The 288,358-nt window shown below is 40.4% G+C and overlaps 15 protein-coding genes and 1 pseudogene across 16 annotated transcripts in view; 8 read left to right on the top strand and 8 right to left on the bottom strand.

The window, feature by feature from the left end:
* Positions 1–96,167: 96,167 nt before the first annotated feature.
* LOC132864320 (testis-expressed protein 26-like) lies at positions 96,168–106,846 on the bottom strand. The gene is made up of 7 exons (XM_060897697.1): positions 106,834–106,846; positions 105,620–105,701; positions 105,271–105,433; positions 101,673–101,805; positions 99,838–99,993; positions 96,515–96,676; positions 96,168–96,304 (listed from the first exon to the last, which is right to left on the bottom strand). Exons 1-7 carry the CDS (start codon positions 106,844–106,846, stop codon positions 96,168–96,170), a joined length of 846 nt encoding a protein of 281 aa, XP_060753680.1.
* A 14,870-nt stretch (positions 106,847–121,716) lies between these two features.
* Positions 121,717–125,198, top strand: hmgb1b (high mobility group box 1b). Of its 2 annotated transcripts, none has more exons than XM_060897699.1 (5): positions 121,717–121,840; positions 123,838–123,989; positions 124,110–124,255; positions 124,358–124,532; positions 124,621–125,198. In XM_060897699.1, exons 2-5 carry the CDS (start codon positions 123,843–123,845, stop codon positions 124,747–124,749), a joined length of 597 nt encoding a protein of 198 aa, XP_060753682.1. In that variant the 5' UTR covers positions 121,717–121,840; positions 123,838–123,842; the 3' UTR covers positions 124,750–125,198. The 2 variants fall into 2 exon arrangements, with proteins under 2 accessions (XP_060753682.1, XP_060753681.1); XM_060897698.1 differs by having other exon boundaries at positions 123,833–123,989.
* A 4,577-nt stretch (positions 125,199–129,775) lies between these two features.
* Positions 129,776–156,791, top strand: LOC132864317 (protocadherin Fat 4). Its single transcript, XM_060897695.1, has 12 exons — positions 129,776–129,964; positions 131,235–131,394; positions 134,145–134,489; positions 135,102–136,012; positions 136,156–136,330; positions 138,386–138,566; positions 145,275–145,525; positions 145,963–150,297; positions 150,883–150,984; positions 151,082–151,383; positions 152,666–152,751; positions 156,740–156,791. Exons 1-12 carry the CDS (start codon positions 129,917–129,919, stop codon positions 156,765–156,767), a joined length of 6,924 nt encoding a protein of 2,307 aa, XP_060753678.1. The 5' UTR covers positions 129,776–129,916; the 3' UTR covers positions 156,768–156,791.
* A 1,147-nt stretch (positions 156,792–157,938) lies between these two features.
* On the top strand, positions 157,939–162,771 carry LOC132864319 (uncharacterized). The gene is made up of 6 exons (XM_060897696.1): positions 157,939–157,960; positions 158,157–158,284; positions 158,462–158,673; positions 158,776–159,034; positions 160,322–161,410; positions 161,997–162,771. The coding sequence occupies exons 3-6, from the start codon at positions 158,605–158,607 to the stop codon at positions 162,218–162,220; spliced, it is 1,641 nt and encodes a 546-aa protein (XP_060753679.1). The 5' UTR covers positions 157,939–157,960; positions 158,157–158,284; positions 158,462–158,604; the 3' UTR covers positions 162,221–162,771.
* An 8,122-nt stretch (positions 162,772–170,893) lies between these two features.
* Positions 170,894–180,414, bottom strand: LOC132901224 (olfactory receptor 2AT4-like). The gene is made up of 3 exons (XM_060943555.1): positions 180,036–180,414; positions 179,799–179,941; positions 170,894–171,880 (listed from the first exon to the last, which is right to left on the bottom strand). Exons 1-3 carry the CDS (start codon positions 180,412–180,414, stop codon positions 170,894–170,896), a joined length of 1,509 nt encoding a protein of 502 aa, XP_060799538.1.
* A 206-nt stretch (positions 180,415–180,620) lies between these two features.
* LOC132901223 (olfactory receptor 2AT4-like) lies at positions 180,621–185,095 on the bottom strand. The gene is made up of 2 exons (XM_060943554.1): positions 184,139–185,095; positions 180,621–180,668 (listed from the first exon to the last, which is right to left on the bottom strand). The coding sequence occupies exons 1-2, from the start codon at positions 185,093–185,095 to the stop codon at positions 180,621–180,623; spliced, it is 1,005 nt and encodes a 334-aa protein (XP_060799537.1).
* Positions 185,096–197,906: 12,811 nt separating this feature from the next.
* LOC132901222 (olfactory receptor 1500-like) lies at positions 197,907–198,875 on the bottom strand. The gene has a single exon (XM_060943553.1). It carries the CDS (start codon positions 198,873–198,875, stop codon positions 197,907–197,909), a length of 969 nt encoding a protein of 322 aa, XP_060799536.1.
* A 7,038-nt stretch (positions 198,876–205,913) lies between these two features.
* Positions 205,914–209,661, bottom strand: LOC132864768 (olfactory receptor 2AT4-like; the record flags this gene model as incomplete). Its single annotated transcript, XM_060898183.1, has 2 exons — positions 208,742–209,661; positions 205,914–205,944 (listed from the first exon to the last, which is right to left on the bottom strand). Coding segments are annotated over exons 1-2 (951 nt in total), but the record flags the coding sequence as incomplete, so codon positions are not given.
* Positions 209,662–218,999: 9,338 nt separating this feature from the next.
* On the top strand, positions 219,000–219,962 carry LOC132901221 (olfactory receptor 6N1-like). The gene has a single exon (XM_060943552.1). It carries the CDS (start codon positions 219,000–219,002, stop codon positions 219,960–219,962), a length of 963 nt encoding a protein of 320 aa, XP_060799535.1.
* Positions 219,963–226,357: 6,395 nt separating this feature from the next.
* Positions 226,358–227,302, top strand: LOC132901220 (olfactory receptor 6N1-like). Its single transcript, XM_060943551.1, has one exon. The coding sequence runs from the start codon at positions 226,358–226,360 to the stop codon at positions 227,300–227,302; it is 945 nt and encodes a 314-aa protein (XP_060799534.1).
* A 4,977-nt stretch (positions 227,303–232,279) lies between these two features.
* LOC132901218 (olfactory receptor 6N1-like) lies at positions 232,280–233,223 on the top strand (annotated as a pseudogene).
* Positions 233,224–243,599: 10,376 nt separating this feature from the next.
* LOC132901217 (olfactory receptor 2AT4-like) lies at positions 243,600–244,589 on the bottom strand. The gene has a single exon (XM_060943550.1). The coding sequence runs from the start codon at positions 244,587–244,589 to the stop codon at positions 243,600–243,602; it is 990 nt and encodes a 329-aa protein (XP_060799533.1).
* Positions 244,590–257,698: 13,109 nt separating this feature from the next.
* Positions 257,699–258,667, bottom strand: LOC132901216 (olfactory receptor 1500-like). Its single transcript, XM_060943549.1, has one exon. It carries the CDS (start codon positions 258,665–258,667, stop codon positions 257,699–257,701), a length of 969 nt encoding a protein of 322 aa, XP_060799532.1.
* An 11,456-nt stretch (positions 258,668–270,123) lies between these two features.
* Positions 270,124–271,074, bottom strand: LOC132901215 (olfactory receptor 1E16-like). The gene has a single exon (XM_060943548.1). The coding sequence runs from the start codon at positions 271,072–271,074 to the stop codon at positions 270,124–270,126; it is 951 nt and encodes a 316-aa protein (XP_060799531.1).
* Positions 271,075–280,413: 9,339 nt separating this feature from the next.
* On the top strand, positions 280,414–281,367 carry LOC132901214 (olfactory receptor 10G4-like). Its single transcript, XM_060943547.1, has one exon. The coding sequence runs from the start codon at positions 280,414–280,416 to the stop codon at positions 281,365–281,367; it is 954 nt and encodes a 317-aa protein (XP_060799530.1).
* Positions 281,368–287,799: 6,432 nt separating this feature from the next.
* The window catches only part of LOC132901213 (olfactory receptor 6N1-like), a 945-nt gene continuing 386 nt past the window's right edge, over positions 287,800–288,358 (top strand). Inside the window, exon 1 of the mRNA XM_060943546.1 lies at positions 287,800–288,358. This exon is cut by the window's right edge and continues 386 nt beyond it. Within this exon, the coding sequence (XP_060799529.1) occupies positions 287,800–288,358 (559 nt within the window).

Here is a 288,358-nt window from a genome sequence, read left to right as displayed (position 1 = left end):
ATTGAGATGGTTAACTGTAAGACAGAGGTCTTATTATGTTCTGTTAACCCTTTTGAGAAACATTATGTTAACAAAGTCCCCAAGAATATTGTATAAAAGGTTATTGCCTAATTTTGTTCAACATGAATATCAAACGCGATATGCAACTGATGGAAGGTTTATATTGCCTAGGGCCAATACATGTAGTATTCAGAAGACGGTCCTATATAGAGCGATGGAGAGGTGGAACTCATTTCCAGTGTATATTGTGCATGAGAATACTAGGGAAAGATTTAAGATGTTGATAAAACAATACCTTGTAGGATTTCATGAATTATGATTTTGTTGTGGGAAGTCCAAAATATTATTGAGTATGATAAAAATAGACTGTATTGTTTATTGTTTTATTGAGTTTGTATTATGATTTATGTTTATGGAAGTGAGGAGTGGGAGTGGGGGGTGTCTAGGTGTGCGGGTGTCGGGCGCGTGTTCACTGGTGCCACTCTACAAGGGACCCTCCGTTGTTGGGGGGTGTAGGGGGGCACGTGCTGAGGGCTGGGTGTCTGCATCCTCGGGTCACTCTCAGACTTACTTCTTTCTTTTGGTGTTGTTGTTTATGTTTTTATTATTTGAATTGGAGAAAAGGTAATATGGAAAGTGGTGAGAAACCCGTGGTAATGTATATTAGAAATGAACAGATGTATGAATTTTATTGTATTTGACTCAAATATGTGAACTATTGTGTGTTTGGTTGTAGTGTATTGTATGTTGTAATGTATTGTGTATGTGTATTGTATGTATATGTATGATTTGTTTGATGTGAGATGACTGGACACCAGGAAGAATAGCCTTGTTTATAACAAGTGCTAATGGTGATTCCAAATAAAAATGAAAGGAAATGAAATGGCGCTACGTGCCTCATTGGCTATCAGCTCATGTATGACTCGATTTCGTGGAATAATTATTGAATAGTGTAACAAACAAAGGCAGATGGAGTGAACACAAGACAAAATGACATGATAGCAGTAAATTTGTGACAAGTAATCAAGGTCTCGAAGGCCTTGTTCACACCTGGTAATAACATCTGTCTCAAGTGATCCGATCATAAATAGAGAGTCAAGATGCGGAACCGTTCACACCTGGCATTATAAATGTATCTCCAGTGGCCACTTCCGTTCAGATTTCATACATCATTTCCACTGGAGGAAGGGCATCATGCACATTTGCTGGATTTCTTTGGGCTGTTTCAAATGCTTTGCTCATGTGATGTGTTAATAAAACTCTTAAATGAATGGCTGATGAGACAACAAATGAAGCAATAAAATCATCTTCTTTATCTATGCTATTTTAGCCACAAGACCCAGTAGAATAGTGTGGGTGCTTGCTAGAAGTGCTGCAGAGAGTTATTGCCAGTAATCAGTGGAGAGTTATTATCAGAATGATGATGTATTCTCAAGCAAGGGCAATGATGTAGTCAATCAGGCAGTCATTTTTTGCTCTCTGGGATGCATCGAGACGCATTCACATTCTCACTACATATCTAATGTGGCCATGTGCATCCCAGACCTCCTCTGAATGTGGTTTGAGAATCACAATGTGTCTTTGAGAAATATTTGAAATCCTTTACACCTGTACTTCGTGCTGTCTTCTTGTGATCCAGTCACCCAGAATGTACGTTAATGTCAAGTATGAACGGATCCAAGATGACGAGTGTGTCTTAGGAAAAGGATTAAGAATCTCAATCACTTGCAGTGTCTCTTTGTGTTTTTATGCTACAATAGCACTTGCCTGACCACAGCAAGGAGAACAGACTGCAATTTGAGTGGCTGGAATGGTTGACCATTTTTCTTTTGTTGTCTGTACACTGCTTGAACAGAAAGAGCTCCACTTGTGATACATTCAGCTGACTGAACAACCCTTTTCAGGGCTTTGTGATCATGTTTGGTGCTGTATCCATTGTAAACAGGGAAGATTCCTGTGAGGATGCTTTCTGTGGTGAAGTCAATGAAGATGTTAGGAGGCAACATTAATTTTTTCAGCCTGCTGAGATACACTTCCTTGCAAATGTACTTTCCTCACATTTTGTAGTGTTACAACCTGGAACTGAAACAGACTTAATCAGGATTATATGTCATAAATGTGTATACAACCCCAATTCCAAAAAAAAACTGGGATAATTTGCAAATCATGGAAACCCTATATTTCATTAACAATAGTACAAAGACAACATATCAAATGTTGAAACAGAAATGTTATTGTTTTTTTTTCTCATTTTGAATTTGATGTCAGCAACATGTTTCAGAAAAGTTGGACCAGGGGCAATTGGCAACAGGTCAGTCACATGGTTGGCTATAAAAAGAGCATCCCAGAGAGGCGGAGTCTTTCAGAAGTAAAGATGGGGAGAGGTTCACCGCTCTGTTTAAGACTGCATGGGCAAACAGTGCAACAATTTAAGAATAACGTTCCTCAATGTAAAATTGCATAGAATTTGGGGATCACATCATCGATGGTCCATAATATCATTAAAAGATTCAGAGAACCTGGAGAAATCTCTGTATGCAAGAGACAAGGCTGAAAACTGACATTGGATGCCTGTGATCTTCAGGCCCTCAGGCGACACTGCATTAAAAGCAGTGGAAATCACTGTATGGGCTCAGGAACACTTCAGAAAACCATCGTCTGTGAAAACAGTTCATTACTGCATCCACAAACGCAAGTTAAAACCAGATATAAGCAATATCCAGAAACACCGCCACCTTCTCTGGGCCCGAGCTCTTTTATGATGGTCGGAGGTGAAGTGGAAAATTGTCCTGAGGTCTGACGAATCGAAAGTAGAAATTCTTTTTAGAACTCATGGGCACAACATCCTCCAGGCTAAAGAGGAGAGGACTTGTTATCAGTGCACAGTTCAAAAGCCAGCGTCTGTGATGGTATGAGGATGCATTCATGCACATGACATGGGTAGCTTGTACATCTGGGAAGGCATCATTAATGCTGAATGATATATACACGTTTCACATCTTAAAACTGCATGGTTCCATAGTAAAAGAGTCCGGGTGCTAAACTGACCTGCCTGCAGTCCAGACCTGTCTCCCATTTAAAACATTTGGCGCATTATGAAGCGCAAAATACGACAAAAGAGACCCCGAACTGTTGAGCAGCTCAAATTGTATATCAGGCAAGAATGGGACACCATTTCTTTTTCAAAAGTACAGCAGTCTTCTCAGTTCTCAAACATTTACAGAGTGTTGTTAAAAGTAGAGGTGATGCAACACAGTGGTAAAACGTGCCCCGTACCAACTTTTTTGAAATGTGTTGCTGACATCAAATTCAAAATGAGCATATATTTTTCACAAAACAATAAAATTTCTCAGTTTCAACATTTGATATGTTATCTTTGTACTATTTTCAATGAAATATAGGGTTTCCATGATTTGCAAATTATTGCATTCTGTTTTTATTGACAGTTTACACAGCGTCTCAACTTTTTTGGAATTGGGGTTGTAAAATAGCCCCATAATACTGAATTTGTAAAATTATTTACAAAAGTGTGTATAAGTTACCCCTAAATTAGTTCTGGTATAACCAGTTGCCATCAGATGTCTCCTGTAGATTTGCCCTTGGTTGCTTCTCTGACTAATCCCTCCTTACTCGGTCACTGACTTTTGTTACATGGCCTCCTCTTGGCAGAGTTGCAATTGTGCCAAAATCATTCCATTTATTACTCATGGATTTAATGGTGCTCTGTGGGATGTTCAAAGTTTGGACTATTTTTTAAGCATACCCTGATTAATACCTTTCCAGAATTTTGTCCCAGATTTCTTTTGATAGGGCCTTGATCTTCATGGTGCTGTTTATTGAGATATGTTCTCTCACAAATTCTCGGGCCTTCCAGGAATAGTTGTATTTACATTGAGTTCTTGTGACACTTCAAGTCCATTCAACTAATTTTGTGAGTTCTGATGGCAACTGGCTGCAGCAGAAATGATTTAGGAGTGGGAATACTTTTATTCAATCACACCTTTGATTTTTTTATTTTTTTTGCAAACTATGTTAAATTTCCCCATTGTCAGTATTTAACAGTTATTCCACAAAATCGAGTTGTATATGAGCTGATAGCCAACGAGGCGCGTAGCACCGAGTCAGCAAAAAGCCATATATGACAAGATTGAATGGAATAACTGTTTTATTCTATCTACATTCACTGGATTTTGAGAAACAGAGCATATTTATTTTTATATTTTGCAAATTTGATCAGTAAAAACTTTATACAAAATGTCCAACAAAATCATTTCCGCTTAGAATGTAAACAAACCGATGAAATGACAGTAGCAACTTATGAAAAATGCGATAATAATAATTCTTGAAAAATAAAAAATATACGTTCTTGCCATCAGATACTTTTATTTCATATTTTGTTGCTTTTTTTGGATTTTTTTTGGGTTTTTGTCTTCTTCTTCTTCAGGGTTTTTTTTTTGGCGGTTGGCAAACCAACCTAAAGGTGCATTACCGCCACTGACTGGGCTGGAGTGTGGAAAAGGAGATATGAGGGGGACTATATTCTTTTAGCTATTTCTGTTCCTTTTAAATACTTGATAACAGTTTTGGGGGTTTTGTTTTCGAGTAGAGTTTTTATTTTGTCCTCGGTTGATTCAACAGCATGCTCCGCCATTTTGTTTCTCTCTACTCACTTGCATGTGACGTCACATCCGATCCAGATTGTAAACAGACGCCACATTGTCGGTCAAACGCCATATTTCCGCCTTCTACTTCTACTTCTGCTTCTACTTCTACCTTTTCTTCTGGAAAACCCTACTATATCCAATTCTACTACAACATCAACTCCACTGAAAATCAATAAAACATAAGACGAGTGGAATCCTGTGTCCGAGTCCTTCCCTTTCAAGTGTGGGAAACCCATGATGCTCACATACACTTGACAGTAGGCTGCCACGGGACCCTGACAGGCGTGCAAAATGGATTGCTGCTATCAGGTATACCATATATACAGTAATAGTGATAGACTACTGATACTTGATCTAACTGATAATATAAAATATTCAACCATAATAGTGGATATACTTATATCTCAATACTTAAGTGACTTACCCGTCCAATGAGGATTGTTATTTTCTTGTTTACAAGATGCCACATCTGAGGGGGGCTGACAAATCCTGAATTTCTGTAAAGATAACTGTCCAGAGATTTATAAGCACGCAGTGCTTCACCACTGAACAGCGAGGGAAAGTTAATGAGGTAATTATACACATCTGGGTATTCCGCTGGCAGTTCAAAATCCACTGACACGGTCGTGAAAACTACGTCCGGTAATCGATAAGGGTCACTAATCTGTAGGTCGTTTATTTTAGACATATATCTAGTTATCTGTTCATTAGAAAAATGAGCCGTGTAGTCCGTCGGTTGAAATTGATCCATTTTGTACACGAGTGCAGCAGTATTCAGCTGTGTTTTTTACTGACAAGATGGCGGCTGTTTACATTCCGGTCACGTGACTGCAAGAGGTCTATATAAGCTGATAGCCTAGTAGTAGAGTAGCCAATCAGAGAGTGCAATTGCTTACATCCAGTGAATGTGGAGAGAATAATATGGGTTATTTTCTGTTGATCCATGATATATAATCCCAATTAAATCTATTTCAGTTCTAGGTTTTCCGTGACGAAATGTGGAAAAGTTATCAATTATATTGAGTCCCTGAGGAAAAAAAATATTTTCACATTTTCCCCCATCATTTACCTGATTTCATTTATTTAGTCAGACATTTTCCTTTCCAGGCTCAGCAGAAGTTCTTACAGTGTTTGGATCTGTCAGAGAGTTGGCTGTATGATGAAGGAACAGACCAAGAAAACAAACTGGGAGAGCTCAGTGTGAGTCATAAGTCTCTGTTTATCACCACAAACACATCTGTTTTTGTGCCTCATTTAGTATTTTCCACGTCATGCTTAAAACATGCACGGTTAATTTGTCTCAGAGACTAATTTGTTTTGGGCCCTCAGAGCAAAATGTGCTCTTAAAGTCAAAGTCTTAATGTCCTATTAACTTGAAGTGTAAGCACATTACAGTGGATTAAGTGACTACTGAGGGAGGTTTTGAAAGCATGCTGCATTTGACACTTTGCACTCTTGGAGGTTGAAAGGCTTGAGGAATTTGCACCGACTACTAATTAGTTCCAATGTAGTACAAACTCAACTCAGGTTTATTACATTCCTAAAAGCACCGAAGGTTAATTCCTCATTGTTTTGTGCTCTCCTGAAGCTGGGCATGCCTGTTAAAGATAGATAGCAGAAGCCTATAAAGCCTGTAAAGACAACAGCTCTTTGAGGAGCTCTCAGGCAAAATACAGAAATACAGGGCAGGACTGGAGGAGTATAGGTATCCGGGGGGGAGCCATCTTTCATTTACACTGCAGGTTCCTTTACAGTGCACACTTAAGCAGAGCTCTCTCAAGGTACTGAGCTGAGATATTCCAACTTGAAATTGTGAAGAACCTGAAGCAAAATGCTCAAGTTTATGATATTACAATGCATACTTGATGATCTTTTAATCCTATTTTTTTAATCTCCCTTACTGTTGCTGTAGTATTCCCAGCACTTCTATGTTATACATTCGTATCACATATCAGACAGGTGAAAATTGTTTTGTGAACATTACAAGGAGGTAGTATCATACATGTCAACCTTTGGTCAATCAAACCTGTATAACCAATCTCCAAAATCCATATTTCCCTTATAAAATCCGTATAAAATGCAAATTAAAATAATTTACCTAAAATTTGAATGATAATTAACAATGATATATCCCAGCTACTTTTTATTTTCAATATAACAATAAACCTTCAGAATGAATACAAAGCTCCAATGTTTGACAAAAACACAAAGTGTCACTCTAATGTTCTGAACTGTACTCCATGACAGCGTTTTTAGCAGTCTGCACCAATACCTCACTAGGCTGCTGTAGCGCGTATCGAGTGTGGGTGGAGCACAGAGGACGGCAGGACAACGTTTGGAGGCAGACAAGGCGATTTATTTTGACAACTTTTCAGTAATCCCATTCATTCGTTCACACGCACACACTTGTCTGGTCCCGGGTTGCGCTCCCTCTCCTCTCTCTCTGCCTCCTTAAATAGGGAGCGGTTACTGGGAAAACACACACAAACACAGGTTAATTATCCTCAGGTGTCGTGATTCTGCCACTCACCTTCCCCAGCTCCACCCTCCTGTCACAGACCGGCGCTTGACCACGCCCCCGCTGCCACATACCCCCACCACCCGACTCAGGCCGGGCGCTCGTCCGGCCCGCAGCCGACTCCCCCCCCCCTTGACGGGAGAGGAAGTCCGCCACGACCATCTGCGCCCCCGGCCTGTGGACCACCTTGAAGTTGAAGGGTTGGAGTGCCAGATACCAACGGGTGATCCGCGCGTTGGCATCCTTCATGCGGTGGAGCCACTGGAGGGGCGCGTGGTCCGAACAGAGAGTGAAAGAGCGCCCCAGCAGGTAGTAACGGAGGGCAAGGACCGCCCACTTAATCGCCAGGCACTCTTTTTCAATTGTGCTGTAGCGCCCCTCACGCACCGACAGCTTCCGGCTAATGTACAGGACCGGGCGGTCCTCCCCCTCCACCTGCTGGGACAAAACGGCCCCCAGCCCTCTGTCCGACGCATCGGTCTGCAACACAAAAGGGAGAGAGAAGTCAGGGGAGTGTAAAAGTGGCCCCCCACACAGTGCAGCCTTTACCTCAGAGAAAGCCCGCTGGCACTGCTCCGTCCACTGGACCGGATCTGGCGCCCCCTTTTTAGTGAGGTCAGTCAGTGGGCTGGTGACGTCCGAATAATTAGGTATAAACCTACGATAGTAGCCAGCCAGCCCCAGGAACTGCCTCACCCCCTTTTTGGTCTTGGGCCTCGGGCAGGCCGCAATCGCTGCTGTCTTATTAATTTGGGGACGCACCTGCCCGTTGCCCAAGTGGAAGCCCAGATACCGTACTTCCACCCGCCCAATCGCACACTTCTTCGGGTTGGCAGTGAGTCCCGCCCGCCTCAGCGACCTAAGGACGGCCCTCAGGTGTTGTAGGTGCCGCTGCCAATCATTACTATAAATGATGATATCATCTAGGTAAGCGGCGGCATAGGTGGCGTGGGGCCGGAGGACCCGGTCCATCAGCCGCTGAAACGTAGCGGGCGCCCCAAACAGCCCAAAAGGAAGTGTGACGAACTGGTGTAAGCCGAACAGTGTGGAAAAGGCCGTTTTTTCCCGGGATAATGGAGTCAAGGGGATCTGCCAATATCCCTTCGTCAAATCCAGTGTCGAGTAAAAGCGAGCCGTGCCTAGTCGATCGAGCAGCTCATCAATACGAGGCATTGGGTACGCATCAAATTTAGACACCGCGTTGACTTTTCTATAGTCCACACAGAACCGGACCGAGCCGTCGGCCTTGGGAACCAAGACCACCGGGCTGCTCCAGTCACTGTGGGACTCCTCGACGATGCCCATTTCGAGCATGGCCTGAAGTTCTTCCCGAACCACCTTTTTTTGTGTTCGGGTAATCTATAAGGACGGCTCCGCACTACCACCCCCGGGGGCGTCTCTGTGTGGTGTTCTATGAGGTTAGTGCGACCGGGCAGGGGCGAGAACACATCCGAAAACTCGGCCTGCAACTGGGCGACCTCCGTGAGTTGGGTCAGGGAGAGGTGGTCTCCACAGGGGACCGGAGAGGTACGTGATGCCAATGACCCTTTTTGGACCTCCGGCCCCAGCTCCGCCTTCTCCGGAACTACCAACACCAACGCCACGGGGACCTCCTCGTTCCAGAGTTTGAGCAGATTGAGGTGGTAGATCTGTAGCGCCCCCTCCCTGTCCGTTCGCCTAACCTCATAGTCGACGTCCCCGACTCGCCGTGTGACCTCAAAGGGTCCTTGCCACTTGGTGATTAATTTGGAGCTCGACGTGGGCAACAGGACGAGTACCTTATCTCCTGGAGTGAACTCTCTAAGGCGCGTGCCCTTGTTGTACAGGCGGGCTTGCCGTTCCTGGGCCTGCCGCAAATTCTCCTGAGTTAGGTGGGTGAGCGTGTGGAGTTTTGCGCGCAGATCCATAACGTACTGAATTTCGTTTTTGCTCGGTGAAGGTCCCTCCTCCCAATTTTCCCGCAGTACATCTAAGATGCCGCGCGGCTTACGCCCATATAATAATTCAAATGGGGAGAACCCCGTGGAGGCTTGGGGGACCTCTCGCACTGCAAACAACAAGGGTTCGAGCCACTTATCCCAGTTACGTGCGTCCTCACTTACGAATTTTTTGATAATATTCTTGAGGGTGCGATTGAACCGTTCAACTAAACCGTCCATCTGTGGGTGATAAACGCTGGTGCGGATCAGCTTAATACCCAGTAGCCCATACAGTTCGCTCAGTGTTCGTGACATAAACGAGGTGCCTTGGTCAGTCAGAATCTCTTTCGGGATTCCAACCCGGGAGATGACGTGGAAGAGGGCCTCCGCAATACTGCGTGCTGAGATATTGCGAAGAGGCACCGCTTCCGGGTATTGCGTTGCATAGTCCACCAGAACCAATATAAAGTGGTACCCTCGTGTCGACCGATCTAATGGCCCGACGAGATCCATCCCAATTCTTTCGAACGGGGTCTCGATTAATGGTAGGGGGCACAAGGGCGCTTTTGGAATGGCCGCTGGATTTACTAACTGGCATTCACGGCACGCCGTACACCACTTACGGACGTCGCCGCGAATCCCCGGCCAATAGAATCGGGCCATTATTCGGGCGAGTGTCTTATCCTGCCCGAGGTGTCCAGCCATGGGATTAAAGTGAGCCGCCTGAAATACCAATTGCCGGCGGCTCTTTGGAATTAGCAATTGGGTGACTCGCTCTTTCGTCTGAGTGTCCTGCGTCACTCGGTATAACCTATCCTTCAAAATGGAAAAATAGGGGAAGGACGGGGTGGCGCCCGGCGGGAGCGTCTGACCATCGATTACTCTCACTTGGTCAAACGCGTGTCGCAGAGTCTCGTCTCGCGATTGTTCCAGTGGGAAATCCGCGAGGGATTCCCCAATAGAAAGAGGAGGGGCCGGTGGCTCCTCACTCTGTCGCGGAGATGACGTAGACGGCTCTGCGACCGCAGCTCCACCCAAAGCGACACCGGGACCCTCCCCTGTTAACCGGCAGGACCCACTCTTTATTAGGCGTGCCATTAAACCCCGAAATCCCGGCCAATCAGTCCCCAAAATCAAAGAGTGGGTAAGGCGAGGATTAACCGCCGCCTTCACTATCGATTTCTCCCCTCTGAAATGTATGTGGACCGACACCAACGGGTAGCTGTGAATATCCCCATGCACACACAACACCTTCACCCCTTGTGCTCCCCCCAATGCCTCGCCTTGCACCAGGCTTTGGCGGATTGAGGTCTGATTGCAACCTGAATCCACCAATGCCTGATATGTAGCCCCTTGTACACTTACCGGTATGCGATACGCTCCGGCCCGATCGAGGGCAGCCTCTGGCGCGTCGGGGATCCGCACCACCGCCCCCACTTCCATCGCTACACACTGTTGCTGCAGGTGGCCCGGTTCCCCGCAGCGCCAGCAAACCGGCCCGGGCCTTCCCTCTGCAGCTGTGTTCTGGGGCTCACTCACCTGAGGGGGGGGAGAGACAGACACAGAAGGGAGAAACGGGAGGGCACCACGGGTGCGGCAGGCCGGCTGGGGTGGAGCCGGCCCCCGCCTCCGCGGTGGGGGAATGGGGCGAGGACGGGACACGGGAGGAGGGGGGGGAGAAAGAGAGAGAGGAGAGGAGAAAGAAGATGCTGTCGTCCGCTGTCCTGCTGCCGGAACAGCCGCCAGATGATCCTCCGCCAGTCCCACGGCCTGATCCAGCGACGCCGGGCGGTGGCACTGGACCCACTCCGCGGTTCCAGCTGGTAAGCGGGCGATGAACTGTTCCAGCGCCACCTGGTCGATGATTCCCTTGGCGTCGCGATCTTCGGCCCTCAGCCACCGCCAGCAGGCGTCCCGGAGCTGCTGGCCGAACGCGAACGGGCTGCCGACTTCCTCCATCCGCAGCGCGCGGAAGCGCTGGCGCTGCTGCTCCGGCGTGCGCCCCACGCGCTGGAGGACAGCCCGGCGAAGGTCGGCGTAGGCCAGCCTGCGGTCGGCGGGGAGCTGTAGTGCGGCCAGCTGCGCCTCTCCCGTCAGGAGGGGGAGGAGGCGCACCGCGCGCTGCTCCATCGGCCACCCCGAGGCTTCGGCGACCTGCTCGAACAACGTGATGAAAGCCTCGGGGTCGTCCTGCGGGCCCATCTTGGTCACGGTGAGGGGAGACGGGCCCGTGGCCGGGGCGCTGGTGGACCCCGCCGACGCGAGGAGACGCCAGAACGCCTCTCGATCTTCCTGCTGGGCCAGCACCAGGGCTTCAAAGCGGCGCTCCTGCTCCTTTCGGAGCGTGACGAGTGCCTGGTGCTGGCTCTGCTGAGCCGTGGCGAGGGCGTGGACCAAGTCCGCGAACGGGGAGGATTCCATGGGGCTGCTGTGTTGGTGCTCCACCTTGTCCCGGGTTTCGGCACCACTGTAGCGCGTATCGAGTGTGGGTGGAGCACAGAGGACGGCAGGACAACGTTTGGAGGCAGACAAGGCGATTTATTTTGACAACTTTTCAGTAATCCCATTCATTCGTTCACACGCACACACTTGTCTGGTCCCGGGTTGCGCTCCCTCTCCTCTCTCTCTGCCTCCTTAAATAGGGAGCGGTTACTGGGAAAACACACACAAACACAGGTTAATTATCCTCAGGTGTCGTGATTCTGCCACTCACCTTCCCCGGCTCCACCCTCCTGTCACAGACCAGCGCTTGACCACGCCCCCGCTGCCACAGCTGCATGTCACAGCAAGTGTCTGTGTTGATCTTGCCGGAGTGCCCATTCAGAATCTTTTCAGTCGCTAGTGAAAGTTGCTCAGGTGGAAATACGTGTTTCAAACAAAATGTTACTTCCCGGTTGGCGGGATTCTCGCAATGCGGTGTGCGCATGATCAAAAGTGGAACGAAGTCTCGCTACCACAAGATAATGCGCGATTTCATAAGACTCTTTACTGGCTGTTTGTGCTTTCTGTGGTGTACAGTACGTTTGTAAATGTTATGCGCTCTTTTATCATCGTGGGAATTGATTATAGCTCTAAATAAATATTGAAGTTTTTTTAAAGAATCCGTATAACTTTATTTGTACGCCCGTATACTACATTTATTGAATCAAATCCGTATAAAATACGGACATTCCGTATAGGTTGACATGTATGTAGTATTATCATTTTATCACTGACTCATACTTCAGGTTTCTTCACCATGGCGACACGGTGGTGTAAGTGGTTAGCAGAGTCGCCTCACAGCAAGCAGGGTCGCCTCACAGCAAGAAGGTTCTGGGTTCATGGCCGGCGGGGATCTTTTCGTGTGGAGTTTGCATGTTCTCCCCGTGTCTGCGTGGGTTTCCTCCAGATGCTCTGGTTTCCCCCACAGTTCAAAGACATGTGGTTAGGTTAATATGGGATGCCCTTGAGCGAGGCACTTAACTCCAAACTGCTCCCCAGGTGCTGTTAGCATGGCTGCCCGCTGCTCTGGGTACGTGTGTGTGCTCATTGTGCATGTGTGTGTTCACTGCTTCAGGTGGGTTAAATGCAGAGGGGAAATTTCACAAGTGTGTGATGAATAAAGTTGTGCTTTCTTGTTGGGCTACTATACATTTCTTTGGAAAGTCAGAATCCAAGAAACTACATGTCTTCTTCTTCTTCTTCTTCTTCTCTTATTATTATTATTTTAAACCCCTCCAACAGACAGCCAAATTCCAGGTAGTATCACACTGTGTTTATTACATAAAGGAAGCTCACTGTAAAAGGGACAACAATAGTGCTCTTGGATCATAGTGTACTATACCCCAAATATTCAAAATAAAATTTATGATCTAGCTTCAGTCAATCAATGAATCAATCAATCAGCTTTGGGATCAAAATTTACTGGTTCAAGTCCCTGGACCAGCAGAAATGGCTAAAGTGCCCTTGAGCAAGGCACCTACAGTAACCCCCAACTGCTCCCCAGGCTGCTCTGGGTATGTTGTACGTCGCTCTGGATAAGAGCATCTGCTCAATGCCATTGATGTAATGTAATGTCAATCAGTCATTTTAAAGACTGGCTCTGATAAGTGAATTATCGTTGGGCACAGAGAATGATTTTAATTCAGAAATAAATATGAACAATTTTCCAACAATTTGCATAAGCTTCTTTCTTTCGCCAATATATCTCAATATGAAAGTAGAAGTGCACTTGGAGGGCACAGATCTCTGCCAAGGCCAAATGTCATATCTCACAATGTAAGCGAAAGAGAAATTAAATTTGTGGATCTGACCCATGACTTGGATCTCCTCCAAAATTTAATGCTTTCTTCCTTGGCCTATGCTAAATCCTTCCACCAAGTTTCATGAAAATCAGTTTGGTAGGTTTTGTGCAATCCTGCTTCCAGCAGACAAACAAATAAGCAGACAGACAGACAAACAAACCAGACTGAAAACACAACCTTGGCAGAGATAATCACGATAAACAAATATGACTGTTTGGCCCATTTCTAAGCAATTTTAAGCTTGAAATTGCTGCATTATTTTCCCCATTTCATGCATTTATTTTGGAAAGAAGTTAAAAAAATAGCCAACAGAGAATGATAATTTCAAGCTTGAATAAGAAGAAATTCTTGAACTAGGCTTTATAATTTATATATATTTATACCAAAAGCATGGGAAATATAAGAGTAATTTGATGATATTCAAGATGTGTGTTATAATTTTTCATTACCTTAGCATAAATTTCAACAAGACTTACATACAAATAATACAACTAATGAATATTTAAAGTTCAATGTGAATTAATAATGCAGAAAATATTGTATTTGTTACCATTATCCAAATAGATTTTGTGAACAGCGAGAAAAACAAAAAGTCTTTTCTTTCAGAGTAAAAGCTGCTGATTATTTTAGTCTCTAATAAAAAAAAAAATTATAAAGCTTTGGTATAATTGTATAGCTTTGTTCAAATTATAGCTTAATTTTAAACCATAACATGTAAATTATACCTCTGCTCTAAAAGAAGATTAAATAAGTTGTAATTAGTCATGATGACATGTTACTTATTTAAATCAGTCCTGATCTAACAATCTCAGTAGCTGGAGAATAATGACAGGAATGTAGACAAGCATAGAATTTAATATGTACCTGTCTATTATGCCTGATTCATTTCTTGTTATCCCCCGCTCAAATGAAGTTTGGTGGGGGATATAGAAACGGGTTCTGGGCGTCCGGCTGTCCATCCGGTCACGTTTTAGTTTCCAGACCATATCTTTAAAACTACTGAAGATATCTTCATGGAACTTTGTATACATATCAAGCAACATGTGAACTGGTGCCTTTTGCTATTTTTGGAATTTTTTTTTTTTAAAGTATTTTTCAAATTTTTTCATTAAAAATAGATTTTGACTTAGTTTCTAAGAGCAATGTTCGTTTCTGGAGCATATATCCAAAACTATTCATGATATGGATTTGAAACTTGGTACACATGTTAACAAGGTGATGTAGATGTGCCTGTTCATACTCAGAAAATTTGAGAAATTTAAATTTTTCATGTTTCCATGGAAACAATTTCAGACTTAGACTCTCAGGTTAGTCTTAGGGGTAGGTTTTGTTTCCAGAGCAAAACTTGAAAACTATGAGTGGTATGGTCTTGAAAGTTGGTATACGTGTTGATTAAGTACGGTAATGTATATGTGCCTTTGGATACTCAGAAATGTGAGAAATTTTAATTTTTAGCTCACCTGGACCAAAGATCCGGTGGGCTTATGCCATGGGCTGCTGAGGTCAGTGTAAAGAGGTCGGGTTGGTTTCCTGCAGCAGAACTTGAAAAATGTGACAAATAATATCTTGAAACTTGGTATATAGTTGGTATATAGGGCGGGGGATATAGATGACTCTGTCTTCTTGTTTTTCATTTCAGATGGACAGTAAATAAAGAGTCCAGTGTCCCCATGGAGTGTACCAAAATGAAACTACTACTACTACTAATAACAACAACAAAAGGAAAGTGGCCATGATGGAGACCACCCGTAATAGCACCCTGCTGCATAACCACCTGCACCCTATATAGTAAGCACTGAATCTTTTATTTTCCTGTCTCTTTAATTTTTAAAACATCATGATTCTGTTCTTGTGTAGTACTGTATGTGCAAGATTAGTGTGCAGTATTTACATTTATATATTTGCCATTTTTATGACTTTTTACAGTATAAAATCAAGTACATACAAAAATTACTTTATTTTTTGTTTATTACATTTTGTTTTCATCTATGTTAAATCAAATACATGCTTTATGCAGAGAAAGCAATGATGCCAAACAAAACTAAAAGAAATAAATCAGAAATAAAATAACAATTCTTCCATTTTGTGACATTTTGTATCAACACTGAAAAGTGCACACGACTAGGGGTGTGAACTTTTTAAAGCTGCTTTAAAAACATCATTAATTTGGGATTAGCATTGTGTCTCAGAGCTCCAGGGTTCCATTTTTTTTTGCTGCTGCTGTTTTTTTTTTGTTGTTGTTCCTAGTGTCTGTAGAGTTTTGCATGTTCTCTCCATGTTTGTGTAGCTATTGTGCCTTTTAGAATAATCCATGTTATCATCTCATTGTTTCACAAGCTGTCTTGAATCTCCTGTGGCATTCCCATCCACTGAGCTGCTTATGAAGGGGGTGATCCCTGTGAGTGAGAGGTCTGGCTTCTCATATGCAGTAGGGACATTAACAACTTCAAAATACCTCAGATTGTGGCAGACCTTAAGACCCCTGTGGTTCAGGGGTTTGTTAGAGTGCTTGAATATTTCATGTCGCAGTCTGCAAAGCCAGAGGGGAAAAACAGTTCACAGAACATTGGGTCATGTTTCACCATAGTGGAATGGTGACCTGCATTTTAAAGACTAAGAAATAAGCTCACCGCTTCCCACATTCAGGATAAAAAAAGGTGTTAATCTCTTCCCTGATGTGTTGGTCGCTGGAGCTTGACAATGGGGATCTGATGTTGGAGGGAGAATCCAACTGCAAAGACACTAAAGCTTCAGTTAAGGTCATATGCACAGAATCACACCCTACCATGTCACTGATGACATATGATAATAAAACATATTTAAATTCCCATACATTTATGTTTAGTCTTCTGAGCATCCTATATTATTAATATCACAGGTACCTCACTGCTTGTGTCCTCAGCTTTTGCAGAACTGGGATCATCTAATGGAATTGTCTTGCCACCAAGCATGGCATGTGCAGGCATGCTCAGAGGATCTACAAGAATCTCATAAGGGACAGAAGGGTGCTGCCATGATGATGCAGTGTGGAGGCTCCATTGATCAGGCTGCCCAAAGGTTCCTGTTGTGTTTACATATAGTACAAATCACATACATACATACATACATACATACATACATACATACATACATACATACATACTTTCCCAGCTTGGGATCAGTAAAGTAAAGTAAAGTAAAGTAAAGTAAAGTAAATCAATCTATCTATCTATCTATCTATCTATCTATCTATCTATCTATCTATCTATCTATCTATCTATCTATCTATCTCTTTTGCTTCCCAATGACCAATCACCATTGTTGACCAATGACCATTGTTTCCCACTGACCAATAACTGCTCACCACTGTCTCATAATGACCAATCACCAATGCTTCCCAATGACTAGTAACTGATCACTGTTGTTTCCAATGCCCAGTCACTAATCACCATTGTTCCCAACAGCCAATCACTGACTACCATTTTCCTCAACAACAAATTACCAAACACCATTGTTGCCCAATGAACAATCAGCACTATTTCCCAATGACCAATAACTGCTCACCATTTTTCCCCTCACGATCAGTCACTGATCACCATTGTTTTCCAACAACCAATCACCAATCACCATTGTTGCCCAATGACCAACGACCATTGCTTCCCAATGACTGATCACCATTGCTTCCCAATGACGAATCACCGCTCACCATTATCTCCCAATGACCAATCACTCATCACCATTTTCCCCAACAACCAGTAACCGATCACTATTGTTTCCAATGCCCAGTCACTAATCACCATTGTTCCCAACAACCAATCACTGACTACCATTTTCCTCAACAACCAATCACAGATCACCATTGTTTGTTCACTTGCACACTTCTCTGTTCTTTATTTTAATGAGTTACTCCATCTGTACACATTTCTGCAATGTCTATTTCCTGCCTATTCACTACCATTGCTTAATTTTGTTTGTGTCATGGATAACATTACACTGTCAGTAAATACATGAAGAGTTGGTTTGTGGTGCTGTTACCAAATACGTCTTTCTATATTTCTATAGGAAACATGTTGTCTGTTATTTTCTATTCTGATAAAACTCTAAAAAAATGCATTGTATTGTAAAATGTAAATTGTATTGTAAAAAGTTGCACTGCATTCTCTCTCTCTCTATATATATATATAGTGCAGTGGTTATCACTGTTGCCTTACAGTAAGAAGGTTCTGGATTTGAACCTCGCAGCCAACAAGGGCCTCTCTGTGAGGAGTTGCATGTCCGCCCCGTGGCTGCGTGGGTTTCCTTCCACAGTCCAAAGACATGCAGGTTAGGTCAACTGGCTACTCTAAATCGCCCATAGGCGTGAATGGTCTCTGTGTTTGCCCTGCAACAGATTGGCAACCCGACCATGTTGTACCCCACCTCTCATTTGAAGTCAGCTGGGATTGGCTCCAGTTCCCCCATGACCTTGATGGATAAGCAGTCTAGATAATGAATGGATGGATGGATGGATAGATAAGACATGCAAATCCTACACAGTGTTGAGAAACTAGTGCATGCCTCCATAAAGCTTATTTTGGAATATTGTAATGTTTTGCTAGCTGGTTTCCCAGCTGAGTAAGTTTCCTCTCAGCTTTGAATGCAACACTGAAAACATAAATTGTAATTACAATATGCAATTCATATAGTCATACATTCCATATGTACACTTCAGATGTCAGTGTTGAAAATTGTTTTTCACACATTTTGTATTTTCCATCTCACTTAATGGAAGCTCAGATTTGGCATCTGGCATTGCCAGTTTGTAACTGAATTACTTCAAACATTTTGTGTTGGTCCTGACCTCTGATCCATAAATTTAGCATGAAAGTTCTAAATGTGCATGAATAATAATCATAACATGATAATTATAAGACATAAATTAGGATTTGCACTTGCACTATGAACACTTTACTCACAAACCCTAAAGTGTAATTGCAGTTGCAGATTTATGAATCTGACTATAGATTTGTGAGTCATAAAATACAAGCTCATTGTTGCCTTTACATAAATTATGTTCACAGGAAAATACACTGTATGGCCAAGAATTTGGAGCCAAATGACCATCAAAACCATACTGTATGTGTTTGCTGAACATCTCTTTTAAGATTTGGCCCCCCCCCTTTGCTGTTATTATAACCTCCATGCCTCTGGGAAGGGTTTTCACTCGTTTTTGGAACGTGGTTGTCGGGATTTATGCTCATTCAGCCAGAGGTCAGGCAATAATGTCAGGTGAGGAGGCCTGGGGTGTAGTTGGTGTTCCTGTTCATCCCAAAGGTTTTCAGTGGGGTTGAGGTCAGGTCTTCTACATCAGCCTAGGCAAACCGTGTCTTCATGGAGCTTGCTTTGTGCACAGGGGCATTGTCCTGCTTGAACATGTTTGGGCCTTTAGTTCCATCTATCCATCCATTATCCATAACCACTTAACCTGTGCAGGGTCACAGGCAAGCTGGAGCCTATCCCAGCTGACTATGGGCGAGAGGCGGGGTACACCCTGGACAAGTCACCAGATCATCGCAAAGCTGACACATAGCCCATGTTTACATTAGACCGTATCAGCGGATCATCAGATTAATGTTTTTAAAACGATTAGTGTGCACACAGCAACACCAATACACGGATATGCTCGGCTCCGCAGGCATCCTGCACTCCAAATCACTCCGCCCTGAACAGCGAGTGCCCTCTGGAGGGTGCGCACTCCGGCCTTGCGCAGCTCACAGAGCACGCGAGTGAAGTGAACAAGCTGTGATTCGGGACTGAGACGCTGTGTGTGTGATCCCAGCGCACATCACTTACCACTTGCAAGTGGAAGGATGGCAAGCCTAAAGACAATCATAACTACACAATGGGCAGTATTTGCATCAGTATTTGCAGTATTTTCATACTCTTTAATGAAAGGTGATACAAGGCGGAAGTCCGCGCCGTTTTTCAGCAGTCGCGTCACATGACCAATGCCAGCGAATCAGGAAGGTGGCTGTCACAGTGACGTTGTCCAATGACGACGCCAGCTAGAGCTCAGCACAGTGTATCCGTGTATTCTCAATGTTTACACAGCACCGGAGCTGACACGATCTGGATTGAATACATGGACGCTGGCGGATTCCCGTTTCACCGGCGTTTCCAGGCGGTTTAATGTAAACAGACAGTGCATCCGCGAAGAAAACGAGACAGATACTGTCTAATGTAAACGTAGCCATAGAGACAAACAACCATTCACACTCACATTCACAGCTATGGTCAATTTACAGCCACCAATTAGCCTAACCTGCATGTCTTTGGACTGTGGGGGAAACCGGAGCACCTGGAGGAAACCCACGCAGACATGGGGAGAATGTGCAAACTCCACACAGAAAGGCCCTCGCTGGCTGCTGGGCTTGAACCCAGAACCTTCTTTCTGTGAGGCAACAGTGCTAACTGATACATCACCGTGCCGCCGGCCTTTAGTTCCTTTTAGTTTGCATGTTCTCCTTGTGTCTGCGTGGGTTTCCTCCGGGTGCTCCGATTTCCCCTACAGCCCAAAGACATGCAGGTTATGCTAACTGGTGGCTCTAAACTGACTGTGGTGTGAGTGGTTGTTTGTCTCTTGTGTGTGTCAGCCCTGCGATGACCTGGCGGCTTGTCCAGGGTGTATCTTGCCCATAGTCAATGGGCAAGATACATAGGCTCCAATACAAGATACAAGATACATAGATACAAGATACATAGGCTCCAACTTGCCTGCAACCCTGTATAGGATAAGCGGCTACAGATAATGGATGGATACCCAGATAGCAAATGATGTTATTTCAATGTTGATATTTGGTCAAGATGGTTGATTTACAGTTATAGTTGAACACTGATGGTGGATCAACCATTAATCAACCACTGATAAAATAAAAAGTTGAAAAAATGTGTTCGAATCAATGTAATGGTTGAAGGAAACATTTGATCAATGTTGAATATATGTTGATTTTGTTGTCATCATACACTGCACCACTGGACAGGAGCCTGGGTGCACTCTGGGTGAGACCATTTTGTGGGAGGGGGGTTTCCTATATTTCATTGAATTTCATTTATTTAATTTAGAATTTTAATAGATCACAAGGAACTATGAAGAATAGATTATTATTTATGGTTATGTGCAAATCTTGTGTGTGCAACATGTAAGGAAAAAACAAACAGAAAAACAAACATCTCCGTTTTCTACCGTACCGGCCGCTATTTGGAATGGTCCAAATAACCGTCTCTCAGAAGAGCTCGAGCTCCATTGACGACAAGACTATATTTGGTAACTCCAGACTGCATCTGGGCGGCACGGTGGTGTAGTGGTTAGCACTGTCGCCTCACAGCAAGAAGGTCCTGGGTTCGAGCCCAGCGGCTGACAAGGGCTTTTCTGTGTGGAGTTTGCATGCTGTTCACATGGGTTCCCAGATAGCAAAAATCAGTTGAATCAACATTGAAATAGCATTTGGCAGAAAACATTGAAATGATATTGAAAGTGTCCCCTTGAATTTGGGTTGAATCAACATTGAATTTTCAACCCTATCAGCATTGAATCAATAGTGATTCAACCATCATCTAAATAGAAATTTCTATTTAGATGATGGTTGAATCACTATTGATTCAATGCTGATAGGGTTGAAAATTCAACGTTGATTCAACCCAAATTCAAGGGGACACTTTCAATATCATTTCAACATTATTTCAATGTTTTCTGCCAAACGCTATTTCAATGTTGATTCAACTGATTTTTGCTATCTGGGTAGTAATTTTATTTTGTTTTGCTTCCAAAGTCCTGCTTATTATTACATTACATTTCTTACATTAATGGCATTTAGCAGATGTGCTTTTCCAGAGTGATGTACAACATACCCAGAGCAGCCTGGGGAGCAGTTGGGGGTTAGGTGCCTTGCTCAAGGGCCTTTCAGCCATTCATGCTGGTCCAGGGAATCAAATCAGTAACCTTTTGGTCCCAAAGCTGCTTCTCTAACCATTAAGTCATGGCTTCCCCTATTCTGATGCAGTCCAGCCCCTCTTGGGCCACTTCACTTTAGGTTGTGTGAATGTCAAATAAGCAATCTTTCAGCAGCCATTGCACATTCTATGGTTTGTACAATTTTATACATTCTATAAATCCTACATTTAAAACATATAGATGTGTACAATCTACAGATGGGTGACACATTAAAAGAACTCATCCCCTTAAAGGGAAGGCTCACTGATAATCAATACAAAATTAATACTGAAGATCATTTGCTGCTCAGACTGATGAAGATATTGTTCCTATATTGACCCTACACTTTGGAATATTAACAATAGTGGTCTAATTGGACAGTTTTAAACTGTGACTGGACAGGAAACAATGAATCCAATCTGGCAACCTTGAATTCTACATAACCACTTCCATCAATGGCAGGTTGATATATTAGAATATCCATAATAGTGATATTGAATTACAAGTGACTCAGAGATAAGGGAGGATGAGGAAGACAGTTTTACAAGTTGGGTTCTGTTTATTAGATCTTAAATATACCTATAAACTCCCCATGGATGCTCCATAAGCGCACGGTGCAATCCAGAGAGGAAGTGAGCAGAATTTTGTCATTTTCGATGATCTTCAAGCTTGAATAGAAGCATAAATCAGTACAGCTGTGACTTCTGGAAGTAAGTAAATAAATAAATAAATAAATAAATGAGAACTGCATACAATGGCAAGCTGCCTACCCAGTGATGCTGCTTATGTGTGCTCGCCAGAAGTTCATGACTGGAATGAAAGTGGAGTTATTCAATCAAATCCTTAAATTCACATCAAGATTCAATAGTACAGAATTTCTGCACAAGAAAAAGAGAGCATTACTTTTTGGTGGCTTTTGTTCCTGGGTAATGGAACACTCCTTAATGTCGTAAACACAGATGTAGCCGACATGATCAGCAGCAAACAGGAGACGGTCATCCTGTGTGACGACCAATTTTGTGACCTGCTGCTGGTGTCTAGACTGAAAAATAAATAAATATTTGTCAGTATTTATTTTTTCTCAATGGCTTATGAGAACATTTAAGGTGAAGAAATATGATCACACATACCGCTTTAAAAGATGTAAAAAATTTCCCTCCATTCCATACATTCCAGAAATGAACATAACCTGCAGAATATCAAATATGTTTCAAAATACTGATACAATTCATGTACCAGTATTACCGTACATTACATTACAGGCATTTAGCAGACGCTCTTTTCCAGAGTGCTGTACAATGAGCACACACATTCTCAGTGCCTGGGAAGCACTTCAGGGTTAGGTGCCTTGCTCAAGGGCACTTTGGCCATGGATTTTCCTGCCAGTCTAGGGAATCGACCCGGTGATCTTTTGGGCCTAAGGCTGCCTCTCATTATAGTCTGTACAAACACTTATACACTTAAATAGTGTTGTAGTCGAGTCACTAAACCCCAAGTCCAACCTCAGTCTCGAGTCCCCAGTGTTCAAGTCCGAGTCAAGTCCAAGTCATTAAAAAAAATTGAGTCGAGTCCACCATTGACCTGAGTCGAATTCGGGAACAAGACTCCAACCGCACCATTTGACGGTGGCTGTTTCAGCGTCATTAACATTAGTTTGTTCCTGAACATGACATATGAACAGGTGAATGTGCGTCTCTTTGTCAGGAAGTGTGAAGTATTCTGGGAGATGGATGTAAGTGCAGAAGGTGTGTTTATTAATACAAGTGAAGACGGTAAACAATCCAGAATGGCAGGCAAAATTGTAAAACAGTGAAACAGGCAATAGGTCGAGCGAGGCGCAAACAGGCCATCATAGACTTGGCAGAATCAAAGATGAGAAACAGGAAATCAGGGATCAGGAAACCAAACGAGGCTCAGTAATAGAAGAAGAAGAAGAAACCTTTATTCATCACATACACACTTCAAGCATAGTGAAATTCATCCTCTGCATTTAACCCATCTGAAGCAGTGAACACACATGCGCACACACAGACCCAGAGCAGTGGGCAGCCCAGAGCACAGTCAGGGGTTCAGTACCTTGCTCAAGGGCACCTCAGCCCAAGGCCACCCCACATCAACCTAACTGCATGTCTTTGGATTGTGGGGGAAACCGGAGGAAACCCACGCAGACACGGGGAGAACATGCAAACTCCACACAGAAAGGCCCTCGCCGGCCGTTGGGTTCAAATCCGGAACCTTCTTGCTGTGAGGCAACCGTGCTAACCACTACACCACCGTGCCACCCAGCAATGCAACACAACTCAATACTTTGCAAAGTAAGTGCATTTTAACAGTTTTTATATAAGCGCGCTGATTGCACCTTAATCTTGTGCAGGTGCAAGTAATTTACCGTGCATGTGCACGAGAGTCTGCTTGGCGCGTGCGCTGTCCGCAGCGCGCCTGAAAGTCTATCTGATGCATGTGTCAAGGTGTGCAGGTGTGACACTCTTGCACAAAATTAGTACAAAAATTAATGTAGATATAAATATCTTATGCCAAATTATTATGGCATGTTACAAAAAATAAAGAAAAAATCCGAGTCCTCATCTCCAATTTACGAGTCCGAATGCAGTTAATGCAAGTCCGAGTCCAAGTCCGAGTCAGTGCTCAAGTCCAAGTCATGTCACGAGTCCTTAAAGTTAGGGCACGAGTCAGACTCAAGTACTAAAAGCCTGCACTTAAACACTTATATTGAGAAAATTTTTCTGTTCTGTCCAATAAATCATGAGCTGAATGTGTCTTTGAGGTGAAATCTTACAGCAGCCATTACATGTTGTAAATTTTACCTAAGGGAAAAATAAATGACGAAAGTTATGCACACAAATAGTAAATTTATAAAATGCAGAGGTTTCAAATCTACAGACAGGTAACAAATTAAGGGAAAATTCTGTTGTCAGACTATTGGGTGGACACAACTGTATATGCCATCTTTGTATGCTGTAGCATTACAATTTCCCTTCACTGGAACTTAGCAGCCCAAACCTGTTCCAGCATGACAATGCCCCTGTGCACAAAGCAAGGTCTATGAAGAAATGGTTTGCCAAAGTTGGAGTGGAAGAACTCAAGTATCCTGGACAGAGCCCTGATCTCAACCCTGACCTCATTAATGCTGTTGGAGATGAATAGACAAATCCCCACAGTCACATTCTAAAATCAGAAGAGTGGAGGTTATTAGAAGAGCAAAGGGGGAGTAACGGGATGTCCAACAAGCACATGAGAGTGTAATGGTAAGGTGTCGACAAACATTTGGACATCTAGTATACAATCGGTGTATCCCAAAGGATATTTAGTACTCTGAGTGTCTTTTTGTGAAGAAAATACCAACTCAACAAGTTAATGTTCTGCAGGAGAACTAGTGTTTGTGTGGGCTGTTGTGAAAATATGAACTCCGAGGCCTTGTTGATCTTTGTCATTAAGCAACTACTGTAGAACTATTCACTGAAATTCACCTTCAGCTCCAGAGGACACAAGAGATGCAGCTGAGTTGAAGGCAGAATCTAAGGCCCGGGTCTTTAAGAAGACGAGACTTAGAACACTTCTGTTCACAACTACATATAAAGGGAAAAAAAAAACCAAACAAGACATGAATATTAATTATTTCAGTTTTGACATTTCTTAGTATCTTAATTTAAAGGATCACAAGTTATCTCCTACAAATGTAAGTTTACATCTGATTGTAGAAATTAATGTATAGATTGTATGCAGGGCGGCACGGTGGTGTAGTGGTTAGCACTGTCGCTTCACAGCAAGAAGGTCCGGGTTCGAGCCCCGTGGCTGGCGAGGGCCTTTCTGTGCGGAGTTTGCATGTTCTCCCCGTGTCCGCGTGGGTTTCCTCCGGGTGCTCCGGTTTCCCCCACAGTCCAAAGACATGCAGGTTAGGTTAACTGGTGACTCTAAATTGACCGTAGGTGTGAATGTGAGTGTGAATGGTTGTCTGTGTCTATGTGTCAGCCCTGTGATGACCTGGCGACTTGTCCAGGGTGTACCCCGCCTTTCACCCGTAGTCAGCTGGGATAGGCTCCAGCTTGCCTGCGACCCTGTAGAAGGATAAAGTGGCTAGAGATGATGAGATGAGATGAGATTGTATGCAGCAATAGGATGCTAAAATATGTATATGGTACAGGTGATTTTTAAAATCAGGTGAACCTGGATTCATCTAGGTGATTCTAGATTTACCAAGGTGAATTAGGTTGACATTCTTAAAAGGGATTTTTTGGGGGACTCATTAAAAAAAAGGGGGGGCCCTCGGATTTTTAGAGTGTTCATAAAAGAATGAGAACACTTCAACAACCACTCTCTATTCACCTTTCTCCCTCGTTTCTCACTCACCCCACCCCTTTATATCTTTTATCCTCTTATACCTCTCTATACCTAGAATTCTTTGGTTTCACATGATGTCACATCCACCTCATTAGTTATTCAAAACTTTAGCTGGTGGTCAACCAAAGCTTGAACAAAACATACTTACACGGGCTAAAACAATACAGGATTCATTGGGTAGTGACTTAATACCGAGGTCCTTTACCCAGCCACATACAAAAAAGTTGTAAGCCTCCATACTCTTCCACGCTTTCATCTGTTTTGCGGTGTAGAAGGACGTCTGCAACACCAGATAGTTCGAGATGTCAGGGAACTCGACTGAAGGGTAGTTTTCAAGCTTGTATGACAAATCCTTCTGTCCCAGACTGTAGGGGTCGATTCCATTGCACATAGCAATCTTCTGAATATATTTAAAGCGAGCAGTGGCTTCTAGATTACGAGCATACTCTGATAAGTTATCGCTAGTTGTTTGCACTACGGCAGCCATTTTGGTTTGCTAGACCACAAGCTGTTTTACTAGAAGTGAAATCGCAAAGAAAAAAATCACATGACTGAAACCCAAGAATTACACCTGCCTTTCCGTCAAATTTAATTTGCTTTCCCCCCCATTTTTTACAACCCTTGGTGGGAACCAAACTCAGGACCTTCTGTTTTGAAGTCAACCACTTTAGTGCTACACCACAGAGGAATCAGTTGGAGCAAACAATTAAACGTACCACTTGATTACCGAACCCGAACCCTAAACCTAACTCGAAATCCTAATTCACCTTGGTAAATCTAGCATCACCCTGGTGAATCCAAATTCACCTGATTTCAAAAATCATCTGTAACATCAGATGAGATCTGTAACATGCATTTTTTCTGATTGTGTTTCTTTTATTTTTGCATATAGCATCCCTGTAATGAAAATATGCTTCCATATTTTCTGGTTGACTGCCCGCCCCCCAATCATTCCTGAAACACAAAATCTGTATGAAACAACAGGGTGTAAACAGGGTCTGTGTGACAGTAAAGCTCTTGATTAAACTTCTCGAAATGACTTTAAAGTGTATTCCAAAAAGGCATTACTTTCAACCCCTATGGAGGCGAGTTCTCACTGTGAAGGACCGATGCATGAGAGGAGGCAAAGCACAGCCATAACCACTTCAAAATAAACCACACAAAGAGGTTCATTAAAAACAACTCTGTGTGAGAGGGAGCCTGTCTGGAAAGCAGAGACTGAGAGACAGAGCAAAAGAACAGCAAGCAACCTATTATACATTTCTGTTTACTTTCTGTTTCCACAATGTTTCCCTGTGTGAGTCCCTGCTTGATTCTTGGTCAAACTCATGCAGCTTGTTCCCTTGTCATCATATTGTGTTTGAAATGAGATTTCATTCTTACACTGCAATAAAAGAAATTTCATGGAGTGAAAATTTCTTCAATAGTGGCAAATATATCTAATATTTCTTATTGTGAGATGATTATAAATCAAATAGATTATTCAGCCTTTGTAGATGCCTTTACACATTTCCATCCATCTGTCCATCATCTATACTGTTTATCCTTCAGGGAAGCTAGAGCCACTCCCAGCTGACTTCGGGTGAGGTATACGCTGGGCAGGTCGCCAACCTATCACAGGGCTAACACAGAGACAAACAACGATTCACACTCTCCAAGTCCCTCTCATGCCAGAATCTGGTCTTCCCAGGCAGTCTCCTGTCCCAGTACTAGCCGATCTCTGTTTCGATAGCCCTCTCGCCTATACAGCCAAGGTTACAGTGGGGGGTCTTGTCCTCTGGTAGCCACGAGAGTCCCTACTCACATCTGTATTGCAGCATGCCTTGCCAGACAGTAGTAGGTGCCATCATGGTTTGAACCCAGAACCTTCTTCTTGTGAGGTGACAGTGCTAACCACTGCACCAACATGCCACCCACATATCAAGCTTTTTATTTTCTTATTCATTTGGAAGATACAGTGGTGCTTGAAAGTTTGTGAGCCCTTTAGAATTTTCTATGTTTCTGCATAAATATAACCTAAAACATCATCAGATTTTCACACAAGTCCTAAAAGTAGATAAAGAGAACCAGTTAAACAAATGAGACAAAAATATTATACTTGGTCATTTATTTATTGAGGAAAATGATCCAATATTACATATCTGTGAGTGGCAAAAGTATGTGAACCTTTGCTTTCAGTACCTGGTGTGACCCCCTTGTGCAGCAATAACTGCAACTAAACATTTCCGGTAACTGTTGATCAGTCCTGCACACCGGCTTGGAGGAATTTTAGCCCATTCCTCCGTACAGAACAGCTTCAACTCTGGGATGTTGGTGGGTTTCCTCACATGAACTGCTCGCTTCAGGTCCTTCCACAAGATTTTGATTGGATTAAGGTCAGGACTTTGACTTGGCCATTCCAAAACATAAACTTTATTCTTCTTTAACCAATGTTTTGGAATGGCCAAGTCAAAGTCCTGACCTTAATCCAATCGAAATGTTGTGAAAGGACCTGAAGCGAGCAGTTCATGTGAGGAAACCCACCAACATCCCAGAGTTGAAGCTGTTCTGTACGGAGGAATGGGCTAAAATTCCTCCAAGCTGGTGTGCAGCACTGATCAACAGTTACCAGAAATGTTTAGTTGCAGTTATTGCTGCACAAGGGGGTCACACCAGGTACTGAAAGCAAAGGTTCACATACTTTTGCCACTCACAGATATGTAATATTGGATCATTTTCCTCAATAAATAAGTGACCAAGTATAATATTTTTGTCTCATTTGTTTAACTGGGTTCTCTTTATCTACTTTTAGGACTTGTGTGAAAATCTGATGATGTTTTAGGTCATATTTATGCAGAAATATAGAAAATTCTAAAGGGTTCACAAACTTTCAAGCACCACTGTACTTCAGCTCTCCTTAAAGACAACACACACACACACACACACACATATATATATATATATATATATATATATATATATATATATATATATATATATATATATATATATATTTCATTTTCTAATCTTAAGATCCTGTCTGTTAAAAAGAGACTGTTTAACAAATGCAGTAGTGAATGCAGTCAGTCTGCTTCTCGATGTCTGAAGAAGTCTTAAACCTCAAAAATTTTGTGCACTTTTCCTGCAAGTTCTTTGAGCCCTATCATATCAACATCAAAACCGTGGAGATTGCTTACACACTCTGTACAGATGAAATTTACTCAACAGAACTGAACTAACTGAATTAATTAATCCACAATCTACAGAGATCAGCCGAGTGAAGAGATAACTACGCGGCTTGTGTTTAACTTTTGAGAGTGGCTTTTAGCTCAAGTGATGAGACAGAGACTGATGATGGTGATCATCAACTCATTTCCTACTATCAAGATATAATTCTTTAACATTTTGCAATAATTTTTCTCCATAAGTTGAGTTATACAGTAAATATGGAGGTCATTTGCTGGCGTTAACCATACACTCACTGGCTACTTTAATAGGAACTTGTTCTTGATTCTAAGATCCCTGTTCTTGGCTGGCAGGAGTGGAACCTAATGTGATCTTCTGCTGTTGCATGCTGAGATGCTTTTCTGCTCACCAGAGTTGTAAAGTGTGATTATATGAGTTGCTATATCCTTCCTGGCAGCTCGAACCAATCTGGCCATTTTCCTCTGACCTCTCTTATCAACAGGATGTTTGTTTCCACCCACAGAACTGTTGCTCGCTCAATGTTTTTTGTTTTTTGCACCATTCTGTGTAAACTCTAGAGACTGTTGTGTGTGAAACCCCAGGAGATCAGCAGTTTCTGAAATACTCAAACTCGTCCATCTGGCTCAAACCAACACCCATGCCACAGTGAAAGTCACTCTCTGAGATCACAATTTTTCCCATTCTGATGTTTGAACATTGTGAACATTAACCGAAGTGCTTGATTTGTATCTGCATGATTTGATGCATCGTGCTGCTGTCAAGGGATCGGCTGATTAGATAACGGCATAAAACAGCAAGCTTATGTATGGGTGTTCCACATAAAGTGGCCGGTGAGTATATTTTAAAATTCTAGAACTTAATATACATGCAGTTCAGGAAGACCTGTCAAATTTAGGCCATGTGAAGGGTTTTCTCAAGCTGCCACGCATATGACACATTATAAGAGATAAACAATAATATAAGAGATTAAAAAAAAATTGTTCACGATAAACAAAAGAGACAAAAGTACCTTGAGTATGGTGTGCATGTGGAGGCAGAGGTGTAAGAAAGCGGCACAGGATATGTCCAGACACCACATTCCAAACAATAATTTCTCCATCATAGCTGCCAGTAGCAATCAGAGAGGGAGGACACTGGGCTATACATAAAACGTCCTCTTTGTGTCCCTTTTTCTGTTCAACAATTAAATATGAATCACACATTTCAGAGAGTCTATAAATCAAACAAGTCAACATACATCATACTGAATAATCAGTGACATTTTCGGATAGTGGAATAGTAATTTAAGTGTGTGTGTGTGTGTGTGTGTGTGTGTATACACATTACCAGATCTTCTTGCCATGAGGGTTGTGGCTGATGAACATGATGAGTGTCATCTGGTATGTCCTAAAAAACATAACGGATTATAAATTTTGAGGGGGAAAAAACTTCAACATCTTCAGTGAAACCTGTATTTATGCTATTATTCTATCCACATTCACTGGATATGAGCAATCGCACACTCTGATTGGCTATTCTACTACTATGATATCAGCTCATATATCATCTCATCTCATCTCATTATCTGTAGCCGCTTTATCCTGTTCTACAGGGTCGCAGGCAAGCTGGAGCCTATCCCAGCTGACTACGGGTGAAAGGTGGGGTACACCCTGGACAAGTCGCCAGGTCATCACAGGGCTGACACATAGACACAGACAACCATTCACACTCACACCTACGGTCAATTTAGAGTCACCAGTTAATCTAACCTGCATGTCTTTGGACTGTGGGGGAAACCGGAGCACCCGGAGGAAACCCACGCGGACACGGGGAGAACATGCAAACTCCACACAGAAAGGCCCTCGCCGGCCACGGGGCTCAAACCCGGACCTTCTTGCTGTGAGGCGACAGCGCTAACCACTACACCACCATGCCGCCCCCTCATATACCATGAGTAGAGAAAAGCAAAATGGTAGAGCATGTTGCTGAACTAACCAAGGAAGAAATAAAAACTCTACTCGAAAACAAAACCCCCCAAAATACAAAGAAAAGTGCGCAACAAAATATGAAATAAAAGTATTTGACGGGAAGAACGTCTCTTTTTTTTATTTTTCAAGAATTATTATTATTATTATTATTATTATTATTGCATTTTTCATAAATTGCGACTGTCATTTCACCGGTTTGTTTACATTCTCAGTGGAAATGATTTTGTCGGATGTTTTGTATAAAGTTTTTATTTATCGAATTTGCAAAAAATAAAAATGCTCTGTTTCTCAAAATCCAGTAAATGTCGATAGAATAAAACAGTTATTCCACTCAATCTCATCGTACATGGCTTATAGCCAACTCAGTGCTATGTGCCTTGTTGGCTATCAGCTCATGTACTATTCGATTTCATGGAATAACTTACCCATTCAGTGCTTATTTTTAATTTGCTTTTTAAAAAAAAAAAACATGTGGGATTATTTACTAACACATTTTACAGAAAATATTCACGATAATTTAATAAAAAAAATAGTTAAAACAGTTTTATTATTCCACTAGGTTGTTGGAACTTGTTGTAACCAGACAATTGTCTGACATCAACTTTGAAATATCAAATTCTCAGCTATAACTCTCAGAGCTCATATGTTGCATTCGATCAAGGAGGATGTTTTCCAGTCGGTTTCTTCCCCTCCTACTTCATGGAATAACTGTTAAATAGTACGAACATACAAAAGTGAGAATTAAGAGAATCTTTTCCGGCATACGTGATGCTGTCATTCAGAGTGTCAGTCTGAATACTTTATGGTAGGGAGTTAAGCGATCATCAAGAAGCAATGAAAAGAAAATTAGATTCTTATTACCTGGAAATCATTTAAGATCTTTTGTACAAAATCAACTTCTGGACAAATATGATGCACATATTCTTCAATATTACCCTCATATGCTCTAAGCGTAGTTTTTTTTTTTAATCCAGTTTCTAATTTGTGGAGTGTATTTTGAATAATGCATTCTCATACACAGCAAAATGAAGAGAACGTGCACAGTGAAGGTGCAAGAGATTCAGTAAATGAAAAATGGAAATGCGCTCAGCGCACAGCGATAAACAGGAGAGTGGTGGAGGGAAGCAGGTCACAGCAGTCAGTCTTTTTATGAGCGCCATCTGGGGAATTATGCTGATATGAAACGGGAAGGCTGGGCTGCCTTGGGCTTTTATACTCACCAAGTAAACGTCAATCCTTCGACCCCAGCCAACTGACATTACAAATCTGCCGGAATAAATGTGAACAATGATTCAGCTAAAAATGTGTCAAAACATATTCGAGGAAATAAACAAAAAGGAATATGGGCTGTGCTGAAGTGTAGGCTCACGTGTTCCTGTGCACTTGAACATAGGAGCAGTCGCAAATCTCAGAGCTTTCATCATCTGCAGAGAAACACAGAAGCGTCTATTTAATTAGCATCAACAAGTTATCGGAAGCTGATGTGCTGATCGTGGAGGACTTCCGGTCAAGCTGGTCCACCGAGATAGCTACCCAGCTAATGCCACCATTACAGGAAGGATCACGTATTTCACATGAGAACATATGTTTTTCACCAAGTGATTATGTATATTTAACAGTTATTCCATGAAATCGAGTCATACATGAGCCAATAGCTGACGAGATGCATCGCGATGAGTCGGCTATAAGCCATGTATGACAAGATTGAATGGAATAATTGCTTGATTCTATCCAGATTCACTGGATTTTGAGAAACAGAGCATTTTTATTTTTGGCAAACATGATCAATAAAAAGTTTATACAAAACATTCAACAAAATCATTTCCACCAAGAATGTAAACAAACCATGAAATGACAGTAGCAATTTATGAAAAATGCTCTCGTAATAATTCTTGAAAAATAAAAAAAGATACATTCTTACCAACAAATACTTTTATTCCATATTCTGTTGCTTTTTTGTATTTCTGGGGGTTTTGTTTGAGGAGAGTTTTTATTTCGTTCTCGGCTGGTTTAGCAACACACGCCGCCATTTTGCTCTTCTTCATGTTTTTTTGGCAGTTGGCAAACCAACTTTAAGGTACATTACTGACACTGACTGGGCTGGAGTGTGGAACAGGAGACATTGGGTGGGGGAACCCCAAACACTATATATTTTTTAGCTATTTCTGTTTCTTTTAAATGCTTGATAACAAAGCCACCATTTTGTTTTTCTCTACTCATGGTATACGAGCTGATATCCTAGTAGTAGAGGAGCCAATCAGACCATGCGATTGTTCATATCCAGTGAATGTGGATAGAATAAAATGTGATCACATATTAGCACAGTGTTATGCTCTGTAATTTCATTTGTGAATTCAAATAAACTTATTCAACAGCTTGAGAACAATATGGGAAATTAACATATGAAAAATGATAAAACATGCCCAAAATGAAAAAGTAACATTTACTGTCCACCTGTATGGCTGCACAGTCATGCAATTATCCAGTAAGCTAATCATGTGACAGCAGTGCAGTGCATAAAATAATACAGACACGTAAAAAATGTTGGTTCATATTCACATCAAACGGGCGGCACAGTGGTGTGGTGGTTAGCGCTGTCGCCTCACAGCAAGAAGGTCCAGGTTCGAGCCCCGTGGTCGGCGAGGGCCTTTCTGTGTGGAGTTTGAATGTTCTCCCCGTGTCCGCGTGGGTTTCCTCCGGGTGCTCCGGTTTCCCCCACAGTCCAAAGACATGCAGGTTAGGTTAACTGGTGACTCTAAATTGACCGTAGGTGTGAATGTGAGTGTGAATGGTTGTCTGTGTCTATGTGTCAGCCCTGTGATGACCTGGCGACTTGTCCAGGGTGTACCCCGCCTTTCGCCCGTAGTCAGCTGGGATAGGCTCCAGCTTGCCTGCGACCCTGTAGAACAGGATAAAGCGGCTACAGATAATGAGATGAGATTCACATCAAACATCAGAATGGAGTAAAAAAAACGAGATCTCAGTGACACTAATCATGATATGATTGCTGGTGCCAGACAGGCTGGTTTGACTATTTCAGAAACTGCTAATCTCCTGGGATTTTTGCATCTAACCATTTCTAGAGTTTAGCACAAAATAGTGCAGGAAGCAAAAAAAAACATCCAGTGAGTTGCAGCTCTGTCAGCAAGAACACTTTCTTGATGAGCAAGGTCAGAGGAGAATTGCCAAACAGATTCAAACTGATACAAAGTGTATGATAACACTCATATATACTAGTGCATCTCAAAAAATTAGAATACCATGAAAAAGTTCCTTTTTTCCATAATTTAATTCAAAAAGGTAAACTTTCATATATTCTGTATTCATTACATGTAAAGTGAAATATTTAAAGCCTTTTTTGTTTTAATTTTGATGATTATGGCTTATAGCTCATGAAAATCAGAAATCCAGTATCTCAAATTATTAGAATATTCCCTAAGATCAATCAAAAAAGGATTTACAATACAGAAATGTCCAACTTCTGAAAAGTATATTCATTTATACACTCAATACTTGGTTGGGGCTCCTTTACCATGAATTACTGTATCAATGCGGTGTGGCATGGGGGTGATCAGTCTGTGGCACTGCTGAGGTGTTATTGAAGCCCAGGTTGCTTTGATAGTGGCCTTCAGTGTATCTGTATTTTTGGGTCGGGTGTTTCTCATCTTCCTCTTGACAATACCCCATAGATTCTCTATGGGGTTCAGGTCAGGCAAGTTGGCTGGCCAATCAAACACAGTAATATCATGGTCAGCAAACCATTTGGTAGTAGTTTTGGCACTGTGGGTAGGTGCTAAGTCCTGCTGGAAAAGGAAATCAGCATCTCCAAAAAGCTCGTCAGCAGATGGAAGCATGAAGTGCTCTAAAATCTCCTGGTAGATGGCTGTGTTGACTTTGGATTTGATAAAATACAGTGGACCAACACCAGCAGATGACATGGCACCCCAAATCATCACAGACTGTGGAAACTTCACGCTGGGCTTCAAACACCTTGGATTGTGTGCCTCTCCACTCTTCTTCCAGACTCTAGAACCATGATTTCCAAATTAAATGCAAAATGTACTTTCATCTGAAAAGAGGACTTTGGACCACTGAGCAACAGTCCATTTCTTTCTCTCCTTAGCCCAGATACGATACTTCTGACATTGTCTCTGGCTCAGGAGTAGCTTGATATTAGGAATGCGAAAGTTGTATCCCCTTTCTTGAAGATGTCTGTTCATGATGGGTCTTGATACACTGACACCAGCCTCAGTCCACTCCTTGTGAAGCTCTCCCAAGTTCTTGAATCAACTTTTCTTGACAATCCTCTCAAGACTGCGGCCATCCCTGTTGCTTGTGCACCTTTTCCAGCCACCCTTTTCAGCAATGACCTTTTGTGGCTTACCCTCCTTGTGGAGGGCATCAGTGACCATCTTCTGGACAACAGTCAAGTCAGCAGTCTTCCCCATGATTGTGGTTGTGTGTACTGAACTAGACCGAGAGATACACTGTGTTCATACTGTTTTACTCAAACTCGAAATGAAATATTCTAATATTTTGAGATGTTTTTTTTTATGTTTTTGTACTGTATGCCGTACTGATTAAAATTAAAATAGAAAAATGCTTGAAACATTTTAGTTTATGTGTAATGAGTCTATAATATATAACATTTTCACTTTCTTAAATAACTAATGGAAAATATTGAACTTTTTCACAATATTCTAAGTTTTTGAGATGCACTAGTATATATATATATATATATATATATATATATATATATATATATATATATATATATATATATATATAGTCAGTGCCTAAAAGTGGAGCTCCTGATGAGTGTATGAGCAAAAACATCGAATTGTGTAGTGTCGTGTATTTCACATCAATAAATCACGACATTTTCTTGTGATGGTGAGACCAATAATGAGATACGCATCACAGTTATAAATACAGTGGTGCTTGAAAGTTTGCGAACACTTTAGAATTTTCTATATTTCTGCATAAATATGACCTAAAACATCATCAGATTTTCACACAAGTCCTAAAAGTAGATAGAGAGAACCCAGTTAAACAAATGAGACAAAAATATTATACTTGCTCGTTTATTTATTGAGGAAAATGATCCAATATTACATATCTGTGAGTGGCAAAAGTATGTGAACCTTTGCTTTCAGTATCTGGTGTGACCCCCTTGTGCAGCAATAACTGCAACTAAACATTTCCGGTAACTGTTGATCAGTCCTGCACACCGGCTTGGAGGAATTTTAGCCCATTCCTCCGTACAGAACAGCTTCAACTCTGGAAAACTCTGGGATATTGGTGGGTTTCCTCAAATGAAGTGCTCGCTTCATGTCCTTCCACAACATTTCGATTGGATTAAGGTCAGGACTTTGACTTGGCCATTCCAAAACATTAACTTTATTCTTCTTTAACCATTCTTTGGTCGAACAACTTGTGTGCTTAGGGTCATTGTCTTGCTGCATGACCCACCTTCTCTTGAGATTAGTTCATGGACAGATGTCCTGACATTTTCCTTTAGAATTTGCTGGTATCATTCAGAATTCATTGTTCCATTAACGACGGCAAGCCGTCCTGGCCCAGATGCAGCAAAACAGGCCCAAACCATGATACTACCACCACCATGTTTCACAGCTGGGATAAGGTTCTTATAACACTTCTCATTTAAACCAAAAAGTTCTATTTTGGTCTCATCCGTCCACAAAACATTTTTCCAGTAGCATTCTGGCTTGTCCACGTGATCTTCAGCAAACTGCAGACGAGCAGCAATGTTCTTTTTGGAGAGCAGTGGCTTTCTCCTTGCAACCCTGCCATGCACACCATTGTTGTTCAGTGTTCTCCTGATGGTGGACTCATGAACATTAACAATAGCCAATGTGAGAGAGCTCTTCAGTTGCTTAGAAGTTACCCTGGGGTCCTTTGTGACCTTGCAGACTATTATACGCCTTGCTCTTCGAGTGATCTTTGTTGGTTGACCACTCCTGGGGAGGGTAACAATGGTCTTGAATTTCCTCCATTTGTACAAAATCTGTCTGACTGTGGATTGGTGGAGTCCAAACTCTTTAGAGATGGTTTTGTAGCCTTTTCCAGCCTGATGAGCATCAAAAATGCTTCTTTTTCTGAGGTCCTCAGAAATCTCCTTTGTTCATGCCATGATACACTTCCACAAACATGTGTTGTGAAGATAAGACTTTGATCGATCCCTGTTCTTTAAATAAAACAGGGTGCCCACTCACACCTGATTGTCATCCCATTGATTGAAAACACCTGACTCTAATTTCACCTTCAAATTTACTGCTAATCCTAGAGGTTCACATACTTTTGCCACTCACAGATATGTAATATTGGATCATTTTCCTCAATAAATAAATGACCAAGTGTAATATTTTTGTCTCATTTGTTTAACTGGGTTCTACTTTTAGGACTTGTGTGAAAATCTGATGATGTTTTCGGTCATATTTATGCAGACAAATAGAAAATTCTAAAGGGTTCACAAACTTTCAAGCATCACCGTACATATTTATTCCTTTCTTTGACACCACATGCCATGCTCCAGAAACAACACAACGACAGTTATTATGGTGTGACTCTGCTGGGTGGACAGCAGTGAACCAGCGCTTTCACTTTACATCATTACTATATGGTTATGATCGAATATTATCGAACATAAGAAATAATTGATATTGATCTGAGGTAGTGTTAGATTATCTAAAACTAAGAAAAGATGCTCATAACTGCTATTGAACTATATAATAACTATGTTTACATGAGTGTGCAGAGTAAGAATTCGTTCAGGTAAAAAAAAAAAAGTATGCCATGCAAAGATAAAAACCTGCTGTGAAAAAAAACTGTAGGATAAAAACCTTTGGGGAAAAAAAAGAAAAGGAAAAAAACCTACTGAAAAACATCCTCCTTGCTTAGGGTGAAGCCATGGCCTCATGGTTAGGGATGCAGATTTAGGACCACAAGGTTGCTGGTTCAATTCTCTGGCTCAGCAGAAATAGCTGAAGTGTCCTTGAGCAAAGCATTCTGGGTATGTTGACAAGATTGTCTACTAAATATCTTTAATGCAACATATGAGCTGCAGTTTTGATATGCCAAACAGTTGTCTGGTTACAACTGTCAATTGTCCAACAAGCTAGTCTCATCTCATCTCATCTCATTATCTCTAGCCGCTTTATCCTTCTACAGGGTCGCAGGCAAGCTGGAGCCTATCCCAGCTGACTACGGGCGAAAGGCAGGGTACACCCTGGACAAGTCGCCAGGTCATCACAGGGCTGACACATAGACACAGACAACCATTCACACTCACATTCACACCTACGGTCAAATTAGAGTCACCAGTTAACCTAACCTGCATGTCTTTGGACTGTGGGGGAAACCGGAGCACCCGGAGGAAACCCACGCGGGCACGGGGAGAACATGCAAACTCCACACAGAAAGGCCCTCGCCGGCCCCGGGGCTCGAACCCAGGACCTTCTTGCTGTGAGGCGACAGTGCTAACCACTACACCACCGTGCCGCCCCCCAACAAGCTAGTGTACTAATAAAACTGTTTTAACTCGTTTTATATGAAACTGTCATGAATATTTTCCGGAAAATATGTTAGAAAATAATCCCATGGGTTTTTTTTAAAAGCAAATTAAAAATAAGTGCTGGATAATTAACTGTTATTCAGCAAATTCGAGTTGTACATGAGCTGAGTGGAATAACTGTCTTATTCTGTCCACATTCACTGGATTTTGAGAAACAGAACATTTTTATTTTTTGCAAGTTCGATAAATAAAAACTTTGTACAAAACGTCCGACAAAATCACTTCCACTTAAAATGTAAACAAACCTGCAAAATAACAGGAGCAATTTGTGAAACATGCTATAATAATAATAATTCTTGAAAATAAAAAAATATATGTTCTTCCGATCAAATACTTTCCTTCCATATTTTCTCATTATCTCAAGCCGCTTTATCCTTCTACAGGGTCGCAGGCAAGCTGGAGCCTATCCCAGCTGACTATGGGCGAAAGGCGGGGTACACCCTGGACAAATCACCAGGTCATCACAGGGCCGACACATAGACACAGACAACCGTTCACACTCACATTCACACCTACGGCCAATTTAGAGTCACCAGTTAACCTAACCTGCATGTCTTTGGACTGTGGGGGAAACCGGAGCACCCGGAGGAAACCCACGCGGACACGGGGAGAACATGCAAACTCCACACAGAAAGGCCCTCGCCAGCCCCGGGGCTCGAACCCAGGACCTTCTTGCTGTGAGGCGACAGCGCTAACCACTACACCACCGTGCCGCCCCTTCCATATTTTGTTGCTTTTTATTTTTGTATTTTTTGGGGTTTTGTTTTCGACCAGAGTTTTTATTTCGTCTTCAGTTGGTTCAGCAACACGTGACGCCATTTTGTTTTTCTCTCCTCACGGTATATGAGCTGATATCCTAGTAGTAGACTAGCCAATCAGAGTGTGTGATTGTTCATATCCAGTGAATGTGGATAGAATAAAAACACTTATGTAAATTAGGGGCGGCATGGTGGCGTAGTGGTTAGCGCTGTTGCCTCACAGCAAGAAGGTCCGGGTTCGAGCCCCATGGCCGGCGAGGGCCTTTCTGTGCAAAGTTTGCATGTTCTCCCCGTGTCCGCGTGGGTTTCCTCCGGGTGCTCCGGTTTCCCCCACAGTCCAAAGACATGCAGGTTAGGTTAACTGGTGACTCTAAATTGACCGTAGGTGTGAATGTTTGTCTGTGTCTATGTGTCAGCCCTGTGATGACCTGGTGACTTATCCAGGGTGTACCCCGCCTTTCGCCTGTAGTCAGCTGGGATAGGCTCCAGCTTGCCTGCGACCCTGTAGAACAGGATAAAGCAGCTAGAGATAATGAGATGAGATGTAAATTAGGATACAAATTTCGTTATCCGGTGGTCAAGTGTTTATGAGATACATTGCCTTGCACTTATGATCGGGTTCCCTGTGGTGGTACACATATATTGTTTGTACATACGGATGTCGGATGGTGGCAAAAGCCATCAAAAATTAGGTTGATCCATTATCATATTCTCTTAAGTATTGAGCTTTGCTCTGTGCAAGCAAAATGCATGCGAGGAGCTCCGCTATAAACATGGTGTGCAGAAAAGCATCTCAGAGCTCAAAACAACCTCAGACTTTCAAATGGATGGGTTACAACAATTGAAGTCTTCGTCAGATTCCATGCTGGTCAGCCAAAAATAGGAATCTTAGACTACAGTGGGCACAGGTTCAGGTGAAGATGGGAAAAACAATGCCTGCCATGACTGTGCAGGGATACAGGTGTTCCTATTAAAGTGGACAGCAAGTGTATATTTATTTCAGATATAGTAATTCAGAGTTCAGCTCTTTTCCCAAACACAAACTGAATTCTAAAGGAAGGTTTATCAGCTAATTCAGCTAACTAAATACAACTGTTTCAGCTAATCAGTGTACTTGATTAGCCAGATTAGCTTTGTTGGATTAGGACTAAATTAGGATGCAATTAATAACATTACTGAAACACACAGCTTGTCTTTGTTGTAAAAGCACATTCATGAATGAAGAATTAAGAGTAAGGGTGAGATGATCAATGGTCTTTGTTCTGAACTCATGCCACACTATCCATCCAACCATCCATCCAACCATCCATCCAATCAGACACAGTCTCAGCATTTAAGTCTAGGCTGAAAACATATCTGTTTAGTCAAGCCTTTTGTTAATGGTGTTTATGAGGTAAAGGAGTAGATCTGGAGGGTCCTCAGACATAGAGTGTTTTGGTAAACTGGGATGTATGGATGCTGTCAGTCCCCACTCGCTTGCTCACTCGAGTTTGTTGACGGTGCAGTGGCTGGCTGCTTTATGTCCCGGGGCTCCCTCATGCCTGTGTTACCTTCTGGCTCTCTCCTTTTAGTTATGCTGTCATAGTTAGTTGCCGGAGTCCCTGCTTGTACTCGGTGCAATATGTATACTGTTCCTACTTATTCAGGTGACATTGGGCATACCTAACCACCTGTGTTTTCTTTCTCTCCCCCCCCCACCCCACCCCAAATCTGTCCCTCTGAGTTACATGGAGTCAACAGGAAATCTTTTGGTGGAGACGGTGGGGACCTCGACTGGCTATCGTAGCCTGCAGGGAATCGGCCGTCAGACATTCTGTCGCATGTCCCAGACCCGGTGAAATGTAACTGAATTGTCTTGGCCAGGCCTAAGGGTCCCATCTGCATCTCATCATTGCTGAGGAGTGTGCTCCCATCACCCAATCAAGCATCCAGCCAGAGCAGGTCATGATATATTTTTTACCATATTAACATGCCATTGTGCGTCATGCCTGATGTAAAGACTCTCGTCTCTGCGAGCCTACCACACAGATTTAATACTTGTCATTTTTAGGGCATACCTAACAACGTGTTTTCTTTCTCTCTCTCTCTCTCTCTCCCCCCCCCCCCCCATCTGTCCCTCTGAGTTACATGTTGATCCTGGGATTGAGATGCTGGCCTCTTCTGCCCCTCGGACCTGCTTGATCCATCCTGGTGCCCTGTGTCTGGTCGGAGTTTTATCGCCCCACTCCTGTGAAGGACGGCCCCATGAGGACAGTTGAGGGTTATACCTGTTAAAACTGTTAATATTATAGTCAGGCTGTCTGTTGTTGCCCAAATGAGGATGGGTTCCCTTTTGAGTCTGGTTCCTCTCGAGGTTTCTTCCTCATGTCGTCTGAGGGAGTTTTTCCTTGCCACCGTCGCCACAGGCTTGCTCATTGGGGATAGATTAGGGATAAAATTAGCTCATGTTTTAAGTCGTTCAAATTCTGTAAAGCTGCTTTGCGACAATGTTTATTGTTAAAAGTGCTGTACAAATAAACTTGATTTGATTTGATTTGATTATCTCTAGCCGCTTATCCTGTTCTTCAGGGTCGCAGGCAAGCTGGAGCCTATCCCAGCTGACTATGGGCGAGAGGCGGGGTACACCCTGGACAAGTCGCCAGGTCATCACAGGGCATGCCACACTTTGACCTCTGATAATTTGTCCATTTTCTTGCATGTCTACAAACCTACAACTGACTTAGCATACCGCACCTCGTCTCAGTATCTTCAGGCAGTGGCCATTGTGGAAGTTCCAGATTTTGAGACAGCCATCTCTGCCACCTGTTACAAGTCTTTAAAATAAAAGGAATATTCAAGAAAGTAGAAAGAATAAAAGAAAAAAAAACAAAATGTGATTTCATGCACATGCAATGCTACATTTGGGGAAAAACAAACAAAACAAAACGGACCTTCTTCCTTTTGGATCAAACGACATACAGGTTATAGCAGAGACTCCATGAGCACCTCCGTACTCAAACAGCTGACTTCCTGTGTCCACATCCCAGACTTTGACGATCTAAAATAGAGCAAACAGTGTTTGAAAAGGATGGCAACAACCAAAAATGGAGAATGTAGCTCCCATGCTGCTATAAAATTCATGGCTAGTGAGAATGTAAACAGTGTTGTGGAGTTGCTACACTGTAATGTGACAAACCTTAACATTTATTTCACAGCAAATGCCAAAAAGTACCAATTTTTTTATTCAGTTTTTTCAAGATCACTCTATGTCCATTAACTAACTCGCTAGATACGCGTTTCTTTTTCTGATGATTTTTGTTTTAAAGGTAAGGGACATTAAATACCTCTTACTAAGGCATAAAGTTTCCAAATGTTAAAGCAACATTTTGTGATGACAGCATTTCCTTTCCTTTTTTTATTTTGTGCAATAAAGTAGCTGTAAATATAAATATACCAGCTAGTGGCCTAGTGGTTAGCGTGTCTGCCTCTCGATCGGAAGACCATCTATTCACAGTCGGGTCATACCAAAGACCATCATAAAAATGGTACCTACTACCATCAGGCAAGGCATGCTGCAATACAGATGCGAGTGGGGAGTCAAACTCTCGTGGTTACCAGAGGACTAACCCCCTCCACTGTAACCCTAGCTATATAATAGGCGAGAGGCCGAGGGCTACAGAAATGGAGATCTGCGCTGCCTGATGCGCCACATGGCGCGGGAAGGACTTTGAAATATAAATATCAGACAATCTTGTCACTGGGTTTCCATAGTTTGACAACATGGCTTCAGTGTATTTAATGCTGTTTTCCTAGTAGTAGTAGTACTTTATCTAAAGGTAGTTTGGCTGTAGCTTAGCTACACTATATGGCCAAAAGTATATGGACACCTTGCCAACACATCTATACTGTATGAGCTTGTTGGACATTCCATTCCACCTTGAACAAGGTCCCAAGAGCGGCTCTCTGACAGTCCAAGGATTTGAAATTACAGCCATCTGGTTATTGGCTGTAGCACTGAACTAGCACTACAATTTAAACTCAAGCCAGATTTTTATCAACAGTGTACACTGCATGATGTTGTATTGCAGAGGTTATCAAAGTGGTGTTTGGGGATACCCAGGGATCTGTGGCACATAGGCCAAGGGTCCGTGGTTGGTTTGTTTGGGTTAGTTAGTTGGTTATAACAGTAGAAAATACAACTTACCTTCATTGATTATTGGAGTTACTTATAGTTATTACCCGGTCTGACTATCCATCCATTATCTGTAACCACTTATCCTGTGCAGGGTCACGGGCAAGCTGGAGCCTATGCCAGCTGACTATGGGCGAAAAGCGGGGTACACCCTGGACAAGTTGCCAGGTCATCGCAGAGCTGACACACAGAGACAAACAACCATTCACATCTACAGTCAATTTAGAGTTTCCAGTTAACCTAACCTGCATGTCTTTGGTGGAAACACCCGGAGAAAACCCATGCAGACACGGGGAGAACATGCAAACTCCACACCGAAAGGCCCCTGTCGGCAACTGGGCTCAAACCCAGAACCTTCTTGCTGTGAGGTGATAGTGCTAACCATTACACTGCCATGCCGCCCTGGTCTGACTAGTCACTTGAATTTAATGGGTTTATTCCCAGCCTCAATAACTCAAAAACAAGTAAGCTTATAAATAATGCCAACTTTGACCTAATGTGTTCAGTCAGTGAAACGTTCAGGAATAAAAAGCTGTATGACTCGATGTGTGTATAAATTATCAAAGTCAAGTCAAAGTCCCTCCCATGCCAGGACCTGCTCTTCCAAGGCAGTCCTAGTACTACCGTAACCAGGCCCTTAAGGTACATTGGGCAGCACCGTTCTCCATTTCTATAGCCCTTGACCTCTCCCCCATTACATAGTTCGGGTTACATTGGGGGGCTGGTCCTCTGGTAACCATGAGAGTTTGACTCCCTACTTACATCTTCATTGCAGCATGCCTCACCAGATGATAGTAGGTACCATTTTTATGATGGTCTTTGGTATGACCTGAGCGCAAGTAGACCTCATGAGCTCCTGGTCAGGAGGCAGACATGCTAACCAGAAGGCCAACTTGTGGTATGTATAAATATAGCAATGTTACTATTGGGGCGGCACGGTGGTGTAGTGGTTAGCGCTGTCGCCTCACAGCAAGAAGGTCCGGGTTCGAGCCCTGCACCCGACGAGGGCCTTTCTGTGTGGAGTTTGCATGTTCTCCCCGTGCCCGCGTGGGTTTCCTCTTGGTGCTCCGGTTTCCCCCACAGTCCAAAGACATGCAGGTTAGGTTAACTGGTGACTCTAAATTGACCGTAGGTGTGAATGTGAGTGTGAATGGTTGTCTGTGTCTATGTGTCAGCCCTGTGATGACCTGGCGACTTGTCCAGGGTGTACCCCGCCTTTCGTCCGTAGTCAGCTGGGATAGGCTCCAGCTTGCCTGCGACCCTGTAGAACAGGATAAAGTGGCTACAGATAATGAGATGAGATGACAACCTTATTCACACAGAGCACATCACCAAAGACACTGCTGTTCACACACAGCGCTTATTCAAACATACTGCTGTTCACATCGCGCATCATCAAACACACTGCTGTTCACACCCAGTGCAAAGCAGCACTGCATCACATTACCAGAGGACTGTGTGCATTGTACAGGTGTTTTTGAAAGTTCATTTGTACTCACTGATGCTTCTGTGCAGCTCACCACCTGCCGAAACTCCTGACTGTATCCGCAGCACAGCACTGCCTCTTTATGGGAAATTATATGGCTGCCTTCAGGCTGTGATCTGATATGCACAAAGAAAAATGGAAATAAACAGTAGTAAATTTTATCACCATGCGTATCAACAAGTCAGGTTCAGCTCTACAGAAATGGCTTTAGAATTTCGTTAGAATTTAGTCCTTGGTGATTCTCAGAAACTGGCTATTTCTTTCCCATCATATGAATGCTCCCAATCAGTGACTTCTGAAGACAGTTATCATAGCTTCTCAAATTATTGCTCATCACTGGGCAATTGAACATGCTTTGCAGGAGAGTGCACACTTCTTTCTTGTATATACAATCTTTGAGCTTACAGACATCCATGATAAACATGTGGTCTACTTTGCAGCAAGAAACTATTGACAGAATTGGTGTTATAGAAAATTAATCCATGGCTGGGAGCCCAAGAGAGCAAAATTGGCCAAGCTCTTAGGGAGGGAAAGGGGCATACTCTTTTCCAGCTGTCAATCACAAGTGCACCAAATAATCATGGGCATCTGTGAACTCATGTATACAGAGTTGGGTGGATAGCACTTTCCTCTAAGTGTGTTATGTTTCTGAACTGAGGAGACCAATTGCTGTAGTTTTGAAAATTAAATGCTGTCCCAGTCATGCCTGATATACGGTTTCATCTACTCAACAGTTTGGGGTCTCCTTTATCATATTTATTTCATAATGCACCAAATGTTTTCAATGGGTGACAGGTCTCGATTGCAGGCAGGCCAGTTTAGCACCTGGACTCTTTTACTATGCAGCCATGCAGTTGTAATACGTTCAGAATGCGGTTTGGCATTGTATTGCTGAAATAAACAAGGCCTTCCCTGAAAAAGATGTTGTCTGGATGGTAGCATATTTTGCTACAAATCCTGTATATATCGTTGAGCACTAATGGTGCCTTCCTAGGTGTGCAAGCTACCCATTCCATGGACACTAATGCACCCCCATACCATCACAGATGCTGGCGTCCATTATTTCCAAAAAGAATTTCAAAATTTTATTCGTCAGACCACAGGACAATTTTCCACTTCACCTCAGCCCATCGTAAAGAAGCTTGGGCCCAGAGAAGACAGTGGTGTTTCTGGATATTGTTTATCTATGGTTTCTTCTTTGCATGGTAGAATTTTAACTTGCATTTATGGATTTAGTGATGAACTGTGTTAACTGTGTTCACAGATGGCAGTTTTCTTAAGTGTTCCTGAGCCCATGCAATGGTTTTCATGACAGAATTGTGTCTATTTTTAATGCACTGCTGCCTGAGACCCCGAAGATCAAAGGCATCCAATATTGCTTTGACCTTGTCCCTTACATACAGAGATTTCTCTGGATTCTTTGAATCTTTTAATGATATAGTGTACCTTAGATGCTTCTTTGCAGTTTTACATTGAGGAACATCATTCTTAAATGGTTGCACTATTTGCTCACACAGTCTTTCACAGAACGGTGAATCCTTCCCCATCTTTGCATCTGAGAAACTCAGCCTCTCTTGGATGCTCTTTTTATACCCAATCATGTTACTGACCTGTTGCCAGTTAACCTAATTAGTTGTGACATGTTCCAACAGGCGCTTGTTTTTATTACCCCTGTTTCAACTTGTGATGCTGGCATTAAATTCAAAACGAGCATTTTTTTTTTCAAAAAACCAATAAAATATCTGAGTTTCAATATTTGATATGTTGCTTTTGTACTTGTCATCACTGTCAAACCTGCTCCGGGCTCGAGGTGAACCTTGTTTGGTTGGTTGGGCCAGAATTGTAGCAATAGGGTTGCCGGTGGGCGGCACGGTGGTGTAGTGGTTAGCGCTGTCGCCTCACAGCAAGAAGGTCCGGGTTCGAGCCCCGTGGCCGGCGAGGGCCTTTCTGTGCGGAGTTTGCATGTTCTCCCCGTGTCCGTGTGGGTTTCCTCCGGGTGCTCCGGTTTCCCCCACAGTCCAAAGACATGCAGGTTAGGTTAACTGGTGACTCTAAATTGACCGTAGGTGTGAATGTGAGTGTGAATGGTTGTCTGTGTCTATGTGTCAGCCCTGTGATGACCTGGCGACTTGTCCAGGGTGTACCCCGCCTTTCGCCCGTAGTCAGCTGGGATAGGCTCCAGCTTGCCTGCGACCCTGTAGGACAGGATAAAGCGGCTAGAGATAATGAGATGAGATGAGGGTGGCCGGTTCTTTTCTGCACACTCACACACACACCTATGGGAAATTTAGAGTAGCTACTTAACTTAACTGAATGTCTTTGGACTGGGGGGGACTGGAGTACACCCACACAGACACGAGGAGAACATGGAAACTCCACACAGAAAGGCTCCTGTCGGCCACTGGGCTCGAACCCAAAACCTTCTTGCTGTGCAGCAACAGTGCTAACAACTGCATCACCATGCCACCTGTGCCTTTGTATTATTATCAATTTACAGTGGGGCAAAAAAGTATTTAGTCAGTCACCAATTGTGCAAGTTCTCCCATTTAAAAAGATGAGAGAGGCCTGTAATTTTCATCATAGGTATACCTCAACTATGAGAGACAAAATGAGAAAAAAAATCCAGAAAATCACATTGTCTGATTTTTAAAGAATTTATTTGCAAATTATGGTGGAAATTAAGTATTTGGTCAATAACAAAAGTTCATCTCAATACTTTGTTATATACCCTTTGTTGGCAATGACAGAGGTCAAATGTTTTCTGTAAGTTTTCACAAGGTTTTCACATACTGTTGCTGGTATTTTGGCCCATTCCTCCATGCAGATCTCCTCTAGAGCAGTGATGTTTTGGGGCTGTCGCTGGGCAACACGGACTTTCAACTCCCTCCAAAGATTTTCTGGGGTTGAGATCTGGAGACTGGCTAGGCCACTCCAGGACCTTGAAATGCTTCTTACGAAGCCACTTCTTTGTTGCCCGGGCAGTGTGTTTGGGATCATTGTCATGCTGAATGACCCAGCCACGTTTCATCTTCAATGCCCTTGCTGATGGAAGGAGGTTTTCACTCAAAATCTCATGATACATGGCCCCATTCATTCTTTCCCTTACATGGATCAGTCGTCCTGGTCCCTTTGCAGAAAAACAGCCCCAAAGCATGAAGTTTCCACCCCCATACTTCACAGTAGGTATGGTGTTCTTTGGATGCAACTCAGCATTCTTTCTCCTCCAAACACAACAAGTTGAGTTTTTACCAAAAAGTTCTATTTTGGTTTCATCTGACCATATGACATTCTCCCAGTCCTCTTCTGGATCATCCAAATGCTCTCTAGCAAACTTCAGACGGGCCTGGACATGTACTGGCTTAAGCAGGGGGACACGTCTGGCACTGCAGGATTTGAGTCCCTGGCAGCGTAGTGTGTTACTGATGGTAGCCTTTGTTACTTTGGTCCCAGCTCTCTGCAGGTCATTCACTAGGTCTCGCCGTGTGGTTCTGGGATTTTTGCTCACTGTACTTGTGATCATTTTGACCCCACGGGGTGAGATCTTGCGTGGAGCCCCAGATCGAGGGAGATTATCAGTGGTCTTGTATGTCTTCCATTTTCTAATAATTGCTCCCACAGTTGATTTCTTCACACCAAGCTGCTTACCTATTGCAGATTCAGTCTTCCCAGCCTGGTGCAGGTCTACAATTTTGTTTCTGGTGTCCTTTGACAGCTCTTTGGTCTTGACCATAGTGGAGTTTGGAGTGTGACTGTTTGAGGTTGTGGACAGGTGTCTTTTATACTGATAACGAGTTCAAACAGGTGCCATTAATACAGGTAACAGGAGCCTCTTAAAGAAGAAGTTACAGGTCTGTGAGAGCCAGAAATCTTGTTTGTTTGTAGGTGACCAAATACTTATTTTACCGAGGAATTTACCAATTAATTCATTAAAAATCCTACAATGTGATTTCCTGGATTCTTTCCCCCCATTCTGTCTCTCATAGTTGAAGTGTACCTATGATGAAAATTACAGGCCTCTCTCATCTTTTTAAGTGGGAGAACTTGCACAATTGGTGGCTGACTAAATACTTTTTTGCCCCACTGTAAATATAGGGTTTCCTGTATTTGTGAAATCTAGGGTTGGACATTGTGTATTGTTTTGGAGTAAGCCAATGAGTATCAGGATAACTGATAAATAAAGGTTACATTCATGTTCCCAGGTCACACCACTGATGCAGGCATCTTGTTTGATTTCTTTTAAATTACTATAAAGGTAGTTAAGATTTCATTGAATTGGTTTTGGGGGAGAAAAGTTATTTATTGGTTGAAAGAATCTTCTCTTATTGGTGGCATCCGTCAATTGATTTTTCTTCAGTGAAAAGAGACAGAATTCCCATCACTGTTGTTTAAATTAGTTAATAGATGTCCACAATTGGTTAGCAGTGCTTTCATCCACAGAGGAGAAAGACATTCTTTCCACCCAGAGAGCAGGGCCAATTAGGCTCTCTTGGGTTCCTGGCCACAGATGCTATTGCTCTTGTTATTAAATAAATACAGTAAATGACTTTTTTTAATATCTAGAACTAACCAAAACATTTTGATCTATTACAGACAAGTAGTTAAAAAACAGATAAGAAGAAAAAAAAAAAACTTATGATCGTATATTCAACAATATCATATGGACAGTGCAGCAGTGTATGTGTTGTGAACTAGGAAAGGCTTTCACATGGTCGAACTTTGACATTTTCTGCTCTATGTAGTTCTGAAATATGCAGGTTTCCTGAACAGGAATATGGTTCTCTTTTGCATGTATCCCAACCACAAGCAATTCTGATGACTCTCAAATGTAAGCATTTAAACATTTCATTCTGATTGCACATTAGCACACTGGTTGTCTGAAAGAAAAAGCTTTTTACTGATTTACAATTTAATTCAACATGTAATAAATAAAACATAAAAATCATTATAAATATGTAAGCAATATACAGTCCTGTGCAAAAGTCTTAGGCTCATGTAAAGAAATGCTGTCAACCAAAAATGGCTTAAAAATAATGAAATGAAATGTTTCAACATTTAAAAAAAGTACTATTTACAGCATTAAGCCAGAATAAATGAAACAAAGTCAATATTTGGTGTGAGACGACCCTTTGCTTTAAAAAAAAAAAAAAAAAAGCAGTCTCAGGTCCAATGAGTGCAGTTTTATAAGGAAATGAGCTGTAGGTTTTACTGAGCATCTTACAGAACCAGCTACAGTTCTTCTGGACACTTTGACTGTCACACTCGCTTCTTAATTTTGCACCAAAACCCAGCAGCCTTCATTATGTTTTCTTTTTTAATCTGAAAAGTGGCCTCTTATGGAATATGATGCTCAGTTACAAACTTTTTTTTTTCTCTGTAACATTTAATTTTGTGCTGGAAAACAAACGTTTGGAACTCTAAAATGTTTTTGTACTTACTTGATAATGTAGAAGTCATAAAATAGAAATCTATAACAAAGTTTGTATGGAAAAAAGATGAGGGTGCCTGAGACTTTTGCACAGTATATTTTTTAATATCCACCTTTATTCACAGCCTACAGTTGTTTTGTTCAACTGAAACATGAATTCTTCAGAAAGGCTACGGAATTTTAAAAATGCAATAAGATTTACATCATTTTTGGGAAATATTGTTCTTTTTTATTATTATTTATTTATTCATTTATTTATTTTGAAGCAGAGATGTCAAAGCTCTGTTTCATAACCAGAAAAACACATTTTTGGCCAAAGCCAGAGTTTTCCTCATTTTGGGCTGTTTCTTATAAAACTAATAAATGTATTTTGTATTTTGTTTCATTGAAAATATACTGTAAAACAGAACTTACTTGGATTTAAGGTCGAGTAAGGCAAGTGAATCGGTTGCGACATAAAGGCTCTTCACTGCACTGAAGTACAGGCAAGCTGACAGCTCTCCACGTAGACAACTTGCTTTTGGGTGGGCATCAAACAGACAGGACTGATCCTGGATGTCCCATATCTTAAATAAATAAATAAATAAATAAATAAATACCCCACAAAACACACTTTCAGTCCCAATTGGCCAAATCCAGTGTGTGTGTGTGTGTATATATATATATATATATATATATATATATATATATATATATATGGTCATACAGTATGTTTTTCGCAGATGAGCTCATGCATAATATGTGATCATGTGACAAATATCAAGTTGCATTTCACTGTGCTGTCCCTGGAAATTGCACACTGAATTCAAGTAAACATGCGATATCATGTGATCACATCTGGAAAACTAAAAATATGTATGTGAAAAGATCATGTGTGCAAATGTGTGAAACACGACATAAATTTTAGGAAAAAAAAACATGTGACGTGAATCATGTGATGATTCACATGTGAAGTTAATGAGACTTTTCTGTAAACAGAGACTCCATATACATCTGTTACAATAACAATAATTTTTCTATCCACATTCACTGGAGGGGTGGCACGGTGGTGTAGTGGTTAGCGCTGTCGCCTCACAGCAAGAAGGTCCTGGGTTCGAACCCCGGGTCCGGCGAGGGCCTTTCTGTGTGGAGTTTGCATGTTCTCCCCGTGTCCGCGTGGGTTTCCTCCGGGTGCTCCGGTTTCCCCCACAGTCCAAAGACATGCAGGTTAGGTTAACTGGTGACTCTAAATTGACCGTAGGTGTGAATGAGAGTGTGAATGGTTGTCTGTGTCTATGTGTCAGCCCTGCGATGACCTGGCGACTTGTCCAGGGTGTACCCCGCCTTTCGCCCATAGTCAGCTGGGATAGGCTCCTTTCAGCTGGGATAGGCTCCAGCTTGCCTGCGACCCTGTAGAAGGATAAAGCGGCTAGAGATAATGAGATGAGATGAGATGAGACATTCACTGGATATGAGCAATTGCATGCTCTGCTTGGCTTCTGTACTACTAGGATATCAGCTCATATACCACAAGTAGAGAAAAACAAAATGGCAGAGCATGTTGCTGAACCAACCGAGAATGAAATAAAAACTCTACTCGAAAACAAACCTCCCAAAAATACAAAAAAAGCAACAAAATATGGAAAAAAAGTATTTGATGGTAAGAGCGTATTTTTTTTATTTTTCAAGAATTATTATTATTATAGCATTTTTCACAAATTGCTCCTGTCATTTCACTGGTTTATTAACACTCTAAGAGGAAATGATTTTGTCAGACGTTTTGTATAAAGTTTTTATTGATCAAATTTGCAAAAAAAAAATGCTCCATTTCTCAAAATCCAGTGAATGTGGAGATAATAAAATGGTTATTCCATTCAATCTTGTCGTACATGGCTTATAGCCAACTTGGTGCTACATGCCTTGTCGGCTATCAGCTCATGTACTATTTGATTTCATGGAATAACCGTTAATTGCAGATGTCATATGTATTCATCATTTTTGCATGTACTGTATTTACTTTAATATCTCCCTTATGAATGGACTTGGCTGAATTTCTTAATTTGTGATAAGCTAGGCTGACTTATTGTGACACTTGGTCATCGTAAACTCTACAAGCCTAAATTTTTGCGACATTTTTTAAGCATTTATATTCTGCCGGATATTGGTTTCTTTGATTCAAATCTCAAATTTCTGTAAAATCTTTTATTTCGGTTCAGTCATCATTGCAAGATATATTTGTAGTTCCAACTGTGCTTTGTACTTCATGTCAAAACAGAATTTCTCATTTTTCACTTACCCTGGCTGTGCTGTCTGTGGAGACGGAGAAAATGCGGCTGTCCTCTGAGGAGATACAGAGATAGAAGATGGGAGCGGTATGGCCTTTCAGAATGCCTGTGGGCCTCCTATCATTGGCAGAGCATTAAACATAGATGTGCCACCACAATTCAGAATGGAAAGCTCAAACACAGTGCTGCCACGCCTGAGAACAGGGAGGTCACCCGAACACATTTAAAATGAAAAACAACTGTAGGAAACCCCCTGTGCTCTGGGATACTAATGAGCAGTGCACTCCAACTGGGAACTCACATTCTGACACTATATAGATATTTGGAGCATTAAGAAATATGTATACAAAATACTGTCATGGTGTTACACCCCGATTATATTGTGTTTGTCCAATTTGGAAGCTGTTACTATCAATTTTTGTACTTAGCCAGTGGCGTGCACAGACATTTTGGGGGGCAAGTGCTCTGGGGGGAAAAAAGGGCACTTTTTTGCGCATGTGGAACACCTTATTATAAAAGTCTGAGATTTAACCCTCCTCTTGTGTTCATAATCATATCAAAGTTTTGGGTATTTTTCTGTAGTTCCATCTTTAAAAAGTCTGATAAAGTCTGAAAGTCTGATCTTCCCGTCACTGACTTGAGTCTCAAGACTGTGTTTATTCACAGATTTCCGTGAGATCATCTTAAAATTTGTAACGAAATATACACACTCAATGGGCTCAACGGAGCTCTCCTTTATTTGCATAACGGCGTGCATACTAGCATAACGTGATATTCTTAATCATGTTATAAAACAGGTCGGAATTGATGGAGAGTGGGGTTGCCTCAATGGTTTAGGCTACATTTAAAATGTTGTTCAGTTTGTTTCTCGGGCGGCACGGTGGTGTAGTGGTTAGCGCTGTCGCCTCACAGCAAGAAGGTCCTGGGTTCGAGCCCCGGGGCCGGCGAGGGCCTTTCTGTGTGGAGTTTGCATGTTCTCCCCGTGTCCGCGTGGGTTTCCTCCGGGTGCTCCGGTTTCCCCCACAGTCCAAAGACATGCAGGTTAGGTTAACTGGTGACTCTAAATTGACCGTAGGTGTGAATGTGAGTGTGAATGGTTGTCTGTGTCTATGTGTCAGCCCTGTGATGACCTGGCGACTTGTCCAGGGTGTACCCCGCCTTTCGCCCGTAGTCAGCTGGGATAGGCTCCAGCTTGCCTGCGACCCTGTAGAAGGATAAAGCGGCTAGAGATAATGAGATGAGATGAGATGAGTTTGTTTCTCCATATGGAAAGGGAGCAAATAAGCTGGCAAAAGCTGCCATGTGCAGTTGTTTCTGTATGCGACGGGCTACTTCACGACAAAATAATTACAGCTTGGGCTTAGGGGCAAACAATACATTTTCACTCGATTCATGTGTTACCTGGCTGGTGGGGCAGGGGAAGAGCTGACTGACTGCCCGATGTGTTGTCTGCGCTACGACAAGGCCGTGGCTTCCAGGACGCTATGCTGCTGCAACCTCACATTGAATGCACTGCACGCTTGTTCACGTGACAGAGCAAGAGAAACAGAGGTCCGGTGTGTGTGCGGAAGGGGCACACATCGGGATATTATTTTCACACATGCTTTTAATGCCATGGCTTTTCTAAAAGATCATGTCGACATTGGCCTCAGTAAACTGTAAAAAAAAAAAAAAATTCAAAAGGGCACTTTTTTGAACAGAGGGCAGAGGGGCAGGTGCTTGAGCACCACCTCGTGTCTATCTGTGCACGCCACTGTACTTAGCCATTTAGTTATTTTTCCCTCCGCCAACTGTGTTGGAGGAGCTTATGTTTTCGAGTCCATTTGTTTGTTTGTTTGTTTGTTTGTTTGTCTGTTCCCAATGCAACTCAAAAAGTTGTGAACAGATTTTGATGAAATTTTGAGGAAAGGTGCGCCATAGGCCAAGGAACAATTGATTAGATTTTGATGCAAATCCAGATATGCATATGGATCCAGGATTTTTTTTTTTTTGTCCGTTCCCAACATAACTCAAAAATAGGTACCCTATGGGTACATGTGGCTACTGCTTATAAATAAAAAAAATTTCTGATACCATATCCATACAGTAAATATAGCATATATACTGTACATGTTATCAATTATACTCGCCTCATCTCTTGCAAGCATCACCAAGCTGTGAGCAGCATCAGAGCTTGTAGTATTTTGGTTATCAATTTTGTTTACTGTGTTTTGTTCAAAATACAGTCTAAAGTCTAAGTCTAAAGTCCTTCCTGCACATTATGGCGCATTAGGCGGCACCGATATCTGTTTCTGTAGCCCTTGGCCTCTCGCCTATTACATAGTTAGGGTTACAGTGGGGGGCTGGTCCTCTGGTAACCATGAGAGTCAAAATACAGTGTTGTGAATTATATCTATTTTCAAAATCGTAAGAAAGCACTTGTTCATGAATTGTCTTAGACGCATTATTTAGTACTAATGAGCACATTTTGTTTCACAAGTGTACGTAAAGACTCTAAAATAAAAAATTAAATTAAAAAATTCAAGCAAATAGCAGAAGTTTGATATCGGCTTTTCAATATCGCTGCCAAAAAGCTAAAAAAAACCCCAAAACTTACAAAACCTTTCATTTGACCTTTCAGAAGGATCAAACAAAAGCTGTGTGATAATCAAAAGGTAAATATTCTTAATATAAACACCACTTGATATCGAATCAGTAGCCTTGGCAAACTACGAGGTGAATTTTGTTTATCATTTTATCTGCCGATTATCTTCTGATACTACGAAGTTATAATGAGGTTTCTCTTATTTTGTTTCTGGTTCTGATTGGTTCCAAAGTTTATCAAGAAGTAGAACAGGTAATAGAACTTGATCAGGATAAGTGCTGATTGGTTACGAAGTTTCGCTGTTGTTACACTCATTCTTACAACACGATGACATAGTGGCGCCACCACGAGTTCTTGTGTACCTTTGATAATGCAAGATCAACTGCTTGTATCACGAGATCACGATTCACCGTTCTGCTGATTGTGATGCTTATGCGTATGCGCAGTGCGCTCTTGTTACACTCATTCTTACGTTCTTACAACATGATGACATAGTGGCTACTGCCTCGCTTCACTTCTATGAGGCAGTAGCCACGAAAAGTAGTGAACAGATTTGGATGAAATTTGGTGTACAGCTTTAGTATTATCCTAGGTTCAAGTGATTTGATTTTGATGTTGATAGTATGTGGCTTGGTGGAGGTATGGACTCTACCGAGTGCCCTTTTAGTTTTTTATTTTTTCAAATCCACTATGCCCCATGCAGTATACCAACATGGGCCCAGTTACTTGTATAACCTGGGAAGGGAGAGCTACTTGTAAGTCAGAGGAAGGAGGCATTATTATTTACCGTAAAACTCATAACCTCACCCTGGAACATAAGGATTCCACATGCGTATTATTCTGTCCATCCCGCCTGTCACCAGGAGATTATGCCTCTTGCACAGGTCAAAGGTCTTGACTCCTCTATATATGGAAAAGACGGTCTGGTCACAGGATGCTCTTGGCTGAGGGCTGCTGATGCTAAGTGCCACTTTTTTGTGTTTACCCTCACACATCTCCTTAATTTCCTTGAAATGCTGTTCAACATTGGTGGACGGACGAATGCAACCTTGGAAAAAAAAAAGTCAAAACCATTTTGTATGTCATATACCTAAAGGTTATAAAATTAAGCTCTATAAATAGTATTAAATCCTGACTACTGGCATGTGCAGAATTCCCCACATGCCCAGAGCACCAGGTGACAGATGACTCATAGCCCCTTTTCTGTGTTATGGCAAACTATTTAAATGAGATTAACTGGAATTTCATTACATCGGGGTCTCTGACAGATCCCTCGACTGGAAATAAATAAAAAGGATTAATTGCAGAGTAAGTGCAGAGACCTATCCTCTCATGCCAGACTGAAAAAAACAAAAACAAACTATTTTCAGCCTTTAATGAGGATTAAAGGGAGATGATAATCACACTGTTCCCTCAAGCAGTGTGGAGGAAAGCAACCTTTTGTCTGTGATAGATTCTGTCTGATCCACTCAAAGTCAAAGCTCAAACCAGTGATCATTACGGATGAATAAAGCAGAGAGGTTCACTTTATATCTTACCAATAACGAGCGCGGAGGCTTCGTGGTTTGAAGTGGATACAATGGCAGGAATGCTTTTAATGTATTTCAGCTGAAATCACAGTATTTATGAAATATCATTTTTTCATATATTCCCAGTTTCTTTTTATTCTCAAAAATCCACACTAAACTAACACTACTGTGTAATGTACTCTTAACTTGCTGGAATAGTTGTTGCTTAAGCATGATGTGACATAAAAGACTCCAAGTTCATTTCTTTATAGTATTATAGCAGAAATGTCTTACCTCAGTCACCCAGTCTTGATGAACTTTCCATCTAATATACGTCACGTTGGGAGAATGGACTGCATAATCAATACCAATACTGGGCACATTTTCAACCTTCGGCAATTTCTTCCACAATCTATAGGGACATTTATTATAAAGCGCGACTTAAAGGGGTTGTTTATAATTTTAACACCCTCTGCTGCCTGTCAGATGAAGTGCAATTACAAGTGAAAAACATTGGCATCATTTTTTTTCTTCCTCCTAACTAGTGCCACCATAGCTGGGACAGAGCTTATTTCTGGTCGAGAAAAATATACATAATCAGAAAAGTAAAACAGAGAAACCAGTCAAATCTATAGCACAGCATTAACTCTTCCTTTAAAGAAAATATGAATAAACCATGTTGTACTCAGGGCATTAACACACACACACACACACACACACACACACACACACACACACACACACACGTCTTTCCAATGAGAAAATTGTGATTAATTTGCTTAGGATTTATACCCGGCTTATTTTGCCTACAACCCCGATTCCAAAAAAGTTGGGACAAAGTACAAATTATAAATAAAAACGGATTGCAATAATTTACAAATCTCAAAAACTGATATTGTATTCACAATAGAACATAGACAACATATCAAATGTCGAAAGTGAGACATTTTTAAATTTCATGCCAAATATTGGCTCATTTGAAATTTCATGACAGCAACACATCTCAAAAAAGTTGGGACAGGGGCAATAAGAGGCTGGAAAAGTTAAAGGTACAAAAAAGGAACAGCTGGAGGACCAAATTGCAACTCATTAGGTCAATTGGCAATAGGTCATTAACATGACTGGGTATAAAAAGAGCATCTTGGAGTGGCAGCGGCTCTCAGAAGTAAAGATGGGAAGAGGATCACCAATCCCCGTAATTCTGTGCCGACAAATAGTGGAGCAATATCAGAAAGGAGTTTGACAGTGTAAAATTGCAAAGAGTTTGAACATATCATCATCTACAGTGCATAATATCATCAAAAGATTCAGAGAATCTGGAAGAATCTCTGTGCGTAAGGGTCAAGGCCGGAAAACCATACTGGGTGCCCGTGATCTTCGGGCCCTTAGACAGCACTGCATTACATACAGGCATGCTTCTGTATTGGAAATCACAAAATGGGCTCAGGAATATTTCCAGAGAACATTATCTGTGAACACAATTCACCGTGCCATCCGCCGTTGCCAGCTAAAATTCAATAGCTCAAAGAAGAAGCCGTATCTAAACATGATCCAGAAGCGCAGACGTCTTCTCTGGGCCAAGGCTCATTTAAAATGGACTGTGGCAAAGTGGAAAACTGTTCTGTGGTCAGACGAATCAAAATTTGAAGTTCTTTATGGAAATCAGGGACGCCGTGTCATTCGGACTAAAGAGGAGAAGAACGACCCAAGTTGTTATCAGCGCTCAGTTCAGAAGCCTGCATCTCTGATGGTATGGGGTTGCATTAGTGCGTGTGGCATGGGCAGCTTACACATCTGGAAAGACACCATCAATGCTGAAAGGTATATCCAGGTTCTAGAGCAACATATGCTCCCATCCAGATGACGTCTCTTTCAGGGAAGACCTTGCATTTTCCAACATGACAATGCCAAACCACATACTGCATCAATTACAGCATCATGGCTGCGTAGAAGAAGGGTCTGGGTACTGAACTGGCCAGCCTGCAGTCCAGATCTTTCACCCATAGAAAACATTTGGCGCATCATAAAACGGAAGATACGACAAAAAAGACCTAAGACTAGAGCAACTAGAATCCTACATTAGACAAGAATGGGTTAACATTCCTATCCCTAAACTTGAGCAACTTGTCTCCTCAGTCCCCAGACGTTTACAGACTGTTGTAAAGAGAAAAGGGGATGTCTCACAGTGGGAAACATGGCCTTGTCCCAACTTTTTTGAGATGTGTTGTTGTCATGAAATTTAAAAATCACCTAATTTTTCTCTTTAAATGATACATTTTCTCAGTTTAAACATTTGATATGTCATCTATGTTCTATTCTGAAAAACAAATATGGAATTTTGAAACTTCCACATCATTGCATTCCGTTTTTATTTACAATTTGTACTTTGTCCCAACTTTTTTGGAATCGGGGTTGTATTTGTTGCCCATTTTGATTGACTGATTCATTACGTTGGTCTTAACTACAATCTATATACACTCACTGGCCACTTTAATAGGAACACCTGCTCACCTCACCCTAACCCCAGCTTGAAACAGTATGGTTCTCTGAATTCTTTCATCAACAAGGTGTTTATTCCTGCAGAAATGCTGCTCATTTGTTTTCTGCATCATTCTGTATAAACTCGAGAGGCTGTTGTGTATGAAAATCCATGGAGATCAGAAGTTTCTAAAATACTCAAACCAGCCTATCTGGCACCAACAACCACGTCATGGTTAAAGTCACCGAGAGCATATTTTTTTCTTTGTTCTTATATTTGATGATGAACATTAACTGAAATTCTTGACCTACATCTGCATGAATGAGCAGGTGTTCCTAATAAAGAAGCTGGTGAGTGTATATATTCTATCCACATTCACTGGATATGAGCAATCGTGTGCTCTGATTGGCTACTCTATTACTAGGATATCAGCTCATATACTGTGAGAAGAGGAAAACAAAATGGCAGCTTTGTTCTCAAATATTTAAAAGAAACAGAAATAGCTAAAAGAATATAGGGTCTATATAAAGGGCAGTAATGCACCTTTAAGCTGGTTTGCCAACTGCCAAAAAACCCAAAAGAAGCAGAACAAAATGCCAGAGCATGTTGCTGAACCAACCAAGGATGAAATAAAAACTCTACTTGAAAACAAAACCTCAAAAAATACAAAAAAGCAACAAAATATGGAATAAAAGTATTTGATGGTAAGAATGTATCTTTTTTATTTTTCAAGAATTATTATTATCATCACATTTTTCACAAATTGCTACTGTCATTTTGCCAGTTTGTTTACATTCTAAGCGGAAATGATTTTGTTGGATGTTTTGCATAAAGTTTTTATTTATCGAATTTGCAAAAAATAAAATAAAAATGCTCTGTTTCTCAAAATCCAGTGAATGTGCACAAAATAAAACAGTTATCCCACTCAGCCTTGTCGTACATGGCTTATAGCCAACTCGGTGCTACGTGCCTTGTCGGCTATCGGCTCATGTACGACTCGATTTGGTGGAATAACTGTTTTATATATATATATATATATATATATATATATATATATATATATATATATATATATATACAGTATATATATATGCACACACACACCTGGAATTATATATATATATATATATATATATATATATATATATATATATATATATATATATATACGCACACACCTGTTTATGAATATGAGACCATGCATGACTTTAGTCAGTCTTTAGATGCAAGCATGAGCGAAATGAGTCTCATTAATATGCATGTTTACCTCAGTGTCTCCCCCACAGATGTCATTAGTATGATATTCACACAGCCCTAGGATGAAAAAGCTAAATAATTAATTAAACTAATGTCATGAACTTCACTGCTCATCTGCCTAAATGTGTATTAATTTGAACTATGCTTACCTGAGTATCACCGTATATAATAGCACACTCATCAGGGCCAGTATAGCTACAGAGAGACGAGAAAAGAATCACTAATCTCAAAGAAAGTGGAAATCTTTTATGAAAAGAACATGGAGTAAAACTTTACAGAACAAGGCATTTCATTATGGGTGATTTTAACAGCCAGTTAACTTGGGTAATTGACTGAATTTTCCAGAAAATTATGTCATAATATATATTCTTCTGAAAGTGCTCATACCAGTAGTCTAATTTCAGAGGCACGGTTTCCAGGGAGTTTATCTGACAGCAAGGTTCAAGTGAAGAAAGCTCATACAGCTGGATTTCTCTGTCCCTGAGGCATGGGAAATGATACGGACATTTCGAGCGCATCAAAAAGACTGTCTTGAAGGTATAAACTGACCTTTTAGGAACATCCTCAAGAAACTAGATAAATGTTAATTGATGCAAATTGCAATAAAGCAGATTTTTGCTATCGACCTAATTTTACCTACACCTGAGGCAGGTAAGGCTCTGATGGAGTTGGAATTTTTCAAAGGAATCAATAAGATTTGCATATTACGCCACAATTTGTTGTCCACCCCACCTGATAATCATCTTGCCTGAAGATAAGCTTTATACAACAAATAAACATGTCGACAAAGATAACAGAAATAACTCACCCTGTCCCAATGATCAGCTTGTTGTACTGTGGCATTGTGATAAAATCAGTAGCCCACTTTGGTGTCCGTCCAATGGGTCTTTCATACTTGAGAAAATAGGAATAAATAAACATGGCAGAGAAGATACATTTTTATTTGTTTGATTTACAATCACCGACCACTTTATTAGGTACACCCGCTGTTTTATGCAGTTCTCTAATCAGCCGATCTCTTGACAGCAGCAAAGTGCATCAAATCATGCAGATACAAATCAAGCGCTTCAATTAATGTTCACTTCAAACATCAGAATGAGAAAAATTGTGATCTCAAAGTGTGACTTTCTTTCACTATGGCATGGGTGTTGGTTTGAGCCAGATGGACCGGTTTGAGTATTTCAGAAACTGCTGATCTCCTGGGGTTTTCACAAACAACAGTTGCTGGAGTTTACACAGAATGGTGTGATTCTGTGGGTGGAAACAAACGCCTTGCTGATAAGAGAGGTCCGAGGAAAATGGCCAGATTGGTTCGAGCTGCCAGGAAGGATATAATAACTCATAGCAACTGTTTACAACCGTGGTGAGCAGAAAAGCATCTCAGCATGCAACAGCAGAAGACCACATTGGGTTCCACTCCTGCAGCCAAGAACAGGAATCTTAGAATCAAGAACAAGTTCCGATTAAAGTCACTGGTGAGTGTCTATAGTATCTTTCTAACAGTTATGGCATGTCGCCATGCAATCGCCATAGACAAACATTTGCAGTAGAATGGGTCATCATGAAAAGTGCAGTGACGTTAAATGTAGCACTGCCACAAGAAGCCATCTCTTCTACAAATCTCTGTCCTGCTAGATCTGTAGGACCCGCCTCTCACCTGAAGTCAGCTGGGATTGGCCCCAGGGTCCTGCGCAACCTTGACAGATAAGTGGTAGAGATAATGGATGGATTTTTGGCTCAAATTAGAGAAAATAGTATCTACATTGGGGGCGGCATGGTGGTGCAGTGGTTAGCACTGTCACCTCACAGTAAGAAGGTTCTGGGTTCGAGCCCAGCGGCCAGCGAGGGCCTTTATGTATGGAGTTTGCATGCTCTCCCCATGTCTGCATGGGTTTCCTCCGGGTGCTCCAGTTTCCCCTACAGTCCAAAGACATGCAGGTTAGGCTAATTGGTGGCTCTAAACTGACCGTAGGTGTGAGTGTGAATTGTTATTTGTCTCTATGTGTCAGCCCTGCGATAATCTGGCGCCTTGTTCAGGGTGTACCCCGCCTCTCACCCATAGTCAGTTGGGATAGGCTCCAGCTTGCCTGCGACCCTGTAGAACAGGATAAAGTGGGTAGAGATACAGTTGTGCTCATAAGTTTACATACCCTGGCAGAATTTTTGCTTTCTTGGCCTTTTTTCAGAAAATATGAATGATAACACACAAACTTTTTTTTTCCCACTCATGGTTAGTGGTTGGGTGAAGCCATTTATTGATAAACAACTGTGTTTTCTATTTTTAAATCATAATGACAACAAAAAACATCCAAATGACCCTGATCAAAAGTTTACATACCCCAGTTCTTAATACCGTGTATTGCCCCCTCTAACATCAATGACAGCCTGAAGTCTTTTGTGGTAGTTGTGGATGAGGCTCTTTGTTTTCTCAGATGGTAAAGCTGCCCATTCTTCTTGGCAAAAAGCCTCCAGTTCCTGTAAATTCCTGGGCTGTCTTGCATGAATTGTGCGCTTGAGATCTCCCCAGAGTGGCTCAATGATACTGAGATGGCCACTCTAGAACCTTCACTTTGTTCTGCTGTAGCCAATGACAGGTCGACTTGGCCTTGTATTTTGGATCGTTGTCATGTTGGAACGTCCAAGTACGTCCCATGCGCAGCTTCCAGGCTGATGAGTGCAAATTTGCCTCCAGTATTTGCTGATAACGTGCTGCATTCATCTTTCCTTCAACTTTGACCACGTTTCCTGTGCCTTTGTAGCCCACACATCCCCAAAACATCAGCGATCCACCTCCGTGCTTTACAGTAGGAATGGTGTTCCTTTCATCATAGGCCTTGTTGACACCTCTCCAAATGTAACATTTATGGTTGTGGCCAAAAAGTTCAATTTTGGTCTCATCACTCCAAATTACCTTGTTCCAGAAGTTTTGAGGCTCGTCTCCGTGCTGTTTGGTGTAAATTTTTGTTGGTCTTCCTGACCATGGTTTGGTTTTAACAGAGCCCCTGATTTTCCATTTGTTAATCACAGTTTGAACACTGCTGACTGGCATTATCAATTCCGTGGATATCTTTTTGTATCCCTTTCCTGTTTTATACAGTTCAACTACCTTTTCCTGTAGATCCGTTGACAATTCTTTTGCTTTCCCCATGACTCAGAATCCAGAAACGTCAGTGGCTGGATGAAAGATGCAAGAGTCTGTCTGGATCCCAGAAACTCACTCAGCTTTTATGCACACACACTGATTACAAGCAAACAGATCACAGGTGAGGATGCTACCTTTAGTAGCCATTCAAACCCATTTGTGTCAACTTCTGTGCATGTTATCAGGCCAAAATCACCAGGGTATGTGAACTTTTGATCAGGGTCATTTGGGTAGTTTCTGTTGTCATTATGATTTAAAAAGAGAAAACACAGTCGTTTGACAATAAATGGTTTCACCCAACCACTAAGCATGAGTGGAAAAGATGTTTTTGTGTTATCATTCATATTCTCTGAAAAATGGTCAAAGAATCATAGATTCTGCCAGGGTATGTAAACTTATGAGCACAACTGTAATGGACAGATGGATGGTATCTACATTGTTTTGATGAAAAAAAAGTTTCAGAATATCTATAAAAACAAATATTCAATTTGCCAAATCATCAAGTTTAATACTTATACTGCTGCAGTATCATGCCACTGAATATGATCTTTGTCAATATGAAGTTGTACATTGATCTTTTGATCTGCTGAAAACTGCGAGTTAGCATCAAGTAAAATGTTCAAACCTTTAATTCATGAGATTCTAGCTTCTCACAAAGAGAGTGTCTTTTATTTAAGCCAGCTGGATATGTGCAATCTTGGGCATATTTTGTTGTTTAGCAGTGAGCTTCCTATCTAAAATCTCAGGAAGTGCTTCATGGATTTCTTTAGGAAGTGCACAAATAGGCTGAAAAGTGAGTGTTGTCTGGAACATTGATTTGTACTCGTCATATCAAAAATTCACAGCAAAAGTTACTCACAAACACACTTTTGTTCTTCCTCAGCTGAAGTTTGGAGCTCCAGTAGTTGACTGTCCCATCTTCTCGCACAGTTACTATGGCTCCATCAGAGGCGGGATGGATCCTCAGAATGGGCTCACCATGCGTCAGGGGCTTTATGCTGGCTGGCAGTTTGAAGGCTGCCTGCTTACCTCGGACTACCGACTCCTCTTTTTCTGTGTACTCCAGCTGCATGTACGTACAGAACTCATCCTAAATGAGCAAGCAATTTATATTCCATTCAATTCATTTTATTAGTTTTGCACTTTTTACAATAGGCATTGTTGCAAAGAAGTTTAAGCCATAAATCCGGATTAAGAGTTCAATCAATAATGACAACAAGAAACTCCCTGAGACATAAACCTTGAGAGGAACCAGACACAAAAGGATGGCATGGGTTATAAATTTTGTAACAGTACTTTGTTACTCTACATCAGTACTTTTTATTTATGTATTTTTTTTTTTTTTTTTTACTTTGCACAGGTATTATTGGGGGCGGCACGGTGGTGTAGTGGTTAGCGCTGTCGCCTCACAGCAAGAAGGTCCTGGGTTCGAGCCCCGGGGCCGGCGAGGGCCTTTCTGTGTGGAGTTTGCATGTTCTCCCCATGTCCGCGTGGGTTTCCTCCGGGTGCTCCGGTTTCCCCCACAGTCCAAAGACATGCAGGTTAGGTTAACTGGTGACTCTAAATTGACCATAGGTGTGAATGTGAGTGTGAATGGTTGTCTGTGTCTATGTGTCAGCCCTGTGATGACCTGGCGACTTGTCCAGGGTGTACCCCGCCTTTCGCCCGTAGTCAGCTGGGATAGGCTCCAGCTTGCCTGCGACCCTGTAGAAGGATAAAGCGGCTAGAGATAATGAGATGAGATGAGATGAGGTATTATTGGATTTGAATACATCTTACTCAAGGAAATTTCCAAGAGAAAAAAAAAAACCATAACATACACTTTACTCCTTACATATTCATTTTGGGGCGGCACGGTGGTGTAGTGGTTAGCGCTTTCACCTCACAACAAGAAGGTCCGGGTTCGAGCCCCGTGGCCGGCGAGGGCCTTTCTGTGCAGAGTTTGCATGTTCTCCCCGTGTCCGCGTGGGTTTCCTCCGGGTGCTCCGGTTTCCTCCACAGTCCAAAGACATGCAGGTTAGGTTAACTGGTGACTCTAAATTGACCGTAGGTGTGAATGTGAGTGGGAATGGTTGTCTGTGTCTATGTGTCAGCCCTGTGATGACCTGGCGACTTGTCCAGGGTGTACCCCGCCTTTTGCCTGTAGTCAGCCGGGATAGGCTCCAGCTTGCCTGCGACCCTGTAGAACAGGATAAAGCGGCTAGAGATAATGAGAGGAGATATTCATTTTGACCTTTCCAAAGTGAGTGTTACACATTTCAAATGGCATTATAGTTTCTTTTTTCTATATTTTTAAATAGAATGTCTTTTTCTAAAGTTACCAGTTTATTCAGGATAAGGTGCATCTTTGCAGTGGCCTTTAAAATTAGCCATCAAGTCCAAAGAATTAGGGTAATTTAACATTAAATTTGTTAAATTAGCTGGTAAAGTTGTGTAAATTAGTTTGTTAAATGAGCTAGCTTGTTAAGTTTTGGCTTTGTTGCTATTATGTCTTAGCATTCATTCCAAAGGGGTTAAATTTCATTCAAGAGACATTTTCTGCCTCTTTTTTTTGAATATTTATTTATTTACTACCCCAATTCCAAAAAAAAGTTGGGATACTATGTAAAACAAATAAAAACAGAATGTGAAGATTTGCAAATCATGGAACCCCTATATTTCATTGAAAATAGTACAAAGATAGCATATCAGATGTTGAAACTGAGAAGTTTTATTGTTTTTTTGAAAAACATATGGTCATTTTGAATTTGATGTCAGCAACATATTTCAGAAAAGTTGGAACAGGGGCAACAAAAGACTGAAAAAGTTGTCTAACACGAACCCCCCCCGCCCTGATTTGGTTAATTGACAACAGGTCAGTCACATGACTGGGTATAAAAAGAGCATCCCAGAGAGGTGGAGTCTCTCAGAAATAAAGATGGGGAGGGGTTCACCGCTCTGTGAAAGACTGCGTGGGCAAACAGTGCAACAATTTAAGAATAACGTTCCTCAATGTAAAATTACAAAGAATTTGGGGATTACATCATCAATGGTAAATAATATAATTAAAAGATTCAGAGAATCTGGAGAAATCTCTGTATGCAAGAGACAAGGCTGAAAACTGACACTGGATGCCTGTGATCTTCAGGCCCTCACGTAACACTGCATTAAAAGCAGACACATGTCTGTAGTGGAAATCACTGTATGAGCTCAGGAACACTTCAGAAAACCATTGTCTGTGAAAACAGTTCATTACTGCATCCACAAATGCAAGTTAGCACCAGATATAAACAATATACAGAAACACTGCCATCTTCTCTGGGCCCGAGCTCTTTTACGATGGACTGATGCAAAGTGGAAAACTGTCCTGAGGTCTGACGAATCAAAAGTAGAAATTCTTTTTAGAAATCATGGACACCACGTCCTCCAGGCTAAAGAGGAGAGGGACCATCTGGCTTGTTATCAGTGCACAGTTCAAAAGCCAGCACCTCTGATGGTATGAGGGTGCATTAGTGCACATGACATGGGTAGCTTGTACATCTGGGAAGGCATCATTAATGCTGAATGATATATACACGTTTCAGATGGTGCTATCCAGACAATCTTTTTCAGGGAAGGCCTTCCTTCTTTCAGCAAGACAATGCCAAACTGCTTACTGCACATATTAAAACTGCATGGCTCCATAGTAAAAGAGTCCAGGTGCTAAACTGGCCTGCCTGCAGTCCAGAACTGTCTACCATTATGAAGCGCAAAATATGTCAAAGGAGACCCCGAACTGTTAAGCAAATTAAATTGTATATCAGGCAAAATGGGACAACATTTCTCTTTCAGGACTACAGCAATTGGTCTCCTCAGTTCCCAAATGTTTACAGAGTGTTGTTAAAAGTAGAGGTGATGCATCACAGTAGTAACATGCTCCTTCTCAACTGTTTTGAAACATTTTGCTGACATCAAATTTAAAACGAGATTATATTTTTCAAAAAACAATAAAATTTCTCAGTTTCAACATTTGATATGTTGTCTTTGTACTTTTTTCAATGAAATATAGGGTTTCCATGATTTGCAAATTATCGCATTCTGTTTTTTATTTACAGTTTACACAGAGTCCCAACTTTTTTGGAATTGGGGTTGTAAATTGACTAAGATTTTGACACAGCACTCATAAATTTACTGAAGTACAGTTTATCTGTACTTTTGCTACCCTTGATCATTCAAGTGGCTGCACACTGCCAACTCCAGCCAACACCAACTGTTGGATCAGTGTGCACCATCAGTCATCAGTCTGTGCTTGTTGGATGGAGATTAGGTTTAGTGAAGTCATGGAAAGTCAAACCAATGTGCACCATTTTCCAACAAACCACACCATTCTGAGAAGGTGTTCCCTTGACAACTGGGTGTAAATTTGCATGCAGAATGTCAGCGTATATGATTTTATTAGATGTCAGGTTTGCTAGCTGTCCATTACTCACTTTGGTCATTGGCTTTATGTTTAAAATGTTTCTGGACCCAGGAACATGAAGAATGACTGAGTTGTGGGAAGAGAAACGCCAACTCTATGATATAAGAACCAGGGATTTTCACACCATGATCAAAAGGTAAATGGGGTGAAATACATTGTGGAGAAACTGGAGACCTCTGATGAGTAACCTGCTGGCTAGCTAGCTTGCTATCATAGTCATAACTAACTATGCTATTTTATTGTAAAACAGTTCACTGTTACCTGAATACAACTTTACACTCCGAATGTCTCAGGTTTAACGTTATGAATTATTCGTAACGTAAGCTCAACATATTGTTTGCAATTGAGATAGCAAGATAGGCCAGGTAGACCCTGACTGCTTTGACCAAATTTAACAAGTCATCCACTTTGTCCTTGTCAGCTAAGGCAAAAATATAAATAAGAAAAAAACAAAACAAAACTTGGCAACAAAAGTCTGTCTTGTCAGTTTCTGTCAGGGCAGTGTGGAACTGGAAGTTGGTTTTCTGAACATTATAAGATCTCTACGAATAACTGCCAGCTTTAGAATGTTGGGGTTAGTTGGGCATTATCTGGGCAGTGTGTCACCTCATTTACAGGATACTAGTGTAGAAGTAAGAAGTGTAATCAGTGTATTGATAGACTGTTCCATTTGACCAGATTGTGAAGAACAGTCATGTGATGAGCCTTATAATCACAGCAGTTAATTTATTTTAGAGTAGGGTTTTTTTTTGTGTGTAAAGCGTATATATTTTCTATCCGCATTCATTGAATATGAGCAATCGCATGCTCTGATTGGCTATTCTACTACTAGAATATCAGCTCATATACCATGAGTAGAGAAAAACTAAATGGTGGAGCGTGTTGCTGAGCCAATTGAGGAAGAAATAAAAACTCTACTCGAAAACAAAACCCCCAAAAATATTAAAAAAACAACAAAAGATGGACTGAAAGTATTTGATGGTCAGAACATATATATATTTTTATTTTTCAAGAATTATTATTACAGCATTTTTCACAAATTGCTCCTGTCATTTCGCCAGTTTGTTTACATTCTAAGCGGAAATTATTTTGTCAGATATTTTGTATAAAATTTTTATATATTGAATTTGCAAAAAGTAAAAATAAAAGTGCCCTGTTTCTCAAAATCCACTGAATGTGGACAGAATAAAACAGTTATTCTATTCAATCTTGTTATACATGGCTTATAGCCAACCCTGTGCTATGCGCCTTGTCAACTATCAGCTCATGTATGACTCGATTTCGTGGAATAAGTGTTATTCCATGAAATTGAGTCATACATGAGCTGATAGTCGACAACTTATATGATATAGTACACCTACTCATTCAAAAGCTGTCCTGTATTTTGACTATTTTCTACATTTGTAGATTAATACTGAAAAAATAAAAACTGTGAAATAACATCTCCAGGTCATCACAGGGCTGACACATAGACACAGACAACCATTCACACTCACATTCACACCTACGGTCAATTTAGAGTCACCAGTTAACCTAACCTGCATGTCTTTGGACTGTGGGGGAAACCGGAGCACCCAGAGGAAACCCACGCGGACACGGGGAGAACATGCAAACTCTGCACAGAAAGGCCCTCGCTGGCCACGCGGCTCGAACCCGGACCTTCTTGCTGTGGGGCGACAGCGCTAACCACTACACCACTGTGCCGCCCATGAAATAACATATTTAACATATTTGGAATTATATGGTAAACAAAAGTGTGAAAACAACAACATATGCTTCATGATTTAGAGTCTGCAAAGCCACTGTTTACCTTGATCAGAACTTTGCACACTTTTGGCATTATCTTAACTTCTTCAAAGGTTAATTCATGGATTTTCCTACCTTCTTATTATGTCTGAGATCAAACAGTAAAGAGTAAATAATAAAAATACAGTAAATAGCCCTTTTCCACAACTGTAGTAATCCATATTGTATCAAGAAGTGCTCAACTAAGTAAAGAGAAACGACGTCCATAATTACTTCAAGACATGACATGTCTATGAATGAATAAAAATAAAGAAAAACCATTGAATTAGAAGGTGTGTTCAAACTTTTGACTGGTTACACACACACACACACACACACACACACACACACACACACACACACACACACACACACACACCATAAAAAGACCAGCATGAAAGAGCAGATGGCACAACAGCTTTACATAGTGTGAAAAATGGTTTCTTTATGTTTAATTAATTTTCTTTCTTCATAAGATCTCAGCACTTTTTACAATTGTCACAGATATTATAGCTTTTCAGCTGCACCAGATTTTGGAATTGTTTTATGAATTTATTTATAATAGGTTATTATTTTGTGTAATTTTCAATCCTGAATATGCCTTCATTATGAGAGTGTGTGAAGAAAACATCATGGTATATTAAGCAGAAATGCCCCTTCTTTGACTGCATAAGCTGAAGTGCATAATATAGCTTTGCATTATTCATACCCATCCAATGCTGCTTTGTCCAGAGTAATCAATCTTCATGAAGAGCTCACGGATTTGTGCATCATTCTGCGGCATTTTGAAAGTGGTCAGAGAGGAACAGTGAGTGAGAGAGCAGATACAATGCAAAAGGTTTTCAAATTTGCAAGAAAAAAATAATAATAATTGAATTGTTATTTGCATACACAAACAAAGTACTTTGGGGGAAAAAATGACTCAGTGGAAATGATATAATCTTTCAGCAGTAATTGCACTGTGACTTACAATGGCACGCAAACCCAAACACTTCTTCATGACAAGACAAAATTGAGGGAGATCCAGAAATCTGATGCCAGCATTTTCAAACTCCTGCCCAAACAAATGCCTGGGTCACTTTTATTGTCGTGCTCAAATATTACACACAATATGATGATATTTTATCCACCTTACCTCAAATGCCAATTTCAGCTTTATCAGACTTTCAATGGATACCTTCTGCTCAATCTGCAGTGAAGAAATAAATCATACAGTTGTGGTCAGACACCACAAAGATTGAGTTGTTTCGCAACAATGACCACAATGACCACCATGTACCGGTACAGAAGGACACTGTACCAGCTGGTGGTGGTGGTAGGATCATCATGTTCTGGGGCTGTTTTGCTGCCAGTGGAACTGGTTCATTGCACAAAGTGGATGGAATAATGAAGAAGGAGGACTACCTCAGAATTTTTCAGCATAAACCATCAGAAACTTGAACAGGAATTGGGATTTGGGAGTTACAACAGGACAATGAACCCAAACACACATCAGAGCTGGTTGTGGAGGATAAAGCAGGCTAACATTAAGCTTAACACAAGTCACCCTATTGAAAATATATGGACCGTGCTTATAAGTCAAGTCCATGCCAAGAAAAAAAAAACAGATTTAATTGAACTCTACCAATTCTACCATGAAGAGTCGTGAAATATCCAACCAGAATTCTGCCAGAAGCATGTTCATGGTAAACAAAAATATTTGGTCAAGGTGAATCTCGCGAAGAGACATTTTACCCAAATATTAGGTGTGCTGTATGTATATTTTTGACCCTTCAGAAAACCCTAAGAAAATTAGAACTTGTGCACCACATTCTAGTGCTTTTTTTTATTATTAAAGATGTATGCTGTACAATCATTCTGCCACAGAAAAAGAACAATTCAAAGAAATTACTGAAAGCCCAAATATTGCCATGGACATTCATATCCAAGATGACATTCATGTGACTGTATGTAAATTTCTGACCACAACTGTTTTCTCATTGATGATGCAATTTCACTAAATAGCAGTAACTACGGCACAAAACTTCATCTGAATTCAAAACCAGTGCCTTAAATGTTCCTTCATCACTGCAGATTTTCCTGAGTCACCTTCAAAAAAAAAAAAGATTTGTGCAGAAACTCACTTAGCATGAACACATTCATGTCTGATCTCAGCCAATTATTTTTTCCCCCTCTGTCTTAACAAGCTGTATTTTATTTCAAGTTATTTTAAGCCAAAGGTGAGTGGGACTGCAGAGAAATAAAATAACACACTTCAAATGGGCACAGAGAGCAGAAATCTCTGCTGAACAGCCAATTAATGAATTCTGAACACTATTTAACAAGAAAGAACAAGAGATGAAGAAAGAACCAGCATGAGAGATGCATTCAAATGTGACTGCTTCAAGAGGCAGTGGCTCAAGGATTTTTGCAGTCATGGAAGCATTCACAAAAAGACAATATCTCTGTTCAAGGGATTTTGTAAATTTGACATGGTTTCCTAGCAACATTTCAGTTTACCCAAAAGAAATATTTGGACAACAACAACAAAAAAGTGTTATATGTTGTATGTGTTGCAACTGGTGAACAGTACATCAGCAATGATCTGACATAGTTTGATAAAAACAGAGTTGTCTGGCATAATCAGTTTTGCATTTCTAGATCAACCTGTCTGTTAGAGAGAATCTAAGAAAGAAATGGAAGAAAAGCACAAATGGGTCAGACAGATGACGTGCAGTTACATGCTGACTGACATTTTTCCTTGATCTTTGAACTCATGGACACGGCATAACTGCAGAGACAAATTCATGATTAAATGGTGGAGTAAAAGAAGAAGAAGCCTTTATTTATCCTCTGACATTCGTCCTCTGCATTTAACCCATCTGAAGCAATGAACACACACAGTGCACACACACAAGTGAGCAATGAGCACACACACATACCCAGAGCAGTGGGTAGCTATGCTACAGCGCCAAGGGAGCAGTTGGGGGTTAGGTGCCTTGCTCAAGGGCACTTCAGCCCAAGACCGCCCCATGTTAACCTAACCGCATGTCTTTGAACTGTAGGGGAGAATGGAGCACCCAGAGGAAACTTATGCAGAGAACATGCAAACTCCACACAGAAAGGCCCCCGTCAACCACTGGACTCGAATCCAGAACCTTCTTGCTGTGAGGTGACAGTGCTAACCACTACACCACCGTGCCGCCCAAAAAAACAAAACAAAGATGAGGCCTCAGTAAGTCTCATCTCATTATCTGTAGCCGCTTTATCCTGTTCTACAGGGTCGCAGGCAAGCTGGAGCCTATCCCAGCTGACTACGGGCGAAAGGCAGGGTACACCCTGGACAAGTCGCCAGGTCATCACAGGGCTGACACATAGACACAGACAACCATTCACACTCACATTCACACCTACGGTCAATTTAGAGTCACCAGTTAACCTAACCTGCATGTCTTTGGACTGTGGGGGAAACCGGAGCACCCAGAGGAAACCCACGCGGACACGGGGAGAACATGCAAACTCCACACAGAAAGGCCCTCGCCGGCCACGGGGCTTGAACCCGGACCTTCTTGCTGTGAGGCGACAGCGCTAACCACTACACCACCGTGCCGCCGGCCTCAGTAAGTGCCTAAAATATTTCAATATTCCTCAGAAAAACAATCAATTATTTTTGATTTGTCATCATTGTCACTACCAAACCCGATCTGGGCTTGAGGCGAACCATGTTTGATTGACTTGGGCAGAATTGCAGCAGTAGGATGGCCGGTTACTTTCTGCACACTCACACCTTTGGGCAATTTAAAGTCACTAGTCAACCTAACTGCATGTCTTTGGACTGTAGGGGAAACTGGATTACACACAGATACAGAGAGGGTCAGGGCACAGACACTTACGGATGCAGGCGCAGGGAAAAGCAGGTGCGTCGCAAACTGTCAACTGAGCCAAATCAGGAAACTGGAGACGTAGTCAGGGACAGGCAAGAGTTGGTTGATCGGCAAACAGAATTTCACAAACTAGGCGAGAGGACTAAGTTGGAAATAAACGTAAACGAAATCTAAACAATGAGCGGTCAGGCAGAAGGTCAGATACACAGAACGATACTTCAAGTCGAGAGAGTGAGCAAACTGAGTTTATCTAGGGAGATGATTGCAGGGAAAGGAGAAACAGGTGATGTTGTTAATACTCTGGTGACACAGGGCACTGTGGGACTTGGGAAGTATAGTCAGGTTTTCTGTGCTGCTACTGACAGAAAGAACATGCAAACTCCACACAGAAAAGCCCCCATCAGCTACTGGGCTTGAACCCGGAACCTTCTCACTGTAACGTGACAGTGCTAACCACTACACCACCGTGACGCGCCTACTTCTGACTATTTTGTAGAACACTTTCTTTGCAGTACTTTTTTTCTTTAAAACATTTACTTAAACATTTTTCTTTTTTATTTGGCCTAATGATTAGAGAAACAGTTTTGGGGCCTAAAGATTGCTGGTTCAATTCCCTGAACCAGCAGGAATGGCAGAAGTGCCCTTCAGCAAGGCACCTAATCCCCAAAATGCTCCCCAGGCTGCTCTATGTACATTGTTTTTCACTCTGGATAAGAGCATCTACTAAATTCCTGTAATGTAATGTAATGTACTGTAATGCTATAGAGGCTAAGGAAATTAGAGTAATGCATTACCAGTGCATATACCATCAACTCATTGACCCAAGAACCACAGTTATGTATCGGTCATACATTTATGTTAAATTGCTAATTAGCTTTATAGGCATAAAACTAGAATGCTGGGATTATGGATTATTCTGGCACATTGTTTATGTACTTTTGATACTAGGTATACTTTAAAAGCCATTTCAGTGTGGAGTTGGTGAGAAATTGCATCTAAAATAAACAAAATTGACTTAAACAATTTGGCACGTTACAAGCAAAAGCACTTAAATAAAATAAATTACATAAATATAATATGTCCACCATTCCAGTCAGTTGTCATGATGGATTCACCCTACTGGCTTTCCAAACTGTCAGCTGATACATTAATAGATTTATAACTGAATTTATAATGGCATTTCTGGGCATCACATTTGAGGAAGACTGAATGGATGCTCTTTTAACTCATGTAGACGATATCGAGCATATCTAGTGATGCCTTGACATACTGTGAGTTCTGAAATTTAAATAAAATTAAAGCATAAAATATTTGTGTTGAAATAATATAATAATAAGTGGGAATTTGTAATTGTTCCAGTTAATAATCTAACTTATCTGGCAACAAGGTATTTACTATACACCTGTGTAATACACTTATGTTAACTGTATATCTGCAAACCTGTTAATTTATGCTAATTTGTTAAATTGTATCTTTAAATTTGTAGTTTATTTCTTTTTATATATACCTTTTTTTGTATACTTAGTACTTTTTGCACTACTCCTTCACTGCCTTGTCTTTTTTTCTTTCTATATTTTGCTGCTCTTTTGCTGCTATAACAATGTAAATTTCCCCTTGTGGTATAATAAAAGGTTATCTTATCTTATCTTATCTTATCTTATCTTATCTTATCTTATCTTATCTTATCTTATCTTATCTTATCTTATCTTATCTTTACTGATTTCTGATTTCATTCTTCTTCTTCTCACATTTTAAACTTCAAGCAGATTTGCGCCACGAGATAAAGGTTGAAGCATTAAATCTTGGTTATACATTACAGTCTATGAAGAAAGCTGATGCAGGCTCTTTTTTTCCTTTTCATTTTCTTCAACTTGGTCTGCAGCCAGATCAGGGAGTAAACCATGCTCTTAGAAACAAAAATAGCAGCTATGAAGTTGCTGGAGTTGAAAATTTACTATATATGCAAAATCTAATCTGTTCTATTTGGCATTAATTCAGCATCTACTCAGTGGCATAGATCATCAGAAAGACTCTTGTGTAAAGAAACAACATTGTCCAGTTCTTGTTATTGGAAGGCTTCCTGTTGCAGAGACTCAAATTAGAAATTATTTTATTTATTTTAATACCTAAAATGTGATCACTATACAGTATGTAGAGAACCTGGCACCATATCGGTGTAAAAGGTCTGCTTCACCAAAAAACAAGTCATGACCTTGGTATTACAAGGCTCTCTCTGGATGCAGTTGCCATATAATAATAATAAACCTTTATTTGTCATATGCACACTTCAAGCACAGTGAGATTCATCCTCTGCATTTAACCCATCTGAAGCAGCGACCACACATGCGCACACACAGCCAGAGCAGTGGGCAGCCATACTACAGCGCCCGGGGAGCAGTCAGGGGTTAAGTACCTTGTTCAAGGGCACTTCAGCCTAAGGCTGCCCCACGTTAACCTAACTGCATGTCCTTGAACTGTGGGGGAAACCAGAGTACCCGGAGGAAACCCACGCAGATATGGGGAGAACATGCAAACTCCACACAGAAAGGCCCCCGCCAGCTGCTGGGCTCGAACCTAGAACCTTTTTGCTGTGAGGTGACAGTGCTAACCACTACACCACCATGCCGCCCATAATAATAATAATAATAATAATAATCTCATCTCATCTCATTATCTCTAGCCGCTTTATCCTGTTCTACAGGGTCGCAGGCAAGCTGGAGCCTATCCCAGCTGACTACAGGCGAAAGGCAGGGTACACCCTGGACAAGTCGCCAGGTCATCACAGGGCTGACACATAGACAACCATTCACACTCACATTCACACCTACGGTCAATTTAGAGTCACCAGTTAACCTAACCTGCATGTCTTTGGACTGTGGGGGAAACCGGAGCACCCGGAGGAAACCCACGCGGACATGGGGAGAACATGCAAACTCCACACAGAAAGGCCCTCGCCGGCCACGGGGCTCGAACCCGGACCTTCTTGCTGTTAGGCGACAGTGCTAACCACTACACCACCGTGCCGCCCATAATAATAATAATAATAATAATAATAACTACATAGAAACTATGACTAAAGTCACTGTAATTTGCGCTAGCGCTTTCAAACTGGGATGCCTGATCACCATATCCTATAGATCTGGAATGGTAAGAGATAGAGAATGATGCTAAGTGAGAAAAAGTTGCACCTTAACAAAATAAAAAAAGATTGAAAAAATCATGAAAATTGACAGAGTTATAAGTGATTGGCAAAAAAAAAGTGCCAATTTTTCATGAATCATTCCGGTTCAGTGATCCAGATCACCACCAAAAGTCATCGCAATGTAATTCAGCCCAGAGGTATTCTGCTTGTGAAATATGGTAATGATAGGTTAAAAATTGAGGGAGAAATAGTGTACTAAAAACATAATAATAATAATAATAATAATAATAATAATATCCTGAGTGAGAGTCACAATTTGCACCAGTGCTGCTAGCACACATTATTATTATTATTATTATTGATAATAATAATAATAATAATAATAATAATAATAAAAAGGCATGACATCTCAAAGATATAAAACAGATAACCTACTTTACAATGCACCCAGGATGAAAAACACAGATAAGCATAAAATGAATGGCTACAGAAGACCATGTAAACTATATTACCTTGAATTTCGTGATGCAAGGACTACGAACACAGTGCTGAGTGAATTTCTCATTGTCGCCAAAAGTGATTGAATGTCGTCTGTGCTTTTGCCTTAGAAGTTCCCTTTCCAGCCACTCTGGCTTTGGGTTTTTCTGAGAATGTGTCTCATTCAGGTCAGATCTTCCACTCAGGACTGTAACACTTCCACCCCTACATCGGGATTGTCTCGACAAGTTGTAGGTAGTAGCTCCATGCATAGGTCTGAGCTCAGTCAGAAGACTGCAAAGGAAGAGACACTGCAACTGTATCGAACGTGTATGAACATTTTCAGATTGAGCTTTTTTATGGAAGAATGGTGAAGAAAAAAAACTTTATATGAAATCCCATTTACAGACTCAGCAAACAGGCCGAAAAAAGGTTCTCTGGTCTGATGAGACCAAAAAAATGTTTTTGACCATGGCACAAATCAGTGCAATCACCTCTCATCACATCCTCACAATGAAGCATGGTGGTGGTAATACCATGTTGTGGGGATGCTTTTCATCAACAGAGACTGGGAACAAATTTGATGGAACCAAATACGGAGGAATTCGAGAAGAGTATCTGGGTGTACCATTTATACAAGAAAAAGATGAACAAACAAGAAGTCTCATCTCATCTCATTATCTCTAGCCGCTTTATCCTGTTCTACAGGGTCGCAGGCAAGCTGGAGCCTATCCCAGCTGACTACGGGCGAGAGGCGGGGTACACCCTGGACAAGTCGCCAGGTCATCACAGGGCTGACACATAGACACAGACAACCATTCACACTCACATTCACACCTACGGTCAATTTAGAGTCACCAGTTAACCTAACCTGCATGTCTTTGGACTGTGGGGGAAACCGGAGCACCCGGAGGAAACCCACGCGGACACGGGGAGAACATGCAAACTCTGCATAGAAAGGCCCTCGCCGGCCACGGGGCTCGAACCCAGACCTTCTTGCTGTGAGGCGACAGCGCTAACCACTACACCACCATGCCACCCCCAAACAAGAAGTGTCCAACTTTATATACTATGTACACTGAATCAGAGAATAAATTCAAGTGCTGGGATTAAATACTCTGTTATTCATTCAAGAAGAATCTAAGCATTTTACTATTAGGAGCTCTTACATCCTGATGACATTTCTGTACTACTGCTTTTGCATTTGAGTGTCTTTATTTAAGTGTGCCAGACTAACAGAGAAAAATTGAAACCTCCCAGATTAGATTTCCTCACCCAATAACATCAGGGGGCCAAGGCTAATCAAATGAAAGTCAGCCAAACCCTTCAAACTCATTTATCAAAAACATAAATAATTAGCCCTCAAGGAGAGACAGTGATATGGTTAGTAATAATTTTATAAGCATCTTCATGCGTGATGCCACCATGCACTACTGCTTCGCTCTCCTGGCAACAGCAAACAATCACAAAACACCAGCGGAAGGACAGCACAAGAAGACATGGTTAGTAATACCTGAATACAAAAAACTCTGGTCCTTACACTGAGGTAAAAACAAAGAAGCAGAACAAATGTCAACAAGAGCTGTTGGGAAACAGCACTGACAGCCTGAAGATGGGAATGAGGAACCTTGTATTACAAAGGCAAGCAAAGCAAATCCAAGTACCTGGGTACATTCTGGCTCTCGATTTTGCCCGCAGCAGAGGTGGGACGAGTTTTATTTCCCAGCAGCATCTCTGGAAGAGTTTTGAATGACTTGCTCAAGGGGGTTTTCTTGGTCTGTGCTGCTTCTTTGCTTGTGTTGTTTGCTCAGAGCTGAGCAGGAGCTATGGTTGCACACAGTCCAACCCACATCTCACCTGAGTCTCGTGTTACCTGATATTCGAGCCTCCCTTCTGAAACAGCATTGTGGTCCCTATCCTGCTCCTTTGTGCATTCGAAACCTTTAAACAAGTGCTTTTTCTTATTACAAAAATAATAGGTTATAGTTTTAGAAAAAAGAAACAACCTCTCCAAAGGTAAAGTCTATTTTATATGTTTTTATATATGCTCGATTTTCAAGGGTAGGTTCACGAATTTTTGACGAAATTATTTTCATTCGTTGAAGGCTCTTGTTCATTTAAAAAAAAAATTCTATCACGGAGTCAATATTATATCCAAGTGCATGACCTCAATGTTACACAGGTGGTCAAAGTCATCAAAATGTAGCCACATTTGTCAAGTTTAAAAACCAGAATGCCATTTAGAGGCATCTTTCATATCTTTTACAGATACAAAATGTGTGTAGCAGAGTAAATATATTTTAAAAATAATTTTTTTTTGAGGATTTAAGGTTGGCTTGAGGAAACTGAAAGAGCTGTTCATCACTGCTAAGAATTATGGGGGGAAATATTTTCCACATTTATTATAAAAGGAATAAATTGTGACTGGTCATCAAATATAGATTACCAACCTGAAATTCATTATTTTCCAAAAACAGTACATCCTGAATTGTTTTATTTCTATTATAACACAGTAATTTGTGAAGGATTTTTAAAAAAGAAAAAAAGGGTCACCATTTGGATTTAAATAAGCAAATACATAATAGCCTATGATTGGATAATTACTGTAATGATTCATGTGTTTCGGCTGGCAACAATAGCTTCTCATTTCTCCAACGAATATGTCAGAAGACGTATCCCGTGCTTATAGAAAAGATGTTACTGCGTTTCAGAAGGATCAAATTATTGGCGTGAATCAAGCAAAGAAAACTACTCAGGAGATTGCTGAATTTACTGGAATTGGGTTAAGAACTGTCCAACACATAATTAAAACCTGTAAGGATAGTGGTGACCCATCAACTTCATGGAAAAAATGTGGTTAGAAAAAGATCCTGACTGACCATGATCAGAGATCACTTAAATGCTTGGTGAAGTTGAATCATAAAACAATAGACATTAGAACTCACGGCTATGTTTAATAGTGAAATTAAGCGCATTTCCATACTCACAATGTGATGAGAACTCACAGGATTGGTACTAAACATCTGTGTGTCCATAAGAAAACCACTTGTTTTTGAGACTAATCAGGAGAAAAGGCTTCAATTTGCTCAGGAGCATAAAGATTGGCCTCTGGAGCAATGGAAAAAAGGTCATGTAGTCTGATGAGTCCAGATTGACCCTATTCCTGAGTGATGGGCGTGTCAGGGTAAGAAGGGAAGCACATGAAACGATGACCCCATCATGCATAGTGGCCACTGTACAAGCCTCTGGAGGCAGTGTTATGATCTGGGGTGGCTTCAGCTGGTCAGGCCGAGGCTCAGCAATGTCATAGGGCAATAAACTGAAGTCAGCTGACGACCTGAATGGACTGAATGACCAGGTTATCATCACATCAATGGATTTTTTTCTTTCATGATGTCAGAGGCATAAAAGTAGGGCTCAAATTGTGAAAGAGTGGCTCAGGAAGCATGAGGAATCATTTTCATACATGAATTGGCCAACACAGAGTCCCGACCTTAACCCCACTGAGAATCTTTGGGATGCTGGAGAAGACTTTACACAGTGGTATGAATCTCCCATTCTCAACACAAGATCTCGGTGAAAAATTAATATGACTCTGGACTGAAATAAACAGTGTGACATTACAGAAGTTTATCGAAACAATGCCACGGTGAATGCATGCTGTAATCAAAGCTAAAAGCCGTTCGACCAAATATTAGAGTGCGTGACTTTTTTTTTTGGCAGGGCAGTGTAGTTATATTTAATGTTATAGAATAGATATAAACAGCTGTTCTCTCAGGCGGCACGGTGGTGTAGTGGTTAGCGCTGTCGCCTCACAGCAAGAAGGTCCTGGGTTTGAGCCCCGGGGCCGGCGAGGGCCTTTCTGTGTGGAGTTTGCATGTTCTCCCCGTGTCCGCGTGGGTTTCCTCCGGGTGCTCCGGTTTCCCCCACAGTCCAAAGACATGCAGGTTAAGGCCCGGTCACACAGCGCTTTACGGCTTTATCACGGCCAAAACCCGTCCAAAAGTGCTCTCCCGTGAAGCAGACGATGTTGTTCGTGTTGATGTCGAAGTTAAGACGTGTTACAGTCGATATACAGACGTGACAGGACGCAGGGGAAAATCGGAACGGCGTCGGACGCGGCAAAAAGTTTTGGACTGCTCAAAACTTTAGACCGCGGACAACCACGGCCGGCACACGTGGTAAAGACGTGCAACACAGGTGAAAAACACGTGATAATCAGTGTCCCGGCCGTTATTAAAACTTGGGGAGACGTGGTAAGACGCGAAAGTTTGGCGGTCTATCACGGGCAGAGCACGGTCATCGGACGGGTGTTACGCGTTGGTATCACGGGATATAGCGTGTGTTTAGCGGCTTATCACTGAGAAATGGATTTTTCCGCGTACATAGCACTGTCTAAGCCCGTTAAACGACGTCTCAAACAAGTTCTAAATTCGATTGATCACTGTCTAATCACTTCTGCATCACTTCTGATTTGCGGCATGTAAATACCGTAATTTTCTGAGACCTCGGCACTTGCAGTCTAGATGTCAAGGGGTGAACATGAACCCTCAACGCTGTGATGTCCTCATCTTAATGCTCCAGCACCAACAGAACCAACTGATACAGGCTCAACATATCCTACCGCTTTTATATGCGCAGCAAGCCGCTCTTCCAACGACGCTGAGCCGCGGTTACCCGTGATTTGGCAGTGCTGCAGCAGTGAAACAGCCGCCGATGGCCATACCCCGTACAAAGCACGGCAAAGCCAAAATTGACCAAAAATTACCACTTACGACCACGTCCACCAGATTTTTGTATCTTTTTGTACGTGATATAGACGCGGAGTGCTGTGTGACCGGGCCTTTAGGTTAACTGGTGACTCTAAATTGACCGTAGGTGTGAATGTGAGTGTGAATGGTTGTCTGTGTCTATGTGTCAGCCCTGTGATGACCTGGCGACTTGTCCAGGGTGTACCCCGCCTTTCGCCCATAGTCAGCTGGGATAGGCTCCAGCTTGCCTGCGACCCTGTAGAAGGATAAAGCGGCTAGAGATAATGAGATGAGCTGTTCTCTCAACAGTGTTTTTTTCTTTTTCTTGAAGTGTATAAGAAAAAAAGAGATTCTTATGTTTACAAGAAATCATAAATCCTGATTTCTTTTCTTGAAGATTTTCTCATGCAGAAAAACTTAAAGTCACAGCTTTACCTCTTACTGTTACAAAGCGCTGACACTGGAAACTCATTCCATAAATGTTATATAAACATCCCCTCACAGAAGCTTCACTACATCAGTGGTTGCACAGGTTTTGTGAATATATTTGTGAGGAATGCTAGGCATTAACATAAACCTTGGACTACTGTCAGAGCGACTGTTATGGGAAATTAATCAACACCTTCTGATCAGTTAAAGCTAGACTGCCTTTCAGATTTTTCAAGTGTAGGTCATAAAAGGGCGGCACGGTGGTGTAGTGGTTAGCGCTGTCGCCTCACAGCAAGAAGGTCCTGGGTTCGAGCCCCGGGGCCGGCGAGGGCCTTTCTGTGTGGAGTTTGCATGTTCTCCCCGTGTCCACGTGGGTTTCCTCCGGGTGCTCCGGTTTCCCCCACAGTCCAAAGACATGCAGGTTAGGTTAACTGGTGACTCTAAATTGACCGTAGGTGTGAATGTGAGTGTGAATGGTTGTCTGTGTCTATGTGTCAGCCCTGTGATGACCTGGCGACTTGTCCAGGGTGTACCCCGCCTTTCGCCTGTAGTCATCTGGGATAGGCTCCAGCTTGCCTGCGACCCTGTAGAAGGATAAAGCGGCTAGAGATAATGAGATGAGATGAGATGAGGTCTGTTACGACCCCGCTCGTTTAGGGAGCAACATGAAAAGGAGACGACAACAGAATTCAAATTTTAGGTCATTTATTGATTTTCAACAACAACCAGTATTTCAACAAGTGTCTAGGGGAGTAATAATGTATAGATGTATGCGAGTGAATGATGTTTGAGTGGGTGTATCAGTATCAGTATATCAGCTGTAAAGGAAGAACAAAAGAGTGAGAGGACAGAGTTAGTGAAGATAAAATGAAACAGAGTACCAGCGGTGAGGTCGAGGTCAGAGTGCCCCCCCCCCTTGCAAAAGAGAAAAGGAGGTATTTAACGCCACCTGTCACCTGTGCACAGGTGCAATCAATTTCCCCCATTCAGGCTCCAGTACTGCACGTGCACTTGCAGATGTGTACCTGAAGGGGCACAGGGGGATGTGACACCTCCCTCCCTAAAAGAGGTTTACTAAAACCTCAGACAAAGAAAAAAAACAAAACAAACCAACACCCCTCTATCCAATATCCCCGGCCGAAAGGACAAAAGGACAGAGTCAGTAGTGTTCAATGTGAATAAAAATACAATATAAAAATACATTACGTGTGAAATAGTTAACAGACAACCCTAGAGGTAGAAAACTCTAAGCACGAGACAAGGCATCAGCCACAATATTATCTTTGCCTCTAATGTGCTTGATCTGTAGCGGATACTGTTGGAGAAGAATACTCCAACGCATGATACGTTGATTCTTATTCCGCATACGGTCAATAAAGACTAAGGGGTTGTGATCTGTATAAACAACAGTGGGATTAGAAGAGGACCCCACATAGACCTCAAAGTTTTGAATAGCCAAAATCAAAGCAAGAGCCTCCCTTTCCACTGTAGAGTAGGCTCTCTGGTGACGGTTAAATTTTTTTGAATAATAGCACACTGGGTGCTCGACACCATCAGAACCCACCTGCAGCAAGATCGCGCCAGCGCCACTCTCACTGGCATCCACTGCAACACAAAAGGGACGGTCAAAGTTTGGTGCAGACAGAACAGGAGCAGTAGCAAGTAAAGCCTTTACATTAGCAAATGCAGCTTGACAGCTAGTGGACCACTCAAATGGAACTTTAGGACTAAGAAGAGCAGTAAGGGGTGTAACAACTGTGGCAAAGTTCTTACAGAAGGCCCTATAATAGCCAGCCATCCCAAGGAATCGCCGGAGCTCTCGACGGGTACTTGGTACAGGGTAATTGCAGATGGCCTCAATTTTAGCTTCGATAGGACGAACCTGCCCACCTCCCACTACCTTACCCAGGTATGTGACACTAGCCTTCCCAAATTCACATTTAGCTAGATTTATGGTCAGGTTAGCCTTAGCAAGACGGGTGAAGAGTTCTTTGATCTAGCCCAAGTAGAACTGTATAAGACTAAATCATCCAGGTAAGCATCGCAACCACGCATGCCCACCAAAGTCCGGTTGACAAGCCTTTGAAAAGTTGCGGGAGCATTCCTGACTCCAAATGGCATGACCTGGTACTGTAGGAAATCATCAGGGGTTACAAAAGCAGACAACTCCTTTGCCCTGGCAGTCAAAGGGACCTGCCAATATCCTTTCAAAAGATCAAATTTGCTAACAAATCTTGCAGAGCCTACACGATCTATACAATCATCACTCCTAGGCAATGGGTAACTATCAGATTTGGTGACAGAGTTAAGTTTCCTGTAGTCAGTGCAGAAGCGGTAGGTCCCGTCTGGTTTGTTAACCAGCAGACAGGGGGAGCTCCATGCACTGATACTAGCCTCGGCAAGACCATGGGTTAGCAGATAGTCAACTTCCTTTCTCAACAGTTCCCTCTTAACAGGATTAACACGAAATGCATGCTGTTTTATAGGCGGGGCCCCACCAACGTCAATGTCATGTTCAATCACTGAGGTACGAGTAGGAACATCAGGGAATAGAGAAGGGAATGATTTGATTAACTCAATAATGCTGTCTTGTTCGAAATCAGATAAATGAGAGAGTTGGAATGGCAATGCTGCTAAATACTCAGAGTTTTTGAGGCGTCCCTCTACAACTGCCTGAGATGGGCACTTCACCCCATCATCTATTTCACAAACATCAGAGCTCAAACATTCAGACTCATTATCCATGGAAACAGAAGGAGACACAGTAGCGCCCTCTGCTGGCAAGGAAGCAATTAGCCCAACAGGTGTAGGTGGCTCAGACTCAACATAAGGTTTTAAAAGATTGATGTGGCAAACTTGAACTTTCTTACGCCTGTCAGGAGTACTAAGTAAGTAATTGTAATCAGGCAAACATTTCACCACTTCGTATGGCCCACAAAATTTCGCTTGAAAAGGACTGTGTACCAGGGGCAACATTGCAAGTACTTTTTCCCCTGGCTGGAAACTTCGATGTTTAGCCTTACGATTAAAAAGGCTCTGCATCTTTGACTGGGCCTTACCCAGTTTACGCTTCGCAACAGCCCTTGCTTCATACAATCTGTAACGGAAACCACTAACGTAATCCAAAACGTTGGTCGGTGCTTCGGCGGCATCACACCAGTCGTCAGCTAAGACAGCTGTTGGCCCTCTAACAGTATGTCCAAACACAAGTTCGTTAGGGCTAAAACCTGTGCTCTCTTGCACCACCTCTCTAATGGCCAAAAGTAACCAAGGGAGTCCCTCTTCCCAATCAAAGCCTAGTTCAACACAATAGGATCGCAAGAGGGACTTGAGGGTCTGGTGGAATCTTTCCAACGCCCCCTGGCTTTGGGGATGGTATGCACTTGAGATATTGTGGCGTGCTTTTAGTTGTTTCAAAGCCCTAGAGAACTGTTTGGACATAAAGTTGGAACCTTGATCGCTTTGGATAATCTTTGGGATGCCAAAGATGGATATAAAATTGACCAACGCTTTCAGTACAGACTTTGTGGTGATTGATCTAAGTGGGTAAGCCGCTGGATAGCGGGTAGCCTGACACATTATGGTAAGAAGAAAACTATGTCCAGCCTTGGAGCGAGGTAGTGGTCCTACACAATCAACAATTATATGCTCAAAGGGGTTAGACATCACAGGGATGGGCTGCAATGGGGCAACAGGGATTTGTTGGTTTGGCTTGCCCGTCATCTGACACACATGACATGCTTTTACATAAGAGGAAACATCCCTCTTCAACCTAGGCCAAAAAAATCGCCGCATAATCCTATCATACGTTTTTCTTACCCCAGTATGTCCTGCCAACCCAGTGTGAGCTAAATCCATAACAGCCATTCGAAATTTATGGGGAACCACAACCTGCATCACTGTTTTTGAAAAGGTTCCATGCCGGTACACAAACTGCCTACATAGTAAATCATTCTGCAGAAGATAATGGCTCTTTTCATCATCAGAATTTTCTTTACATGAAGCCATTGCAAAGAGAGATTCAAGAGTAGAGTCACGAGTCTGTTCCTGAATTAACTCCTCACGAGAGACCTTAAACAGTTCTGGTAATGAACAGGCATCAAACTTATCAGATTCCGTCAATTCATCAACAGGAGGACTCACATTCACAGATACAACTTCACTGTCAGAATCTTCCCCATCCCCTACTGAATCAAAGTCAGCATTACCAGTTTTTGGCTCCTCTACACATGCCTGTGGGGGGAGATCGTCTACAACTGGAAGTTGGGCAAGGAAGGTATCTGTAAGTGGCACAACATCTGAGTTGAGCCCACGTGCAGTCATAGCACGAGTTACCACACATGCAGGAAATACACCAGGATATTCACGTTTACAGTCATCCGACACTCTAGAATTTTCAGACACAGGTCCAACAATAGGGAGAGACACTACATTAGAGTCAGCCCACACCCTGGCACCAGCAAGATCATTGCCCAAGATGAAGGAAATTCCTGGGATAGGTAGAGATGAACGGACTCCAACCACAACATCACCAGTGACCAGTTCAGACACTAAGTGTACCCGGTGTAGGGGCACCAACATGGGAGTCATCTCAAAGCCTTTGATAACTACATGAGTCCCCATTGCAGTACTCTCAGAAAGCGGCAAGATACCAGCTAGCATAAAGGACTGTGCAGCCCCAGTATCTCTAAGTATGCGAATTGGAAGGCTAACATTGGACTGGCCAGACACAGAAACGAAACCAGGTGTAATGAAAGGTGCATAATCGGAATCTCCCCTCTCCTCACTACCTGTAATGGTAACCACAGCACGTTTACTCTTTTTAGACTTGGGCAAGAGGACTGGCCCAGTACCACATGCTGTAATTAGACCAGAAGACTTAGGGTTATTACCCTTCTTCTTACGGGAAAAGCACTCATTCGCTTTATGCCCAACTTTCTTGCAGTAAAAACAGACAAGATCAGATTTATCTGGTGGACGGCTAGGAAACGCAGATTGAGAGGACGGTGGACTATTACTACCTCCACTAGGTGGCTTACTCTTGGTAAATGGCTTACCCTTACCATGAGGTTTAGGCCCACGGCCATCAAACATGCCTTTATGGGTTAGGATGTATTTATCAGCTAAAACTGCAGCATTCTCCAAGGTCTTAACATCATGCTCCTTCAGGTGTACAGCCACAGACTCGGGAAGACCATTGGTGAAATCTTCAAGGAGAATCAATTCACGCAAGTCTTCCTTAGTTCTAACATCATGTGCACTGCACCACCTGTCAAACAAATGCTCCCTCTCACGAGCATGTTCGACATATGTCTCCTGATCAGATTTTTTTGCATTTCTGAAGCGTTGGCGATACGCCTCAGGGACTAACTCAAAGATATGCAGGACAGTTTTCTTCACAATGTCATAGTCCTTGGATTCGGCAACAGGTAAAGCAGTAAACACCTCTCTGGCCTTGCCAGTAAACACACACTGGAGTAGCATCGTCCACACATTTTTAGGCCAGTTCAGCGAGGTAGCTACCCTCTCAAAATGGTTAAAGTATTTGTCCACGTCCTTCTCTGTGAAGGGTGGCACAAGACGGATATTTTTACAGACGTCAAACTTTGTCTCAGCAGACAGGGCAGAAGAAGCAAAAGTCTGAGGAGATTCAAGAGGTGGTTTTACCTCCAGCTCAAGCCTTTTCATGGCCAGAGCATGGTCGTTGGCCATACGCTGAAGTGCTACCTGGAGTTCCAATTGTTGATTCAACTCCAATCTCCGGAGCTCCACCTCCAGCTCCCTATCACGAGTACTCATGGCCCTTTTACTCTTAGGCTTTGGTGGCCCATGAGTATTCACAGGTGGAGCATTAGCAGCCACCACTTCCTTCCGCTCTGCATTAACATCCCCTTTAACATCCACTTTACCGTCAACATCACCACCACCACCATTATCATCATCGTCATCATCACCATCAGCCTCTTCAAGCTCCTCCTCCACCTCCTCTTTAATAATGGAGAGTTCAATCAGCTGGTACTTAATAATGGTAACCAACGTCTCCTTTAACTTTTTATCTCCACTACTAATGGTTAGACCATACTGTTGCGCTACAGCCAGAAGTTGTTCTTTAGTGAAAGTTAACAACAATTCTACAGACGGCTGAGCAACAAAATCTTCAACAGATGCCATTGTAAAGAAGTACCTACTCAATGAGAACATACACTTTCATTAATCACAATAGCCTACTGACTACACTATCCAGCACAGTCAAACGTGTCAATCTCACGCTAACATCAGTGATTAATTACAAATCAGGCATAGGCTACTAACCATACAAAGAGAAGGGAAAAAAACATGACAAAACAAAACGTGAGGCACAAACCTACCACTGGTGATTAAACAAAAGTCTATCCCCACTTTTACAAACGACAGCAGCTACAGAAAGCATTCAAATTACGATCTGCACAAACTAAACAAACAATTATGTAATGTTTAGAAATAATTACTCGCTTGCTGTCCAAATTCACAGATACGCGAAGACGCGTTTAATCTGTACACCTCACTCACAGGCCAAGTTACAACCAATTATAAACGGAGATACCTCCTCGGTAACTTACAAAGCCTACGCGCTGCCTTCACCACAAACGGGAAAATGGGTTACTAATTAGTGAACGCACACAATCGATCTAAAACAAACCCGCGTTCCAACCCAACATAACCGCAAAACAAGCAAGCGTTACAACAAACCGCTAACATTTACTGATACACAATACAAAATTCACTCACCCATCCTGCTGGCACGGCCCAAACTACTGCGATTGCATCCAGATGAGACCACTGATTAACATCGCTAAAATGTACAGAGTAGAAAAGTTACAGTCCTCTGGTGACCTGACATAGACAAAATACTAACTTTGCCTACCTAGTCTTCGGAGGCTTGCCGACCTCGGGGCGACTGGATAACGCATTAACTCAGTACAATCAAAAATTGTCTGAAGCGTGCCCCCGACAGGAATATAAAACTCCCGATCGGATTTACCCCTAAAAACAACAAACACAGATCGAAAATAATAAACAGGACTTCGATGGACAGGCAAAGCCTGGCTGAAGCACTCTTCCTAAACCAGAGACTGATAATTAACAACAAATGTTCTCACCTGGATGCGCTCACAGTCCAAGAGTCAAAGCCAAACAGGACTCCCGGACGAGCCCCCAATTCATGTTACGACCCTGCTCGTTTAGGGAGCAACATGAAAAGGAGACGACAACAGAATTCAAATTTTAGGTCATTTATTGATTTTCAACAACAACCAGTATTTCAACAAGTGTCTAGGGGAGTAATAATGTATAGATGTATGCGAGTGAATGATGTTTGAGTGGGTGTATCAGTATATCAGCTGTAAAGGAAGAACAAAAGAGTGAGAGGACAGAGTTAGTGAAGATAAAATGAAACAGAGTACCAGCGGTGAGGTCGAGGTCAGAGTGCCCCCCCCCCCCCCGCAAAAGAGAAAAGGAGGTATTTAACGCCACCTGTCACCTGTGCACAGGTGCAATCAATTCCCCCCATTCAGGCTCCAGTACTGCACGTGCACTTGCAGATGTGTACCTGAAGGGGCACAGGGGGACGTGACAGGTCATAAAAGTAATTTTTGTTGACACCCAATTATTTTTGTTTAGTGGACTGAAAACTACTGAATTCGAATTACAGACTTCCAGTTTTATTAATTTTTTTTAAAAAATAGAACAATTAATGAATTTATAGCCAAATGGCCTTAAATTCTCCACTATTTTTTCTTGCTTCACCATGACACAATTCAAGATACATCATGCATCATGTGGTGGGCTTTCCCCATTCGTGCAAGGCATTGTGGGATACAAATTTGGAACAGGAGAGAACAATGGAGGATGTAAGTGTGTGAATGAAACGTGAAAGACTGACTACAGTAATGGAAAGCGAGAAGAAAAGATGGAAGGAAAGGAAACGCAGGACCAAACTAATAAATATCGGCGGTCAGCGAGCACCTCGGTGTGATCAGCTGTTTGTGTAGCGACAGAATGATGGAACTGTCAGTGCACAGTCAAAGGTAAACCTGTAGATGGCAGTAATGCAACACTGTAGATGCCAGCTGCTGTAAAACCCAAAAGAAGAAGAAGGTCAGCATGCGCATACAGATGTCCTTTGTCTGCTTGACTGTGTGAAGCGAGTAATTTCATGCACATTATTTGCTCAGGAATCCCCTCAATTTAAATAACTTCCCAGACACAGAATGGCCTGAGTTGTTTTTTTAGATATTACAAAAATAAACATATGTCACAATTACCAAATTTCAGAGGGAAATAAATTTCACCGATTTTATGAAATTGAAAGGCCATTTACCTTTAAGACAGATTGAATTTGTTGACTCAGTTGTTATGTTACCTAGTACCTGGCAAGGAATGTGCAAAAAGTGTTAGGCACATGTAAAGAAATGCTGTAGACCAAAAATGGCTTAAAAATAGCGAAATTAAATGTTTCAACATTAAGAAAAAATACTATAAACACTAATCAGTAAGCCATAATAAATGAAACAAAGTCAATATTTGGTGTGAGACGACCCTTTGCTTAAAAAAAAAATAGTCTCAGGTACAACCCTGATTCCAAAATAGTTGGGACAAAGTACAAGTTGTAAACAAAAACGGAATGCAATAATTTACAAATCTCAAAAACTGATATTGTATTCACAATAGAACATACAGTGCTCAGTGTAAATGAGTACACCCCCTTTGAAAAGTAACACTTTAAACAATATCTCAATGAACACAAACAATTTCCAAAATGTTGACAAGACAAAGTTTAATATAACATCTGTTTAACTTATAACGTGAAAGTAAGGTTAATAATATAACTTAGATTACACATTTTTTCAGTTTTACTCAAATTAGGGTGGTGCAAAAATGAGTACACCCCACAACAACAACTACTACATCTAGTACTTTGTATGGCCTCCATGATTTTTAATGGCAGCACCAAGTCTTCTAGGCATGGAATGAACAAGTAGGCGACATTTTGCAACATTGATCTTTTTCCATTCTTCAACAATGACCTCTTTTAGTGACTGGATGCTGGATGGAGAGTGATGCTCAACTTGTCTCTTCAGAATTCCCCATAGGTGTTCGATTGGGTTCAGATCAGGAGACATACTTGGCCACTGAATCACTTTCACCCTGTTCTTCTTCAGAAATCCAACAGTGGCCTTAGATGCGTGTTTAGTCTCATCTCATCTCATTATCTCTAGCCGCTTTATCCTGTTCTACAGGGTCGCAGGCAAGCTGGAGCCTATCCCAGCTGACAACGGGCGAAAGGCGGGGTACACCCTGGACAAGTCGCCAGGTCATCACAGGGTTGACACATAAACAACCATTCACACTCACATTCACACCTACGGTCAATTTAGAGTCACCAGTTAACCTAACCTGCATGTCTTTGGACTGTGGGGGAAACCGGAGCACCCAGAGGAAACCCACGCAGACACGGGGAGAACATGCAAACTCCACACAGAAAGGCCCTCGCCGGCCACGGGGCTCGAACCCGGACCTTCTTGGTGTGAGGCGACAGCGCTAACCACTACACCACCGTGTCGCCTTGCGTGTTTAGTCATGTTGGAAAAGTGCACAACGACCAAGGGCTGTGAATTCATGATGCCATCAATGAAATGCAGCTCCCCGACACCAGCAGCACTCATGCAGCCCCACATAAGGACACTGTCACAACCATGTTTCACTGTAGGCACCATGCATTTTTCTTTGTATTCCTCACCTTTGCGACACCATACGGTTTTGAAGCCATCAGTTCCAAAAACATTTATCTTGGTCTCATCACTCCAGAGTATAGAGTCCCAGCAGTCTTCATCTTTGTCAGCATGGGCCCTTGCAAACTCTAGGCGGGCTTTTTTGTGCCTGGGCTTTAGGAGAGGCTTTTTTCGTGGACGACATCTATGCATGCCATTCCTCTGCAGTGTACGCCGTATTGTGTCACAGGAAATAGTCACCCCAGTTTGGCTTTCTACTTCTTTAGATGACTGCAGTGAACTTGCATGCCGATTTTCTTCAACCCTTCTCATCAGAAGACGCTCCTGTCAAGGTGTTAACTTCCATGGATGACCTGGACGTCTCTGTGAAATGGTTGCAGTTCCATCTTTCTTAAATTTTTGTCCCATTTTTGCTACAGTATTCTGGCTGATAAGTAAAGCTTTGCTGATCTTCTTGTAGCCTTCACCTTTGTGGTGTAAAGAAATTATTTTCTTTGGGAATTCTGAAGAGACAAGTTGAGCATCACTCTCCATCCAGCATCCAGTCACTAAAAGAGGTCATTGTTGAAGAATGGAAAAAGATTGATTTTGCAAAATGTCGCCAACTTGTTCATTCCATGCCTAGAAGACTTGGTGCTGCCATTAAAAATCATGGAGGCCATACAAAGTACTAGATGTAGTAGTTTTTGTTGTGGGGTGTACTCATTTTTGCACCAGCCTAATTTGAGTAAAACTGAAAAAAATTTGTAATCTGAGTTATATTATTATCCTTACTTTCACATTATAAGTTAAACAGATGTTATATTAAACTTTGCCTTGTCAACATTTTGGAAATTGTTTGTGTTCACTGAGATATTGTTTAAAATGTTACTTTTCAAAGGAGGTGTACTCATTTACGCTGAGCACTGTAGACAACATATCAAATGTCAAAAGTGAGACATTTTGAAATTTCATGCCAAATATTGGTTCATTTGAAATTTCATGACAGCAATACATCTCAAAAAAGTTGGGACAGGGGCAATAAGAGGCTGGAAAAGTTAAAGATACAAAAAAGGAACAGCTGGAGGACCAAACTGCAACTCATTAGGTCAATTGGCAATAGGTCATTAACATGACTGGGTATAAAAAGAGCATCTTGGAGTGGCAGTGGCTCTCAGAAGTAAAGATGGGAAGAGGATCACCAATCCCCCTAATTCTGCGCCGACAAATAGTGGAGCAATATCAGAAAGGAGTTTGACAGTGTAAAATTGCAAAGAGTTTGAACATATCATCATCTACAGTGCATAATATCATCAAAAGATTCAGAGAATCTGGAAGAATCTCTGTGCGTAAGGGTCAAGGCCGGAAAACCATACTGGGTGCCCGTGATCTTCGGGCCCTTAGACGGCACTGCATCACATACAGGCATGCTTCTGTATTGGAAATCACAAAATGGGCTCAGGAATATTTCCAGAGAACATTATCTGTGAACACAATTCACCGTGCCATCCGCCGTTGCCAGCTAAAACTCTATAGTTCAAAGAAGAAGCCGTATCTAAACATGTTCCAGAAGCGCAGACGTCTTCTCTGGGCCAAGGCTCATTTAAAATGGACTGTGGCAAAGTGGAAAACTGTTCTGTGGTCAGATGAATCAAAATTTGAAGTTCTTTAAGGAAATCAGGGACGCCGTGTCATTCGGACTAAAGAGGAGAAGGACGACCCAATTGTTATCAGTGCTCAGTTCAGAAGCCTGCATCTCTGATGGTATGGGGCTGCATTAGTGCGTGTGGCATGGGCAGCTTACACATCTGGAAAGACACCATCAATGCTGAAAGGTATATCCAGGTTCTAGAGCAACATATGCTCCCATCCAGACGACGTCTCTTTCAGGGAAGACCTTGCATTTTCCAACATGACAATGCCAAAGCACATCTCATCTCATCTCATTATCTCTAGCCGCTTTATCCTTCTACAGGGTCGCAGGCAAGCTGGAGCCTATCCCAGCTGACTACGGGCGAAAGGCGGGGTACACCCTGGACAAGTCGCCAGGTCATCACAGGGCTGACACATAGACACAGACAACCATTCACACTCACATTCACACCTACGGTCAATTTAGAGTCACCAGTTAACCTAACCTGCATGTCTTTGGACTGTGGGGGAAACCGGAGCACCCGGAGGAAACCCACGCGGACACGGGGAGAACATGCAAACTCCACACAGAAAGGCCCTCGCCGGCCCCGGGGCTCGAACCCAGGACCTTCTTGCTGTGAGGCGACAGCGCTAACCACTACACCACCGTGCCGCCCGCCAAAGCACATACTGCATCAATTACAGCATCATGGCTGCGTAGAAGAAGGGTCCGGGTACTGAACTGGCCAGCCTGCAGTCCAGATCTTTCACCCATAGAAAACATTTGGCGCATCCTAAAACGGAAGATACGACAAAAAAGACCTAAGGCAGTTGAGCAACTAGAATCCTACATTAGACAAGAATGGGTGAACATTCCTATCCCTAAACTTGAGCAGCTTGTCTCCTCAGTCCCCAGACATTTACAGACTGTTGTAAAGAGAAAAGGGGATGTCTCACAGTGGTGAACATGGCCTTGTCCCAACTTTTTTGAGATGTGTTGTTGTCATGAAATTTAAAATCACCTATTTTTTCTCTTTAAATGATACATTTTCTCAGTTTAAACATTTGATATGTCATTTATGTTCTATTCTGAATAAAATATGGAATTTTGAAACTTCCACATCATTGCATTCCGTTTTTATTTACAATTTGTACTTTGTCCCAACTTTTTTGGAATTGGGGTTGTACAATGAGTGCAGTTTTATGCGGAAATGAGCTGTAGGTTTTACTGAGCATCTTACAGAACCAGCTACAGTTCTTCTGGACACTTTGACTGTCACACTCACTTCTTCATTTTGCACCAAAACCCAGCAGCCTTCATTATGTTTTCTTTTTTAATCTGAAAAGTGCTCTCTTACAGTATGTAAATACTGCTCAGATACATTTTTTTCCTGTAACATTTAATTTTGTGCTGGAAAATGAACGTTCAGAACTCTAACACTAATGTTCACACTGCAGGCTGAAGTGACTCAAATCCGATTTTTTCGCCCATATGTGACCTGTATCCGATCTTTTATTGACAATATGAATGACACAGATTCGATTTTTTCAAATCCGACCCAGGCCGTTTGGATATGTGGTCCTAATTCCGATTCCTATCCAATCTTTTCATATGCGACTTCAGTCTGAACTGCCAGGTCGCATTCATCCGACTTACATGTCATCAACAAGCCACAAACGTCACTATTCTGCACTGAAGTAGGCGGCGGGTCTCTCAAAAAAAGTTACAACAACATGGCGCATGACATCAATGCGAGGGACGCTTCGGGCTGTGAAGGTTCTGAATCTTCTCAATGGAAGGACGCAGAGGTTAGGGAGCTGATTTCCATTTGGGGAGATACAGCTATTCAAGCTAGATTGGATGGGTCATACCGCAACCGGTACACAGGAAACTTTAGGTTACTTCCGTAAACACTGGCCATGCTCACTGCGTGTGACGTCGTCGTATCCTGCAATGCGCATGCGGAACACTTTTAGGTCGCTTTTCGTTCATACTGAGGATCACATACAAGTCGCATATATTTGTTAATGTGAACGACCTCACAAAAAAATCGGATTTCACAAAAAAAATCGGAATTGAGCATTAAGCCTTGCAGTGTGAACGTAAAATGTTTTTGTATTAACTCGATTATGTAGAAGTCATAAAATAGAAATCTATAACAAAGTTTGTATGAAAAAAAATAATAGGAAGCCTAAGACTTTTGCACAGTACTGTATTTCTGGTGTATGTTAAGATGTGATATAAGGTGCAGGCAAAAACTTAATCTTTAACATCTGTCTGAACAGCACGATCCACTGGAATAAGCAATTTATTATTTTTCTTGCACACACACACACACACACACACACACACACACACACACACACACACACACACCATGGGAATCAGTCACAGAGGCCCAGGCCAGACAGATATCCTGTCTAGCACTGTAGGAGGTTGCGTGAATGCCACTGGCTGCATAACTTTCTTTTCTTGACCAGGGTGACTTGGGTTTTTTTGCAAAAATTTTTGCACCACGATTTTTTCTGTTGGAAGACAAACAAAAGAAATCAAGCCTCATTTTCAATTATAGTCTTTTTGCCCATTATAGATTACTATACATGACATTTTGAATTCTTTTCACATTACATTTCAGTGAATGTGAAAAGAGAAATCACTGGAATAATCATGTAAAGGTCTCATACCTTGCAGGCTACACTGTATAAGACAGGGTCACTGTTTAATATATTGCTCACCCTTTTCAGGTAAATGCTTGTAAAAGTGTAGGAGTTCCTCAGGCTGGAGAGAACTGAGCACTGAAGCAAAGTCTGTGGATTTACCACTGAAATGCCGGTCATAAGTGGTCAAGGACTTCATGTGTTCCTGGTTAGTGATATGCTTTGGAATTACTGTGGGGACTAAAGCACAGAGGAAAGAAAGTTGAGTTCTGTCATAATTAACTTTACAATGAAGACCTAATGATGAATGAATAAGAAAAAATAATGAATTTGAAAAATAAAGTATACATGATAAACTCTTGAATGAAACGCATGGTCAAAGGAAGATTACTACAAATTATGAAAAGTACAATAAAACAAAAATGATAATTGCAGGTTAAAATAATACACATGCTTACCATATCTTTATTTTATCTATGTACAGTGGGGCAAAAAAGTATTTAGTCAGCCACCAATTGTGCAAGTTCTCCCACTTAAAAAGATGAGAGAGGCCTGTAATTTTCATCATAGGTACACTTCAACCACGTATGTGAGACAGAATGGGGGGAAAGAATCCAGGAAATCACATTGTAGGATTTTTAATGAATTAATTGGTAAATTCCTCGGTAAAATAAGTATTTGGTCACCTACAAACAAGCAAGATTTCTGGCCCTCACAGACCTGTAACTTCTTCTTTAAGAGGCTCCTCTGTCCTCCACTCGTTACCTGTATTAATGGCACCTGTTTGAACTCGTTATCAGTATAAAAAACACCTGTCCACAACCTCAAACAGTCACACTCCAAACTCCACTATGGCCAAGACCAAAGAGCTGTCAAAGGACACCAGAAACAAAATTGTAGACCTGCAGCAGGCTGGGAAGACTGAATCTGCAATAGGTAAGCAGCTTGGTGTGAAGAAATCAACTGTGGGAGCAATTATTAGAAAATGGAAGACATAGACCACTGATAATCTCCCTCGATCTGGGGCTCCATGCAAGATCTCACCCCGGGGGGTCAAAATGATCACAAGAACGGTGAGCAAAAATCCCAGAACCACACGGGGGGACCTAGTGAATGACCTGCAGAGAGCTGCAGAGAGGGCATTGAATATGAAACATGGCTGGGTCTTTCAGCATGACAATGATCCCAAACACACCGCCCGGGCAACGAAGGAGTGGCTTCGTAAGAAGCATTTCAAGGTCCTGGAGTGGCCTAGCCAGTCTCCAGATCTCAACCCCATAGAAAATCTTTGGAGGGAGTTGAAAGTCCGTGTTGCCCAGCGACAGCCCCAAAACATCACTGCTCTAGAGGAGATCTGCATGGAGGAATGGGCCAAAATACCAGCAACAGTGTGTGAAAACCTTGTGAAGACTTACAGAAAACGTTTGACCTCTGTCATTGCCAACAAAGGGTATATAACAAAGTATTGAGATGAACTTTTGTTATTGACCAAATAGTTATTTTCCACCATAATTTGCAAATAAATTCTTTAAAAATCAGACAATGTGATTTTCTGGATTTCTTTTTCTCATTTTGTCTCTCATAGTTGAAGTGTACCTATGATGAAAATTACAGGCCTCTCTCATCTTTTTAAGTGGGAGAACTTGCACAATTGGTGACTGACTAAATACTTTTTTGCCCCACTGTATTTATACTGCAAAGCTGTTGAATTATTGATTCTGATTGGTCGACTTATTTCTGATAACATCAGCTCTGACAGTTTACATTAATGAACTCATTCTAATATGTTGTTTTACAGTAGGAGTGTTGACTGGGACTTGTATGTTGGATGCTCCACATAATCTAAAACTACCGGTAATAATAAATGGATAAAAGTGTGTTTTTATTGAACAAAGAAAAATGTCTTTGTTCATATGGTGATGCTCATTTATGGACAGAGTCTCTGCACCTTGTAATGGAGTTTGCACCTTCTAGTTACTCTCTAACAAGACAAACTGTTTTTTTTTTTTTTGTCTTAACTTCCAGAGAGGGGAAAAAACTGAGGCTGGCGAGGAAATAACTGTTTTGATTATATCCATATTCACTGGATATGAGCAATCGCGTGTGCTGATTGGCTACTCTACTACTGGGCGGCACAGTGGTGTAGTGGTTAGCACTGTCACCTCACAGCAAGAAGGTTCCGGGTTCGAGCCCAGTGGTCAGCAGGGGCCTTTCTATGTGGAGTTTGCATGTTCTCCCCATGTCTGCGTGGGTTTCCTCCAGGTGCTCCGGTTTTCCCCACAGTCCAAAGACATGCGGTTCAGTTAACATGGGGCGGCCTTGGGCTGAAGTGCCTTTGAGCAAGGTACCTAACCCCTGACTGCTCCCCTGGTGCTGTAGTATGGCTGCCCACTGCTCTGGGTGTGTGTGCGTGTGTTCATTGCTTCAGATGGGTTAAATGCAGAGGACTGTGCTTGAAGTATTTATGTGACAAATGTTTCTTCTTTCTACTAGGCTATCAGCTCATATACCGTGAGTAGAGAAAAACAAAATGGCAGAGCGTGTTGCTGAACCAACCGAGGATGAAATAAAAACTCTACTCGAAAACAAAACCCCAGAAATTAAGTATTTAAAAGAAACAAATATCTAAAATAATATAGTGCCCCCCCCATATCTCCTGTTCCACACTTCAGCCCAGTCAGTGGCAGTAATGCATCTTTAAGTTGGTTTGCCAACCACCAAAAAAAAAAAAACCTAAAGAAGAAAAAAAATTAAAAAGCAAAAAAAAAAAAAATTGAATAAAAGTATTTGCTGGTAAGAACATATCTTTTTTTATTTTTTAAAAATTATATTTTTATATTATATTTTGGGGTTTTTAATAAACTTTTTATTTATCAAATTTGCAGAAAATAAAAACAAATAAGCTCTGTGCCTCAAAATCCAGTGACTGTGGCTAGAATAAAACAGTTATTCCACTCAGTCTCGTCATACATCGGCTATCAGCTCATGTACGACTCGATTTCATGGAATAACTGTTAAATAGCTGCTATAATGAAAGTAGAGCAGGAACTAATTTGTCTGGAGGTTCCACAACATTAACCATAATTATAAATGGCTCGATTGTGTCATTATTTTATTATCAAAAAAATAATTTAAATTGATGTTGGCAAAGAGAAAGAAAACAAATCAGGACATTCTGTTAAATGAAAATAATTAACTTCAGGATAGTAGCAGTAACTTCACTGCATGCCAACCTACATCATATCACCTTGTTGTTGATTATTTGCTTACAAGAGCACACCCCCATTTGTTTTATTCATTCATGATTATTCATACATTTTTTAAATTTGGATTTAAACACTAATATTTTGGGGACACTATTCCAGAATATATAATACATGACATTAGTTGTGAATGCTTACCTATCCCCTTTGGTGCCTCACTGCGGGATATGTTTCCCCGAAATTCAGGTCTGTGAACAGGCTTACGATAGTTGTATCTCATCTCTGTCTGGATGCATTGAGGAAGCACAGGAATATTTTTCATAGGATCTAGGGCTCTACGGTTCATCATAATCCCTGCAAATGAGAGAAAATATGGCACCTAAGATAGCACAAATGCTGGGTAATTGTCCAAGATGATATGATGAACCAATGACAAATGCAGTATAATATGTAGGGGTGGATCATATCAATGGGCGAGCAAGGATAATCCCCCCATTTTCAAAGGTAAAAGAAAAATCAAAATAAGGGTTCATATTTTGGGCATCCACAGCATCTTGTCTTTGGTTAACAAATGTTTTAAAGAGGATTATGTGTGATTTTTTTTTTTTGAAACAGCACCAAGAGTGTGACTTGAGTGTAACAGCACCACTAGCGGTTGTAAAAAAAAAAACACACACACAGAGGTTGTGGGCTAACTGTAATGAGTCCACTGCTGTAGGCAGAAATAGTCTCTGCTGTAGGTGCATGCAGCCAATCAGCAACAGTCGTGTGACGAGATGACAAGCATGACATGCCTGCCTAGTTTTGAGCTCCACTAGGAACTCAGTCCCAGGTGTAATGAATGTGAATGAAGTGGATTATTTACTCGAGCATTATTTGTCCATTAAAATATGTTTGGAGACAGAAAATGAAAGCCAATGGGCTGAGCACATATTATCAAAAGTACAAATTACACAAAAGGACAGATGACAAAACCGTAGATCAGCTTCAAGTGCCAAAATTTATATATAAAGTTTTAAATGATAGATTAGTGTTATATTATTCACTGTGCACCCCCCCCCCAAAAAAAAAAGTCCTCCATCCACCACTGAATATCTCATTCTCATTATCTCTAGCCGCTTTATCCTGTTCTACAGGGTCGCAGCCAAGCTGGAGCCTATCCCAGCTAACTACGGGCGAGAGGCGGGGTACACCCTAGACAAGTCGCCAGGTCATCACAGGGCTGACACATAGACACAGACAACCATTCACACTCACATTCACACCTACGGTCAATTTAGAGTCACCAGTTAACCTAACCTGCATGTCTTTGGACTGTGGGGGAAACCGGAGCACCCGGAGGAAACCCATGCGGACATGGGGAGAACATGCAAACTCCGCACAGAAAGGGCCTCGCCGGCCACGGGGCTCGAACCCGGACCTTCTTGCTGTGAGGCGACAGCGCTAACCACTACACCACCGTGCCACCCACCACTGAATATATGTATATAATACGATATAGTTCACAAATTTTCTAAAAAAAATAAAAAGAGTGAGAGAAAAAAGGGCGGCACAGTGGTGTAGTGGTTAGTATGGTCGCCTCACAGCAAGAAGGTTCTGGGTTTGAACCCAGCGGCCGGCGAGGACCTTTCTGTGTAGAGTTTGCATGTTCTCCCCGTGTCTGCGTGGGTTTCTTCCGGGTGCTCTGGTTTCCCCCATGGTCCAAAGACATGCAGTTAGGTTTACATGAGATGGCCTTGGGCTGAAGTGCCCTTGACCAAGGTACCTAACCCCTGACTGCTCCCCGGGCACTCTAGTGTGGCTGCACACTGCTCTGGGTGTGTGTGTGTGTGCGCGTGTGTTCACTGCTTCAGATGGGTTAAATGCAGAGGATGAATCTCACTGTGCTTGAAGTGTGCATGTGACAAATAAAGGTTTCTTCTTCTAAAAAATGCTCAAACCAATCCACTTTTCTCAACCTACAGTCCAATTTGCTAGTTTTGAGCAAAGATAACATTTCAGCATGTTTATTTTCATATAGCTAGTATTCCTACCTTGAGGGATGCCCAAAAAGTCAGTCCTGTATGTTGACTTGTACTGAGAAGACTGAGCATTTCTGACTTCATCCTCAGATGGGGGGTTTTCACAAAGTTTCCATCCAGGGGGATGCCTCCAAACCAAAAAACCCTGAAGGCAATAACATTTTTGTTGGAACTACAAACTCTGCACTAATGCTGCATTGAACTAAAATTTATACTTTGAATTTTTGACCTCTGACAAAGAAAAAAACAACAACAATGAAAATGCCCTCTCAACTTGGAATTCCTACTCGGAAAGTTGGGAAGGTCTCCTCAACCCTGAGTTCAGCACATGACATCAAATCACCATAGCTGCACACATCAATAGTAAACAAAGCAGTACTTGTTTTAGAACAATCAACGTATTACCTTTTTAAAATCTATAACATTAACTATACAGATCGCTGTTTTGAGGCAATAAATATACATCATTCAAGACAGGAGGTAGTAGAGTTGAAGATGCTGAGATTCTCATTCGGAGTGACAAAGTTGGACAGGTTTAGAAATGAGTATATTAGAGGGACAGGACATAGAGGACGGCTTGGTGACAAAGTGGCAGAGGTGAGATTGAGATGGTTTGGACACATACAAAGGAGAGATCCAGGGTATATTGGGAAAAGAATGCTGGAGATGGAGTTGCCAGGTAGAAGGAAAAGAGGAAGACCAAAGATTAGATTTATGGCTGTGGTGAAAGACGACACGAAGACGATTGGTACGACAGAAAAAAGATATAGAGGACCGGAGGAGATGGAGGGACATTATCTGCTGTGGCGACCCGTAATGGGAACAACCAGAAGAAGAAGAAGAAGAAATATACATCATTCATCACAGTTATCTGGCAATATTGTTGCTTATAAATGATGATAAGAGTCCTACACATATCTTGGCATGATCACTGGTCTAACGATCAGCTCTATGGCAACCTACCCTGCCTCTCCTGTATCATCAGGAAATGACATGTTGCTCTTTGCGGTCACCTTATGTGGCAGCCTGAGGCAAAGAGCAAGGTTGGCTGGATGTGTACCACTCTGAAGATGGTACTTGAAAGGGACACAGGCCTACTGAGTGACCACCTATGGTGGCTATGGCCAACAGGCAGGCCTGCAAAGATATCTCTGCAAGTCACCAGCCTGCCAGATGTCAGATGATGAAATGATGCACATGGAAGCCATTTGTTGGAATCCAATCCAAGTTTTTCCCACTTTTTGTAGATTGAAGGCATGGAAGTTGAAAATGATGTACTTCTGAGTGCCAACTTCCAGCATAAGAAAAACAACAGTATCTACAGCAGACTTCCCTGCATTCAGTAGTCATTTTATCAGCTCCCTCAATGTCAAAGATATCATATGTGATCAGATATGATGAGAGTGGTGGTCCCTTCTCATCACAGCAGTAACACTCAGATGGTGGCATGTGGTATGAAGACGCTAAAAGGAGTGGACGAAACACTTCATTTCAGGGTTCTTTAGTCACCTTAATGTCACTGCAGGGTTAAGAAACCATCTGTTAACAAAAATATCTGAACCACTATGTCAGCATCACTGCTCTGAGAATCTTCTATTACCCAAATAATATCTGGTCCAAAGGTGGTCCTTTTCTATTGATAGATGGGGAACAGTGGGCTCCTGTGATCCCTGTGTGGGAGGGATGGCATCTGATCTATTAATGAGAGCAATACTAGCCAATCAGAGTTCAGGAAGGTGGAAGCAGGCAGATATTGCTTTCCTATAACTGTTTTGCTGGCTTGTGGCGCAGCATGAGCAGCAGTTTGAAAAGATACAATGGTTTCAAGTATCTCAGAGGAAGCATATGCTAGCCCTCCTCCTCCCCAGCTGGCTTGTGGGAAAAAAAATTGGCAAATGACTAAATACTGAGAGAAAGTGTGGAAAAAAGTCCTGCAACAAAAAGTCAACTCAAGCCAAATGGGATTTTATTGTCATCCCTGTCTATAACTTGTATACATTGGAACAGAATGCCATTTCTCCAGGACCATGGTGCAACACAGTACAATACACAAGATACATAAAGTGCAAATACACAACAGTGTGAGATGAGTGCAGGACAATAAATATATACAATGATATACACAGAACAATAAATACACAGAACAACAAATACCCAGAATAATAAATACACAGGAGAATAGATAGAAAATGATAAAAGAAGAGAGTTGTACGCAGTGTTGTAATCGAGTCACTCAACCTCGAGTCCAAGTCCAGTCTTGAGTCCCCAGTGTTCCAGTCCGAGTCAAGTCCAAGTCATTTAAAAAAATGTTGAGTCCAGTCCGAGTTGAGTCCAGTATTGATCCAAGTCAAGTCCAAGAACAAGACTCCAACCGCACCATTTGACAGTGGCTGTTTTAGCACCATTAACATTAGTTTGTTCCTGAACATGATGTATGAACAGGTGAATGTGCTTCTGTTTGTCAGGGAGTGTGAAGTATTCTGTCAGAGATGGTTGGGAGACGGATGTAAGTGCAGAAGGTGTGTTTATTAATACAAGTGAAGACCGGTAAACAATCCAGAACGGCAGGCAAGATCGTAAAACAGTGAAACAGGCAATAGGTCGAGTGAGGCACAAACAGGCTATCGTAGACTCAGCAGAATCAAAGACGAGAAACAGGAAATCAGGGGTCAGGAAAGCAAACAAGGAAATAAGGCTTGGTAATGCGTTAGCAATGCAACATAATACTTCGCAAAGTAAGTGTGTTTTCACAGTTTTTATATAGGCACGCTGATTGCATCTTAATCCTGTGCAGGTACGAGTCGTTTACAGCGTGCACACGAGAGTCCGCTTGGAGCGTGCGCTGTCCGGAGCGTGCCTGAGAATCTATCTGATGCACGAGCCAAGGCGCGCAGGTGTGACACTCTGACACGAAATTAGTACAAAATTAATGTAGATATAAATATCATGCCAAATTATTATGGCATGTGACAAAAAATAAAGAAAAAATCTGAGTCCTCATCTCCAATTTATGAGTCTGAATTCAGTTAATGCGCGAGTCCGAGTCCAAGTCCGAGTCATCAGTGCTCAAGTCCAAGTTGAGTCACGAGTCCTTAAAATTAGGGTACGAGTCAAACTCAAGTCCTACAAGCCTGATTGTGCAGGAAAGCTATTGCAGTGGTGTACTGTAAACTATTGTGTAATGTTGTGCAATAAATGTATCAGCAATACTGGCATCAAAAAAAGCCTCCTAAATTTAAAGGAGAGGGGCTAGGGCTAACATATTGTGCATAGAGACTGGTCATCTGTGTCCAGTGTGGACCTATAACGATAAAATAACTGCTGAGTAGATATACATTTTGGGTTTAGGTAAGTGGTAAGTTATCTGTATATATATTGTTATACATAAGTTATTATATTATTATAAGCAAACATAGAAAGACTTGCTTGTACAGCTCACAGAAAATGTCAGTGTATTCTGTTTCTCAAGACATTTTCTGTGCTTTAAACCAGATTTTCAGAAATTCCAACATTTAAAACTGAAGTATGCTGTAGTTTCCCCCTGCAGGTGTATTATACATGCAAAAGTACACATGCAGTGACTGCAAACAGGTAAATGCATTTTCTTCACCTGGCTTGGGTGTGGGTTGTTTCTCCTGTTGCCAGAGGCTGTCCCGGTCCGGATACACTCAGGCTTAGTTGGAGGTTTCCAGGAAAAGTCTTCAGTATATGCAGTTACACCAATGGGATCAGCCAAAGCATATGGATTTCTACAGGCCTTGGATGTATGTGGTCTTAAATAGTGAGGTAACAGAAACACTTGTTGAATCCTATGTGATATTTATAACAGCAACAAAACACCCACTCTTCGGTTTCATGTCTGAAATTTTCATTTTTGCGACATTCATAAATTATAATATTTTACAGAGGAGCTCTGCAATGATGTTTGTGTCCTTCCTATTTCCAAATGATAGGCCTACCGTAAAACTGGAATCAGTGAACTGGGTCTGCTAACAAAATCCCTTTTCTGCGAGGTCTCATATGGGTCCCATTTTCTGTTATCTTAAAAATAATAATCAATACAGTACTGTTAACTGAGGCCATCGGATATCCAAAGTCAGAGGTCGAGTATTACTAATTATTCTATCCACAGTCGCTGGATATGAGCAATCGCACACTCTGATTGGCTACTCTACTACTAAGCTATCAGCTCATATACTGTGAGTAGAGAAAAACAAAATGGCGGAGTGCAGCAAGTCAGATATATCATTTTGTTATCAAGTATTTAAAAGAAACAGAAATAGCTAAAAGAATATCGTCCCCCCCCCAATATCTCCTGTTCTACACTCCAGCCCAGTTGGTGGCAGTAATGCACCTTGAAGTGGGTTTGCCAATTGCCAAAAAACCCTAAAGAAGAAGAAGAAGAGGAAGAAAATGGCAGAGCGTGTTGCTGAACCACCGAGGACGAAATAAAAACTCGACTTGAAAAGAACCCCCCCAAAAAATACAATAAATAAATAAATAAATAAACGCAACAAAATATGGAATAAAAATATTTGATGGTAAGAATGTATATATTTTTTATTTTTCAAGAATTATTATTATTATGGCATTTTTCATAAATTGGTACTGTCATTTGGCCTGTTTGTTTACATTCTAAGCGGAAATGATTTTGTCGGATGTTTTGTATAAAGTTTTTATTGATCAAATTTGCAAAAAAATTACAAAAAATGCTCTGTTTCTCAAATTCCAGTGAATGTGGATAGAATAAAACAGTTATTCCTCTCAATCTCATTGTACATGGCTTATAGCTGACTCGGTGCTATGCACCTCATCTGCTATCAGCTCATGTACGACTCGATTTCATGGAATAACTGTTAAATGTAACCTTAAATAACCCAGGAATGCTCTCTGAAATAAAGATGTCAACATTTTAAAAATATTCAGCTTTTGCATCTTTTGTACCTTTATCATGTATCTTCATGCCTGTAAAAATTCGGGTGCACAATAAGACCTTTAATTACACTACATGTAGCTTCCCAGGTGAAAGATACATGAAGGTACAAAAGTTTGTGTCTTGATAGGACGTCCTCAGCAACAAGGAAAATACCCTTTATTTCTGAGAATCCACATGACTAAATTTTTAAAGGTGTGTATAAATAAATAATAAATAAATAGTGTTGGAAAAACTAACCACAGCTGGCCATGTCTTTTGTCTTGGATTGAGTTGTTTGGTCACCTCTGGATCCTCTTCTGGAAAGATGACTTAAAGTTTTCTGGTCAGCTGAAAGTTTCGATTTGCAGTTTCTGGTGCAGTGGAGAGAAAGTGCGGTTGTTATAGGAGACGAACAACAACAGAGAGGGTGCTGAGAGATTGGTGCACTACAGGGTTGCCAGATTGTATGGATGGATTCATAGGTTTCAAAACAATCACATATTCATGATGAATCTCTCCTAGCTGTAATTTATTAATTGACCTATTTCAACACAGTAGTTTAAACATATCTACCAGTAACATCCCATATTCATTGCGATGTGGCTAAAAATGCAGTGAAGACTCTTCCAATCCAATCTGGCAACGCCAAGTCAGACCTTTTAACCATTCAACAAGCACAACAGTAAAATGTTATTTAAAATAATAATTATAATTTATAATGAAAAAGTTTTGTTCATTTTGGGACAATGAAATAATATTGAGGAAAAAACAAACAAACAAACAAACAAACAAACAAACAAACAAACAAAGAAAAACACAGTGTTTAATTTGGATTTTATGATTTGTGTCTCACTGGAAATTGTTTTGCAAGACATTCATAGTTGAAAGTTTGATGCTCTTTCAACCGTGCCGCCTATCTGATATATTATTTTTATGTATCAGATAGGTGGTACACCGGTGTAGTGGTTGTTTGTCTCTATGTGCCAGCCCTGGGATGACCTGGCGACTCGTCCAGGGTGTACCCTGCCTCTCACCCATAGTCAGCTGGGATAGGCTCCAACTTGCCCATGACCCTGCGCAGGATAAGTAGTTATGGATGGATGGATATATATCAGATACACCTGTTAAAGGACAAAATTATATCCAAGTCAGCATTAGGAAAAGATTTTTTTCCATATTTATTAATAGGTTAAATTGAACATGTATATAAGTCGGGGCGGTACGGTGGTGTAGTGGTTAGCACTGTCACCTCACAGCAAGAAGGTCCTGGGTTCGAGCCCAGTGGCCGATGATGGCCTTTCTGTGTGGAGTTTGCATGTTCTCCCCTTGTCCACATGGGTTTCCTCCAGGTGCTCTGGTTTCCCCCACAGTCCAAAGACATGCAGGTTAGGTTAATTGGTGGCTCTAAATTGACCGTAGGTGTGAATGTGAGTGTGAATGGTTGTTTGTTTCTGTGTGTCAGCCCTGCGATGATCTGGAGACTTGTCCAGGGTGTACCCCACCTCTCACCCATAGTCAGTTGGGATAGGATCCAGTTTGCCCGTGATCCTGTACAGCAGGGGTCATCAAACTACGGCCCGCGGGCCGACTCCGGCCCACCGGCCCCCAGCCCCTCTGCCCCCCACCACTTGAACCGGCCCTATGAGGCAATCCCCAAAAGTGGTCATGGCCTATTTTTTTAAATTGCTTTTTGGCAAATAATAACTTGTCTGCATCTTGTATTTTGTTGATTTTATCAATTAAAATTGATATTTAGTTATAAAATGAACTATTCATATTTTCCGAATTTTCGTCATATGCTCGTGATCAAGCAGGGACAGGCAGCGCACGCGCAGAGAACTGTCAGTGTTCAGGACAGCAAAATGGCAAGTGGTAAGCGAAAAGCTGACAGAGAGTGCAGAGTTTTTAAAGAACAGTGGACCACCGATTATTTTTTCGTTCAGTGTAAGGACCGTGCAGTTTGTCTTTTATGTAAAGAAAGTGTGTCGGTTTTCAAAGAGTATAATCTGCGTCGTCAGTACGAAACCCACCACAAAGAGTATGCTAGTTTGCAAGGGCAAACAAGAGAAGACAGGATTCGGAGGATGAAATGCGGACTGGCTGCACAACAGAATGTATTCCTTCGCCAAACCCAGACCAACCAGGCTGCTGTCTGAGCTAGCTATAAGGTAGCTCACCTACTAGTTACCCATGGAAAGCCGTTTACTGATGTGGACTTTGTTAAAGTATGTATGCTTGCTGTGGCTGAGGAGGTGTGTCCCGACAAGAAGGATGCGCTCAACGCGGTGAGTCTCTCCGCACCTACTATGACCAGGCGAACCGAAGATTTGGGGGACAACGTGTATGACCAGCTGAATGAGAAAGCGTCAAAATTAGAGTTTTTTGCTTTGGCCATGGATGAGAGCAATGACGTGCAGGACACAGCACAACTGCTGTGATCTATTGATCTATTGCTCATATTATTATAATTTCACTGTTTTTTTAAAATGTATTTATTTTATAGTCCTATTTATTTGACCTTTAAGTGCTGCACACAATTATTATTAATATTATTAATAATATCAACAGGCCTACCTACAATTTATAACTTTCCACTCACCTTTGCCAGTGTCAATCACCTCAACTAGGCAGATGTTTCTTACCTTGACAGCTTTTATGTTATTTTTATTAGAAAATAAATAAATGGAATATCTGTGGTATTTCAAATTAAAACAAAGTGTGAAGACTCGATTACTGCTTTTGCAAACCACTAGTAAAGATAAACAAATATGTGCCAGGAATCACGTGTTGATATAGTAGTATGGATATAGTAGTGGGGATGGCTGTGCCAGGCTAGTAATCTCTACTACACAATGAGGCCTGCTGGTGGTCATATTTGTCTGGGTCATACAATTCTGTTATATAGCTGACCCGACCCCGGCCCCCCATCACAGTCAGGAACGACAATGTGGCCCCCAGAAAAAAAAGTTTGGTGACCCCTGCTGTACAGGATAAGTGGTTACAGATAATGGATGGATGTATATAAGTCTAATTCAACAGAAATGTTTAATCCCTAACAGTCTAATGCAGGGGTGTCCAAACTGATCCATAAAGGGCCGTGTGGCTGCAGGTTTTCATTCCAGCCATGCAGCAGCACACCTGATTTGGCTCATTCAATCAACTGAACTGTCTTCACACAGTCAAATACTTGCAGCCACACCCACCCTTGATTAAAGGGTGGGTGTGTCAGTTGATTGAATGAGCCAAATCAGGTGTGCTGCTGCATGGCTGGAATGAAAACCTGCAGCCACACGGCCCTTTATGGATCAGTTTGGACACCCCTGATCTAATGACTGAGAATAACTTCCTGGTCTCCCCAACCCCCAAGAATAACCTCTCTCATACTTGACATTTAGAAATAGTTTTTCTATAACAAAATGTTTCTACTGTAAAACAAATGAGTGACTGGCCTGCAAGATGAAAATATGCTCTACGAACCATGCTAACATTCACTTTTCTTACAATAATCTAGTTTTCTACTTTCAATTATTTGAGCGTGGCGACACCTAGTGTTCAGCATTGAGAATTACACATTCATTACTCCACTGACAGTGAGAGTTCATCTCAAAATGAAATGGCAGCGTGATTCTTCACATTAGTAAATGCCATGTGAAACAACAACAACAACTAAAAAACAGACCTTTCTTCCTTCCCAAACTTTTTTCCACAAATTTGAAGGAATACATTTATCTCATGACCATAGGTGAGAGTCCTATGGTCATAAGCTTTGGGTAATGACCGAAAGAACAAGATCGTGGATACAAGCGGCCGAAATGAGTTTCCTTCACAGGGTGGCTGGGCGCTCCCTTAGAGAGAGGGTGAGAAGCACAGTCACTCGGGAGGAGCTCGGAGTAGAGCCGCTGCTCTTCCACATAGAGAGGAATCAGCTGAGGTGGCTTGGGCATCTTTTTGGGATGCCTCCTGGACGCCTCCCTGGGGAGGTGTTCCAGGCATGTCCCCCCGGGAGGAGGCCCCGGGGAAGACCCAGGACACGCTGGAGGGACTATGTCTCTCGGCTGGCCTGGGAACACCTCAGTGTTCTTCCCGAGGAGCTGGCCGAGGTGTCTGGGGAAAGGGAAGTTTGGGCTTCCATGCTCAGACTGCTGCCTCCGCGACCCGGCCCCGGATAAAGCGGAAGAAGATGAGACGAGACATTTATCTCATCTCATTATCTCTAGCCGCTTTGTCCTGTTCTACAGGGTCGCAGGCAAGCTGGAGCCTATCCCAGCTGACTACGGGCGAAAGGCGGGGTACACCCTGGACAAGTCGCCAGGTCATCACAGGGCTAACACATAGACACAGACAACCATTCACACTCACATTCACACCTACGGTCAATTTAGAGTCACCAGTTAACCTAACCTGCATGTCTTTGGACTGTGGGGGAAACCGGAGCACCTGGAGGAAACCCACGCAGACACGGGGAGAACATGCAAACTCTGCACAGAAAGGGCCTCGCCGGCCACGGGGCTCGAACCCGGACCTTCTTGCTGTGAGGCGACAGCGCTAACCACTACACCACCGTGCCGCCCGGAATACATTTATATAAGATGTATTTGTATGCTGTAACTTGACAATTTCCCTTCAATTTCCCCACTAAGAGGCCGAACAATGTTCCAGCATGAAGCTCCTGTGCAAAAAGTGAGGTCCGTGGAGACATGATTTGTCAAGGTTGGTGTGGAAGAACTCGAGTGTCCTGCCCAGAGCTTTGACCTCAACCCCACTGAAACCTTTGGAATGAACTGGAACACTGATTACATGCCAGGCCTCTTCGGCCAACAATAATGCCTCACCTCACCAATGCTCTTGTAGCTGAACAAACAAATTCCCACAGCTATGCTCCAAAATCTCATGGAAAGCCTTCCCCGTATAACAGTAAAGGGACTAAATCTGGAATGGGATGTTCAACAAACACATATGGGTGGTACTGGTTCACTGTTCACATACATTTGGCTTTATAGTGCATATAAACAGAAAAGAAAAATGCTTTTTCATGTTGGCTTGTCATTAGGGTGTACAGGATTTTAGATATTGAATGGCAAATGGCTTAGTGTGTCATATGTATGGAGCAAGGGTGCGTTTACATATCTGATTTGTTGCTTAATGCAAAATGACCAGGAACATAATTGGCTGTCTTATTAATATTAGGGTTTCACAAACTTTTATCATTAAAATAAATTCCACAGACCACCAGAACATATTTTTAATGGAAAGAATACAGCTGGGGCGACACGGTGGTGTAGTGGTTAGCGCTGTCGCCTCACAGCAAGAAGGTCCGGGTTCGAGCCCCGTGGCCAGCGAGGGCCTTTCTGTGTGGAGTTTGCATGTTCTCCCCGTGTCTGCGTGGGTTTCCTCCGGGTGCTCCGGTTTCCCCCACAGTCCAAAGACATGCAGGTTAGGTTAACTGGTGACTCTAAATTGACCGTAGGTGTGAATGTGAGTGTGAATGGTTGTCTGTGTCTATGTGTCAGCCCTGTGATGACCTGGCGCCTTGTCCAGGGTGTACCCCGCCTTTCGCCCGTAGTCAGCTGGGATAGGCTCCAGCTTGCCTGCGACCCTGTAGAAGGATAAAGCGGCTAGAGATAATGAGATGAGAATACAGCTGGGGCGACACGGTGGTGTAGTGGTTAGCGCTGTCGCCTCACAGCAAGAAGGTCCGGGTTCGAGCCCCGTGGCCAGCGAGGGCCTTTCTGTGTGGAGTTTGCATGTTCTCCCCGTGTCCGCGTGGGTTTCCTCCGGGTGCTCCGGTTTCCCCCACAGTCCAAAGACATGCAGGTTAGGTTAACTGGTGACTCTAAATTGACCGTAGGTGTGAATGTGAGTGTGAATGGTTGTCTGTGTCTATGTGTCAGCCCTGTGATGACCTGGCGACTTGTCCAGGGTGTACCCCGCCTTTCGCCCGTAGTCAGCTGGGATAGGCTCCAGCTTGCCTGTGACCCTGTAGAACAGGATAAAGCGGCTAGAGATAATGAGATGAGATGAGAATACAGCTGTGCAAATTTTCAGCTCCTTATTAAAATATGTCTACAGCAATATTTTGGAGCCATAAAGGTTTCTTTTCCTTTATTCCTGAACTTTCCACTTAAAAATAAAAAAAATAAAAAATTGGCTTGGAGAACAGCTGAGTCACTGACTATGCTTCAGGGTGCCACTGCTCTTTATAATCATATTATATAATAATATTATATAATAATATACAAGATAATAATCATAAAAATAAAAATGTTGAGGAACTAAAAAATGTCATTTTTTTACATATGCGTTTTTATACAGGTTCATGAAATTGTATTTTTATACAGCAATGACACTGCTTCTTAATTAAAAATGTTTGTAGGTAGTAACTCATTTACGATTCCTCTTCTTCTTCTTCTTCTTTTTATTATTATTATTATTATTATTATTATTATTATTATTATTATATCTAAATAGCCTTTAGTTCCATTCTCAGTTTGATAAAAAAAAAAAAAAGGTCTGGGAGGAGGATTATTATTGCAATGATGGGAAAGTTGGTGGCTTGAATTGTTTGTGTGTCTTTTAATTCATTGTTTGAAAAAACACACTTTTCACTGATATTCTTCGAAAGTTGTATATTGTACTATTAATGGCATAATGTTTTATTTTATTTTAGTATGTTGCTGTTCATGATGCTGCACTATGTTGGACAAATCCTTGCACTGATGCACTTCAGTGCATTTTTAATAAATCAGTGATACGATTACCTGTCTTATTTAACTATCTGTTCGAAGTTGGTGTGCCTTGAGGTTCTGGTTTGACCTTGATCTGCCTTCACCCCCAAAAGGTTGAAAACCTCTGCCTCTATTGCCGCTTTTCCACTACAAACGCGGCTGAGTCGGGCTGAGCCGTGCCGTGCTGAGTCGGGCTGAGCGGGGCTGTTGGAGTTGCATTTCGACTACAACCGCGCTGAACCGTGCTGGCTGGAAGTGGGTGGACACTTTGGGTGGAGTTAGCGAAAGTGGGTGGACGTCACGTGATGTCGTTAAGCAGCGCAAACAGTGACATCAGTGATCTTTTAAGCGGTAGTCTCACGACCCGAATAGTAAACAATAAACATGGACATGGAGTCGTTAGTGTTGCTGGTCTTGGTTCTGTGGCTTGTTGTCACCGACAACGCCAACAGATACTGGCAAGAGCGTATAGATGAGGCGAGGCGCATAAGGCTTCAGAAATTCTCGTAATTCGTAATTCTTCTTCTTCCGGGTTTATGGTGTTTACAGATCCCAGCGTGCTCGCGGGGCGTGTGTGGGCATGTGAGGACACTCCTCCTCACCAATCAGTGCACAGGGGAGTGTCTGCTCACGCCCCCAGCCTCACTCGGCACGGTTTGGCTCGCTTCAGCCCCACTCCAAAACCGTGCGAGTTTTAGGGGCTAAGCAGGGCTGAAGCGAGCTGAGTCGTGCTGTTTTTTGGTAGTTGAAACGCGAGCCGTGTCGGGCTGAAGTGAGCTGAAGCGAGCTGAAGTGAGCTGAAAAAGGGTAGTGGAAAAGGGCCATATATCATAAACCTCCATATAATACTCAAGAGAATTGTTCAGGATATCCATCCATCCATTATCTGTAGCCACTTATCCTGTTCTACAGGGTCGCAGGCAAGCTGGAGCCTATCCCAGCTGACTATGGGCGAAGGGCGTGGTACACCCTGGACAAGTCACCAGATCATCACAGGGCTGACACATAGACACAGACAACCATTCACACTCACATTCACACCTACGGTCAATTTAGAGCCACCAACTAGCCTAACCTCCATGTCTTTAGACTGTGGGGGAAACCAGAGCACCCAGAGGAAACCCACGCAGACACGGGGAGAACATGCAAACTCCACACAGAAAGGCCCTCGTCGGCCACGGGGCTCGAACCCAGGACTTTCTTGCTGTGAGGCGACAGCACTAACCACGATACCACCGTGCCGCCCGGTCAGGATATCTACAATGATTATTTAAATCAACAATCTCGATAGGATTCATGATATTTTCATGAACACAGTAGATCATGTCGAGATCTTAGAGATGTAATTTGAAGTTCAGCTGGCGAGGCTTATTTCAGTTATCGTAACAGTCATCCAGTGGCACCCATGTGGCCACACAGATGTAATGTTGTGCTTCTCTTGAGGTCAAAATTCTGCAGGCCTGTAGCTTGTATATTTATTATATAATATATAATATTGATTTATAATTATAGCTGTAAATATAACTATAACAGTAATTTATAGTTAAAATCTAACCTAGTGCCTATAATATTAAAGGTGCAATAGTTACAATAGATGACTTGCAACCGTGCAATCAAAATGTGCTATGTCACGAGCGTCCGCCATGATGGTGGATATACAAAGCAGCTAGGATGGCACCCACTGAAAGCGTGTCTGTAAACAATGCTGAATTTTCTCAGTATTACCATGATTTGAATGATTGAGCAAAGATTCGATATAAAGAGAAGATACAGTGGTACTTAAAAGTTTATGAACCCTTTAGAATTTTCTATATTTCTGCATAAATATGACCTAAAATAACATCAGATTTTCACACAAGTCCTAAAAGTAGATAAAGAGAACCCAGTTAAACAAATGAGACAAAAATATTATACTTGATAATTTATTTATCGAGGAAAATGATCCAATATTACATATCTGTGAGTGGCAAAAGTATGTGAACCTTTATTTTCAGTATCTGGTGTGACCCCCTTGTGCAGCAATAACTGCAACTAAACGTTTCCAGTAACTGTTGATCAGTCCTGTACACCAGCTTGGAGGAATTTTAGCCCATTCCTCTGTACAGAACAGGTTCAACTCTGGGATGTTGGTGGGTTTCCTCACATGAACTGCTCGCTTCAGGTCCTTCCAAAACATTTCGATTGGATTAAGGTCAGGACTTTGACTTGACCATTCCAAAACATTAACTTTATTCTTCTTTAACCATTCTTTGGTAGAACAATTTGTGTGCTTAGGGTCGTTGTCTTGCTGCATAACCCACCTTCTCTTGAGATTCAGTTCATGGACAGATGTCCTGACATTTTCCTTTAGAATTCACTGGTATAATTCAGAATTCATTGTTCCATCAATGATGGCAAGCCGTCCTGGCCCAGATGCAACAAAACAGGCCCAAACCATGATACTACCACCACCATGTTTCACAGATGGGATAAGGTTCTTATGCTGGAATGCAGTGTTTTCCTTTCTCCAAACATAATGCTTCTCATTTAAACCAAAAAGTTCTATTTTGGTCTCATCCGTCCACAAAATATTTTTCCAATAGCCTTCTGGCTTGTCCATGTGATCTTTAGCAAACTGCAGATGAGCAGCAATGTTCTTTTTGGAGAACAGTGGCTTTCTCCTTGCAGCCCTGCCATGCACACCATTGTTGTTCAGTGTTCTCCTGATGGTGGACTCATGAACATCAACATTAGCCAATGTGAGAGAGGCCTTCAGTTGCTTAGAAGTTACCCTGGGGTCCTTTGTGATCTCGCCGACTATTACATGCCTTGCTCTTGGAGTGATCTTTGTTGGTCGACCACTCCTGGGGAGGGTAACAATGGTCTTGAATTTCCTCCATTTGTACACAGTCTGTCTGACTGTGGCTTGTTGGAGTCCAAACTCTTTAGAGATGGTTTTGTAACCTTTTCCAGCCTGATGAGCATCAACAACGCTTTTTCTGAGGTCCTCAGAAATCTCCTTTGTTCATGCCACGATACACTTCCACAAACATGTGTTGTGAAGACAGATAGATCCCTGTTCTTTAAATAAAACAGGGTGCCCACTCACACCTGATTGTCATCCCACTGATTGAAAACCCCTGACTCTAATTTCACCTTCAAATTAACTGCTAATCCTCAAGGTTCACATACTTTTGCCACTCACAGATATGTAATATTGGATCATTTTCCTCAATAAATAAATGACCAAGTATAATATTTTGTCTCATTTGTTTAACTGGGTTCTCTTTATCTACTTTTAGGACTTGTGTGAAAAAATGATGATGTTTTAGGTCATATTTATGCAGAAATATAGAAAATTCTAAATGGTTCACAAACTTTCAAGCACCACTGTAGATATGTGTGGTTTTGAGACATATTATTTCAAAAAGTCAGACTTTTCTGAAGATAAGATGCTTCTACCGATCATCGAGTACCCGGATATCGCTTTCTATCTGGTTTGGCTGCCGAAGAATCAAGTCCGACCTTGGATGAAACATAGTCCATTTTTTGAGTGGGTGCCCAGTCTGGATTGTTTCTATCATATACTTTTGCTGGCGCTCCTAGAAGCAAAATGGTAATACACGTGTTAAAATTATAACAATGACCCAGTGAACCATGACAAGAGAGAACGCTCATTTTATAGCAAAATTCTCACAACATAAAATAAAATTCTTCCATGATATTATCGAGAAAGCTTTTGAATCTCACCTGAGATAAAACGATTACTGCAAACACGAGCTGTTTTGGTTTTAGCCTCTGTTAGATCAGCCCTGCCGATGTTGTTCAGCCGTGCTCGTCTCCTCTCCGCACTGAGCCTCAGAGTTTCCTTGCCCTCTATCCGAATCACGGACGGAATTCTAAAAAATTGGAACGTGCCACGGTCATGAGTACTGTTGTGACCGCAACCATATACAGCACAAAGATATGGCATAGCTAAAAGAACACTTAAAGCAGTGGAAAAACAAAGAGAGTTGCGCATGCATGACTATGTTTTGTGTGGAATGTCGCTTGATCCCGCATTTGTATATCCACCAACATGGCCGACATCCGGGTTTCTGTTTTGCTTTGATGTCACTTGCAAGTCAAGGATTTCCCTCCTCCATTATAGGGCTAACACAAAGACAAGCAACCAATCACATTCATACCTTTGGGCAATTTAGAGTAACCAGTTGACGTAATGCATGCATTTGGACTGTGGGGGGAAACAAGAGCACTCAGAGAAAAACCCATATGAACCCACGGGGAGAACATCGCATAGAAAGGCCATCCTATGTGGAACATGAATTTAAATAAATAAATTAAAAAAAACTTAAACCATGGCCTTATTAAAATTGTATTCAGCAACTGAGAAAAGCTGCTTGGAAAACTGACTTCCGGGCCAGAATGCTTGTCATTTTATAGACACTTTATGGGTCACCACTGATCTTGAGGGTTGGATCTTTTTGAATATGGGCAGGAATTATTCAAATGTCAAATCCCTCTAACCATGAGAGACCTAATCTTTGGTTGAAAACAAATCTAATTTTACCTAATGCACCTTTAATTGATGAAAATCACATTGCCAGCTTGCTACTGCATGAGCAAACACACTAAGGTCTGTTGCTATGGTCACAAGCCACGCCCCTGACAAAACTTTAAGGCTGTGTGCAAGGGCATTTCATTACTTATTTATTAATCAATATTTATCATCCATCCATCCATTTTGGCATATCACTCCATTGACGTGGCCACTCTGATGGCTTCAGCCATCAAAATGTCTAAGGAACATTACAGTTGTGGTTTTTTGTTGCAATCGACTGGATTATTATAGAGGTTTTCTCCTCTCAACCATTCACACTCACACCTATGGACAATTTAGAGCCACCAAGTAGCCTAACCTGCATGTCTCTGGACTGTGGGAGAAACCAGAGCACCCGGAGGAAACCCACGCAGACACAGGGAGAACATGCAAACTCCACACAGAAAGGCCCCTGTTGGCCGCTGGGCTTGAACCCAGAACCTTCTTGCAGTCAGGCGATAGTGCTAACCACTTATGCCACCATATTTACCATAAACAGTCATTTACTACTGGATATTTGTTTTGTGAAGTTCATAAATAATGCCACTAGAATGTATCAAAGCATATGAGTATCAAATGTTTTAGCCTTTTTAGGCTGTGAGCAGAGGTGGACAGTAACGAAGTACATTTACTTGAGTACTGTACTTAAGTACACTTTTTGAGTATCTGTACCTTACTTGAGTATTATTTTTTTGGAAACTTATGACTTTAACTTCACGACATTTGAAAGGCAAATATCGTACTTTTCACTCCAGTACATTTCTGTCAAGGTCCTCGTTACTATGAAGTGGCTTTGAAAGTGGATGTTTTTTTCCTTTTCTTTTCTAAAATGTGATTGTTTTTTCAAACAGCCTATCAGTAATCACTCGGGTCACGTCACGTCCATAGACTGTATAAAATCAAGTTCAACGATTTCTCAGCAGCATGATTTAACACAATCTGTTGATGGCAGAATGGAAGGAGGCGGTTTTCTGGGGAATGCACACACTCATGGCCAGACCTAGAACCCATGTTTCGGTTTTCTGAAAAGAATAAAGATTTGTTTCATTTGAAATGTTTGCTTTGTTTGCCAAAAACTAACCACATCACAGCCTACAAAAACTCGCCGTCCAACCTGCAGAAGCATATTGAGGGACGTAAACGTTTTATTCCAAGAGAAAGCTTGCAATGAAGTTGTCTGTGCTTTTAGAGCTAGTGATAACGTTGCAATAGCTATGCAGTCTGGTTAGTCAAATAACTTTCTGTGGATTTGCCCGCCAAGTTGCCGTAGCCTTGTCCACGGCTAATGTTAACACATAGCTAGTTAACTTGGACACTGTTAGTTAGCATGTAAAAACCGAGTCATGCTAACACGAATAACATTAACTTATCTGAAGTCCTTTCAGAAATATGTTTTAGCATAATCTTGCCAAATAAACAGAATGCAGAAATGTTTCTTTTCTAGTAACGTTAGCTACCCAATATGATTTTGAGTTTGAAAAGAGTTTGCTAGCATGTCAGGTGGAGTTCCACTGACTAAATAGCTTAACATTAAACCACCATGATGGCACAGCATGTGTTCATTTTCTAAATTCACGTTTCTGTCTTTGGTAATGGCATTAGGTTTTGTAAGCGTTGTGGCAATAATTCAACAACGCATTGACAGAAAATGTACTTTTAATACTTAAGTATTTTTAAAAGCAAGTACTTCAGTACTTTAACTGAAGTAAAAATTTGACTGTGCAACTTTCACTTGTATCGGAGTAACATTTGACCAGTGGGATCTGTACTTTGACTTAAGTAATGAAGTTGGGTACTTTGTCCACCTCTGGCTGTGAGTAAAATGTGCAGAGCAGAGGAAAGACCACTTCGTAGCCGCCGAGTGTGCCCGTGAACTTCTCGCAAAACGCGTCCAAATCTTTGCAGTTTGAACATTCTTGCGCCATAAATCCACCTTCTGTCGTGTTGCTGCACCGGCCAAAAACACATCTACGTGGCATGGCGATAAATTAGCTCAAAATGGAGGAACGGAGTTGCAGTCAGTGGCTCTGTGTTTTAGTATAGCGGAAATGGCGATGAGACCTTCCTGTTGTGACGTTATGGACGTCAAGGTCATTCACTCAGACCGCTACCTATATGAATCACTTTAATCGTAAAAAAATTATGACATTAGATTTATTGTTAACGCTTAAAACTATTCCTGTGCCATTCTTGAGGTCTCAAGGCGTTTATAAACAAAAGTGAGGCCATGGTTCTGCGTACACTACTGTTCAAAAGTTTGGGGTCACCCAGACAATTTTGTGTTTTCCATGAAAAGTCACACTTTTATTTACCACCATAAGTTGTAAAATGAATAGAAAATATAGTCAAGACATTTTTCTGGCCATTTTGAGCATTTAATCGACCCCACAAATGTGATGCTCCAGAAACTCAATCTGCTCAAAGGAAGGTCAGTTTTATAGCTTCTCTAAAGAGCTAAACTGTTTTCAGCTGTGCTAACCTGATTGTACAAGGGTTTTCTAATCATCCATTAGCCTTCTGAGGCAATGAGCAAACACATTGTACCATTAGAACACTGGAGTGAGAGTTGCTGGAAATGGGCCTCTATACACCTATGGAGATATTGCACCAAAAACCAGACATTTGCAGCTAGAATAGTCATTTACCACATTAGCAATGTATAGAGTGCATTTCTGATTAGTTGATTAGTTTAAAGTGATCTTCATTGAAAAGAACAGTGCTTTTCTTTCAAAAATAAGGAAATTTCAAAGTGACCCCAAACTTTTGAACAGTAGTGTATATGCTTTAAAGTGCCATTCCACCATTGGATGTATTCTTTGGCATAACATACAATATATTTTATGACAACATGACTAGACAGAGAAATCTTTTAGCTTCAAAATGATATATCAAACATAATTTTTTGACAACGACAAGTATATTAATTTTGCGACCAAAGTCACCTACCCTTTTAATTTCCGCGCGGTAGTGAAACGTGATGTCATCGGCAGGTTCCCCTTCTTGTGTACCACGTATCGGTCTATTTTTAGACCAGGAAACCCCCAAAGTGAGAGAGTCATTTCTCCTCGTATATGGGGGCCAAAAAAATTGCGAAAAAATTTGAGTTAATCTTTCAGTTAGCTAGATTTATTGGTATTAGCTAGATTTATTGGTATTATTTTTATCGCGTTCTATCCGCCATTGCTGATAATATGTGCCACGTCACACGTCACGTGGTACACAAGAAGGGGAACCTGCCGATGACATCACGCGCGGAAATTAAAAGGGTAGGTGACTTTGGTCGCAAAATTAATATACTTGTCGTTGTCAAAAAATGATGTTTGATATATCATTTTGAAGCTAAAAGATTTCTCTATCTAGTGATACCATTTATATATGTTGTCAAAATATATTGTATTTTATGCCAAAGAATACATCCAATGGTGGAATGGCACTTTAAGTAATGAAGCTGGGCACTCTGTCCACCTGTGGCTGTGAGTAAACACAGTGATAATGAGAGACTTGTTTAAGTCATATTGGCCTTAAAGCTCTATTATGAGCTGTTTGTTTTTCAAAATGTATAATCTTCACATCTCTCTTTTATCCTGATTGTTATTTCTATAACTTACTTCTTGTAGCTGTGTGTGTATGTGTGTGCAGTAGGCTACAGCTCCTATAAATCTGTATAGTCTAGCACTGGACTTTTTTAAGTTTACCCGCCATTCAAAAATTATGACGTTTCTTCGAAGAAACAACCAATCAGAGCTTGCCCCTTCTCTGGCCTATAGGCCGCTTTTAGCCAATCGGAAGCTGCTCGGAGTTGGCGGTAGCCAATAGGAACTCTCCACTGTATTCCGTATTCTCTTGGGCAGAAGGACACAGACACGCGCACTTGGGAAGAGCGCGCGACGCTGTTGTATTGTACTTCAATCTATTAATACACACAGAATATCTCCGGATAGAAGAGACAAATTTTCGCTTGGTGAGTTTGTTAAAAAATATATATGTCTTTGACACGGATTCGTTTATATATTCTCTCATTACCGTTGCGTTTTGCGAAGATTTCCTTTGTTAGGAGGATGTTTGGTATTCAAATAGAGCCGGCCCATCTTTTGTCAGATTCAATTTGCCGTTAGCCAGCCATCCAGTTTATCAGTCAGTTTATAGCTAAAACATCACCTTTGTATTGTTAAACGCCCAATAATTTGCTGAAATATGTCACGTCGTGGCAAAATATACAATTTCCCCCAGTGTATCTAGTTCAAAATAAGTTTCCTGCGGTTTTCCCCCCTCAATAGCGCATTAGCATAGCCTGTTAGCTTGAAAGGCACTCATCGCCGGCCATTTCAGTTAGCTGCTAAGCTACTGGCTGCATCCCAAATGGCTGCGTAGGCCCTCGATAACCGCACTACGTCCGCTGTGGAATAATGGCTTATGCACCCTAGATAGTACAAAACGCGTCTAGTGGGGAGACATTTGAGACTGAGCCATTGTGTGAGACGGGGAATTACAGCTTTGAGTATCATTCTGCTGCAAGGGCGGAAAATATCTGTATCTATACAGAATATAAAAAGGTAAATATGTGGTAAAATAAAAAAAAATAAAATAAAAATGGGGAGAAAAATGCTGAAATATATTTTTCCACAATGACCACATGGAAATTGTGTGTTGAGTCAGTAACGGAATATGGCTGATATTATTCAGCGCGTCATTGCGTTTTAATGAGAGTGGCGGGGGATGGGAGCGCCCAGTACTGAAATAATGAAGAAAAATGTTTGTTTCGGGATTTTTTAAAAACCTAAATCAAGGCTTGTTCGCATTTTTAACACACTAATTCTCGATAAAAAACATTTTCGTATTTTTTAAGGAAATAATACAGTGAGATTAAAGTCTTGAGAGCAACCAGATGTGTGGATTTATTTGCTTTTTCCAGACATAAAGGCATGAAGCCATATTAGTTCTAGCATTGTGTGTGTGTAGCCCTCCTCTCATTGAAATGATCCAGCAGCACATCTCAAGTCCACCAGCTTTGTCTTCCCACTTCTAGCTGGATAATATTGATCCAAGCTAGGATGCTGAAACACCCCCCACCTCTCTCACTCTCTCTCTGTCTCTCTCTTACACACCACCCCTTCCCCCAGTGTATGGCAGGCAGCCATCTAGACACTGCAGACGGCTAAACACTTCCCATTGAAAACTGTGCTTATTACATGAGGCGGTGGGCGACAAGATGCCTATAGTACACCTGTACGGTGCACATATGGACGATGCAGGCTGCTCGATCACGCACGCTCCTTGTCATCAATCTTCACAAGCGATCCTGATCATCAGAACCATCCAAGGCACCAGAATGACACGAGTAGACAATTCAGACGGACTTTTCTTTCATGAATGCTGCGTTTTCAAAGAATATGAATAAATCTTATGGTTTTAATAATCCTAACCGCCTCGTCTTGGCCATGTTTGTATGCTTAGATTTAATGGATTACCCGGAGTATTATGCCTGGCGAAATGGTTGGAATAAAACGACGTTTAATATTCAGCTGAAATTTAAGTGTGCATGAATTAGAGGTCGTTTTTATCTTTCGCCCTGAGCTCAAGACTGTCTTTCTGCCTTGTGCATGACTGGAATCGAAAAGCAACCTTGATTTTGCGAGATGTGATTTATTTGAAAAATAAAGAGTGTTATTTATAACTTGGTCCTCCGTGCTTGAAGCATGTTCCTTTTGTTTCATGTGTAATGTCTGGTAAAATATAAATGGGGGGGGGTAGCAAGAATGTCTCTGATATTTCAGTCGTAATCTATTTTTTTTTAATCCTGTAAAAATGGACAGCTGATATCAATTAGGTAATGATCGCAGTGGTCAGATTTTATTGCATTTGCTTGCCAAGGATTAATTTTTTTTTCAGTTGTTTGCGTTGAACCAATCCACTTTCTGCTATAATAATGTTCATACAAATGTTCCTTTTGAAGATTAGTCAACATGGTGAAGGATCCAAGGAAGCCTCGGGGGAAAATGTCCTCTTATGCATATTTTGTGCAAACCTGTCGTGAGGAACACAAGAAAAAGCACCCAGATGCTTCTGTCAACTTCTCTGAATTCTCCAAGAAGTGTTCAGAGCGGTGGAAGGTACACGGTGGATGCCAGAAACCTTTGAATTTGAGCATCAGTTGTAAATTTTTAAGCAAATTATTACGGTTTTGCAAAGCTGAAATGCCTTTTTTTATTATAGAGTACTTTCTTTTACAGACAATGTCACCTAAGGAGAAGAGCAAGTTTGAGGATATGGCAAAGCAGGATAAGGTTCGTTATGAGAGAGAGATGAAGAACTACATCCCTCCTAAGGGGGAGAAGAAGAAGCGCTTTAAGGACCCTAATGCCCCCAAGAGACCTCCGTATGTGCAATTCAACTAATACGCTGCTTTTGTATATATGAATTAAAAAAACAAAAACAAACGAACTTGACTTAGAAATATGCATGTTCTCTTCCCATCCAGGTCAGCATTCTTCATTTTCTGCGGTGACTATCGCCCCAAGATCAAGGGTGAGAATCCAGGCCTGACCATTGGAGATATAGCCAAGAAGCTTGGCGAGATGTGGAACAGCTCATCAGCAGAGGTCAAGCAGCCTTATGAGAAGAAAGCAGCCAAGTTGAAGGAGAAGTATGACAAGGTAAGCTTTCCTGTCAGATCGGACATTTGACATACCCAAGTATTTTCACTTAACTAAGAATATGAATTAACGTTAAAATATTTTCCAGGATATTGCGGCATACCGCACAAAGGGTATCGCAGGCCTGTCCAAATCAGATCCCGGTGACGAGGACGATGAAGATGAGGATGAGGAAGACGATGAGGAGGAGGATGAGGAGGAGGAGGATGATGAGTAGAGTTACTGATGAAGCCTGGATTTTTGTTCATGCCATAAACCCAGTTGTACACGATTCACATATTCAAACGTAATACAACAGAACCAGTTGTTAGGCGTGTATATGGGACGTTTTTAAGATGTACAGTGTTATTCTCCTTTTGTAAAGTTAACACTATGTGTCTTCAGTCTGGTTTTTTGTTTCATTTTTGGTTAGTGGTAGCTCTTGCCTGAAGCAGTTTAAGGTGGAGGACGAGAACTGTTTCTCTGAAGGTGCATAGCACAATTATCCGATTTCCGTAGATCTGTAGTGCGTTATCATATTAGTTTTTAAGCTATTTTTTCTTTTTGTATTTGCTGTCATAAGGTTCTTTAACTGTACTTTGAATACCACTCTAATTACAAGAATGCAACTTTGGTTGACATTCAAGAATGTGTCCAAAATAAACATTTTCTTTTTTTAGAAAAAAATGTTTCACTGCTGTCTTATTTTGTTTGTGGTAGTGAAGATAAGGACTTTTGTTTTTAGTGTAAGCAGCTCATATAACTGCTCTGAAGTAGGCAGTTTCAAGTTGCTTTTTCTCTTTTGTTTGTCAGTCTCTGCTGCAAATTAGATTCTGCTTTATGCATAAAATACTAATTGCGGTTCTGGGTAATGGTGCACATAGTCTTGGGGAAACTGGAGCACAAACTACTTTGGGTGTCATTTGTCTTATTTTATTTGAAAATGCAAGAATGGGATAAATTCTTGTAGTTTGAAGGATAATAGAAAACTGTTTTTGTATAATAAACATACTTGAATCAAAAGATACTACAAATCAATCGGGTTAAAAAAAAGATCAGCAATAGATTGCTGCCAGTCTTGGTCTCGTTTGTAATGACGCTTATGCAAATAAGGCTTTGTAATTAAATATGCCCTAATTTGCATAATAACACAGCCAAAAAATCTTGTCTTTTGATAATGGGACTAAAATTTCATATTTATTAGAGATTTATTGGGAAATCAAAGGGAAAAAATCATAGTTATAGAAAAATGCTATTTTTTCTGGATAAAAATCTAACAGCATTCTAGGAAATTCCTTTGTTGTGTCATCCTATTTAGGGATAGAAATTAACAATTTTGAGGGGGAAAAAAGATGAACAAATATACAAAGTGATTTAATAGAATGGACTTCTATTGTCATTGCACAGTGGGGTACAATGAACTTGTGGGAGCTCTACTCAAAACTGTACAGAAACAAAATAACAGGTGAAGCATATAGAAGGTGGCATTTCAATGTGTGATACAAGTTAAAGCTTTCAAAATAAGTTTTTAAAACAGTGCAGTGGTCCTTGAAGTAGCTGAAGGGGTGTGTGGAGGGGAGGTGGCAGTGATTGTTTATGGTATGTATGACCCAGGGGAAGAAACTGTTGTGTATTTAGAAATGTTTGCAAAGTTTATATATGAAATTGACCTCCATCTGTAACCACTTATCCTGGAGCTTATCCCAGCTAACTATGGGCGAGAGGCGGGGTACACCCTGGACAGGGCTGACACATAGAGACAAACTCACATTCACACCTATGGTCAATTTAGAGTCACCAGTTAACCTAACCTGCATGTCTTTGGACTGTGGGGGAAACCGGAGCACCTGGAGGAAACCCACGCGGACATGACGAGAACATGCAAAACGCCACACAGAAAGGCCCCCATCAGCCGCTGGGCTCGAACCCAGGACCTTCTTGCTGTGATGCTAACTACTACACCACCGTGCCGCCATATCATGATACAAATTGTAATACAGTGGTGCTTGAAAGTTTGTGAACCCTTTAGAATTTTCTATATTTCTGCATAAATATGACCTAAAACATCATCTGATTTTCACACAAGTCCTAAAAGTAGATAAAGAGAACCCAGTTAAACAAATGAGACAAAATTATTATACTTGGTCATTTATTTATTGAGGAAAATGATCCAATATTACATATCTGTGAGTTGCAAAAGTATGTGAACCTCTAGGATTAGCAGTTAATTTGAAGGTGAAATTAGAGTCAGGGGTTTTCAGTCAATGGGATGACAATCAGGTGTGAGTGGGCACCCTGTTTTATTTAAAGAACAGGGATCTATCAAAGTCTGATCTTCACAACACATGTTTGTGGAAGTGTATCATGGCACGAACAAAGGAGATTTCTGAGGACCTCAGAAAAAGCGTTGTTGATGCTCATCAGGCTGGAAAAGGTTACAAAACCATCTCTAAAGAGTTTGGACTCCACCAATCCACAGTCAGACAGATTGTGTACAAATGGAGGAAATTCAAGACCATTGTTACCCTCCCCAGGAGTGGTCGACCAACAAAGATCACTCCAAGAGCAAAGCATGTAATAATCGACGAGGTCACAAAGGACCCCAGGGTAACTTCTAAGTAACTGAAGGCCTCTCTCACATTGGCTAATGTTAATTTTCATGAGTCCACCATCAGGAGAACACTGAACAACAATGGTGTGCATGGCAGAGTTGCAAGGAGAAAGCCACTGCTCTCCAAAAAGAACATTGCTGCTCATCTGCAGTTTGCTAAAGATCACGTGGACAAGCCAGAAGGCTATTGGTGAAATGTTTTGTGGACGGATGAGACCAAAATAGAACTTTTTGGTTTAAATGAGAAGCGTTATGTTTGGAGAAAGGAAAACATTGCTTTCCAGCATAAGAACCTTATCCCATCTGTGAAACATGGTGGTTGTAGTATCATGGTTTGGGCCTGTTTTGCTGCATCTGGGCCAGGACGGCTTGCCATCATTGATGGAACAATGAATTCTGAATTATACCAGCGAATTCTAAAGGAAAATGTCAGGACATCTGTCCATGAACTGAATCTCAAGAGAAGGTGGGTCATGCAGCAAGACAATGACCCTAAGCACACAAGTCGTTCTACCAAAGAATGGTTAAAGAAGAATAAAGTTAATGTTTTGGAATGGCCAAGTCAAAGTCCTGACCTTAATCCAATCGAAATGTTGTGGAAGGACCTGAAGTGAGCAGTTCATGTGAAGAAACCCACCAACATCCCAGAGTTGAAGCTGTTCTGTACGGAGGAATGGGCTAAAATTCCTCCAAGCCGGTGTGCAGGACTGATCAACAGTTACCAGAAACGTTTAGTTGCAGTTATTGCTGCACAAGGGGGTCACACCAGATACTGAAAGCAAAGGTTCACATACTTTTGCCACTCACAGATACGTAATATTGGATCATTTTCCTCAACAAATAAATGACCAAGTATAATATTTTTGTCTCATTTGTTTAACTGGGTTCTCTTTATCTACTTTTAGGACTTGTGTGAAAATCTGATGATGTTTTAGGTCATATTGATGCAGAAATATAGAAAATTCTCAAGGGTTCACAAACTTTCAAGCACCACTGTATATCAAGAAATGAGCTTTTCAGGGATCCACTAATGGGCAGAGCTTCTTAAAAGTTGCTAATTTTCAGTTAATGTAGTTGTTACACATTTAATGTAATATTTCTCTTGGTTTTTTCTCTTGGACCGTTCATTCATTTATAAACAAACAAATGAGCAAAAAAACTGGTTGTATTCTCAAGCACTTGCCATTAAAATTTGTCAGCTTGAGGCTTTTCATTTACACTGACATCTAGTGGATGCTATTTGAAATAACATCGAGCCTTTATAATGGTGTAATCACACAAAGGTGAGTATAATTTAGTAAGAAATTTCAGGTGGGGGGTTTCATACACACTGTAAATGATCTGTTTAAATAGTTTAACACAGGAAATGAGGAAAAATGATGCAGGGTGTTGATACTGGCATTTTGTAAGGCCATCTAGGATTATGATATTTTTCTATTCACTTTGGGAATGCACTGTTGGCCTACATGATGAGCTGCTATTGTAGGAAGGTATGTGTAATGTTAGCAGAAAACTGATTTTTTTTCCCCAACCAAAACACTTGTTAAAAACAAGCATTTATCATTTTTGGTTGAGAATATTTTGGCAGGATAAGAATATCCTCCTTGTCATGCTTCTTGTACAGCCAGGCTTCTATTAAGATGTCAAGTTTATCCCTCCCTTTTGTTGCATGCTTGCCCCCAGAAAAATAAAACAAATCTCACATGTTAGGAGTGGCAAGTGGCTGTACATACGCAGCAAAACAGAAGGCTCTGGGATCATGTCTATAAAAAACGTCTTCTGTTTATACAACATGGATTAATATTCTGTGCCATTGTGTTCCTGTTTTGGAGAACTGTCCAAAGCCCATCTGCCGAGTCTCTTTTCACACATCGGCCTCTCTATTCACCTTCTGGGTGAGTGCCATGCTGGTGCCCAGTGAATTGAAACCTCTAAAAGGAGGGGGTATAGAGGGAGGGAAATGATTTAAATAGATCATTGTCAACTTGACAATAAAGGTGGGCAGACACAGGGAAACTGTGTCTCGAGCAATAAATATGCAGGAGTAAATACAACGCTGGTGTTTCTGAGTGTAAATTATCAAATGTGTGAGCAAGTCTAAATTAAACAATATTTTTAGATCTATGATTATATAAGGCATTTTGTGAAGAAAAAAATTTGCCTGTTGGAAGAGAATGACAAACAGCAGTGATGTTCTAGTAGTGACGCTCTACGACTTTGTATCCATGCTTTACTTACTTATGGTTACTTTAAAAGCTATATGAAGCTCAGTTATGTGCACTTCAATGCTGATTAAACTGAAAATTTACTAATGACTGATATTCAAATCAAAACTGGTCAATTTTAATGCAAGTACTTTAAGTCCTCAAATGCACTTTTGATTGCATCATTTTTGAAACACATTTTATTAGTTATACTTTTAATCATGTGAAAAAATGTTGTACTTTAGATTGACATGACAGTATAGATATTAATTAAGCAGACTTAAAGTATTATGCTTTTTTTAATTATGGAAAGGTGTCAGATTTTGCTCAGCAGTTGCCAGTTGACTACACCATAAACCACGCTTACTTGCTCACCAGGGGCGGACTTCGAAGGCTTTTTCTTTTTTTTTTCACCCACTTCATTCCTACACAGCTCTACAGCAGAGCACTTTGTTTCACAGCCTTCTTTCCCCTGGATTTGCATCAGTTTTAAGGATGTTCGACTTCGAGAGCACTGCAGTAATCTCTCATATGTCACTTCGGAAGACTTTCACTACCTGCACAGAGAGGTAAATGGATGCACACAACCAATGGCTCCTTTAGGATTGATGAGCCTCATGTTCCTTATGCGCTCTTTGGTGAGTACATTCATCAGGTAACGTCAGTGATGTGATCTGAATATCAGTAGTGTTGCGACATAGTTTTTGGCTGCTTTACAATTCACAGACAGGTTTGGATTTCAAGATTTTAGAATTGTATATTTCAGTGAAGTGATTTCTAGACTGATTTGTTTTCATTGAGGAGGGTAACCAAATAATATAGGACTAAAGTAAGTGCCACTATGTTTCTATTTTATCAATAAATCAGACATTCTTTAAAATCATTTGTACACTTGTAATTCGGCATTATGGCAATTCAACTTGAAATGCATATATGTGCTTTTTTGTTTGTTTGTTACCTTTGTACAATCACAAAATTACTTCCAAATTGACATTTCCATGTGATATATATAAAATCCTTGAATGTTGGTCGAATGTTCCAAAGTGCTTGTATTGTGCCACTTATTTCCCCCAAGGAACCATTTAAATGTATATTGTCAGAGACAGAGGTCCTTTCGGAGTCCATTTCTATCCCCCAAGGCACAATCTGCACTAACGTACCCCCTAGGGCTCATTATTGGACCTCAAGGTAACAGTGTGTACCTTTTCAGGGCCAAAAAGTTACGGACATGTTCCCAAGCAGTCTATAAAAGGTACAAACAAGTACCTTAGAGGGCTCTGCCCCAGTGACAGACATTGTACCCTTAAAAGTACAATAATGTACTTTATTTTCTGAGAGTGTACTAACATTCAAAGATTATATAATCATCGAATCTTGGTATACTCTAATGGTTCCTTGCGGAAAATAAGTGCCACTATACAGTATTTCTATTTTCAGTAAAAAGGCATTTAATCATTTATCCTCCAGTAACTCTGCATTACTGAAAAGTACTTTTATTTATTTATACTTGATTTTCAACCTTTTATTTTTTTTTCCAAACAGACATTCCCAAGTTTATTAAAAAAATGTGTTAGTTAATGTCCCAGTGTGTGTCTGCAGTTACGTGATCTTTGAATCTCGGCCCACTTGCCCAGTACCTTGGGGAATCCAAACAGCACACTGAGGTTAGTGAGGGATATTGTGAAAGACAGAAAAACAAGTGCTCACAAAGAAGAGACCATAGAAATCAAGGGATAGTGTTTCTGCTTTTAGAAAAGGTTCCTCACAAAGAGCCTTTTTCTTCGGGTCTTGGGGGAACTGGTTACAAATGCCACAATATGCAGCAGTTCCCACGGTAGTAATGTCAGTTATGCAATTAATAAAAATGGACTGAACCATGGCTCCAACAATTTCTTCTTGGTTCTCCAGATTCTCTGCACGCTGGCTGGATATGGGGTGCATTGCTCAAATCTGGCTTCTCAAACTAATGACTGGTTGAACATCTCTGTTCCTCTGAACAGAGCCAGCACCCAGTTATTCTTCACCAAGTCTGTATATACTTTTGAAGTGAAAGAAGATACACAGCCAGGTGGGTTTAACTTGAGATTATGTTCTTTTAGACCACAGCACTGTTCTCAAATCTGATTAGTCAGAAGATGTTGATTAATTTTCTTTAGCATGAATACGCAGGTGATTATAGGAAGTCACACGTGCTGATTGGTCACGAAATTCTGACTTTTTAACAATTATTCACCGACGTGAATATTGGTGAATAATAACTGAAATGAAGTCGAGGTTATTATTCACCGATATTCACTGAGCCTGAGGCAGATAACTGTTTTAGTATAAATACACAGGTGATTAGGGGCGGCATGGTGGTGTAGTGGTTAGCGCTGTTGCCTCACAGCAAGAAGGTCCGGGTTCGAGCCCTGTGGCCAACGAGGGCCTTTCTGTGCGGAGTTTGCATGATCTACCCGTGTTCGCGTGGGTTTCTTCTGGGTGCTCCGGTTTCCCCCACAGTCCAAAGACATGCAGGTTAGGTTAACTGGTGACTCTAAATTGACTGTAGGTGTGAATGTGAGTGTGAATGGTTGTCTGTGTCTATGTGTCAGCCCTGTGATGACCTGGCGACTTGTCCAGGGTGTACCCCGCCTCTCGCCCATAGTCAGCTGGGATAGGCTCCAGCTTGCCTGCGACCCTGTAGAACAGGATAAAGCGGCTTGAGATGAGATGAGATATAAAAAATCATATAAAAAATAATTTATTTCAAACTTTAAAAGTAGCATGCAAATGTAATAAAGGCGTGGAATATGTAGACTTGTGTCACTTATCTACGCCGACTCACATAAAATACTTTGTTTTGAAATAGATCAAATAAATCACAATCCCACGTTACCTTTGAATAGTTTTAGACAAAACTTCGTAGCATCTTTAGTGCTTTTAGGAAAAGCATTTTCTTTCATAATTTGTAATTCTTCCTCACTTACGGGGGCAAAGCGTTTGGCCGCCATTTTGCCGAGTCGCTCGAGGTGATTGATCGAGAAATATTCTGAATTTCTCGACCAATCAGAGCGCGATTTTCTATCATCACCTGCGTATTTATACTAATTCTCGATAATCACCTAGAGCGACTCGGCAAAATGGCTGCCAATTGCTTTGTCACCGTAAGTGATGAAAGGAAATGCTGTTCCTAAAAGCACTAAAGATGCTACGAAGTTTGATCTAAAACTATTCAAAGGTGTGAGTCGGCATAGATAAGTGATACAAGTCTGTGCCGCGCCGTTATTACGTTTGCATGCCGCTTTTGAAGTTTGAAATAAATAAATAATCACCTGCATATTTATACTAAAACAGTTATCCTCCTCAGGCTCAGTGAAAATTGGTGAATAATTGTTAAATAACAGCGGCTCTGACAATACTGGTGGCTTTAATTCAAATCACAAGTCTATGACTGGCTTGCCTGGACTGGCAGATGCTGTCCATAGATGGATTAATAAAGTGTTGTTGATATGGTGAAGTTTTCTCTGACACAGATTTTTATTTGAAGGAGTCTCCAGTGTCAGTGCTCTGTAACAGTCAGAAGTAGAGCTATAATTTTAAGTTTTCTGATATAGGAACGTCATCAGGACACAGGACTCTGTGGTTACATTTCGTGGTCTTTTTTTTTTTTAAAGTTCAAGAAAGAAAAAAAGAGAGGTGTTTTATAGCTCTTGTTTATAGCTGCTATAACATGCAGCTGTACGTGACAGCAGGAGCTCACATGTTTCGCAGACATTCCACAACATTAATCGTAACTATAAATGGATAAAAAAAAGTATGGTGTCTCATATAATTAAAAAAAAAAGTCAGTGTTGGCAAAATGTTGTGGTATAAGAGGAATAAAATACAGGGTGTTTCAAAAACATAATATTATTTGAGATGTAAATACCCCAAAAACTACATAGTCCAGGCACATGAAACTGAACAGGCTTAATGTTGAGCAATATAAGATTTATTCCTCAAAATTTGAATGAGAAATTCAAAGGTATGTGGATTCCATGAATGATTTCACAAATTTTCAATATGTGTGCCACCTGAAACATGGCACACGTCGTCCGGATCCTTTTGCCCTGCACACACAGCCTTTCTCTTTGAACTTTTTGTGCCATGTCCAAATCTAAATTGCAGTTGGTGCATTTTTAGAGAATTCTCTTATACAAACAGTCTTGTTCAACTGTGTTCGAGCATACTCTAACACACAAAACGCCTTTTCTTTTCCAGTGAATGGCATTTCTATACCTAAAAAGATAAAAACAAACAAACAAAAAAACAATTAAACATAAAATTTTGACCTGTTTCCACACGTTAAAATTTGAGGTCAGTTGACCGAGAATTGGCAAAGTTATTACTGTAGATTGTGAAATGATATCGAATTTTTTTGAAACACCCTGCACTTTGGGATGTGCTGTTTTTGGAAACCAATCAACTTCAGGTTGGTAGCAGTAACTCAACTGTTTTCTTTTTTTAAAAGTCCTTTCTAAATACCATGCCCCTTGTCTGTAGCCCGGGTTACGTATAAAGTGCGTAAAGCATGGGTTATGTGTATGTGGTTTGCAGCATTCCACAAACACAACCTACTGTTTCCTCATGAGATTGAGTGCCACCTCCTACTGAGCATGATCCTTATTAATGTAACTAATTCACCACCAAATTCTCTATAACATGCAAGAAACTGGACAATATGACACTTTGACGTCAGACATGACATTTTTGAATTTCTACATCAGTCGAAATCATTATGTAAAGCAATTGTATCTAAAAGGGACTCCCTCTGTGTCCTTGATCTGTCCTCTGACATAGGAACAATTGTGGGACATCTGGAAGCAGTACATAATGAAGGACACAGGAGCCTAATGTATTCTGTGCTAGAGGATGATGGAGATGGCCTTTTCCTTCTCAACCCACATTCTGGAGAGTTCCTTTTATCCCGTGTGTTGGATTTTGAGGCAGAGCAATTCTACATCCTAACAGCAGCAGTACAGTCCACAGATAGTCAGCTTACAAGAGTCAGGGTGTATTTCAACGTGGTTGACGTCAATGATAACCCACCGGTATTCAAACTGAATGTTTACTCCGTTTCCCTGCAAGAAGATGCGCGGATCGGCCTGTGTTTCTTCAACTTAAATGTCTCAGATGCCGATGATGGTTAGTACAAATGGCGCAGCACTGAAAATGTTACATTCTTATCTCAAAATGATATATTTGTATGGCTTTTTATGAGCTTTTTTAGTCTACCGGAGTACCAGATAGACATTAAAAAAAATAATACAAAGTAAAATCTGCCTGGTGTAGCTGACTCACTCTGTCGTCTGTTTGCTTCAGGAGTTAAGCGTAAGGTTCACACGTTTGGTTTGAAAGGCTTGCCCCAGCTGGAATGGTGGAATCAGTCTCATTAAGTCTTACGTCATAGATGCTTTGTAGCCTCCCAGAGAAAATGAATAGAGGAGCTGTCTCAGGGGAACTGCCTGCTTGTTCAAACAATGAAAACGTCCCTCTGCTTGCTTTGTGTTGTGTTTAGGATGGCAGACTATACTGTAGACTCAACATCAATTTCTGGACACATGAAATGTTCATAGGGTTGAAATAAATCAACATTATACATGGTGATGGCTTTAACAGAGGACTTTGTACAGCTTTTTTGGAAAAAAAAGACAAGCCAGATAGTGTTACAGACATATAGCATATATATCTGTCAGCAATCTGGGAAATGAATTCTCATAACATTCTTTTTTTTCTTCCTTTTGTGTTAATTTACAGGAATAAATGGAGAATTGGATCTTGCCATAATATCTGGAGACAGCGAAAACAGGTTTTCAATAAACAAAATGGATAATTTGTGTTTAAAACAAGAGTTAGACAGAGAGAAATGTGCAATTTACAGTCTTTTAATTCAGGCCAATGATCGTTCGGTACCTGAAGACACACATCTTACAAGCACTGTGCGTGTTTCTATTTATGTTGAGGACATTAATGACAATGCTCCACTCTTCATATCGGACAGTACTGTGTCCTGTCCAGAGGATATCCCTCTTCAGTCTGTTGTTACAGTTATACAAGCAGTCGATGCAGACTCTGGAGCCAATGGGGATGTTCTATACAGTCTAGAGAATTTAGGAAGGGGATTGTTCAGCATCAGTCTCACAACTGGAGTCATATATCTGCAGAAACAATTGGACAGGGAGCTTGAAGAGATCATTACGATCACAGTAACAGTCAGAGATAAAGGATTTCCTCAGCTGTCCAGCTCTATGAACCTGACAGTGGTTGTTGAGGACATCAATGACCATGACCCAGTGTTTTCACAGGCCTCGTATAGCCTGTTTATATATGAAGGCACTCCTCATGGAACAAGCCTGCTTACCATTCAAGCAAATGATAATGATACTGGGAATAATGGAGAAGTACGGTATGAGATCTCAGAGAGTGGGTTTCTAGTGGACTCAGTCTTGGGTGTCATCTCAGTAATACACCAGTTGGACAGAGAGAGGAACTCTTTCTATTCTTTCACTGTTACAGCAATGGATAAGGGAGATGTTCAAAGATCTTCAACAGCCACCATAAATATCACACTACTGGATGTAAATGACTGTGTTCCTGTTTTCTCCCAAGAATTACTCATTTTACATGTACTAGAGAATGAGGAAGATCCTTCAGAGACCATTCATCAGGTTTCTATTCTTTTGCAAATCCATGGAAATAAAACTAGCATTTAGTAGTCTGGAATTCACAATAATAATAATAATAATAATAATAATACCGACACAATTTACTAATTTACTAAAATTTAATAAACAGTGTATGTCTTTTCCAGATATCTGCATTTGATGAAGACCTGGGAGTAAACAGCCATTTGACATACTTTATCAAGAATGGAAATTCAAAGGAGTTGTTCGTATTAGATCCAAATGGAACATTCCACATATTACAAAGTCTTGACAGGGAGGTACAAAGTCACCACGTATTAACGATAATCACTGTGGACTCAGGTAATATAATATTTTATTTTCCATTGATACAGCACAGAACTAGAATGGCACTTGGTAGAGTCCATACCTCCACCAAGCCACATATTAGCAACATCAAAATTAAATCACTTCAACCTAGGCTAGTACTAAAGCTGTACACCAAATTTCATCAAAATCCATTCACTACTTTTTGAGTTGGGTTGAGTTTTCGATGCTGGGAACAGTAAAAAAAAAATCCTGGATCCACATACATATCTGGATTTGCATCTAATTACTAATTAGATGCAAATCTGGATATGTATGTGGATCCAGGATTTTTTTTACTGTTCCCAGCATCAAAAACTCAACTCAAAAAGTAGTGAATGGTGGCACGGTGGTGTAGTGGTTAGCACGATCGCCTCACAGCAAGAAGGTTCCGGGTTTGAACCCAGCGGCCGGCGAGGGCCTTTCTGTGTGGAGTTTGTATGTTCTCCCTGTGTTTGCGTGGGTTTCCTCCGGGTGCTCCAGTTTCCCCCACAATCCAAAGACATGCAGTTAGGTTGACGTGGGGTGGCCTTGGGCTGAGGTGCCCTTGAGCAAGGTACCTGACCCCTGACTGCTCCCCGGGTGCTCTGGTGTGGCTGCCCACTGCTCTGAGTGTGTGCGTGTGTTCACTACTTCAGATGGGTTAAATGCAGAGGATGAATTTCACTGTGCTTGAAGTGTGCATGTGACGAATAAAGGTTTCTTCTTCTTCTAATCAATTTTTCCTTGGCCCATGGCTCACCTTTCCTCCAAATTTTATGAAAATCCATTCACTAATTTTTGAGTTATATTGGGAAAAGATAAACAAACAAATGGAGGCAAAAATGTAACTTCCTCCAACACAGCTGGCAGAGGTAATGATAATTATACTATGTAACAGTAAAATTACTGTGAGCTGCTAGTGATTAGCGTATCCACTTCTTGACTGGGAGATCGCAAGTTCTACTCGCGGTCGGGTCATACCAAAGACCATCATAAAATTGGTACCTCCTGCCATCTGGCAAGGCACGCTGCAATACAGATGCGAGTAGGGAAGTCAGACTCTTGCGGTTACCAAAGGACTAGCCCCTTACTGTAACCCTAGCTGTATAGGCGAGATGCTGAGGGCTATAGTACCGGAGATCGGCGCCACACCCATGCGCCTCAAAGAGCTGGTTAGTACTGGGACAGGAGACTGCTTGGGAAAACCAGATCCTGGCGTGGAAGGGACTTTGACTTGTAACAGTAAAATAAGTTGAATTCTCTAGGGGCATTTGCCACCCTGACAATCTTACTGACTACTTAGATTTAAAATACATGTATGTCTGTTGTGATTTATTATATCCACATTCACTGGATATGAGCAATCATGTGCTCTGATTGGCTACTCAACTACCAGGCTATCAGCTCATATACAGTGAGTAGAGAAAAATAAAATGGTGGAGCATGTTGCTGAACCAATCGAGGATGAAATAAAAACTCTACTTGAAAATAACCCCCCCCAAAAAAAAACCCCAACAAAATATGGAATGAAAGTATTTGAGCATAAGGACTTATTTTTTTTAATTTTTCAAGAATTATCATATTTTTCACAAATTGTTACTGTCATTTCGGCGGTTTGTTTACAATCTAAGTGGAAATGATTTTGTCGGACGTTTTGTATAAAGTTTTTATTGATTGAATTTGCAAAAAAAAAAATGCTCTGTTTCTCAAAATCCAGTGAATGTGGATAGAATAAAACATTTATTCCACTCAATCTTGTCGTGCATGGGTTATAGCCGCTATCAGCTCATGTACAACTCGATTTCATGGAATGACTGTTAAATGTATAGTGTGCATGTCATTATACGATGATTCCCATCAGAACTACAAAAAAGCTGGACAGTGAATGCCCACAGAGACACATGAGTGCCTTGTTGCTGACTAGTATGAACACAAAAATCATAGGATTCTGATTTAGATTTGATCCCTTGAATCAGGTTTACTATAATGTGTAAAATGTGAAACATGAATTAAAAGAGGGCCTTATGGCATTTCACATAAATCCTGGTCATTATGTTTTTTACTTTCTAGGTGTCCCTCCACTGACAGGAACAGGAACTATACATGTTCTTGTTGATGATGTCAATGACAATAAGCCTGTATTTGATGATGATGAATTTAGTACATTTATATCAGAAGATGACCCAATTGGAACGATATTTGCAACAATTACAGCCACAGACAAAGATGTTGGTGTAAATGGGCAAATCAGGTAAGTGGTTAGATTTTCCCCAAGTATGGCCAATGTATCAATGTATCAATATGTATTAATGGTCCTAATACAGGCCTGGGAAATCCTTCACATGGCTGACATTTCCTATTATACTGTAAATACTGTATGTCAGTGGTGAACTGCTACCTTTAGAGCTAGGACTTCAGCTCAGCCAAAACTTAGCCAGACACACTAAAAAAGCAACAGGGCAAAGGATTTTTTAAGAGATTAGCGGCAGGGTGCCAGGTAGCTCAGTTGTGTGTAGTTGTCAATGTTGATTTTAAAAGTAAGTAAATTACAAAGGGAAATGAATACTTAAGCATGAGTTAAAAATACTGGAGCGAATGTGCAGCGTGGAAGAAGAGTCTGGAGACAGAAATCTTAGTTTCTCGGTCGTTCGCCTGTGCTACTTGCTCTCAATAGCACTGGCTTGACTGCTTTATTAGCATTTACTAACACGGCTGATGAATGCTACACTGGCTGGAAGGTGACTTCACTGCTGCACTGACGGCACTGAGTTGCAGTTAAGCTCGCGTTGGCCTTCAAGAAGGCCGAGGGTGATAAATTTTTGGTCCCTCCCACTATAAATCAAAATCTGATTGGTTCATTCATCTGTCACTTCCTACACAAACATACACTGCCATGACCTTCTGTCCCGGCAATGAAGTCCTAACAAATGAGTGAGCCAGCTCTAAACTCTTTTCAGCCTAGAGACAACAAACAAAAAAACCTCATTGGATAACTCGATTTTAATATTTTCAGGACAATAACCCTTTCATTTCTGAAGAAAATTTGATAGAAAATGAGGCCAAATTAGACTTAGAAGAGAATAATCATTATTAAATTATGAAAGAATGAAAGCAATTAAAGAATGAAAGAAATTAAATATAACATTTCAAATGCTGATATATTTGGGGCTTTTCTGAATGCCTAGAAGGCCCTGACGGTTCCTCTCTGCTGTAGGTAGTTAATAACACTACAGGATTTCCTGATACAAAACATGTTTCTCTGTTGCTTACATCTCAACTAGAAGTAAATGATGTAGTATTTTAAAATCTATTTAAAGTACCTTCAAAAGTAAAAAGTGGGGGCAGCCATGGCCTGAAGGTTCGAGAAGTAGCTTTGGGCCCAAAGGGTCGCCAGTTCTATTCCCAGGACCACAGGAAAAATATGATCATGTCTAAAGTGCCTTTGAGCAAGGCATCTAACCCCCAACTGCTTCCCGGGCGCTGTAGCATAGCTGCCCACTGCTCTGGGTATGTGTGTGTGCTCATTGCCCACTTGTGTATGCATGCGTGTGTTGACTGCTTCAGATGGGTTAAATGCAGAGGAGGAATTTCGCTGTGCTTGAGTGTACATGTGACCAAATAAAGAAGTCTTCTTCTTCTTCTTCTTCTTAAAAATCTTTAACAGTGAATGCATTTTGAGATTTGATTCCAACTGCAGCACAGGAGCATCATGGAAATATTGACAGCTGGTATTTGATTACAAAAGGAATCAATTATGTCAATTAAATAACTGATTTTGTTGTTTCTCTATGATAGCTTGAGGAAATTACACTTAGCATGGTTTTAGATGTTTTTAGGCATATGCATTGTTTTTACCACTGCATTTGTTAAACTGCCTCTTTACCCAACATTATCTGTGCAACATAGACATAGACAACTTTTATTGTCATTCAGTATGCAACAAGTGTACACAGAACAAAATTTTGTTGCAATTGGCTCAGCACAGAATAAAATATCAAAGTATATTAAAATATGCAGCAACAAAAAATATTATAAAGTGCAATAGTATAAAGTGACCTGTGGAATTAGGAATTGTTCAAGTATAAATAGAAGTTTAGAGTTCAGTTTGATTTAGAGTATGGATTTGGAGTACAGCAGTCTGGTGACCTGGGGGAAAAAGCTGTTACAGAACCTGGTGGTCCTGCACTGAATGCTGTGGAACCCCTTTCCAGAGGCCAGGAGAGAGAACAGTCCATAGTGAGGGTGTGAGGGGTCACTTGCTCAGGACATGCAGCACTTAGGTGTGATATCCTGAATGGAGGGAAGAGAAGTCCCAATGATTTTCTTGGATGATAGCCTAGGCAACACGCCCCATTAAAATGATAGGTTTTTCTGATGTAAAAAATGAGACCATGATAAATGATTTCAAAAAATTTCCCTTCTTTAATGTGACCTACAACCTGTACAATTCAATTGAAAAACAAACAAATCTGTTTGGGGGAAAACATAAAAAATAAAAAAAACATACAATAAGCTGGTTGCATACGGTAAGTGTGCACACCCTTAAACTAATAGTTTGTTGAAGCACCTTTTGATTTAATTACAGCATTCAGTCTTTTTGGGTCAGAGTCTATCAGCCTGCCACATCTAGGCTTGGCAATATTTGCCCACTCTTCCTTGCAAAAGCGCTCCAAATCTGTCAAATTGCGAGGGCATCTCTTGTGCACAGCCATCTTCAGGTCACCCCACAGATTTTCAATTGGATTTAGGTCTGGGCTCTGGTTGGGCCATTCCAAAACTTTAATTTTCTTCTGGTGAAGCCATTCTTTTGTTGATTTCAATGTACAGTGGTGCTTGAAAGTTTGTGAACCCTTTAGAATTTCCTATATTTCTGCATAAATATGACCTAAAACATCATCAGATTTTCACACAAGTCCTAAAAGTAGATAAAGAAAACCCAGTTAAACAAATGAGACAAAAATATTATACTTGGCTATTTATTTATTGAGGGAAATGATCCAATATTACATATCTGTGAGTGGTAAAAATATGTGAACCTTTGCTTTCAGTGTCTGTTGTGACCCCCTTGTGCAGCAATAACTGCAACTAAATGTTTGTGGTACCTGTTGATCAGTCCTGCACACTGGCTTGGAGGAATTTTAGCCCATTTCTCCGTACAGAACAGCTTCAACTCTGGAATTTGCTGGTATAATTCAGAATTCCTTGATCCAACAATGATGGCAAGCGGTCCTGGCCCAGATGCAGCAAAACAGGCCCAAACCATGATACTACCACCACCATGTTTCACAGATGGGATAAGGTTCTTATGCTGGAATGCAGTGTTTTCCTTTCTCCAAACATAACGCTTCTCATTTAAACCAAAAAGTTCTATTTTGGTCTCATCTGTCCACAAAACATTTTTCCAATAGCCTTCTGGCTTGTCCAAGTGATCTTTAGCAAACTGCAGACAAGCAGCAATGTTCTTTTTGGAGAGCAGTGGCTTTCTCCTTGCAACCCTGCCATGCACACCATTGTTGTCCAGTGTTCTCCTGATGGTGGACTCATGAACATTAACATTAGCCAATGTGAGAGAGGCCTTCAGTTGCTTAGAAGTTACCCTGGGGTCCTTTGTGACCTCACCAACTATTACACACCTTGCTCTTGGAGTGATCTTTGTTGGTTGACCACTCCTGGGGAGGGTAAAAATGGTCTTGAATTTCCTCCATTTGTACACAATCTGTCTGACTGTGGATTGGTGGAGTCCAAACTCTTTAGAGATGGTTTTGTAACCTTTTCCAGCCTGATGAGCATCAACAACACTTTTTCTGAGGTCCTCAGAAATCTTCTTTGTTCGTGCCATGATACACTTCTACAAACATGTGTTGTGAAGATCAGACTTTGATAGATCCCTGTTCTTTAAAAAAAAGGATGCCCACTCACACCTGATTGTCATTCCATTGATTGAAAACACCTGACTCTAATTTCACCTTAAAATTAACTGCTAATCCAAGAGGTTCACATACTTTTGCCACTCACAGATATGTAATATTGGATCATTTTCCTCAGTAAATAAATGACCAAGTATAATATTTTTGTCTTATTTGTTTAACTGGGTTCTCTTTATCTACTTTTAGGACTTGTGTGAAAATCTGATGATGTTTTAGGTCATATTTATGCAGAAATCTAGAAAATTCTAAAGGGTTCACAAACTTTCAAGCACCACTGTATGCTTGGGCTCATTGTCATGCTGAAAGATGAAATTCCTCTTCATCTTTCTAGCAGACTCCTGAAGGTTTTGGGCCAAAATTGATTGGTATTTAGAACTGTTCATAATTCCCTCCACCTTGACTAAAGCCCCTATTCCAGCTGAAGATAAACAACCCCAAAACATGATACTGCCACCACCATGCTTCACCGTGGGTATGGTGTTCTTTTGGTGATGTGCAGTGCTGTTTTTGCACCAAACATACAGTTAGGTCCATAAATATTTGGACAGAGACAACATTTTTCTAACTTTGGTTCTGTACATTACCACAATGGATTTTGAACAAAACAATTTAGATGCAGTTGAAGTTCAGACTTTCAGCTTTAATTCAGTGGGTTGAACAAAATGATTGCATAAAAATGTGAGGAACTAAAGCATTTTTTAAACACAATCCTTTCATTTCAGGGGCTCAAAAGTAATTGGACAAATTAAATAATTGTAAATAAAATGTTCATTTCTAATACTTGGTTGAAAACCCTTTGTTGGCAATGACTGCCTGAAGTCTTGAACTCATGGACATCACCAGATGCTGTGTTTCCTCCTTTTTAATGCTCTGCCAGGCCTTTACTGCAGCGGTTTTCAGTTGCTGTTTGTTTGTGGGCCTTTCTGTCTGATGTTTAGTCTTTTACAAGTGAAATGCATGCTCAATTGGGTTGAGATCAGATGACTGACTTGACCATTCAAGAATATTCCACTTCTTTGCTTTAATAAACTCCTGGGTTGCTTTGGCTTTATGTTTTGGGTCATTGTCCATCTGTATTATGAAATGCCGACCAATCAGTTTGTCTGCATTTGAGCACACAGTATGTCTCTGAATACCTCAGAATTCATCTGGCTGCTTCTGTCCTGTGTCACATCATCAATAAACACTAGTGACCCAGTGCCACTGGCAGCCATGCATGCCCAAGCCATCACACTGCCTCCGCTGTGTTTTACAGATGATGTGGTATGCTTTGGATCATGAGCTGTACCACACCTTTACCATACTTTTTTCTTTCCATCATTCTGGTAGAGGTTGATCTTGGTTTCATCTGTCCAAAGAATGTTCTTCCAGAACTGTGCTGGCTTTTTTAGATGTTTTTTAGCAAAGTCCAATCTAGCCTTTTTATTCTTGAGGCTTATGAGTGGCTTGCACTGTGCAGTGATCCCTCTGTATTTACTTTCATGCAGTCTTCTCTTTATGGTAGATTTGGATATTGATACGCCTACCTCCTGGAGAGTGTTGTTCACTTGGTTGGCTGTTGTGAAAGGGTTTCTCTTCACCATGGAAATTATTCTGCGATCATCTACCACTGTTGTCTTCTGTGGGTGTCCAAGTCTTTTTGCATTGATGAGTTCACCAGTGCTTTCTTTCTTTCTTGCTCAGGATGTACAAAACTGTAGATTTTGCCACTCCTAATATTGTAGCAATTTCTCGGATGGGTTTTTTCTGTTTTCGCAGCTTAAGAATGACTTGTTTCACCTGGATGGAGAGCTCCTTTGACTGCATGTTTTCTTCACAGCAAAATCTTCCAAATGCAAGCACTACACCTCAAATCAACTCCAGGCCTTTTATCTGCTTAATTGAGAATGACATAACGAAGGAATTGCCCACACCTGCCCATGAAATAGCCTTTGAGTCAATTGTCCAATTACTTTTGGTCCCTTTAAAAACAGGGTGGCACATGTTAAGGAGCTGAAACTCCTAAACCCTTCATCCAATTTTAATGTGGATACCCTCAAATGAAAGCTGAAAGTCTGGACTTTATGCCCATGTCCATTATATAACTATAACTTGAATATGTTTCAGTAAACAGGTAAAAAAAACCAAAATTTGTGTCAGTGTCCAAATATATATGGACCTAACCGTACCTTTTGGAATTGTGCCCAAAAAGTTCAACCTTGGTTTCATCAGACCATAAAACATTTTCTCACATGCTTTTGGGAGAGTTGATGGTTTTTTTTTTTTGCAATATTTAGCTGGGCCTGGATATTTTTCTTTGTAAGAAAAGGCTTCCATCTTGCAACCCTACCCCATAGTCCAGACATATGGAGAATACAGGAGATTGCTGTCACATGTAGTACACAACCAGTACTTGCCAGAAATTCCTGCAGTTCCTTCAGTGTTGCTGTAGGCCTCTTGGCAGCCTCCCTGACTAGTTTTCGTCTTGTCTTTTCATCAATTTTGGAAGGACGTCCAGTTCTCTGTCATGTCACTGTTGTCCCATATTTTCTCCACTTCTTGATGACTGTCTTCACTGTGCTCCATGGTATATCTAATGCCATGGAAATTTTTTTGTACCCTTCACCTGACTGATACCTTTCAACAATGAGATCCCTTTGATGCTTTGTAAGCTCTCTGTGAACCCTGGCTTTTGCTGGAGGATGCAACTGAGTAAATGTCAGGAAAATCCTACTAGGACACCTAAACTTTATTTGGGGTTAATCAGAGTCATTTTAATTGATGGCAGGTGAGAACCCAAAAAGACTGAATGCTGTAATTAAATCAAAAGGTGCTTCAACTAATTATTAATTTAATGGTGTGCACACTTATGCATCTAGCTTATTGTATGTTTTTTAATTTTTATGTTTTTCCCCATAACAGATTTGTTTGTTTTTCAGTTGAATTGTACAGGTTATAGGTAAGTGACAGAATAACACTAAGTGTAATATTCTGTTGAAGTAATTTGAGTAATACTCAAATATATTGCAAACTGACTCCCATATTTTATGCAGGTATTCTTTAGAAAGATCCAGTGCACCATTTTCCATAAATGAAACAAACGGAGAGTTATTTACCACCGGTGCCCTGGACAGAGAGGCAATGGCCTCTTACAGTTTGACTGTAGTTGCCCATGATGGGAATGCCACGAATTCTCTCTCAAGTTTGACTACTGTACGAGTAATAGTACAGGATGTGAATGATAACTCACCCCAAATACTCTATGGACCATATGTTGCCAATGTTCCTGCTGAACTGACCAAAGGTAAGAATCACGTGTAAGAATGGGAATGGTCATTTAATCACAGTGACTATACTTAATGGCCAGTTGTAAAATGGATAGTTTGGGTTATATTTCAGTGATTTTAACATGGCTAAGGGAATCTTAGGCACTCCACTTCCTTTTGTTCTGCTTTGCATTGTGCCTAAGAACACCCTTACTCCAGATACAAATCACCAAAGCATATGCCCTAGTGTGCTTTTTTCTTTATTTTTGACTGATATATTTTCAATAGAAAAATGAAACAGAATTAACCATGATGCAGTCAGAGGTAGGCTTATTCTATTAGAAAAGCATCACATGATGACAGGCAGAAAAACACATTTGGGTCGAGACTGTGTGCACACAATAAAATGAATAAAATAATTAATATTTGTACATTATATTCTATATGCCTGACTTTTAAATCTGTATACTTGCAGGATCAGTAGTGTGTGCAGTAATGGCCGAGGACGCAGACGAAGGAAATAACGGACAGCTGAATTTCTCTCTATATGGACAAGATGCCCATCTCTTTACTATAAATTCTGACAGGGGAACCGTGTTCAGCACAGAGGCCCTCAAAAGTACAAGAGACATTACAGTCAGTGTTCGTGTGCAGGATGGAGGTGCCAATCCTAAAATAGATAACACCACCTTGACTGTACGATTCCAAAATGCTTCAGATTTTCCCCATCTTGTGGTGCAGGTCAGTCAGCATTTGCTCCCTGAAGACACACTTCCTGGAACCATGGTGGCAGTAGCTACAGCAGACACAAATAGATTTGAACCTATATCTTTTTACTTGGCAACTGGAAACATTGGAGAGGTATTTGAGCTACATGAGCAGACTGGTGAGATGAAGGTGAAAGGATCTTTGGATTTTGAAAGCAACAAAGATTTCCATCTTTTAGTCGAGGCTAGAGACTCAGGTCTCCCACCGTTTTCCACTTATGCTGAAATTTATTTGAACGTCAGTGATGTGAACGATAACCCACCTATCTTCACGATGAAAGAGTATCGGTGCGAAGTATTTGAGAACTTACCTGTGGGTTGGGTATGTGATGTGGTTGCGACTGATGCTGACTCTCCTGCAAATGGACAAGTACAATATACCATTTTGTCTGGGAACATAGATGATGCATTTACAATAGATAAAACTCATGGCATTCTTCGAACAAAAAGGAGTTTAGACAGAGAGGACATACCAGAGTACAAACTCATTATTAAAGCTGTAGATAAAGATGACAGTAGGCACACTTCGACTGCAGTAGTAAATATAGTTGTTCTGGACACAAATGACCATGCACCTCGTTTTTCTGAGATTTTCTTTATAGAGCTTTCTGAGGATGCACTAGCTGGCTTTCCAGTGATCCACATAACAGCTATGGATGAAGATATTGGTGTTAATGCTATCATTTCTTATTCTATTGAAGACCAAGATGAGCAAATACCTTTCAGTATTGACAGAAATAGTGGAAGAATATTTGTGGTGGGTCCTTTGGATAGAGAGCATCAAGACCATTATATTGTGAGAGTTAATGCTAATGATTCAGCTTGGAGCATCAGTACAGATGTCACTGTAATCATTACAGATATCAATGACAATATACCATTTTTTTCACAGCCCAGGTATTTTGTAACTATTCCTGAGACAAAAGACAAGGACATTTTCCTTTTAAAAGTCACTGCCATGGACAGGGACCTTGGACAAAATGCCCAAATTATGTACTTTATTGAACCACCAAGTGAGAAGTTCTTTGTTAACATATCTACTGGAGACATTTCTACAAAACAACTGATTATCCTCAATGAATCTGAATCTCAAAGCTTTAACTTTACTGTTGTAGCTGTAGATTGTGGCAATATACCTTTGAACAGCTCAGTCATGGTCACAGTAATCTTTGTTCAACATAATTATTTTCCACCCTCTTTTTTGCCTTTTATGCCAAATGTGTCAGTTCCTTTTACCTTGCCTGTTGGAACAGAGGTTCTCCATTTAACAGCCATAGATCCAGACTTTCCAAAAAAGAACAATAGTGTTGAGTACATCATCAGTGGAGGGAACGCATCAAATTATTTTGAGGTGGAACATTTTACTGGGAAAGTATGTTTGAATAGAACATTCAGGCCCAATTTCAGCACTTTCCTCAATCTTGTAGTTACAGCCAAAGACAGAGGCTTCCCTCCTCTTTCTGCCCAGATTGACATCAAGTTGGAAGTAACACAGGAAAATTTGTTCAGTCCCTATTTTTCAGAAAATCACATTGCATTTTCTGTCCCCGAAAACCTCCCTTTGGGGTCGGTCATTGGAAAGATTCAGGCACAAGATCAAGATGCTGGTTTGAGTGGATTGGTGTCTTATTCAATTGAAGATGGGAATACGGATGGACTGTTTTATATAGAGCACCTTTCAGGACTGATCAAGCTAGCGAAACACCTTGACTTTGAGACGATAGAAATTCATCACATTCTTATCATTGCCAAAGATGGAGCCTGGTTCTCCAAGACTGGGAGAATCAGTGTCACCATAAATGTTACAGACATTAATGATAATCCACCAGTCTTCACTTCTACTGAGTACATGGCTTCTCTCTTAGAAAACAGTGCAATAGGATCTTCAGTGATTCAGATCATCGCCACTGATAAAGATTCTGGAAGTAATGCACAAATAACGTATTCACTAATATCAGGGGACATGGATTACTTTTATTTGGATTCCATAAACTGTACTATATACACTCTGGAGATGCTTGACTTTGAGCAACAGCAGAGTTTTGAACTTACTGTCAAGGCCTCTAACTTAGATAATCAAAATTTATATGATATAGCACATGTTACCATTCAGTTGATAGATGTCAATGAATATATACCGAGTTTCCAGAAACATATTTACAACTTCTCTGTGCCTGAAACTGTTCCTTTACAAACAGAAATTGGAAGTGTTGTGGCTATAGATTATGACTTGGGGTTTAATGGTGAGATTCATTACTTACTTTTTGGTCAAAGTAAAAAAGCTGGCTTTGTAGTTCATGAAAAGAGTGGAAAGATATACACCTCCAAAGACATGAGAAATCAAGGACAGAATCATGCTGCTCTCCACATAATTGCTAAAAACAGAGGGAGCATTACCGGCTTCAACGTTGATGAAGCCCTTGTTCACATACATATAATTGATGAAAATGATCCTCCAGAATTTGATTCTGCTCTCTATGAAATAATGATACGCGAGGATACTTCAGTTGGGACCTCTGTAGTTCAAGTAAGCGCCTCAGATCAAGATGTAGTACTGAAATGGAGCAGGTTCTCCTATGGCATAGAGAGTGGAAATGTTAACAACTCCTTCATTATTGATCCTGTCACTGGAATTATCAGCGTATACAATGAGCTGGATAGAGAGTTGTGGCCTTTTTATAACCTCACAGTTATCGCGATTGATGAGGGCTCACATCCTGAAACAGGCAGCACATCTGTAGTCTTTACCATTATTGACATCAATGATAATGCCCCTAGACTTACATCCACAGATGGATTTGTTCGGGAAAATCAGCCACATGGCACATTAGTGGCTACATTGACAGCTGTTGATGATGATCTCCCTCCAAATCAAGGTCCTTTCACATACTGGCTTATAAGGCCTGCCTTGAGAAACAGTTTTACACTCACATCTGATGGAGTTCTTTTCACTTCCAGACCACTGGATCGTGAAGTCAGTCCTTTTTTCGATATACATGTAGTAATCCAGGATGCAGGTTCCCCTCCCTTGTCCTCCACCACCATGTTTCATGTTAAGGTTCTGGATGAAAATGACAATCCACCAGTACAACGAACAATCAATATTTTTGTCAAATATTATGGAACCTTTTTCCATGGAGGACTGATTGGTAATGTGAGACCAGATGATCTGGATGAATTAGATGTGTTTAACTGCACTATTATAAATGGACAGAGGAAGATGTTTAGTTTTCCTTTTGGGATGTGTGACTTATGGTCTTCACCATTTCAAGGAGAGGCAGCACACAATTTCACTGTTGAAGCAAGTGACCACTTCCACCCATCAGTAAACAACAGCATCTATGTAAATTATAAAGGGTTTACCAATTTGTCATTGGACAATTGTGTCTTGTTCTATGTCTCTTTTGCCAATCTTGAGAACTTTTTGTCACTGAACTACCTGAAGTTTGCAAAAGCTCTGGATAGCCTCTTCAATCTACAAGCATCTAAGAGTCATGTATTTGGAATGAGGATACAGGGCAATGAAACAGTTCTTCTTGCAGCAATGAAAAGTTATAATGGACTGTATCTGAGTGGAACTGTGGCAAGTGGCATCTCACGCATGCATAAGAAGTTGCTTGAGGTACAGAGCAATGTGACTATATCTCAAATAACCAGTGATCCGTGCTCACTCAAACCCTGCCAAAATGGTGCCACCTGTAACAGAAATATCCATATTACTCAAGATGTTGCTGTTTTGGAGAGTTCTCGTCTCATATTTGTGTCTCCACAGTATGCAGAGGTTTATAACTGTTCATGCCCTGCTGGCTTTACTGGAACTAGGTGTGAGTATGATATAGATGAATGCTTGGAAAACCCTTGTGAAAATGGAGGTAGCTGCTTTAACAACCCTGGAGGATTTCTATGCCATTGCTCAGAGGGCTTCTCTGGAATGCATTGTTCTGTTGTTGATAATGAGTGTCAGAGAGTGGTGTGTTCAAATGGTGGGACATGCTGGAACATACAAGGAGGATTCTTCTGTGACTGCAGACCTGGATATGAAGGTAACTAGGACATTTGTATCATTATCCATCCATCCATCCATCCATCCATCCATCCATCCATCCATCCATCCATCCATCCATCCATCCATCCATCCATCCATCCATCCCAATTTTCCCCCAATTTGGTCACTTGCCAATTTCCACACACTATCGCATGACAGCTACCAACCAGGGAAGGTAAAGGCTAGCACATGCTTCCTTTGAGACATGTGAAGCCAAAAAACACATCTTTTCAAACTGCTGTTGACATTACATCACAGGGCAGCTGAACACAGGAAAGTGTTTTCCTCTTCTGTATTCAGGAGCACAGAGATGCCCACAATTGGTTAGTGGCACACTTATTTTCACAGAGGAGTGAGTAATGCAGTCCCTCCTACCCAGTGGTCTCAGTGTGTTCATATGGGTTTTCAACAAGTTCTTTGATTTCCTCTGAACTCCCAAAAACATGCCCAGTATTCCCAGGATAGACTCAAGAACCACTGCAACCCTTTCTAGGATAAAGTGTTGAATGAAGATAAAAAGAAAAACTTTTGAGTACAATTTCAGCTAGAGGTGCAAAATAATTATGTTCTTTATTATCCATAGGAAGATTTTGTGACTACATTATAGACCATTGTGCATCATCCCCTTGCCTCCATGGCCAATGCTCAAATTTTTTAACAGGGTATACTTGTCACTGTCCATTTGGTAAGATGCTTTTTTTTTCATATGGCATCAAAATAATATAATTTCTATTGACATTAGTGAGCAATTTTTAGATTTTAACATGAATATTCGTTCTCAGGTGTCACTGGAGTTAACTGTGAAGAGCATAGTTATGGCTTTGAGGAGTTGTCCTATTTGGAATTTCCCCCTTTAAATCCCAGATACAATTTTATCTCTCTGGAATTTGCAACTGTGAAACAGAACTCTTTGCTTTTGTACAATCCGGGAGAGCTGTCAACTTCAGAGTTTCTTGCACTTGAAATTGTGGATGGAAGGCTACGTCTCTCTTTTAATCTTGGGTCAGGGGTTACAAGACTGGAGACAGCTAAACCAGTGGCTGATGGAAGCTTCCACAATGTCACTCTTAGGAGAATTGGAAATGTAAGTAATTTATCAGCACACCAAACGTGTATGGCCCTGGTCATGCTATTGGTCCCAGTTATGTTGCACAAGGGGTAAAATTGAAACATCCTTGTATGTACCCAGTACTATACTTTTTGATTTCCTAATACCCTAAAGTTAACAAATCGCAGGGATTGAGAGCTTAATGGGACCGAGTGCACATTATCCAGACATCTGGATGAAGCAACAAGAAGACTTTTCTGCTTCAAATGAGAAGGTGGTGTAAACTCAATATTTCTAAAATTCACTTTATGAATGAATGAATGAACCCTTTATTATCACTGTTACCAGTGAAATTGACCATTAACCTGTCCTTACAGAGGGGGAACAGGGCAGGAAGACAGGGATAAAAGAAAAAGAAACACAGTAGTAACATGAGGAAAGTTACCTAGGCTTGTCAATGATCCAAGCATAGTAAACACACTTTCTTTGCAGCAAAACTTGAAAATTTCAGCAGAATTGGAACACCAGTTACAGAGGAAATTGAAATTCCATATGTGACATAAACGTTTACGGAAAATAGTCGAATGAACTTTGGCCAAATGGCACATCTTAAAATTCTCAGTGTTTCAAAAGTCTGTGTATTACACCTATATATAAGTTAGATGCCGCCTTCTCAGAGAGCATTTTTTTTTATGACTCCAGTTCTTACCTGTTGGGACACAGCAGCCTACAAGAAATAGATGAAAGGTTGTTTATGGGAAAAGTCACATATAGAGCCATGGGGTTGCATTGCATCTGGTGAGACTGACATTCAACATGCAGCTTGAATCTTACTACACATTTAAACTATCAACTCTTAGTAGTCCAACCAAAAAGAAATTTAGAGGCTATGCCAAACAGGCAAAAACTATGAACAGTTCCTATCTGATCCTATATCTGCATGCAACACGGCATACGGCCAAATGGGAGGCTTTGGGTGACTGTGGTGTGGTCACCTTGAAATAGATCAGAAAAAAAAAATCATTATGCTACCCAAGCTATTCCTATGTGAACACTATTAGGACATGATGTGCTTTTGGTGATAAATATCTAACATGATCCAATAGGAGCTTAGACATGACATTTTTTGGAGTGAGACTAATAGTGTGACCAGGGCCATATTACTTTCACACTTGCCATTATCATTTGGACTAATTAACCCTAAAATTATGCCCAAAAAGCTTTTGTGTCTAAGTTTGAGTCCCAAACAATTGCAAAGTGTCATACATTGATCTGTGTCATATCTTATATAACTATGCTCATTTTTTGTGAGTTGCAGATAGCCTCTTTGGAGGTTGACAGCTGCAGTGCTGATGAGCCTAGAGATTTTTGTTTGTCACAGCTTGAAGGTATTGGAAAACAGAGGTAGGATATGTTATCATGCCACTTTTAGTTAGACATTTTTGTGTCTCTACACAACTTAAAATTCACTTGAAAGGGTAAACAAATGAGTAATTCATTATGCTAGCCCACCAGGCAAGTGAAAACTCCAATGTGCTGCCCAGTCCCATGTTTTTGTTGTCTGGAAGCTTATTCGATAAAGTTAACAAGTGGTAGCCCTCAAGATGTAATGACCTATGTCCGGCAAGTTGAGTGCATTAATGTGGACATGAATGAATGAACGAGTTTGTGGCAAGGGGACGATAGTATATCCATAGTCATTATCTAATCCTGATGAAGAAGAACATGGTGTTTTCTGCATCGACACAAATTCAACAATTTTTTTGCCAAATATTTTGCCAATGTGCTGTGGTGTTCTCTACTCACAGTTAAAAATATAATGCAAGTAAAAAATATTTGAATCTGGCTAGCATCTCAAATTTCTCTCAATATTCTCTTTGTAATGTCTTAGCAGGAGTTCTGTGACAGCTTTACACGATTCTTCTGTTTCATCAGGGTTTTCAAATGCCTGCATATTCTGATTCTGAAAAGCTTGTGTGCCATCCATGCATGTTAATTAATCAACATAGTATAAATTTCTCATCTGTCAGCTCAATTCTGATTGTCAACCAATGTGTGTATTGCAGCAGGCAGTGGAATTCAGAAGCTTGTCCTGTAGTTACAGCATTAATGTGCATTACCATGAAGTGCTTTATGTTTAAAGGTGCAATGCGTAAAAATTTGGCCACCTGGTGAATTCATACTCTATATTCCAATCAAATAGGGGGCAATATATCACCAGAAAGTTTGGGTTTCCACCCCTATAGTAAGAAAGAAGGAAATGCACAGTGCTGCCTCCCCCTTCTCCCCAAATGCACGACAACCACTTTCACAGAATTCTCACTCACTGAATATAGTGTAAAGATATTTTTTATTCAATTCAGTTTATATATATATATATATATATTATATACACACACACACACACACACACACACACAACCCCGATTCCAAAAAAGTTGGTACAAAGTACAAATTGTAAATAAAAATGGAATGCAATGATGTGGAAGTTTCAAAATTCCATATTTTATTCAGAATAGAACATAGATGACATATCAAATGTTTAAACTGAGAAAATGTATAATTTAAAGTGAAAAATTAGGTGATTTCAAATTTCATGACAACAACACATCTCAAAAAAGTTGGGACAAGGCCATGTTTACCACTGTGAGACATCCCCTTTTCTCTTTACAACAGTTTGTAAACGTCTGGGGATTAAGTTGCTCAAGTTTAGGGATAGGAATGTTAACCCATTCTTGTCTAATGTAGGATTCTAGTTGCTCAACTGTCTTAGGTCTTTTTTGTCGTATCTTCCGTTTTATGATGCGCCAAATGCTTTCTATGGGTGAAAGATCTGGACTGCAGGCTGGCCAGTTCAGTACCCAGACCCTTCTTCTACGCAGCCATGATGCTGTAATTGATGCAGTATGTGGTTTGGCATTGTCATGTTGGAAAATGCAAGGTCTTCCCTGAAAGAGACGTCGTCTGGATGGGAGCATATGTTGCTCTAGAACCTGGATATACCTTTCAGCATTGATGGTGTCTTTCCAGATGTGTAAGCTGCCCATGCCACACACACTAATGCAACCCCATACCATCAGTGATGCAGGCTTCTGAACTGAGCGCTGATAACAACTTGGGTCGTCCTTCTCCTCTTTAGTCCGAATGGCACGACGTCGCTGATTTCCATAAAGAGCTTCAAATTTTGATTCGTCTGACCACAGAACAGTTTTTCTCTTTGCCACAGTTCATTTTAAATGAGCCTTGGCCCAGAGAAGACGTCTGCACTTCTGGATCATGTTTAGATATGGCTTCTTCTTTGAACTATAGAGTTTTAGCTGGCAACGGCGGATGGCACGGTGAATTGTGTTCACAGATAATGTTCTCTGGAAATATTCCTAAGCCCATTTTGTGATTTGCAATACAGAAGCATGCCTGTATGTGATGCAGTGCCGTCTAAGGGCCCGAAGATCACGGGCACCCAGTATGGTTTTCCGGCCTTGACCCTTACGCACAGAGATTCTTCCAGATTCTCTGAATCTTTTGATGATATTATGCACTGTAGATGATGATATGTTCAAACTCTTTGCAATTTTACACTGTCAAACTCCTTTCTGATATTGCTCCACTATTTGTTGGCGCAGAATTACGGGGATTGGTGATCCTCTTCCCATCTTTACTTCTGAGAGCCGCTGCCACTCCAAGATGCTCTTTTTATACCCAGTCATGTTAATGATCTATTGCCAATTGACCTGATGAGTTGCAATTTGGTCCTCCAGCTGTTCCTTTTTTGTACCTTTAACTTTTCCAGCCTCTTATTGCCCCTGTCCCAACTTTTTTGAGATGTGTTGCTGTCCTGAAATTTCAAATGAGCCAATATTTGGCATGAAATTTCAAAATGTCTCACTTTCGACATTTGATATGTTGTCTATATTCTATTATGAACACTATCAGTTTTTGAGATTTGTAAATTATTGCATTCCATTTTTATTTACAATTTGTACTTTGTCCCAACTTTTTTGGAATCGGGGTTGTATATAATAGCAGGGCAAAAATACACAAAATTCAAACAAACTGCTGAAACTTGAAGAGCCTGTCAAAATAACACTGCTATCTTATTATCTTCACATGTGGCATCAGTCTATAGTTTGTTATATTGTGCTTAGTTCAGTTTTTAGCAAGAAAACATCCACATCTGCCCTGTTTACGAAATCTCTCCTTACTCCCTATATAGGGCACTATATAGTGAGGACACCATTTTGTAGTGCTGTCCGAAACCTTAGTGAGGATTATTTACACCCTATATAGTGCACTCAAAGTATCCCACAATGCATCACGAAAAGTAGTGTACAACCGATTGGTCACTAACCAAAGCAATATATTCCATCATGCACTGTGGTCGCGCTGAAAGAAATCAAGTTAAAAGTCTCAAATTTGATTTCATAAAAGGCAGCGGCAAAGAAGAAAGTATTCAGCCTTGATTAAAAAAAAATGAAAGATGCAGGTACTTTGTATTGATTGGGAGAAATACGCTCAGTATAATATGGATTTATCACAAAAATACATGCATGTATTTATTACTTTGAAAACCCACTAGCTGACTGATTTGGCACGTTTTAATCGTGCGACAGTAATGACGTAAGTACCAGCGTGACGGACTAGTGTCCAAAAGCGTTTTTTCATCTTATCAGTGAGCTCACTATATAGTCCTCTATATCGTAATTCCCTATATAGGGAGTAGGGAACGAGTGAGCGATTTCAGACACAGGGCAAGAATAGCAAGAAGGCAGCCACAGCAACTCCCACATCAGTCAGGCAGTAGCTCAGTTTTTAGCAGGAAGACATCCAAAGCAACTTGAGCATCAACAGTGCTAGAGACTGTTATGGCTTGTGACACAGGAGATATGTTACCTTTCTTTTTTAATAATGTAACTGACTAAACACACTGCCTATGACAGAATAAAATAACCACATAGATGAATGTTTTTGAATGATAGGTTTGGTTTAATAACCGGGCCAATAAGAGGAGTGCCACCTTACCTTCATGAGAATGTGCTTTTGCAGTTGCCATCTTGTGAATTAGCAGACCTTCCACAGGACCACTAAAAACCTGTTCAGGAGCTTCTAGCAACCTGTAACTTTTAGACTCGCACTAAGTGTTTGCATTCAGTCCAAAAATGAGATTACAATGTCTGGGCATGTGCATGCAGGCTCTGTAATCCAGTCTTTCACTGTTGAGTGTTTGGCATTGCAATTCCGTTTCTCCCAGTACTATCCCTTTTCTTTTGCTTTCCCCTGCTCAAAAATACAACATACTGGCACACAAAATAGTTACCACAAATTCACATTTTGGTGCCTGAATTCTAGGAGATTCTGTGAATTGGAGTGACCCATTTGCTTCTCTTTTGTTTAGTTTTCAGCAGTCTGAGCTCAAAGGCTAATGCGTATATAGCTACCAGTGATGCACAACTTCGTCTCCTCTTATTTTGGACTGAGTGCAGACTGAACACTACTACAGTGACTCACTATTGCCTCTTGAGGTATTAAGTGGTATTACAGGACAGACAGTCCATCTTGTCTCTGGGTTAACTGGTTACCATGCTAACTTTGTTAGATATTTCTGCTATGCAGTACATAGATGCCTTTGACATAACATCAGAGCTAATATTTGCTCACATTCTGTTGAGAATTCAAATTTTTTTGCATGTTTTAAATGTTAATAATAATAATAATAATGAATAGTAGGCGGCACGGTGGTGTAGTGGTTAGCGCTGTCGCCTCACAGCAAGAAGGTCCTGGGTTTGACCCCCGGGGCCGGCGAGGGCCTTTCTGTGTGGAGTTTGCATGTTCTCCCCGTGTCCGCGTGGGTTTCCTCCGGGTGCTCCAGTTTCCCCCACAGTCTAAAGACATGCAGGTTAGGTTAACTGGTGACTCTAAATTGACCGTAGGTGTGAGTGTGAATGGTTGTCTGTGTCTATGTGTCAGCCCTGTGATGACCTGGTGACTTGTCCAGGGTGTACCCTGCCTTTCGCCCGTAGTCAGCTGGGATAGGCTCCAGCTTGCCTGCGACCCTGTAGAAGGATAAAGCGGCTAGAGATAATGAGATGAGATAATGAATAGTAATATTTAATGCTTCGATTGCACAAATTCTTACGTATAGCACCTTTAAACACACAAAAGTGAATATGAATTACAGTTTATTTTCTTTCTCTGATTTGTGAGCCTACTTGTCCATTGGGCAAACAAACAAATCCCAAACACTAAATCTGCTCGTGCCAGATGCCTAAGCAAATGATTTGTCCACTCCTGACTTGGCAAAGAATTTTTGCCAGATGTTTTACTTTTTATAAAAATTTTTTAGTCACTGTTGATTGGTGATCTTATGTGACTAGTTCATAAACAGCTGAAACTGTGGAATTGTAAAACTTGTAAATTGTGACATTTTTGCATGCAGGACTCTGGATGTTAGAACCAATAACCTAACATTGGGAGGTGTAAAGTCCATTGATGTAATTTTGCTGAGGCCTTTTCAAGTGAGAACACATAACTTTGTTGGATGTGTGAGAAATATGAAATTGAATGATGTTTTGCTTGACACTTCAAAGGCTCTGGCATCTCACAAGATACTTGAGATGTAAGTTTTATTGACATACATAAACTGAATTTATATATATATATATATATATATATATATATATATATATATATATATATATATGTGTGTGTGTGTGTGTGTATATGTGTGTGTGCGTGTGTGTGTGTGTGTGTCTGAAGACTATTTCAGGAATATACACTATAATATGATGAATTTTTCTTTGTGTATATTATAGTTGTCCACGGGCAGATGTAGCTCCTTGCAGCAGCAGTAAATGTCTGAATGGAGGAGTTTGTCAGGATCTCTGGTCCCATCACTACTGCCAGTGTGCTGAGAATTTCACTGGACCTAACTGTGATACCAGTAATACATTTTTGTTTGTTTGTTTGTTTGTTTTTCCCATTTCCTTCCACTTATTTTAATCATTTGTATTATATTTGATTATTTTATTAGATGAAATGCCAAGATCAACATTGAACATACAAATAAAATTCAACTGACTAGCTAGTTTTGAATAGCTAATATCAATTTCCCCAATAGATGTCAATGAGGATCATGGATTATTTCTCAGTGAGGGGACATATGTTGAATTTGTTGTCAAGGAAAGCTACATTAGAAACCAGTTGCTTCAAGCCTTTCTGAATGAAAAAGCAATTGAAGGGTTTGTAAATTTTGAGATCAAAATGAGGACAACCAAAAAGGATAGTGTTTTCATTTTTTGTCAAAGTAAAACAGTGCACCTCAAACTTATGGTAAGCAATTTGTCTTGGTACAACATAGCATGTGAAATTTTAACAAAAAAGAAGCATACACATGGTAACATTTAATCTCTTTATTTTTTTTAACCTATTCAGATACTTGATGGGAAACCTCTGTACAAGTTCACACATTTAATGTTGGGACACCAATGGGAGCTTGGTGTGGACAGTAGTGTTTCGGATGGACAATGGCATGTCTTTCTCTTGCGCAGACATGGACCAAACATCATTTTACTCCTGGATGACCAGCTTGTTTGGAATATCAGCCATAGCATCATTAACCAAACTGTGGTTTTCATAGAGATGATCACTCTGGGGTCAGCAGCATCTGGTGATTCAAGAGATCGAGATTTAGGTCAGTAACATCTATTGATATTGTATAATACTATGACTCAAACAAAGTTATTTCTCATTCCAAAGTGGTGTGAAGCACTGATGTAGAACAATGAAAAAAAAGGAAAAATGGATACCAGTAGCATATTCATTAGAAGACATGTTGTACAACTCTGGATGATATGAGATGGCAATAATCAATCTCTACATAGTGTCCATTGTTGCAAGCAATCTTCTTGTCATTTCAGATGTCCCACCCTGATAAGAACCTTCCTGCTTTGATTAGCCAAAATGCCTGAAATGTTCCTAGGACACACTAAACTGACATTGATGAGCATTGCATTATGCTGAGAAAGTTGAATCAAGTTCAGCTTGAACCAGTGCTTTTCTCATATGTCACTAGCATAACATTAGCAGTATCACCTGTTCCACTGTCGAACCACAGCAAACAGAAGAAAATCTGCTGCTTTTGCCAGTACACTCCTGCAGGTCAGGAATATGGATCCCTTACGGAAATCTGGATGCTAGATTTAGATCCTTAAGGAGGAAAAAAAACCCCTCCCTGACACAATGTGAGGAAACCTTCAATGGAATGGCTGACACTGGATCGTGATTATAAACCATTAGTCTTCTTCAACTGTAATACTATAAAGGCATACAGTACAATACTATGTGTTGAAAGTATGTTTGGTATGAGCAAAGTGTGTACTGGGATGAGCACAGTGCAGTCTTTATGATTACAACAGCAGTTCTTACATAGTTACAAGTCTACAATATCCAGGTGAGATTAGCTACTGGGCGGCATGGTAGTGTAGTGGTTAGCGCTGTCGCCTCACAGCAAGAAGGTCCTGGGTTCGAGCCCCGGGGCCGGCGAGGGCCTTTCTGTGTGGAGTTTGCATGTTCTCCCCGTGTCCGCGTGGGTTTCCTCCGGGTGCTCCGGTTTCCCCCACAGTCCAAAGACATGCAGGTTAGGTTAACTGGTGACTCTAAATTGACCGTAGGTGTGAATGTGAATGGTTGTCTGTGTCTATGTGTCAGCCCTGTGATGACCTGCCGACTTGTCCAGGGTGTACCCCGCCTTTCGCCCGTAGTCAGCTGGGATAGGCTCCAGCTTGCCTGCGACCCTGTAGAAGGATAAAGCGGCTAGAGATAATGAGATGAGATGAGATGAGATTAGCTACTGAAGCAAGGGTGAGACTTGGGTATAATTTTTTTTTATGAAGTAGTAGAGTAACAGGTTAGATTATGAAAATACTGTAGTTGTCTTCAAATGTTTTGCATGCTTATTCTTTTACCTTCCTGTCTTCAGATTTTGTAGGGTGTGTGGACTACCTCAAACTGAATGGACATATCTTACCCTTCAGTGGACACAATGAGATAGTAGAAGTGAAACCCAGTCCTTCACTCTTCCAGAATGACTGTGTGTCTGCAGACCACTGCGTCCTCTCGCCTTGTATAAGTAACAATGACTGTATTTCATCTTCTTCAGAAAATGGCTGGTGTATCTGTTTACAGAATGTCTCTTCTTCACTGTGTGGGCCATGCTCATCTCCTACTGAGTACAATGAAGATTGTCTTCAAACCCAGAAACGTCCCCCTTTATGGATTATTGCTATTTTGTTTCCTATAACTCTCATACTACTAATCTTAAGCCTCTGTTTTTTCCTGAAGAGACGTGGGAAACGTTGGCACATCAAACCCAAAAGTCAACCCTGTGTTGCAGCACCAACAAAACAGCATGGCATAGATAATGTGGCATTCAATCTAGACAATGGTCATGGTGTCCAAAACATTTCCCATGAGAACAGCAAGAAACCAGATCTGATAGTTGCAGGGGACATGATGCAGCGAGTTGAGAGCTTCAACAATAGCCACCTAACAGGGTTTGGAGGAAGTGAGCTGGAGTACTATGAAATTGAAAGTACATACACAACATCTTGCTCTATCAAGCCCCTGGAAATAAACACAGATAGTTATGATAGGTTAGGCCTGATTGAGAGTTTGGGAGTAGATGCTACTCCACAAACACAAAACTCGCAAGTTTCTCCATCAATATGTGAACGAAAAACAAAGATGGATCCTCGTACCTCTCCTGAAACCTCAGCTATTAGACATGACATACCATATACTATGGGAGTTTGTGGTAAAGTGGATGATAGGTGCAAAAACCATCAAGCCTACCTCCTTTCCAAGCTTACCCCTGAACTAACAGATCCCCCTCGTTTCCTCTCAGTAGATGAGGTTAAAATACTAAGCATTCCACTAGGTCACACCAAAATAGGAGAGAGCTCATCAGAAAGTGATAGCCAAAGCACCTTCACTTGCTCAGAATATGACTGTGAGAGAGAACTCAGCTTTATCAGGGCACAAAACAAGACCCATGAACATGTGAATGAAGGTACGTACCACAGAACAAATTTTATTTTCTTCTTCTTCTTTTGTTAAAGAGTGGGCATAAAAGGGAAATATTGATCTCATTATTGTTTACAATTATTTGAACAGAGCTATTATAGAACAATTTTAGGCAGGTTGATTTTCCATCTTATCATCAGCAAAACCCAGTGTTGCCAATTTAGCAACCTTAGCATAAGATTTGGTGAAATTTTAGACCACTTTTGATGAGACTTCAGTGACTGTCCTGCACTTGATATGGCTCTCCAGCTAACATCACAGCTGCTGGTTATACAAGTCGAGGGAGCAGGCACCAGTGTGTAAATCTGGCTGAGTTGTGCTTCCATAAGTAAATGTTCAAACCAAACCAACCAAGTAGATGTTCAAACCAACCAGTTACTCCCTGAGACAAGACAACTTTTAGCAACTTTTTATGAATGCATTAGCTACTTTCTACTGAAAAGAGGTCAACACTGGTATATCCACCTAGGTATATCCACCTATTTAGAAAGTGTACATTTCTGTCTTCAACTTTTTTTTCTGTTCTTCTATTTATTTGGACTGCTACCCCACTTTTTCCCTCTATGTTACAGACTGGTCAAGAGGACAGCTCTTACTGGCTGTTCCATCACCCTTCAGAGACATCCAGACTCCTTCAGATCGACCTGCCTCTGGGAACTTTCAGCAATGGGAGCGCCTCCTTGACCTAGGAGTCCACTTTAATACCTACTCAGATGTTTTTGAGGACATAGCAAGCCTCCCTGTCACTCAAAAACATGATTGTGATGTTCACAGTGATGAAGAACATATTATTTGAAAACATTACAGTAACTCTCAGCCTTTTTTATGCATACAGATGCTCATAAAGGTCAATATTACGCTCTACATATTCTTTATGGCAATGAGCTCTTTTCCTTTTGCTTGGAAGTTGAGGGTGTCATATAGTACATTATTCCCTAAGGTGTGAATGTACTTTTATATACAGTACTGTAACTGAACAGAGTCACCATGAAAACACCTTTCCATTTGTTAAAGTGTGTTTTCTGTACCCTGAATTAAAATGCACTGGTTCCATAGTTTCTATAACAAGTCAGCATTTGGAAACAGCACTCCAGAATGATACTCCAGTAGAGTTTATCTGCAAGTTTTGACATGCAATATAATTTTATTCAGTGGCACGGTGGTGTAGTGGTTAGCACTGTCACCTCACAGCAAGAAGGGTCTGGGTTCAAGCCCAGTGGCCAATTTCTGTGTGGAGTTTGCATATTCTCCCCGTGTCTGTGTGGGTTTCCTCCGGGCGCTCCGGTTTCCCCCACAGTCCAAAGACATGCAGGTTAGGTTAATTGGTGGCTCTAAATTGACCGTAGGTGTGAGTGTGAGTATGAATGGTTGTTTGTCTCTATGTGTCAGCTCTGCGATGACCTGGTGACTTGTCCAGGGTGTACCCCGCCTCTCACCCATAGCTAACTGGGATAGGCTCCAGCTTGCCCGCAACCCTGCACAGGATAAGCGGTTATGGATAATGAATGGATGGATAATTTTATTCCTAATAGGTCCATTTCTTATTTCTACCAATAATACACTTTTTTACATCTCTACTTTAAGAAATCCATGATACATTTTACCAATGCAATATAGAAACACTGCTGTGTAGACTACTTTCTATCCTTGCTCCAGCAGTCTTGCAGCAAACACTGTATTGTTTAATGAGCTAGCTTAATGAATGTGGTGGTAAAACCTTGTCCATAACCTTGCTAGCTAAGTATGATCTCCTCTCACAGTAAATGTCATGCTTTTATTAAGCTGATAGGTAGCTACGTGTCATAGCAAAATGAACATAAACCTCATCAATTTAGATTGCAGTCAGAGATTGATAAAGCAAAGAGGTGATGATAAGGCTCATGCTTAAAGAAAAGCAAGTGACTTTTACCTCAGGTGATGAGTCAAAGGCTGAAGTGGATGATGCTGATAATCAATGTGAGAATTAATTTCCAATTTCAAACTCAATTCTCTAAAAAAAATCAGTAAAGTTGTTTTTCTAAAAGTACATTCCTATAAATGTAGAAGTAGGAAAGTGAATGAAATATTTACTTGTAGTTAAGTTATGTGCAAAAGAGGAAACGTTTCAGTTCAGGAAAATCTGTATTTTTCAGAACAATATATTATCAAAATTTGATAATGTGAAGAGTTTTCTCAGGCTGTCACACATAAGAACAAAATATACACACTATCCTGCAGTTCATGAAGTTACCACATGAGGTTGCTATTCAAAGGGGGGAAAAAGACTCCGTCATGTTATCCAAGTTATTCCTGGGCTGACCACATGATGCTGCTAATATGACTCACAACATATACAAATAGCTCAAGTGCCCTGTGACTGTAATCTATATTGAAACTATTATGTCTGGGGTTCCCATGCTTTTTGGGCAAATAACCTCAAATGGATATTATGAATTTTATGATGATTGTGACCCCATTGATTACCCTACTTTTTTTTAAAAAAATTCCAGATTTATATTTTGGACTACTGTCACATATGAACATTTTTATTATGTCACGATGATAAGTCTATCCTCAGTCACTAAAAACCAAAAATGTTTGTCTTTCTGATTACACGGACTTACCAGTCCAGTGGGATTGGTGAAGTTGCGCTTCTTAATATTTATTAACTTTTCAAAAGTCAGAAGGTTTGTAGGAAATGGTTTATGCCTTACTCCTACACTGTCAGAAGTAGGGGTACAGCAGGAGTCCATTTCTGTCCCCCAAGATACAGTCGATACTAATGTACCCCTAGGAGTCATTATTGGACCTCAAGGTAACTACATGTACTGTTTTAGAGCCAAAAAAGGTACATATTTCAAATTAATCAGAATTGTAACCATTTCTAACTGTGTGTTTTTTGTATGTATATGTGTATATCCATCACGGGCGATTGCTCTAAGACAACGAGGGAGGCTCAGCCTCCTCTAAAAATGACGAACATCGTGTAGGATGAATTGCGCTAGGCTTGTTATAGCCGACCTTATAACATTGCTATTTCAGATCCAGAATCATAGAAATATATGTGCTCAACCCAACTACAGTGCGAAATCATTCCGTTATAACTTTCCCCGGTTCGCCTAATGTGTGCGTGAGTTTTTCCCCCTCGTGACAGCGCGATGCAGCCCAGCCTCAGTGGACTGGGAGCTATGTGCTTGTCAATCTCAAAATGCAAGACGATTATTGGACAAATACTGCGAAAATGCCCGCCCACGGAGTCTCACGGACTCCCAGCCTCAATGGACTTCAACGGCATTTGGGAGCTATGCGCTTTTCAATCTCAAAATGCAAGACGGTTATTGGACAAATACTGCAAAAATGCCCGCCTACGGACTCCGAGCCTCACATGGGAGGGACATGGCAGTTTCCGCGAGGAGACTGGTGATTGGTGAAAGCGGCCGGATATTTTCTTTGATTGAAAGCTCTTTTCAACTATAGACAGGCAGCACAGTGTTGCCAGATTGGGCGGTTTTAAGTGCATTTTGGCGGGTTTTGAACATATTTTGGGCTGGATAACGTCAGCAGTATCTGGCAACATCAGTTCAGTCCCATGCGGATTCGCGAGTGCTGTGGTGTATTGTAAGAGATCGGCTTACATTTCAATTTCATTCATTACATATGGTTTCTACCAGCTTTTTTAGTTTGTATATATTTTCATTGTAAATAAAGTGTAAATATAGTGTTGTCAAGTTTGCTATCTTAGTTCCAGAAATTTAGTTTGAGTGACTGAACTTGAACTTGAGGGGGCTAGTCAGCTATCAAGAAAGCTGCGCACGGATGCCAAGCATTACTGATTTAATTTTGGCGAAGCCATTGGCCAGTCTTCCTTTCGAGGAAAAAATTAAAATTAAAGAGCAGGGTAGACCAACGCCTCAAATTGACTTGGTGAAAAAGGTAGGGAATAATACTCGTTCCTTTCAGCTCTCCTGGTACGAGAAAGTGAATTGGCTAACAGCAAGTGACCCACATCGACAACAGTAAATAGGCTACTTTAGTAATATGTCATGGATGGACCAAAAATATAGAATCTATTTAAAATGTTTATGCTGAGTATATTATATTGGAATATATGTTTTTCTGGATATGAATTAAACACAGCTACAATTTGGAAAACATTTTTAAACAAAAACACAGCCGAGGTCAATTTTTAAACAACATGCCACAATTTTAAAATATAAAATGTTAAAATATACCCCCCCAACACCACCATCATCATGTATATTGGACAGTAGGCTAATGGGCCAAAAGAACCTGTTATTTCACAGTTTGTGACCCTGCCAACAATCAGCCAGATCAGAGGCAAGAGTATGGGCAAAATTGATGTGTTTTTTCTTTTACAATCTGGAAATATCGTAACTGACCAGCCTCCCCTGTTTGAAAGACTACCAGCTGCCACTGATATCCATCCATCATCCATAACCTCTTATCCTGTGCAGGGTTGGGGGCAAGCTGGAGCCTGTCCCAGCTGACTATGGGCAAGAGGCAGGGTACACCCTGGATAAGTCGCCAGATCATCACAGGGTTGACACATAGAGACAAACAACTATTCACACTCACATTCACACCTACACTCAATTTAGAGCCACCAATTAGTCTAACCTGCATGCCTTTGGACTGTGGGGGAAACCAGAGCACCCAGAGACACGGGGAGAACATGCAAACTCCACACAGAAAGGCTCCTGTTGGCCACTGAGCTCGAACCCAGGACCTTCTTGCTGTGAGGCAACAGTGCTAACCACTACACCACCATGCTGCCCTGTATATGTGTATATGCATATATGGATGCCATGGAGTGGCATTAGAGTGACCATTTATTCTATTGCGCCACTTGGGAACCAAGAACTCAGAAATACCTGAGAAATTATTTTAGCTCAATTATTTTAGCATTTAATGTATTTTATTACCCTTGCCTTTTTGTGCAAAGCTTTGGGTAATTTTCTACACTTGTTTGATTATTTGCACTGCAAAATTGGAATTGCAGACACACCAAATGTCCCAAATAAAAGAGAATGAGATCCCAAATGATATTTTTAGCTAAATATCTTCTGTAGGCATTACTATGTTACTATATTGGGATGTTGCACTTCCCATACCAGATACTGATAAATTTTTGCTGTACTGAGTCACTGGATGAAATGGAGAAAACAGTAAGCTTTTTTCCCCCTCCAAAAAGGTCCTCGAATTATATACATAATGTGGAATGATCTCCTAAAGTTAGTAGCCTGCAGTAATTAGTAAACTAGTATATAGGTTATTTTCTAGCCACTTGATTAATGGTAGTGGACACAGTGTGCAGTGAAGAATATATTGTTAAAATGACAGATTACAAATTTGCTGGCCATGAGAATGCACAATTCTCCTAAAGTCAGAGTACCTGTTCTTTCAAAGAACAACTTACTTGTAAGGTCATTATTATTATTATTATTATTATTATTATTATTATTATTATTAATAACAACAACAACAATAATAATAATAATAATAATAATAATAATAATAATTCAATTAATGGATATTTATTTTTATTACATTTCATGCAAATCCAAATGTAATTTGCTGCAACTGTTTAAATTAAAGTAAAATGTTTTTGATAAATATTGACCCTCCATTTATTTTTTTTTATAGATATAGCAAAAAAAAAAAAATCCTAGGTCAAGCTTACAATAGTAGGTTTTGCACATTATGAAAACTGTCATAAATATGAGTTGGGGTGTAAAATGTTTAGTTTTTGCAGTAAGCCACAGAATCAAGAGGAAAAAAAGTTTCACAGTAAACCTTATTTTACAAGAAATATACTTGTTTCTATGTGCGTAAACATGAATAGTAACCCCTAGTGATTTATTTGAGTGAGACTGCATCAGCTACTTGCAGATCTATAGAGGGAGGTACCATGCAAGATTGGTATAGATGGCTCAATGATAAATCTGTCTTTTAGATGCATTATGTAATGATTGATTGGCTTGTGGAGCCCATATTATTTATAAATCTACAGGTGTTGGTCATATAATTAGAATATCATGAAAAAGTTGATTTATTTCAGTAATTCCATTCAAAAAGTGAAACTTGTATATTATATTCATTCATTACACACAGACTGATATATTTCAAGTGTTTATTTCTTTTAATGTTGATGATTATAACTGACAACTAATGAAAATCCCAAATTCAGTATCCCAGAAAATTAGAATATTACTTAAGACCAATACAAAAAAAGGATTTTTAGAAATGTTGGCCAGCTGAAAAGTATGAACATGAAAAGTATGAGCATGTACAGCACTCAATACTTAGTTGGGGCTCCTTTTGCCTGAATTACTGCAGCAATGCGGCGTGGCATGGAGTCGATTAGTCTGTGGCACTACTCAGATGTTATGAGAGCCCAGGTTGCTCTGATAGTGGCCTTCAGCTCTTCTGCGTTGTTGGGTCTGGCGTATCGCATCTTCCTCTTCACAATACCCCATAGATTTTCTATGGGGTTAAGGTCAGGCGAGTTTGCTGGACAATTAAGAACAGGGATACCATGGTCCTTAAACCAGGTACTGGTAGCTTTGGCACTGTGTGCAGGTGCCAAGTCCTGTTGGAAAATGAAATCTGCATCTCCATAAAGTTGGTCAGCAGCAGGAAGCATGAAGTGCTCTAAAACTTCCTGGTAGACGGCTGCGTTGACCTTGGACCTCAGAAAACACAGTGGACCAACACCAGCAGATGACATGGCACCCCAAACCATCACTGACTGTGGAAACTTTACACTGGACTTCAAGCAATGTGGATTCTGTGCCTCTCCTCTCTTCCTCCAGACTCTGGGACCTTGATTTCCAAAGGAAATGCAAAATTTACTTTCATCAGAGAACATAACTTTGGACCACTCAGCAGCAGTTCAGTCCTTTTTGTCTTTAGCCCAGGCGAGACGCTTCTGACGCTGTCTCTTGTTCAAGAGTGGCTTGACACAAGGAATGCGACAGCTGAAACCCATGTCTTGCATACGTCTGTGCATGGTGGTTCTTGAAGCACTGACTCCAGCTGCAGTCCACTCTTTGTGAATCTCCCCCACATTTTTGAATGGGTTTTGTTTCACAATCCTCTCCAGGGTGCGGTTATCCCTATTGCTTGTTCACTTTTTTCTACCACATCTTTTCCTTCCCTTCACCTCTCTATTAATGTGCTTGGACACAGCTCTGTGAACAGCCAGCCTCTTTAGCAATGACCTTTTGTGTCTTGCTCTCCTTGTGCAAGGTGTCAATGGTCGTCTTTTGGACAACTGTCAAGTCAGCAGTCTTCCCCATGATTGTGTAGCCTACAGAACTAGACTGAGAGACCATTTACTGTAAAGGCCTTTGCAGGCATTTTGAGTTAATTAGCTGATTAGAGTGTGGCACAAGGTGTCTTCAATATTGAACCTTTTCACAATATTCTAATTTTCTGAGATACTGAATTTGGGGTTTTCATTAGTTGTCAGTTATAATCATCAAAATTAAAAGAAATAAACACTTGAAATATATCAGTCTATGTGTGATGAATGAATATAATATACAAGTTTCACTTTTTGAATGGAATTACTGAAATAAATCAACTTTTTCATGATATTCTAATTATATGACCAGCACCTGTAAATATGTTTGTGATAATTATTGAGGTTCAGAGTTTGCGAAGTAATGAGACACTAAATCTGTGAAGATATGGAAAAGAAATCCTACTTTGCAAAAGTTTTGCATAGTAGGTAAATTTGTGTGGGCAGAGCTAACTGGAATAAAAGACAATTTTTTTCTGATGTAAGGAAACAAAGCATGGGGGAAAAAATCACGTTTCACTGTCGGCCTTATTTTACAAGAGATATGCTTACTTTTAAGCAATTACTATCTTTTTGAGGAACCAACCATTCAACAATACTTCAATCCACTTCCAGATTCGCAGAGATACATTATACCAAATTTACATGACATTACAGGTATTTAGCAGATGCTCTTTATCCAGAGTGATGTACAACATACCCAGAGCAGTTGGGGGTTAGGTGCCTTGCTCAAAGGCATTTCAGCCATTCCTGTTGGTCCAGGGAACCAAACAGCAACCTTTTGGTCCCAAAGCTGCTTTTCTGACCATTAGGCCATGGCTTCCCTACCATTTAAACTTAGGGGTCCTGAGAAACAGTTTTCTGAAGAGTGGGGTCTGACCACACCCAAACTTTGCACACTCTTCAGAAACATACTTCCTGATTTGCATGAATTAGTACAATGAGTTATGAATTACAGCTATTTGAGCAAATTGAGTCAAGCTTAATTTTAAGCTCTGGCCCACAAGAATTTACTGGCATGTGGTAGCCATGTTGTTTCCAAATCTCAAGATTTTTTTTTCTTCAGAATTTTTGAAGTGTATACGGTACCCTCCTGAATAGTTTGACCCCAATGTTGTGAAGATAGCACAGAAATCCTCGGACCCATTCTCAAAAGCAGGTTTTGCATACAATAAAACATTTCACTATCATGCCACCATTAGGACGATCAGACTCATCTGTAGCCTAAATAACAGAATGGAGTACTACCTGCTGACCAGATACAATGGCGCTTTTTTTTACCTCCGCCAAGGAGGTTATGTTTTCGGTAGCGTTGATTTATTTGTTTGTTGGTTTGTCTGTTAGCAACATTATGGAAAAAGTAATGAACGGATTGCTCTGAAATTTTTCCAGAGGTGTGACTGGGCACAAGTAACAATCCATTAAATTTTGGCAGTGATCCAGATCACCTTCTGGATCCCGGAATTTTTTAAAGGATTCTTGGCGGAGGTCTGTGCTCTCCGAGTGCTTTTCTAGTCTTTCACTTAAGGTTTAGTCTGCACAATTTCCTTTTAAATTTTAGTAGGGGGAAAAAAATCTTAACAAAAAGAGAGTGAATGCTTGCCCCTGTATTTACTTAAAGAACCAAACATCTTCTAATTGAACATGGTGTTATTCTAGACCATTATATAAAAATACATAAATAAATAAATTAATTAATTAATTGAAACCTTCAACCTGGCGACTTGTCCAGGGTGTACCCCGCCTTTCGCCCGTAGTCAGCTGGGATAGGCTCCAGCTTGCCTGCGACCCTGTAGAACAGGATAAAGCGGCGAGAGATGATGAGATGAGATGAGATGAAACCTTCAAAGAACAATACTTGAATAAGTGACAGTAGTGCTCTAACATGACCCATGAATGACCCAAGCATTCAATACACAAATACGCTAAAACACACTGAATATGCTATTTAAAAAAAAAATACATTGATTAGCAATATTTCTGGCTGATTAATCAGTTCCAACTAATAACATTTATCTTGTATATTGTATTTGAAGAAACCTGTATTTAATAAAAAATAGTAGGTCTAGATTTACATGTTTTACTCCATTTTAAAATGTTACGTTACCAATTTGTTACCGACAAATTGCACATGAAAATAAATTGGACAAGATGTAGAAATTTTCTTTAAGACAGAATACTTTTCTGATTTGCCCTCACCTGTCTTTGCTTAAATTTCTTCATTAATGTATCCTTAATTTCTTTTGTCCTAAAGCAGTATATGAATGGATTGATGAGGGCAGGGAAAAGGCTGTACATCATTACCACTGCAATGTGGAGATTTGTTTCAAAATGAAATCCAACAGTAAATGCAATATACACAAAACTTCTTGGGAGATAGTACAGACAGATGATAAACAGCTGTGGAGTACATGTTAAAAAGGTTTTATATCGTCCCTCTTTATCTGAGATTTTCATGACTGAAATAATGATGGCCACATAAGAAAATATGATAAAAAATAAAGGGCCCCACAGTACTGTCATAGCAATGATAGAAGTAGTGGCTTTCAAGGCTGTTGTGTCTGCGCATGCTAGGTTACTTATTGAAATATAGTCACAGTAACAGTGTCGTATCACATTTGGGCCGCAGTAAGTCACACTAAGGGCATGTGCAGTAATTACACCAAGAATGAGGAGGCTTCCTATCCAAAGCACTGAACAAAGAATCACAGTTGTGCAGTGTGTAATCAGAACTGGGTATCTCAGTGGGTTGCATATGGCAATAAATCGATCAAGGGCCATTAATGCCATTAGAAAAGAAGTGCAAGTCCCAAAATAATGGACAAAATACATTTGTGTAAAACAGCCACTGAATGACATGATCTCTGATATCCAGTACTTAGCAATGATTCTGGGCAGAGTTGTAGTTCCAAATCCAAGATCTGATATTGCAAGATTACAGAAGATGATGTACGTTGGCTTCTGAAGATTTTTTTCACATGCCACAAAGACAAGGATGAAAATGTTCCCAGATGCCAGCATCAGATAAATGAAGAAGAAAAAGGTTCCTATGGATCCATAATACTCGGCAGCAATACCTGGGAATCCTTGGAGGACAAATTCAGGAATGTTGGTCGTGCTGTTTTTGTACAATATTTCAGTGTAAATAGTCATCTGATAAAAAAGAGCAAAATTGTTTACAGTACATTTTACAAAGGACACTAAAGTTAAAAAATCTTGTTTTTTTCTGGTCTAAAATGAATATTTCATTGAGTGAAATCATATACGTATTTGTAGAAAATACAAAATTCACTATCACTGTACCCTCAACACATGAATCATACCTTCCATAAATTTTGATCCAGACTCTTACAATGCTGTCCACAGACTAAGGGATGAAGACTTGCCTTTTTGGGATTTTAAACACATGTTGAGGCTTAGAGCACACTCTGACGTAATTTTTTACATTAGCTCAAACCCTTAGAGAGTCAACACTCCTGCTTGATTTATTCAGAGTGCATGATTGCTAGATATTCACTACAGGCCAATGATTTTGAACCAATACTTTTCCCTATATATTCATGGTTCTCCTTATTAATAAAGAACAACTATTTTGATTAAATGTCTGTAGCAGTAGGATACAGCTAAATTTCATTTCAAATGTATATTAAAATATCCTTCTTTACTGTCGCTGTTACAAATGTGCTGGAGTAGGATGCAAGTGCAGTTGAAAATGTATTAAAAAACAAAACAACAACAACAAAAACCCAGGGCAAACGTTTCAGAAATAACAGAATAACAAGCAAAATCACAGAAAAAAAGGCAAAAAAAAATCATCTGTTTAGCAAACACCACTTCAAGGGGCAAAATGAAAAATATTCCAGAAAATGGACAGAGTCAAAAACCAGAATAACGATCACAGAAATTAAGGCTTGGTAATATTAAAGAGCATACTGAGCAATTGCTTCACAATTATTGAATGGCACTTAGAAACCTTAAAATATTGTGTGGTCTGGGAGATCACGTGACGCATACATGGAATCACACGCACATTGACAGAGCTCCTGGCATATGGCCCCTGTTTTGAAATTTATCCTCTTTTTGACAGAATAATTTGATTTATTTTCGTCAGTTTACACTTTTAAATGTCAATGGTGCGTAAACAGCTCACTCTAACTCCCTCTTCGTTACCACACAAGAAGAAGCCGAAGTCGGAGGACAATCGTGCTAATTCTGCTAACATGGTGGACTCTCTTGCGAGGCTTGAGTCCGTTCTGAAGTTGGAGTTAGCTACACTGAGGAATGAGTTCGCCTCACACATGACCACTACATATGTGCTCAAAAATCGACTTGTTAACAGGTGAGCAGAGGGAGCAGAAAAAAACCTTAAATAGTCATGCCCAACGTTTGGAAAGTTTGGAGCAACAAATTGTCGATTTACAGGACCGAAAGAGACGTAACAATCTTCGTCTGCTCGGTCTCCCCGAGGGTACGGAAAAGGACGATCCTGTGGGCTTTCTCAAACGGTCACTACCACTCTGGTTTCCTGCTCTGAATGGAAGAGAAATTGAAATTGAACGAGCTCACCGCATTTATTCCTCTGCTTCTTCTAATACTAGGAAACCTCGAGTGTTCTTTTTTAAACTTCTATGTTATAATGACAGAGACACCATCCTCCATGAAGCCAGGAATCATCGCTCCTTATGCACAGACGATGGAGCGATACTCAGTTTCTTCCCTGACTTCTCACCCATACAGCAAAGAAACGAAGCTCCTTCACTGCAGTGAGGAAAGATCTAAGAGGAAAGGGAATCCCGAATTTCCTGCAGTATCCAGCAACTCTGAAAGTTACTCTGAACGGAGAGACCAAATTTCTACAGACTCCGGATGAGGCTCGCCAATTCTGCGATTCATTACCCCAGGTTCGTTTCATGGGTCTGGACTCATGATAATGCTACCGGCTATCATTGGACAATTTAAAGCTGCCCAAGCTGACTTTTCAGTTTCCTTATCTACACGATGGACAGATCTCGGCGGCCTTTTTTTTTAGTTTCCTTATCTACACAATGGGCAGATCTCTGCGACTGTCTTTTTTGTTTTTTTTAATTACACAATGGCCAGATCTCTGCAACCGCCTTTTTAGTTTTCTTAACTACACAATGGACAGATTTCTGCGACTGTCTGGTGGGCCCTGGCTACTATGACTATCTGCATTTGATATAGGATCTTGCAATGCGGAGTTTGCTATATGTTATTTGTTAATTACCATTCCGTAGCCTATAGAATATACCACCTTATGTTACTGTTAAGTGTTTTTTTCTGAACATCGGGGAATAATTTTTGTCAAAAGTTGAGTTTTGGGGGTGTGCTGTTTCTATTTTTTTAATTTCCTTGTTGTATTTCTTTTTACTCACCACTGTCATTGTACATGTTTATAGAGGCGATGCTTTATTTTTTATATCAGATAACTGGGCTAATGCCAGTGCCCTGACTGTGTGTGAACCATTGCTGATGTCACGGATTGTCAAGAGGGAATATGGCAGACATAGGCTTGTTCTATGCCCTGTCTGCAGTGGGTTTTGGGAACTTGTTTCACATGGATCTTTGTTTCTCAATCCTGGGGAGGGTGGGATGTTGGTAAACATTTGGAGGTACAGTATGTCACTTTATTTTTTTATTATTTCATCTATTAACCCAAATACCTGATAGTTATGACTGACTTAAATATTTTGAGATGGAATGTCAACGGCTTAAATGGTCCTCATAAACGTACATGTTTTAGAACTGTTGAGGAGAAGAAAAATTTATCTAGCTTTGGTTCAGGAAACTCATCTAAGGAAGGATGATGTCCACAGATGCAACAACAAATTTTACAAAATTGTTTCATATTCAGCCGCTGTCAACCAAACTAAAGGTGCTATGATATTAACACGGAGAAACCTGAGTATTAATATACTGGAACATGGCAGTGATGCAGATGGTAGAATAACTCATTGTGGTAGCGGGGGCGTGGTCAAGCGTTGGTCTGTGACCGGAGGGCAGAGTCACGGAAGGTAAGTGGCAGAATCACTGCACCTGAGGTCTATTAACGTGTGTTTGTGTGTCTTCCCCAGTGACTGCGCCCTACTTAAAGAGAGAGCGAGAGCAGAGGGAGAGCTCTCTCCCCAACCAGATGACTTGTGTGTGTGTGGCTGGGAGAATTAGAGTGCGACTGAAAAGTGCACAATAAAAGAGTTTTTTTTTTTACTTAATTCTGGCCTGCCGTCCTTCTGTGCTCCACCCACTCATACGAACTGCTACAGTGGTGCTGAAACCCAGGATCAGAGCACAGGAAAAGAACAGCCCCATGGAGTCCTCCCCCTTCACAGACCTGGTCCACGCCCTCGCCACGGCCCAGCAGAGCCAGCACCAGGTGCTAGTCACCCTCCGGAAGGAGCAAGAGCACCGGTTCGAGGCCCTGGTGTTGGTGCAGCAGGAAGATCGACAGACATTCCGGCACCTCCTCGTGTCGGTGGGGTCCACCACCTCCACCGCCGCGGGCCCTTCTCCCCTCACCCTAACTAAGATGGGACCGCATGACAACCCCAAGGCCTTCCTCACGCTCTTCGAGCAGGCAGCAGAGGCCTTGGGCTGGCCGGTGGAACAGTGCGCGGCGCGCCTCCTCCCCCTGCTAATGGGCGAGGTGCAGCTGGCCGCACTACAGCTCCCCACCGACCGCCTGCTGGTCGACGTGAACCTTCGCTGGGCTGTCCTCCAGCGGGTGGGGCACACCCCCGAACAACAGCGACAGCGCTTCCGCGCTCTGCGCCTGGAGGAAGTCAGCCGGCCGTTCGCGTTTGGCCAGCAGCTCCGGGATGCCTACTGGCAGTGGTTGAGGGCTGACAACCGCAACACCGAGGGAATCATCAATCAGGTGGTACTGGAGCAGTTCATCACCTGCCTACCAGAGGGGACCGTGGAGTGGGTCCAGTGCCACCGCCCGGCGTCGCTGGATCAGGCCATTGAGCTGGCAGAGGACCATTTGGCGGCTGTTCTGACGGCAGGACAGCGGACATCCTCTTCTTCCCTCTCCTCTCTCTATCTCTCTCTCTCCCCCTCTCCTCCTGTGTCACGTCCTCGCCCCGTTCCCCCACCGCAGAGACGGGGGCCGGCCCCACTCCAGCCGGCCCGTCGCACCCACGGTGCTCTCCCGTTTTTCCCTTCTGTGTCTGTCTCTTCCCCCCCTCAGGTGAGTGAGCCCCAGAGGGCCGGTGCAGAGAGGAAGCCCGGGCCAGTTTGCTGGTGCTGCGGGGAGCCGGGCCACCTCCAACAGCAGTGCTCAGCAATGGAAGTGGGCGCGGTGGTTCGGATCCCCAACGTGCCAGGAGCCGCCCTTGATCGGGCCGGAGCGTATCGCATACCGGTGAGTATCCAAGGGGATACATATCAGGCGTTGGTGGACTCTGGCTGTAATCAGACCTCAATGCACCAAAGCCTGGTGCAAGACGAGGCATTGGGGGGAGCACAGGGGGTGAAGGTGTTGTGTGTGCACGGGGATGTTCACAGCTACCCTTTAGTGTATGTCCACATTCTTTTCCGAGGGGAAAAAATTAGAGTAAAGGTGGCAGTTAATCCTCGCCTCACCCACTCGATAATTTTGGGGACTGATTGGCTGGGATTTGGGGAGGTAATGAGCCATTTAGTGAAGAGTGGGTCCTGCCATAGTTCAGCAGGGGGAGGTCCCGGTGTCGCATTGGCGGGAGCAGCTGTCACAGAGCCGTCTACGTCATCTCCGCATCAGAGTGAGGAGCAGCAGGCTCCTCCTCCCTCTCTCGGGGAATTTCTTGCAGATTTCCCGTTAGAGCAGTCGCGAGACGAGACTCTGCGGCATGTGTTTGACCAAGTGAGAGTAATCGATGGTCAAACTCTCCAGCCAAACGCCACCCCATCCTTCCCCTATTTTTCTATTATGAAGGATAGATTATATTGAATGATGCAGGACACTCAGATTAAAGAGCAAGTCACGCAGCTTTTGATTCCAAAGAGCCGCCGGGAATTGGTATTCCAGGAGGCTCACTTTAATCCCATGGCTGGACACTTAGGGCAGGATAAGACACTAGCCTGAATAATGGCCCGGTTCTATTGGCCAGGGATTCGCAGCGATGTCCATAGGTGGTGTACGGCGTGCCGCGAATGCCAGTTAGTAAATCCAGCGGCCATTCCAAAAGTGCCTTTGCGCCCTCTCCCATTAATCGAGACCCCATTCGAAAGAATTGGGATGGATCTCGTCAGGCCATTAGATCGGTCAACACGAGGGTACCGCTTTATTTTAGTTCTGGTGGACTATGCAATGCGATACCCGGAAGCAGTGCCTCTTCACAATATCTCAGCACGCAGTATTGCGGAAGCGATCTTCCGCGCCATCTCCCGAGTTGGAATCCCCAAAGAGATTCTGACTGACCAAGACACCTCATTTATGTCACGTACACTGAACAAACTGTATGGGTTATTAGGAATTAAGCCGATCCGCACCAGCGTTTATCACCCACAAATGGACGGTTTAGTTGAACGGTTCAATCACATCATCAAAAATATAATTAAAAAATTCGTAAGCGAGGACGCATGTAATTGGGATAAATGGCTTGAACCCTTGTTATTTGCAGTGCGAGAGGTCCCACAAGCCTCCACGGGGTTCTCCCCATTCGAATTGTTATATGGGCGTAAGCCACGCAGCATTCTAGATGTGCTGCGAGAAAATTGGGAGGAGCGACCTTCACCAAGTAAAAATGAAATTCAATACGTTATTGACCTGCGCGCAAAACTCCACACACACACCTAACCCAGGAGAATTTGCGGCAGGCCCAAGAACGGCAAACCCGCCTGTACGACAGGGGTATGTGCCTTAGGGAGTTCGCACTGGGAGATAAAGTACTCGTACTGTTGCCCACATTGAGCTCCAAATTGATCGCCAAGTGGCAAGGACCCTTTGAGGTCACACGGCGAGTCGGGGACATTGACTACGAGGTGAGGCAAATGGACAGGGGTGGGGCGCTACAGATTTACCACCTCAATCTGCTCAAACTCTGGAACGAGGAGGTCCCTGTGGCATTGGTGTCAGTAGTTCCGGAGAAGGCGGAGCTGGGGCCAGAGGTTCAAAAGGGAGCATTGGCATCGCGTACCTCTCCGGTCCCCTGTGGAGACCACCTCTCCCCGAACCAACTCGCGGAGATCGCCCAGTTGCAAACTGAGTTTTCGGACATGTTCTCACCCCTGCCCGGCCACACTGACCTCAAAGAGCACCACATTGAGATGCCCCCGGGGGTGGTAGTGTGCAGCCGCCCTTACAAGCTACCTGAACACAAGAAAAAAGTGGTTCGGGAAGAACTCGAGGCCATGCTCGAAATGGGCATCGTCGAGGAGTCCCACAGTGACTGGAGCAGCCCAGTGGTCTTGGTACCCAAGGCCGACGGGTTGGTCCGCTTCTGTGTAGACTATAGAAAAGTCAACGCGGTGTCTAAATTCGATGTGTACCCAATGCCTCGTATTGATGAGTTGCTCGATCGACTAGGCACGGCTCACTTTTACTCGACACTGGATTTGAGAAAGGGTTATTGGCAGATCCCCTTGACTCCATTATCCCAAGAAAAAAACAGCCTTTTCCACACCGTTTGGCTTACACCAGTTTGTCACACTTCCTTTTGGGCTGTTTGGGGCGCCCGCTACGTTCCAGTGGATGATGGATAGGGTCCTCCGCCCCCACGCCACCTATGCAGCCACATACCTCGATGATATCATTATCTATAGTCAGGACTGGCTGCGGCACCTGCAACACCTGAGGGCCGTCCTTAGGTCGCTGAGGGTCTCACAGCCAGCCCAAAGAAGTGTGCAATTGGGCGGGTGGAAGTACGGTATCTGGGCTTCCACTTGGGCAACGGGCAGGTGCGTCCTCAAATTAACAAGACAGCAGCAATTGCGGCCTGCCCGAGGCCCAAGACCAAAAAGGGGGTGAGACAGTTCCTGGGGCTGGCTACTATTGTAGGTTTATACCTAATTATTCGGACGTCACCAGCCCACTGACTGATCTCACTAAAAAGGAGGCACCAGATCCGGTCCAGTGGACGGAGCAATGCCAGCGGGCTTTCTCTGAGGTGAAGGCTGCACTGTGTGGGGGGCCACTGTTACACTCCCCTGACTTTTCTCTCCCCTTTATGTTACAGACAGATGTGTCGGACAGGGGGCTGGGGGCTGTTTTTTCCCCAGGAGGTGGAGGGGGAGGACCGTCCAGTGCTGTACATCAGCCGCAAGCTGTCAGTGTGTGAGGGCAGGTACAGCACCATCGAAAAAGAGTGCCTCGCGATCAAGTGGGTGGTCCTTGCCCTCCGCTACTACCTGCTGGGATGCCCTTTAACCCTTTGTTCGGACCACGCACCCCTCCAGTGGCTCCACCGCATGAAGGATGCCAACGCATGGATCACCCGCTTCATTTAATGAGAGACCATTGTGTGTGATTTTAAAGTTTGGCGAATTTGTGTGCATGTGCTTTCAGTATTTTTAGTCTGTGGTGGTCATGTTTGTAGACTGTGGTAGATTCTGGGAAACAGAGTCCAGAGCAGGCTTCAGTGCTGATGTGACAGAGTTTGTCCCACCCTCCCTGGGGCGCTAACTCTGGAAGTGGAATTCTTTCTGGGATGGGGACCTGGTTTCTCTGGGTGTCTTGTGTGAAAGACTTGAATAAGCAACAGTCAAAGATCCAGCACTGCTCTTCCGGGATGTATCCCTCCCTGTCAGTTAGGTACTCCAGCCCACCTTCTCTCCTGTGGGTGTTTAAGATGGCTCTAACCATGAAGGCCAGCTGGCCATCAGTCTTCAAGGGTTCAGGAGTTGTGTTTGGAGGGGTGTCTGATACCAGGGGTCCTGAAATGGTGGGACACATAGAAGGAGGGTGCAACTTGGCAGTGTTTGGGTAAATCGAGGTAGGTGACCTCATTTATTTAGTGCAGAATTTTATACAGGCAGATATACTGGGTGTTGGACTTCTTGAAGCCAAGTAGGTCCCTGATGTCCCTGGTGGCTAGTAACACTCAGTTCCTTGTTTGGTAACTAGGGGTCTCACATCTTTGCCTGTCAGTGAGCCATTTGTTTTGGGTGACTGCTTGTTCCAAGCACTGGTGCATGCTATGCCATACTTCCTGAACCAGTCATCCACTGTGGGGGAGCCAGTGGGACTGATGTTCCATGGGAATGGGGGGCTGGAACCTGCATATGCACTGGAAGAGAGAGAGGTGGGTGGTAAAGTTGCAGAGAAAGTTCTGAGCATACTCTGCCCATGGGAGAAAATGAGCCCAGTCACTTTGGTTGTCAGCACAGACTGTCTTCAGGAAGCAGCCGATCTCCTGATTTGCATGCTCCATCTGCCCATTAGCCTGGGGATGACAGCTCGATGTGAGGCTTACAAAAACTCTTGGCTTCTCATTGAACTTCTTCCACACCCTAGATGTAAACTGCACTCCCCTGTTACTCACTATACCTTTGGGGATGCTGAAACATCTAAACACATTGTCAAAAAGGAGTTTGGCTGTTTCAAAGGTGGTGGGTAAACCAGGCAGAGGAATCAGGTGCAAGTAATATGAGAAATGATCAATGATGCCAAGGATGGTGGTGTTACCCTGGGATTCTGGGAGGTCTGTGATGACGTCTAATGCTATGTGTGATAAGGGGTGCTGGGGCATGGGTAGAGGGATAAACTTTTCAATGGACAGAGTACATTGTACTTTTGCTTGAGCGCATGCCATGCAGGTTGATATGTAATGCTTAATGTCTCTCAGCATGCCCTGAGTAGATGGTAAGTTCTCTGGGTGCCTGGATGACCAGTTGCTGGCATTGTATGTGCCCAGGTTTTCAATTAACCCCGAGACAAGACAGCACAAAGGTGAGGTTAGAGGGGCATGTTGCATACTGGTGTGATGGCAATTTTTTGGTCAATCTCTCAGGTCATAGCTCTGATAAAACATGATGGAATCAGAATGGGTTCAGGACCAGACTGAATTCTGCATCATGTGGCTGCAGGACAGGGAGTCAGGTTTAGTGCTTTTGGAACTAGGGCAGTAATACAGTATGAAATAGAAGCAAGGAAAGGACAAGGACCAGCAGGCTTGGTGGGGTTCAGGTACTTAGCGATTCTGAGATGTTCTACCACACCAAATTAGAAAAAGTTGAGTTGATGTGTTCAAATTGAAATTAAAATTGAAAACAATGATTCATAAATAATATTTGACTTGTGTTGCACTCAAAACAATACAACAGCACATAATTTGATATTTTACCTCATGAATTTGATTTTTTTTTTTCAAAATAAGCACCTTTCAATTTTGACACATTAAAAAAAAAGTTGGGATGGTAAAGCATTTACCACTTTGTAATGTTGCCATTCCTTCTCACAACACTTAAAGGATGTTTAGGGACTGAAGACACCATATGATAAAGTGTTTCAGGTGTTATTTTGTCCCGTTCTTCCTGCAAACAGATGCGCAACAGTATGGGGTTGACTTTGTCATATTTATTGTTTTAAAATTCACCACACATTCTCTGTTGGGGACAGAGGGGACAGATACCCTCTTCTTCTGCAGCCATGCCTTTGTAATGTGTGCAGAATGTGGTTTTACATTGTCTTGTGGAAACATCCTTGAAAAAGATGTCATCTTGAAGGCAGCATATGTTGCTCCAAATTCTCAATGTACTTTTCTGCATTAATGCTCCATCACAGAAGTTTGCTAAGGGCACAAATACAACCTCATACTATGACAGACCCTGACTTTTGGACTTGTTGCTGGGAACAGTCTGGATGGTTGTTTGAATGACAATTCTTGATACAGTGCCATCTGAGGGATTGGGGATCATGGGTGTTCAGTTTAGGCTTGCACCCTTGCCCTTTATGTATCAAAATTCCTCCATATTCCTTGAATTATGTAATGATATTATGCACCATGGATTGTGAAATATCCAAATCCCTCTGTAGCTTTCTTTGAGGAACATTGTTTTCAAACATTTCAATAATTTTCACACACAGTTGTTGACAAACTGGAGACCCTTGTCCCATCTTTGCTCCTCAAAGACTAGGGATTTCCTGGATACTGTTTTTGTATGAAATGATGATTGCAGTAACCTGTTGACATCATCTGTTACAAATCACATCATTAATTAATTGTTTTACCTCATTTCTAGCCCCAAACTGGCCCCATCCCAACTTTTTTTGGAATGTGTCGCAGGCATGCAGGAATGGATGTATATTAATAAATGAAATGAAGTTGAACAGCCAAAACATGGCAAAACTTGGGTTCATACTGTGTGCAATGAAATACAAGTAGAAGTGAATTTAGAAATCACTACTTTCTTTTTTTAATTTGCATTTTACATACCATCCCAACCTTTTCTGATATGGGGTTGTAGGTTCTTTTGGTCCGTGAATACAACAAATGGGTATGCACCACCCTCTAGCAAGTGTCCCCACTCCTCAAATGCCAATTTAACTGCCAGAAGCTTACTGATAGCATAATTTTGTTCTGCAGGGGAAAGCTTTCAGGAGAACTGTGGTGTGAAGATATGAAGTTTATCTTCTCGTGTTGAAAAATATATCACTCGTTCACTACACTCACTCATGAAATACGTTCATCACTCAAAGAACTTCATACTGTATCTTCACATATTTTGTATATCTCATCTCATTATCTGTAGCCACTTTATCCTGTTCTACAGGGTCACAGGCAAGCTGGAGCCTATCCCAGCTGACTACGGGCGAGAGGCGGGGTACACCCTGGACAAGTCGCCAGGTCATCGCAGGGCTGACACACAGACACAGACAACCATTCACACTCACGTTCACACCTACAGTCAATTTAGAGTCACCAGTTAACCTAACCTGCATGTCTTTGGACTGTGGGGGAAACCGGAGCATCTGGAGGAAACCCACACGGACACGGGGAGAACATGCAAACTCCACACAGAAAGGCCCTCGCTGGCCACGGGGCTCGAACCCGGACCTTCTTGCTGTGAGGCGACAGCGCTAACCACTACACCACCGTGCTGCCCTATTTTGTATATATACAAGTAAAATTTATGAACAAGATTTATAATTAATGTTAAGTTTGTTTTTGGCAGGAAATGAGAGCTTATCTGAAAATTGCATTTTTAAAAAATCTGATTTGTATTCTTTTTAGTTTTGCTTAACAGCACAGTCCTGAGTCAGCAGGTTAAACAGCAGTGAACCAAACGCACAGCTCTGAGGGTTGCCTGCATTCGATATGTTGGTTCTGATGATGAAATACTGGTCCTATCTTCACAAGGTCTCAATGTTGGGGTGCATATCGGTGATTTCTTACCTAATTGACTAATGATCATAGACATGCAATATGTACTGAAGACTATTTTATTAAAACTAATCTTTGACAGATTAGAAATTTACTGGCCATGAGCATGCACAGTTCTAACATCAAATGGGGTTAGAGTACCCCTTCATTCAAAGAATGGGTTGACTTCTTTGTACGATCATCATTATTATTATTATTATTATTATTATTATTATTATTATTATTATTTTGGGCTGTTTTGTAATTGATAATGACCTGAATGTCCATAATGAAAATGCTTAATCAATTCCAGACATGGATTTTTATTTCTTCACAAAAAGACAATCTTGGAAAGTAGTAGTTTAGTTTTAACCGTTAGGATTAGAATAATTAAAAAGGAACGTTTAAAGTATTACACAACAGAGCTACTCATAAAGATATGTGTTTTAAATGCTCTTAAACAGATGCATGGTGCAAAAAAATTACACATGATGTCATGATGTAAAAGTAACTATACATTTGAGTAATATCTCATTAAATCAGAATTAAATGATAAAAATTAGTGTAATAACAAAAGTAATATAATACTAAAAGATAAATGTAATAAAAGTGTATAAATTCAACCAAATGTACCATTCTACTCAAATATGGTTGTAGCCAACAAACAAACAAACAAACAAACAAACAAACAAACAAACAAACAAACAAACAAACAAATACTATTTAAAATACTTAAAACATTAAAAAAATTCTTGAAAAAAATCACTTAAATACTGAATAAGTTACAGCAATGCTCTAACATAACCCATGTACAAACTGATGCATTTTGTGTAATTTGTTTATCTTGCATACATAAATAAAATATTTTGCAATAGGCTTGCTTAATTTCCATTTTAAACAGGATGTTTTAATGGATTAACAACTGTTCTGTCTGATCAATAAATTTCAACTAATGACATCTATCTTGTATATTGCATGTCATAAATCTAAAATTAATAAGAAATAGTAGGTATGGGTTTAGGTTACATGGTATTGATCAATTATGCATGAAAAATATTTGAACAAGATATAATGTTCTTTAAATGAAAATAGTTTTTCCATTGATCCTCACCTGTCTTCGCTTAAATTTCTTCATTAATGTATCCTTAATTTCTTTTGTCCTAAAGCAGTATATGAATGGATTGATGAGGGCAGGGAAAAGGCTGTACATCATTACCACTGCAATGTGGAGATTTGTTTCAAAATGAAATCCAACAGTAAATGCAATATACACAAAACTTCTTGGGAGATAGTACAGACAGATGATAAACAGCTGTGGAGTACATGTTAAAAACATTTTATATCGTCCCTCTTTATTTGAGATCTTCATGACTGAAATAATGATGGCCACATAAGAAAATATAATAAAAAATAAAGGGCCCCACAGTACTGTCATAGCAATGGGAGTACTAGTCTCTTTTATTTCTGTTATGTCTGCACATGCTAGTTTAGTTATTGAAAGATAATCACAGTAGCAGTGTTGTATAATATTTGGGCCACAGTAAGGTACAGTAAGGACATGTGCAGTAATTACACCAAGCTGGAGGAGGTTTCCTGTCCAAAACATTGAACAAAGAATTGCAATCGTGGAGTTCTTAATCAGCACTGGATATCTCAATGGGTTACATATGGCAATAAATCGATCAAGGGCCATTAATGCCATAAGAAATGAGCTGCAAGCCCCAAAATAATGGACAAAATACATTTGTATGAAACAACCACTGAATGCTACAATATTTTCAGATAACCAGTACTTAGCAATTATTCTGGGCAGAGTTGTAGTTCCAAATCCAAGATCTGATATTGCAAGATTACAGAAGATGATGTACGTTGGCTTCTGAAGACTTTTTTCACATGCCACAAAGACAAGGATGAAAATGTTCCCAGATGCCAGCATCAGATAAAAAAAGAAGAAAAGGGTTCCTAACAATCCATGATACTCAGCAGGAATATCTTGGAATCCTTGGAGGACAAATTCAGGAATGTTGGTTGTGCTGTTTTTGTACAATATTTCAGTATAGATAGTCATCTGACAAAAAAAAAGCATAAATGTTTACAGTATATTTTACATGGGACTTTCTTGGTGATTTTCATGAAATCAATGATATCAACTAGACTTGGAACTATATACATATAAAAAATGCAGTATCCCTAAATCCACAACACTTGAAATATACCTTGCCTAAATTTTGATCCAGGCTCTTCAAATGGTGTCCACAAACTAAATAATGAAGACTTGTCAGGGCTGGGTTTTTTAACTGTTGAGGTTTTGAGCACTGCTTGACGTAATGAATATAATTTACATCTGATCACACCTTTAGGGAGTTTAGATGAGCACTCCTGTTTTGATTATTTAAACTGCATGATTGCTTGATATTTATCTTTGCATAAATATACAGTGTTTTTAATAATATATTATATTTTTATATTATAACACAGAACAAATGTTTTAATTTGATTACATTTCTGTAGCAATAGGGTATAGCTACTGTAATTTGCTTTAGATTGTACATTTAGTAAAATATCCTTCTTTACAAGAGCTTTGTGATATCTTTATGCTTTAAGTTAATTATTTTAAGTAATTCTTTCATGATGCTTTATCACATATGCTGCTTATATGATGTTCCAGGCCTTCTTTAATTATAAGGTTGTGTCCAGATAAGTATTTTGCTCTTGCTCTTTGCTTGCCCATTCCATATGTTTCTAAAGTCAGTGTGTTCCTATATTTCAAATCAAAAAAGTCCTGGATCTGATATTGCAAGATTACAGAAGATAATGTACATTGGCTTCTGAAGACTTTTTTCACATGCCACAAAGACAAGCCCATTCTGCATGTTTCTGAATCGAGTGTGTCCCTATATTTCAAGGCAGTGTTGTAGTCGAGTCACTAAACCTCGAGTCAGAGTCCAGTCTCGAGTCCCCAGTGTTCAAGTCAGCGTCAAGTCCAAGTCTCATCTCATCTCATCTCATCTCATCTCATCTCATCTCATCTCATCTCATCTCATCTCATCTCATCTCATCTCATCTCATTATCTCTAGCCGCTTTATCCTTCTACAGGGTTGCAGGCAAGCTGGAGCCTATCCCAGCTGACTACGGGCGAAAGGCGGGGTACACCCTGGACAAGTCGCCAGGTCATCACAGGGCCAAGTCCAAGTCATTAAAGAAAATTTTGAGTTGAGTCCGAATCCACGATTGCTCTGAGTCGAGTCCACTATTGATCCGAGTTGAGTCCACTATTGATCCGAGCTGAGAGTCTCTGATGCACGCGCCAGGGCTTGGAAGTGTGACACTCTTGCATGAAATTAGTACAAAATTAATGTAGATATAAATATCCTATGCCAAATTATTATGGCATGTTCCAAAAAATCAAGAAAAAATCCAAGTCCTCATCTCCAATTTACAAGTCCGAATACAGTTAATGCACGAGTCTGAGTCCGAGTCCAAGTCCGAGTCATCAGTGCCCAAGTCCAAGGGCACGAGTTGGACTTGAGTCTGAGTCCTGGACTCGAGTGCTATCAGCCTGTTTCAAGGTATCAAATCTAAACCCAGGGTGCTATTGCATGTAGTCAAAGAGGACTGCTCTTTCTATATGGAAACGTCAGCTTTGCCAGAACAAAGCAGTTTTTCAGCTGTGGGCATCTTAAGTCATTTACTTCCTGAGTGATAAATCTCATAAGGATCTGATCTGGTAACAGACCGAATGGCCAGTTTTCTGTAATACATTTTGAATACAAGTCAATAATTACATTGTCTTGTAATGGACAGAGAGATGTCTTTAAATAAATCCAGTGATACAGGGTTGTTAGTTTGATTCTGAGCTCAGGTCACAACCTGTGCTGAGTTTCATGTCTGTAATTGTTTTGGTTATGTTGAACTGAGGGCGGCACGGTGGTGTAGTGGTTAGCACTGTCACCTCACAGCAAAAAGGTCCTGGGTTTGTGCCCAGCCCAGTGGCCGACGGTGGCCTTTCTGTGTGGAGTTTGCATGTTCTCCCCCCCATGTCTGCGTGGGTTTCCTCCGGGTGCTCTGGTTTCCCCCACAGTCCAGACATGCAGGTTAGGCTAACTGGTGACTCTAAATTGACCGTAGGTGTGAATGTGAGTGTGAATGGTTATTTGTCTCTATGTGTCAGCCCTGCGATGACCTGGCGACTTGTCCAGGGTGTACCCCGCCTCTCGCCCATAGTCAGCTGGGATAGGCTCCAGCTTGCCTGTGACCCTGTAGAACAGGATAAGCAGCTACAGATAATGGATGGATGGATGGATGTTGAACTGAATGATGTGATGTGGTGGACCGGTGACCCATTCTGGGTGTCCAGCTTCACATGCAGTGTTCATGTGGTTAGACTTATGCAATCTAATGATTTAATCATCTCTACATGATTTTACACTGCCACAATAACCAGTGATGTTTAGTATATTACCAGACCTACCAAACTTGATGCATTTTCTATAGGAGCACTGCAATTTAAAACTCAAAATTCTTCTCTTCTCTTCTCTTCTCTTCTCTTCTCTTCTCTTCTCTTCTCCTTCTTATACTATAATATTATTACTATAATATTGTTATGCCCTCCTATACTCTCATTAAACCTGGAATGGTGGAAATGCTCCATTTACTGTCTTTTTTTAATAATCACTGGATAATTAAATCATTTATTATGTTTCTTTAAATGGCAAATTATGAGCGTTTGCTCCACCTCCCATTATACAGTGTGTGTATATACACTGTACATCTCCATCTAAATATGGTTCTGAATACTCTGGGTATTTGTAGCCAGTTAAACCATTAAACCATGTGAGCCATTTTCATGACTTATGGTGTGTGGGGAAGAAAAAAAAAAGCAAATATGAAACTGCAGTGGGGGCAGGAAAAAGCTAATCTATGACAGTAAAAATTGACAATTAATGTAAAGCTTGTCATGAAGTGAGAGATTATTGAATTATCTTAAGGTGAAAAGAAAACAATCTGATAAATACAATATGTGAATGAACATTAAAAGGCAAACCACTGGGGAAGTGTTAGCCTAATGGTTAAAGAAGTTGCTTTGGGACCAAAAGGTTGCTGGTTTTATTCCCTGGACTTGAAGGAATGGCTGAAGTACCCTTGAGCAAGACACCCAATCCCCAACTCCTCCCCAGACTGCTCTGGATAACAGCATCTGCTAAATGTCATAAATGTAATGGTTACAATTCACCTTTACTTTTTCACAGTTAAACATACAGTGGGGCAAAAAAGTATTTAGTCAGTCACCAATTGTGCAAGTTCTCCCACTTAAAAAGATGAGAGAGGCCTGTAATTTTCATCATAGGTATACCTCAACTATGAGAGACAAAATGAGAAAAAAAAATCCAGAAAATCACATTGTCTGATTTTTAAATAATTTATTTGCAAATTATGGTGGAAAATAAGTATTTGGTCAATAACAAAAGTTCATCTCAATACTTTGTTATATACCCTTTGTTGACAATGATAGAGGTCAAGCGTTTTCTGTAAGTCTTCACAAGGTTTTCACACACTGTTGCTGGGATTTTGGCCCATTCCTCCATGCAGATCTCCTCTAGAGCAGTGATGTTTTGGGGCTGTTGCTGGGCAACACGGACTTTCAACTCCCTCCAAAGATTTTCTATGGGGTTGAGATCTGGAGACTGGCTAGGCCACTCCAGGACCTTGAAATGCTTCTTACGAAGCCACTCCTTTGTTGCCCAGGCAGTGTGTTTGGGATCATTGTCATGCTGAAAGACCCAGCCACGTTTCATTTTTAATGCCCTTGCTGATGGAAGGAAGTTTTCACTCAAAATCTCATGATACATGGCCCCATTCATTCTTTCCTTTACACGGATCAGTCGTCCTGGTCCCTTTGCAGAAAAACAGCCCCAAAGCATGATGTTTCCACCCCCATGCTTCACAGTAGGTATGGTGTTCTTTGGATGCAACTCAGCATTCTTTCTCCTCCAAACACAACAAGTTGAGTTTTTACCAAAAAGTTCTATTTTGGTTTCATCTGACCATATGACATTCTCCCAATCCTCTTCTGGATCATCCAAATGCTCTCTAGCAAACTTCAGACAGGCCTGGACATGTACTGGCTTAAGCAGGGGGACACATCTGGCACTGCAGGATTTGAGTCCCTGGTGGCGTAGTGTGTTACTGAAGGTAGCCTTTGTTACTTTGGTCCCAGCTCTCTGCAGGTCATTCACTAGGTCCCCTCGTGTGGTTCTGGGATTTTTGCTCACCGTGCTTGTGATCATTTTGACCCCACGGGGTGAGATCTTGCGTGGAGCCCCAGATCGAGGGAGATTATCAGTGGTCTTGTATGTCTTCCATTTTCTAATAATTGCTCCCACAGTTGATTTCTTCACACCAAGCTGCTTACCTATTGCAGATTCAGTCTTCCCAGCCTGGTGCAGGTCTACAATTTTGTTTCTGGTGTCCTTTGACAGCTCTTTGGTCTTGGCCATAGTGGAGTTTGGAGTGTGACTGTTTGAGGTTGTGGACAGGTGTCTTTTATACTACGTAGTGGATGTTCATTATGTCTAACTATTACAAATATTTTAAGTTCGTTTCTTAGACAAGTATATTTTTTAAGTTTGTTACCTTGTTAACAGTTTCGGCGAGAATCTCCCGCCTTCTTCAGAAACAGTCGACTGTTGGACTGTTTCTGAAGAAGGCGGGAGATTCTCGCCGAAACTGTTAACAAGGTAACAAACTTAAAAAATATACTTGTCTAAGAAACGAACTTAAAATATTTGTCTTTTATACTGATAATGAGTTCAAACAGGTGCCATTAATACAGGTAATGAGGACAGAGGAGCCTCTTAAAGAAGAAGTTACAGGTCTGTGAGAGCCAGAAATCTTGTTTGTTTGTAGGTGACCAAATACTTATTTTACTGAGGAATTTACCAATTAATTCATTAAAAATCCTACAATATGATTTCCTGGATTCTTTCCCCCTATTCTATCTCTCATAGTTGAAGTGTACCTATGATGAAAATTACAGGCCTCTCTCATCTTTTTAAGTGGGAGAACTTGCACAATTGGTGGCTGACTAAATACTTTTTTTGCCCCACTGTAAATTGAATAATTTGTTTGGAGTTATAGCATAAGAATAGGCTAAATAAGTGCTTTTATGGACTTTTCTTTCAGTGTTTTGCTTACAGTATTTTAATTTATACTACTTTTTAGCACTAGTGCTTCAATATACTTCTTAGTATTTAGATTAGATCTAATTTTGATTAGATTTGATTAATTCCAATTTTTTAATAGTTTAATTACAACTAATACCTTGGCGGCACACATGCAGCTCATAACATGAGCTGCCACTGCATAGCTGCATTTACACTCCAGGTGATACAGAACTGACCAACAATGTAGAGATAGTGTATTTTTTGTTTAAAATTGCATACTCAGGCCTAGAAATTAATGTATTTTTTCACCAGCCAGCCAGACTAGTTATCTTCCAAAGTAACTAGCCAAACAGAAAATCAACTAGCCAAAATTTGTTCATGTATGAATTTTACTTCTGTCAAAAATAACACAAAAGAGAGTAGTTACCACTGTTCATGACTAGTGTGCATTTATTTCAAGACCCGAGTATTTTGATACTGTTGTTAAATACATAAATGAGAACAGCACAGAGCACCATAATATAATATCAACAAATAATAATATATTGGAAAACTTGGCAACTTGGTGTATGAGTATTGAAAACAAAAATACTTACTATCATGACTATAGCACCCAAAATATGTCCAACATGCTTTCTGTATTTAACCATTTATGAGAGAGAAAGCATTAGGAGCTTCATATTGACTAGGAATCAACTTGAAAAAAATGAAGTATTCCATAAAAATCGTATCGTAGCCAAGGCCTACCCTGCTCCCACGTTTGCTTATAAGTCCTTTGTCGTTTCTCCTTCTCGTACGCTTTATCGGCGGCCTTTTTCTCCTCTTCAGACCGAGGTCGCTTTCTCCCCGTCTCTGGCGGTTTCTGTACACCTTTCAGAAAATTCCACATTGCAACGTAGCTTTGTCAGATGTAGATGTAAACAACAACAAAAACACGTGTTTAAATGGGCAATAATGTGGCCACATCTATTGAATTTGATAACGTGATTACCGCGATATTCAACGAGATGCGTTATATGCATACGCAGTAGTGAAAAAAACGACAGCCTGACTCATACACGATATGATTCGGAATTCTTCGGTATTTTCCGTCCTGCTGATAAACACATCGATTAACACAAACACGGCACACGCTTAATATGTGGCGGCTTTAGTTGACGGTGTGTCTTAATTAGGGCTGTGCAATATGGGAAAAAATGAATATCACGATACATTTTCTCCATTTCACAATATATGATATATTGAAATCTCCTCTAAAGGACCCCATGAAATCTAACTTTTACTCTTTACTGTTTTCACTACAATCCCTGCAGATTAAATAACATTCTTGGTTAACTTTACAGGTGGTTTTCAACAACACATTTTAAATTTTCATGTTCGTGATTAATCACAATTGAGTTGAAATAAGACTATTTTTATTCAACAAAGATGTGGCACAAACTGAAAAAACAATCTTGAAAATTGCAACAAAGGGGCAATACAATACAGAGCTGCTCAGAGCTCAAATCAATAAAGTGCAAGCTCAACAATGAGAAAGACATTTACACTCAAAAAAAAAAACCATTGGATTTACTTAACCGAGTTATGGCAACCAGTCCCACGAAACTGTGTTAATTTAGATGTATTGAATACAGTTATGTTGAGTTATTCAAAACATAACTGTATTCAATACATCTAAATTAACACAGTTTCGTGGGACCAGTTGCCATAACTCGGTTAAGTAAATCCAGTGTTTTATTTTTTTGAGTGTAGCCTAAATAAGAAAAGTGCTCTTTCATTAAATTATTTTAAAAAATAGAGGTAGATCTCCAAGCTATTAACCTGACTACTGAGAACCACTGGAACATTCACAATAGAGAGGGAGATTGAGGGAGAGAAGAGAGAGATCTGCAAAACATAATTTTTCTCTTTGCACACTTTTGAACTGAATGTTTTCCGGCTCTGCCTCTCAGATGTGTATAATTCCGATGTTGCCTTCTCTGTAAAATGTCTGCGGCCAGGCAACTCATATTTGGGATCGAGTGTGTTTAATAATTTTTGGAAGCCTGGTTTTTCCACTATACTAATTGGGATCATGTCTTCGGCAATGACGTTAGTGATTGCATCCGTTATAGCTCTCCATCTCTGACTCGTTTTCTCATATGGGGTGGCTTTGGAGAACGAGGCTGCTATGGTCATTTGTTTAGCTTGTGGGGGGGGGGGGTTAGCTCGTGGGCAAGTAGTTCGGAATTTAAGAGACTCTTCATACTGTACTGGGTGAGTTTTCAGGTGATGGAACATATTTGTAGTGCTGCTGCCTTTTGTGATGACAGTTTTTTTGCACACTTTACAAACTGGCATTTGCTGTTCCACGTCCTCCTCGCGATATCCCAAAAAATGCTGGATGACTGACCCCTTACTAGTTCTTTTAGGAACCAATTCGTCTGCTTCCATTTTTAATTTGTCGCTGAAATTGACAGAGCTTACACGGTAGCCTGTGCAACACCAGCAGTTGCACGAACTGAGTCAGCGCTGTAAACCGAAACTAGAAAATATTCCCGCAAGTTCCTTTCAGCAACGAGATGTCGCCCGGGATTGGTTGGCGAGTGTGTGACATTATTGGTTTTTTTTCACCCTTAGGCAGCCTCTCACATTACTGCCTGAGGGACAGGGAGAAAACCATCAGAAAATGTTTTAAACAAATGCAACAAACACAAAACAAACGCAAGTCGGAAGATGACCATAAAATACTCGATAGTTACGATATAATAATTTTATGTATGTCACACAGAATTTTCGGAGATATATCGAATATATTAGATATATCGCACAGCCCTAGTCTGAATCTTCGCTTCATATATATTTTTTATTTTCAACTAGCCAGCCGGGCTGACTAGTGACAGGAATTACGCGCCAAATGACAAATTAAGCCGCCTCGGGTGACTGGACCACCGTGAATTTCGAGCCGTGATACTGTATATGTAGAGCGTATTATAGTGTCACAATTCCCGAGCTTATAATGCAGTAGAGGCAATCCATTGTAAATAGATGGCTAATATGGATTCTAGTGTAAGTTGGTATTTTAAAAATATATGATCCATGTGCCCCTCTGGCTTGTTTCTGAAGAGACTTGGAGCTTATTGGAGTATGACGCATATAATACATAATGGATGTATGGCAGTCTGCTTCTGAATTTAAATATTTTTGGTCTCAGTTTTATTGTTGAAGATATTATTTACAGTTACATGGCCCAATAATTTGTTAATTTACATACTATGTTAAGTAAGTTCAAGTACGTTATAACTACCTGATAACTACCTAATAATATTCTGTGAAGATACTGTGGTACATCATTATAAAGTTTTTTTTTTCTTTTTAGGTTCTAGAGTTCAAAAAAAGAAAAGACAAAGAAGCTGAAATAAGATATTGATGATAGTTAATTAGAGATCAATTCAAATTTGAAAGACCCAAAAATACTATTTCTGCCATCTTTGCTCATGGTTTTGAGAGAATACGCTAAATAAAATCACTGTGTTATGTATACAAAAAAAAAAGAAAAAAAAGATATATGCAAGACACTCATGCATTTTGGGTTGATGCAAGACAGAAGTAGAGGCAATGGTTATATTTATAGTCTGTTGCTTGCCATTAACCACTTTTGCCATTATATTAACACTAACAGTGTAGACATACTGTAGTTAATTGTTCCACTGAAATGTTGAAAATAACATCATCCCTTAAAAAACCAGATCCACCCATCTTTTTCCTCCTGCAGTATTCAAGCATCAGTACTTCATCGACTGATGACCCTACGCATAGAATGTACCTGATCCCAATTGGTTAATCAATCCTGGTTCTCATTTTTTGTCATCATAGGGGCTGGTAACAAATGTGATCAAATAAACTCAGTGATGGCTCTCCCCATGGCAGCTGGTAGCCAATAAAATGTGATTAAACAGACTAAGGGATGCATTCATTTGACATCTTGGGTGGTTAAATCTGGAGTAATCATAAGGATGAACTATGGACATGTCACACTGTTGAAAGAAAGTCCACCTTCACATTTTTATCAATTATCAGTTCCCGTATTATTAACCTTCCTTTCTTTAATGTTTTCACCAGCATCATGTTCAACAGTGATATATTTTCTGTATTATCAAAATAAATAAATAAATAAATAAATAAACAAACCCAAATGCTTCTACTTTTTACATTGCTGAAAAACAAAAACCACAACAACAACACCACCACCAGCACCAAAAAAAAAAAAGACTCTAATGGCCCTTTTCCACTACCCTTTTTCAGCTCACTTCAGCTCGCTTCAGCTCACTTCAGCCCGACACAGCTCGTGTTTCGACTACCAAAAACCAGCACGACTCAGCTCGCTTCAGCCCTGCTTAGCCCCTAAAACTCGCACCGTTTTGGAGTGGGGCTGAAGCGAGCCAAACCGTGCCGAGTGAGGTTGGGGGCGTGAGCAGACACTCCCCTGTGCACTGATTGGTGAGGAGGAGTGTCCTCACATGCCCACACACGCCCCGCGAGCGCGCTGGGATCTGTAAACACCGCAAACCCGGAAGAATAATAATTATGAATTACGAGAATTTCTGAAGCCTTATGCGCCTCGCCTCATCTATACGCTCTTGCCAGTATCTGTCCGCGTTGTCGGTGACAACAAGCCACAGCACCGAGACCAGCAACACTAACGACTCCATGTCCTCCATGTTTATTGTTTACTATTCGGGTCGTGAGACTACCGCTGAAAAGATCACTGAATCAGTGACATACAGAGCATCGTGCACGAGTTCGCGGAGCGCAAGGCTCGTCGTATGCCCTTCAAATAATGCGCGCAGTAGGCTATTGATGTTTTATTATGAGCCATGTACAGTATGTCGCCTAATGTTTTTTTTTTGTTTCTGAGTTACATGTTCGTTTGAAGGACTTAATGTACAAAATAACATAGTTGCACCCCGTAGTGTTGAAATTGGTAAACACAGTGCATTCAGTGAGGTTTGCACCGCCCTCCTTTTATTTCTGACTCTTCCTGTCAGCGTTGCAACCTCTGAGCGCTCATTCGTATGCCCTTCAAATAATGTGCGCAGTATAGGCTATTGATGTTTTATTATGAGCCATGTACAGTATCCTAATGTTTTTTGTTTCTGAGTTACATGTTCGTTTGAAGGACTTGATGTACTAAATAACATAGTTGCACCCGGTAGTGTTGAAATTGGTAAACACCGCAGTTGCGGACATTTTGTAGCCTAAAATGATGTTATGATAAGCTTTAATAAAGGGCCCAGTCATTTGCCCCGCCCCCGGCCCAGCTCTGACTTGTTCCGCCACTGTCACTGATGTCACTGTTTGCGCTGCTTAACGGCATCACATGACGTCCACCCACTTTCGCTAACTCCACCCAATGTGTCCACCCACTTCCAGCCAGCACGGTTCAGCGCGGTTGTAGTCGAAATGCAACTCCAACAGCCCCGCTCAGCTCGACTCAGCTTGACTCGGCACGGCACGGCTCAGCCGCGTTTGTAGTGGAAAAGCGGCATTATCCATTGTGTTTTTATCCCTGGAATGTTATCTACATATATATGACTATATCATGGACTGCTGACAAATTTTTAATTGGAAAAATATTGACAACTAGTTACAGTGCAAACACAAATATTTCCTCATTAGTAATTTATTGAATATATGGGTCTGTCTCAGAAACTGGGTACTGTGGGGGTACCCCACTAAATATACTCAGTCAGTAAACTATACAGTTTTGAATGGTGATGTTGGTTTTAATTTGAAATAAAATGATGAAAGAAATAATACAGATAAAACTAAATCTTTGATGTGAATATTCAGAATTTGGCAAAAATTCTGCAAATTTGTGGAAAAATGGCAGCTTGATCTGGGACATGATAAATGGTTGACTACATTGCATTCCCTTAAAATGGTTGTCATCCACTGAAAAGTCGACAGTTATCACTAATTGTATTTTAAGTTGTAACTTTATACACCTAAGGATTGGTGCGCTCACAGAATAATCATAACCGTAATAAAACATCATGCAAAATATTTGATCACCGTTGTAACCCCGTTTTCCACATACCCAAAACCAATACGATCGTGTGTTTTGATCTAAATGGAAAGCCTCAGGGTCGAGGTCACTACCTCACCAAAAGTAGTAACTTAAAATCACTACGCCATATAAAAATGTAGTTAAAAATCTGTGATTTTGTTTTTTAAAACGAAAACTGAAAGTTAGGTATAAAATGTGTTTCTTACAGAATATGTTACAATGGTAGCTGGTCTTGTATGAATTTCTGAGCTATAATTTGATGGACTCTACGGCCAGTCATTTTGCCCCGCCCCCGCTCTGTCCAGTGCGGTAGTGATGTCCATTGTTTGTGCGCCGCAGCAGAGACCCACGCGACCTTCAGCCGGTACAGTCGCTGTTCTTTTACCACCACCGTTTTTCTCATCTTTCTGGTGTGTTCTTGATTTTTCCATTGTGTCCTATTTCACCATATCAAATACCCAAAATGTATCATATTATTCATATTTAAGTGAATAATCAATTCAGTCATCATAACTTGGCATTTTTAACCCAAGCAATCAAAAAGAGGAAATGTATTCAATATTTTCACTCATCTGTGAAGGAGGGGCTTTAATTCTTCATGATGGAGTTATTTTATATGGTAAATCAATTTTACAAAAGCATTTGAATTGTAATAAAAAAAAAATTTCCACAGTGGAGGCCAGATAAAGCAAGATGCTATCTTTATTCTTATTAAACATGACAAAAGAAACATTGAGTGTTAGGTAAATGCAAAAAAAAAAAAAAAAAGTCAAATTAGAAAATTTATTTTTTGACCATAATGTCCCAAATGAGAGACCAGTTTCTGAGACGGACCCATATATATATATATATATATATATATATATATATATATATATATATATATATATATATATATATATATATATATAAAATGTGCAATAACCCCACTTCTCCCCCCTTTCCCTCTCCCCCTTCCTCTCTTCCCCATATCTTAGTCTTTTATATTCGTATATGTAAATACTTAATTTATTTTAATTTATCTAGAAGTTTTTTTCTATTTCTTTTCTCTGTTTATCTGTAATGATGCTGCTGGAATCTTAATTTCCCTGAGGGAACCCTCCGAAAGGGATAAATACAGTTTTATCTAATCTATCTATCTATCTATCTATCTATCTATCTATCTATCTATCTATCTATCTATCTATCTATCTATCTATCTATCTATCTATCTATCTATCTATCTATCCTTTGGACATAATGTGTATAATTGTACACATGAAGTTCCATAGCATTTTTCCTTGTGTCCAAAGGGAATATATATATATATATATATATATATATATATATATATATATATATATATATATATATATATAATCTATTGAATAATAACATCGTAACAGTAGAAATATTAGCATATTAGTATTAGTAGTTAAATGGAAGATTAATTACATATACTGTATGTAATGCTAATGTTCCTATTCTGATTTACTGACTCAACAATAATTTGACAAATAACAAGAAGGATATTTTATATTTTTATGGACAACACAATGAAATTGGAAGATAGTAATTTATTATTTGAAGAGGAAGAATTGTTTTTTTTTATAAGATTCTTACTACATTTTATGTGCAGACTGTGTATGTCTACTACAGTAGTGTGCTAAAACCCTTTTGAATTTTTTCAGTCTGAAGGAATATTCAGTTGATTACTTATTTTTCTTTTTCTCAGTTTCATGATGATAGTTTGTTTGATTTCCTTAGTTCGAAAGAAGAATATAAATGGGTTAATAAGAGGGGGAAGTAGACTATACCACATGACAAGTATAACACGATTATTAATAGACATTTGAACCTTTATGTCTGTAATATAGACAGCACATCGAGGCAAATAATAAAGAGATATTATAAGAAGCTGAGGGCTACATGTAGAGAATAATTTGTACTTTGCTTGGACATTTGGTATTTTTAAGACAGTTACAATGATCACTAGGTAAGAAAATATGATGAAAACAAAGGGCCCCAACATCACAATCATCGTCATAATAAGGAACAACAATCTCAGTTTCCTTAAATCACCACAGGCCAATATACTTATAGAATTTTGGTCACAAAAGAGTTGGGTTATGATGTTAGAGTCGCAGAAAGGCATGTCTATAGTCTGGTGAATTATCAGTATCAGCCATGAGACTGGAATCACCCAAAATATACCACATGCAATTGCCATAGAATGATTTGTAACAAGAGCACGGTATCTAAGAGGGTTACATATGGCAATAAACTGATCAAAGGACATTAAAAGCAAAATGAAAGAATTGACAGCCCCAAAATAATGGATAAAAAACATCTGAACAAAGCATCCCAGATAGGTTACAGTTTCATCATTAAACAGGTACTTTGCAATCATTTTAGGCATTGTGATGGTTCCAAAACCAAATTCCACTATTGCAAGATTACAGAATATAAGGTAGGTAGGTTTTCTGAGGTTCTTTTCATAACAAACAAAGACCACACTTAAAATATTTCCCCCTGCAAGCACGAGATAAATTAAGAGAAGAAGGGTTCCCACTGCTGCATAATATGCTGGAGTGAGTCCTGGAAATCCAAGAAGGTAGAATTCTTCAATAAGTGTGAAATTGGAATAGTGGTTCATAGCTTCGGAAGTATTTCAGGATTATCTCAGGATCACCTAATCACTGCAATTTTACAAAGGGAAACAGAAGATTATGTTGCTGTTTTTTCTGACATAATATCAATCACAAATTATTGATGTATCCATTAGTATAGACTAACAAAAATGAACTAAAGCTTCAAACAATGCATTCTGACCTTCATGCAATTTGGAGCAAGCTATAGTTTCTTACAACTTTTAAGTATGTTACAACTTGTAAACAAGAACAGTACTTGATTAAACAAAGCCCATTGAAGCTTGATAAATCCTCTTCGAACACACAAGAGGCCAGCTATTTAATGAAGTGTTTGTTCCTCTGGGGTCCTTTTACTCTATCACATGTAAAATTACCTCATATGTGGGTTTTCTGTAGGACATTTGAACAATGGCCAACACCTACATTTGTAAACTAATCTACTGGTGGTAAAATGACATTAGTAACACATCAAAGAATAACTGCTGACTAACTACCAATGTTTATTACTAGGTTCAGTTTAAATCAAGTTATAGCCACTAGCTTGACAACCCTAAGCTATATGGGAACATAACAGGCTTTTTTTTTTTGAAATGAGGCTTCTTGGAGACTGTCTTGAAAAATATCCACTGACTTTCAGAACAAACTGTAACAAAGATATGTTCAGCTGTATAATTTAATAATTAACAGTTATTCCACAAAATCGAGTCATACGTGAGCTGATAGCTGACGAGGTGCATCGCACCGAGTCACCTATAAGCCATGTATGACGAGATTGAGTGGAATACCTGTTTTATTATATACACATTCACTGGATTCTGAGAAGCAGAGCATTTTTATTATTATTTTTTTCAAATTTGACAAATTAAAAACTTTATACAAAATGTTTGACAAAATCATTTCTGCTCAGAATGTAAACAAACTGGTGAAATGACAGTAGCAATTTGTGAAAAATGCTATAATAATTCTTGAAAAATAAAAAAGATATGTTCTTACCATCAAATACTTTTATTCCATATTTTGTTGCTTTTTTAATTTTTTTGAGGTCTTCTGTAGGTGCTAAAGAAGGCAACTGGACTTGCTTGAAATCCTTGAAGACATTTCACCTCTCATCCGAAAGGCTTCTTCAGTTCTGTCTGACTAGTGGGGAGTTCCAGGTATTTATCCTCTAGTAGACCAAAAGCAACCCTAATGAGAGTCATTGAGATCACATGGATCGTCAGTTATTCTGTAGGTGTTAGGGTCACTGGAGGACAGGTGTGAATGATGTTAGCAGCCTAGAGAGTCATTAGGGTGATCTGTGGGTCGTTGGCTCTCTCTGCCATCATGTGAGTCATTGAAGTCAGCTGAGTTTTGGTGTGGATGTTTATTCAGTTTTCTGGGAAGTGTACCAAGGACTGCATTGTAGGTGGCTGATAAGTGGTGTCTCAGACCACCTCCTCTGTGAAGAGATGGTCATTCCAGGTTGACAAAGATGGCTTCTTTTGCCGCTTTTCCACTACCAACGTGGCTGAGTTGGGCTGAGTCGAGCTAAGTGGGGCTGTTGGAGTTGCATTTCGACTACAACCGCGCTGAACCGTGCTGGCTGGAAGTGGGTGGACACATTGGGTGGAGTTAGCGAAAGTGGGTGGACGTCACGTGATGTCGTTAGGCGGCGCAAACAGTGACATCAGTGACCTTTTAAGCGGCAGTCTCACGACCCGGATAATAAACAATAAACATGGAGTCGTTAGTGTTGCTGGTCTTGGTGCTGTGGCTTGTTGTCACCGACAACGCCAACAGATACTGGCAAGAGCGTATAGATGAGGCGAGGCACATAAGGCTTCATAATTCTCGTAATTCGTAATTCTCCTTCTTCCGGGTTTACGGTGTTTACAGATCCCAGCGTGCTCGCGGGGCGTGTGTGGGCATGTGAGGACACGCCTCCTCACCAATCAGTGCACAGGGGAGTGTCTCCTCACGCCCCTAGCCTCACTCAGCTCGGTTTGGCTCGCTTCAGCCCCACTCCAAAACCGTGCGAGTTTTGGGGGCTAAGCAGGGCTGAAGCGAGCTGAGTCGTGCTGTTCTTAGATAGTCGAAATGCGAGCCGTGTCGGGCTGAAGTGAGCTGAAGCGAGCTGAAGTGAGCTGAAAAAGGGTAGTGGAAAAGGGCCATTTTACTCCTCTTTCAAACCACCGGTCTTCTCTGGCTAAAATGAGTACATTGCAGTCCTGAAATGAGTGGCCTTTGTTATTGAGATGAAGATAGACTGCAGAGTCCTGGCCTGAGGAACTGGCTCTCCTGTGTTGAGCCATGCGCTTGTGAATCAGTTGTTTTGTTTCCCCAATGTACAGCTCTGTGCATTCCTCACTGCATTGAATTGCATACACTATGTTGTCCTGTTTGCCTGCGACCCTGTAGAACAGACTAAAGCGGCTAGAGATAATGAGATGAGATGTTGTCCTGTTTGTGTCTGGGTATTCTGTCCTTAGGGTGGAACAATTTCTGCCTCAGAGTGTTACTGGGGCTGAAGTGTACAGGAATGTTGTGTTCGTAGAAGATCCTTCTGAGTTACTTAGATCCCTACATTTCTGGACTATCTGAGAAACTCAGGAGGATCTTCTACAAACAAATTATTTTTTTTTCTTCTTAAAGGTGCTTGTTGTATTATCATACTGCCCCAAAAAAGAACAGTTCAAAGAAATCACTGAAGGCCCAATATTGCCATGACATTCATGTCCATGATGAGTGTATGTAAACTTCTGACCACAAATGTATATACATGCACATACATATGCCAAGGGTTATTATGGGCCTTTACTCTAAATTTATGGCAAGGTGCATGTGTGTCAATAAAACGAATAAAACCATCATAAAATAATTCCAAGACAGTTCCAAATAATCAATAAGAAAAACAAAAAAACTTCCAGTGAAAGTAATGCAGATCCTAAAAAAGGCTAGCTCACAGAAGTACTGAAAATCACATTAAAAATGGCTTAATTAAATATTATTAATTCTACATTTGTACATCATACTGACCTGAACTTGAAGTTCCTGCATTTTTCTCATATTCCCTTGGTAATGTTTTTTCACGTCTTTTCGTTGTCTGCTCCACCTGCCTGCTTTTTTCAGTGCATCTTAATTGCTCTGTTTCATGCTGATTTCAATTATTTATTCATTTTAAAGGCCTTTCAGCTTTTTCAAGTGTAGATCATAAAACAAACAAACAAACAAACAAACAAACAAACAAACAAACAAACAAACAAACAAACAAACAAAAAATCCCTGACACCCAATTATTTTTGCTTCGTGGACCAAAAGTTACTGAATTTGAATCACAGAATTCACTATTAGGTATTTTTTAAATAGAACAATTAATTAATTTAAAGCCACATGGCCCCAAATTCTCTGCTATTTTTTCCTACTTCACCATGACCCAATTCAAGATATTACGTCATGCAACACATGGTTGGCTTTCCCCGTTCACGCAAGGCATTGTGGGATACAAATTTGAAACAGGAAAGAAAAATGAAGGATGTGAGTGTGCAAATGAAATGTGAAAGACCGACTATAATAACGGAACGTGAGAAGAAAAGACTTTATGTTGCGAAGGAAAGGAACCGCAGGATCAAACTAATAAATATCGGTGGTCAGCAAGCACCTCGGTGTGGTCAGCTGTTCGTTTAGAGACAGAATGATGTAACTGTCAGTGCACAGTCAAAGGTAAACCTGTAGATGGCAGGAATGCAACTCTGTGGATGCCAGCTGCTGTAAAACCCAAAAGAAGAATGCGCCTGCACACATGTACTTCCTCTGCCTGCTTGACTGCGCAAAGTGAGCAATTTCATGCATATTATTTGCTTGGGAATTCCCTCAAATTAAATAACTTCCCAGCCACAGAATGGCCTGGTTTTTTTTAAGCATACTGCAGATTTAAACATCTATTACAATGACCAAATTTCAGAGGGAACTAAATTTCACTGATTTCATGAAATCAAAAGGCCATCTAGCTCATCTCATCTCATTATCTCTAGCCGCTTTATCCTGTTCTACAGGGTCGCAGGCAAGCTGGAGCCTATCCCATCTGACTACGGGCGAAAGGCGGGGTACACCCTGGACAAGTCACCAGGTCATCACAGGGCTGACACATAGACACAGACAACCATTCACACTCACATTCACACCTACGGTAAATTTAGAGTCACCAGTTAATCTAACCTGCATGTCTTTGGTCTGTGGGGGAAACCGGAGCACCCGGAGGAAACCCACGCGGACACGGGGAGAACATGCAAACTCCGCACAGAAAGGCCCTCATCGGCCATGGGGCTCGAACCCGGACCTTCTTGCTGTGAGGTGACAGCGCTAACCACTACACCACCGTGCCACCCCATCTAGCTTTAAATATTTATTTTTATATTTTATTTATAATTCATTAACCAATCACATTTGACAACGTGGGTGAAACATTATCTCTTGAAACAAACTGACAAACAAACAAAAAAGATCGAGCAGGCCAAATCAGTCACAAGACAGTCCAGGCCACTGGAATTTCTGGCCTGGTTTGAGAGGTCAACTGGCTGTGTTTCCCACTGCATTTGCATAACTGTTTGGTTCCTTTCTCAACATAATCTTTGTAGAAGATATTGTGGGAAAGTTTAGAAAGCAATTCCAGGTAATTTTGGTTAAATATATTGATTATTTATTAAAGCTGAGTTGCCAGTGTCTGTTATAGGCCAAAAAAATCCAATTTTGATCAAAACCAAAACCAAATTTCTAGCTTTTTGCCAGAATTCAGTCACAGTCAAAACGTTGTATTGAACACATGTATCTAAACATTTTGAGACAATGTTTTGAGAATTGAAAGGATTATTCATCCCAAAGTTACATTTGGAACATTAAAATGTATGATTTATCTAAATAATTGATGTAGTAGAAGCTGACTGCAGTACAAATTTTAACTCCATGCATTCTCATGTAAGTAAATGGAAAACAAGCCAAATATACATTTTAAGTTACATCTGTAAAAATTACACTATGTAACAATAATTATTACTATTTTCTACCTGGGTAAGTTAGCCATTTTTTTCCGCCTCACCATAATTGCTTATACTACAAATATATAGAAAATGGCTATTATTCCCCTCAAACTTTGCTTTTGTGACCAGGACATTGGTTCTTTTGAGATGTGCCTATTTTCAAAGAGAAAACTGGCAAATTTGCATATTTTAATTCACATAAAGTCAGAAAAACCAACATATGAATCAAATCAAAAGTTATCAAAAAATGACCACAAAAGATTTAGAAGTGAGTAATTATACAACTAGGTTTGCTGAAACACTTCCAGGGTATTTCTTGCTGATTTCTCTGAGTTTGACACAGAATTTGATGTTTACTGTCCAGTCCATCGTAAAACTGCAGTGCGCATGCGCATGTATTGTCAAAAACATGTGTAACACATGTCCCAGTGTTGACAGGAGGATATCAAAAGGGATACTGCCTCATGAAAATTATTGCTTGCTCCTGCTGCACATACATGACCTTGCCGCACTCAGTTCATTCACAACAGGAACGGTGCCAGAACTTTTTGATTGCACCTCATATGTCATTGGTCTGGACACTTTTTACAGGCAGTGCATTCACACACACAACCTGTGAAGTCATGCCTCAATTAGTTCTGGATAACTTTTTCCTGAGCTTTGTTTATCTTGCACCTAGAACAGGGGTGTCAAACTCATTTTGGGTAAAAGGCCACATTACACTTAATCAAATGACAAGTGGACTGGATGGATGGATGGATGGATGGATGGATAGATAGATAGATAGATAGATAGATAGATAGATAGATAGATAGATAGATAGATAGATAGATAGATAGATAGATATCTTTTTTTTTTCTTACAAAGCCCCACTGTTATGGAACAGCCTTCCAAGTAATGTTCGGGAATCAGACACAGTCTCAGCATTTAAGTCTAGGCTGAAAACATATCTGTTTAGTCAAGCCTTTTGTTAATGGTGTTTATGAGGTAAAGGAGTAGATCTGGAGGGTCCTCAGACATAGAGTGTTTTGGTAAACTGGGATGTATGGATGCTGTCAGTCCCCACTCGCTTGCTCACTCGAGTTTGTTGACGGTGTAGTGGCTGGCTGCTTTATGTCCCGGGGCTCCCTCATGCCTGTGTTACCTTCTGGCTCTCTCCTTTTAGTTATGCTGTCATAGTTAGTTGCCGGAGTCCCTGCTTGTACTCGGTGCAATATGTATACTGTTCCTACTTATTCAGGTGACATTGGGCATACCTAACCACCTGTGTTTTCTTTCCCTCCCCCCCACCCCAAATCTGTCCCTCTGAGTTGCATGGAGTCAACAGGAAATCTTTTGGTGGAGACGGTGGGGACCTCGACTGGCTATCGTAGCCTGCAGGGAATCAGCCGTCAGACATTCTGTCGCATGTCCCAGACCCGGTGAAATGTAACTGAATTGCCTTGGCCAGCCCTAAGGGTCCCATCTGCATCTCATCATTGCTGAGGAGTGTGCTCCCATCACCCAGTCAAGCATCTAGCCAGAGCAGGTCATGATATTTTTTAACCATATTAACATGCCATTGTTGTGTATTATGCCTGATGTCAAGACTCTCGTCTCTGCGAGCCTACCACACAGATTTAATACTTGTCATTTTTAGGGCATACCTAACAACATGTTTTCTTCCCCCCCCCCCCCCCCCAATCTGTCCCTCTGAGTTACATGTTGATCCTGGGATTGAGATGCTGGCCTCTTCTGCCCCTCGGACCTGCTTGATCCATCCTGGTGCCCTGTGTCTGGTCGGAGTTTTATCGCACTGCTCCTGTGAAGGACAGCCCCATGAGGACAGTTGAGGGTTATACCTGTTAAAACTGTTAATTTTATAGTCAGGCTGTCTGTTGTTGCCCAAATGAGGATAGGTTCCCTTTTGAGTCTGGTTCCTCTCGAGGTTTCTTCCTCATGTCGTCTGAGGGAGTTTTTCCTTGCCACCGTCGCCACAGGCTTGCTCATTGGGGATAGACTAGGGATAAAATTAGCTCATGTTTTAAGTCGTTCAAATTCTGTAAAGCTGCTTTGCGACAATGTTTATTGTTAAAAGCGCTATACAAATAAACTTGATTTGATAGATAGATAGATAGATAGATAGATAGATAGATAGATAGATAGATAGATAGATAGATAGATAGATAGATAGATAGATAATGAATTGTCCAGGGTGCACCCTGCCTCTCACCCATAGTCAGCTGGGATAGGCTCCAGCTTGCCTGCGACCCTGCACAGGATAAGCAGTGACAGATAATGGATGGATGGATCATCTCATCTCATCTCATTATCTGTAGCCGCTTTATCCTGTTCTACAGGGTCGCAGGCAAGCTGGAGCCTATCTCAGCTGACTACGGGCGAAAGGCGGGGTACACCCTGGACAAGTCACCAGGTCATCACAGGGCTGACACATAGACACAGACAACCATTCACACTCACATTCACACCTACGGTTAATTTAGAGTCACCAGTTAACCTAACCTGCATGTCTTTGGACTGTGGGGGAAACCGGAGCACCCGGAGGAAACCCACGTGGACATGGAGAGAACATGCAAACTCTGCACAGAAAGGCCCTCGCCGGCCACGGGGCTTGAACCCGGACCTTCTTGCTGTGAGGTGACAGCGCTAACCACTACACCACCGTGCCCCCCCATGGATGGATCAATAAATAAATAAATAAATAAATAAAATTTAATAGAGCAAAAACATTAGTATTGAGCCCTGTTACTGTGAAAAAAGACTTTACATTACATTACATGACATGACATTTAGCAGATGCCCTTATCCAGAGTGACATGGTTGTAGCATCACGTTTTCAGCTTGATAATCAAACATTACAAAATTGGCACATTTTGTCAGTAGCAGAGTTACTGGCCTTGAATTTATTGTTCTGATTAATTTAATTTGGTGGTCCAGCTGACAAGCTTTATTGGGGGAAGTTTCATTTGACATCCCTGATAGAAACTTGTGTAAACCCTTTGTGACTACATTCTGTGATTTTGCCCTTTTGATTGTGATCAGCCTTGATTGTGTTCTGACCATGTGTGGTTTTTTTTTTTTTTTTGACCCAGTTGGATGTTTTATTGTGGACTTTGTTTTACACAATATTGCACAATAAAAAATATTGCCAAACCAAGAAATATTTTATTATCATTTAAACAAGAATTAAAGAATTATCCAAAATATCCAGAATTATTTTGCCTTGGATGGCAGAAGAAAAGATATGTTAATTGTTTCTGTGATCCACCTGATAATAAATCATGATAGTATTTTGTCATGGGTCAGCCCAGATTTATACTGAAAATTGTCATAAATCAGAGGCAGTGCTTACTTAATGTTATTTAGCAATTAACCAAGTAAGTTGGTCCAAGTCACTGTGGTCAAAAACAAGCAATGGACAAATAGTTATGCAAATAGAGCAGTATATGACAAACAGGATAAAGACAACACACAGCAAGCAAAGACTAAAAACCAGAGAGGTAATCATGCTCAGAGTCACACTGGATAAATGTGAAAACCTTGCAAAGGAGATACATGAAAAAGCTGTCAAAGTACACAGAGTGATTGAACAAAAATAGAAAGCATTTCTGTTAAAATTCAGGTGAGTGTGAGCATTGTAATGTCTGAGCGAGAACTGGATCAAGATAAGGAGTCGTTCATGGATGGGTAGTGGGCCTGCATGTTATAATAATCCATAGTGGTTAGCACGGTTGCCTCACAGCAAAAAGGTTCCGGGTTCAAACCCAGCGGCCATGAGGGCCTTTCTGTGTGGAGTTTGCATATTTTCCCCGTGTCTGCGTGGGTTTCCTCCAGGTGCTCTGTTTTCCCCCACAGTCCAAAGACATGCAGTTAGGTTAACATGGGGCGGCCTTGGGCTGAGGTGCCCTTGAGCAATGTACCTAACCCCTGACTGCTTCCCGGGCACTCTGGTGTGGCTGTCCACTGCTCTGGGTGTGTGCATGTGTTCACTGCTTCAGATGGGTTAAATGCAGAGAATGAATTTCACTGTGCTTGAAGTGTGCATGTGACAAAGGTTTCTTTCTTCTTCTTCTAATTATTATAAATCAACTCTACAAATTATTGCTTCATTGCATCTCTGGTACAGACCCTTTGAATTCTCTGTGATTTTGAGTCTGATTTTTAATAAAAGTACATCATATTCTCAATCTTTGAGTAAACTGAATTAGGTATTTTAAAGCACGAAATACACTACTATTGAGATTCAGGTACTCTGTTTCTTTACCTGACCATTTCAAAGTAGCTATCAATTCACAGATTTTGAATTTTCTCCACAATATTCAGATCATCGTCAACTGAAGTCAGGCATGATGGTGTGGATCCAATTACAGTACAACCAGAGAAACACAAAAACCCAGTCCACATGTCTCATCTCATCTCATTATCTGTAGCCGCTTTATCCTTCTACAGGGTCGCAGGCAAGCTGGAGCCTATCCCAGCTGACTACGGGCGAAAGGCGGGGTACACCCTGGACAAGTCACCAGGTCATCACAGGGCTGACACATAGACACAGACAACCATTCACACTCACATTCACACCTACGGTCAATTTAGAGTCACCAGTTAACCTAACCTGCATGTCTTTGGACTGTGGGGGAAACCAGAGCACCTGGAGGAAACCCACGCGGACACGGGGAGAACATGCAAACTCCACACAGAAAGGCCCTCGCCGGCCCTGGGGCTCGAACCCAGGACCTTCTTGCTGTGAGGCGACAGCGCTAACCACTACACCACCGTGCTGCCCCAGTCCACATGTATTACCGTATAATATATTTTAATATCTGACATTTTAGGTCAAGTTAACTTGGCCTTTTTTAAATTTTCTTATCAATATTTTCTTAACTTCTTCTGTTTTTAGACTATAGAGTAAAGGATTGATCATTGGGGGTAGCAGGCTATACAGCATAATGATGGCTATTTTCAAATCAGCATTAAATCTGATACCTATATTGGCAGCTAAGTAATAAAAACACTTTGGTAAGAAGAAGAGCGCAATTATAATGAGTTGAGAACTACATGTGGAAAAACACTTTAGCAGCCCCTGTGTGCTTGATACTTTTAGGACAGCTAAAATAATTAAGGAATATGAGACCACAATAATGAAAAGAGGGCCCAGCAATACTACCATGGCATAAACAAAAGCTGGAAAACTATATGGAGCCCTGTCAGTGCATGCAAGAAGGGTAACAGATACATGATCACAATAGCAGTGTACAATGGTGTTAGCTCCACAGTAAGGGAGGCGAGAAGCTCTAACAACTATCACTATAATGCCACCATGAGCAAAACCCCAGACTAAACTGGACATAATTAATATATTTCTATTTGACATAAGAGTATGGTAATGAAATGGGTAGCAAACTGCTATATATCGATCTATGGCCATTTCAGCTAATGTCCATGCATTGACTGTCCCAAAATAATGCACTAAGTACATCTGAAAAAAACAAGCTGCAAAAGAAATGGTCCCATCTTGGAACCAATATCGAGCAATAATCTTTGGTAAGGTGCATGTACTGAATAACACATCAGACAACACAAGACTCATATAAATAAAATACATGGGTTTATGGAGACTCTTGTTTGTTGCAAACAAAAGCAGAAAAATTCCATTCCCTATTAAAGTGCACACATAGACAATGAACATAACTGCAGATACAAGGGCATAGTAGTTAGGCTGAAGTCCAGGAAAACCAATGATGAAAAAGTCCTTCACAGATGTCACGTTTCTGCCTGACATTATCAGATGTTCTTAAAGAGAAAATTTCAGATTCAATGCAGCGTCATAAAGCATGATGAACACGGTGTTTATGAATAAAATTCCCTGATAAATTAAAATGGTTAAAAGATAAAATACATTTATTTATTATTGCATAACATCTCTCTTTATTTTAGATAGATTTTGATATTACTCTAGATTTCAAATTAAATGCTAATGATATAAATTACCAAAAGCCATGATAACATTATTCTCTCCATACCTTTACAGAGTCATTGCACATTAGAAAATGTGTCCATGCTACATGGCAATTTATTAACCCTAACACATTGTGTACATGTCACATGTCTAGCAAGAAAAAAAAAAAAGTAAGCTGAGACTTATGTAAATCACTGACACTTGTGTAAGAAGCAAAATTTTTATGTCTTAAAATGCAGTGTAATTAAGCTCACTATTGTCAGGAAGCAGCAGTAGATGGATGTAATTGCAGGAAGGTTTTTATTTACAAGCGTGCTAATATACAAATAAAAAATATGAAGCAAGGTCAGAGTAACAAAACTGAAAGCAGAGTCATAAACAGAAGCATCAACTAGAGCCATTAAACATGGCAAGAAATGAACATGACAGAAATAGCAGTGATATTCATGATAATACTTCACACCATCTGGCAGAAAGCAACGTCCTTAATATGAGTGCACTGATTGTGCTCCAAATCAGCAACAGGTGTGTGCAATGATCAATCATCTTAAGGGCACGCGGAACGCGCTCCATGCACGTGGATACGAGCAGCTGCTCAAGCTGCGCCAGGCTCAAGCATGTGAAGGCATGACAGAAACCTCCAAATAACTCCCTCCGGCAGCTAAAATCCTCCTTGGACTGCCTCGGGGTAAAGGGCCTGGCACAAGAAAACGTCCCCTCAGAGTTCCACTCTGGTTCTGGGCAGATGTGGCACCAGAACCTGGGTTTAGGCTGGGACTTGGGCTTGGGTTGGGCTTTGAATAGGGGCATGAGGATGGTCAGAGGCTCTGGCATAGACATGGGCTTGAGTGTGGACCTGGACATGGATTCAGGTCTGGACATGACTTCAGACATAGGCCCAGATAAGGGCTCCGAGCTAGACATAGTTGAGGGCTCTGGACAGGACATGGGCTTGGGCTCAGACTCTGGACAGGACATGGACTTGGGCTTGGGCTCTGGACAGGACAGGGATTTGGGCTCAGGCTCTGGGCAGGACATGGACTTGAGCTCCGGATTAGACATGAGCATTAATTCAGGCATAGACATGGTTTCAGGCATAGACATGGACCCCACTGTCAGCATGGGCATGAATTCAAACATGGGCATGGACTCAAGCATGACTCTGGGCTTGAGCATGGACCCTGATGTCAGCAAGGGCATGGATTTGAACATCAGCATAGACTCTGGGCTTGAGTATGGGCATGGATCCTGGCATCAGCAGGGGCATGTATTGGATATGACATGGACTCAGGCATTGGGATGGGTATTGCCTCAAGCAGGCCATTGGGCTTGAGCATGGACAGGGACTTGGACATGGGCTTGGATTTGGCATGGACACCAGTGTTACAACATCCTCCCTGAAGCTCAACAGCCAAGCAAAGAGCTTGTCCTTCCTGAAGCTCAGTGATAGAGCAAAGAGCTTGCATTCCCTGAAGCCCAACCCTACAATAGATTGTTGACCTGGCCAGAGAGGTCCAGTCCTCGTCCAAAGTCAGCTGGGATTGGCACCAGCTTCCCCCAAAACCCTGAGAAATAATAAGTATAGATAATGGGTAGATGGGCGGCACAGTGGTGTAGTGGTTATACTGTTTCACTCAAACCCGAAATGATTTTGTTTTTTGCGCTGTAGGCCATAATTCTAAAAATTAAAATAGAAAATGCTTGAAACATTTTAGTTTATGTGTAATGAGTCTAGAATACATTCAATTTTCCATCCATCCATTATCTGTAGCCGCTTATCCTGTGCAGGGTCACGGGCAAGCTGGAGCCTATCCCAGCTGACTATGGGCGAGAGGTGGGATGCACCCTGGACAAGTCGCCAGATCATCGCAGGGCTGACACATAGAGACAAACAACCATTCACACCTACGATCAATTTTGAGCCACCAATTAGCCTAACCTGCATGTCTTTGGACTGTGGGGGAAACCCACGCAGATACAGGGAGAACATGCAAACTCCACACAGAAAGGCACCCGTCAGCCACTGGGCTTGAACCCAGAGCCTTCTTGCTGTGAGGCAACAGTGCTAACCACTACACCACCATGCCGTGCTGTACTTATAATAATAATAATTATAATCATCATCATCATCATCATCATCTGTTTAAGGCCATAATCAATTCACATTCTATCCTTGTTACATACAGGTCTTTAAAGCTAAGTTTTTCAATGAATGAATGAATGAATGAATTAATTAATTAATTAATTTTTAAGGCTAAACACAATGCTAACACAAATTGAATTATGTCTGGTGTGTTTTAGTTCTGACATGAAATAAATATTAACCTCAAAAAATGTGTAATGATAAACAACTGTCTTTGAAAATCCCATTTTCCCAAAACTCTGCATCCAGGTCTGCACGTCACAGTGCCTCTTGTTTGCAAATGCGTATCATACTGAAATGAACGACTGTTGAGCAGACACATTCTGATAACACATTCTGCACTCATTTACAAATTACATGTTGACACTCAGCCCTGTTTTAGAATGAAGTCTGGATGTGATTGTAAATGTTAGTTGCTATTTTTTGTTACCTGTACTATTCTTCTTACCATACTATACAAATGCTGAAAAATATTTGACCATATCTTAAGCCTACTTACAAATTCAAATGTATTTATTGTCTGAAGAATTAATAACAGCTGAAAATATATAGACAATAGACTGATTTTTTTCCCATGACATTTTTCCCCATTAGTTTGTTGATGATCTTGTTTTTTTCCTACTGCATGTGTGACTCTTAATGAGCAAGGGTCCATTTACTTTGTGTGTGTGTGTGTGTGTGTGTGTGTGTGTGTGTGTGTGTGTGTGTGTGTGTGTTTGGTTCATAAAATCTCACCATGTCCATGTAAATAGGCCTTAAAATGGATAAATTCCCAGTTTCCTGCACTAGTCTGGCTATTATCTAATGGGATTTCAGTAATTCCCCTGACAGGATAATATTCATAGGATAACTCTGCTAATAATCAAATTAAATTAAATGCATTCCCCATGCTTGGAATTAAAATATGGGATTCTTCTTTTATAAATAGTATGAGACTCCCGAGACACTTGCTGTAATTGTAGTTGTAATTGTACTACAACAACAACAACAACAAGAACTACTACTACTACTACTACTACTACTACTACTACTACTACTAATAATAATAATAATAATAATAATAAATGATATAGCCCCAAATTAGAGAAAGTTGGGATGGTAAGAAAGATGCACATAAAAAAAAGAAAGCAGTGATTTCTAAATTTACTTTTACTTATATTTCACTGCAGACAATATGAACCCAAAATATTTCATGTTTTATCTGGTCAACCTCATTTCATTTCTTCTTATACATCCATTCTTGAATGTCAGGCCTGCAAGACATTAAAAAAAAAAAAAAAAAAAAAAAAACCCAAAAAAGTTGGGATTTAGGGCTAGTAATGAGGTAAAACAATTACTGTAAATGATGATGTGATTTGAAGCAACAAGTTACCAGCAACAAGTCCAAAAGCCAGGGTCTGTCATGGTATGCAGTTGTGTCAGTGCCCTTGGCAAAGGTAACTTATACTTCTGTGATGGAGCATTAATGCGAAAAAAAAAAAGTACATTGGGATTTTGGAGCAACATATGCTGCCTTCAAGGTCACGTCTTTTCCAGGGATTTTTCATCAAAACAGTGCAAAAGCACATTCTGCACACATTACAAAGACATGGCTATGGAAGAAGAGGGTGCCTGTCCCTTCTGTCCCCAATGGAGAATGTGTGGTGAATTTTGAAATGAAAAATATGACAATGATGACCTTACACTGTTGCACACCTGAAGACCTGTTTGCAGGAAGAATGGGGAAAAATAACACCTGAAACGCTTCATCACTTGGTGTCTTCAGTCCCTTAACATCTTTTAAGTGTTTTGTGAAGGAACGTCAACATGACAAAATGGGAAATGCTTTACCATCCCAACTTCTTTTTTTTTTTTTTATATATATGTTGCAAGAAGGGCGGCACAGTGGTGTAGTGGTTAGCGCTGTCGTCTCACAGCAAGAAGGTCCGGGTTCGAGCCCCGTGGCCGGTGAGGGCCTTTCTGTGCGGAGTTTGCATGTTGTCTGCGTGGGTTTCCTCCGGGCGCTCCGATTTCCCCCACAGTCCAAAGACATGCAGGTTAGGTTAACTGGTGACTCTAAATTGACCGGGAGTGTGAATGGTTGTCTGTGTCTATGTGTCAGCCCTGTGATGACCTGGCGACTTGTCCAGGGTATACCCCGCCTTTCACCCGTAGTCAGCTGGGATAGGCTCCAGCTTGCCTGCAACCCTGTAGAAGGATAAAGTGGCTAGAGATGATGAGATGTATTTTGTAAAAACAAGAAAATTAATGAGGTGAAACATGAAATAATGTGCTGTGGTATTGGTTTGAGTGCAATACAGGTCAAATATTATTTACAAATGATTGTTTTCAGGTTTAATTTGAATTTCAGCATACTGTCCCAACTTTTTCTGATTTGGAGTTGTAATTATAATCATAACAGAACTTGACACCCTTTAGAAACTTGCTTTAGCATCACATGCTTGTAGCTGATATGAAACAAGGGATTTAATTTGAAAATATACCAAGATAGAGACATTATGACAAACAGAAAGACTTTACTAATTAGTCCCTTTCCCTGTAGTCTTCATTAGCTCCATGTTTACCAGTCATTATAACTGGATGCCCTTGACAGGTTCAGTACACAAACAGTGCGACTGCTTTCTCTTAGGAGAAAGCATAACAGAGCTGTTCACACACACACACACACACACACACACACACACACACACACACACACACACACACACACACACACACACACACAGATCGAGATCGTTATTTCTCTTTCTGACAGTCTGAAAGGGAAAAGAAATACACTACACTGGGTTTAACTGGTTTTGAATTAGCTGACGAACTTATAAATGATACATTCTATATGCTTTATCTAGGTTCAATAATAATAATAATAATAACAATAATAATAATAATAATACAACCCCGATTCCAAAAAAGTTGGGACAAAGTACAAATTGTAAATAAAAACGGAATGCAATAATTTACAAATCTCAAAAACTGATATTGTATTCACAATAGAAAATAGACAACATATCAAATGTCGAAAGTGAGACATTTTGAAATTTCATGCCAAATATTGGCTCATTTGAAATTTCAGGACAGCAACACATCTCAAAACAGTTGGGACAGGGGCAATAAGAGGCTGGAGAAGTTAAAGGTACAAAAAAGGAACAGCTGGAGGACCAAATTGCAACTCATTAGGTCAATTGGCAATAGGTCATTAACATGACTGGGTATAAAAAGAGCATCTTGGAGTGGCAGCGGCTCTCAGAAGTAAAGATGGGAAGAGGATCACCAATCCCCCTAATTCTGCGCTGACAAATAGTGGAGCAATATCAGAAAGGAGTTTGACAGTGTAAAATTGCAAAGAGTTTGAACATATCATCATCTACAGTGCATAATATCATCAAAAGATTCAGAGAATCTGGAAGAATCTCTGTGCGTAAGGGTCAAGGTCGGAAAACCATACTGGGTGCCCATGATCTTCGGGCCCTTAGACGGCACTGCATCACATACAGGCATGCTTCTGTATTGGAAATCACAAAATAGGCTCAGGAATATTTCCAGAGAACATTATCTGTGAACACAAGTCACCGTGATATCCGCCGTTGCCAGCTAAAACTCTATAGTTCAAAGAAGAAGCCGTAACTAAACATGATCCAGAAGCGCAGACGTCTTCTCTGGGCCAAGGCTCATTTAAAATGGACTGTGTCAAAGTGGAAAACTGTTCTGTGGTCAGACGAATCAAAATTTGAAGTTCTTCATGGAAATCAGGGACGCCGTGTCATTCGGACTAAAGAGGAGAAGGACGACCCAAGTTGTTATCAGCGCTCAGTTCAGAAGCCTGCATCTCTGATGGTATGGGGTTGCATTAGTGCGTGTGGCATGGGCAGCTTACACATCTGGAAAGAAACCATCAATGCTGAAAGGTATATCCAGGTTCTAGAGCAACATGTGCTCCCATCCAGACGACGTCTCTTTCAGGGAAGACCTTGCATTTTCCAACATGACAATGCCAAACTACATACTGCATCAATTACAGCATCATGGCAGCGTAGAAGAAGGGTCCTTTCCATTTTTATTTACAGTTTGTACTTTGTCCCAACTTTTTTGGAATTGGGGTTGTAATAATAATAATAATAATAATAATAATAATAATAATGCAGTCTGTAGAAGAAGCACACTCCAGTTGTAGTTATTAATTTTCACAAATTTCTCACAAAGTTCCCAGTTTGTACCAAAGTTTCTGAAAAATAAATGCAATAATTTCCTCAAGATTTAGGTCCTTCTTAAATTGAAGGCCAAAACATATTTCTTCTCAAAGGTGCATTGTTATATGGCTATGATAGTGCATCAGCTCCACAGGAAACTAATCATATGATGGAAGTCAGCCATTTTTCTCCACACAACAGACAAAAGTAAATTTCAGTGGCTTTGGTGGGTGTCATCAGGTATGCTAGTTCTAGCTTGCTGGTATTGTATTAGCTTAACAACAGAAAATATACACTCACTACCCATGTTTTTTTTGGAAACACCTGCATACCTGCACATTCATGCAGTTATCTAATCGGCCTTTTCAATCTATATATTTCATCAGTTATTTAAGAAAGTAGGCGGCACGGTGGTGTAGTGGTTAGCGCTGTCGCCTCACAGCAAGAAGGTCCGGGTTCGAGCCCCGTGGCCGGCGAGGGCCTTTCTGTGCGGAGTTTGCATGTTCTCCCCGTGTCCGCGTGGGTTTCCTCCGGGTGCTCCGGTTTCCCCCACAGTCCAAAGACATGCAGGTTAGGTTAACTGGTGACTCTAAATTGACCGTAGGTGTGAGTGTGAATGGTTGTCTGTGTCTATGTGTCAGCCCTGTGACCTGGCGACTTGTCCAGGGTGTACCCCGCCTTTCGCCCGTAGTCAGCTGGGATAGGCTCCAGCTTGCCTGCGACCCTGTAGAACAGGATAAAGCGGCTAGAGATAATGAGATGAGATTTAAGAAAGTCAAACTTTAATATATTCTGGATTCATTACGATGTTTCAAGCATTTTTCTATTTTAAGTTTGATAATTTTGGCTGACGGTGAAAAAAAGCCTATCCCAAAATATTTGAGTATTTCATTTCTAGTTTGAGTAAAGCAGTATAAATGCCATGTATCTCTTGGTCTAATTCAGTACCTTTCACCTTCACCTATCTTCCTTGTGTTGAACAGCACATAGAGCCTTGTTGCAAACATTTCCAGTTTCTGTAACTGTGTATTTTTTTACGGGGTAGGGTGGTTTTCTGTATGCCCAACCCCCACATGGATGACCAGGATGCCCATTTCTGTCTGTCTGACTACCACAATAACCGCGAGTTGGCCTAATGGTTAGCGTGTCCACCTCTCAATCGGGGGATCGTGAGTTCTACTCATGGTTGGGTCATACCAAAGACCATTATAAAAATGGTACCTGCTGCCATCTGGCAATACAGATGCGAGTGGGGAGTCAAACTTCTGTGATTACCAGAGGACTAGCCCCCCACTGTAACCCTAGCTATGTAATAGGTGAGAGGCCGAGGGCTACGGAAACAGAGATCGGCGATGCCCTATGCGCCACATGGTGTAGGAAGGACTTTGATTTGATTTGACTACCACAATGACATGAAATATACATGGGCGGCATGGTAGTGTAGTGGTTAGCACTGTCGCCTGACAGCAAGAAGGTTCTGGGTTCGAGCCCAGTGGCCAATGGGGGTCCTTTCAGTGTGGAGTTTGCATGTTCTCCCCACGTCTGTGTGGGTTTCCGCTGGGTGCTCTGGTTTCCCCCACAGTCCAAAGACATGCAGTTAGGTTATCATGGGGTGGCCTTGGGCTGAAGTGCCCTTGAGCAAGGTACCTAACCTCCAACTGCTCCCTGGGTGCTGTAGTATGACTGCCCACTGCTCTGTGTGTGTGTGTGTGTTCACTGCTTCAGATGTGCTTGAGTGTGCATGTGACAAATAAAGGCGTCTTCTTCTTATGCACAATTTTAACAAACTTTCAGAAAAGGAAGCAAATGAACCACACAACCTCCTTGGCAAATTCAGAATAATATTGATGTATTTTAAGTTAGTGTACAGCACTAGACATTCCTCTTACTGATCTCAGGACCTTGTCAATACAATCACAGAAAACCTTTTCTGATGTCACCTCAATGAAATTAATAATCAATAATGTTCTAGTTAGGTTGTAATTATTTTGCTGCAGACGACATACATTATCATGATGAACCTGTGTGAAATTCTATCCAACGTTATGTAAGCTAGAAAGCCGAATATTGTAGCCCTACGTGTAATAGCATAACAATCAACATAGTAACATAGGATAACAAATGTAAGTGTTATATAATTTCATGACATGCATAATATTATACTCATAAAGAGATGACTTAACTGCATGCCTTTATCTTTTGCACATTTCTCCTCTGATTTTACTAATTACATTTGTCCTGTATAAAGTTAGAGGTAGGAGATGCCTCCACTCCCCCTACCTTTGGCTTCCAGTGGGGAGAGCTGAGGCCAGTCTATCTCCCCATATCATACGCCTGAGTGGGAGACCAGGGAGAAACCTGCCTAGCTCACAAACCAGAATCAGGGTGCCCACTCCGACAGGTTACTTGACCCACACTGTGACATGATATCATTGATGTGATGCACAAACAAGCGACACAAAACCAACTTCATGAATGTCACTGGCAAAAGATGGGCAGGAAATAGAGCTGGATTAGCCAATAAGATGCATCATACACACTTAGCAATGCATATAAATAAAGGCTCATCCTTTTTACAGATCAGTTCATACATTTAATATAATAAAGATAAATGTTAGTGCCTCTTCTCTGACAATCCAATTACAAATGATCTATTTTTTTCAGTCATGCTTTGAGAATTACAAAAGCTGTACAGATGTCTGGATAACTCTTTTTTTGCTTTTATATTATTATGCCACATTGGCTTTTGAGGAATTTAGATTTTTAAGGAGTAATTGCAATTAATTTAATTGTTTGATTAAGGATTAAACTGCTTGAAAGTTTAAGCCAACATGTTGGTTAAAAATGATTCTCAGAAAGTGATTACTGAATTGTTTTTTATTGGATTTGACAATGTAGAAAGACCACTGGCTGTTGGTGTGATCATGCTGATATTGTCCACACTTACTATGATTGTTAACACTGCAAACATTGGCTTTATTGTAATGGATAAACGTCTGCACCAGCCAATGTACATTTTTATCTGCCACTTAGCAATTGTAGACATGATCTACTGTACAAGTTCATGTCCAACTATGATAGGTATTCTTCTTGTTGGCTATAAAACTATATCCTATAAAGCATGCATGGTTCAGATGTTTATCTACCATTTTAGTGGAAGACTGGAGATGTTTACTATTACCGTGATGGCATTTGACCGTTTTGTTGCTATAAGCATGCCATTACAATATAATTCTTTAATGACAAATTTCCGATCTGTTTTAATCACTATTTCACTCTGGTTGGTGGGCGCTTCAATTGTATCCATGCTACCTGCTTCTATTGCACCTCTACCAGTTTGTTACGTTACTCTAAAGTACATATTTTGTGACTATGCATCTATTACAAGGGCAACTTGTGCAGACCCAGAGACATATTTTAAAGCTACAGCTATTCTGATATCTTGTATAATTTTTGGAACATTCGGTTTCATTTGCTTATCTTATATAAAGATAGCTATTGTTGTTTCAAGAATGACCTCAAACACTGACAAGAAGAAAACTATACATACTTGTTTAAATCATGCTATAGTTGTAGTCTGCTACTATACACTCATTTTCATACGAATAATCCTCACTAGGGTTGGTATAGTTTTAACACTGGAAGAACTAAATGGGTTGGTGGTGGGATCAATTATATTACCATCTTTAATTAATCCTTTCATATACTGCTTTAGAACAAAGGAAATCAGAAGTAAAATATTTAAAATATTTTCAAAAGTTGAACCAACTGTAAAAAGAATGCAATCATTTTAGACACATTGGGCATACTTTTGCCTTTACCATTATAGTTAACACTGGATGCTAAAATACAATGGATGTTAGATGGATGCTGTTAGGGTGTTTTTTTAACAAACAAATAAAAACAACTGGGTAAACTGTATTTCAGCTTTTGGAAAGACATTACTCAGTGGGTTATTCGCCCTTATTTTGAAGACTTTATGAGAATGACTACAGTTGTTGCATGAACCTGAATTGGGACAGTGGCCTGATACTAAATTTAAAAGATAAATGAACACAACTGTTGCATTAAAATTTGACTGCATTCACTGGTTTTATAATATTTAAATCTTCTCACGTGTTATAAAGCCTTCAGCACAGCAGAAATCTAATCTTGTGGTTAATATCAGTAACATCAAATGGCATTAAATATTACTGTTATTATCACTATAAACTAAATTTTGGAGTGTAAACATGGGCCATAGGTCAGCAAGAATGTAAGTCATGTTTATGTGGCTGCACAGAAACCTGTACTAAATGCTCTATGGTATTTATTGTTAAATCTTTTTTTAATTTCAGGGTAAAATATCTTGCTTAGGAACAACTTCAGTTGAAATATCTTGTGTTGTAGATTTTAGAAAATACCTTCAGACAAATAAGTTTTATTAAAATTTATTCTAGATCATAATGCTGTTTTAATAGCCCCAAAATGTCTTTCTCTTCTGAATTATAAAATGTATTAGGTATTTCAAAGATTTAAGATTGAAAGATTTTTTTTATTGTCAAATGACTTTATATCCAGGACATATAGGAGAATCAAAATGCCGTTTCTCTCTCACCTTACTTGTAAAAAACAGATAAAGTTTACAAAAAAAACCCAATATATATAAATATTTATAAATATAGATAATATAGATAAAAATACACTCTAAAATCAAACAATGTACAAAATAGCAGTAGTGCAAATACAGTACAATATCTGTAATGGAGAAGGTGCTAGAAGAGTAGCTTATGAAGTGTATATGAACAGTAGTGCAATCCCATTTCATGAGATTAAGAGATTTTTTAGTACCTAAGTGATTCAATATGACAAAATGTGGTAATACCTTATTTAAAGGGTACCTGTATATGATTTTAATAATACATTTATAAACATTACATAGAACTTTTAGAAAGCTGTGTTTGATGGGTTATGAAAAGCTTATGTCAAAAATGGTCAGGTGACATTGTTGGTTTTATGCAATATGTCATACAAGAGTGGAGATAAATGCTCACTAGTTCACAACATTCATAAACCTTAGAAACCACTGTAAGGCAATTTATGAAAAGCTTATTTTCATGATGTAATGCTGTCATGAAGCACTACTTCAATGCAATGTATAGCTTTTATCTCTCCAATTAAGACACACACTGTACTGTATATGCCAATATTCTGAATGATGTTCATGCCCCTAAATGAAAGCAATAGGAAAATTCCCATTCACAGCATTGCCATGAAGCACTACTTCCATACAATATGTGTCAGGAATGCAGACGACAGATGGATGTAAAAGCAGCAGAGAGTTTAATAAGGCAAACTGGCAAACAAATCCAGGTAATGGTCAGGCAAGACACAAACTGGATATCACAGGTAGAGACAAAGATCATAAACCAAAATACAGAACAATATAAACAACCAGGGAGTCAAAAAAGTAGAAAGGCTTGGTAAAGTCAGGGAAGGGAGCACAGGATGTTTATTCTGCAATTGCGTGAGTGAACTGAGAGTCTTATTATACACAGCAGTAATTTGGTGAGATAGGGAACAGGTATAGCAATAATCAGTATTCCAGAGATGGAAGGTGGTGCAATGCAGGTTGGTTATTGTAGTCTGCGGTGGCTGTATAAGGAGGCTGCTGTGAACTCTGGGAAATGGAGTTTTGAGTGCCAACGGGTGCAGACGTGACAATATGTATCTTAAGTAATATGCGCCAACATTTTGAATAATTAACGTTCCCTTAACAAAACTAATAAATTTTGGTTATGCATTTTTTATTTAGTGAATTAACTGGCTCAATTTTTCATCAGATATTATGTAAAAGTATTATTATAATAAATACAAGTAGAGATGGTTCATTCAATTCAATTGAGACAATTGTTCAAACAATTTTTCTAAGTCTGTGTGTGTGTGTCTGTGCTGTTTAGTCTGCCATGAGATATTATGTTCCTGTCCACTCCCAGTTGCCCAAAAATCCCTCTTCAATGAAACCAGTTTGTTGTAGTAAATCATGGCCTTATTGGATCTATCACAATGTATGACACAAGATACAGGTGTTCTTCACTGCAAATAAGAGAAAATAGTATGTTATAATAGCCCTACTTTTGTTATAAACATTTTAACTAGGACTGGTGTAGTTCTCACAATAGAAGAGTGAAACGGATTCAGGATTTGCACAATTCTTGGTCCATCCTTAGTAAATCCTTTTAGATATTCTTTTAGAACTAAAGAGATCAGAAACAAAATATTGAGAATTATGTCTAAAGTTGGACCAACCAAAGAATAATGTGGGGATAAATATGCAGCTTTTACTTATTTTACATTTACATTAAGAGTGAGTAAAGGCTCACGGACCCTAAGCATACACAGTAAAAAACAAAAACAAAAAAACAGGAATGTGTATGGTTCACTTTGACTTGTATTTCATTCGAGACAGAATGAAACCAATATATTTCATGTATTGTCTGGTCAATAACATTTCATTTGTGAATATACATACATTCCTGCATTTCAGCCCTGCAATACATAAAAAAAGGGATAATGGCAATTTAGGGTGATTAAAGAGCAAAACAATTAAATAATGATGTTAGTTGAAACAGCTGATGTCAACAGGTGGTTGTAATCATGATCTGGTACAAAAGCAGTATCCAGGAAAGGCCTAGTCTTTGAGGAGCAAAGGCAGGCTGAAGATCTCCAGTTTGTCAACAAATGCTTGAACAAATTATTGAAATGTTTAAAAACAATGCTGTTCAAAGTAAAATACAAAGGATTTTGTACATATCACCCTCTACAGTGCATAATATCATTAAATGATTCAAGGAGTCTGGAGGAATTTGAGTACATAACAGGCAAAGACGGCACTGGCCTTGCAGATCAGTTTATTGAGTCAATTGGCATCTGCTGCACTCAGTCTCCTGTCCCAGCACACCACAGCATACAGGAGAGCACTGGCCACCACAGAAAAATAAAACAGCCTCAGCATAATCCTGCAGATGTTGAAGGACCTCAGCCTTCTCAGAAAGTAGAGGCGGCTTTGGCCCTTCTTGTATATGGCCTCTGTATTCTTAGTCCAGTCCAGTCCATTGTCAATATGTACCCCCAGTTTACTTGTAGTCCTCAACAATGTTCACACTGACCCCGTGGATGGAAACAGGGGTCACCAGTGCCTTGTTCCTTCTCATGTCCATGACCAGTCCTTTAGGCTTTGTCACACTGATCTGCAGATGGTTCTGCTCATACCATGTAACATAGTTTTCCACCACTGTCCAATACTCAGCCTCATCATCCTTACTGATAAGTTCAACTATCACATAGTCATCAGAGTACTTCTGAAGATGGCAGGATTCTATCTGATAGTTGAAGTCTGTGGTATAGAGGGTGAACAGGAAGTGAGAGAGGACTGTTCCCTATGGTGCCCCAGTATTGCTGACCACATTATCCAACAAACAGTGTTGTAAGTGTACATACTGTGGTCTACCTGTCAGGTAATTGACAACCCAGGACATGAGAGGGGCATCCACATTAATTGCGATCAGCTTCCCACCAAGATACACTGGCTGTATGGTGTAGAAAGTACGGGAGAAGTCAAAGAACATTACAAAGAACATTCCCTCACAGGGAGTAGGGGCAGTCTAGTATCCTGAACTCCGGGTTGGGGATGGTAGATGAACTGGAGAAAGATCCGGCCATAGGCTGAAGCTGCTCCAGAACACGTGTCTCCAGGGTCTTCATGATATGAAATGTCTCACACACACACACACAGTGGTGCTTGAAAGTTTGTGAACCCTTTAGAATTTTCTATATTTCTGCATAAATATGACCTAAAACATCATCAGATTTTCACACAAGTCACAAAGGACCACAGGGTAACTTCTAAGCAACTGAAGGCCTCACTCACATTGGCTAATGTTAATGTTCATGAATCCACCATCAGGAGAACACTGAACAACAATGGTGTGCATGGCAGGGTTGCAAGGAGAAAGCCACTGCTCTCCAAAAAGAACATTGCTGCTCATCGACAGTTTGCTAAAGATCATGTGGACAAGACAGAAGGCTATTGGGAAAATGTTTTGTGGACAGATGAGACCAAATCGAACTTTTTGGTTTATATGAGAAGTGGTATGTTTGGAGAAAGGAAAAGACTGCATTCCAGCATAAGAACCTTATCCCATCTGTGAAACATGTTGGTGGTAGTATCATGGTTCGGGCCTGTTTTGCTGCATCTGGGCCAGGATGGCTTGCCATCCTTGATGGAACGATGAATTCTGAATTATACCAGTGTATTTGAAAGGAAAATGTCAGGACATCTGTCCATGAACTGAATCTCAGGAGAAGGTGGGTCATGCAGCAAGACAACGACCCGAAGCACACAAGTCATTCTACCAAAGAATGGTTAAAGAAGAATAAAGTTAATGTTTTGGAATGGCCAAGTCAAAGTCCTGACCTTAATCCAATCGAAATATTATGGAAGGACCTGAAGCAAGCAGTTCATTTGAGGAAACCCACCAACATCCCAGAGTTGAAGCTGTTCTGTATGGAGGAATGGGCTAAAATTCCTCCAAGCCGGTGTGCAGGACTGATCAACAGTTACCAGAAACGTTTAGTTGCAGTTATTGCTGCACAAGGGGGTCACACCAGATACTGAAAGCAAAGGTTCACATACTTTTGCCATTCACAGATATGTAATATTGGATCATTTTCCTCAATAAATAAATGACCAAGTATAATATTTTTTCTTATTTGTTTAACTAGGTTCTCTTTATCTATTTTTAGGACTTATGTGAAAATCTGATGATGTTTTAACTCATATTTAAGCAGAAATATAGAAAATTCTAAAGGGTTTACAAACTTTCAAGCACCACTGTAATAAAGGTGTGGTGTACATAGACTTGTGTCACTTATCTACGCTGACTCATATAAAATACTTTGTTTTGAAATGTATATCATAAATCACAATCCCACCTTACCTTTGAATAGTTTTCAACCAAACTTCATTGCATCTTTAGTGCTTTTAGGAAAAGCATTTTCTTTCATAATTTGTAATTCTTCCTCACTTACGGGGGCAAAGTGATTGGCTGCCATTTTCCTGAGTCATTTGAGGTGATTAGTTGAGAAATATTCTGAATTTCTCAACCAATAAGAGCACAATTTTCTATCATCACCTGCATATTTATACTAATTCTCGATAATCACCTCGAGTGACTCGGCAAAATGGAGGTCAGTCGCTTTGCCACCGTAAGTGAGGAAGAATTACAAATTATGAATGAAAATGCTGTTCCTAAAAGCACTAAAGATGCTACGAAGTTTGGTCTAAAACTATTCAAAGGTAATGTGGAACTGTGATTTATTTTATCAATTTCAAAACAAAGTATTTAATGTGAGTTGGCAGAGATAAGTGATACAAGTCTGTGCCACACCGTTATTATGTTTGCATGTTGCTTTTGAAGTTTGAAATCGATTTAAAAAGAATTTTGATAACTTGACTGCAAATCAAGCATTTTTTCTGGTTGCTAGATTATGCTCCAATTTAAATGCATCCCAATCAGCTAAGATTGATTGCACAAATACACCAAAATCAAAGTGATGTATAAGGAAACGATCTGTGGAATTTGCATTTGCTCATTTTGTGAACAACATTTACTCTACAGAACCTGAATAATATCTATTTGAATTATATATTTCAAATTGCACAACTTTTATCCTTATAACATAGAAATGATGCACACATGTTGTTCAGAAATGTCGCAGACACTGTATACTGCCTTATGACTGCAAGGATATGGTCATGTTCATATTTTTACATATCCCACAGTGAAGTGCACTGGGAATAGTTCAGACAAGACATCATCTATTTGAATCAACCAATGATCTCAAACATATAGAATTATATAAACACCATGAAACCTTTCCTCAAGCCAGTTTTTACCCACTTGGCAGAAGAAGTGGATTGGATGCCTTATACAGCATGGCAGCATAGAAGAACTCCACAGCACTGTATGACTGGAAGTTCAGTTCCAGTCTCACTTGAAGTCCTATTATCGTGTCACTTTAAGTATTTTGGAATAACAGAGACACTTTACAAAGCAATTTGAAAGACTCCTGGACAGATTGATAATTCTTTATTGAAGAAAATATTTTTAAATAACTATTTTTAAATAACAACAAAGCAGAGGTGAACATGGCTCAAAATGTTTCCAGAAAAACAATCAGTGAATTTGTTATCACAGGATTTGACCACTTTGAAAAACCAATGATACTTGGAATTGTCATACTTACTGTATACATTCTTGTAATGCTTGGGAATCTGACAAACATATGCTTCATTATCATGGATAAACGTCTGCACCAGCCAATGTACCTCTTTATCTGCAATTTAGCAATTGCAGACATGCTCTACTGTACATGCTCATGTCCAACAATGATAAGGAACCTTTTAGTTGGATTTAAAACCATATCTTATGCATCATGCATGACTCAGTTATGTGTGTTTAGTTTAGGCTTTATAATGGAGGTGTTTACTATTTCTGTCATGGCTTTTGACCGATTACTTGCCATAATCAAGCCACTGCGCTACCATTCAATTCTGACAAATGTACGTTCTATTATTCTCACTTTCTTGCTGTGGATTCTTGGTTCTGTGACAATAGCTGTTGTGCCTGGAACTGTTCTTCCACTACCAGTTTGTTACACAACACTTACATTCCTGTTTTGTGACTATGGATCTGTTGTCAGGGCCACTTGTGTAGATCCTAACCCATATTTTGATCTGATGGCAATTGTAAGTTTCTTTCTGCTGTTTGGAACATTCAGTTTTATCTTTGGATCTTATATAATGATAATTGTAGTTGTTTTCAAAATGACCTCAAAGGGTAGCAAGAAAAAAGTGTTTAATACATGCTTTAGTCATTTGATAGTTGTAGTGTGCTATTATAGCCCTACTTTTATTATAACCATTTTAACTAGGAGTGGTGTAGTTCTCACAATAGAAGAACGAAACGGATTCAGGATTTGCACAATTCTTGGTCCATCCTTAGTAAATCCTTTTATATATTCTTTTAGCACCAAAGAGATCAGAAACAAAATATTGAGAATTATGTCTAAAGTTGGACCAACTAAAGAATAATGTGGGGATAAATATGCTGCTTTTACTTATTTTACATTTACATTAAGAGTGAGTGAAGGCTCACGGACCCACAAAGCATACACAGTAAAAAACAAAAAACAAAAAAACAGGAATGTGTGTGGTTCACTTTGACTTGTATTTCATTACAGACAGAATGAAACCAATATATTTCATTGTTTTGTCTGGCCAATAACATTTTATTTGTGAATATGCATACATTCCTGCATTTTAGCCGTGCAATACATTAAAAAAAGGTATATGGGCAATTTAGGGCGATTAAAGAGCAAAACAATTAAATAATGATGTTAGTTGAAACAGCTGATGTCAACAGGTGGTTGTAATCATGATCTGGTACAAAAGCAGTATCCAGGAAAGGCCTAGTCTTTGAGGAGCAAAGGTAGGCTGAAGATCTCGACAAATACTTGAGAAAATTATTGAAATGTTTATAAACAATGCTCCTCATATAAAATACAAATGATTTTGTACATATCACCCTCTACAGTGCATAATATCATTAAATAATTCAAGGAGTGTGGAGGAATTTGAGTACATATTGGGCAAAGACGCAAGCCTGAGCTGAACACCCATGATCTGTGATCCTTCAGATGGCACTGCATCAAGAACTGTCATTCATCTATAGGTGATATAACCACATGGGCTTGGGGTTACTTTGTCAAATCTTTGTGAAGCACTACAATATGGAGTTACATCCAAAAATGGCAGTTAAATCTTTACTGTGCAAAAAGGAAGCCTTATATTCCAGGTCTTTCTTTGTAAGAAATGGCTGCTGTGTGCTCTGGACCAAAAATGAAAAGGACTACCCAGACTGTTACCAGCAACAAGTCCAAAAGCCAGGTCTAAAATGGTATGGGGTTGTGTCAGTGCTCTTGGAAAAGGTAACTTACACTTCTGTGATGGCAACATTAATGCAGAAAAGTATATTGAGATTTTGGAGCAACATATTCTTCCTTAAGGATGACATATTTTCCATTTATATTTCAACAAGGCTGGGCAATGTATATAAGCTTATTATTTATTTATTTATTTATTTATTTATCCCCCCCCCAGCATTACCTGAATCAGAATCAGAAATACTATAATAATCTTTAGGGAAATTTGAAAATTTGAAAAGCTGGCACCCAGATTCCTTGGACCCTTCCTCATCAAGAAGGTAATCAACCCATGTTCCATTAGACTGGCATTACCACTCACCATGCGACGTGTTCACCCCACCTTTCATGTATCACAGCTTAAACCTCTGGTTTCCAGTCCTTTGTTTTTTCATATTAGCTCTTTGTCTACCTCGTTGCTGTCTGTATTATTTTTGCTATTTTTGTTTGTCGACACTTTTTGGACTTTAATTAAATCATTTTTTATTCACTGGATTTTCTGATTTGTGTTCTGCTATTGGATCCTAACTCACCACATCTCGCCACCCTGAACAGTTCCTTCTCATGTCCATAACCAGTTCTTTAGTCTTTGTCACATTGATCTGCAGATGGTTCTGCTAACACCATGTAACATAGTTTTCCACCACTGTCCGATACTCAGCCTCATCATCCTTACTGATACGTTCAACTATCGCATAGTCATCAGAGTACTTCTGAAGATGGCAGGATTCTATCTGATAGTTGAAGTTTGTGGTGTAGAGGGTGAACAGGAAGTGAGAGAGGACTGTCCCCTATGGTGCCCCAGTATTGCTGACCACCTTATCCAACACAGTGTTGTAAGTGTACATACTGTGGCCTGCCTGTCAGGTAATTGACAACTAAGGACACGAGAGGGGCCTCCACATTCATTGCGATCAGCTTCTCACCAAGATACACTGGCTGTATAGTGTAGAAAGCACTGGAGAAGTCAAAGAACATGACAAAGAACATTCCCTCACATGGAGTAGGGACATTCTAGCATCCTCAACACCGAGTTGGGGATGGTAGGTGAACTGGAGAATGATCCGACCATAGGCTAGAGCTGGTCCAGAACAAATGTCTCCAGGGTCTTCATGATATGAAATGTCACACACATGCGTGTGTATGCACACACACACCCACACCCACACATACAGTGGTGCTTGAAAGTTTGTGAACCCTTTAGAACTTTCTATATTTCTGCATAAATATGACCTAAAGCATCATCAGATTTTCACACAAGTACTAAAAGTAAATCAAGAGAACCCAGTTAAACAAATGAGACAAAAATATATTTGGCCATTTATTTATTGAGGAAAATGCTCTATGACATATCTGTGAGGGGCAAAAGTATGTGAATCTCTAGGAATAGCAGTTAATTTGAAGTTGAAATTAGTCAAGTGTTTTCAATCAATGGGATGACAATCAGGTCTAAGTGGCCGCCCTGTTTTATTTCAAGAAAAGAGATCTATCAAAGTCTGATCTTCACAAAACTTGTTTGTGGAAGTGTATCATGGCACAAACAAAGAAGATTTCTGAGGACCTCAGAAAAAGCATTGTTGATGCTCATCAGGCTGGAAAAGGTTACAAAACCATCTCTAAAGAGTTTGGACTCCACCAATCCACAGTCAGACAGGTTGTGTAGAAATGGAGGAAATTCAAGACCATTGTTACCCTCCCCAGGAATGGTCGACCAACAAAGATCACTCCAAGAGCAAGGCATGTAATAGTCGGCGAGGTCATGAAGGACCCCAGGGTAATTTCTAAGCAACTGAAGGCCTCTCTCACATTGGCTAATGTTAATGTTCATGAATCCACCATCAGGAGAACACTGAACAACAATGGTGTGCATGGCAGGGTTGCAAGGAGAAAGCCACTGCTCTCCAAAAAGAACATTGCTGCTCATCTGCAGTTTGCTAAAGATCATGTGGACAAGCCAGAAGGCTATAGGAAAAATGTTTTGTGGACAGATGAGACCAAGGTAGAACTTTTTGGTTTAAGGAAGAAGCATTATTTTTGGAGAAAGGAAAACACTGCATTCCAGCATAAGAACCTTATCCCATCTGTGAAACATGTTGGTGGTAGTATCATGGTTTGGGCCTGTTTTGCTGCATCTGGACCAGGATGGCTTGCCATCATTGATGGAACGATGAATTCTGAATTATACCAGCGAATTCGAAAGGAAAATGTCAGGACATCTGTCCATAAACTAAATCTCAAGAGAAGGTGGGTCATGCAGCAAGACAACGACCCGAAGCACACAAGTCATTCTACCAAAGAATGGTTAAAGAAGAATAAAGTTAATGTTTTGGAATGGCCAAGTCAAAGTCCTGACCTTAAGCCAATCGAAATGTTATGGAAGGACCTGAAGCAAGCAGTTCATTTGAGGAAACCCACCAACATCCCAGAGTTGAAGCTGTTCTGTATGGAGGAATGGGCTAAAATTCCTCCAAGCCAGTGTGCAGGACTGATCAACAGTTACCGGAAATGTTTAGTTGCAGTTATTGCTGCACAAGGGGGTCACACCAGATACTGAAAGCAAAGGTTCACATACTTTTGCCACCCACAGATATGTAATATTGGATCATTTTCCTCAATAAATAAATGACCAAGTATAATATTTTGGTCTCATTTGTTTAACTAGGTTCTCTTTATCTACTTTTAGGACTTATGTGAAAATCTGATGATGTTTTAACTCATATTTAAGCAGAAATATAGAAAATTCTAAAGGGTTTACAAACTTTCAAGCACCACTGTAATAAAGGTGTGGTGTACATAGACTTGTGTCACTTATCTACGCTGACTCATATAAAATACTTTGTTTTGAAATGTATATCATAAATCACAATCCCACCTTACCTTTGAATAGTTTTCAACCAAACTTCATTGCATCTTTAGTGCTTTTAGGAAAAGCATTTTCTTTCATAATTTGTAATTCTTCCTCACTTACGGGGGCAAAGTGATTGGCTGCCATTTTCCTGAGTCGTTTGAGGTGATTCGTCGAGAAATATTCTGAATTTCTCAACCAATAAGAGCACAATTTTCTATCATCACCTGCGTATTTATAGTAATTCTCGATAATCACCTCGAGTGACTCGGCAAAATGGAGGTCAGTCGCTTTGTCACCGTAAGTGAGGAAGAATTACAAATTATGAATGAAAATGCTGTTCCTAAAAGAACTAAAGATGCTACGAAGTTTGGTCTAAAACTATTCAAAGGTAATGTGGAACTGTGATTTATTTTATCAATTTCAAAACAAAGTATTTAATGTGAGTTGGCAGAGATAAGTGATACAAGTCTGTGCCACACCGTTATTATGTTTGCATGTTGCTTTTGAAGTTTGAAATCGATTTAAAAAGAATTTTGATAACTTGACTGCAAATCAAGCATTTTTCTGGTTGCTAGATTATGCTCCAATTTAAATGCATCCCAATCAGCTAAGATTGATTGCACAAATACACCAAAATCAAAGTGATGTATAAGGAAACGATCTGTGGAATTTGCATTTGCTCATTTTGTGAACAACATTTACTCTACAGAACCTGAATAATATCTATTTGAATTATATATTTCAAATTGCACAACTTTTATCCTTATAACATAGAAATGATGCACACATGTTGTTCAGAAATGTCGCAGACACTGTATACTGCCTCATGACTGCAAGGATATGGTCATGTTCATATTTTTACATATCCCACAGTGAAGTGCACTGGGAATAGTTCAGACAAGACATCATCTATTTGAATCAACCAATGATCTCAAACATATAGAATTATATAAACACCATGAAACCTTTCCTCAAGCCAGTTTTTACCCGCTTGGCAGAAGAAGTGGATTGGATGCCTTATACAGCATGGCAGCATAGAAGAACTCCACAGCACTGTATGACTGGAAGTTCAGTTCCAGTCTCACTTGAAGTCCTATTATCGTGTCACTTTAAGTATTTTGGAATAACAGAGATACTTTACAAAGCAATTTGAAAGACTCCTGGACAGATTGATAATTCTTTATTGAAGAAAATATTTTTAAATAACTATTTTTAAATAACAACAAAGCAGAGGTGAACATGGCTCAAAATGTTTCCAGAAAAACAATCAGTGAATTTGTTATCACAGGATTTGACCACTTTGAAAAACCAATGATACTTGGAATTGTCATACTTACTGTATACATTCTTGTAATGCTTGGGAATCTGACAAACATATGCTTCATTATCATGGATAAACGTCTGCACCAGCCAATGTACCTCTTTATCTGCAATTTAGCAATTGCAGACATGCTCTACTGTACATGCTCATGTCCAACAATGATAAGGAACCTTTTAGTTGGATTTAAAACCATATCTTATGCATCATGCATGACTCAGTTATGTGTGTTTAGTTTAGGCTTTATAATGGAGGTGTTTACTATTTCTGTCATGGCTTTTGACCGATTACTTGCCATAATCAAGCCACTGCGCTACCATTCAATTCTGACAAATGTACGTTCTATTATTCTCACTTTCTTGCTGTGGATTCTTGGTTCTGCGACAATAGCTGTTGTGCCTGGAACTGTTCTTCCACTACCAGTTTGTTACACAACACTTAAATTCCTGTTTTGTGACTATGGATCTGTTGTCAGGGCCACTTGTGTAGATCCTAACCCATATTTTGATCTGATGGCAATTTTAAGTTTTTTCTGCTGTTTGGAACATTCAGTTTTATCTTTGGATCTTATATAATGATATTCATAGTTGTTTTCAAAATGACCTCAAAGGGTAGCAAGAAAAAAGTGTTTAATACATGCTTTAGTCATTTGATAGTTGTAGTGTGCTATTATAGCCCTACTTTTGTTATAAACATTTTAACTAGGACTGGTGTAGTTCTCACAATAGAAGAACGAAACGGATTCAGGATTTGCACAATTCTTGGTCCATCCTTAGTAAATCCTTTTATATATTCTTTTAGCACCAAAGAGATCAGAAAAAAAATACTGAGAATTATGTCTAAAGTTGGACCAACCAAAGAATAATGTGAGGGTAAATATGCTGCTTTTACTTATTTTACATTTACATTAAGAGTGAGTAAAGGCTCACGGACCCACAAAGCATACACAGTAAAACAAAAAACAAAAAACAGGAATGTGTGTGGTTCACTTTCACTTGTATTTCTTTACAGACAGAATGAAACCAATACTGTATATTTCATGTTTTGTCTGGTCAATAGCATTTCATTTGTGAATATGCATACATTCCTGCATTTCAGCCCTGCAATACATTAAAAAAAAAGGATATGGGCAATTTAGGGCAATAAAAGAGCAAAACAATTAAATAATGATGTTAGTTGAAACAGCTGATGTCAACAGGTGGTTGTAATCATGATCTGGTACAAAAGCAGTATCCAGGAAAGGCCTAGTCTTTGAGGAGCAAAGGTAGGCTGAAGATCTCGACAAATACTTGAGAAAATTATTGAAATGTTTATAAACAATGCTCCTCAAATAAAATACAAATGATTTTGTACATATCACCCTCTACAGTGCATAATATCATTAAATAATTCAAGGAGTGTGGAGGAATTTGAGTACATATTGGGCAAAGACGCAAGCCTGAGCTGAACACCCATGATCTGTGATCCTTCAGATGGCACTGCATCAAGAACTGTCATTCATCTATAGGTGATATAACCACATGGGCTTGGGGTTACTTTGTCAAATCTTTGTGAAGCACTACAATATGGAGTTACATCCAAAAATGGCAGTTAAATCTTTACTGTGCAAAAAGGAAGCCTTATATTCCAGGTCTTTCTTTGTAAGAAATGGCTGCTGTGTGCTCTGGACCAAAAATGAAAAGGACTACCCAGACTGTTACCAGCAACAAGTCCAAAAGCCAGGTCTAAAATGGTATGGGGTTGTGTCAGTGCTCTTGGAAAAGGTAACTTACACTTCTGTGATGGCAACATTAATGCAGAAAAGTATATTGAGATTTTGGAGCAATATATTCTTCCTTCAGGATGACATCTTTTCCATTTACCGTATTGGCTCGAATATAAGACGGTGTTTTTGTTGTAAAAAATAGCTCTTAAAAAGGGGGGTCGTCTTAAATTCGCGGACTAGACAAAATGCCGCCAAAAACGAAAGTGAAAGTGAGGACAGTGAGAGTGAGCAAAGTGAGGCTGAGGATCTCTGTGCTGAGTAGCTGTAATTTAGCAAACTACCCTTTCCATTGTTTCAGTTGTTTATTATTGTAAACCTTAATGTATTGTTTAATGCATTGTTTAAAGCATTTGCACTGTTCTGCAAATTTATTCCATATACCCGTAGGCTTTGGGAAGTTAATGCATTGACATTCTGAAGTTTATGAACTTTCAATCTAAACCTGACAAATTTGTTGAATTAATGCAATTTAAATGTTTTAATTTGGCTTGTCTAGTAGCCTACAGTTTAGCCTCTTTTTTTACTTCTATGAAAAGTGTTCACGGAAATGAGACTGAAATGACCTCTATTTAAATGTGAAAAACAAAAGCCTCTAATTTTAAACAGAATTTTGAAATAAATACGCTTCATATGAATGAACATTTGGTCTTCAAAAAACTTTTTCCCCAAAGATGAACTTGGAAAAGGGGGGGTCGTCTTACATTCAGGGTCGTCTTATATTCGGGCCAATACGGTATTTTTCAACAAGGCTGGGCAATGTATATAAATTTTTATTTATTTATTTATTTATTTATTTATTTATTTATTATCTTCCTTCCTTCCTTCCCCCAACATTACCTGAATCAGAATCAGAAATACTATAATAATCTTGAGGGAAAATTGAAAATGTCTGCACTTGTTCACACTCAAATAGATAAAATAAATTACAATATTAAACAGATCAATAAAGTTCTATCTAATCTAATCTCTAATCTAATCTAAGATATGTAAAACATGTCGAATATGTAAAAATATATAAAAATTATACATGTAAAAACATATAGAACTTTCTAAAATGTCAACCATACATACTGCACATAAATAGCCATGTGGAAGGAAAATTAGCCATGCAGATGGAATAAAGAAAGTTATTGCACAGTTAATGTTACAGTTATTGTACATAAATAAGTAAATAGTAAATAATGGCTATGATACGTAGAATTATTACGCTAGTATTGCACACTGAGTGAGGTATTGAATAGCTATATTATGTAATTATTGAACCTAGGTATAGTGTGGATGGATGTAGTATGATCGAATTATTACACAGGTGCAGTATTGAATAGTGCATTGTCTTTTGAATATCTGAGCCTCTGAGGGAGAGGTTGAAAAGTTTGAAGGCCACGGTCAGGAATGACCTCCTGTGGCACTCTGTCGTGCATTTTGGAGGAATGAGTCTTTCACTGAAAGTACTCCTTTGATTAGCCAGTGTAGCTAAGCCTGCTCCAGGAGATGGAGATCTGCGTCTGGCGTCGCCGGAGCTGCAATCGTTTTGTGAAGTTTTTTTGTGCTGTAGCATCGAGCAGATAAGGCTGTGCATACACCTCCAGTCCTTGCAAGTGGCAAACAGAGTTCAGGAGCATTTTTTGGTTACGCCAACAAGAAGTAACACATTTAAAACAAGTTAAATGTTACGAAGTGGAATAACCTCACCAGCTTGAAGGGACTCTACAAGTGCTAAAAGGGTAAAGTGGTCTGGTGTTATGTACATATTTCTAAGTTAAAGTCTTTATTGATTCCAACATAGTAATTTACAAATAAGCAATTTTGAAGTGCACCGACATTTAAAGGTGCCATACGTGTTTAAAGGTGAAATGTATTAGTTGACTTACATGTTTCTAGGTTACATTTTTTTGCTGATTTCAACATAACTATTTACTTAAGTTAGTTTTTTGAAGTGTCAATAACATTTAAAGAGCTAATCTATTCCCTTAACTATAATTTACTAAGTGTTAAAAGGAGGTGTTTTCTGTTTCATTGCAAGTTAATAAGGCTAATTTCATTTCATTATTACTGTAATTTAAAATATAAGATAACTGCTAACATTTAAGATAAGCTAGTTAATTAAACTAATTTAATTTAAGTTTAAGCAACTAAACAAGAACAAGTCAAACAATACTGAAAATGGCTGACCAAGAAGCTAATAAGCAGGATCTAGACAGTAATGGTGAAGCTGTAGAGTTACAGCAGCAGTCTAAAAACCCTGATAATGAACCTTTAGACACCGACCCACTAACAGAGACCCAAGCTGCTGCAGAACAAGGATTACGAAGAAGCCAGAGAACCAGAAAGCTTACTGAAAAAGGTCAAAAACTCTATGATGACAAATCTAAACAGCTTTACCGTCATTTTACAATTGTTTATGACAGCTGGAAGGTGCTTGTTAAGGAGGCTAAGAAAGCACTCAGTGGAAGTCCCTCCAGTGAAGTCTTACAAGAACACATGAGTAAGATTCGCTGTTCTTCAACAGATGTGAAACAAGTTTATGAAGACTTGCGCAAATTAATTGTTCCTGATGGAGAGACCCATCACCGAGTAGACACTTGCCATGCCATCTCAGAACAGATTGTGGAATATGCATGGAATTGTCTTGAAGAGAAAGATGAAGGTCAAGGCTCTCATAAAGGACCAACACATTGGACTGAGACTGGCTCTGTTTTCTTAACTGCAGCATCTCAGAAGTCTAGTTCAAGCAAAAGATCGAGTCACTCAAGCAAAGTATCAAGTCACTCAAGCAGGTTATCTGCAAAGAAACAAGAAGCAGCAGCAGAACTAGCTGCAACTGCAGCCACACTGAAAGTCTTACAAGAAATGGAATGTAAGAAACAAAAGCTTGAAACCCTTGAAGCTGAAAACAGACAGAAGCTTGTATTACAAGAAGTGGAAAATGCTGCAAGATAAAACACATTAGAAGAGAAACGTAGACAGATAGAGCTGTTAGAGACCGTCAAGAAGATGAATGCTGCAAAGGCATGACTTCAGGTCTATGAACAAGAAGTTGGCTCTGATGAAGAGATATCAGACATGCTCCATAACTGCAAGTCCAGGCAGGAGACACCTGCACCTAATTCAGAAGGTCTTCCAGTACGGCACCATCACAAGATTCCACATATGCACAACCTGCTGTGACAACACAAACAGTCACCAGAGGGCAAAATCCTACTGACACTCATCAGGAGGATAGCACTATAGCACTTGCAAGGGCAATAGCAGAGTCCATTAATGCAAGTCATATCCTAGTACCAGAGCCTTCTGTTTTCAGTGGAGACCCATTCAAGTACAAAGACTGGAAAATGTCTTTTCAAAAATTGATAGACAGGAAGAACATACCAATAAATGAGAAGATCTACTACCTACACAAGTATATGGGTGGGCCTGCAAAGAAAGCCATCGAGAGTTACTTCCTGTTAGGAACAGATGCAGGCTACTATGCAGCATGGGACATCCTGGAGGAATGGTATGGAAGCTCCTTTGTGATTGCTAAAGCCTTCAGGGATAATCTCACTTCATGGCCCAGGATAGGAACTAAGGACAGTATTGAACTAAGAGAATTCTCAGACTTCCTTCAGGGCTGTGAAGCAGCAAGGTCAGAGATTAAGAGTCTAGAAGTCCTTAATGACTGTGGTGAAAACCAAAAAAATGCTCACTAAGCTTCCTGATTGGTTAGCAGCCAGATGGAACAGAAGGGTCATTGAGATTGAAGAATAAAGTAAGTCATTCCCAAGCTTCAGTCAGTTTATTGAGTTTGTCTCAAAGGAAGCTAAGATAGCTTGCAATCTGGTTACTTCTCTTCATGCTCTTAAGTCCAGTGATGGTGAAAAGCTGAAGACACCAAAGACTCGAAGCGTGGGTGCAAAGATGCTGGTAAGCAGCTCTGAAGAAAACCCAGATAGTAAAGGGTGTATCTTTTGTGAGAAGTCAAGCCATGGTATTCATGCATGTCGAAAGTTCATGGACAAGACTGTCGCAGAACGAGTCAAGTTTATGCAAACGAAAAAATTGTGTTTTGGTTATTTGAAACCAGGACACCATTCAAAGAACTGCGAAAAAAAAAGCGTTTGTGACACATGTAAAAGAAAGCATCCAATATGCTTACATGAAGACCGTATGAAGCAGGACAGAAAGAAAGAACGAGGGGATGATGAAAGAAAAGAGAAAGAAATATCAAAGGAAAGAGCAGATTCTAAACAGACAAAAGAAATGTCAAATGAAGCAACATCCAACCATGTGGCGCAAGATATGAACAGTACATCCACATCCACAGTTATTCCAGTATGGCTGTCCACAACAAGTAATCCTGAGAATGAAGTCCTTGTATATGCTCTTTTGGACAACCAAAGTGATACCACCTTCATCTTGCAAGAAAGGGCAGAAGCTCTGGACGCACAGAAGGAGCTTGTGCAATTGAAACTCTCCACATTGTCATCCAAAAGTACAGTTGTTCAAAGTCAGAAGTTAACTGGGCTGCAGGTTAGAGGGTTTTATTTATCAAAGAGGATCTCTCTCCCAGTAACCTATTCAAGAGAATTCATTCCTGTTAACTTAAGTCATATTCCTACACCCAAGACAGCAAGGGCATGGCCTCACCTAGAGCACCTTGCCGAAGAAATTGCACCTTTAATCGAATGTGACGTTGGCTTGCTCATAGGTTACAATTGTTCGCAAGCCCTGCTACCCAGAGAAGTTGTGTCAGGGAAAGACAATGAGACATTCGCTCAAAGAACAGATCTTGGCTGGAGTATAGTCGGATGTGCTAATCCCTGTGTTGACTACGGCGACACAATTGGAAGCAGCCACAGGATCATTGTGAGAGAAGTGGCACCTTCTCTTCAGTCGTCTCCTCGTCTGCCAAGTGAAGTTCGATACATATCCCGAACCCAAGTCAAGGAATTAGTCACTCCACCAGATGTGTTAAAGGTGCTCGAGTCCGACTTCAATGAAAGAACCGTCGAGGACTCTCACTTCTCTCAAGAAGATCTACGCTTCATATCAGTAATGGAGGAAGGAATCAAGATCAATGCAAATGGTCACTGTGAAACGCCATTGCCATTCAAGGAAGACAGGCCGAGTCTGCCAGACAACAGGAGATGTGCAAACCACCGTCTCAAGTGTTTGAGAAAGAGATTTGAGAAAGACAAGCAATACCATAAGGACTACACTGCCTTCATGAGTGAAACAATAAATCGTGGAGATGCTGAGAAGGTTCCAGACAACGAACTTGACAAAAGTCCTGTCTGGTACATCCCTCACCATGGGGTGTATCACCCACAGAAACCCGGAAAGATACGGGTTGTGTTCGACTGCTCAGCGAAGTTCCAAGGTGTGTCATTAAATGATCATCTGCTTACTGGGCCAGAATTGACAAATACCTTGATAGGTGTCCTCTGCCAATTTCACAAGGGTCCAGTAGCAATAATGTGTGACATTGAATGCATGTTTCATGTAAGAGCAGGGTCTATTTGAGATTTCTCTGGTGGGACAATGGGAATTTCCACTCTGAACCATCAGTTTACTGGATGAAAGTGCACCTGTTCGGGGCAGCCTCATCACCTGGCTGTGCAAACTATGGCCTCAAGCACATTGCCACTCAAGGACAAGGTCGCTTCAGTGAAGCATCCATCCGCTTCATTGAAAGAAACTTCTACATGGATGGTGGCTTGATTAGTGTGTAAAGAGAAGAAGAAGCAATTCAGTTAGTCAATGATTCACGGCAGCTCTGCAGCACTGGTAAGCTACGAATCCACAAGTTTGTTTCCAACAGCCGACAAGTACTTGCATCACTCCCCGAAGAAGAGTGTGCTGAAACAGGAAGAGGTCAAGACTTAGCCTTGGGTGAGCCGCAGATTGAAAGAGTCAAATGGTGTCAAATGGTGTGTCACTTTAGATCACTTTCAGTTCAGAGTAGTTGTGAATGAACATCCACTCTCTAGAAGAGGGGTCTTGGTGACAGTAGCCTCCATCTTTGACCCTCTTGGCTTTGTAGCGTCTTTCATTCTACTTGGGAAGCAAGTACTTCAAAAAATGTGTCTTGACAAGATTGGATGGGATGATCTTTTTCCACAGTGGGAGTCCTGGCTCTTGGATCTACAGAACCTAGCTGACGTCAAGATCCAGCGATGTTTCTAGCCAGCAGGTTTCAAGGAAGTCCAAAGATACGAGCTCCATTACTTCTCAGATGCAAGTATCACAGGGTATGGCGGATGCACATACCTGAGACAAATCAGTGTATCAGGACAAATCCACTGTTCTTTAGTCATAGGCAAAGCCAGAGTGGCCCCAACAAAAGTCACTATGGTGTCAAGACTTGAGCTGTCAGCGGCTGTTGCTGCAGTACGTACAAGTGACATGCTCAGAAAGGAGTTAGAGATAGAAGATGCTCAGGAATTCTTCTGGGTGGACTCAAAGGTCGTCCTGGGATACGTCAACAATGACACCTGATGATTCCATGTATTTGTAGCCAATCGCATTCAGCGTATCAAAGAAAGTACCAATCCAAGTCAATGGAGACACGTGAGCTCTGAGGAAAATCCTGCTGACCACAGGTCAAGGGGCCTTAAGGCGCAAGAGCTCATTGTCTCTAACTGGTTCAAGGGTCCAGACTTTCTCTGGCATGATGAGCTTCCCAGTGGAGATATTAAGGTGGGAGAACCTGCAGTTGATGACCCAGAAGTTCATAAGGCTGTTGTGCACAAAACTTCAACAACAGAAAATTCACTGCTTGATCATTTCTTAAAGTTCTCCAGCTGGATGAGGTTAGTCAAGGCCATCGCCAGACTGATGTGACGTGTCAAGGAGCTTAAAGGTTTGGTATCAAGAACAAATGACACCACAAGTCTCGAAGAGAGAAAGGATGCAGAACTTACTATTATAGTGTAGGAATCAGAGCGGGTGGGTGGGGCACAGAAGCACGGCAGGCCAGAACTGAGTTCCAAAAACTTTTTATTTGTAGCTTTTCAGCTTTTCACACTCTCCCAGCCACACATGCATGCACACACACAAGTCTTCTGGTTGGGGAGAGAGCTCCCTTCCTCTGCTCTCTCTCCTTTTATAGGGCGCGGTCACTGGGGAAGACACACAAACACAGGTTAACTAACATCAGGTGCAGTGATTTTGCCACTTACCTTCCCTGACTCCGCCTTCCGTTCACAGACCGACGCTTGACCACACCCCCGCTGCCACATACCCCCACTGCCCGACTCAGGCCGGGGAGCCATCCAGCCTGCAGCCGACTCCCCCACCCCTTGACGGGAGAGGAAATCCGCCACGACCATCTGCGCCCCTGGCCTGTGGACCCTCATTTCTAGCCCCAAACTGGCCCCATCCCAACTTTTTTTGGAATGTGTCGCAGGCATGCAGGAATGGATGTATATTAATAAATGAAATGAAGTTGAACAGCCAAAACATGGCAAAACTTGGGTTCATACTGTGTGCAATGAAATACAAGTAGAAGTGAATTTAGAAATCACTACTTTCTTTTTTTAATTTGCATTTTACATACCATCCCAACCTTTTCTGATATGGGGTTGTAGGTTCTTTTGGTCCGTGAATACAACAAATGGGTATGCACCACCCTCTAGCAAGTGTCCCCACTCCTCAAATGCCAATTTAACTGCCAGAAGCTTACTGATAGCATAATTTTGTGCTGCAGGGGAGAGCTTTCAGGAGAACTGTGGTGTGAAGATATGAAGTTTATCTTCTCATGTTGAAAAATATATCACTCATTCACTACACTCTCTCATGAAATACGTTCATCACTCAACAAACTTCATATCTTCACATATTTTGTATATCTCATCTCATTATCTGTAGCCACTTTATCCTGTTCTACAGGGTCACAGGCAAGCTGGAGCCTATCCCAGCTGACTACGGGCAAGAGGCGGGGTACACCCTGGACAAGTCGCCAGGTCATTGCAGGGCTGACACATAGACACAGACAACCATTCACACTCACGTTCACACCTACAGTCAATTTAGAGTCACCAGTTAACCTAACCTGCATGTCTTTGGACTGTGGGGGAAACCGGAGCACCTGGAGGAAACCCACACGAACACGGGGAGAACATGCAAACTCCACACAGAAAGGCCCTCACTGGCCACGGGGCTCGAACCCGGACCTTCTTTCTGTGAGGCGACAGCGCTAACCACTACACCACCGTGCTGCCCTATTTTGTATATATACAAGTAAAATTTATGGACAAGATTTATAATTAATGTTAAGTTTGTTTTTGGCAGGAAATGAGAGCTTATCTGAAAATTGTATTTTAAAAAAATCTGATTTGTATTCTTTTTAGTTTTGCTTAACAGCACAGTCATGAGTCAGCAGGGTAAACAGCAGTGAACCAAACGCACAGCTCTGAGGGTTGCCTGCATTCGATATGTTGGTTCTGATGATGAAATACTGCTCCTATCTTCACAAGGTCTCAATGTTGGGGTGCATATCGGTGATTTCTTACCTAATTGACTAATGATTATGGACATGCAATATGTACTGAAGACTATTTTATTAAAACTAATCTTTGACAGATTAGAAATTTACTGGCCATGAGCATGCACAGTTCTAACATCAAATGGGGTCAGAGTACCCCTTCATTCAAAGAATGGGTTGACTTCTTTGTACCATCATTATTATTATTATTATTATTTTGGGCTGTTTTGTAATTGATAATGACCTGAATGTCCATAATGAAAATGCTTAATCAATTCCAGACATGGATTTTTATTTCTTCACAAAAAGACAATCTTGGAAAGTAGTTTAGTTTTAACCGTTAGGATTAGAATAATTAAAAAGGAACGTTTAAAGTATTACACAACAGAGCTACTCATAAAGATATGTGTTTTAAATGCTCCTAAACAGATGCATGGTGCAAAAAAATTACACATGATGTCATGATGTAAAAGTAACTATACATTTGAGTAATATGTCATTAAATCAGAATTAAATGATAAAAATTAGTGTAATAACAAAAGCAATATAATACTAAAAGATAAATGTAATAAAAGTGTATACATTCAACCAAATGTACCATTGTACTCAAATATGGTTGTAGCCAACAAACAAACAAACAAACAAATAAATACTATTTAAAATACTTAAAACATTGAAAAAAAATCTTGAAAAAAATCACTTAAATACTGAATAAGTTACAGCAATGCTCTAACATAACCCATGTACAAACTGATGCATTTTGTGTAATTTGTTTATCTTGCATACATAAATAAAATATTTTGCAATAGGCTTGCTTAATTTCCATTTTAAACAGGATGTTTTAATGGATTAACAACTGTTCTGTCTGATCAATAAATTTCAACTAATGACATCTATCTTGTATATTGCATGTCGTAAATCTAAAATTAATAAGAAATAGTAGGTATGGGTTTAGGTTACATGGTATTGATCAATTATGCATGAAAAATATTTGAACAAGATATAATGTTCTTTAAGTGAAAATAGTTTTTCCATTGATCCTCACCTGTCTTTGCTTAAATTTCTTCATTAATGTATCCTTAATTTCTTTTGTCCTAAAGCAGTATATGAATGGATTGATGAGGGCAGGGAAAAGGCTGTACATCATTACCACTGCAATGTGGAGATTTGTTTCAAAATGAAATCCAACAGTAAATGCAATATACACAAAACTTCTTGGGAGATAGTACAGACAGATGATAAACAGCTGTGGAGTACATGTTAAAAACATTTTATATCGTCCCTCTTTATTTGAGATCTTCATGACTGAAATAATGATGGCCACATAAGAAAATATAATAAAAAATAAAGGGCCCCACAGTACTGTCATAGCAATGGGAGTACTAGTCTCTTTTATTTCTGTTATGTCTGCACATGCTAGTTTAGTTATTGAAAGATAATCACAGTAGCAGTGTTGTATAATATTTGGGCCACAGTAAGGTACAGTAAGGACATGTGCAGTAATTACACCAAGCTGGAGGAGGTTTCCTGTCCAAAACATTGAACAAAGAATTGCAATCGTGGAGTTCTTAATCAGCACTGGATATCTCAATGGGTTACATATGGCAATAAATCGATCAAGGGCCATTAATGCCATAAGAAATGAGCTGCAAGCCCCAAAATAATGGACAAAATACATTTGTATGAAACAACCACTGAATGCTACAATATTTTCAGATAACCAGTACTTAGCAATTATTCTGGGCAGAGTTGTAGTTCCAAATCCAAGATCTGATATTGCAAGATTACAGAAGATGATGTACGTTGGCTTCTGAAGACTTTTTTCACATGCCACAAAGACAAGGATGAAAATGTTCCCAGATGCCAGCATCAGATAAAAAAAGAAGAAAAGGGTTCCTAACAATCCATGATACTCAGCAGGAATAGCTTGGAATCCTTGGAGGACAAATTCAGGGATGTTGGTTGTGCTGTTTTTGTACAATATTTCAGTATAGATAGTCATCTGACAAAAAAAAGCATAATTGTTTACAGTATATTTTACATGGGACTTTCTTGGTGATTTTCATGAAATCAATGATATCAACTAGACTTGGAACTATATACATATAAAAAATGCAGTATCCCTAAATCCACAACACTTGCAATATACCTTGCCTAAATTTTGATCCAGGCTCTTCAAATGCTGTCCACAAACTAAATAATGAAGACTTGTCAGGGCTGGGTTTTTTAACTGTTGAGGTTTCGAGCGCTGCTTGACGTAATGAATATAATTTACATCTGATCACACCTTTAGGGAGTTTAGATGAGCACTCCTGTTTTGATTATTTAAACTGCATGATTGCTTGATATTTATCTTTGCATAAATATACAGTGTTTTTAATAATATATTATATTTTCATATTATAACACAGAACAAATGTTTTAATTTGATTAAATTTCTGTAGCAATAGGGTATACCGTAGCTACTGTGATTTGCTTTAGATTGTACATTTAGTAAAATATCCTTCTTTACAAGAGCTTTCTGATATCTTTATGCTTTAAGTTAATTATTTTAAGTAATTCTTTCATGATGCTTTATCACATATGCTGCTTATATGATGTTCCAGGCCATCTTTAATTATAAGGTTGTGTCCAGATATGTATTTTGCTCTTGCTCTTTGCTTGCCCATTCCATATGTTTCTAAAGTCAGTGTGTTCCTATATTTCAAATCAAAAAAGTCCTGGATCTGATATTGCAAGATTACAGAAGATAATGTACATTGGCTTCTGAAGACTTTTTTCACATGCCACAAAGACAAGCCCATTCTGCATGTTTCTGAATCGAGTGTGTCCCTATATTTCAAGGCAGTGTTGTAGTCGAGTCACTAAACCTCGAGTCAGAGTCCAGTCTCGAGTCCCCAGTGTTCAAGTCAGCGTCAAGTCCAAGTCATTAAAGAAAATTTCGAGTTGAGTCCGAGTCCACGATTGCTCTGAGTCGAGTCCACTATTCATCTGAGTTGAGTCCACTATTGATCCGAGCTGAGAGTCTCTGATGCACGTGCCAGGGCGTGCAGGTGTGACACTCTTGCATGAAATTAGTACAAAATTAATGTAGATATAAATATCCTATGCCAAATTATTATGGCATGTTCCAAAAAATCAAGAAAAAATCCAAGTCCTCGTCTCCAATTTACAAGTCCGAATACAGTTAATGCACAAGTCTGAGTCCAAGTCATCAGTGCTCAAGTCCAAGGGCACGAGTTGGACTTGAGTCTGAGTCCTGGACTCGAGTGCTATCAGCCTGTTTCAAGGTATCAAATCTAAACCCAGGGTGCTATTGCATGTAGTCAAAGAGGACTGCTCTTTCTATATGGAAATGTCAGCTTTGCCAGAACAAAGCAGTTTTTCAGCTGTGGGCATCCTAAGTCATTTACTTCCTGAGTGATAAATCTCATAAGGATCTGATCTGGTAACAGACCCAATGGCCAGTTTTCTGTAATACATTTTGACTACAAGTCAATAATTACATTGTCTTGTAATGGACAGAGAGATGTCTTTAAATAAATCCAGTGATACAGGGTTGTTAGTTTGATTCTGAGCTCAGGTCACAACCTGTGCTGAGTTTCATGTCTGTAATTGTTTTGGTTATGTTGAACTGAGGGCGGCACGGTGGTGTAGTGGTTAGCACTGTCGCCTCACAGCAAAAAAGTCCTGGGTTTGTGCCCAGTCCAGTGGCCAACGGTGGCCTTTCTGTGTGGAGTTTGCATGTTCTCCCCGTGTCTGCGTGGGTTTCCTCCGGGTGCTCTGGTTTCCCCCACAGTCCAGACATGCAGGTTAGGCTAACTGGTGACTCTAAATTGACTGTAGGTGTGAATGTGAGTGTGAATGGTTATTTGTCTCTATGTGTCAGCCCTGCGATGACCTGGCGACTTGTCCAGGGTGTACCCCGCCTCTCGCCCATAGTCAGCTGGGATAGGCTCCAGCTTGCCTGTGACCCTGTAGAACAGGATAAGCAGCTACAGATAATGGATGGATGGATGTTGAACTGAATGATGTGATGTGGTGGACCGGTGACCCATTCTGGGTGTCCAGCTTCACATGCAGTGTTCATGTGGTTAGATTTATGCAATCTAATGATTTAATCATCTCTACATGATTTTACACTGCCACAATAACCAGTGATGTTTAGTATATTACCAGACCTACCAAACTTGATGCATTTTCTATAGGAGCACTGCAATTTAAAACTCAAAATTCTTCTTCTTCTCTTCTCTTCTCTTCTCTTCTCTTCTCTTCTCCTTCTTATACTATAATATTATTACTATAATATTGTTATGCCCTCCTATACTCTCATTAAACCTGGAATGGTGGAAATGCTCCATTTACTGTCTTTTTTTAATAATCACTGGATAATTAAATCATTTATTATGTTTCTTTAAATGGCAAATTATGAGCGTTTGCTCCACCTCCCATCATACAGTGTGTGTATATACTGTACATCTCCATCTAAATATGGTTCTGAATACTCTGGGTATTTGTAGCCAGTTAAACCATTAAACCATGTGAGCCATTTTCATGACTTATGGTGTGTGGGGAAGAAAAAAAAAAGCAAATATGAAACTGCAGTGGGGGCAGGAAAAAGCTAATCTATGACAGTAAAAATTGACAATTAATGTAAAGCTTGTCATGAAGTGAGAGATTATTGAATTATCTTAAGGTGAAAAGAAAACAATCTGATAAATACAATATGTGAATGAACATTAAAAGGCAAACCACTGGGGAAGTGTTGGCCTAATGGTTAAAGAAGTTGCTTTGGGACCAAAAGGTTGCTGGTTGGATTCCCTGGACTTGAAGGAATGGCTGAAGTACCCTTGAGCAAGACACCCAATCCCCAACTCCTCCCCAGACTGCTCTGGATAACAGCATCTGCTAAATGTCATAAATGTAATGTTTACAATTCACCTTTACTTTTTCACAGTTAAACATACAGTGGGGCAAAAAAGTATTTAGTCAGTCACCAATTGTGCAAGTTCTCCCACTTAAAAAGATGAGAGAGGCCTTTAATTTTCATCATAGGTATACCTCAACTATGAGAGACAAAATGAGAAAAAAAAATCCAGAAAATCACATTGTCTGATTTTTTAAAGAATTTATTTGCAAATTATGGTGGAAAATAAGTATTTGGTCAATAACAGAAGTTCATCTCAATACTTTGTTATATACCCTTTGTTGACAATGACAGAGGTCAAGCGTTTTCTGTAAGTCTTCACAAGGTTTTCACACACTGTTGCTGGGATTTTGGCCCATTCCTCCATGCAGATCTCCTCTAGAGCAGTGATGTTTTGGGGCTGTCGCTGGGCAACACGGACTTTCAACTCCCTCCAAAGATTTTCTATGGGGTTGAGATCTGGAGACTGGCTAGGCCACTCCAGGACCTTGAAATGCTTCTTACGAAGCCACTCCTTCGTTGCCCGGGCAGTGTGTTTGGGATCACTGTCATGCTGAAAGACCCAGCCACGTTTCATTTTTAATGCCCTTGCTGATGGAAGGAGGTTTTCACTCAAAATCTCACGATACATGGCCCCATTCATTCTTTCCTTTACACGGATCAGTCGTCCTGGTCCCTTTGCAGAAAAACAGCCCCAAAGCGTGATGTTTCCACCCCCATGCTTCACAGTAGGTATGGTGTTCTTTGGATGCAACTCAGCATTCTTTCTCCTCCAAACACAAGAAGTTGAGTTTTTACCAAAAAGTTCTATTTTGGTTTCATCTGACCATATGACATTCTCCCAATCCTCTTCTGGATCATCCAAATGCTCTCTAGCAAACTTCAGACGGGCCTGGACATGTACTGGCTTAAGCAGGGGGACACATCTGGCACTGCAGGATTTGAGTCCCTGGTGGCGTAGTGTGTTACTGAAGGTAGCCTTTGTTACTTTGGTCCCAGCTCTCTGCAGGTCATTCACTAGGTCCCCTCGTGTGGTTCTGGGATTTTTGCTCACCGTTCTTGTGATCATTTTGACCCCACAGGGTGAGATCTTGCATGGAGCCCCAGATCGAGGGAGATTATCAGTGGTCTTGTATGTCTTCCATTTTCTAATAATTGCTCCCACAGTTGATTTCTTCATACCAAGCTGCTTACCTATTGCAGATTCAGTCTTCCCAGCCTGGTGCAGGTCTACAATTTTGTTTCTGGTGTCCTTTGACAGCTCTTTGGTCTTGGCCATAGTGGAGTTTGGAGTGTGACTGTTTGAGGTTGTGGACAGGTGTCTTTTATACTGATAATGAGTTCAAACAGGTGCCATTAATACAGGTAATGAGGACAGAGGAGCCTCTTAAAGAAGTTGTTACAGGTCTGTGAGAGCCAGAAATCTTGTTTGTTTGTAGGTGACCAAATACTTATTTTATTGAGGAATTTACCAATTAATTCATTAAAAATCCTACAATATGATTTCCTGGATTCTTTCCCCCTATTCTGTCTCTCATAGTTGAAGTGTACCTATGATGAAAATTACAGGCCTCTCTCATCTTTTTAAGTGGGAGAACTTGCACAATTGGTGGCTGACTAAATACTTTTTTTGCCCCACTGTAAATTGAATAATTTGTTTGGAGTTATAGCATAAGAATAGGCTAAATAAGTGCTTTTATGGACTTTTCTTTCAGTGTTTTGCTTACAGTATTTTAATTTATACTACTTTTTAGCACTAGTGCTTCAATACACTTCTTAGTATTTAGATTAGATCTAATTTTGATTAGATTTGATTAATTCCAATTTTTTAATAGTTTAATTACAACTAATACCTTGGCGGCACACATGCAGCTCATAACATGAGCTGCCACTGCATAGCTGCATTTACACTCCAGGTGATACAGAACTGACCAACAATGTAGAGATAGTGTATTTTTTGTTTAAAATTGCATACTCAGGCCTAGAAATTAATGTATTTTTTCACCAGCCAGCCAGACTAGTTACCTTCCAAAGTAACTAGCCAAACAGAAAATCAACTAGCCAAAATTTGTTCATGTATGAATTTTACTTCTGTCAAAAATAACACAAAAGAGAGTAGTTACCACTGTTCATGACTAGTGTGCGTTTATTTCAAGACCCGAGTATTTTGATACTGTTGTTAAATACATAAATGAGAACAGCACAGAGCACCATAATATAATATCAACAAATAATAATATATTGGAAAACTTGGCAACTTGGTGTATGAGTATTGAAAACAAATACACTTACTATCATGACTATAGCACCCAAAATATGTCCAACATGCTTTCTGTATTTAACCGTTTATGAGAGAGAAAGCATTAGGAGCTTCATATTGACTAGGAATCAACTTGAAAAAAATGAAGTATTCCATAAAAATCGTATCGTAGCCAAGGCCTACCCTGCTCCCACGTTTGCTTATAAGTCCTTTGTCGTTTCTCCTTCTCGTACGCTTTATCGGCGGCCTTTTTCTCCTCTTCAGACCGAGGTCGCTTTGTCCCCGTCTCTGGCGGTTTCTGTACACCTTTCAGAAAATTCCACATTGCAACGTAGCTTTGTCAGATGTAGATGTAAACAACAACAAAAACACGTGTTTAAATGGGCAATAATGTGGCCACATCTATTGAATTTGATAACGTGATTACCGCGATATTCAACGAGATGCGTTATATGCATACGCAGTAGTGAAAAAAACGACAGCCTGACTCATACACGATATGATTCGGAATTCTTCGGTATTTTCCGTCCTGCCGATAAACACATCGATTAACACAGACACGGCACACGCTTAATATGCGGCGGCTTTAGTTGACGGTGTGTCTTAATTAGGGCTGTGCGATATGGGAAAAAATGAATATCACGATACATTTTCTCCATTTCACAATATATGATATATTGAAATCTCCTCTAAAGGACCCCATGAAATCTAACTTTTACTCTTTACTGTTTTCACTACAATCCCTGCAGATTAAATAACATTCTTGGTTAACTTTACAGGTGGTTTTCAACAACACATTTAAAATTTTCATGTTGGTGATTAATCACAATTGAGTTGAAATAAGACTATTTTTATTCAACAAAGATGTGGCACAAACTGAAAAAACAATCTTGAAAATTGCAACAAAGGGGCAATACAATACAGAGCTGCTCAGAGCTCAAATCAATAAAGTGCAAGCTCAACACTGAGAAAGACATTTAGCCTAAATAAGAAAAGTGCTCTTTCATTAAATTATTTTAAAAAATAGAGGTAGATCTCCAAGCTATTAACCTGACTACTGAGACCCACTGGAACATTCACAATAGAGAGAGAGATTGAGGGAGAGAAGAGAGAGATCTGCAAAACATAATTTTTCTCTTTGCACACTTTTGAACTGAATGTTTTCCGGCTCTGCCTCTCAGATGTGTATAATTCCGGTGTTGCCTTCTCTGTAAAATGTCTGCGGCCAGGCAACTCATATTTGGGATCGAGTGTGTTTAATAATTTTTGGAAGCCTGGTTTTTCCACTATACTAATTGGGATCATGTCTTCGGCAATGACGTTAGTGATTGCATCCGTTATAGCTCTCCATCTCTGACTCGTTTTCTCATATGGGGTGGCTTTGGAGAACGAGGCTGCTATGGTCATTTGTTTAGCTTGTGGCGGGGGGGGGGTTAGCTCGTGGGCAAGTAGTTCGGAATTTAAGAGACTCTTCATACTGTACTGGGTGAGTTTTCAGGTGATGGAACATATTTGTAGTGCTGCTGCCTTTTGTGATGACAGTTTTTTTGCACACTTTACAAACTGGCATTTGCTGTTCCACGTCCTCCTCGCGATATCCCAAAAAATGCTGGATGACTGACCCCTTACTAGTTCTTTTAGGAACCAATTCGTCTGCTTCCATTTTTAATTTGTCGCTGAAATTGACAGAGCTTACACGGTAGCCTGTGCAACACCAGCAGTTGCACGAACTGAGTCAGTGCTGTAAACCGAAACTTGAAAATATTCCCGCAAGTTCCTTTCAGCAACGAGATGTCGCCCGGGATTGGTTGGCGAGTGTGTGCCATTATTGTTTTTTTTTTACCCTTAGGCAGCCTCTCACATTACTGCCTGAGGGACAGGGAGAAAACCATCAGAAAATGTTTTAAACAAATGCAACAAACACAAAACAAACGCAAGTCGGAAGATGACCATAAAATACTCGATAGTTACGATATAATAATTTTATGTATCTCACACAGAATTTTCGGAGATATATCGAATATATTCGATATATCGCACAGCCCTAGTCTGAATCTTCGCTTCATATATATTTTTTATTTTCAACTAGCCAGCCTGGCTGACTAGTGACAGGAATTACGCGCCAAATGACAAATTAAGCCGCCTCGGGTGACCTGGACCACCGTGAATTTCGAGCCGTGATACTGTATATGTAGAGCGTATTATAGTGTCACAATTCCCGAGCTTATAATGCAGTAGAGGCAATCCATTGTAAATAGATGGCTAATATGGATTCTAGTGTAAGTTGGTATTTTAAAAATATATGATCCATGTGCCCCTCTGGCTTGTTTCTGAAGAGACTTGGAGCTTATTGGAGTATGACACATATAATACATAATGGATGTATGGCAGTCTGCTTCTGAATTTAAATATTTTTGGTCTCAGTTTTATTGTTGAAGATATTATTTACAGTTACATGGCCCAATAATTTGTTAATTTACATACTATGTTAAGTAAGTTCAAGTACGTTATAACTACCTGATAACTACCTAATAATATTCTGTGAAGATACTGTGGTACATTATTATAAAGGTTTTTTTTTCTTTTTAGGTTCTAGAGTTCAAAATAAAGAAAAGACAAAGAAGCTGAAATAAGATATTGATGATAGTTAATTAGAGATCAATTCAAATTTGAAAGACCCAAAAATACTATTTCTGCCATCTTTGCTCATGGTTTTGAGAGAATACACTAAATAAAATCACTGTGTTATGTATACAAAAAGAAAAAGAAAAAAAAGATATATGCAAGACACTCATGCATTTTGGGTTGATGCAAGACAGAAGTAGAGGCAATGGTTATATTTATAGTCTGTTGCTTGCCATTAACCACTTTTGCCATTATATTAACACTAACAGTGTAGACATAGTTAATTGTTCCACTGAAATGTTGAAAATAACATCATCCCTTAAAAAACCAGATCCACCCATCTTTTTCCTCCTGCAGTATTCAAGCATCAGTACTTCATCGACTGATGACCCTACGCATAGAATGTACCTGATCCCAATTGGTTAATCAATCCTGGTTCTCATTTTTTGTCATCATAGGGGCTGATAACAAATGTGATCAAATAAACTCAGTGATGGCTCTCCCCATGGCAGCTGGTAGCCAATAAAATGTGATTAAACAGACTAAGGGATGCATTCATTTGACATCTTGGGTGGTTAAATCTGGAGTAATCATAAGGATGAACTATGGACATGTCACACTGTTGAAAGAAAGTCCACCTTCACATTTTTATCAATTATCAATTCCCGTATTATTAACCTCCCTTTCTTTAATGTTTTCACCAGCATCATGTTCAACAGTGATATATTTTCTGTATTATCAAAATAAATAAATAAATAAATAAACAAACCCAAATGCTTCTACTTTTTACATTGCTGAAAAACAAAAACCACAACAACAACACCACCACCAGCACCAAAAAAAAAAAAAAAGACTCTTATCCATTGTGTTTTTATCCCTGGAATGTTATCTACATATATATGACTATATCATGGACTGCTGACAAATTTTTAATTGGAAAAATATTGACAACTAGTTACAGTGCAAACACAAATATTTCCTCATTAGTAATTTATTGAATATATGGGTCTGTCTCAGAAACTGGGTACTGTGGGGGTACCCCACTAAATATACTCACAGTCAGTAAACTATACAGTTTTGAATGGTGATGTTGGTTTTAATTTGAAATAAAATGATGAAAGAAATAATACAGATAAAACTAAATCTTTGATGTGAATATTCAGAATTTGGCAAAAATTCTGCAAATTTGTGGAAAAATGGCAGCTTGATCTGGGACATGATAAATGGTTGACTACATCGCATTCCCTTAAAATGGTTGTCGTCCACTGAAAAGTCGACAGTTATCACTAATTGTATTTTAAGTTGTAACTTTATACACCTAAGGATTGGTGCGCTCACAGAATAATCATAACCGTAATAAAACATCATGCAAAATATTTGATCACTGTTGTAACCTCGTTTTCCACATACCCAAAACCAATACGATCGTGTGTTTTGATCTAAATGGAAAGCCTCAGGGTCAAGGTCACTACCTCACCAAAAGTAGTAACTTAAAATCACTACGCCATATAAAAATGTAGTTAAAAATCTGTGATTTTGTTTTTTAAAACGAAAACTGAAAGTTAGGTATAAAATGTGTTTCTTACAGAATATGTTACAATGGTAGCTGGTCTTGTATGAATTTCTGAGCTATAATTTGATGGACTCTACGGCCAGTCATTTTGCCCTGCCCCCGCTCCGTCCAGTGCGGTAGTGATGTCCATTGTTTGTGCGCCGCAGCAGAGACCCGCGCGACCTTCAGCCGGTACAGTCGCTGTTCTTTTACCACCACCGTTTTTCTCATCTTTCCGGTGTGTTCTTGATTTTTCCATTGTGTCCTATTTCACCATATCAAATACCCAAAATGTATCATATTATTCATATTTAAGTGAATAATCAATTCAGTCATCATAACTTGGCATTTTTAACCCAAGCAATCAAAAAGAGGAAATGTATTCAATATTTTCACTCATCTGTGAAGGAGGGGCTTTAATTCTTCATGATGGAGTTATTTTATATGAAAATCAATTTTCAGGGATTCTTGAGATGAGGGACAAAACCTGTCCGGAAGATAAAACTCATTGTAATGATTAAAATGTGTTTAGAAAATGTCAAATAACTTGATTAAACAATAAAACAACAACATATATATATATACTACAAAATGGTAATTAATGTTTTTTTACACATATATTGTATTTTAAATAGCCTAGTGTGCTGCCTGAACCTAAAAATACCCATGTCCGAAAGCACATTTCATGACTTCACAATACTTAAATAATTGTTTAAAGTACATTAAAACAAACAAAATTGCTACTGTGATCATGTATTTTAAATGAATATTCAACCTGCGTAGGAACCAACCATTTAAAAAACATATTTATGTCCTTTTTACGGGATTGAAATCGTGTCCGGACTTTCTGTCAACACCATAAGATTTTTCTAAAAACGCAAAAAATCAGGCATTATAGTGGCCAACTCACATTCTAAGGACCCCTTTTCTGCTCCCTGTGTGGTGGACATGCCATGAGGGCTCTGCTCTGGTAAGTTAATATTTCACATATTTGTCTTAAATTATCTTCTTTTACAAAACCACCTATGTCACAACCATAGAGTGTCAACACCATGGTCGATAAAATTCAAGGTTTATGTGATTTTATTCAGAAATAAAAGTTTAATCTAACTTTATTTTGGAGGCCATAAGCAGCTGGTGAAAAACAAGATGGCTCCTGCAAAGAAAACACGTTATGATGAAAAGTTGAAGATTTCGTCAACTCCGTAAGACTCCATCAGACGTCAACTCCATAAGAAAATTTGTCTTATGGAGTTGACCACTTAACTTATGGTGTTGACAAATGGGACTTGAATGTATTATTTACCCATTTAATTAAATTTTATACATTGACATTGTAGTTTTATTATTTTATATTTTAATAACATACATTCATTCAATATGAAATACACAGAAGATAATTATTTCTTTTGTAATACTGAATTCAGTCTGTATGTACTGTGTGTGCGCGCGTGCGTGTGTGTGTTCATTATGTGAGAAATAAGTAAGTTACAATACAATACACATTATGTTTTCCATTTAAGGTGCTTAAATAACGAAGAGCTTTTGTATTATTTGAACAATCATATTTGTTGAATATGGTATAATTATTATTATGCTGATTTCAATCTGCCTATTATAAGGAAAGTAAGTCAAGTACACACATGTATACATGTACATGTTTTGAGTCTCTCTCTCTCTCTCCCCCCCCCCCATATATATATAGTATAGAGAGAGAGAGAGAGAGTCTCAAAACATGTATACATGTGTGTACTTGACTTACTTTCCATATATGTGTGTGTGTGTGTGTGTGTGTGTGTGTGTGTGTGTGTGTGTGTGTGTGTGTGTGTGTTCTTCACTAAATACAACATTGTACATTTGTCCACTTCAGGCTAGAATGACATTGGATGAGTTCAAGATTTTCAGAGATGTTTACATTCAAAGGCTGAATTACTGAATGTTCTGAATGTTCTTTGTCCATGATCCACATATTTGATGAGATGGACTGTTCAAGAGATTAGAAAAGTCTACTGCCCAGTTACTGTTTTTAAAGTGGGTGTGAGTGCAAAAAAAATGAGTTTTTGAAGTTCAATGGTCATGGTAAATGAAGTTATACCCTGTTCTCTTCTAATCCGTCAACACCGTAAGATGTGTGTCAACTCCGTCAACAGCTCGTCAACTCCATAAGATGAGTTTTCTTTTCATTTTTGTTTTTAAAAGGAGATTTTATTATATTGTCTCAGATTATCTCAATAAAAACACTGCATTTCCTAAATGAATTTGTAATTTTTATATAGCTGAATACCATTGTCTGTTTTTTAGATTAAAAACTAAATGTGAAAATGTATATTTCCCCACTAATAATAAGCGATAGCTCCATAATTTATTTTTTTAAGTAATCGTAGTAGTTTGAAAATGTGGATAGATCAGCACAGATTAAAATTATCTCCAATATTCAAAAGAACTGCAATAATTTTATTCAAAATACATATTTTCTAGGTTTCTGTGTGTCTTATGGTGTTGACAAAATTCCATGCTTGTCCAGCAATCATGACAAAAATGTTAAAAATGTTAAACCTGGGAGATTGTATTTTGACAGCATTAAAAGGCCAACATCTGGGGCAACTATAATATATAAATATATTTTGGAAAAATCAACATTTTATTTTTAGAAATTAAAAACCCATTTTATCCGTTGTCTCAAGAATCCCTGTTTTACAAAAGCATTTGAATTGTAATAAAAAAAAAAAATCCACAGTGGAGGCCAGATAAAGCAAGATGCTATCTTTATTCTTATTAAACATGACAAAAGAAACATTGAGTGTTAGGTAAATGAAAAAAAAAAAAAATTCAAATTAGAAAATTTATTTTTTGACCATAATGTCCCAAATGAGAGACCAGTTTCTGAGACAGACCCATATATATATATATATATATATATATATATATATATATATATATATATATATATATATATATATATATATATATATAAAATGTGCAATAACCCCACTTCTCCCCCCTTTCCCTCTCCCCCTTCCTCTCTTCCCCATATCTTATTCTTTTATATTTGTATATATAAATACTTAATTTATTTTAATTTATCTAGAAGTTTTTTTCTATTTCTTTTCTCTGTTTATCTGTAATGATGCTGCTGGAATCTTAATTTCCCTGAGGGAACCCTCCGAAAGGGATAAATAAAGTTTTATCTAATCTTATCTATCTATCTATCTATCTATCTATCTATCTATCTATCTATCTATCTATCTATCTATCTATCTATCTATCTATCTATCTATCTATCTATCTATCCTTTGGACATAATGTGTATAATTGTACACATGAAGTTCCATAGCATTTTTCCTTGTGTCCAAAGGGAATATATATATATATATAAATATATATATATATATATATATATATATATATATATATATATATATATATATATATATATGATCTATTGAATAATAACATCGTAACAGTAGAAATATTAGCATATTAGTATTAGTAGTTAAATGGAAGATTAATTACATATACTGTATGTAATGCTAGTGTTCCTATCCTGATTTACTGACTCAACAATAATTTGACAAATAACAAGAAGGATATTTTATATTTTTATGGACAACAAGATGAAATTGGAAGATAGTAATTTATTATTTGAAGAGGAAGAATTGTTTTTTTTTTTATAAGATTCTTACTACATTTTATGTGCACACTGTGTATGTCTACTACAGTAGTGTGCTAAAACCCTTTTGAATTTTTTCAGTCTGAAGGAATATTCAGTTGATTACTTATTTTTCTTTTTCTCAGTTTCATGATGATAGTTTGTTTGATTTCCTTAGTTCGAAAGAAGAATATAAATGGGTTAATAAGAGGGGGAAGTAGACTATACCACATGACAAGTATAACACGATTATTAATAGACATTTGAACCTTTATGTCTGTAATATAGACAGCACATCGAGGCAAATAGTAAAGAGATATTATAAGAAGCTGAGGGCTACATGTAGAGAATAATTTGTACTTTGCTTGGACATTTGGTATTTTTAAGACAGTTACAATGATCACTAGGTAAGAAAATATGATGAAAACAAAGGGCCCCAACATCACAATCATCGTCATAATAAGGAACAACAATCTCAGTTTCCTTAAATCACCACAGGCCAATATACTTATAGAATTTTGGTCACAAAAGAGGTGGGTTATGATGTTAGAGTCGCAGAAAGGCATGTCTATAGTCTGGTGAATTATCAGTATCAGCCATGAGACTGGAATCACCCAAAATATACCACATGCAATTGCCATAGAATGATTTGTAACAAGAGCACGGTATCTAAGAGGGTTACATATGGCAATAAACTGATCAAAGGACATTAAAAGCAAAATGAAAGAATTGACAGCCCCAAAATAATGGATAAAAAACATCTGAACAAAGCATCCCAGATAGGTTACAGTTTCATCATTAAACAGGTACTTTGCAATCATTTTAGGCATTGTGATGGTTCCAAAACCAAATTCCACTATTGCAAGATTACAGAATATAAGGTAGGTAGGTTTTCTGAGGTTCTTTTCATAACAAACAAAGACCACACTTAAAATATTTCCCCCTGCAAGCACGAGATAAATTAAGAGAAGAAAGGTTCCCACTGCTGCATAATATGCTGGAGTGAGTCCTGGAAATCCAAGAAGGTAGAATTCTTCAATAAGTGTGAAATTGGAATATTGGTCCATAGCTTCGGAAGTATTTCAGGATTATCTCAGGATCACCTAATCACTGCAATTTTACAAAGGGAAACAGAAGATTATGTTGCTGTTTTTTCTGACATAATATCAATCACAAATTATTGATGTATCCATTAGTATAGACTAACAAAAATGAACTAAAGCTTCAAACAATGCATTCTGACCTTCATGCAATTTGGAGCAAGCTATAGTTTCTTACAACTTTTAAGTATGTTACAACTTGTAAACAAGAACAGTACTTGATTAAACAAAGCCCATTGAAGCTTGATAAATCCTCTTCGAACACACAAGAGGCCAGCTATTTAATGAAGTGTTTGTTCCTCTGGGGTCCTTTTACTCTATCACATGTAAAATTACCTCATATGTGTGTTTTCTGTAGGACATTTGAACAATGGCCAACACCTACATTTGTAAACTAATCTACTGGTGGTAAAATGACATTAGTAACACATCAAAGAATAACTGCTGACTAACTACCAATGTTTATTACTAGGTTCAGTTTAAATCAAGTTATAGCCACTAGCTTGACAACCCTAAGCTATATGGGAACATAACAGGCTTTTTTTTTTTTGAAGTGAGGCTTCTTGGAGACTGTCTTGAAAAATATCCACTGACTTTCAGAACAAACTGTAACAAAGATATGTTCAGCTGTATAATTGAATAATTAACAGTTATTCCACAAAATCGAGTCATACGTGAGCTGACAGCTGACGAGGTGCATCGCACCGAGTCACCTATAAGCCATGTATGACGAGATTGAGTGGAATACCTGTTTTATTATATACACATTCACTGGATTCTGAGAAGCAGAGCATTTTTATTCTTATTTTTTTCAAATTTGACAAATTAAAAACTTTATACAAAATGTTTGACAAAATCATTTCTGCTCAGAATGTAAACAAACTGGTGAAATGACAGTAGCAATTTGTGAAAAATGCTATAATAATTCTTGAAAAATAAAAAAGATATGTTCTTACCATCAAATACTTTTATTCCATATTTTGTTGCTTTTTTAATTTTTTTGAGGTCTTCTGTAGGTGCTAAAGAAGGCAACTGGACTTGCTTGAAATCCTTGAAGACATTTCACCTCTCATCCAAAAGGCTTCTTCAGTTCTGTCTGACTAGTGGGGAGTTCCAGGTATTTATCCTCTAGTAGACCAAAAGCAACCCTGAGAGTCATTGAGATCACATGGATCGTCAGTTATTCTGTAGGTGTTAGGGTCACTGGAGGACAGGTGTGAATGATGTTAGCAGCCTAGAGAGTCATTAGGGTGATCTGTGGGTCGTTGGCTCTCTCTGCCATCATGTGAGTCATTGAAGTCAGCTGAGTTTTGGTGTGGATGTTTATTCAGTTTTCTGGGAAGTGTACCAAGGACTGCATTGTAGGTGGCTGATAAGTGGTGTCTCAGGCTACATCCACACGGCAACGGCAACGAGATGTTATTTAAAAATATATTGCGTCCAAATGGGCAACAATCAGTAAAATATCAGGTCCATATGGCAACGCAACGCTTGCTGAAAACGATGCAATACACATGTCACACCTCTAGGGGCGCTGTAAGATGGTCCCTTCGGAGACACCAGAACAATAGAAGAAGTAACGACGCATGCGCATAAACTATTATGCGCAAGACTTCATATTAGCCACAAAGTCAGGAAAATCTGTTTGTAAAATTACATTATAATGACCAAATACAATGAAAAGTATTTTTCCAGTCTCACCTGTGAAAGGTAATCCCATGTGATCTCGTTTGGACAGAAAACCTGTTGGTACAGTTAAACGCAGATAATCTTTATTCTCCGCTTTGACCTCTCCAATATCTCTGTGAAGAGATGGTCATTCCAGGTTGACAAAGATGGCTTCTTTTGCCGCTTTTCCACTACCAACGCGGCTGAGTTGGGCTGAGCCGTGCCGTGCTGAGTCGGGCTGAGTCGAGCTGAGTGGGGCTGTTGGAGTTGCATTTCGACTACAACCGCGCTGAACCGTGCTGGCTGGAAGTGGGTGGACACATTGGGTGGAGTTAGCGAAAGTGGGTGGACGTCACGTGATGTCGTTAGGCGGTGCAAACAGTGACATCAGTGACCTTTTAAGCGGCAGTCTCACGACCCGGATAGTAAACAATAAACATGGAGTCGTTAGTGTTGCTGGTCTTGGTGCTGTGGCTTGTTGTCACCGACAACGCCAACAGATACTGGCAAGAGCGTATAGATGAGGCGAGGCACATAAGGCTTCATAATTCTCGTAATTCGTAATTCTCCTTCTTCCGGGTTTACGGTGTTTACAGATCCCAGCGTGCTCGCGGGGCGTGTGTGGGCATGTGAGGACACGCCTCCTCACCAATCAGTGCACAGGGGAGTGTCTCCTCACGCCCCTAGCCTCACTCAGCTCGGTTTGGCTCGCTTCAGCCCCACTCCAAAACCGTGCGAGTTTTGGGGGCTGAGCAGGGCTGAAGCGAGCTGAGTCGTGCTGTTCTTAGATAGTCGAAATGCGAGCCGTGTCGGGCTGAAGTGAGCTGAAGCGAGCTGAAGTGAGCTGAAAAAGGGTAGTGGAAAAGGGCCATTTTACTCCTCTTTCAAACCACCGGTCTTCTCTGGCTAAAATGAGTACATTGCAGTCCTGAAATGAGTGGCCTTTGTTATTGAGATGAAGATAGACTGCAGAGTCCTGGCCTGAGGAACTGGCTCTCCTGTGTTGAGCCATGCACTTGTGAATCAGTTGTTTTGTTTCCCCAATGTACAGGTCTGTGCATTCCTCACTGCATTGAATTGCATACACTATGTTGTCCTGTTTGCCTGCGACCCTGTAGAACAGACTAAAGCGGCTAGAGATAATGAGATGAGATGTTGTCCTGTTTGTGTCTGGGTATTCTGTCCTTAGGGTGGAACAATTTCTGCCTCAGAGTGTTACTGGGGCTGAAGTGTACAGGAATGTTGTGTTCGTAGAAGATCCTTCTGAGTTACTTATGCCGCTTTTCCACTACAAACGCGGCTGAGTCGTGCCGTGCCGAGTCGAGCTGAGTCGGGCTGAGCGGGGCTGTTGGAGTTGCATTTCGACTACAACCGCGCTGAACCGTGCTGGCTGGAAGTGGGTGGACACATTGGGTGGAGTTAGCGAAAGTGGGTGGACGTCACGTGATGTCGTTAAGCAGCGCAAACAGTGACATCAGTGACAGTGGCGGAACAAGTCAGAGCCGGGCCGGGGGCGGGGCAAATGACCGGGCATTTTATTAAAGCTTATCATAACATCATTTTAGGCTACAAAATGTCCGCAACTGCGGTGTTTACCAATTTCAACACTACCGGGTGCAACTATGTTATTTAGTACATCAAGTCCTTCAAACGAACATGTAACTCAGAAACAAAAAACATTAGGATACTGTACATGGCTCATAATAAAACATCAATAGCCTATACTGCGCACATTATTTGAAGGGCATACGAATGAGCGCTCAGAGGTTGCAACGGTGACAGGAAGAGTCAGAAATAAAAGGAGGGCGGTGCAAACCTCACTGAATGCACTGTGTTTACCAATTTCAACACTCCGGGGTGCAACTATGTTATTTTCTACATTAAGTCCTTCAAACGAACATGTAACTCAAACAAAAAAACATTCGGCGACATACTGTACATGGCTCATAATAAAACATCAATAGCCTACTGCGCGCATTATTTGAAGGGCATACGACGAGCCTTGCGCTCCGCGAACTCGTCCACGATGCTCTGTATGTCACTGATTCAGTGATCTTTTAAGCGGTAGTCTCACGACCCGAATAGTAAACAATAAACATGGAGGACATGGAGTCGTTAGTGTTGCTGGTCTTGGTGCTGTGGCTTGTTGGCACCGACAACGCCAACAGATACTGGCAAGAGCGTATAGATGAGGCGAGGCGCATAAGGCTTCAGAAATTCTCGTAATTCATAATTATTCTTCTTCCGGGTTTGCGGTGTTTACAGATCCCAGCGCGCTCGCGGGGCGTGTGTGGGCATGTGAGGACACTCCTCCTCACCAATCAGTGCACAGGGGAGTGTCTGCTCACGCCCCCAGCCTCAGTCGGCACGGTTTGGCTCGCTTCAGCCCCACTCCAAAACGGTGCGAGTTTTAGGGGCTAAGCAGGGCTGAAACGAGCTGAGTCGTGCTGGTTTTTGGTAGTCGAAACGCGAGCCGTGTCGGGCTGAAGTGAGCTGAAGCGAGCTGAAGTGAGCTGAAAAAGGGTAGTGGAAAAGGGCCATTAGATCCCTACATTTCTGGACTATCTGAGAAACTCAGGAGGATCTTCTACAAACAATTTTTTTTTTCTTCTTAAAGGTGCTTGTTGTATTATCATACTGCCCCAAAAAAGAACAGTTCAAAGAAATCACTGAAGGCCCAATATTGCCATGACATCCATGTCCATGATGAGTGTATGTAAACTTCTGACCACAAATGTATATACATGCACATACATATGCCAAGGGTTATTATGGGCCTTTACTCTAAATTTATGGCAAGGTGCATGTGTGTCAATAAAACGAATAAAACCATCATAAAATAATTCCAAGACAGTTCCAAATAATCAGTAAGAAAAAAAAAAACTTCCAGTGAAAGTAATGCAGAACCTAAAAAAGGCTAGCTCACAGAAGTACTGAAAATCACATTAAAAATGGCTTAATTAAATATTATTAATTCTACATTTGTACATCATACTGACCTGAACTTGAAGTTCCTGCATTTTTCTCATATTCCCTTGGTAATGTTTTTTCACGTCTTTTCGTTGTCTGCTCCACCTGCCTGCTTTTTTCAGTGCATCTTAATTGCTCTGTTTCATGCTGATTTCAATTATTTATTCATTTTAAAGGCCTTTCAGCTTTTTCAAGTGTAGGTCATAAAACAAACAAACAAACAAAAAATCCCTGACACCCAATTATTTTTGCTTCGTGGACCAAAAGTTACTGAATTTGAATCACAGAATTCACTATTAGGTATTTTTTAAATATAACAATTAATGAATTTAAAGCCACATGGCCCTAAATTCTCTGCTATTTTTTCCTGCTTCACCATGACCCAATTCAAGATATTACATCATGGTTGGCTTTCCCCGTTCACGCAAGGCATTGTGGGATACAAATTTGAAACAGGAAAGAAAAATGAAGGATGTGAGTGTGCAAATGAAATGTGAAAGACCGACTATAATAACGGAACGTGAGAAGAAAAGACGTTATGTTGCGAAGGAAAGGAACCGCAGGACCAAACTAATAAATATCGGTGGTCAGCAAGCACCTCGGTGTGATCAGCTGTTCGTTTAGAGACAGAATGATGTAACTGTCAGTGCACAGTCAAAGGTAAACCTGTAGATGGCAGGAATGCAACTCTGTGGATGCCAGCTGCTGTAAAACCCAAAAGAAGAATGCGCCTGCACACATGTACTTCCTCTGCCTGCTTGACTGCGCGAAGTGAGCAATTTCATGCATATTATTTGCTTGGGAATTCCCTCAAATTAAATAACTTCCCAGCCACAGAATGGCCTGGGTTTTTTTAAGCATACTGCAGATTTAAACATCTATTACAATGACCAAATTTCAGAGGGAACTAAATTTCACTGATTTCATGAAATCAAAAGGCCATCTAGCTCATCTCATCTCATTATCTCTAGCCGCTTTATCCTGTTCTACAGGGTCGCAGGCAAGCTGGAGCCTATCCCATCTGACTACGGGCGAAAGGCGGGGTACACCCTGGACAAGTCGCCAGGTCATCACAGGGCTGACACATAGACACAGACAACCATTCACACTCACATTCACACCTACGGTCAATTTAGAGTCACCAGTTAACCTAACCTGCATGTCTTTGGTCTGTGGGGGAAACCGGAGCACCCGGAGGAAACCCACGCGGACACGGGGAGAACATGCAAACTCCGCACAGAAAGGCCCTCGTCGGCCACGGGGCTCGAACCCGGACCTTCTTGCTGTGAGGCGACAGCGCTAACCACTACACCACCGTGCCACCCCATCTAGCTTTAAATATTTATTTTTATATTTTATTTATAATTCATTAACCAATCACATTTGACAACGTGGGTGAAACATTATCTCTTGAAACAAACTGACAAACAAACAAAAAAGATCGAGCAGGCCAAATCAGTCACAAGACAGTCCAGGCCACTGGAATTTCTGGCCTGGTTTGAGAGGTCAACTGGCTGTGTTTCCCACTGCATTTGCATAACTGTTTGGTTCCTTTCTCAACATAATCTTTGTAGAAGATATTGTGGGAAAGTTTAGAAAGCAATTCCAGGTAATTTTGGTGAAATATATTGATTATTTATTAAAGCTGAGTTGCCAGTGTCTGTTATAGGCCAAAAAAATCCAATTTTGATCAAAACCAAAACCAAATTTCTAGCTTTTTGCCAGAATTCAGTCACAGTCAAAACGTTGTATTGAACACATGTATCTAAACATTTTGAGACAATGTTTTGAGAATTGAAAGGATTATTCATCCCAAAGTTACATTTGGAACATTAAAATGTATGATTTGTCTAAATAATTGATGTAGTAGAAGCTGACTGCAGTACAAATTTTAACTCCATGCATTCCCATGTAAGTAAATGGAAAACAAGCCAAACATACATTTTAAGTTACATCTGTAAAAATTACACTATGTAACAATAATTATTATTATTTTCTACCTGGGTAAGTTAGCCATTTTTTTCCGCCTCACCATAATTGCTTATACTACAAATATATAGAAAATGGCTATTATTCCCCTCAAACTTTGCTTTTGTGACCAGGACATTGGTTCTTTTGAGATGTGCCTATTTTCAAAGAGAAAACTGGCAAATTTGCATATTTTAATTCACATAAAGTCAGAAAAACCAACATATGAATCAAATCAAAAGTTATCAAAAAATGACCACAAAAGATTTAGAAGTGAGTAATTATACAACTAGGTTTGCTGAAACACTTCCAGGGTATTTCTTGCTGATTTCTCTGAGTTTGACACAGAATTTGATGTTTACTGTCCAGTCCATCGTAAAACTGCAGTGCGCATGTGCATGTATTGTCAAAAACATGTGTAACACATGTCCCAGTGTTGACAGGAGGATATCAAAAGGGATACTGCCTCATGAAAATTATTGCTTGCTCCTGCTGCACATACATGACCTTGCCGCACTCAGTTCATTCACAACAGGAACGGTGCCAGAACTTTTTGATTGCACCTCATATGTCATTGGTCTGGACACTATTTACAGGCAGTGCATTCACACACACAACCTGTGAAGTCATGCCTCAATTAGTTCTGGATAACTTTTTCCTGAGCTTTGTTTATCTTGCACCTAGAACAGGGGTGTCAAACTCATTTTGGGTAAAAGGGATGGATGGATGGATGGATGGATGGATGGATAGATAGATAGATAGATAGATAGATAGATAGATAGATAGATAGATAGATAGATAGATAGATAGATAGATATCTTTTTTTTTTTCTTACAAAGCTCCACTGTTATGGAACAGCCTTCCAAGTAATGTTTGGGAATCAGACACAGTCTCAGCATTTAAGTCTAGGCTGAAAACATATCTGTTTAGTCAAGCCTTTTGTTAATGGTGTTTATGAGGTAAAGGAGTAGATCTGGAGGGTCCTCAGACATAGAGTGTTTTGGTAAACTGGGATGTATGGATGCTGTCAGTCCCCACTCGCTTGCTCACTCGAGTTTGTTGACGGTGTAGTGGCTGGCTGCTTTATGTCCCGGGGCTCCCTCATGCCTGTGTTACCTTCTGGCTCTCTCCTTTTAGTTATGCTGTCATAGTTAGTTGCCGGAGTCCCTGCTTGTACTTGGTGCAATATGTATACTGTTCCTACTTATTCAGGTGACATTGGGCATACCTAACCACCTGTGTTTTCTTTCTCTCCCCCCCACCCCAAATCCGTCCCTCTGAGTTGCATGGAGTCAACAGGAAATCTTTTGGTGGAGAGGGTGGAGACCTCGACTGGCTATCGTAGCCTGCAGTGAATTGGCCGTCAGACATTCTGTCGCATGTTCCAGACCCGGTGAAATGTAACTGAATTGCCTTGGCCAGCCCTAAGGGTCCCATCTGCATCTCATCATTGCTGAGGAGTGTGCTCCCATCACCCAGTCAAGCATCTAGCCAGAGCAGGTCATGATATTTTTTAACCATATTAACATGCCATTGTTGTGTATTATGCCTGATGTCAAGACTCTCGTCTCTGCGAGCCTACCACACAGATTTAATACTTGTCATTTTTAGGGCATACCTAACAACATGTTTTCTCCCCCCCCCCAATCTGTCCCTCTGAGTTACATGTTGATCCTGGGATTGAGATGCTGGCCTCTTCTGCCCCTCGGACCTGCTTGATCCATCCTGGTGCCCTGTGTCTGGTCGGAGTTTTATCGCACCGCTCCTGTGAAGGACAGCCCCATGAGGACAGTTGAGGGTTATACCTGTTAAAACTGTTAATTTTATAGTCAGGGTGTCTGTTGTTGCCCAAATGAGGATGGGTTCCCTTTTGAGTCTGGTTCCTCTCGAGGTTTCTTCCTCATGTCGTCTGAGGGAGTTTTTCCTTGCCACCGTCGCCACAGGCTTGCTCATTGGGGATAGATTAGGGATAAAATTAGCTCATGTTTTAAGTCGTTCAAATTCTGTAAAGCTGCTTTGCGACAATGTTTATTGTTAAAAGCGCTATACAAATAAACTTGATTTGATTTAATTTGATAGATAGATAGATAGATAGATAGATAGATAGATAGATAGATAGATAGATAGATAGATAGATAGATAGATAATGACTTGTCCAGGGTGCACCCTGCCTCTCACCCATAGTCAGCTGGGATAGGCTCCAGCTTGCCTGCGACCCTGCACAGGATAAGCAGTGACAGATAATGGATGGATGGATCATCTCATCTCATCTCATAATCTGTAGCCGCTTTATCCTGTTCTACAGGGTCGCAGGCAAGCTGGAGCCTATCCCAGCTGACTACGGGCGAAAGGCGGGGTACACCCTGGACAAGTCACCAGGTCATCACAGGGCTGACACATAGACACAGACAACCATTCACACTCACATTCACACCTACGGTCAATTTAGAGTCACCAGTTAACCTAACCTGCATGTCTTTGGACTGTGGGGGAAACCGGAGCACCCAGAGGAAACCCACGTGGACATGGAGAGAACATGCAAACTCTGCACAGAAAGGCCCTCGCCGGCCACGGGGCTTGAACCCGGACCTTCTTGCTGTGAGGTGACAGCGCTAACCACTACACCACCGTGCCCCCCCATGGATGGATCAATAAATAAATAAATAAATAAATAAATAAAATTTAGTAGAGCAAAAACATTAGTATTGAGCCCTGTTACTGTGAAAAAAGACTTTACATTACATTACATGACATGACATTTAGCAGATGCCTTTATCCAGAGTGACATGGTTGTAGCATCACGTTTTCAGCTTGATAATCAAACATTACAAAATTGGCACATTTTGTCAGTAGCAGAGTTACTGGCCTTGAATTTATTGTTCTGATTAATTTAATTTGGTGGTCCAGCTGACAAGCTTTATTGGGGGAAGTTTCATTTGACATCCCTGATAGAAACTTGTGTAAACCCTTTGTGACTACATTGGAATTTGCCCTTTTGATTGTGATCAGCCTTGATTGTGTTCTGACCATGTGTGTGTTTTTTTTTTTTTTTTGACCCAGTTGGATGTTTTATTGTGGACTTTGTTTTACACAATATTGCACAATAAAAAATATTGCCAAACCAAGAAATATTTTATTATCATTTAAACAAGAATTAAAGAATTATCCAAAATATCCAGAATTATTTTGCCTTGGATGGCAGAAGAAAAGATATGTTAATTGTTTCTGTGAGCCACCTGATAATAAATCATGATAGTATTTTGTCATGGGTCAGCCCAGATTTATACTGAAAATTGTCATAAATCAGAGGCAGTGCTTACTTAATGTTATTTAGCAATTAACCAAGTAAGTTGGTCCAAGTCACTGTGGTCAAAAACAAGCAATGGACAAATAGTTATGCAAATAGAGCAGTATATGACAAACAGGATAAAGACAACACACAGAAAGCAAAGACTAAAAACCAGAGAGGTAATCATGCTCAGAGTCACACTGGATAAATGTGAAAACCTTGCAAAGGAGATACATGAAAAAGCTGTCAAAGTACACAGAGTGATTGAACAAAAATAGAAAGCATTTCTGTTAAAATTCAGGTGAGTGTGAGCATTGTAATGTCTGAGCGAGAACTGGATCAAGATAAGGAGTCGTTCATGGATGGGTAGTGGGCCTGCATGTTATAATAATCCATAGTGGTTAGCACGGTCGCCTCACAGCAAGAAGGTTCCGGGTTCAAACCCAGCGGCCATGAGGGCCTTTCTGTGTGGAGTTTGCATATTTTCCCCGTGTCTGCGTGGGTTTCCTCCAGGTGCTCTGTTTTCCCCCACAGTCCAAAGACATGCAGTTAGGTTAACATGGGGCGGCCTTGGGCTGAGGTGCCCTTGAGCAATGTACCTAACCCCTGACTGCTTCCCGGGCACTCTGGTGTGGCTCTCCACTGCTCTGGGTGTGTGCATGTGTTCACTGCTTCAGATGGGTTAAATGCAGAGAATGAATTTCACTGTGCTTGAAGTGTGCATGTGACAAAGGTTTCTTTCTTCTTCTTCTAATTATTATAAATCAACTCTACAAATTATTGCTTCATTGCATCTCTGGTACAGACCCTTTGAATTCTCTGTGATTTTGAGTCTGATTTTTAATAAAAGTACATCATATTCTCAATCTTTGAGTAAACTGAATTAGGTATTTTAAAGCATGAAATACACTACTATTGAGATTCAGGTACTCTGTTTCTTTACCTGACCATTTCAAAGTAGCTATCAATTCACAGATTTTGAATTTTCTCCACAATATTCAGATCATCGTCAACTGAAGTCAGGCATGATGGTGTGGATCCAATTACAGTACAACCAGAGAAACACAAAAACCCAGTCCACATGTCTCATCTCATCTCATTATCTCTAGCCGCTTTATCCTTCTACAGGGTCGCAGGCAAGCTGGAGCCTATCCCAGCTGACTACGGGCAAAAGGCGGGGTACACCCTGGACAAGTCACCAGGTCATCACAGGGCTGAGACATAGACACAGACAACCATTCACACTCACACCTACGGTCAATTTAGAGTCACCAGTTAACCTAACCTGCATGTCTTTGGACTGTGGGGGAAACTGGAGCACCCGGAGAAAACCCACGCGGACACGGGGAGAACATGCAAACTCCACACAGAAAGGCCCTCGCCAGCCCCGGGGCTCGAACCCAGGACCTTCTTGCTGTGAGGCGACAGCGCTAACCACTACACCACCGTGCCGCCCCAGTCCACATGTATACTATGTTTTAATATATTTTAATATATAACCGTATAATATATTTTAATATCTGACATTTTAGGTCAAGTTAACTTGGCCTTTTGTAAATTTTCTTATCAATATTTTCTTAACTTCTTCTGTTTTTAGACTATAGAGTAAAGGATTGATCATTGGGGGTAGCAGGCTATACAGCATAATGATGGCTATTTTCAAATCAGCATTAAATCTGATACCTATATTGGCAGCTAAGTAATAAAAACACTTTGGTAAGAAGAAGAGCACAATTATAATGAGTTGAGAACTACATGTGGAAAAACACTTTAGCAGCCCCTGTGTGCTTGATACTTTTAGGGCAGCTAAAATAATTAAGGAATATGAGACCACAATAAGGAAAAGAGGGCCCAGCAATATTACCATGGCATAAACAAAAGCTGGAAAACCATATGGAGCCCTGTCAGTGCATGCAAGAAGGGTAACAGATACATGATCACAATAGCAGTGTACAATGGTGTTAGCTCCACAGTAAGGGAGGGGAGAAGCTCTAACAACTATCACTATAATGCCACCATGAGCAAAAACCCAGACTAAACTGGACATAATTAATATATTTCTATTTGACATAAGAGTATGGTAATGAAATGGGTAGCAAACTGCTATATATCGATCTATGGCCATTTCAGCTAATGTCCATGCATTGACTGTACCAAAATAATGCACTAAGTACATCTGAAAAAAACAAGCTGCAAAAGAAATGGTCCCATCTTGGAACCAATATCGAGCAATAATCTTTGGTAAGGTGCATGTACTGAATAACACATCAGACAACACAATACTCATATAAATAAAATACATGGGTTTATGGAGACTCTTGTTTGTTGCAAACAAAAGCAGAAAAATACCATTCCCTATTAAAGTGCACACATAGACAATGAACATAACTGCAGATACAAGGGCATAGTAGTTAGGCTGAAGTCCAGGAAAACCAATGATGAAAAAGTCCTTCACAGATGTCCCGTTTCTGCCTGACATTATCAGATGTTCTTAAAGAGAAAATTTCAGATTCAATGCAGCGTCATAAAGCATGATGAACACGGTGTTTATGAATAAAATTCCCTGATAAATTAAAATGGTTAAAAGATAAAATACATTTATTTATTATTGCATAACATCTCTCTTTATTTTAGATAGATTTTGATATTACTCTAGATTTCAAATTAAATGCTAATGATATAAATTACCAAAAGCCATGATAACATTATTCTCTCCATACCTTTACAGAGTCATTGCACATTAGAAAATGTGTCCATGCTACATGGCAATTTATTAACCCTAACACATTGTGTACATGTCACATGTCTAGCAAGAAAAAAAAAAGTAAGCTGAGACTTATGTAAATCACCTGACACTTGTGTAAGAAGCAAAATTTTTATGTCTTAAAATGCAGTGTAATTAAGCTCACTATTGTCAGGAAGCAGCAGTAGATGGATGTAATTGCAGGAAGGATTTTATTTACAAGCGTGCTAATATACAAATAAAAAATATGAAGCAAGGTCAGAGTAACAAAACTGAAAGCAGAGTCATAAACAGAAGCATCAACTAGAGCCATTAAACATGGCAAGAAATGAACATGACAGAAATAGCAGTGATATTCATGATAATACTTCACACCATCTGGCAGAAAGCAACGTCCTTAATATGAGTGCACTGATTGTGCTCCAAATCAGCAACAGGTGTGTGCAATGATCAATCATCTTAAGGGCACGCGGAACGCGCTCCATGCACGTGGATACGAGCAGCTGCTCAAGCTGTGCCAGGCTCAAGCATGTGAAGGCATGACAGAAACCTCCAAATAACTCCCTCCGGCAGCTAAAATCCTCCTTGGACTGCCTTGGGGTAAAGGGCCTGGCACAAGAAAACGTCCCCTCAGAGTTCCACTCTGGTTCTGGGCAGATGTGGCACCAGAACCTGGGTTTAGGCTGGGACTTGGGCTTGGGGTGGGCTTTGAATAGGGGCATGAGGATGGTCAGAGGCTCTGGCATAGACATGGGCTTGAGTGTGGACCTGGACATGGATTCAGGTCTGGACATGACTTCAGACATAGGCCCAGATAAGGGCTCCGAGCTAGACATAGTTGAGGGCTCTGGACAGGACATGGGCTTGGGCTCAGACTCTGGACAGGACATGGACTTGGGCTTGGGCTCTGGACAGGACAGGGATTTGGGCTCAGGCTCTGGGCAGGACATGGACTTGAGCTCCGGATTAGACTTGAGCATTAATTCAGGCATAGACATGGTTTCAGGCATAGACATGGGCTTGAGCATAGGCATGGACCCCACTGTCAGCATGGGCATGAATTCAAACATGGGCATGGACTCAAGCATGACTCTGGGCTTGAGCATGGACCCTGATGTCAGCAAGGGCATGGATTTGAACATCAGCATAGACTCTGGGCTTGAGTATGGGCATGGATCCTGGCATCAGCAGGGGCATGTATTGGATATGACATGGACTCAGGCATTGGGATGGGTATTGCCTCAAGCAGGCCATTGGGCTTGAGCATGGACAGGGACATGGACATGGGCTTGGATTTGGCATGGACACCAGTGTTACAACATCCTCCCTGAAGCTCAACAGCCAAGCAAAGAGCTTGTCCTTCCTGAAGCTCAGTGATAGAGCAAAGAGCTTGCACTCCCTGAAGCCCAACCCTACAATAGATTGTTGACCTGGCCAGAGAGGTCCAGTCCTCGTCCAAAGTCAGCTGGGATTGGCACCAGCTTCCCCCAAAACCCTGAGAAATAATAAGTATAGATAATGGGTAGATGGGCGGCACAGTGGTGTAGTGGTTATACTGTTTCACTCAAACCCGAAATGATTTTGTTTTTTGCGCTGTAGGCCATAATTCTAAAAATTAAAATAGAAAATGCTTGAAACATTTTAGTTTATGTGTAATGAGTCTAGAATACATTCAATTTTCCATCCATCCATTATCTGTAGCCGCTTATCCTGTGCAGGGTCACGGGCAAGCTGGAGCCTATCCCAGCTGACTATGGGCGAGAGGTGGGATGCACCCTGGACAAGTCGCCAGATCATCGCAGGGCTGACACATAGAGACAAACAACCATTCACACCTACGATCAATTTTGAGCCACCAATTAGCCTAACCTGCATGTCTTTGGACTGTGGGGGAAACCCACGCAGATACAGGGAGAACATGCAAACTCCACACAGAAAGGCACCCGTCAGCCACTGGGCTTGAACCCAGAGCCTTCTTGCTGTGAGGCAACAGTGCTAACCACTACACCACCATGCCGTACTGTACTTATAATAATAATAATTATAATCATCATCATCATCATCTGTTTAAGGCCATAATCAATTCACATTCTATCCTTGTTACATACAGGTCTTTAAAGCTAAGTTTTTCAATGAATGAATGAATGAATGAATGAATTAATTAATTAATTTTTAAGGCTAAACACAATGCTAACACAAATTGAATTATGTCTGGTGTGTTTTAGTTCTGACATGAAATAAATATTAACCTCAAAAAATGTGTAATGATAAACAACTGTCTTTGAAAATCCCATTTTTCCAAAACTCTGCATCCAGGTCTGCACGTCACAGTGCCTCTTGTTTGCAAATGCGTATCATACTGAAATGAACGACTGTTGAGCAGACACATTCTGATAACACATTCTGCACTCATTTACAAATTACATGTTGACACTCAGCCCTGTTTTAGAATGAAGTCTGGATGTGATTGTAAATGTTAGTTGCTATTTTTTGTTACCTGTACTATTCTTCTTACCATACTATACAAATGCTGAAAAATATTTGACCATATCTTAAGCCTACTTACAAATTCAAATGTATTTATTGTCTGAAGAATTAATAACAGCTGAAAATATATAGACAATAGACTGATTTTTTTCTCATGACATTTTTCCCCATTAGTTTGTTGATGATCTTGTTTTTTTCCTACTGCATGTGTGACTCTTAATGAGCAAGGGTCCATTTACTTTGTGTGTGTGTGTGTGTGTGTGTGTGTGTGTGTTTGGTTCATAAAATCTCACCATGTCCATGTAAATAGGCCTTAAAATGGATAAATTCCCAGTTTCCTGCACTAGTCTGGCTATTATCTAATGGGATTTGAGTAATTCCCCTGACAGGATAATATTCATAGGATAACTCTGCTAATAATCAAATTAAATTAAATGCATTCCCCATGCTTGGAATTAAAATATGGGATTCTTCTTTTATAAATAGTATGAGACTCCCGAGACACTTGCTGTAATTGTAGTTGTAATTGTACTACAACAACAACAACAACAACAAGAACTACTACTACTACTACTACTAATAATAATAATAATAATAATAATAATAAATGATATAGCCCCAAATTAGAGAAAGTTGGGATGGTAAGAAAGATGCACATAAAAAAAGAAAGCAGTGATTTCTAAATGTACTTTTACTTATATTTCACTGCAGACAATATGAACCCAAAATATTTCATGTTTTATCTGGTCAACCTCATTTCATTTCTTCTTATACATCCATTCTTGAATGTCAGGCCTGCAAGACATTAACCCCCCCCCCAAAAAAAAAAAAAAAAGTTGGGATTTAGGGCTAGTAATGAGGTAAAACAATTACTGTAAATGATGATGTGATTTGAAGCAACAAGTTACCAGCAACAAGTCCAAAAGCCAGGGTCTGTCATGGTATGCAGTTGTGTCAGTGCCCTTGGCAAAGGTAACTTATACTTCTGTGATGGAGCATTAATGCGAAAAAAAAAAGTACATTGGGATTTTGGAGCAACATACCGGTATGCTGCCTTCAAGGTCACGTCTTTTCCAGGGATTTTTCATCAAAACAGTGCAAAAGCACATTCTGCACACATTACAAAGACATGGCTATGGAAGAAGAGGGTGCCTGTCCCTTCTGTCCCCAATGGAGAATGTGTGGTGAATTTTGAAATGAAAAATATGACAATGATGACCTTACACTGTTGCACACTTGAAGACCTGTTTGCAGGAAGAATGGGGAAAAATAACACCTGAAACTCTTCATCACTTGGTGTCTTCAGTCCCTTAACATCTTTTAAGTGTTTTGTGAAGGAACGTCAACATGACAAAATGGGAAATGCTTTACCATCCCAACTTCTTTTTTTTTTTTTTTTTTATATGTTGCAAGAAGGGCGGCACAGTGGTGTAGTGGTTAGCGCTGTCGCCTCACAGCAAGAAGGTCCGGGTTCGAGCCCCGTGGCCAGTGAGGGCCTTTCTGTGTGGAGTTTGCATGTACTCCCCGTGTCCGCGTGGGTTTCCTCCGGGTGCTCCGGTTTCCCCCACAGTCCAAAGACATGCAGGTTAGGTTAACTGGTGACTCTAAATTGACCGTATGTGTGGATGTGAGTGTGAATGGTTGTCTGTGTCTATGTGTCAGCCCTGTGATGACCTAGCGACTTGTCCAGGGTGTACCCTGCCTTTCGCCCGTAGTCAGCTGGGATAGGCTCCAGCTTGCCTGCAATCCTGTAGAAGGATAAAGCGGCTAGAGATAATGAGATGAGATGTATTTTGTAAAAACAAGAAAATTAATGAGGTGAAACATGAAATAATGTGCTGTGGTATTGGTTTGAGTGCAATACAGGTCAAATATTATTTACAAATGATTGTTTTCAGGTTTAATTTGAATTTCAGCATACTGTCCCAACTTTTTCTGATTTGGAGTTGTAATTATAATCATAACAGAACTTTACACCCTTTAGAAACTTGCTTTAGCATCACATGCTTGTAGCTGATATGAAACAAGGGATTTAATTTGAAAATATACCAAGATAGAGACATTATGACAAACAGAAAGACTTTACTAATTAGTCCCTTTCCCTGTAGTCTTCATTAGCTCCATGTTTACCAGTCATTATAACTGGATGCCCTTGACAGGTTCAGTACACAAACAGTGCGACTGCTTTCTCTTAGGAGAAAGCATAACAGAGCTGTTCACACACACACACACACACACACACACACACACACACACACACACAGATCGAGATCGTTATTTCTCTTTCTGACAGTCTGAAAGGGAAAAGAAATACACTACACTGGGTTTAACTGGTTTTGAATTAGCTGACGAACTTATAAATGATACATTCTATATGCTTTATCTAGGTTCAATAATAATAATAATAATACAACCCCGATTCCAAAAAAGTTGGGACAAAGTACAAACTGTAAATAAAAACGGAATGCAATAATTTACAAATCTCAAAAACTGATATTGTATTCACAATAGAACATAGACAACATATCAAATGTCGAAAGTGAGACATTTTGAAATTTCATGCCAAATATTGGCTCATTTGAAATTTCAGGACAGCAACACATCTCAAAACAGTTGGGACAGGGGCAATGAGAGGCTGGAGAAGTTAAAGGTACAAAAAAGGAACAGCTGGAGGACCAAATTGCAACTCATTAGGTCAATTGGCAATAGGTCATTAACATGACTGGGTATAAAAAGAGCATCTTGGAGTGGCAGCGGCTCTCAGAAGTAAAGATGGGAAGAGGATCACCAATCCCCCTAATTCTGCGCTGACAAATAGTGGAGCAATATCAGAAAGGAGTTCGACAGTGTAAAATTGCAAAGAGTTTGAACATATCATCATCTACAGTGCATAATATCGTCAAAAGATTCAGAGAATCTGGAAGAATCTCTGTGCGTAAGGGTCAAGGTCGGAAAACCACACTGGGTGCCCATGATCTTCGGGCCCTTAGACGGCACTGCATCACATAAAGGCATGCTTCTGTATTGGAAATCACAAAATAGGCTCAGGAATATTTCCAGAGAACATTATCTGTGAACACAAGTCACCGTGATATCCGCCGTTGCCAGCTAAAACTCTATAGTTCAAAGAAGAAGCCGTAACTAAACATGATCCAGAAGCGCAGACGTCTTCTCTGGGCCAAGGCTCATTTAAAATGGACTGTGGCAAAGTGGAAAACTGTTCTGTGGTCAGACGAATCAAAATTTGAAGTTCTTTATGGAAATCAGGGACGCCGTGTCATTCGGACTAAAGAGGAGAAGGACGACCCAAGTTGTTATCAGCGCTCAGTTCAGAAGCCTGCATCTCTGATGGTATGGGGTTGCATTAGTGCGTGTGGCATGGGCAGCTTACACATCTGGAAAGAAACCATCAATGCTGAAAGGTATATCCAGGTTCTAGAGCAACATGTGCTCCCATCCAGGCGACGTCTCTTTCAGGGAAGACCTTGCATTTTCCAACATGACAATACCAAACTACATACTGCATCAATTACAGCATCATGGCAGCGTAGAAGAAGGGTCCTTTCCATTTTTATTTACAGTTTGTACTTTGTCCCAACTTTTTTGGAATCGGGGTTGTAATAATAATAATAATAATAATAATAATAATAATGCAGTCTGTAGAAGAAGCACACTCCAGTTGTAGTTATTAATTTTCACAAATTTCTCACAAAGTTCCCAGTTTGTACGAAAGTTTCTGAAAAATAAATGCAATAATTTCCCCAAGATTTAGGTCCTTCTTAAATTGAAGGCCAAAACATATTTCTTCTCAAAGGTGCATGGTTATATGGCTATGATAGTGCATCAGCTCCACAGGAAACTAATCATATGATGGAAGTCAGCAATTTTTCTCCACACAACAGACAAAAGTAAATTTCAGTGGCTTTGGTGGGTGTCATCAGGTATGCTAGTTCTAGCTAGCTGGTATTGTATTAGCTTAACAACAGAAAATATACACTCACTACCCATGTTTTTTTTTGGAAACACCTGCATACCTGCACATTCATGCAGTTATCTAATTGGCCTTTTCAATATATATATTTCATCAGTTATTTAAGAAAGTAGGCGGCACGGTGGTGTAGTGGTTAGCGCTGTCGCCTCACAGCAAGAAGGTCCGGGTTCGAGCCCCGTGGCCGGCGAGGACCTTTCTGTGCGGAGTTTGCATGTTCTCCCCGTGTCCGCGTGGGTTTCCTCCGGGTGCTCCGGTTTCCCCCACAGTCCAAAGGCATGCAGGTTAGGTTAACTGGTGACTCTAAATTGACCGTAGGTGTGAATGTGAGCGTGAATGGTTGTCTGTGTCTATGTGTCAGCCCTGTGACCTGGCGACTTGTCCAGGGTGTACCCCCCCTTTCGCCCGTAGTCAGCTGGGATAGGCTCCAGCTTGCCTGCGACCCTGTAGAACAGGATAAAGCGGCTAGAGATAATGAGATGAGATTTAAGAAAGTCAAACTTTAATATATTCTGGATTCATTACGATGTTTCAAGCATTTTTCTATTTTAAGTTTGATACTTTTGGCTGACGGTGAAAAAAAGCCTATCTCAAAATATTTGAGTATTTCATTTCTAGTTTGAGTAAAGCAGTATAAATGCCATGTATCTCTTGGTCTAATTCAGTACCTTTCACCTTCACCTATCTTCCTTGTGTTGAACAGCACATAGAGCCTTGTTGCAAACATTTCCAGTTTCTGTAACTGTGTATTTTTTTACGGGGTAGGGTGGTTTTCTGTATGCCCAACCCCCAACATGGATGACCAGGATGCCCATTTCTGTCTGTCTGACTACCACAATAACCGCGAGTTGGCCTAATGGTTAGCGTGTCCACCTCTCGATCGGGGGATCGTGAGTTCTACTCATGGTTGGGTCATACCAAAGACCATTATAAAAATGGTACCTGCTGCCATCTGGCAATACAGATGCGAGTGGGGAGTCAAACTTCTGTGATTACCAGAGGACTAGCCCCCCACTGTAACCCTAGCTATGTAATAGGTGAGAGGCCGTGGGCTACGGAAACAGAGATCGGCGATGCCCTATGCGCCACATGGTGTAGGAAGGACTTTGATTTGATTTGACTACCACAATGACATGAAATATACATGGGCGGCATGGTAGTGTAGTGGTTAGCACTGTCGCCTGACAGCAAGAAGGTTCTGGGTTCGAGCCCAGTGGCCAATGGGGGTCCTTTCAGTGTGGAGTTTGCATGTTCTCCCCATGTCTGTGTGGGTTTCCGCTGGGTGCTCTGGTTTCCCCCACAGTCCAAAGACATGCAGTTAGGTTATCATGGGGTGGCCTTGGGCTGAAGTGCCCTTGAGCAAGGTACCTAACCTCCAACTGCTCTCTGGGTGCTGTAGTATGACTGCCCACTGGTGTGTGTGTGTGTGTGTGTGTGTGTGTGTGTGTGTGTGTGTGTGTGTGTGTGTGTGTGTGTGTGTGTTCACTGCTTCAGATGTGCTTGAGTGTGCATGTGACAAATAAAGGCGTCTTCTTCTTATGCACAATTTTAACAAACTTTCAGAAAAGGAAGCAAATGAACCACACAACCTCCTTGGCAAATTCAGAATAATATTGATGTATTTTAAGTTAGTGTACAGCACTAGACATTCCTCTTACTGATCTCAGGACCTTGTCAATACAATCACAGAAAACCTTTTCTGATGTCACCTCAATGAAATTAATAATCAATAATGTTCTAGTTAGGTTGTAATTATTTTGCTGCAGACGACATACATTATCATGATGAACCTGTGTGAAATTCTATCCAACGTTATGTAAGCTAGAAAGCCGAATATTGTAGCCCTACGTGTAATAGCATAACAATCAACATAGTAACATAGGATAACAAATGTAAGTGTTATATAATTTCATGACATGCATAATATTATACTCATAAAGAGATGACTTAACTGCATGCCTTTATCTTTTGCACATTTCTCCTCTGATTTTACTAATTACATTTGTCCTGTATAAAGTTAGACGTAGGAGATGCCTCCACTCCCCCTACCTTTGGCTTCTAGTGGGGAGAGCTGAGGCCAATCTATCTCCCCATATCATACGCCTGAGTGGGAGACCAGGAAGAAACCTGCCTAGCTCACAAACCAGAATCAGGGTGCCCACTCCGACAGGTTACTTGACCCACACTGTGACATGATATCATTGATGTGATGCACAAACAAGCGACACAAAACCAACTTCATGAATGTCACTGGCAAAAGATGGGCAGGAAATAGAGCTGGATTAGCCAATAAGCTGCATCATACACACTTAGCAATGCATATAAATAAAGGCTCATCCTTTTTACAGATCAGTTCATACATTTAATATAATAAAGATAAATGTTAGTGCCTCTTCTCTGACAATCCAATTACAAATGATCTATTTTTTTCAGTCATGCTTTGAGAATTACAAAAGCTGTACAGATGTCTGGATAACTCTTTTTTTGCTTTTATATTATTATGCCACATTGGCTTTTGAGGAATTTAGATTTTTAAGGAGTAATTGCAATTAATTTAATTGTTTGATTAAGGATTAAACTGCTTGAAAGTTTAAGCCAACATGTTGGTTAAAAATGATTCTCAGAAAGTGATTACTGAATTGTTTTTTATTGGATTTGACAATGTAGAAAGACCACTGGCTGTTGGTGTGATCATGCTGATATTGTACACACTTACTATGATTGTTAACACTGCAAACATTGGCTTTATTGTAATGGATAAACGTCTGCACCAGCCAATGTATATTTTTATCTGCCACTTAGCAATTGTAGACATGATCTACTGTACAAGTTCATGTCCAACTATGATAGGTATTCTTCTTGTTGGCTATAAAACTATATCGTATAAAGCATGCATGGTTCAGATGTTTATCTACCATTTTAGTGGAAGACTGGAGATGTTTACTATTACCGTGATGGCATTTGACCGTTTTGTTGCTATAAGCATGCCATTACAATATAATTCTTTAATGACAAATTTCCGATCTGTTTTAATCACTATTTCACTCTGGTTGGTGGGCGCTTCAATTGTATCCATGCTACCTGCTTCTATTGCACCTCTACCAGTTTGTTACGTTACTCTAAAGTACATATTTTGTGACTATGCATCTATTACAAGGGCAACTTGTGCAGACCCAGAGACATATTTTAAAGCTACAGCTATTCTGATATCTTGTATAATTTTTGGAACATTCGGTTTCATTTGCTTATCTTATATAAAGATAGCTATTGTTGTTTCAAGAATGACCTCAAACACTGACAAGAAGAAAACTATACATACTTGTTTAAATCATGCTATAGTTGTAGTCTGCTACATTTTCAGACGAATAATCCTCACTAGGGTTGGTATAGTTTTAACACTGGAGGAACTAAATGGGTTGGTGGTGGGATCAATTATATTACCATCTTTAATTAATCCTTTCATATACTGCTTTAGAACAAAGGAAATCAGAAGTAAAATATTTAAAATATTTTCAAAAGTTGAACCAACTGTAAAAAGAATGCAATCATTTTAGACACATTGGGCATACTTTTGCCTTTACCATTATAGTTAACACTTGATTAGTGGATGCTAAAATACAATGGATGTTAGATGGATGCTGTAAGGGTGTTTTTTTAACAAACAAATAAAAACAACTGGGTAAACTGTATTTCAGCTTTTGGAAAGACATTACTCAGTGGGTTATTCGCCCTTATTTTGAAGACTTTATGAGAATGACTACAGTTGTTGCATGAACCTGAATTGGGACAGTGGCCTGATACTAAATTTAAAAGATAAATGAACACAACTGTTGCATTAAAATTTGACTGCATTCACTGGTTTTATAATATTTAAATCTTCTCACGTGTTATAAAGCCTTCAGCACAGCAGAAATCTAATCTTGTGGTTAATATCAGTAACATAAAATGGCATTAAATATTACTGTTATTATCACTATAAACTAAATTTTGGAGTGTAAACATGGGCCATAGGTCAGCAAGCATGTAAGTCATGTTTATGTGGCTGCACAGAAACCTGTACTAAATGTTCTATGGTATTTATTGTTAAATCTTTTTTTTAATTTCAGGGTAAAATATCTTGCTTAGGAACAACTTCAGTTGAAATATCTTGTGTTGTAGATTTTAGAAAATACCTTCAGACAAATAAGTTTTATTAAAATTTATTCTAGATCATAATGCTGTTTTAATAGCCCCAAAATGTCTTTCTCTTCTGAATTATAAAATGTATTAGGTATTTCAAAGATTTAAGATTCAAAGATTTTTTTTATTGTCAAATGACTTTATATCCAGGACATATAGGAGAATCAAAATGCTGTTTCTCTCTCACCTTACTTGTAAAAAACAGATAAAGATTACAACCCCCCCCCCCCCCCCCATATATATAAATATTTATAAATATAGATAATATAGATAAAAATACACTCTAAAATCAAACAATGTACAAAATAGCAGAAGTGCAAATACAGTACAATATCTGTAATGGAGAAGGTGCTAGAAGAGTAGCTTATGAAGTGTATATGAACAGTAGTGCAATCCCATTTCATGAGATTAAGAGATTTTTTAGTACCTAAGTGATTCAATATGACAAAATGTGGTAATACCTTATTTAAAGGGTACCTGTATATGATTTTAATAATACATTTATAAACATTACATAGAACTTTTAGAAAGCTGTGTTTGATGGCTTATGAAAAGCTTATGTCAAAAATGGTCAGGTGACATTATTGGTTTTATGCAATATGTCATACAAGAGTGGAGATAAATGCTCACTAGTTCACAACATTCATAAACCTTAGAAACCACTGTAAGACAATTTATGAAAAGCTTATTTTCATGATGTAATGCTGTCATGAAGCACTACTTCAATGCAATGTATAGCTTTTATCTCTCCAATTAAGACACACACTGTACTGTATATGCCAATATTCTGAATGATGTTCATGCCCCTAAATGAAAGCAATAGGAAAATTCCCATTCACAGCATTGCCATGAAGCACTACTTCCATACAATATGTGTCAGGAATGCAGACGACAGATGGATGTAAAAGCAGCAGAGAGTTTAATAAGGCAAACTGGCAAACAAATCCAGGTAATGGTCAGGCAAGACACAAACTGGATATCACAGGTAGAGACAAAGATCATAAACCAAAATACAGAACAATATAAACAGCCAGGGAGTCAAAAAAGTATAAAGGCTTGGTAAAGTCAGGGAAGGGAGCACAGAATGTTTATTCTGCAATTGCATGAGTGAACTGAGAGTCTTATTATACACAGCAGTGATTTGGTGAGATAGGGAACAGGTGTAGCAATAATCAGTATTCCAGAGATGGAAGGTGGTGAGATGCAGGTTGGTTATTGTAGTCTGCGGTGGCTGTATAAGGAGGCTGCTGTGAACTCTGGGAAATGGAGTTTTGAGTGCCAACGGGTGCAGACGTGACAATATGTATCTTAAGTAATATGCGCCAACATTTTGAATAATTCACGTTCCCTTAACAAAACTAATAAATTTTGGTTATGCATTTTTTATTTAGTGAATTAACTAGTTCAATTTTTCATCAGATATTATATAAAAGTATTATTATAATAAATACAAGTAGAGATGGTTCATTCAATTCAATTGAGACAATTGTTCAAACAATTTTTCTAAGTCTGTGTGTGTCTGTGCTGTTTAGTCTGCCATGAGATATTATGTTCCTGTCCACTCCCAGTTGCCCAAAAATCCCTCTTCAATGAAACCAGTTTGTTGTAGTAAATCATGGCCTTATTGGATCTATCACAATGTATGACACAAGCTACAGGTGTTCTTCACTGCAAATAAGAGAAAATAGTATGCTATAATAGCCCTACTTTTGTTATAAACATTTTAACTAGGACTGGTGTAGTTCTCACAATAGAAGAGTGAAACGGATTCAGGATTTGCACAATTCTTGGTCCATCTTCTTTTAGAACCAAAGAGATCAGAAACAAAATATTGAGAATTATGTCTAAAGTTGGACCAATCAAAGAATAATGTGGGGATATGCTGCTTTTACTTATTTTGCATTTACATTAAGAGTGAGTAAAGTGTCACGGACCCACAAAGCATACACAGTAAAAAACAAAAAACAAAAACAAAAAAACAGGAATGTGTATGGTTCACTTTGACTTGTATTTCATTAGAGACAGAATGAAACCAATATATTTCATGTTTTGTCTGGTCAATAAGAATTCATTTGTGAATATACATACATTCCTGCATTTCAGCCCTGCAATACATTAAAAAAAGGGATATGGGCAATTTAGGGCGATTAAAGAGCAAAACAATTAAATAATGATGTTAGTTGAAACAGCTGATGTCAACAGGTGGTTGTAATCATGATCTGGTACAAAAGCAGTATCCAGGAAAGGCCTAGTCTTTGAGAAGCAAAGGTAGGCTGAAGCTCTCCAGTTTGTCAACAAATGCCTGAGAAAATTATTGAAATGTTTAAAAACAATGCTGCTCAAAGTAAAATACAAAGGATTTTGTACATATCACCCTCTACAGTGCATAATATCATTAAATGATTCAAGGAGTCTGGAGGAATTTGAGTACATAACAGGCAAAGACGGCACTGGCCTTGCAGATCAGTTTATTGAGTCAATTGGCATCTGCTGCACTCAGTCTCCAATCCCAGCACACCACAGCATACAGGAGAGCACTGGCCACCACAGAAAAATAAAACAGCCTCAGCATAATCCTGCAGATGTTGAAGGACCTCAGCCTTCTCAGAAAGTAGAGGCGGCTTTGGCCCTTCTTGTATATGGCCTCTGTATTCTTAGTCCAGTCCAGTCTATTGTCAATATGTACCCCCAGTTTACTTGTAGTCCTCAACAATGTTCACCCTGACCCCGTGGATGGAAACAGGGGTCACCAGTGCCTTGTTCCTTCTCATGTCGATAACCAGTCCTTTAGGCTTTGTCACATTGATCTGCAGATGGTTCTGCTCATACCATGTAACATAGTTTTCCACCACTGTCCAATACTCAGCCTCATCATCCTTACTGATAAGTTCAACTATCACATAGTCATCAGAGAACTTCTGAAGATGGCAAGATTCTATCTGATAGTTGAAGTCTGTGGTATAGAGGGTGAACAGGAAGTGAGAGAGGACTGTCCCCTATGGTGCCCCAGTATTGCTGACCACATTATCCAACACACAGTGTTGTAAGTGTACATACTGTGGTCTACCTGTCAGGTAATTGACAACCCAGGACATGAGAGGGGCCTCCACATTAATTGCCATCATCTTCTCACCAAGATACACTGGCTGTATGGTGTAGAAAGTACGGGAGAAGTCAAAGAACATTACAAAGAACATTCCCTCACAGGGAGTAGGGGCAGTCTAGTATCCTGAACTCCGGGTTGGGGATGGTAGATGAACTGGAGAAAGATCCGGCCATAGGCTGAAGCTGCTCCAGAACACGTGTCTCCAGGGTCTTCATGATATGAAATGTTTCACACACACACACACCACACACACACACACACACACACACACACACACACACACACAGTGGTGCTTGAAAGTTTGTGAAGCCTTTAGAATTTTCTATATTTCTGCATAAATATGACCTAAAACATCATCAGATTTTCACACAAGTCACAAAGGACCACAGGGTAACTTCTAAGCAACTGAAGGCCTCACTCACATTGGCTAATGTTAATGTTCATGAATCCACCATCAGGAGAACACTGAACAACAATGGTGTGCATGGTAGGGTTGCAAGGAGAAAGCCACTGCTCTCCAAAGAGAACATTGCTGCTCATCGACAGTTTGCTAAAGATCATGTGGACAAGCCAGAAGGCTATTGGAAAAATGTTTTGTGGACAGATGAGACCAAATAGAACTTTTTGGTTTATATGAGAAGTGTTATGTTTGGAGAAAGGAAAAGACTGCATTCCAGCATAAGAACCTTATCCCATCTGTGAAACATGTTGGTGGTAGTATCATGGTTTGGGCCTGTTTTGCTGCATCTGGGCCAGGATGGCTTGCCATCATTGATGGAACAATGAATTCTGAATTATACCAGCGAATTTGAAAGGAAAATGTCAGGACATCTGTCCATGAACTGAATCTCAGGAGAAGGTGGGTCATGCAGCAAGACAACGACCCAAAGCACACAAGTCATTCTACCAAAGAATGGTTAAAAAAGAATAAAGTTAATGTTTTGGAATGGCCAAGTCAAAGTCCTGACCTTAATCCAATCGAAATATTATGGAAGGACCTGAAGCAAGCAGTTCATTTGAGGAAACCCACCAACATCCCAGAGTTGAAGCTGTTCTGTATGGAGGAATGGGCTAAAATTCCTCCAAGCCGGTGTGCAGGACTGATCAACAGTTACTAGAAATGTTTAGTTGCAGTTATTGCTGCACAAGGGGGTCACACCAGATACTGAAAGCAACGGTTCACATACTTTTGCCACTCACAGATATGTAATATTGGATCAGTTTACTCAATAAATAAATGACCAAGTATAATATTTTTGTCTTATTTGTTTAACTAGGTTCTCTTTATCTACTTTTAGGACTTGTGTGAAAATCTGATGATGTTTTAACTCATATTTAAGCAGAAATATAGAAAATTCTAAAGGGTTTACAAACTTTCAAGCACCACTGTAATAAAGGTGTGGTGTACATAGACTTCTGTCACTTATCTACGCTGACTCATATAAAATACTTTGTTTTGAAATGTATATCATAAATCACAATCCCATCTTACCTTTGAATAGTTTTCAACCAAACTTCATTGCATCATTAGTGCTTTTAGGAAAAGCATTTTCTTTCATAATTTGTAATTCTTCCTCACTTACGGGGGCAAAGTGATTGGCTGCCATTTTTCTGAGTCGTTTGAGGTGATTAGTCGAGAAATATTCTGAATTTCTCAACCAATAAGAGCACAATTTTCTATCATCACCTGCATATTTATACTAATGCTCGATAATCACCTTGAGTGACTCGGCAAAATGGAGGTCAGTCGCTTTGTCACCGTAAGTGAGGAAGAATTACAAATTATGAATGAAAATGCTGTTCCTAAAAGCACTAAAGATGCTACGAAGTTTGGTCTAAAACTATTCAAAGGTAATGTGGAACTGTGATTTATTTTATCAATTTCAAAACAAAGTATTTAATGTGAGTTGGCAGAGATAAGTGATACAAGTCTGTGCCACACCGTTATTATGTTTGCATGTTGCTTTTGAAGTTTGAAATCGATTTAAAAAGAATTTTGATAACTTGACTGCAAATCAAGCATTTTTCTGGTTGCTAGATTATGCTCCAATTTAAATGCATTCCAATCAGCTAAGATTGATTGCACAAATACACCAAAATCAAAGTGATGTATAAGGAAACGATCTGTGGAATTTGCATTTGCTCATTTTGTGAACAACATTTACTCTACAGAGCCTGAATAATATCTATTTGAATTATATATTTCAAATTGCACAACTTTTATCCTTATAACATAGAAATGATGCACACATGTTGTTCAGAAATGTCGCAGACACTGTATACTGCCTCATGACTGCAAGGATATGGTCATGTTCATATTTTTACATATCCCACAGTGAAGTGCACTGGGAATAGTTCAGACAAGACATCATCTATTTGAATCAACCAATGATCTCAAACATATAGAATTATATAAACACCATGAAACTTTCCCCAAGCCTGTTTTTACCCACTTGGCAGAAGAAGTGGATTGGATGCCTTATACAGCATGGCAGTATAGAAGAACTCCACAGCACTGTATGACTGGAAGTTCAGTTCCAGTCTCACTTGAAGTCCTATTATCGTGTCACTTTAAGTATTTTGGAATAACAGAGACACTTTACAAAGCAATTTGAAAGACTCCTGGACAGATTGATAATTCTTTATTGAAGAAAATATTTTTAAATAACTATTTTTAAATAACAACAAAGCAGAGGTGAACATGGCTCAAAATGTTTCCAGAAAAACAATCAGTGAATTTGTTATCACAGGATTTGACCACTTTGAAAAACCAATGATACTTGGAATTGTCATACTTACTGTATACATTCTTGTAATGCTTGGGAATCTGACAAACATATGCTTCATTATCATGGATAAACGTCTGCACCAGCCAATGTACCTCTTTATCTGCAATTTAGCAATTGCAGACATGCTCTACTGTACATGCTCATGTCCAACAATGATAAGGAACCTTTTAGTTGGATTTAAAACCATATCTTATGCATCATGCATTACTCAGTTATGTGTGTTTAGTTTAGGCTTTATAATGGAGGTGTTTACTATTTCTGTCATGGCTTTTGACCGATTACTTGCCATAATCAAGCCACTGCACTACCATTCAATTCTGACAAATGTACGTTCTGTTATTCTCACTTTCTTGCTGTGGATTCTTGGTTCTGCGACAATAGCTGTTGTGCCTGGAACTGTTCTTCCACTACCAGTTTGTTACACAACACTTACATTCCTGTTTTGTGACTATGGATCTGTTGTCAGGGCCA

Source organism: Neoarius graeffei, chromosome 17 (genome assembly GCF_027579695.1).
Source record: "Neoarius graeffei isolate fNeoGra1 chromosome 17, fNeoGra1.pri, whole genome shotgun sequence".
NCBI classification, from domain to species: domain Eukaryota; kingdom Metazoa; phylum Chordata; class Actinopteri; order Siluriformes; family Ariidae; genus Neoarius; species Neoarius graeffei.
This window is presented reverse-complemented; position numbering and strand designations above follow the sequence as displayed.

Excerpts from the sequence above, each read along its gene's own strand:
- LOC132901221 (XM_060943552.1), top strand. The coding sequence starts at position 219,000 with ATGTTGGTTAAAAATGATTCTCAGAAAGTGATTACTGAATTGTTTTTT.
- LOC132864320 (XM_060897697.1), bottom strand. Across the intron at positions 99,994-101,672 it reads CTTTTTGGGCATCCCTCAAG|GGATTATGATGAACCGTAGA; the intron begins GTAGGAATACTA and ends TCTCATTTGCAG. Across the intron at positions 96,305-96,514 it reads CAAGCATTTACCTGAAAAGG|AAAAAATCGTGGTGCAAAAA; the intron begins GTGAGCAATATA and ends GTCTTCCAACAG.
- LOC132901214 (XM_060943547.1), top strand. The coding sequence starts at position 280,414 with ATGTTGGTTAAAAATGATTCTCAGAAAGTGATTACTGAATTGTTTTTT.
- LOC132901220 (XM_060943551.1), top strand. The coding sequence starts at position 226,358 with ATGGCTCAAAATGTTTCCAGAAAAACAATCAGTGAATTTGTTATCACA.
- LOC132901217 (XM_060943550.1), bottom strand. The coding sequence starts at position 244,589 with ATGACTATCTATACTGAAATATTGTACAAAAACAGCACAACCAACATC.
- LOC132901215 (XM_060943548.1), bottom strand. The coding sequence starts at position 271,074 with ATGTCAGGCAGAAACGGGACATCTGTGAAGGACTTTTTCATCATTGGT.
- hmgb1b (XM_060897699.1), top strand. The coding sequence starts at position 123,843 with ATGGTGAAGGATCCAAGGAAGCCTCGGGGGAAAATGTCCTCTTATGCA. Across the intron at positions 123,990-124,109 it reads AGTGTTCAGAGCGGTGGAAG|ACAATGTCACCTAAGGAGAA; the intron begins GTACACGGTGGA and ends TTTCTTTTACAG. Across the intron at positions 124,533-124,620 it reads TGAAGGAGAAGTATGACAAG|GATATTGCGGCATACCGCAC; the intron begins GTAAGCTTTCCT and ends AATATTTTCCAG.
- LOC132901222 (XM_060943553.1), bottom strand. The coding sequence starts at position 198,875 with ATGAACCACTATTCCAATTTCACACTTATTGAAGAATTCTACCTTCTT.
- LOC132901223 (XM_060943554.1), bottom strand. The coding sequence starts at position 185,095 with ATGACTATCTATACTGAAATATTGTACAAAAACAGCACAACCAACATT. Across the intron at positions 180,669-184,138 it reads AGAAATTTAAGCGAAGACAG|ATTGACCAAAAAATTGCCAT; the intron begins GTGAGGATCAAT and ends ATGACCTGAGAG.
- LOC132901224 (XM_060943555.1), bottom strand. The coding sequence starts at position 180,414 with ATGCCCCAGCACCCCTTATCACACATAGCATTAGACGTCATCACAGAC. Across the intron at positions 179,942-180,035 it reads AGTCTGTGCTGACAACCAAA|GTTCCAGCCCCCCATTCCCA; the intron begins GTGACTGGGCTC and ends GTGCATATGCAG. Across the intron at positions 171,881-179,798 it reads GCTCACTGACAGGCAAAGAT|ATGACTATTTACACTGAAAT; the intron begins GTGAGACCCCTA and ends CTTTTTTATCAG.
- LOC132864317 (XM_060897695.1), top strand. The coding sequence starts at position 129,917 with ATGGCTCCTTTAGGATTGATGAGCCTCATGTTCCTTATGCGCTCTTTG. Across the intron at positions 136,013-136,155 it reads CTTCAGAGACCATTCATCAG|ATATCTGCATTTGATGAAGA; the intron begins GTTTCTATTCTT and ends TGTCTTTTCCAG. Across the intron at positions 150,985-151,081 it reads TACTTGTCACTGTCCATTTG|GTGTCACTGGAGTTAACTGT; the intron begins GTAAGATGCTTT and ends ATTCGTTCTCAG.
- LOC132901216 (XM_060943549.1), bottom strand. The coding sequence starts at position 258,667 with ATGGACCAATATTCCAATTTCACACTTATTGAAGAATTCTACCTTCTT.
- LOC132864319 (XM_060897696.1), top strand. The coding sequence starts at position 158,605 with ATGAGGACAACCAAAAAGGATAGTGTTTTCATTTTTTGTCAAAGTAAA. Across the intron at positions 158,674-158,775 it reads CAGTGCACCTCAAACTTATG|ATACTTGATGGGAAACCTCT; the intron begins GTAAGCAATTTG and ends TAACCTATTCAG. Across the intron at positions 161,411-161,996 it reads CCATGAACATGTGAATGAAG|ACTGGTCAAGAGGACAGCTC; the intron begins GTACGTACCACA and ends TCTATGTTACAG.